This window comes from Notolabrus celidotus, chromosome 1 (genome assembly GCF_009762535.1).
Source record: "Notolabrus celidotus isolate fNotCel1 chromosome 1, fNotCel1.pri, whole genome shotgun sequence".
In the NCBI taxonomy this organism is placed as follows: domain Eukaryota; kingdom Metazoa; phylum Chordata; class Actinopteri; order Labriformes; family Labridae; genus Notolabrus; species Notolabrus celidotus.
In genome coordinates this window covers 17579785-17857570 of record NC_048272.1, presented here as the reverse complement: position 1 = coordinate 17857570, position 277786 = coordinate 17579785, and the positions used below count along the sequence as shown (strand labels likewise).

Sequence of the window (277786 nt, the reverse complement as noted above, 5' to 3'; positions counted from 1 at the left end):
CATTATGAGAGGCACAGCTGAATTGATTGACAGGTGGGAACGCTGTAGCTGTTGGCGAGGAGGCTCAAAGCCCTCCTCTTTATCTTGACAGATGTTAGGTTGAGTTCAGCATTTCCAATATGGCTTCCGCCGACGATCGGCTTCAAAACAGCGCTTCAGAAACAGATGGTTGACATCACGGAAACTATGTCCATTATTTCTACAGTCTACGGACAGAACTTTTAGCTAGCCGCAGTCACTCCTAACTATTTTTTCATGTAAGTGAGTAAATTGACAGCTCTGAACAGGCGTTATGACATATGAAGGAATAAAAATATATGCAATAGAATGAGACAAGAAGATGGAATGTACAAAAAGGAGTGGGATGAGCGAAAAAACTGCATAAGAAGAAGAAAGTAAGGGCTCTGAACTACAACATTAGAACACTGTGGAGTTTTGAGGTCCTCTCAATCACATATAAACTAGTACCAGGTAGGCTTTGAGTATTAAGGAGAAAATAAGATAAAGTTGCATATATAGCCCTGTTACACTGGGCTCACTGATTGGACTTGATATGGTCGTCAATGTCTACGCACAGCCTCAACATGCTGCATAGGCTGCGTAACGACACCTGTAACGTTAAAGCCGACCCAGAAGCGTTATCTCTGAAACAATCTCAGCACATCCTTTGTTGCCACCGTGACAACTGATCTGATAGCCCGCTATGATATTACAGAACATATTAATCTTTACAGAGGAGAATATGAAACTGTAAAAATAGAAGCATCTTTTTTTTTTGCAAGTCCAGGTGATGTAATGGGCATCGTTTTTATCATCAGCCGAAAATAGTAGGAATTTTAAGTTTCATAGGACCAAACTGTGCAGACAGGCTGGGAGATTTCCTGTGCTCGTTTGCCTTCACAGAAATAAATGAATGTATGAAACTTGAGTGTGAGCTGAGAGGTAAAAGACAGCGTGCGGCCAAAACGACGTAGATATTTGACAAATTCAAGCAAAAGCCTCGTGTCACACTTTGACTATGGAGCCACAGCTGAAGCTCTGCTGTTATTACATGCTGTAATCAGGCATTCACACCTTTTCTACCCATTCATTGATGGTGCATTTCTTCCCTGATAAAGGCGCTGTGCTGCGATGCGTTTAACATCAATCACATCCAGAGCGTGGGGCGCGTACAGTCTTCCGTCTATCAGCAGGAAAGTGCTCTCGCCTCGGGTGCGGGATATGAGCTTCTCCGCTCAGTTATCCCGTAAAAATCTGATCTTCTCCTCGCGGGAGCTGTGTAAGTGAGTGGCCCTATACTGTGGACGCGCCATTTATTTCCAATTCGCACACAGTCGAAAGTTGGGACTTGAGACTTTCAGCACCACTTTTCCGTGGACAGCGCTCGCAATGCTTTTGGATGGATCGACGCAGCTTCGAAATACGTGTGGAAATTCCTTTTGGATACTATTCAGAAAAAATGTTTAGATGTTGGGTCTGATAGAAGCCAGAATTGCTCTGGGTAAGCCTCCCTTCACGCATTGACAGACCAAACAAGATTCGGTTTTGCTTTGGATATGGGTCACTTCTTATAAAAGGATTCTTCGTGGGCTGGAGATCGGGGTAAGTGCAACCACCCAAGCTGCAGAAATTGGTCATCTAAGGCAATCAGTGTTAAAAAATCTAATCGTGACTTATATAAGTATTTAACGGAATTTCAAAAGATACTGATGATCCATGATACCAATATTTTTTTCACGCAAACACTTGTCCTGCATTTTGCTTGTTTGAAAGCTGATTACTACTTCAAGCAATTCGGGATTCATAATGTTATGACAGTTAATCAAAAGCAGATCTCAGCTTTGAGTGCAACGCCCAGGACTGAAGGTGCATTGATTGTTTTTACGCGTTAAGGCACAGCGTTTTTGTGTGGAGCTCTGTGTGCCTCGCTGCGCTGCAGAGCCCCCTGAAGTCTCACATAAAACGATAAAAGAATGACTCAACACCCAAACTGCTTGTGCTACAGGCTTTATATGTAATTAGAAGTGTAGCTGTTGAAGCACAGAGTAGACCAAACTGTGGACAAAGCCTTTCTTCAACATAAAACAATCGAGTGTGAGTCTGAATGGCAGCAGCAGCAGGGTGCAAAAAGCTCCCCCACATTTATCTCATCTCCACCTCTCTGTCGGTGTCTCCCTCTCAGCCCTGAAACAAGTTGAGTCACGTAGGGGAGCACCCTGGCTGGCTGGGTGGTGGTAGTGTTTTTTGTGAGTGTGTGTGTTTGTTGGGGTGGATGGAGGAGGGTGTGAGAGGAGGAGAGGGGGGCGAACGGTGTGTAAACCATCGATTGTCAGTCAGTGTGCTGTGCAGATGTGCAGCCTCCTGGCAGTTGCAGTGAGATGGGAGACAGTTTTTGATGTGAGCCTGCTGCTGCTGTGCGTGTTTGTGTGTGTGCGCGTGTTCCCCCAAGCAAACTTAAACAGCATGGAGGTTACTTTGAGGCTTTTATTCCGTCACTGGTGATGTATATGAAGCTGTAATTGCATGAATTTGGATGTTTGGCTCATAAAACAACACATGAGGTTGTGGTCAAGCACCATAACACAAGCCAAGATCTCCACCACACGAAGAAACCCTGGTATTAATACTGCCTCCATTTGGGGCTGCTCCCTCAGGCCTTTTTGTGGGGCCGGAGATTAGCTTTGTGCTATCTCACTCTCATAGCCTCGGTTCATGGTGGGGGGGCTGCTGTGATTGCAGCCAAATATGCCATTGTCTGCATTCCCTCTGAACTTACAGCCAAGAGGGGAAATGTTCCTCATATCAACGGGTAATTATCTAAAGAGTCTGACTCAGCAAAAAGGCCGATTTTAATTCAATCTCTTCCAGCCTCTGAGCTCCCACCAGATGGATTTTATGTCTTACGACGGGTTATTCTTGTTGGCATGTTCTTCACAACAGTGACTGATAGCCTACCTGGATCTAGCTACAAAGCATGCTTAAGAAATCTCCTCCAGAGAGAGATTGGAGGGAATACTGTGTGTGTAGATTGTAGCTGCCAGAGAGAGGTGCAGGCAGGGCTTATTCAAACAGCCATAGATTTACTTTTCCGAGCCGTGCCTGGCTTATCTTGTCCTCCCGAGTTAGTTTAGCAAGTGCAGACTCAGCGTAAGACCTCTGCCTTGCCTGCTGCTAAGTTCTCGTTAATATGTCATGGGCCAGAGTGTAAGCAGCTATGGAGAGATACTGTAGCATCGCCTCATTCTCTGCTTAATAATACACAAGGACACACTGGTAGCACACTGTAGATTAGCTTGCAGGGAGGATTCAAAGGTTTCTTTACATTTCACACAGTTGGCAAAGGGTCAAATCAAGAACACATCATTCATTTGATGGTAACCACATTGATCAAAGTGATTGAAATCATTCCAAGAGAAGGGAGGGGGAGGTTTGATCTTGTTCTCTAGTCTGCAGAGGGACTCTTCCAGTATACACATCTTTTACTGTAGCTGCTGCACCGATCCAAGAGCAAGAGAGCGATAAACAAACGTGTGCACTGTTTCCCAAAACAGACTGGTGGTTAAATTCCCCACAGACCTCCCTGTGTTCCCTCTTTTTTTTCTCCTTACAAAGGCTCGTGCTGGAGATGGGAAGTGTTTTCCGCAGCGTATAGAGCCCAGGTTCCAGCTTCCCTCTCCTCTCGGCAGACGCCATCTGCTCGCTGGGGAGGTTTTCCAAACAATCCCATAGTAAAGACAGGGGGAATGAGAAACATGGCTACACTTCAAACAGCATGTTCAGATTTTTTTTTCTTAGAAATGAAAAGCAGGCCTTTAATCTAAAAGAAAGTTGAAAATACCATAAAAAATACATGACTGAGCAAAAAAGGTGCCCTAATGATGAATTTGCACACAGACTTAGATGTGGACAGACTTAACCCACAGTTTTTCTCATATTATCTGTGTTGATATACAGTATATAGATATTTCTGAATTATTTAAGCTTTTCGGATCGTTGTTTTCCACTGGTAGGAGCTCGAAACTACTGAATCAAAGACCACTGAAACGTAGTAAGGGGGCGTCTAATTACTAGGCTGATGGATGCAAATCTAACTTGTCCTTGTGTCTGTTATAAATCGTATTATTTTAATTTGTGCATTACGGCTGTACCTTTGCGTTAAGGAACGCGTAGAAAGGACACTTTCAAATTAACATTTGAATGTCTTAAATGCATCAGATTGAACTAATTAATGCGTTGAACTCAATATCTCCCAAACATTGGCCTCCATTGACTCCCATCTTAAAATGAAAGCCCTCTACCTAAGAGAGTAAATACTGAAGTATGAATACGACTAAGTAAAAACACCTGCACTATGCCTGCATTTATTTGCATTAGCACACACACTCCCTCCTGTGGGCTTTATTTATCATTAACCTTCAGTTTGTTGTACCTTATATCATGATAGTGAATAAAAGTGTGAATATCTAAATGAAGATATTCAAGTCAGTGTGTTCATGAGTGGGAGTTTATGGACCCTTACATTAGGCATTTTAATGGTCCACTGACACATGTTTTCTGTGGCTAATGGATGCAAATGTACCTTTTGTTCTTTTAACTGGTTATCAGATATCAGTAGATGCTGTTTTATAATACAATTATATGTGGTCCGTGCAGTAGACTGTGGTTTAAAGCTCCAGTGAGAAGTTTTTAACTGGTTATGAAACAAACCGAAATTAACAGTGATGCTTCTGTATGATCTACAAAAGCAACCTAAACCATTGTTAAAGGACTAACGGTTTCTAATCAACACTGTAAATGGCCATAACCGCTACGAGGGGCTAGGTGTTCAACAAGGCAATTCACAACACGGTGGGAAGAATACTTCCTCCACGGCATTTATTCAAGATGAGTGACTGTTGAAACAGCTTAATGACAGTTTCGGTCAGAAAACATGACTTTATTATGTACAAGACCACATAAGAAGAGATATAAGAGGTATCACTTTGTCCACAGGGGGCACCAGAATCGACATAAACAGACAGTTCCTCACATGAGCTTTGAGAGTAAAGCAACAGGTAGAAAGAAAATTTCAAGTAGTATTTTAATATATGTAACAAACGTTTTCATGTAATTAGCTCCCAAACACGATCTTCCTTTCACTAGTACATGGAAACAGCATGATATTTTTTATATACAGCCCAAAATCCATGGCAGTGTCTCAGCTCAGACATAATGCTCCCAAACATTGACTTTCACATGTAACATTGAAACAGGATGCAGATGATTATTACCTTTAAAATGAATTGTCTCTGTCTAAAAGTAGAGGGAAAAAAAGAGAATACCTGAATGAATGCATGAATTAAAATATCTGCACTATTTCATGCCCTCATATTGTATTAACATCCACCTTTGTGTCCTTGAAATGGTCTGATATAGTTTATGAACAGTTTATTTTCCATTATAAAAGATCATTGACGCCCATTGAAAAGATGCTTTACTTTAAGATGGATGCATATTAAACTTTTGTCCTTGTAACGGGTAATCTCATACAAACAGACACTATTATGTCTTAAAGTTCTGCTATTTCAATCTGTGCATTAGGGAGCATTTTGAGGATAAAGCAACAGGTAGAAATTGCACCTTCAAATAGCATTTTAATGTCTGCAATACATCTTTTGAGGTAATTTGCACCTAAATATTGACTTTCATTGACTAGTATGAATTTCACACATAACATGGAGACCGCCCCTTATTATATTCCCTGACATATCATTAATTCTGAAATAGCGTGGAAAAACGATTTCAAATTATTAACAATGGACAGAAGCAACAACAGAAAGATCCAGAAGAGCGATGTTGTGCGTTTCCTGAGTCATCATACATACAGACTCTTCCTGGGGCAGCACTGTGTGAAATGGAGTGTGAAATGAGTGCACTTAACATCCCTGCAGTGGATTATACACATTATCTTACGCGAGGGTTCGAGAGCACCCAGCCTCCTGCCCCGTGAATCTGTCATCAAGTTACATTCACCTTTTCTCAAATCCAGATAATGTTCCCTGCATGCCCCAGGCCATCAATCTCTGCTGCAGTTTGAGATGCGAGTCAAATGATACCTTCGAAAGATTCTTAGAGTTTACTTGAACTTACTTTAAGCTCCACACAGGGTTAGTGTCTGATAATTGTCAATCACCAAAAACTGACTTTCACATCGTCTTCCCCCTCAAATACTAACTTTTCATCCAGAGATTGCGGCATGTCTGTCATAATGATGAAAGTGAATGTGTTTTGCTTTTCTTTTACATGAATAATGAATAAATTTTGAAGAAACTAAAAAAAATACAGCTCAAAGCACTTCCACAACAACAAAACCAGGTAATGCTAATGTACTGTGCATTTTTTAGGCTGTTTTGTCATTTTAACTGAATCTCTGATTTGAATAGCAGGCTGAATATATAAGGTATGTATTCTGTTTAGTATGAACAGTAGAAAATATAACAACCTTAAAATAAAACAAAAGACAATGAACATTTTTTAAGATACATGCTCCTTTTTCCATGTCTTTTGCCACAGCAACGTTTTAGACTTGCTTTTGACAGTTTACAAAGATAAATAAAAAAAGAAAATGAAAAAAAAGGTCATATCTCAGCTCAGCTCATCTCATTTCATGATATCTCATCTCATCCAAGGAAAATCTCATCTAAATGTGATCAAATCTCATCTCAATAAAATCTCATCTCAACTCAGAATAATCTCATCTCAATATAATCTCATCTCATCTCAATACAACCTCATCACCTCCATCTGATCTCATCTCATTAAAATTTCGTCTCATCTCAATATAATCTAATTTCAATATTAGCTCATATCATCTCAATATAATTTCATCTCAATATAATGTGATTAAATCTCTTCTCAATTTAATCTCATCTCAACTCAATATAATGTAATCTCATCTCAACATAATCTCATTTAATCTCATTATGATCTCATCTCAATATAATGTAATTTTATCTCAATAAAATGTCATCTCAGCTCAATATAATCTCATCTCATATGATCTCATTTCATCTCAGTATGTCATCTAATCTCAATATAATCTCATCTCAATATAATCTAATTTTATCTCAATATGATCTCACCTCATTAAAGCGCATCTCACTATAATCTCATCTCCATATATCATTTTATCACAATATAGTCTCATCTCAATATACTCTAATCTCATCTCTATATGATCTCATCTCATCTCAATAAAATCTCATCTCAACTCAATATAATCTAATCTCATATAGATATAACTTTCTAATCTCAGTATTATATCATCTCAGCTCAATATAATTTCATCTCATCTAAATATAATATATCCTTATTTTATTTTGATATAATCTCATTTTAATGAAATCTTATCTAATCTCAATATAATAAAATAAATGTACTGTACATACAAACTATTAAATTCCAAAAAATAAAGCTCTGAGATCTCCTTTCCATCCCTTCCCCCTCTGCCCTCAGCTGCCCTCAGCTGCCCTGGAGCTCCCTTAATGCCACATATCGGACCACCAAACCCACATCCCCTGCCTGCCTACATTCCCCCTCATACACCGGTAAAGTGCATTAGCATTTAGACATGGGCATTTCCAAGACAAAATATATTAACAGGCAGCACCTGAATTCACTTTTCCCTCAACATGAAATTATGTCTGCCTTAGAAAAGAACCGCAGACCCTTATATTCCCTTTTTTTCTCCTCAAAAGAGTGACAGTGAGAACGACATCATAGAGAAGAGAGCATCGCTGAGAATGAGAGCTCTGACAGCACGATGTTACCTGTGACAGATTCCTCTTATTTTCAAAACTATCACCTGTGATTTCTTTCCCTGTTATTCATGTGTGCTGTGCCATGTTTGCTGGTTTCGGTGTTTTTCTCGGCTGTATTTCACCTGGATTATGGAATACAAAATGATAAGGTTGTTCAGACGTACTTTATGTCTTCTTTTAACTCTAGATAGATAGATAGATAGATAGATAGATAGATAGATAGATAGATAGATAGATACTTCTCTGAGTTGTTCTTTCAGTTGAGCTCAAGCGTGGCCTGAGTAAAATTTAACAACATAGGAACACTCCTGTTTGGATATTCTCTCCACCTCTCAGTGTGGGTGTAACCGGACCGAGGCAGCAGTCCACTGTGATCACGCTGCACTGCACTCTGTACACTCTATACACCCTATATATCCCATTTGTGCTCACACTCCCTTCACACCTCTTCTCACAAGAGCATCTTTGGAGCTCTTTTAGTATGCATTCTCTCTCAGCTCTTATATTTTTGAAATATCAAGAAATAGATTTTTTTTTTCATTAAAAGTGTATTCAAAAGATGGAATCAAGGGGCTTTTTTTAAGAATGGGAAAAGCAAAATCACAAAATATACACACTCGGACAGTAGAAATGTGACCTGATGAAATTAAAGACCCCAAAGTACAAAGACTTCAAACTCAAACATTAAGGAATCAGCGCTGCAGAGATCCTAAAAAGAACAGACAGGAACAAGTGTGCAAGTTGGTAAGAGAGAGATGAGTTTTGTCACATTTCACCAAGAAGATCTTGGCTCTGCTTACAGTCAGAAGAAATCAGGAAAGAGCCAATAGCTCGCACACGTCTCATATCAGATGGTGTTATTCAAACTGATGGAGAGAGCACACATTAATAGGACAACAAAACACCAACATAGTCGTAACTGTGACATTTGGTGCTTGGCTCAGAGATGTGAAACAGCTCTGTAAGGGCTGCAGAGTCTGGTGATACCATTATTTTTGATCGACTGTTGTCATGAAAGTATCATTTTAAGAAGCTTAAAGGACAAATTAAAGACATAAAGTGATCTAATGTCTGAATCAAACTGAGAGGAGAGCATTAAGAAGCATCACAAAGGCAAAAGACCCTTATCTCTGCAGTTACTAAATACTGTACATGCACCGGGACTTACCTCAAATCCCAATACAGGGATTATAGATGGAGATAACAAATGGATTTGCAGGCAAACAAATGAAGGACCAAAAATACTGCTTTACAAGCTGAAAGCTCCTGTGAAGAACTCCCATCTCATGCTGCTGTCGTCTAACAGTCAAACACATCACTCATTGTGAAGAATTGAAAATATGAAGGAAGGCTGTTTCTGCAGTGTCACTTTGTCTGAAAGTACTCCATGGCAGCAGTCTGAGGGCATGAAATAATAAGTGTATGGAATATTGATGTGCTCGTTCATCAACCTCGCTAGTCAGCACCAGAATTTCTAGTCAGTTAAACTGATTATTGATATTTTTTTATCAGTTTAGGCAGCCACTTGCTACTGGCTGGGGCTGTTGCTCCAGTTAATAGTTTCCGCCATGCTGCTATTATGCTCTACTACCTGGATGTAAACAAGCACAGACAACAGATGGCATCTAGTAGCACAGAGCTGCTGAGTCTCACTACTACTGGACCAGAGTGATGCATAACTAGTACACACATGTGGATATTAACCTGTGAGAAGGGCCGAAGGCTGGTGGTGCTAGATGAGCTGATGTTTGCCACACTTTGCAAACCAATTTGACAGCGTTCACTTACTTTTAGACTCAACAGTTATATGGAACATAAGTTCTTGTGAAAATTAGTCACCTCAGAGTAGTGTTGTAGTCAAGACCACATTAACTGAGACCAAGACATGTCCGAGACCAGAGTGCACTTAGACCAAGACAAGACCAAGACATTTACGGATCAAGACCTAAGTCAAGACCAAGACCAAGGCAGGGCAAGACCGAGACAAGACCAAGACCATATATACTGTATATCAATGAAAAATCATTATGAGAGTTAACAAAATAAAATACTTCTGTTTATTTCATTTAAGTTTGCTTTGAATACTATTGACAGCAACAAACAATGTTGGGTTTTGTCTTTGTTGCCTTTCTTTTGACTCCTTAAGTTTCTTTTTTTCTCTTATCACAGTAATGACAGTGACACAGGGTGCATCAGTGGTGGTCTTGACCGGTTTTGATATAAAATACGGAGTCCGCCCAGTCCGAGACCGAGAAAAGACAGAGTAAAAATGCTTTCAATTCCGAGACGAGACCGAAACCTGAAATAAGCGGCATTGAGATCAAGACCGGTCTCGAGTACTACAACACTTACCACTAGTATAAGGAAACACACATATCCGCTATGCGATCATTTTCATGAATAGCTAAAAATACATCATAGAAACTAGCAGCATACTTCCAAAAGGCTTAGCACAATGGTTTGATGAATGCTGTAAAACTATAAATCATAAACTCTGGCCTTCAAAGTCTCCAGATCCAAACCCAGTTATTCACCAATGAGCATACTTATTTTCTTGACAAAAAGTATGTATAAACTGGCCTTCTAATGTTCTTTTTGGATGGTGAATTTTCAGTCTTAAAGTAGCCGAGGACTCGGAGGGTTTGTATCCTGATGGGACTGTATATGTTCACAAAATGTCCAGTGCTTATAGCTCCTCATAACTTTTTTAATAATTAACAAACACTTCAGTCTTTCTCTGGGGTGCCATGGCTCTGCAATCCTGTGGGTCACTCTACAACTTGAAAAGATGCGGTTCAATCCCAAGCTACTCCTGTCTAAATGCCAAAGTATCTCTGGGCAAGATACTGAACCCCAAATTGCTCCTGAAGGCACAGCCTGGAGTGTATGATTTTTTAATACTCCCATAGCCTTGCATGGCAATATATTAAAAATGAAAGGGTGAATTCGACATGTTTTATAAAGTGCCTTGGGTGGTCAAAGGACACAAAAGTATGATTATATAGTAGTAAATGAATACACTTTCTTTGCTTTTACCTTTCTGTGCTTTGAATGCCTAAACATAAACTCCACAACCTCCAACTGGATTTTGTTGGAAAACTAAAGTTTTTTAAAATGTTTGCTCTTCTCTCGAAACTGTTTATCCAGAGGACAATGGTGCAGGAGTAGATTTTGGAACGATACACAAGACCGCATTTTACTGCATCATCACTTGAAAAAAAAACAAAAAAAACCATGCAGAATATCTTTAGAAGGAATGTGTTTATCCCTCTAATGGAGTTTCGCAATCGAGTCAATGCCAAAGAGCATTAAAGCTTTTCTGGCTGCCTGTGATGGCCCAACACATTTTTAAAGACACTTTATGTTGTTTCTATAATTTGTAACCTACATGCACTTCAAACTGCTCCACCAGAAGAGCAGTTTGTTGGATATCCATATGGAAAATGCTCCTCTGGTACTGCCTTTACTCCAGTTAATGCAGTCATAGGCACACTGGGATCCATTCCAGCCCCCCAAAAGATTGGTGCTGAGGGGGCCGAGTGCACATGCAGATTGCAGGATGCCTTTGGTGCAATAAAATATCCTCCAAACTGTGGACCTGTATAATGAGAACAAGTCTGAATTACATATTCTTCCTTTTAAAAACTCTCCTTGAAACTATCCATTCAACACAGTTCGAGTGACACCCTTGTTGAATGGATTTCAGGTCAGGTGGTTACAGCAACTTATAATGAAACCTTTCAGACTTACTACTTTTAGCCGTCCTGCGGCTCCATGCGTCACTCCCAACAGAGACAGCATAAGAAAATCTGCACTTTTAATGACAGTAGACACAGGTTTTAGGTTGCTTTCCACAATGACTCCCTCTGTGTCAGTCGAGATTTCTATGCAGCCCTCACTTATCAACACAGGTGTTGATAATGTGGCTGCAATTATTGGCTCAGACATCAGCATTACAAATGGATGCCTGGGCCGCTACCTGCAGACAGCTCCAGCTCTCACAGTCACACTCTGCCGACTAGGAGAAAGGTGTTTGATTCAAAAAAACGGCTCAGCTCAGAAATAGATTGCCAGGCTGGCTATGATAAGATTAGTGCAGTGTGGGTTGTGGAGGATCGACGGTACATGAAGAGAGCTTTATAGCTGCTATACAGCTGATGTGCACGAGAATTAGTGTTCGCGGGCACCAAAGTGAAGTCTAAATCCTCTGATGTCCTGCGGTGATTCATTTAACTTTGCAACGGCTGATTAAACTGTCCCTGCCGTCCTTTTAAAAAAGCATGACAGGGTGACAGTCTGACAGTGAAACTTGTTTTATTTTGAATGTACGCCGCTGCGTTTAAAGCTACCAGCAGTATGAGCACATTAAGTGAAACTTGCAATCTCTGTTGCTTAATTTACATACAGGCACACAAAGGCGAACTGACGTTATTCAATTTAGGTGATAATCTACCTCAATTGCATCTCCATCGCTGCAATTTAGATTCCGAATTGTGTTTGTAATTGGATGTGTATGTGTACATAGAAGAGCTTCACCAAGACTGACTGTACGCCTGAACTGCTGGTCATATGTTGTGTTAAAGCCGCCACTAGCTGGGGCTGTAGCTCCTGTTAATGGCTCTATTACCCAGATGCAAACAAGCACAGATGACAGATGGTATCTCGAAGTAAAGAATGGTTTCGCCATTAAAAGCTGAGATAGAGTTGTTGGTAGATTTTGGAAAATAACTACTGGACTGGAGTGATGATTAACCAGCATAGACATGTGGATGTTAACCTGCAAGGAGGTCTGAAGACTGGTGGTGCTCGCTTTGCTAATGTTAGCAAACCATTTTGACATTTTTTAACTATCAACTCTGTGATCCTGTAACAAATTATGCCTAATATAGAATGCTTTCTGAATGCTGTCTTTTTTTTTGTCAGTAAGTCTGAATTTGAATTTCTGTTAAAGTGACAAAGAATTGAGTCCCCCTCAGAACATTCCTAATGTATGATATGGGTATAGTTTTACAGTTTTACAATACACTTTTTGCTTCAGCATCAGTAACTTGCTGAGTTTTGGAGCTAGAGTTCCAAAATTGTACTACAATGTACTCAAATGTGTTAACTATAAGTTGATATAATTCCAACCTCTGCAAGATTGTAATAGACCTTGTGAGTTGATGTCAGATACATGGCTTCTTTAGTAACAACCCTGGGGTGTTGGGCTCGTTTTAAGGTTAAGATTCCTACAGTGTACCAAGTCAGGTCATAATTTCAACACTCATAATGAACCCTACAGCTGTTTTAAAATTACATTTATCCATATTTTTTTAATGCATCGTCTCAGGGGTACATTTTGGTGTCCACCAATGATCAAGGCTACCTATCAGAACCATAGACTGCACGCAGTATCCGTGACGTCACCCATCTGTTTCTGAAGCGCTGTTTTGAGGCCAATTGTCGGCGGCAGCCATATTGCTGCTGTCGAGCTATTGTGACGTAAAGAGGCGGACTTTGAGCTTCCTAGCCAACAGCTACAGTGTTCCCGCCTGTCAATCAAGTCAGCTGTGCCTCTCATTGGAAGACTCGTAATCTCAATATCTTTGAAATTGCTGCATTATTGTTGTTTCTGGTACTTCCTGAGCCAGCCTCAAGCGGATCCTCGATGAACTGCAGCTTGTTGCACTTCCCCATTGGACTCATATTTTTAGACCGGAGATTGCCGCTTGATTGGAACATATATTGGGACGACACCCACAAAAAGGACAATATACATGAAAATCCCTGAAATCAATGTGATGTCACATTCTTGTTACACTGATATTTGATTCAAGGAGAGAAGGTACTGTAGAGAGAGGCAAGGAACCAGCAGAGAGGGATTTGTGCTGAATTGAGTCGTGCCAGTTACTCCTGTAGTATTTTAATATCATTGCAAATAAGAAGGTAGCGTGAGCAGACTTATCAGCTCTCCCACCTGTTAATGTGTATTCAATCTCCCTGCTACTGCGCTAATCCACTACATGTGGGTACCAATAACAGAGACCTCCTGAAATAAAATCAAACCCTGTATCTCTTCTGACCAACTGCTGTGCATGCACACATAAAAGGCACAATATGAAATCCACATCCACCTACACACTGCACCCAGAGCGTGAAAGCATACCCGGATGGTGTTGAAAGGCTCACACACACACACACACACATTGAAAATGATCCATTCTCAGACACTTATTACAGCATGCTACACATGACATATCACATCTATATCTACTAACATGCAAATCAGAAACGCACGCACAGTTAAGGGGGCGGATGCAAAGAGTCCGTGAGCAGTACGAGGGCTCTTCTGAGGTCTCTGTAGCCCACCGTGGGTGTTTTGTCTTTCCCGCGAGGGATGCTCGTTGTTTTGCAGAGGCAGGTTCAGCTCCAGGATTAATGAAAAGCTCCATCTTAGTCATGAAAAGAGCATTTTCACAATCTATTTAACATCATGCATACCAAAGGCTCACATTAGGCTCTGTTGACTTATGCTCGCCTACAGCAGTGTTTTCTGATGCATTCATTGCCACTGCTGTGATCTTCTGTGGGTAGGCTGCCCCCCTCCAGCCGTGCCCATTGAGTCTCTTGAATTTCTTATGTTCCCTGTCAGGAAACTCATTCTTCAGCGCTGAGATGAAATATGGTACGCTACTGGAAGTCTGAGGGAGTTATTGAAGAAATGAGAGTACTAAAGCTTCGGAGTCTTTGGTGTTCTTTTGGCATAATGTGTTATTTCACCCTCAGCCTTTTTCCCCTGGCAGATGATCCATATTTGTAAATTTTGTCAAACCTGTCCAGGTCAAATAAGGCTCTCTGTGAGCTCCCTGTGGTATCAGGTCATATGATTGAACGCAGGATGTTTTTGTTTTTTAATCTCAGTGGCCAGGCTGACCTGACAAAGGCCAAAGTGGTGTAATCATCTGCAGTGGAAAAGCTCACAGAAGTGCGTTTCATGAGTGCTGGATGTTTGTTCAGTGGTTGCACCTGGTGAATTATTTAGTGCAAATTCTTGTAATTACACAGTGACTACAGAGAGGGCGATTAGGGTTGTGGCGTGACTGGATCATCTCGGCGATCACAGGACAACGCTCTGAACTCCAAAAGGATTCCAGGAACTGCTCAACACTCCTGCTTACATGTTCCTCTGCTCCATCACGGCCCTCCCTTCTTTTTTAGCTCTGTCAGCAATTTCTCTGCTGTGAGTGGCTGGCGTCAGGCCGGCCCCTCTCAAAGCTTTTAAAAGGCTGTTAAAGGCCTTTGTGAAACACGGACGTTATCCCTCTGCTGCCACCCTCTCCGTCCACCCCAGCCCGCCTACAAAGCCCTTTAAGCAATCACAGCTTCTCAGGATGTCAGCTAACATTACTGTAACCCCCCTCCTCACCCTTTCACCTCTCACGCCTGTGATCAGGACTCACCCATGCAACGGGAACTGGGCCACTCGCTCACAGCAGCCGAGGGAGAGACCGATCTCTGCCGCATTGACCTTTGGGAGCCTTTCGAGGGTTGGGATGTGGCGGCGTGGGCGATGAATGATGGTGAAAGTAATGCTCTGAATCATCTGTTGGTGTAAACACAGAGTGACTAGCACAGCAAAAACAAGACAGAGCTATAAGGACTCAGATAAGACACAAATGTCATCCAATTCACTTTTTTTAAGTAGAAGACAACTGCAGGGCCCATTACGTGGTCCCTCTCTCCCGTCCTGTCCAAGAAGGTTCGTCTGTCAAGGTGAAATGGCAGGACTGCAAATTCTGCCTGACAGCCGCAGCTCCCCTCAGGGAGACTAAGTGGCGTCAACCTGTCGTAGTCACATACTGTTGCTGACAAGGTGATGATGAACACCTTTCATTAAAAGGCAGACGCTGGGCTCTTTCTGTGAGGGAGCATGCTCTGGTCTTAATGTCAAAGGGAGAGGACTGTGGAGTGGAGCGCAAAGCCCAAACTCAGTGGGATTTTATGTGCCAAGAACTCCTATATGTCACCACGATGCACACTCAGAAATTCATAGGCCCTGCAATCATTGGCACAGCGAGAGACGTGCGTCCCTGCTCCGAGTGGAGCACTCCAAGTAAAATTGTCACAAGCTATCAACATTGCAGATGCTGCAGAAAACATATAATATGTGGATTTCTATTTCTTAAAGCCACATTTGGCAGCGATGCCAGCTCCCAAATGATGGCAGAAACTAACTATGGCCACAATTTAAAGTTTTCTACCCAGCTGTGAAAGTAATCAAGCTGCACAAAGCAACCCTGGTCAGTCTGTGATTGCTTTAAATCCAAATCATCAATTGCCTCTCAAGTTTGTAATTCAGATTCTTTCGAGAATAAAAGTAAAACCTAGAATGCTAAAAGTTAGTTTGAGTCCAAGTTAAAAAAAAAACATACTTTATGTTTGTGTAAACTTTTTCTGACATTGGGTTTAAATTTGGAGTTATGCAATACATTTCATCACCCAATCATAAGAACAGTCATGCATTCACACCCACCCAGAGTTAACATTTGGGACAAGTATTGACAGCCATATTGATTATTGTGTGTCGCTTTGTTGAAGGCTGGACATGGTTGTCTATTTTGAGCTGCAGGGGTACAGTTCAGGGTGTTGACCTGTGGTGAGAGGGGAGTCATAATGTAACTTTAGAGTTCTCTGTAACACTACACAGGTATCAGGCGGCATTGCATTCATTGCTGTAAGAAGAAAGAGGCTCATCTCAGACAACTTTCTTTGGTCACATGTGCATCTGAAAAAATTTCATTATTGTAAATATGTTATTATTGTGTAATTTAATTTGAAAAAGTAAGCTTTCATATATTTTATGTTGATTTAATGTAAGGTTAAATATTTGAGCCTTTCTTGTTTTATGGTTACGACTTATAGCTCATGAGAATCAGAATTCCATTAGCTCAAATTGTTAAAATATTCCCCAATACTAATAGAAAAAAAGACGTACGTATGTATTTAAGAAGGATGTTCATCTATACACTGAATACTTGGTTTCGACTTCTTTCCATAATGGACATAGTATCCGTGACGTTGCCCATCTGTTCCTGAGCACTGTTTTGAAGCCAATCGTCGGCGGGAGCCATATTGGTTATACTGAACTCAACCAAGTTTAGTGTGAGGTAAAGGGGCGGGGTTTGAGCCTCCTAGCCAACAGCTATGTGTTCCCGTCTGTCAGTCAAGTCAGTCATGTCCTTATTCGGGCAAAACTCGTAATCCTAATATCTTCTGAACTGTTGGGTAAAAAAAAAAAATCCCCCTGTACAGTGTGTGCCGATAGAGAAATTAGCTACGTAGCCCCAAGCCGATTTTTGTACCAGGCTGTTAACATGTTTATTAATACTGCAAAGTCTTCTATGAATGGGTGTCTACATGGTTTCCTGTGTTTCTGCAGCCAGCCCCAAGCAGATTCTCGATGAATTACAGTATATAACACTTCCGCATGGGCTTCTTATTTTGAGACCGGAGGTCGCCAATTGCTTCTTGCCCACTGATTCTTGAGGGGTAGCATTAAGGAGATAAGTCTGTGGCACTACTGCAGGTGTTAGTAAAGCCCATGTTGCTTTGATAGCAGCCTTCAGCTCGTCAGAATTTTGGGTTGAACATTACTCTGATTTGTTGAGATATATCTGAATGCTCATCATTAACTCTGACATGTATAACCAGGTGTTTTTTAACTCCCTGTACACTGATGGTAAGGCTGCTCTGATTCTGATGCACCAGACTCATACATAATGTTTACAGCTGCACACTGTCACATGCACTGCTGTTTGCATTGAGCAGGCAGATGTCAATCAAAACATGCTCAGCCACTCCAACATGGTTTGATATAAAAAGGGTCAAGAGTTTTTTTTTACTAAGATTTTGTAGCAGCTTCATGAGACTCATAACTTTGTTAACATTAAAGCACATTTCAAGCCAAATTACCTCATTCTTGAAGGAACAGGAGAGGTAAGAAGTCACAGCTGGAAGGAAAAATTCCTGTGTTCTCCAATTCCATCTGATCAGAGCACTTGCTTGCTACTAATTAGGGACATCTTTGATTCAAAATTTGGTTCACCACTTATTTGAGCACCCCACACCACAATCCAATTTTTGCAAACAGGGTCAATCAGTGTAGTCTCAGTTACATGTGATGGGGTGTTGGCTTGCAGCCTGATTCAACAAATGTGTTTCAAAATGGAAATCTCTCCTGCTCCATCTTCAAAAGGTAATAAAGAGCTCCCATTAGGTTTTTTGATAAATGCTGCACGGCGGAGCTGAAATATCGACTGTTTTCTTGCCATCACATTGTCACACTGCTGAGAGTCTACCACAGATGTTCAGATTCTGTTCGCGAGTTTAGGAGTCAAACTGTTTTTCATGAAAGCAAATCCCCGCCAGAGTTTCGCACAATGGCTCATCACATGGTGTGAGAAAAAAAGACAAAACTGTTCCGCAAAAGTCCCTCATGAGTCCAAAACACACATTTATACAACTGTACTCATAATAACACCATCACAAACACAATCATGGTGTGCTGTATGACTGAGACATGTATGTTCATTGATTATTCAGCTCAATAGAAGTGGAAGACGTGTCGCTTTGGGTACTTGAGAGTCCATCAGCAGAATGTAAATTATGGCATTAGCAGAAACATAAAGGCTGAGATCTCTCAGAAAACACTAGTGTCTGAAGCGCCACAGCTGCCTGCATATGGCTTCAAATGAGACACAGCTCCCACACCTCCAATCCATCCACAAATCATTACTGCCCTAATGAGCAACTTCAAACCTTGACATTACAACCAGGATCACTGGAGAAGAGCAAGGTGTCACTGGCTCGTCCTCCTTCTGTGCATGCTGCAGGGCTTGAACCCTAAAAGTTTAATTTATCTTATTTTAGTGATCATGAAATTACATACAGGCTCCTGTGTTGTTGCTGTGCCGTCACTGGCTCATGTAAGTACAGAATGAATCTCCTGCATGTTTGCAGAGTGGTGTCCACACTCCCAGTCAGTGACCACACAGTGTTCAATTACATTGATTTTTTCCCCTCTTCCTTTGTTCTCCTGCTGGGTTTGTTCTGAGTGTGTTTGAAGCTACACAGAGTAAGAGATGGGAAAGGGAGGAAAACAGCCGGTTTAACTCAAAGCAATTTATTATCAAAAGATTGTTTACTATTTAAGAAGGGACAATGCGCCGTAGTTAACAGGAACACCTGGGTCCACGCCAAATTAAGTCAAACAAGCTAACGGCCCCCTGTAGATCGTTAAAAAGAGAAAAAACACAACAAAGAAAAATGAAAAGAATCTTAAAGGAAAGCAAAACATACTGCTGATGTTTAGTTGAAACTGTGCAATCTTAAATCTCAAAGTTTAAGACCTCTGTTGCCTTTCCCCTTGTCTGAGAGAATTTAATCCTTTCAAAATAAATCCATCAACGTCTGGTTGTCAAATGAATAATGAGACATCTCTGCTCCCTTTTTACAGCGCTCTGTTAGTGTCAGTATAACTCTCTGTGTGGCCAAAAACAGGGTTTCCTGTTAATTTGAGATTATATCATCAGTCGATGTCTCCAATTTGGGTTTGTCATGTTCATTTTTTATCTTAATGGTCACACTTTATTTCACAGTACACATAACAAGCGTTGCTTTAAATCAAGTTAGAGCACATCCAAAATTAATAGGGCTGTGCTTCTTTATTAGATAGTGAACAAATACAGAAACACAAGTTTAAAGCACCAAAGCTTCTGTCTTTTTTAAAAATTCAGGATAAGATTATTATTTGGGGCTGGAGTTGTATTTCAGAGCGAGTGCATGTGTGTGAGGGTTTTGCAAATCTAGGGCCATCATCTCGTGTCACCCCTGAGAGTTCTCTGATGCTAAGGTGAATGTAAGTGAAGATAAACTGCTGCATGGAGAAGGACAAATTAACAAGACTATAATCTGTTACAGTTTGGTCGATTAAAGATTTGAGCCTTATTTCAGATAGTTTGGATCTATTTCAACATTTTGTGCATGTCTGATTAAAGCTGATGGTTTCTTGCCCTGTGTGGATACTGCTATTATTTCTACTGAAGCTAAACTGAGAAGGTTTTCATGTGTCTTTGAGAACATTCAATATTCACTGCATGTCTTCCACTTTGCTGTTATGATGGCACAGTACTTTCATTGCCTTACATGTCTGCTGTATATCATGTTTACATGTGTATAGAAAAAGCAATTGTAATGTAATTATGATGGTAATGTGAGTGAAGCAGGATCTCTGTGCATTGTGCAGTGATTGCAGGCATGATGGTGCTCTTAGAGAGAGAGGATATTGTTGCAGTAACAAACATAGTAGGAGGAGTGTACGGTTATTACTGGCTTTCTCAGAGACCATTCGAGAAATGTTACAGGCTTGATGAGAGGATTGATCAATTAAATGTCTGTGTAGTGTTCTCCTATGACAAATGTATATGGAATCTCATCAGAGCTGCAGCATTATTACTTTCGGTAAGATTTGTTGTTATTGTTCTTAAACTAAGATTTATGGACAGTTTGGTTGTATCTTCAGGTATATTACTGAACGACTCCAGGGGTGGGAATGTTGGCTGGGCGTAGTTTGCACAGACATAATGGTCAGCGGTGGGGTTCTTGGACTTTCTAGCAGTAAATCAAGTTTTTTACAAATCAGGTGAAGTACCTCAGTGTATACTGAATGGCTTTCCCAATTTTTGCAGCCATGTAGACACAAATCTGAATGACATTTGTATTTACATCATTTAAACACCACCACAAAGTTCACACTGGTTGGTTTTGCATTGGAACATACAGTGATACATGCAGTAAAATGGGTTGTGGTGGTTGTTTTCATTGGCATCTTTTCATTGATGTCTCTGTCAGGACAAATAATACATTTGGGGCCCGATCTACTAAAGCTTTGCGTGTATAAAAACACGTGCAAACTTGATAGCGCACTTGACGTACTAACAGGGAGCACATGGGATTGCGTCTTTCAAATGAGCATAATAGCACTTGCAAAACATTTAGCGTGTTTGCCTACATGAATATGCAGAATACATGTAGATCATCAGAACGCACAAAATACTGGGAGGAGGAGATGAAAATGTAATCATTTAGCACACGCAATGTGATTTATCAAACCTGAAACTGATATTTTTGCGTCTATATTTAGCACGTTTGAAAGGCAGGTGCAGACTGGCACAGCGTTACGCAGACATGGCTGCGGTCACTGTAAAGCTCATCATAACTTTACAACATGCCCGCAACAGCGGGGCTTACAAGCATTACTACATGTTAGTCAATCAAACCAAGAGAACAAAATAATAATAATAATAATAATAATAATAATAATAATAATAATAATAATAATAATAATAATAAAACAACACAAATTCAAAGCAGTTCAGCACCACGGCTAGCGACCGCATCATTCTGACACCCACTTTAACTTTTTCATATAATGAGAGCACATATGGCCACTGTATCAACAGATATAAAGTTTAGTAAAATTGGCACAGCGGCCCACATCTTCACATACAAACAAAAAATCAATATGAACTAGGCCTACTCACCACTGTATGGACGAGCCTTAAGCTCCGCGGACTTGTCCACGATGCACTGTATGTCCATTTTCTTTGATCTGTCATTCTCAATAGATAACATGACATGTCCACTCAGCCTATTCTGTCCCATCGTGCTCATCAAGGGGTTTTTAGTTCATTTTAACTTGGGGAATGAGCGCTCACTGAGCTGCGCCAGGCAGCTCTGCGTAACTCTTTTATTAACGAATTATTATTTGCACACTCAAATTAGCGCTCGTTATTTGGGATCTTAGTAGATCAGGCCCTTGGTATCTGTATTAACATATTCTATACTCAGAATGGCAGAGTTTGTACTTGGGTGTCTGGATTTTCAGCATGGGAAGTGTTTTCTGGTTTCCATTTTTAGTCCCGGCATTTTTGACCGAGCCAATATCTGCAGGCTTTGGTGTATGCAGGAAAAACAGGCAGAACACACACTATGACATTCCAGCTCCTAATGACGGTAATCTGAAAATGATTTATTTATCTCCCTAAGCACATACATCATGCAAAACCTCAACTTATGCAAAACATTTGCTCAATGCTGTGTTTTAATGAACCTGAAAAAAAGAGTTTATTTCAGCAAACTTATGACCTGCAGATTGTACGTAGAGTAAGAGAAAGGGATTTCTTTTTTCGGACCTTACACCACAGAAGTGAAGCCCCGGTGTGACTCCAATGTCTACTGTTAAACTGGACCCACTTCAAACAGATGAATGGGTGCTACTACTGGGTGATGTAATTGACTTTGAAATGCTAGACAGCTTTCACGTTGCAGATGTAATTGCCACACGGAACGGGAAGTCTTGGCTAGAAGATTCGTGACCCCGACTTCTCTCCTCAGATGTTGTGAGCTTCACAGGTCTGTCTCAGTATGTTTTGAGGTATTGCATTTACTTGAGCAAAATTTACTTGTCAAGTATCTGAAATAAGAATAAGGCCTGAATTTGGCTTACCCATTACAACCAATTCAGGTCTTATTTTTGGCTTGTAATATCTCGAAATTAGATATTTTTCTGGAACTGTCAAGTGAATGTGGCTTATATTTATTCAGATAGGAAATGTCCTTCTTTTTATAAGACAAAAACACTCCTTTAGTATTGAGTGTATGCCCCAGTGTCCATGGTTAAAGTCCTCTTTGTTTGACCCATTCATCATCAATTCAAACCAGAACCTGACTATGACTATCTAACTCTTTGGACATCCCATGCTTTGTGATTACTGCAGCCACCAAGCTGAATGTCAATATGGATCAACCCAGCTTCAAAATAGATGATTACTGTCTCCTCAGTCAAAGGGGAAAACTGTATGTCCAACCAATCTCGTATATTTGCATCTGATGAGGACAGATAACAGCCATTTCATGGTCTGATAAAAACCCAAATAGAAAGGAATAACAAGGTCTCCTGTAAAAATATCCCTGGCTTAATGAATGAGGCCGCTTACCCAATTAAGATCGCAAAAGCTATTCTGTCATAAAAATGCCATTGCGTTCAGAAATCCATTATGACATGTGTTTATCTGTGCAGGAGGTTGTCGTAATAGAGTCCTTTGTGTTTGTGTGCATTCAAAAAATTTGCATGAATAATCTGCAACCACTCTCCCTTTGAGCTGAAAGCCCATATCAAGTTTTTACAGAGTGCATTACACCTGTTCATGAATTTATGCATGTCTCATCAGCCACACTTGGTTGCATAAGAAGCACTTTTTTATATTAACAGGCATTATTGTTTTGAATGCAGATGCAGGGCCTGAGCTGATGTGTTTGTGAAGTTTAATGCTTAAACTATCACAGCAAATTGGATGGCTGTTTGATAAGTGGCACTAACTTTTTAAAACTCAATTGATTCCCAGACACAGTCTTTCTCCTGTTAGTAATAACCTCTGATAATGACAGTATAGTGCCATCTCCCAAATGGATTCAGAATATATCTTTGCTTGAAATAATAGGCTGTGAATGGGGAGAAGAGTCATCATGAATTTGCTTTGAATGTTTTGTCAGTTAATTAGCACCTGATTAAGCAGTCGGTGGCAGTGTCCACATTGTGCTGTTAGACGGGGCACTGAGCAGCATCAAAAGAACGACCTTTTCCCAAATCTCTTCTGAGGAAATGGAGGAATTAAGTCACATTTCAGAGGAGCACTTTAAGGCTGAAGTTGGCAAACAAACCATTTAAGCAAATTAACAAAATCTTACAATAGTGAAGGGCACAAAAACAACAATGAAAGGAGCATTACTGTTAGCGTATTAGTGCTAATCTTGAACCAGGGTACCAGGAGGGTAAGATAGGATCATTTTAAGACATTTGATCCATTTTTAAACCTCTTCAAACACCTGATGTGAAATTTACAGTTTCATTTTAGCACTGGAAGAATTGAAATTGACAATGTATTGGGTTATTTTGTAGAGAAAGTCAGATAGACTAAAATTGGATCTTTGCTTTAATCAACCAGGCAAGGGTGAACTCGAGCACAAACAGGCTCCTCATCCTGGCTCTGCCTTTCCTCTCTTCTTTCTGACTTACCTACTCTCTTCCCTCAAACAGGACTCTCTCCCTGGTTCTGTCTTCCTTCTTCTCTTTGGACATCCCTTTCCCATGTTTGCCCTCCTCTATTCCCTCATGAAAATGAGGAAGAAGGGGTACGTAGAGCATGCAGCTTAACCAAGCCCACACAGGCATGTCAGCCTGGCTATGCATCCCCTGTCCTCTTTCATACATACCTTTCTATCTCTTCGCCTCCTCTCTTCCATCATAAAATGGAGGAGTAGGGGGGAAGTAGAGCGTGCAGTCTAAGGCTGCTGGATTGAATTCTAGCCCATACAGGCTTCTCACGCTTGCACTGTCTTCCCTGTTCTCTTTGGACATCCCTGTCCTTCTTTTTCCTCCTTTTTCCCTCATGAAAATGAGGAAGTAGGGGGAGGTAGAACGTGCAGCCTAACCCAGCCCACAAAGGCATGTCAGCCTGGCTATGCATTCACTATCCTTTTTCATAAGCACCTTTCTCTCTCTTCTCCTCCTCCCTTCCACCATAACTTGCGGAAGTAGAGGGAGGTAGAGCTTGCAGCCTAACCTGGCTGGATTGAACCCTAGCCCAAACCGGCCTCTTACATTTTCTAATGTCCCTGTTCTCTTTGGACATCCCTTTCTCCCTTTTCCCTCCTTTTTTCCCCACATGAAAATGAGGAAGTAGGGGGAGGTATATCGTGCAGCCTAACCCAGCCCACATAGGAGTGTCAGCCGGGCTATACATTCCCTGTCCTCTTTCAAAAGCACCTTTCTCTCTCTTTCTTCATAAAAATGGGGGAGTAGGGAGATATTGAGTATGCAGCCTGATCCAGAGTGAGTGAGCTCTTGCAAAATCAGGCTTCTCACCCTGGCTCTGTCTTCCCTGTCCTCTTTCATACATCCCTTCTCTCTCCTTTTCCTCTCTTCCCTCATGAAAAAGGGGGAACAGGAGGAGGTAGAGCATAAGGTTTAACCTGGTGGAAGCAGAGGGGGGAGCACCAGCACAAACAGGCTTCTCACCCTGGTTCTTCCTTCCCTTTCTTTTTTCTCACACCTCTTTACAGACTCCTCTCTGTTCTTCTCTTTTTCGTTCTCTTTTTTATTTCCTCTTTAGGTGTGAGTATAATGGTGATGAGAGCTTGCATGGAGTAGGAGGGATCCAACAGTTGAGCCTCCCCAAGGTGTCGTAGGCCTCACTTGATGAAACATTGGTGAAATGAGGAAACCAATTGATTATCCCAATGATGTAATCCCCATCTATCTTCACATCTGGCTAATTGCGGGGCACATCAGTGGCCATCATGAAAGGTTATGTAACTTATTTGTAAAGTATAAATATTTGGGATGAGGGTGTAATTGGTTGTGATTCTTCACTGAGCAATGATCATTTTCATTAGAGCACAAGTACCTTAAATTCATTTCAAAGTAAGCAACAAATTCAAAGACCACCATTTTAAAGTACCTGCTGCATAACTAGTAAAGTAATGAACGGAATAGCAATAGCAGTCAGTAAAACACTGTGATGCACAAGGATGTTTTATTATCATAGACTTTATAAATAATGGCCGTAGTATCTTTGACGTCACCCATCTGTTTCTGAAGTGCTGTTTTGAGGGCCAATCGTCGGCGGGAGCCATATTACTGCTGTCGAGTGATTGTGACGTAAAGAGGCAGGCTTTGAGCCTCCTAGCCAACAGCTACAGTGCTCCCGCCTGTCAATCAAGTCAGCTGTGCCTCTCATTGGAAGACTTGTATTCTCAATATCTTCGAAATTGCAGCGTAAGAAAAAGATTAACCCCCCGTACAGTGTGTGCCAATAGAGAAATGAACTATCCAGACTAGACTTGTTTTTTGTACCAGGCTGTAAACATGTTTATTTCTGCTGTGAGGAACGGCTTTTTTGAATTGGTGTGTACGTGGTTTCCGATACTTCCGGAGCCAGCCTCAAGCGGATCCTCAATGAACTGCACTTTTTAGCACTTCTGCATTGGACTCATAATTTTAGACTTGAGGTTCTGGCTTGTTTCTTTTCCTACAGTAAGTTTGCACCAGAGCAGACCAATGGTCAAGAATGCAGAGCAAATCATGAAGATGAACAGTAACAAAGCTGATGTAACATTCAAGTTGCTCGTTCTAAGTTATTACTCTTTACACAACTTAAAATGTTTTATTCACCGAAAGTTATTTATGCAATATGGTATATTTATATTTAATCTAAGAAAAGATAAAATCCAATGCTTTACAATGTTGTTATTAAAGAATAAATCTGTACTGTTTCTGCAGTTACTGTAATGTTGCATTTTAGCAGCAGTATTTGTGCATAGGAAACAAGTCATTCTCTTCACCGCTTGTAGAAAAAAACAAAAAACATCTCATTAGCAGTCAAGCTTTGCACTCTCTAAAAGTTGTCAGTGACATCCTTCTCTTCTGCCCCCGAAGACTTGTTACAGTGTTCAGGGCGACTTGTGAAGTCATGGCAGTGTAAACTGATGTTTGAACTGTGGCATGAATGCAGACGGAGAACCAGTTTTATTCTCAGGGAGCGACATCTTTCTCTACTAACAATGTCCCTTTCCTCTTTCATTCAGATAATCTCATTTGAGATTGTATTGTTGTGCTGTCATCCAAAGTGTCACATAGCAATTACACACTTGTAAAGACCTGCGATAGGCTACACAGTTCAGACAAGTGAGCATTATTCTCACTTGTAGACTCAAATGTTTGAAAATTCTTATATTTGTTTTTTCTTTGCTCCTGTCTTTCCTTCTAAATGATGCAGTGGAATTGCTTTAGTTGGCCTCCTGTTGTCGATATTTGTCAGGACAGCTGGATGGTTTCTCTCACCAGTCACAACAGTATTACTTTCTCAAAATCTTTATGCATGTTTCTATCACGGTTTCTCTCTCTCTCTTAAAGCAGGTTACACTTTAGAGTATTTTCTTACTTTATCCCCTGATGCACTGTGCAATTCTGGGCTGTTGCAGAAGAAAATTGACAGCTCTGTAGAGGAACAGGGAGAAATTTCTGGATATCAGTCTAAAACAGTGGTCTTATATCAAACTTTGAGACATGTGTTGATGGCCAATTTGGAGCTTTGGCAACTAAAGACAGACTGTTTCAAAATTCTGTCAGTGTCACAGAGTCTAGTTTGAGTGCTGCTGCAACCACTGTCTTCAAACTACCTGATCAGAATAAATCACAGACACTGCTGAGGATACGTTCATGTGGAAACCCACCTGCCTTGAATATCATCACTTTATTAAATTGCCTTCGATCAGTACGTATCACAACTATTAAAATGCACTCATCAGTAGGTCAAAATATGACGGTAGCTGAGGTTTATCTTGATCTACTCACATCTTTATTTCTTTATGGCATTGGTTTAATGTTGGCAATTTGGTATTGCAACCTGCTGATTCAGGGAATAGGGTTTTATTGTGCAGGTGAAGTCACCTGTTGGACAAACTGTTTTTTTTTTTATGATCAAACATGAAAGAAAATGTTTGCAGTGTGGAAGTTGAAGATCAGGGACACGAAGTTTGTAAGAAATGTTGAAGAGAAATTTTAAGAGGGACTTAAGAAAGAGGGACTCCTAGCAACATTTCAAAGACATCAAATCTCAAAGTTCATATGAAAAATAGACATGAAGAAATACCAAGAATTAATGCAAAAAACGTTGGTGTTGGAACTGGCCATCCTCTGATTTGTTATTTAAAACATTGGTATTGGAATCTGCTCTGATTTCTTTCAAACAATACACCTGTAAGCTTAAAATATGATGCAGAAATTGCAGATAATGCAGAAAACATTGTAAAGGCTGGCTCTTTCTGCAGCATTGATTGTTCCTGCTAAAAATTGGTAGGCCTACTAGTAACGAAAATCAGTCTCATATTCCCTAGATGTTTTAATTATATATCATTGGCCTGCAGGCAAAATTATATTGTTATCATTTAATGTTTCATGGTATACAGTATGCTGAAAATAATACATTTTAACAATTGATAATGTAGGAACCTTTGAGGAGGGTAATTGTAAATTGGTATGATCCAACAGTGTGTCCTACAGATTACTCTGTTTAGAATACTATCTGTAGCACGTAAGGACATGTGAATGTACCATAGGTGAATAGATGGAGGTGCATACTAGCATTTATTGACAACATATTAAAACTTTAAACACTGTTTGACAAAGTGAATAGCATGAAAGCATCCATTTGGATACCTATATGCATGGATTCCCTTAATGCTAGGATTTGCATTTGAGGAGCATGCTGAAAAAATCATCAAACATGCAAAACCATCAACAGTCCCATGAGACTTTGCTCTGATTTGTTTGATCAAAGTCAGGGGAATTATAAAAGGTAGATGTGAGGTCATGTTTCAAATTCCTTTTTTGAGTTTTTTTGCTTTAAGGAGTTTAGGGAAGGCTGACAAGAGACACGTTAGGCTTTATAAAGAGAGGGGGTAACATATAGAGTCTAGGTAGGAGTCATACCCAGGTCCCAACAATAAGGACAATACCTATAATCTACCATGGTGCCTCCCAACCAAAGCCATACAATATAGGATCAATTTTCTATATTTAGTCTTAGATGCAGCCTTATCCCCAGTCTCATGGGTGACCGTCTTGTGTTTGAGTGACTCGTTTATCCACTCAGAACCCTTCCAAAAGCAAACTCTCTCACCGTTAAGACTACCTCGACTGACTTCCTTTCTTGCTTTATTCCTGTCATGCTATCACAAATACATGGAAGCAATCTACACAACTTATTAGGAGGTAAAGTAGCGCTCTAATACTTTGACACCTTTGAACTTCATTTAATCAGCTAACAGCCATCTAATGTGCAGAAAACACCTCAATTGGCTGAGATACCACATTACCAGGTCTCGAAATGTTGTGAACCTGTATTCCAGCTGGGGATAATTTTCTCAGCATTCATCACTCAATTTAATTTCTCATACTAAAGAATTGATCTCAAATTGAACACAAATTTCATCCCCCGTTTTATCTGAGACCCATGTTGAGCAGTGACAAGAACATATTAGTATAGTCGTTATATTTGACAGAACAAGAGTCTTTGGCAAATATTTTTAACCCCCATTTAAGAAGCACCATTTCTTATCTCATCACCTGTCACTACAGGTACAGTAATGTCATAGACAAACACATCGACATGAAGGAACCCTTATATCTCACAACCCATCTTCTTAAAGCTTCAATCAAGTCTGGGCTTTCACTTCTCAACATGTTTATGCTCGTATCGAAACGCTCTGCCAAACTTTCCCATCACTGTTTCATTGTAACAAAGACTTCAGATCTGACTTAGAGATTGTTGCCAGATGACATTTTGCCTCATGTGTGGAGGGCCTAAGCTGGTGAACAGAAATCTTTTCCAGCCTACACACTGACCATTCATTGCATGGTGAGTGCCCGTGCCCACCTGCAGCTTTGTAAGAAGACCCACGGCTGCCAACATCTGCTGCAGGTCTCAGAGGACCTGTGGGCTGCAGACTGCTCATCTGCACTTCTGAGCATGTTTGTTTTTGTTTCTAACAAGAGTTTGAAGGATAAAATCTGGTTTGTTCCTGAAAAGCAGAAAGGAGAGGAAAATGAAACAATTTCTTCTCTATAAAAAACTATGATTTATTTTTAAACCAAAGTATAACTCTGAAGGTGTCTGTGAGGTTCAGTTATAGGTCATGGAACAGGTGTTGACGCTCATGAGCTGGCAGTATAATTTAATCAATTATGCATAAAGATTTCCCACATGCATGACAAAGTGAAGTCACTCTGCAGACCAGCACATAGATCCTGCTGCTGCAAGAAAAAGCTCCATATTATGAGCATATTTTCACACATTAGTCAATACACATAAAGATGTTACATTAGATTTGCAAAGGGATGACACACTAGTTAATGGGATGAATTCTTGCCTGAGTACTTGAAAGACGAAACTTCAACGTTGTGTTTTCTTTTCTATTGCTTTAGTATTGCGTCCCCTGTTTCTACATTGTGGTGTGTCTGAACCTCTCTGCTGGACTCACAGACCGTCATTATAGGTCGGTTCATTATCGGCTGAGAGTTTCTCCTCAGTGGCATTTCAGGATTGTCTGTTTAAGGTCTATTTCTCAGCTGAAGTCACTAGATCAAAATGTCATCATGAATGCAGGAGGCACTGAGTCTGTCTGTGTGTGTCTTAGAACAGGGCTGCTTTAGCAACTTTTTACGGTTCATTCTAGTCATGCATACCTGAATGCACAAAACATGAAAGTGCCTGTTAACAAAACACAACCAGGTCATTAAAATTGATAACAGGACTAACGATTCAAGGTTTCTCATAGTTATATTAATTAGTAGTGGTCATTATGGGACAACATTGCATTCACACTAAACAGTACAGTAAATGAGCTTGAACTCCTTAACTTTCACGGATGATTTTACATGTGTCACATATGTGATCAGGTTGTCTTTCGTCGCCTTTGCTTTTCAGAATTGTCAGGGGGTTTCGACCAAACAGCATCAGTTATTTGAGACTGAGTGATTAGGACGAATATAAATAGTAATAACAAAGTAGACTGATATCACACTAGAAGACACTTGAAAGAGGGTAAAGTTTTATTCAGCCTGCTGTGAGGTGAAATTATTTTTTACTGGAGGCTGAAAAATGTTTTTTTTATAAGGACCATACATCTGAAAAGTGTCTCAGATGATATTTTAAAGCCTCATATTTTGAGAACAAACTCAACACCCATCATTTAGTTAGTTTTCTAAAATATGAAGCTTTAAAATATCCTCTGAGACAGTATTTACATGTAAGGTCCTAAATAAACATTGTAAGTCCAGCATATTTGATCATACTGTTAGGAGTGATGGGTACTCTAAAACTCTTCTTCTTTTCCTTCCTTTTCTGTTTATCTAGACTGGTTCTCATGTGGGAAATGGGGATTGGGTTCTGTCCTGTCACTGGTTTGTCCAACACTTTAAATCCAAGCGGCAACCTCCTGTCTAAAAATATGAGTCCAATGCAGAAGTGCTAAAAACTGCAGTTCATTGAGTGTCCGCTTGAGGCTGGCTTTGGAAGTACCGGAAACCACATACAAACCAATTCAAAACAGCCGATCTTAACAGCAGAAATAAACACGTTTACAGCCTGGTACAAAAGAGGAGTGTTGTCTAGATAGCTCATTCATCGATCGGCACACACTGTACGGGGGGGTTAATCTTTTTCTTACGCGGCAATTTAGAAGATATTGAGAATACAAGTCTTCCAATGAGAGGCACAGCTGACTTGATTGACTGTCGGGAACACTGTAACTGTAGTAGCAATATGGCTCCCATCGACGATTGGCCTCAAAACAGCGCTTCAGAAACAGATGAGTGACGTCACGGATACTAGGTCTATTATGTACACAGTCTATGTTTAAATTGCACCCTTTTCCTGAGGTGCGCCCAATAAGGTGCTTGGTCAACTTTAAATGACGTCACATGATTGACGTGATCAGTTGCAGCTGGGATGTGATGAGGTAGCCGATCAGTATAACCAAGACTCAATTATGGAGAAACTTTGGAGAACCAGTAAGAAGCTTTTAAAACTTAACCCAATCAAACAAAAAAGAAACTTGACCTCACCAAAGAAGCTTGGGCTCGCTACTCACCGCCACGCCGTCCAGAGTACCAAGGCAGACCGGCATGTAGGTGAGCTGATCCACTCATTTCCATGAATGAGAACCAGTCCCTTCCTTTCCTTCTTTTATATGGTTTCACTCTTCATGTTAGGGCTGATTATTACATTCATTCATACCTCTACTCGGGGCAGTCCGTAACAATACATGAGTATATGTTGTCATCACATGTAGTCATCGTGACATGATCGTGAGTCCATGGTGAACAACAGGATCTAAAAGTGCACCCCTTATTAATTCATACTTCAACAGGAATTAGGCATTCATTCTTAAAGAAAGTGTACCATTATTGTAAAGTGTTTCAATAAAAGTGTTGAAGTGTTTAGTAGTTTCTGTGAACACACGCCGAGCCTTAGAGTCTCTTTGGTTCATGATCAAATCACCTGTTGTTACCTGTGTTATCTGTGATTGTAGGCTGAACGGATGGTTTTTTATAGAAGTAGTGGTTTGTTTCTAATAACAGTGTTTAGCTTGAGTTTACTTTAAATGGTACACTGAATATACACGTCCAACAGAGATAAATGGAATAAGTCCTGTATTACATGCACTGATACATGAGTATGTTTGAAGATGAAAGCTTGGCTTTGAGATCTTTGAAGATGTGTTTGTGACTTGTGTGTAATAATTTCACTTTTGAACCATCAGTCTTCTATAAGAAGTATTTTATATTCAAGATATCTTCAATAGGTAGATTTATGTGTATGATATGCACATTTTTATCTTTTGGTTTGAACATAAATCTAAATCTAATTTGAATATCTTCCTGCTTGGAACAGAAACTGAATGTTTAGATGTTTTGTTCTTGTGTTTCAGTGTTAAAATACATTAGTTTTGAGTCAGTTTTAAGGAGAGGGGACAGTGGGTTGGTACACTCTATTGGATTCAGTGAAGCACTGTGGGACAGGCTCAGCAGGGCTGCTTAGGTTATTAAAATGTATGGGCAGAGGTGCTAAAAGTTGGACTGGAACTGGATTTTTACATTTTGTGGTTTGGGATTTTTTGGGAAACTTCAACATTTTGTTCTCATGAACTCTGAGGAGTCGTTTACAAAAAAAGACAGCTCGTGAGGTCTGCCTTTAACATGTCTTATAGTGCTGACACTCTTAAGTTGCTGGTTCCCTTTTGTCTCCTAGAGCACTGACCCTCTTTAAACTAACCTCTAAGTTAGAAGAGAACAAAATAATTAATAGGTGTACTCTTGAGTTTTGCATTCTGTATCCACTCTCAGATATTTTGGAGCTGAGAAGTTTCTCGCTCTTGCACTTCAAGTCGTGTCCATATTCAAGAACTTATTCAAAAGTTCCTGCTAAAAGTAGACGATGCTTTGCCAGCCCCATATCACTGGCAGTGTCTTGGACACAGACACCTGCTTCCTCCAACACCCCGCTCCTCAGCAGCTGCTCCGAGATGAGCTGCTATGTTTACTCTGGTGATCCTGTCATAAAAAATGCATCCAGCATCTCTCCTTGTTGTGAATAAAACAGCAAGTGATGCTTGATATAACTAAAATATGAGCCATCCTCAAGTCTGTAGTAATTGTTAGCTTGTTAATACTTAGCACCCATCAAAGCCGGTGTCCACAAACAGATTCTTTCAGCTACAGCGATCTCAATTTTGCTTCTCACAGCACTCACTGTTGCTAGGTTACAAAAGTTGTTTCGCAGCACTTCCGCTCTCTGAAGTCTGTTTTAGACTTTCTGTTTTGCTCTTAATATTTTCTTTTATCTGAAGCAATTTTACTAAACACAGGAAGGAATCATGTCCTGGCATGAGGAGCAGCTCCAGACCTTACCTAGACCTCTAGAGGACGTGCAAAAAACATGCACAGAAAAGACCAGGAGAATATCAAAAGCTTAAAATTTGCACCTCCTCTGCCATTTTTGACAAAGTTGATATTGGAAGTCTCACCTTCTTTGGAATTTGATCTGTTGAGTGCAACAGTTTTCAAAAAGTTGAAACATTTTGAACTCAGACTCGTGAGAGCACAGCTACAAAAAAAACCTGATGTCAAGGGGGTTGTTGTGCCTAGAGCTCTGAAAACGCCGAACTGCATTAGTATGACATAGAGACTAGACGCTAACTAGAGACTCATTGGATATGCATGTTAATGTATGTGTTAGCAAGCACTGTGGGCCACTGATGGTGCTCTGATAATCCAGGAGGCATGTTGAAACCAGGTTTAAATGCCCCCTGAGAGTCTGAGATCGGGCTCTGTTGTGCTTTCATTTGGTTTTGACGACCTTTAGCTGTCTCTTTGTCTTAAGTTGACTGGGTCTTCACTCACATGCATTCATCTTACTTCTCTCTGGTTGTGCTGCGACTTAAGCTTTGTAAAAAATATACAGCCCTACTTTCTTTTCAACGTCCCTGTAACTGAAAAATAGTATGTTGCTTTGTTTCGCCACCAAATCAGCATCAGTTTGTTTGTCATGCTCACCGCTCATCTGCATCTATGTTGATCACCTTGCACTCTTGATGCTTGATAGTCATGTGACCATACAAAAATGCTGCAATGGCCCCCACACACATATACATGTATACATGCACAAACTGCCAGAGCAAACAGACTCCAACAATCAGAGGATAGGCTATAACCAAGCGGCAACCTCCGGTCTCAAACATGAAGCCCTTGCTGAAGTGTTATTAACTGCAGTTCATCAAGCGTCCACTTGAGGCTGGCTGCAGAAACACAGGAAACCAAGTACACACCAATTAAAAATATTAGATCTTTGCAGCAATAATAAACATGTTTACAGCCTGGTTCAAAAAGGCTTGGGTCTAAGTAGATAATTTCTCTATCAGCACACACTGTACGGGGGTGAATTTTTTTCTAACGTGACAGTTCAGAAGATATTAAGCTTACGAGTTTTTGCCCAAGTAAGGACATGACTGACTTGACTAACAGGCGGGAACACATAGGATGCTCAAACCCCGCTTCATTACGTCACACTCTTTCAGCATTTCCAATACTGCTCCCGCCGACGATTAACTTCAAAACAGCGCTTCAGAAACAGATGGGGGACGTCACAGATACTATGTCCATTATTTATACAGTTTATGGTTATAACGTTTGAAGACGAGCATTCATTGACATCCCAAATCACAGCCTTTTGCGCTGGGACATAACTGCACATTCTCACATCGTGATTGTTATTACAATTAGATTCATCATGCAGCACTGATTTATATGGAGAAGTTGCATTAATGCATTCAGTCCAAATCGTTTAACTTTACATATTCTGAGGGATTCATTTCTATCTATATTAATCATACAAAAAAGCTGCTGTAAGGAACTTAGTGTCGTGTATTCTGATGCAAAATCTCATCCTGCTTTTTTTACCAGTCAAATATTTCACTCGTCCTGATTTTGTTCTGTGGCAACTGACCCTGCAGCTGTAGTGTTAGGTTTTAAAAATGACGACATTAAAATGATCTACCTTGTCTGTGTTCCGGCATCAACATTATTTTTAGTGTCTTTCACAACCAGATGAAAACTCCTCAGAGGAGCTTTTCGCCCACTGACTCGAAACATGGAGCAAATATTAACACTTAAAATGAGAACCCCAGTGTTTGAACATTGAAACCCAACCCTAGAGGAGATAAAGTTCAGCTCTGCAGGGAGGCCCTGGTTCTGTATCGCTCCCTTGACTCTGATGGTTCTTTTGCATTTTGTGTGAACTGCAGGAGATAAAAAAAAGTGTGTGCAGAGTTTTGTGAAGGTGATGAGGGCTATGACTCTGATCTTTGAAGACCACTCCACTCTCCTGCCTTTTTCTCTTCCCACAAACACTTTTTGTGAGATGGTTTGATAAGAGACTTGACAGGATTTGGATTCAATAAGCAGATTAGAGCATCAACTCCTCAACTTGATGTTTGTGCTGCCGTTCATTGTGTAGTTCTCATTATCTTGAAAAATCTAACAAACACAGGCTGCACTTCCAAACAGCTCCCTCCTCCTGATGTGCCCTAGTTTTTCCATACGTTGCAGCTTGAAGTGAAGCTGTTGGAAGCAGGTCTCGGAGGGGCACAGGTTTGATAAGACAAATTCTTTAATCCTGACAGGCAGGCAGGTCGAGCTCAACAGATACAGTAAATCAATCAACGTGTCTGAGAAGAAGCAGCCCTCTGTATCGACTGTGATCCCCCCCCCCCACACACACACACCACACACACACACACACACACACACACACACACTGACACTGTCGAGGACACACTGCTCTGTGATGTCTTATAATATAAGCACTCTTTAAATTCATGGTTTGCACTTACACAATAACCATTTATAGTTTGTGTTTTAAAAAAAATACAAATCTGTATCTATTCTAGTGTTTTATAATGCATCGTTCTCCAATAAGCTGGAGTACCTATATGTATGTATGAATGTATTGGAATTGGAATTGTGTCATTATTGAAGAAAATAAAAAAAGACATGTTTTTTTTCATAGGTCTTCACTGAATAGACACTTAAAGAGTATTACCCTGGGCTTTGGTTTGGTGTAGCAGTTAAATCGAGTGGCTCCTATTCAGAGACTATAGTCCTGGAAGCAGCTGGCCCAGGTTCAATCTGTGACCCTTTGCTGCATGTCATCCCTTATTTCCTTCTCTATCCACAGTCCTATCTCACTAAATAAAGGCATGAAAAGCCCAATGATAAGCATAGAAAGAATTCACTGAAAAACCCCACAGAAGACTTCATCAGTAATTTGAACTGTCTTTGCAATTTTCCAAACACGCTTAATTTTAAGGCAGAGTGCAGAGATGTCTTTATATTTTCATTTGCAGTATGCTGACAGGTCTGATGGTGGTGTTTAGATTATTGTGATGTCATTTTTGAAAATATTTAATTATTTCTTGTCCCTAAAACCTGATCTAACTAGTGGTTGCAAAAGTTATACTCTCGCTATGGTTTCTACGTGGACCAGGTGTAACAGTAATATGCAAAAAATGTTAGGAATGCACCGACATATCAACTGAGTTTTGGTTTCAGCCAATATCAGCCATTGACAGAAATCAGCAAATAGTTGGCAAAACAATGGAAAACTCAAAGGCTCCATGTTTCAGCCTACTGTAAGGCTTTTCATGTGAAAATTAAAGAAACATTTCGTCCAAAAAAATAACAATAAAGCTGAACGGTGGACGGAGCTATATTTGTAATTATTTAAATTTATAATGTAGATTTTATTGTTACACTTCCTGCCAATTTTTGCATTTAGTTATTATTCTTATTCTCATTATATTTGCATTATTGTTGTTATTATTATTAACAGCAATGGCAAATATTATTATTATTAATGATATTGATGATGATACTAATACTACTACTACTAATAATACTAATAATAGGAATAAGAATAAGAATAAGAGTGACAATAAAAAGGTTATGAGTATGTGATCATAGGGCAGCTGAAGAGGCTTGTTGGTTTGTTTTTAAAATTATTTTTGTAATAAGTAAAAAGGTTAAATCAAATGTTGTATTGTAAATTTGTACAGATTAATCTGTTTTTACTCAAAGGAATTGTAATGAAGGGATGAATAATGTTTTTCACTAATATTTTTACAGTAAAGAACAATTTGGGTCCCTGTTCCAGATGGAAAAAATAAAAAGCAACAATAAGAAAAAATATATCAGTTTCAGGATAGACTATTGGCTAAACTGTTATTTCTGACTTCATAGTCGCTATCAGCCCTGCTTTTTCAGTTGATGCATCCCTTAACATCAGCAGCGAGTATGGTCCCTGTGACTTAAACCCAGACTTTAAAGAGCAATGAATGAAATGATGACATCCCCAGTCACACTCGATGCAAGCCTTAGCTTAATGTTGCGAAGAACAAGCTCTTCACCTGTCACACTTTCTATTGTATATTCATTTTCAAAGTGAAATCAAACCTCTGTCGATCGCCTGCAGTGTTTAAAGGGTTAAAAAAGAAACGTGTATTTGACCCTAAAGATGAAGTGTTGCGCCAGGCATCATTGCCAGCCACCGCTTAGAGTCAACAGGAGGCAGGAGATGGTTCACCTCATGCCATCTTTTTGCCGGACCATTAACCCGCTCCACCGAGTGAGCAAGCGAGCGAGTGAGCGAGGGAGAGATCAGACTTCAGCGCCCAGAGGCTTTGAGCGACCTGGACGTTTGGATATATTTTAACCTGTAGATTCCAGATTCAAGCCTGCCCCCTGAATCATTTTCAGTCCAGGCCTTAAGGCGTGCATGTGATGATAGGTAGGAATCTAAAGCTTTATGGGGAGGAAACCTGGTAGCAGTGATGAATACTAAGCAGAGCTGGGTGCCAAACAAGTGCACCGGAGCCTCAGTGAATAAAAGGATAAGAGTCTGAAAAGAAAGAAGAGTGGGAACTGTGGAATATGCGTGAATATGCGTTGGTGTGTATTTCATCATTATAGCAAGATGTTAGTCACTAGATCAGTCAGTCAGTGAACAGGAAGTCAACAGATTTTAATACGCTCTCCCGGCTCCCTGATAGTTTCCCCTCTTATAGAATCTTCATCCTTTTTAAGCAGCATGAGATTTCTGCCTCTGCACTTCCAGGGCAGGAAAATCAGGGCTTGCTCTCACATTTCAGTCCATTTATCTGCTGCTAGATGCAGCTCAGTGATCTTAGCCCTCCATTAGCCAGCATGGAAAAGCATCCAGAGCGAGTAAACAAAAAGATTTAGGGATGGCCCATTTCTTCTTCTCTATCCACCCAGTCCTCAACCTTTTCTTCAAAACAACACATTATACTCAGTGTGTTGAAAAAGCACCACTCCGGCTACGTGTTAATAAGGTTTGTTTGCATGTTCTGAAAATTTCAGTGCAGCAGGCAGAGAAATGGAGCGGCTCTCTGGTGTGGGTGTCATGTAGTTGATATTTCGAGAGATAAATTGCACCCGTTTTTCCTCAGGGTTCTCTGCGAAGAGAAATCAAACGACCACAGTCAGCTATTGCATAATATCGTGTCTTAGCAGGATTTACCACATACATCAGGCATCTAAATAAATCACAACTGTCAAATGCATTTTGTTCTTTCTGTAATTAATGTGCCCCAGAGTTAAAAATTAAAGCCTCATGATCCTATCCTTCTCTCTTTGAATACAGAAACGACAACACACATCAGATGTCAAAGGAAAGAAATTGGGTTCATTTTCAATCATTCTCGTTTCTCTGAAGATTCTTCCCCAGGAGACACCTCAGGCTCTGATGTGCAAACTATTTACATCACACAGAGCAAGATCTCATCAGTTTAAAGTAACACCATTATCAGCCTGTCTGTTTCTTTATCTTATACAAATGCATACAAAGCAGCAGTTCTTCTTGCATTGTTTACTGTTTTATTCATACTCTCAAATAATAATTAGAGTGTTTGAGGAGTCCAGCAGCAGAATATTAATTGCAGAGGTCACAATAACCAAATATTTACTAACCATGACGAAACAATCTGAAGGCTGTCTGTTGTTTTGACAGTAAAAAGAATATTGAGCTCGATCAAAACCCTACAACTTTTAATAAGAAGTACAATGTCATCGAATGATGCATAGCAAACTTTTACACAGTTGTACTGGACAGGCCAGCCAGAGATGTCATGATAGAATCATAGACAGAAAAACAAATGAAAGTAGTCTAAAGCCTTGTTTATACTTCTGCGTCGACCCTACAACAGTTGACGCGTACATGAGCATACATACTTGTGGGTCCATGTGTCCATCTCGTGCGGCAGTACCCCGCCCAGTGGCGCCGTATAGGGGGGAAAAGTTAGGATGATTCTAAGGGCCCATGACTGACAGGGGGCCCGGAAATTAGGACTTTAGGACAGCCAAAAGCTACTTTCCTCACTGAGGAGTTGGCAACACTGCACAGAGTGTGTTAAAGGAAGCTAATATGTCTGGAAAGACAAAGTCTGGGTCCCAGAAAAGGAGGAAAGGAAAGGATTGAGAGGAGAGAGAGAGAGAGAGAGAGAGAGAGAGAGAGAGAGAGAGAGAGAGAGAGAGAGAGAGAGAGAGAGAGAGAAGAAAGGGCGACAGTATGCCACCCAGTTTTTCTCCAGGAAAGGTTGGCATCAACCTGTGTGCTAGTTGATGTCCACAATGAGATGAACTACGTTTTAGCTAATTATACTAAATGGGTTTCCCCGCCCTCCCTACCAGACTCTGTCTCCCCACAACTCCCCCCAACCCAATGAACAAGAAGGTGAGCAACGTAGCATGTCAATTAGCATTATTGGGGGTCTGTGGGAATCGCTATTTTCTCTCTCTATCTGAACTATTACAAAAGCTTATAAAAACATAGCTATAGCTAAGCTACATAAGCTACAGCCTATAGCATTGAGGGATTAAGTCTGTTTTAATGTCACAGAGATTATTCAAATAATACCTTAAAATCAGATATTTTGATGCTGACTGAATTTTGGGCGGTTCCACAAGGGGCAATTTGTTTAAGTAGCTTTAACCTCTTAATAATTGTAATTGATAAACTTGATCCGACAAACTTGAACACAATAAAGTATCAAATCTAGCGTTGCTGATACAGAATAGTATTATAGATCCATTATTCTGCATGATTCAGTGCTGCTCTTTTCTTTTGTGCATTCATTTTTAAAGACTGTTGTAACTTTGATTATGATGTTATTATAAATGGTATATTACAAGACATATATGGGGCCCAATGTGATATTTTTTCATGGGGCCCAAAATCCCTGGCGGCGCCCCTGACCCTGCCGAAACGCTTGAGGGCAGTGTGGTCTCTCTGATAGCTGGTCACCCCGCTACGATCTCTGGTTACCTTTCCACAGCAGAACACAGTTTGTAAATTTACAGCTGATACATGTTGCTGTTTGTCATACAGCAATGATAACACAGACGAATAGAAAGGAGACATCTGAGGAGATGGAATTCACGGCCGATGTACAGCTACAATAGGTGCTTTTTGACCAGAAGTACCAAGAACTTCTCTTCAAGATACTTAATGGTTCCCTGTGTCTTCACTGTGGCCTGACATCCCTTTAAAGATTATGCAAATCAGGCCAGTGACATATGGACAAGCGATAAAAGTCATTGTGTTATTCACCGCCAGACCAGAAGGGGTCAGTAAGGAAAAGAAAATACAACAAATATGACACCATAGAAGGTGACAGACAGGCTCGAATGTCTGAAGAAGTTGGCATGGAGTAGGTGTTAGACAATGTGATCAACTTCATGGTGCAGAAAACTGCCTTTATTTACTTTTTCCACAGCAAAGGATGCACAGGACAAAATCAGTGAAGAGATAAGGGGTACTGCTTTGTCCACAGGGGGCGCCATAATCAACATAAACCCAATGTTCCTCACAGGAACTTTAAACTGAAGTTTTGTTATGACAGCAATCATTAGTTTCATCCTTACAGCCCTTCAAGGTGTGCAGAACGTTAAGAGATATAAGTGTAAGATGAATAAAATCATATATCAAGGACTAACAAGCCAAGTAATCATGACAGGTTGTACATTTCAATCCCGGTCAGGTCATAAGCAGTAAATTATTGCCTCTGCTCGTCATAATTAGCTCTTCTCTGTATTGATTCGCAGCACTAGGAAGATCTCTGAATCGTAATTAGCTGTCAAAAATTAAAGTCCTCTGCTGTAGAAATTTGCTATGATTGATACTGATACACTAATTATTACTGCAAGAGAAACACTGTTCCTGCTGATTTCTCTGAGGATTGGAAAGATGCTCATACTGTTTAAAAGATAGATCGGGAATTATTGTGGAAATTGATAGAGATTAGTTGTATCCTGGTTCCTCAGCACCGTTTATACCTGCCTCTGTGGTGTGCGAACGCTTAGGGTGGTGTAAAAAATAACTGAAGCAAACAGGTGTCATAATTAGAGCAAACTAGAATGCGTGGTCAGGTGATAGTCCCATTGTGTGGAAAGCTGTAGCTGTAATTTTGAACAATTTGGTTTCCTTTGCAGTGCAGTCGGCACTATAGCCAGCTCTGCTTTGAGAGGTAGTTTCCTCTCTGCAATCTGCTGCTCTGATAACTATAATCAGTTTCTTTTTGTGAAGTATGCAAAAATGGAGGGAAACACTGCTCAGCCCCGGCAAGGCTTGGCTGTGCTGCTGAAAAAAAAAAAATCTTCTGAAACATAAGAGAGGAAAAAACCCACATTCAGACTGCACACATCTGAGTGAGTGGAGGCGTCTGTCTATTGTGAGGTACAACACAAGCTGCTATCAAGATTGCTCTTTGTCTCGAATGCATACTGTGACAGCGGGCTGTAAAGACTCTGTTCATCAAGACTGTTTCTGTAGTGAGGCATGGAGGAAGGCCTGAAGATTTACCCTGACAAATGTATGCACATACTGTAGCAGCGACTGCAATGATTAAATTTTAATGCTTTTTTATAAATTCATCTCTCATAAGAAAAATATATACCTATGTAAGATGTTATTCTACATTCGCACGATCATAAAACTAACATTGTCGAGCAGGAATGGTTGACTCATAGACACGCCGATAGTTAAAAAAATCATTAACCACCGCCTGGAAACCTACATTCAGTCAGTTTAATCAAAAATGTCAATCAAGCAGTGCAAAGATTGTTCTGCTCTCCTCTGTGTTGCATCATTAATACCATAAAGAGTGACTGTCTGTCGGGTTTTTGGGCTCTACCTAACTTTAATCAGCCCTTTTCATTATTAACGACATTTTTATTATTTTTACAAGATCTTAATGGAGGAATTTCCCTGATAATTAAGCGTATCACTTCATATCTGAGTTAGGTTTATTCAGTGAAAATTGTTGCCACTTGTGTCACAGCTGCAGAATCAGCTGTTCTCCTCTCATTAAACCTGCAGACAAGAAGTCAGAAGCACAAGGTAGGACCTGGTGATTTGGTCTCATCACATAGTCACATCCAATCTTATATACACTTCTTCTAATAGACTTAACGCTTGTGCATCTTTCATTAACACACATCTTTTTCCCTTGGCTGACTGTCTCTGCGTCAGAATAAGTGAGTCAATCTGCTGCTTTCGCTTGTGACAGACTTCAGACAAAAAGCATACTGGTTTAGCCTGAGGTCCTTTGCTGGAGAGCTGATCCACTTCCAGACAACTATGGAGCCTTTTTCAGGAAGGGAACCCGTCACTCTTGATTGTGAAAGTGTCGGCATGTTGACATTTTACCTGTGTCTGAACAGAACTTTAATATTAATATGAACTACAGGAGCTCAGGGCTCAAGCAGTCGTGTATACTTACAATAATTACTAAAGCTTGAGCAAAAATAGATTTTTCATTTCCTTAGAATTTGATTATAAGTCCAGATTTCTCCATGCAGACTAATTAGATAGCCGAACTACAAACAGATGAAATTACATCCTTTTAAGAGGGCGTAATGGACCAGGACATATTTTACTGCCAATCATTGACTGATCACTATGAAAGTCCTGAGCAGACATGCATCCAAACATTTTCTTTACTCTGTTTTGAAGAGTTGATTTCAGCTGTTTCATGAGATCTTGACTTTTTAAAAGCTGTCTTTAAGTATTTTATGCCTTTATTATTTGGGACAGCTGAAGAGAAATAGAAGGATGTGTGAGAAGTAGAGACTGAGGGATGAGATGTAGCAAAGGATCGTGGCTGTGAGTTTGAGAAGCGCCTGCTGTGATGAGGACCATAGCATCTGTACATGAGGCGCACACTGTAAGGCTAAAACTAGGCCCAACTTGCACCCCTTGAGGCCTCGACTTAACATTGCATCATCATAACTAAGCACAAAAGCTAGAAAAGGCAGTTCCTCGATTCAAATCTTGATCCGAAAGACAACTGGACGTGGCGGAAAGTTCTAAAGTCCAGTTGCCTTTTGGATCGAGCTTTGAACTACCATTACCTGAGTAACTAAAAGCCTTCACAGACATGCAGTTCCTTGACTGACCACTTGAGGCTGGCTCACATTCCCTTTAGGGTAGCTTTTGAGAAACTTAAAGGCAGATAAATAGGTAACAAAATTTGAAAAAATTACATGCAGGCATAAATGATTTACACTTTTTACCCTACATGATGTCTATTGAATTTTAATTTAATTCTATATAATTATCCTGACTATGATCTTGAAAATAGTATCACTGCAAACTAATCATTGAAGGTTTTATGAGACCAGAGTCAGAATCTTGTTTGTCTGGCAAAAGAGAAGATCAGTAACAGATGGCCGTCTCCGTTCAGTGTCGCACTAATCGCATGGCTCTTCTCTGCATTCCTGCTTGAATAGTGAGGTGTTATGCCCTGACCACTTACAACAAGCAACTTTGGAAGTTTAATCTGTTCTTATTGATGCATCCTTCAATGCTCATTTCAATCTTTTTTTCTTCCATTAGAAACCTAGTAGCAGCCTCCTGTAAGTCCTCCTCTCTGTGTGTGCAGCTCAGCCCTGCTCTCTCCATTCATTTTCCTCTCAGCGCCCCCCCCCCCCCCTACCTTCCTATTGATCTGCTGTGCAGCATCAACATGCTGGAGTGTCAATTAGAGAGCCCCTCCTGCCCATCTGTGAGAGCAGAGCTACAGCACGGCTCTAAAAGTTTACCTGGCTGCCTTCGCCATCCAGCAGCTGCTTAGGTCTCAGAAGATGAAGAGGGGAATAATCTACGGAAAATAAATAGACACTTATTTCAGATGTATCCTTGTTTGTATTTATAATGTTCCCCTTTGCAATACTGATTGGACTGTAAAATGTTCAGGCTGGAGCTGGGAAATTTCTGGGGTGAATATGAGGGAGTTTAAAGGTGGAGGTGCTGGACTACAAAACATCTTCAGCTTTAAAGAAAACACATCTTAAGTGTTTTCAGCTGAAGTGCATCTGCAAGGGCAGGAGGGTGGAGGAGGTTGGGAAGAAGCATACCTCTCAGCGATAAGAGATTCTGTTTGTTGCATTCTCACTCTTTTATAAACCCCAGTACAAAGATGGTTTGCAGATCCTACTGGATCACATCTTCCCCAGTTACCTCACTATTACCTGTCCTGTTAAACCTCTCTGGAGATCCTTTGAACATCAGAACTCAAACTTCTGCTGTAAAAAAGTGAGCAGATTTCTAATTCATTCACCATACTGACTTTGTCCCTTAAAGAAACAGGATGCTCGGCTGGCTCTTGTTAATATTGATTGGCGCTTACAGGATCCAGAAGGATTGAATGTAAGAACAAACACAGAGATGGTTTCTTACCCTATAGCTGACAAAACTAGTGTGCTTGCTTTCCCCTGGGTGCAGGATGACTCATCACTTATTTTAATGATATAACTTAAATATCTTTGAGAGGCACCTGGAAAACACCTTTTTGGCATTGCTGGGCCAGATTCTGTCATATAGTGGCCATCAAAGCAAGACAAATGACTTAAAAACGTATAAGTCAGTTTTGATTTTGTGGCAATTGAAAAACTGCTTCTTGATGACAGCAACACCTGATATAAAACACCTTCATTGTGACTTCTTATGCACATTAAAATCAGAATGTGATTGTTTTTATTTCACTTCATTGCCCAACCCAACAATTTTAATGTGCATAGAGTTAAAACAGGGCATCCTTCATCTCGAACAGTCAGGTTTTGTCTTTTTACCCCTGAATGCATCTTGAGTCATGGACATCTCAGGGACTAACACAGATACATCTTTAAAGACCCTATGAGGAGTTTTAGTTCTGAAACAGACTGACATTAAATTTGATGTCTCTATATGACCTACAACAGCACACACAGCTACAGGGGACATGATTCACTGATTCTATAGTATCTTCAGATGCTTGTAACAGCTGCCAGTGGGAAGGTGTCAGACGACAAAAGAAACAGCCTTATACAATGAGATGGACTGGAAGAAATAAGGATTAGATCACCTACACATATCTTCACCTGCCATGACAACATCAACACAGAGATAAGACATACTGCTTTGTCCAGAGGGGGCGCAAAAATCAACACAAACTGAAAGTTCCTTACAGGAGCTTTAAGATGACTCTAACAACGTCAGACTTAAGGCGAAGTAATGTCACCAAGGTATACCGTATATCATTTTGTTGTGATATCATGGGAACTTTTAACATGATGTGCACACTTAAAACACAGTTCTGGATGACAGCTGTGTGACTTTATTTATTCCTCTCTGGCATAAATAAAGTATTTCTGATTCTGATCCAACAAAATACAAGACAACGCCTACACTCTGACTTCTTGTGCACTGTAAAAATCACTCTTTTATTTGTTTGTATTCCAGTCAAATCTACTCAGTCAGTTTGTCTTTCTAGCCCCTGAATGTGAGATGAGTCATTAACAACTTCAATCTGTCTTTAAAGCTAGGGTTGGTAGTCTCGGAAAACCAGCATGAATTTGAATGTAGCTTTTCCTCATGACTCCGTCTAACCCCTCCCCTCCTCCCTCGGAGCTCTTTCAAAACGACGCCCCCCCGCTCACATGCATGAGCACCGCTGATTCTCGACCATATCATCGTGACTGATTCAAAACCGGTCCTCACCAAAACATTATCATAGTGAAAGTTAAAAACACAAACAAACATGGCTGCTGTTAGTACTCACAACTATCATGCTAGCATTATCCAGTTGTACCGGTGACACGATATCAGGAGAAAAGTTATTGTTACTGTTTGTTAAACGTGTTCAGTGGAGATGTTCTTAATTCCTACAGTGTTGACAGTCAGTGAAGGCATCAGGAGAGGTGTAGAGTGTGCGAGTGGGAGAGAGGAGAGACAAGAGGAGAAGTTTTTCATTAATTCAAACATTGATTGTTGCTTTGTTGGTTGGCGTGATCACGGCCGACAGTGACCCGTTATTAAAGCTCAACGTGTTCACGAATCGGCTCGTCATCACTACAGCGTCCGGACGGACGCTACAATAAATATATATTTTCTGTAGGACTTACTGAACGTCATTAATTATTCTGCTTGTTGGTGAGAGCTTTTTAGACTCTGATCCTGACTACAGTCCTGAGCAAAGCACTTCATCAGGTCAGAGGGGACAGGCCCGAGGACGAGCGAGAGGGGCAGTAAAAAGTCAGGGGAAGTAGAGGCAGGAGACGGGGACTCGGAGGAGTGCACGCCGGGGAAATGTACGCGCAGGAGGAGGGCAGAACGGCTGGACGGGATTTGATTGGTTTAAAATTTGGGGAGCCAAAAAACGGTGATTGGTTGGTGTTTTCCCAGGTTTACTCTGGCTGTAGATAGCAGTTTTTTTTCACTCTTTTTTAGGAACACATCATGTGTTGATTGCCATCAGGACATATAGATCATTTTAACCAGTATGACAAAAAGTGTATCTAAATCTGATTACCAACAAAAGTGGAGCTAAAATATTAACATTACCTTCAGAACTCTGCTGTGTCATTGTTGTAACAGGTGCTGGAATCAAGAGCACAAGACAAAGACAATTTAAATACTTATTATTCTGTTTTTGATGTCATGGAAATGTAACATTTATTTAACACTTAAAGGAGACATGTCATGAAAAGTCAATTTTTTTTTAGTATTTTTGCAGCTATACTAGGGTTTCAGGAGTATCCACAGACCCAAAAAATGTGAAAAAAGCCAACCCAGTCCTTTGTTCTTGGTCTGTCTATGTCTGAAAAAACACGATCTGGCAATTTATTTAGTATCTGCTCTTCTTGTCATGTCACAGGGACAGTCGTTGTAAATTTACCTGCCGCATCACCTGGTATTTCCACCCTCACCTTCCGATTTCCACCTTCAGAGCTAAACCTTTGAGAAGCCTGCCAATGTTTTATTCATAGCCGCCCCACCTTGTGGAAAAGAGGGGCGTGGTGAGAAGGAGCTCATTTGCATATGAGAAAGGCTGTTTAGAGCTGAGTCCACAATATCTTCTGGTGCTTCATTTATGTTATACTTTGACTAGAGTACAGAACACATTTCATTGGGCCACCAGGGATTGTGTTAATTGGTTGAATTGCTGCCCTTTAGAGTCCTGTGAGGAGTTTTTGACTGCTCATGAAACTGACTGAAATTAGCACTGATGCCTCTTCATGACAGACACAACTAAACAAGACTGTCAACAACAAGACTGACATTTTCTACACAGTAATCCTTAATGCCTTGTACTGCTGTGAGGGGAGAGGTGTCAGTCAGATGAGATGATTTTCAGCACAGCCTTTTTTTTTACATTTTCCACAGTAAATATTCACAGTGAGTGATACAGTTCAAAAGAAGACAATATTGGAGTTTACCTAAAATACCAAAACATGTACTGGACAATCAGCAAAGATGTAAGAGATAGCATTTTGTCCACAGAGAGCACAAACAGCATGTTACTCACAGCTGTGTCAGTAAAGCAACAACCAACAAAATCAGAACCAGCTCTTATACCTTGTCTTCTTTTTCACATTAAAGAGCATACTTTTAGTAGATAACAGTGGTTTAAATCATTTAACCAGTTACATTTTTACTCTTAAAAACCAACAACTCTAATGTGCGGAAAAAGTTTCCCAAACAGGATTGTGCCTCCTACCTCTAACTGCAAAATGAGTGACAGACATTATGATAAAATTGTTGCAAAGGACAAATGCTGGAATATCATTTATGTTACCTTCGAAACAATTTTGTCCCAAGGAAACTGCTGGAATTAAGGCAAGACAGTCAGAATAAGTCACACGATTAAAAAATGTACAACACTGTTTGATGTCGTGGACACTTAAGATTATAGACGGCCAATGGCGCCATGTGGGGGAGAAAAGCTACGACAATACTTCAGGCCCATGTCTGACATTGACTCTTAAAATATACAAGAACATTTGCAGTATTGAAGTAGTGGGCTGGGCTACATGGTGGTGCAGGGGTTAGGGCTGTTGCCTCACAGTAAGAAGGTTCCTGGTTCAAGTGCCCCGTTTGGAAGGGGCCTATCTGGGTGGAGTCCACTTGCATGTGCGGGTTCTCTCAGGGTACTCTGGCTTCCTCCAACAGTCCAAGAACATACATACATATAGATGTGTCTGAATGGTTGTTTGTGTCCATTGGACAGCCCCGTGATGGCAGGAGACCTGTCCAGTGTCTTGCCCAATGACAGTCGGATTTAGATAACGAATTGAAGTGGTGGGGCTCAATTTGTTCCTTTTAATGGGGCCCAAAATAGCCGGCTGCGCCCCCGATAACAGGAGAAGCGACACCTGACATAATGTAAAATAATGCACTTTGACCTCCTTTGCACATTGAAATCATCTTGTTTTTTTTTATATTTCAGTCAGAACCACACAATCAGATAAATCATGTGAACAAATTCGCTGAATGCAACAACTTTAATGTGGAGAAAGTAAAAGAAGAGCACCCTGGATTTATATTGTTTAAAATACATAATCTCAAACCATAATTCCCTTACACAGGATGAGTCATTGACATTTGTCTTAATATTTTTAAGGGACACACTAAATTATCATTAATCTTCAAAGTGACTTTAATGACGTTTTTGGACAGATGTTGTCATAAAGTTTCAGGAAAAATGTGAAAAAACTTTCAAATCGCTTTAGTTACGTGACCCTTAACCACCTAAACAGAAATGTTCTTTACGCTTTGAAAATAAGTCTTGTAGTTTAATGTGCGGCAAAGTGAAACTCGACACACTTTAAACAACACCCACACTCGGTCTTTAAAACAGCACTTTGTTGCGTAATATTTCAGTCCTGAACACTCATTAAGCTAAACCTTTTTATTACTAATTCTCCAAAACCAACAACTTTAACGTGCAGAGAGTAAAACCAGATCTGCTTTAATGCTCTTAAATATTTCATCTTCAGCAGCCAGGTTATGTCCTCATCATGAATAAAGGTGTTTCAGTGTGTCCAGCTGCCTCTGCGGCTTGAACACTCTCTTATGTGCCTGAAGGTTATTGTGTGGCCTTTTGAAATAAATGCATATTTTGAATCACGCTTTGCACCTGAGGAAAGGTTGTTCTCTCCTGATATGAATCTCCAATAACTCCTACAGCTGTCTTTGACATTTTGTGTAGCTGGTAAGCATTTTTGTTGTTTATTCTTCGATCCTCTGTTGTACGTGTTTATTGAGTTGCACCATTATGGGCTGATTTGTATACAGACAAATATTTTGTCTTCTCGTTCAGCGCCTTGGAAACTTGTTTTCTTTTTAAACACTGTGTTCATCGCAGCGGCCCAAAAGTAAACCAAAGCTGAGATAGGTTTACAGTGGATTGAAAATTAGCATATAAAGCACAGAACTGAGTCGTTGCTTCATATACTAAACCTCATGTGTAACTGGATTTCACTGAGTATGCTAATAAAGCGCTGTCCGCTCACTACACGTCATGTTGAGTCGATCTTTGAAAGGTGGCCTGCATGCCCTCACCCCACTGCCTGATTAAAATGTGATTTCAACAGAGTGATGGTTGTTTCCGAAGTGATGAATTCAGCGGGTTTATCCAGCCCTCCCCCACAGCTCTGAGATCTCCAAGATTAAAGAATGAATTACCTACATCCTGGTCAAAGAATAATATAAGATATTCATCTGAAACGAGACCAAATAAGCTGATTGACATGATAATGCCGGTTGTAATCTTTTGTGTGCCGAAGCACCTTTTTCTCATCAGATGCACTCGAGATACTCCTTCAGATGGGCTCACTGTTTTACAGTCTGAGGGAGAGATATGAGCTGTCTCTCCACCTGCTTGCCTTTAGTACAGACATGAAGTTTGATGACATCTGTCGAAGAATCTGCACTCGAGCAGAACAGTTTCATATCTGAGCCGTGTACTTTTATTTTCTTTGCTTATCTATCTCTACCTATCGTTGTTGGCAGCTCCCTGCCTTCTCCTCAGTGCTGGTCGATGTTAGATATTCTAGTGCATGGTCTGTATTTGGTTACCAGGGGGGGCTGAGGTGAGTGGGCTGCCTCTCCAGTCTCTCCACTTGTCATGTGCTCTGCAGCAGTTAAAGTGGACCTGCAGTGAATCAACTCTGAAAAATTACTTCTCTCTCAGTAGGAGATAGTTGGGTGTATTCAAAGGACCTTGTCACTTCCAATATGCTCTCAATGAATCTCAGCCGTTGCGGATCCAAGGCTTCAACCCACTCCAGTGGAAAACCAATGTCTACAGGCCCATTCTGCCACTGTGTGCTGGGAGATTGTTCTTTCACAGCCTATTACAGCTCCAGGGTCGAAGTCAGTGTAGATATATACATACAGGGCAGCTTGTAGGGGCACATTCTGTATCTCTGTAGAATGCTAGTATTGTGTATGTGTGTGTGCGTGTGTGTGACAGAGGAAGAACAATAAACCAAAGTGTGTAGATGAGCACAAGTGAAATATAATAAACAGTATTATATTAAAACAGAGGTATTAAGATATCAAGTAGAAACAATAAGTTGATTAGTCTATTGACTAAAACATAAATGTGCACGGTTTATTGTCTTTGTCTGTTGTTATTGGTGAATGGGGATCATGCGATGTTCCAGTGTCTCCAGTATAAAGTATGGGTGCAACTAAAGATAATCTTGTTCCATGATAACCATTTGCAAGTTTAATATATTTGTTTTCATTATGGATTTCTAAAACCCAAGTGGAATTACTCAGAAGTACAGCTCAACCCTTTACTGTTTTATTTTATAGATCTTCTTTTCCTTATGTCTTGATTCCTCCCTATCTGTATTAGTCATGAGTTATCCTTCTGTCTTCCTTGTGTTGTTTCATAGCGATCCATGTCTTGTGTTGTATTCTTTGTGTATTTTTCAGTCATTTTCACTCTATTAAAATAATGGCCTAAGTCATTTTTTGGCGAAAATTTGTTTTTGGCCTAAAGCATCTCTTGATGATTCTGGCTCTGATCTCTGGTAAAATCGCCTTAATCCTTAGTTGAAAGGATTACGCTCTTTATGCCCTATAGGACAATGGTCTATGTCAAGAGGGTGACTTAGGACATTTTATTTTTGTCCTAAGTCCAAATTTTTGATTCTTTAAGATACAACCGTCGAGTGTCATCACTTCTTTGACAATTTGCCACATAGTTAGGCAAATCAAGATGACTGAGAATGAAGATTCAGGGGATAAACTGAATAGTTCTGGGATAGGTACAAAAACCCAGCAAAGAAGAGCTGGACAAGTGAGGAGGGGGGACTGCCTCCTCAGCGTTTGATTGAACTGACATTTGTTCAATTTAGGTTAGAGTTATTTACGCTTTGAGTTTGCTTTATGGAATTAAAGGACAGTTAATAGTCAGGTTTCAAAAAGTTGTCAAAGCTGGATGTTGGAAATGTGTTAAGTTCAATAAAAACCCAGCAATGAAGACCTGGAGAAGTGAGAAAAGGGACTGCATGCCTCCTGACCAATTTGGTTGACCTGACATTTGTTTAATTTAACTCAGGGTCATTTCAGTTTTGAGTTTGGACTATGAAAGGGCAGTTTAAGCCAGGTTTAAAGTTGCCTAAGTCACACTAGAATGTTTGAAAATTGGCCTAGGTCACTTTATTCTTTAATGTTACATAATTGACACACAACGTTGTATGTATGTCAACAGTCATCCACTGTCATTGCCTTTTTAATTGAAATGATGAATAAATATCATATGCTCTGCATTTGGTAAGGTTTTTTGTGTTTTCCCAAAAACTTAAAAAATGACATAGGCCAATATTGTATTAGGGTGATGTCATGTTTTCTTTAAGTCTGTCGTGTGTCCTGTTTTATTTTGTAGTTCCTGCTCCTTGTGTGTTTGGTTCAGTTTTACTTCCTGCCCTTGTGTTTTTTTCCCTCCCTTGTGATTGTGTGCTGAGTGGTTGCACCTGTGCCTCGTTCTCTCACCTGTGTCTGATTGCCCCTGTCAGTGTTTAGTCTCTGTGTTTGCTCCCTTCTGTGTCAGTTCATTGTGTCTTCTCCTGTGTGCCCTGCATTGTATGCCTCCAGTGTTCTTGTGCTCCTTGTGGATCTCTTGTTTTCTTTTGGCCCTTTTTGGATTTAGTTTTGCTTGAACATTTAAAGTAAGTTATTGATTGACTTTTGCTTTTTGCCACATGGCTGCTGAGGTGATAACTAGGGGTGTGCCAAAATATCGATACTACGATATATCACGATATTTCGTCTTGCCATGCGTTATCGAGACACTGGCACCAAATATCGATATTTAAACAGTAAACATACAGCCGTTCTAATAAGATTCTCTCACAAAAGCCTGCTACAATTTTGATTTACAGAGTCACTACTTCAAGCCTCCACATGATGGTGCTTAGCATGAATAAGAGTGGGTGCTGCGGTAGAGTACTCTTTGAAAGGAAAAAAAAGGAGGAGAAAAAGAAAATGATGCAAGGCGGAGGATTAGCAGCAGAGAAAAACACCTGAAAGATGCACCAGCGAATTTCAAATATAAAGTCTGGGCCCACTTCAGCTTTCACTATACTGACAATGGAACAACACTTGATAAAGACTTCGCAGAGCTTACCGTGGAGGAGAGGACACAGCTGGCAAAGTGCCACTTTGCGAACTGCTCCAAAAACAAAAGTGAAAGTTAAAAATTGCACTCGCAGCAGTGAACTCTAAATGACCCAGTAACATGCTGTCTGCGTATCATTGGCATGGAGACAAGTCGCGTTATACACGTGCTGACCAAGCGGCAACCTCCGGTCTAAAACTATGAGTCAATGCGGAAGTGTTAAAAGCTGCAGTTCATCGAGGATCCGCTTGAGGCTGGCTCCGGAAGTACCGGAAGTCACATACACATGAATGGGGAAAAGACGATCTTTGCGGCATTAATAAACATGTTTACAGCCTGGTACAAAAGATGAGTGTAGTCTGAATAGCTAATTTCTCGATGTCCTCTCACTGTGAGGGGGATGAATTTTTTTCTAATTCGGCAATTTCGAAGATATTGAGATTACCAGTCTTCCAATGAGAGGCACAGCTGCCTGTGGGAACACTGCAGCTGTTGGCTAGGAGGCTCAAAGCCCGCCTCTTTACGTCACACTGGCTCGACAGAAGCAATATGGCTGCCGCAGCCGATTGGTCTCAAAAAAGCTCTTCAGAAACAGATGGGTGACGTTACGGATACTACGTCCATATTTTTTACAGTCTATGGTGCTGACCCGACCAAAACATTTAGTGAAGGAATAACAGTTCGGGGGTCACAAATAGGCGGCCGGTGGGCCGGATGCGGCCCAGGGGAGCCTATTGAGGGCCTCTGATAGATACAAAGTATCTACTGCACATATGGTCTAAGACTTAGACCATATGTGCAGTAGATACTTTGTTTTACTTGGCTGCCGTTCATGTGAAATTGATTGACAATGTTTTGTAATTCCTGGGAAATGGATTCAGTGCAGTCAATAAATTCTGAATTTCTTCAGTGACACAGATATCGTGATGTACCGTGGATGATATTTCTTGCAATTTATCGATTATCGCAGAACCTCTGTATCGTGATAGTATCGTTGGCAAAATATCGTGATAATATCGTGTCGCGAGGGTCCTGGTGATACCCAGCCCTAGTGATAACATCAGATGAACAGACAAGATAAGCAGCTTAATTCACTGCAGCACAAGAAACACAGTGACATGTGCACACAGGTAGGCTAGTTTTCAGATCAACTAATTGAAGTACCTCTGGCTTCAAGTCACACACTAAAACACCTGTGCATTAAGATATCTTGTATTCTGACATAGAATAATATTATGTTTTTTTTTAGCTGTTGTGTTCTAATGATCAGTTTTGGATTTGCAAATTAGTCCTTGCGTGCCACTCTGGCAACATCATTTTGGGGGTCATGGGCTGGAAAGTTTGGAAACCCCTGTTCTAGACCAGTGGTTTCCAAAGTGGGGGGTCAGTAGACACTGAAAGGGGGGTTGCAAGATTCCTTTGGAATTAACTAAAATGGCATTTTTATCCATTGTTGTAATCATAAATAAAATAATTGTAGCTACATCAATTGTATTCTTAAATTTGTTGCCACATGACCCCTGAGGAAATTATACTGTCTGTAGCCTTTTTGAAATTACATAGATGTACTGTATGTCTGCGATATATAAATACGCAACATTTAAATGGGGTCTCCAGTCCCCGGCACTGTAAATTTGTGGGTCGGGGACTAAAATGTTTGGGAACCCCTGTTCTAGCCAACACACCTTTTATTTAAATATAAAACTATTTCACATATTGGAATTTCTCAGAGCAATATTGAGGTACTACTGCCATCCCTGAGCTGAAATAAGTTAGTACTCAAGTTGTCTGTTTATTGAAGCTCTGTTTATCTATAAAATATAATATTTATACACCTTTCACGAGAAAATTACAGGGACCAGTGATCTGGATGATATCTCCGCAGTGTTAATGGCAGCCTAGAATCTGAAGTCAGCATGTGTAATGCAGCGATTTCTTCAGGTACATATTTTCTTCTTTAGATATAGAAATGGCTGTCCGTGTGTAATAGCATAATTGCAGTATTAAAGTCACACCTGATGGTTTGTTACACTGAAAGGCAGTGATTCAGACACGCAGCAGAGACTCTGAGGGACACATGAATTCTATTATAACATACTATCAATAATTTGCCTGTAGTAAGAAAAAACACAATTTGTTTACGGCTATATCTGATGATGTGATCAACTCTGAGGAAATAATGTGGTAGAAATGGGGAGGCATTTTCTTGAGAATAATTATGTGTTACTTAAGTGCCAACACAGATAAGCAACCTGCTGCTGGGAGTGCTGGTTTAGCTCAGTGGTTATATAGCACACTCCATGTACAAAGACTGCAGACCTCAAAGCAGGCAGACGATTCACTTCCAACCTTCAGCCCTTTACTGGATGTCATTCCCCACTCTCTCCTCTCAGTTTCCTGCTTTATCCACTGTCCTATCCTCTCAATAAAGTTATACTCTTGCTCACTCTCTGCAGCTTTTGGCAGAAAATATGACTCTTGATTTCGCTTTTTCTTAAGCTTTTTGTTTCTGTGGTATTGAAACATCTCTTGAGTTTTGCTCGTATCATATCAAAGTTCACAATTCTGGTATTGTGACAACTTGAGTAAACTGTTGAACTGGAGTCTAAATGGACCCCGTTCTATAAACTGGAGATTATGCACTGGTTTTGCATGATTAAAACTATGAAGACTCCAAGAAAGCTTTTCATGTTGACATAAAGGTAGCTCCATATCTGCTCCACAATACTCACAATAATTCATGATTTCTGATAAGTTTCTGGTGAAGGAATCAAAACTAATACCCTAACTAACTCATAGCAGTCCACAGCTGAGTTATGTGTTTCTGAGCCTTCAAATGGTCGAAACATGCCAGTCCAAACAAAATCAGCAGCAACAAAAGGTAAAAAGATAATCCAAGAATGTCACATTATTTTGATAAAGGACAAGTGTGTCTGCCAACAAGGCTGATGGCTGAAAGGAAGCACAGGGATCTGACTCAGCCCTGTCAACCTTGAGAGATCATGGAAACCTTTAGAATTCAAAATGATAGACGTAGGTAGGTTGTGAAAAGAGAAGAGAGGAGTTTGGAAGCAGAAATGTCTTTTCATTCCACATAATGCTGCAGAAAAAAAAGAGGTTCAGCTAAAAAAGAGGTATTGAGAAGCTCATAGCAATACAAATGCCTTTGCCTTTTTTCTGTTTTCTCCTTTTCTCACAGCTCTTCTCTTTTTCATCTTCTAGGAATTCACTCTGAAGCCTGTGGACCTAAGCAGGCCTGAGGGCTCTGACATATACCAAATCCCTGCCCAGGGGAACAGGGGAGATTAAAAACTTCTGATTGAGGTGGAGAGGAAAGAAACACACGGAGAGATAGAGAGGGGGAAGAGAGGAAAAGCTTATCGTTCACCTTTGTTCTTCCCTAATGCCCCAAGTGAAGGATCTCTATAGGCAAGTCTGTGAGTAACAGCAGACGCAAGAACAACTGCCTACCTCTGCCGTGGTCAGATGATGGAGTGAGACAGTGAAAGAGGAGAAGAGAGCAGGATTACATCCTGTGAATGAGCCCAGCTCCTATTCTACATTAATTGAATGCCTTGGAGAGAGGAGAGACATGAGAGGAAGCCTTTTCTGTGCCAACTGCTTCAAGAGGTATTGCAATTAACCCTCTGGCCATCATAAAATAATACCTGGCTACTGTTGTTCCCTGATTGCTGGGTTTGGTTGTACCGTGTGGATGTGTTCTCAGTCTGTGGTCATGTTTCAACCCCCGGCGTATAGACCGGATCCAACCGGCTGCCAACGACACGGCGTGATTCTGCCGTTACTGCTGCTGCTTCTTTACAGCTCCCCGAAGGCCGCTCAGGCTGCCAAACCAAAAGGGCCGGGACACACGCATTTGAACTCCATCCGCATTGACGGGGATATCTCTTTAGGAGGGCTCTTCCCAGTGCACGCCAGGGGCCACGATGGCAAGCCGTGCGGGGAGCTGAAGAAGGAGAAGGGTATCCACAGACTGGAGGCCATGCTCTTTGCCCTTGACCGCATCAATAACGACAATAATCTACTGCCTAACATCACACTGGGGGCGCGCGTGCTGGACACCTGCTCCAGGGACACTCACGCTTTGGAGCAGTCGCTCACCTTCGTGCAGGCTCTCATCGAGAAGGACGGGACTGACGTCAAGTGTCTGGGCGGGGGAGCCCCGATTATCACCAAACCAGAGAGGGTGGTGGGCGTCATCGGAGCCTCCTCCAGCTCCGTCTCCATCATGGTGGCCAATATACTCCGCCTGTTTAAGGTAAGATGCCAACACAGCTTTGTTTTGTGTGTGTCCACTTCTTAGCATGTGTGAGCTCACAGAGCAGAGATGAGAAGCTGCGTCTGCTGATGAAACTGAAAACTGTGATCGCTATTGTTCTTGCTTTATTGATCCTCTTATATATTTCTTTGAATAATTAATAACTGCAGCTAAAAAAACAACCAGAGCTGCTGTACAGTGTGAGAGAGCCATATGCGTTAGATATCTGCTGCCACGCAATGGACACTTTCATAAGTTTGGAGAGGGGATCCAGGTAAATCTCATCACTTATGCCCTGCAGGAGTTGGTTGCTAAGCACTGAGAGGTATTGCCTGTCGCCACACAGAGGTGATTAATAGGATCTGCTTGATTTCATTCTTCCCCCTTGCGCCTGTCTTCCTTTCAGTTTGTTGTTCACGTCTGCTTACAATGGAAAAAATATGTTCTTTTCATGTACATTTGGACGATTGATGAATTATTGAACACACATTTTTTCCATATTTCTCATGCAGCCTTCCATGGCAGGCGTAATAGCTCTTTCTACTTTACTGAAGGTGTGATTGCTATTTACCGCTCGGCTCGCTGCAAAATGATACACCTTTCTTAGACTTTTGAAAATAATCACTTTTCATAAAGTTCTGTCTCGTGTTTGGATTTGTTTCATGGGCAATTACACATTTTAGCACACATATTACTCAAATCACTTTCCCTGGGACTCGTGGGGTATAGTGGCTTATTAGAAGTCGGTGGTAATTAAAATGAGAGATTCTCCCTCAGATAACACTCTGACTTCATAGCCAACTTCAAAATGTGTTTCACAGCCTCTGTGTTCTGCTTTCACCTTTAAAAGCTGATTAAAATCCAGACTCTGAAGTTTACTTTCACCTTGATCCTGTATAAAATTTCATGCCTAATCAAAAGAAGAATTCCCTCTCGCCTCACTTTAAGGAACTGGGAGGTCAGCTGCTGGCTCAGACACTAAAGTCTCCCTGCAGCAGTTTCAGTGTCTTTCTTCAGGACACCAAAGATAGCCATGTTTAAGTGGCCCAAATTGGGATCTAAGATCGTAGAGGATCTGCAGAGCTGTGGTTCATGTTTCAGTTGATGCAAAGCGGCGCAAGAAAACAGCTCTATCAGTCAAAAACAATCCCAGGCCCTCTCATCTTCTCGTCTTCAAAAATATATGTATTAATATGGACGGCGCACTTCCATCTACAATTGTAAGCAGTGAAGCCAAAATACAGTCATGATAGACGCTCGCATATTGTGCTGGTAAAGCTTTTGCTGAAGTTATCTGGCAGGTGGAGCTGACGTCACACCCTTAACCTGAGAGGCATGTGTCTGCAGAGCATGAGGCTGCAGTTTCAGAGATCAAATTCAGGCACTCTAAGAATCCTAGAAGAATAGAACATTATTTGGATTCTTTTATATTAGAAGTTAAAATAAAAGTGATAAATGGAGATAACCCTCCCAGATTTGGGGTGGGACCCTAACCACTCCTGCAAAAGTCTGTGTGTTGCTGCCTCTGTGCACATAGACAACTCACCAATTTATTCTCGTCCTTTTTCCTCGAGGACGGAAACACAATGCTGGTATTTCAAGACAGAGAGCTCACGCCTGAGTGATCATCATCCTTTGTGTGATTACTGCTGAAAATATTCTCATAGTAGGTGCAATCTCACCCACTGAATCTAATGATTGATCGTATGTACGTAGTTTGTGGATTAATGGATGTAAAGAAACAACTAACAAGTCTGTTTAGTTACTGCAAATAGAATTTAAGCTACAGAAACACTTTTGACACAACGCTGACTATGATTGATTGAAAATATGAAACAGTCATCCTGTCTGAACTTAAGCTGAGCTTCATTTTATTAAACTACTTGAAGTTGTCCCTATGTACATGTTTTTATGAGTTTGATTGACATGGATGTCAACTATAACTTGAGTCACTGAGGGGTGCATAACCACAAGGCAATCATTTAAATTTTTCTCGTGTGACAGATAATTCTGCATAACGAACGACGACATTCAATCAATCAGTCAGTTTTTATTTATGTAGTGCCAGATCATGACAGAGTTATCTTTAGACTCTTCAGAGTCCACCACGAGGAGGATCATGGTAACATTTAGCAACAATGGTAGGGAAAACCTCCATTTAACAGACAGAATCCTTAAAATTCAAAGATTAAACCCTGAGCTCCAAGGTCTTTAAGGGCAATGGGCCTCATTCACTAACAGTGCGTACACACAGATATGTGCTTAAACCTTGCGTACGAACGCTTGAAGCACAAATCTGGGATTAATCAATATATTCTTACTTGAATTTGTTCTTACACTGCGAACAAAAACAGAACTTCCTCAGACCATGAGTATGCACAAATGATGACAACCAACTTTCTCAGAAAATGTAAACACATACTCGTTTAACTGAATGCATGGCATATTACAACTACTTTCTGTAAAAGAAAAAAGGCAGATGACTGTCATCTGGTAAAAAGAAAGGCAGACAACTCATCACATTTTCTATTTTCAAGGTTTTATTTCAAGGTTAGCTACTATTTTTGTAGATATTTTTTATTGTAATGGGTTAAATATATTATTTTAGACAACTTAAAAAAAAAAAATTCTGGAAGACAACTCACGACCCCCCATTTGTGTCTTGCAACCCCCCAGGGGGTCTTGACTCCCACTTTGGGGACCTTTGCTCTAAGAAACAGATGGCTAGTTGGTGAGCATATTTTTTAAGTCTCTATCCTGTTTAGGCTAAAATGTTGTTGTTTATACGTGAGATTTGGCCTTAAAACCTGGCTTATGACTCCATTTGCATAAGCACTTATTTTATGCGCAGGGAAAGAAAATTTCTACGCATCTATTAGTGAATGAGGCCCAATGTCACTATTTTCTGACACTTCACTGACCAAAAAAGATAAACAGCACAAAAATAACCAATTTATCAATACTGAATATAACTGTCCCTCTGATGCTCTCATCTCTGACGCTGAATGCAACACTATGCCTGACTCAGTCCAGACTCTGGCACGGCTTCCTCTAATGCCTTCCAGTGAGATCAACACTGAGCTTTCTATGCCAAAACCATGCAGGAGAGAAGCTCTGATGAGGGACCAAATATTATTACAGATCTATTATCAGGACACAAACTCATTATGTCTCTGATGGAAATCTGGTGTTTTCACTTTGCAGATAAGATACAACCGATAGCAGAGAGTATCAGAAGTGAAACGGGAGCTCTCTCCTTCAGGCAGCTCTTATCCTGGGTCATCAAACACTAACGCTTTGTCATAGCGTCTCATTCAGAGGGAGGAAGTACAGGGAACAGTCTATTTAGTTTGGTCTAGGAAGAATCCTTACCTTGACTTTTTGTTACACTGGACTTGAACCCCAGATAAGGAAAGAACAAGAATAAAGCCTTTTAAAGTTAAAACCCCAAGTGGACTTCACCCGTCTTTCTAGTTTGTCACTTATAGAACTTGCTCTGAGTATTTTTCTACATTTATTTTTGTTTAGCTTTTTGAGCACATAGTGTGTCTTATGCAGATGATTAAGGGTACCTTGTGTGTGTGTGTGTGTGTAAGCTCCAGTGGGTGAGACATAGCGTTTATTTAATGATAAGGGAATGACAACAAGCTGTTTAAACTGATGATTCACTGTTGGTGGTAGGGATGTACATTTTAAGTATTTTCCGTGATCGATTTTTTGGAAATGTTGACGATTATTTATCGATTAATTGATAAAAAAAAAACATTATTATTCTTACGTCAAAAACAAGGCCAAATATGTTGTTTTACCCCTAAATTATATTTTCTACAGCAACAAAATGCATATAACTGACAGGATTGAATACGGGTACATGTTTGACACGCAGAATATCAACGATCAGGCTCATTAAAATATTCTCCGCGGACATAATCTTATAAAGTGAAGGCTCATAATACTAACAGAAAAGTACTTCAGACTCTCAGTGTCCAGTTTTCTGTCTACTCGTTCTTATTGAGAAAAATAAGCGTGTATTCGGTCAGGTGTCAACCGGGAGCGCAACCGGGTCATAATCAGTCCCGCTGGAGAAAAGCTCAGACGGCTCTGATGTTGCTGGTCTGTAAACGTAGCGTACCAGAATTTCCCACCTGTCTGTTGCCTTTGTATCCAAAGGTGGGAAATATCCTGTTTAAAGCTGTCAACCTTTGTGTCCGTGTTGTTGTTGGCAGCAGTTTTGTATTGATCCTCTTTTAAAAAGCCCACGTGGATACCTGACGCACAGCCGCAGCCGCCAGCTGAGCGTCTCCGCTGTGCGCAACACCTTTAACAGCTGATTCACATCGAAACATGCTTTAAACTTAAAACACCTCCCTGATAGCTGAGTGTTATATGAGACCACATGATGTTTGTTCCACGTGACGGAAAATTGATAACAAAAATGTGTGTTTCGAGTAATTTCTTAACAATCAATTAATCGATAATCGATTAATTGTGGTCATCCCTAGTTGGTGGGGAAGGGACATTAATATTAAAGCATTAGCACTGTAATTCTAAGGAAGTTGTATTTATGTCTAGCCTGGTGTAACCTTAGCGAATGGGTCTGCATGTGTTTGATTCACTTCATTTTCCCAAAGGGAAAAGAAGTGCCTCTGGAAGCAACTGGACAAACCCACAACCAGTCAGAGCAATGCAGCATGTTACGTAGTGCAGCGCAGCAGACTAGCAGAGCTAATTGGTAAATTAAACCTTTACTGAATCCTGTCGGCAGTGCAGCAAACACATCTTTTTTTTACCAACAAACACTGTAGGTGCAGTAGTTTGTTCTGTTTTGATTAAAATGAAAAAAACTGTTGTTTGAAATGCCCGCAATAGCAAGTTGCATGGATCTCCCTGTGACCGGAGCAGCCATCTTGGTAGTTGGTTGTAGAAACAGGCTGAAGCAGCTCTCCTGTGTCATCATCTTATTGAGCCTGCAGGAATATTTTTGCTGACATTTCTGGCTTATTTAGCTCTCCTTCTTCTCAGAGCTTTGCAAGTGACACACCTTTAAACATAAATGAGGAAAATGTCACAACTTTTAATACTCTTGCTGTTGTCACTGCCGCTTGGATTTGAGTAACTTTGTGGCAATCAGTAACTTAGAGATGCTCTGCACCAGCTCTGCTGCTGTTACCTGGATTGCAGGACAGGATGTTTCTCCACTTTAACCTATCAGAGATAATTGGGACCCAGTAGCTCCTCAGGGTGCTCTCACATCTGAATAACGATCTTGCTGCAATGTCTACCAGTTCAGAATGCAATAGAAGCTAATGGTTTTTGCCACAATGTCAACAGGCAGAGGTGAAATGTGCCAGATTCCTCTCCTCTCCTCTCCTCTCTGTGGATTGATTTGAAATGATATGTGTGATGAGGTTTCCCTATTTTTCCTTCTGCTAGCAGATTTAATCACTGTATTTATGGGAGTTTGACCAATCACTATGAAATATTTAACACAGCCGAGTAAAGCAGGAGGTAGGAAACACCTTGCTTTAAAAAAATCTGTCAGGTATCAGCCTTCATTAGTGAGAGGATTTGAAAGATTCCTACCCCCAGATATCAGTGAGGAGGATTTGAGACTCTTATTTAGTTTTCCTAATGCTTCTTTTGCATATTAGTTAATCTAATACTCTCCAGTAACAGCCTGAAGTATATGTATGATTAGATAAGCCCTCTGATTCCAGAGTGTTACAAACCAGACGGGATTTATTCTGCTTGTTGAGGCCGCCAGCGCTAACCAGACTGAATCCAGTGTGACAGAACGCACACACGCCAAAGTTACGTGCATCTTTAATGTTCCCTGATATCTGTGTGTTACACTGTCTACCACTCCTATGTCTCTGTGAATGGTTGTGCTTTCTATAAACCCAGTGAAAGCATAAATAACACTACATGTAATAAAGCCCTGTGCATGAGCTGGATATTTCTCTTTCTGTCTCTCACACATAAGATATGCATGTCTGCGCGCTCACACAGGTAGGAGCCAGAGTGGGCCACAGTAATGAGCCTCTCTAGAAGCATGTTCTTGATCCCGCTCTCACATGGAAGCTTCAAATCCTTCGTCATTACCACTGTGCTCATTCCCTCTTCATTAATGCAAGTAAGCGGTGTCCTTGCATATTTGATTTGGCTTTCTCTGATCTCCCTTCTTCTTATCCCTCAATATATATATTAGCCTTCCTCTTTTCTGCCATTTTACATCCAAACTGCTGCAGGTTAGGGAGCAGCTGGCATGTCGACTAGATCAACACAGAAAGATTCTGCCAGTTCATCCTCAGTAAGGACCTCTATTGAAAATCAAATACTGTCCATGGCAGTCGCCAATCAATCAACATCCCCTCTAATTGAATAACAGTCATTACAACAATCAAAAAAAGGGAAAAGGTTCCTGACGTGATGTAAAGCAGTCTGTTCAGTTGTATAGATTAAACAGTAAACCTTTAATGGAGAGTGGTGTGTGGCCATGCAGACGGGGCCTAGAGTTACAGCTTCCTGAGGGGATCTCGGGGGCGGCCGGATGTGAGCTGGTTCTCATAGATCTGCTGATGGCCCCGAAGGTAACTAACTTAACTTTACTGTTGTATCCTAACACACCATGTAAAAGCAAGAGGTAAAGTGCTGCATGACCATAGAATGTGCAAAAAAAAATAACTTCACCTCAGTGCCATCAGCTATTCTTTATTATAGAGGCACTTTCAAAAACTGCATAAAATCATGGATGGCACCACAGACTTGTGAAGTGAAGCCAGAACTTGTAGAGCTCCCCCTGGTGACTTGCAGTATAGGTTTCAGTTAGTCGAAGGGGTTTGGCATCAGTCCTGTGGTTCCACCAGCCAGATCACATTCAGGCTCCCTGGCTCCACTGACGCAACATTTATTTTCAACAAAGGAGGAGGTGGAGGTGCGCTGTGCATTTTAATATGTAGTCAATGGGCGGTGCGAAGCACAATTATGGTGATCACCGAATTGGAAATGATGACTCAACCTAACTTCAAATCATCAATAAACAGGCAAAGGGGTGGAGCTATGGAGGAGCTGAGGGCGACCTAATGACTCCTGAGTTTTGAATAAAAGTTACATATAAAGAAAGGAGCTGCTGAGTCTATTCTAGTTTTACAGTGAAAAATTTCAATAAAGGTATTAATGGGATTTCCTTGGATTTTGGAGCCAGCCTCGATTGGACACTCTGGGAACTGCAGTATTTTGCACTTCTGCACTGCCTTCATTTTTCAGCAGTGGAAGTTTCTGCTTGTGCATGACCTAGCCTGCAGAGAGAAAGGTTGGATTACGACCAGCGCTGCGCCTAGACATAAATGTTTGCTTTAAATGAAGGTAACACATGCACACGAGAACAAACTCAGCATACTGATGAGCACAGGCCGACTGTCAGACATGTAGACATGTGAATTACTGTATGCTCAAATGACCGCACACACACATAACATGCACACAAACATACCATGTGTATGAACATGTCACACACAAGCAGAAATGAAAGCAATCAAGCACATTTGCATGCGAACCACTTTGAGCATCAGCAGCAGCAGCAGCCGTCCTGGCGTAGTTAGCAGGTTTAGAGAAAAGTGTTTCCTCAGCACTCAGCTGCATACAGATGTGCTCCTGAGCAGCTTGATGAATATTTTACTCCTACCTTATGTAAGGGTAACACAGAGAAACCAGGAACTGCAGCTCGAGAACATTTCGGTGTAGTTCCCTGTTAAGTGGGAGCCGCTACGACAAGCAGTTTGGGAAAAGATAATTCATGATCACAGACAAGTCATGTCAAGTGATTACATTATTCATATGCAGAGCAGATGTGTCCAAAGAGTTTATTCATGTCAGCTAAAACACAGATTGTTCTCCGAGGCCTGTCTCTTCTTACTCGTGTTTGTCTCAGCAGGACGTTCTGACAGGGATTTCCTTTTCTACTCAAGCAAAACAAAAGTTTGACTCTCGCTCGGTGAGAAGACAAAGTGTCACTCCTAACTCCTCCATTTGTTTCCCTCAGTGGTGCACATGAGTTGCACAATAGAGAGGCACTGACCCAGGAATAAGGAGCTCAGAGTGCCCTAGTCTTTAATGCTCACTGCAAAGCATTTTGGTGGCTCCTTGTTCTGACATTACAGTTTACTGCTGGACAAAGCGTGGCACATTCGCTGGAGTGGCTCGTTTCGGCTGCGAGGGGAGTAAAAAAGAGAAGATAAACTCAGAGGAAGGAATGAAGAAGAAAATAATTTTTCATGCTAGAGCACACAGGCCTTCAGCATCCCACTCATTCTGACATTTCTCCCTCACCCTGAGTTCAAGCTCTTGTTTGTTGCAGACACATAAGCTGACCTACTGAGTTAGTGCTGATGAGACTTCACATTTTCAGACGGTCTTCAGAAAAATCTTACAATGGCAAATCACCTTACTGAGATTTATGGAGGTCTGAAAAACATGGCACCAAACATCAAAACCTACCTCATCATCTTTTTAACATCCAGACTCATGCTGTTTCTGGACGATAACTTGGTCTGAACCTCTGAGAGTTAAGTGCTCCAAACTAACGACTAAAAGTGGAGCATATAATGTTAAGCACTGGATAGACACCAAAGACTATGAATAGCTGATAAGAGGTTTCCCTGAGCTGCCTTCTGAGTCTTATTCCTTGTGAGCTCTTGTGGGATTATGGCCATGATAACATTTCTGGTAAAAGCATGTGAATAATGAACCACAGTGCTAAATAATACATAATGAAGGCAGATTCACAATTATGCATGTGGTGCCTGTTTTTTTAAGGGAACTGTAATCCCGGGAAGACACGAAGGCTTTATTTTACTTACCATTTCTAACAGACACAATTCAAGGATTTCAAGGATTCAAGGATTGTTTAGCATGTCAACACATGCTGTCACGTGACAAGAAACAGAATTTTATACTCAGGTCCTGGTTAAAGCGGAACAAGGAAAAACAAGAAGCCAATAAGAAACAAAAGCAAGACAAGCAAAAGCACTAAAGACAAGCAGGAGCTGCAGAAATAACAGCAATGATGTATTGGCATAGGATATGCAATGTATGAAATATAAATAAACGTCTGCAGAGTTCAGTTCAAAGAGCTTTATAGGCCAAGAAAGTGTTAATAGTGTTGAGAAAGCATGATCAAAAACAGATTGAAAACTTAAGATGCTATGAAACCCTAATAAAATGTCTAAAAGAAGAGGATAACATAAAAGTGTAGCACACAGTCACAGAGCAGATTACTGTCCAGAAATAGGCTGTAACTTATTCCAAATGCAATAAAGGACTGTAATGTGATGTAGAGAGAGTTTACAGGCAGGTATAGGAGGTGTTTAAAGTGGGGAGAGTTCAGGAAATTAGATGTTTTTTTATAAGGCTTCTCCTGATATAGAAGTTTGCCGATCAGTCCAATTTATCTGCATTTACAAGGATGTTTTGTTTTATTTTCATTTTAGTGATGTACTGAAATCTTATATCCTCCTGTATAAGTATTTATATGAATATATATTTACCTTTAGAGGCAGAGTTTCAGACATTTACAGTTTTCTTTTCATAGACTAACCACCAAATGAAAGAATATTAAAGCTGATTACTTTCATACTACTTTTTATTTCATTCGGAATTAACACTTATTTATTTTACAAATTTAGAAAATATTAGAAATGTGCAATGTCTTTGACGATTAGACTCCATTGTGGTGTCTTCATGTACTCAAAGGGGTAGAGCCCAAGAGCAGGATAGAATACCACTGTATGGAGTCTAGACACTGGTGGTGGTGAAGGATGCAGGAGGATCTGGAGATGGACACTGATGAGATGGATTGGAAGTGGCTGGGGATAGAGGAGGATTGAAATGTTCAAACCAAGAAGCAACCTTTGGTCTTAGAATATGGAGCCCATGCGGTAGTGCTAAAAACTGCAGTTCATTGAGCATCCACTTGAGGCTGGCTGCAGAAACACCAGAAACCACATACACACCCATACAAAAAGACAATCTTTACAGCAATAATAAACATGTTTACAGCGTGGTTCATAAAAAGGTTTAGCTCTGAATAGGTAGTTTTTCTATCGACACACCCTGTACAGGGGTGAATTTGTTTATTACTCTGTATTTTCTAAGATATTAAACTTACGAGTTTTGCCTAAATAAGGGCATGGGGACTTGATTGACAGGCGGCACCCTGTAGCTGTTAGTGAAAAGGCTAAAGACCCGCCTCTTTACCTCACACTAGCTCGGACGAAGTTAGATTGTGTTCAACATTTCTAATATGGCCCCCGCCGACGATCGGCTTCAAAACAGCTTCAGAAACAGATGGGTGACGTCATAGTTACTACGTCCATTTTTATACAGTCTATGATTTAAACTGACAGTGGAACTGTAGATAGGACAGAGAAGAACAGGTTTGAATTTTTGTCAGCACAGATGATTGGTCGATAGAGTTTAAGGCCAAATGTGGTTGGCTTGTGCTTTAAAGGGTTAACATCCATAATTATCTGATCACCAGAAGGACAGAGATAGGGAGAGGGATTGACGTGAGTGAATGATGACTTCAGTATGGATGAATGAATAACTGAATGAGTCCGAAACTAGTCAAAATATCTCATTACAGCAAGTATAAGCCATACTGACCGACAAGTCCATATATTATTAATCTTATTTCAAGATACTATGAGCCAGAAATAGGGACTTTATTTAATAAGTTTCTTAAAACAAGATAAAACATTAATTTCAAGAAACTCATCAAGAACATTTTGCTTTCTGCACTGGCAGCCATTATTGCCCATTACAACCGACCAAGTCCTCATTCAGGCGTCTAATATCTTGAATAATGATTATCTGTGGTCTTGCCAGGTCAGTGTGACTTTTATGTGCAATCAAATATTTTAACTAGAAATTAGAAAAACACACAGAGTAAGATATGAGTTTCTGCATTGCAGTCACCTGACATTTTGTGTTTTCAGATAAACATGCTGAGCTAAAGTTAGCTCGAGTTCAACGCAGAGCCACCGCAGCCCTGTGGGAGAGTGTCACAGAAACAGAGATGCTCTAACGTAAAACTCCTTTTTGAGTTTCTTTAATAGTTTTAATCACCATGTCTGCCTGTTTTTGGAGGGGAGGAGACCCCGGGTGTAATCTGGCTCTGGATAAAAACTTTCTGATGAATAAACAGAAGTTTACAGCCTGTCATCGTTTGGCTCCTGCAGTGATTCTGTAACAGTCATGTAGACAGAAGTAAAGTGCAGATACTAAAGAAAGACGTCGACTCAGGATCTTATGAACTCTGCTTACCTTTTTGCTCTGACTCGTGACTCAATGATGTTAAATTATTGAGTAACATCTTTGTTTGTGGTATCATGTCATCCCACCATTTCACATCTTGTCAAGTGAGATTTAAGAGCATTTTGCGTTGATTCCAAACTAACTATTGATTTGAAAATTTAAAATATTTGGGGTCTTTTAAATAAATAGTTAATAGATAAAGTCTTTATGTATAATTCACCTTTCAATCTAGAGTTACACGGTGCCTCACAGGCTTAGAGACTTAGAGAAGACGCCTAGCTCCTCACAAAACAATGCTGGACTTGAAACAGCATAATATGGGTGTACCAGTGTGTGTGACTTCTGATCTTTGACGCTTTATCAGTAAGTTTAATCGATTTGTTGGTTAGTGGAACGGTGTGACGGCTCCATCAGCTAAAGGTTAACTTGGCTGCACCTGCCCAGTAAGGGTCTTTTCTAAAAACAAGTATGGGGGACTCCAAGAAAGCAAACTTGGCATCCACTGGTTGAGTTCACTTATCGCAGATTGAAATCTCATATGGATACAGTAGAACTTTTAAAAATATACCTGTTAGCGTATTGTCTATACGTGGAATCATTGAATGACCTCTGACTTAGAATCACACATTGTAGGTCAAGTGGAAAAACATACTTTTGTAAATCAACATTTGTAATCTGAAGTATCAAAGGTTTTCTGACAAGTCACAGCTACTACCATCTCGACACATTTCACAGAGTGTGTGTGAGTGTGTGAAAGAGTGTGTGTGTGTGCGTCTGCTTGAGCAAAAAAAGCGTGCAGCACTTTTCTGCACTTTTTCTGAATCTATAACTAGACGACAGCTTGTTAATGTAAAGCTATCAGTGTCAATCTTATTCAAAGAATAAGCATAAAGAGGAGACATGGGCACATGGAGAACAGTAAGGATAACGTCAGATCTAATTATCAGCTGACAGTTCCTTCAATGATTGCTTCTATGTGTGAGAGATCCGTTCTGCAGCTGCTTGTGTGGTCAAAGCTCCACCACATACCTCTCTCCCAGAGGTGCGCACCATCTGCTTTGTTGCAACCTCTTTTAGTTTGCTAATGGTTATTTCCCTCCAGTTGATCGTCTGCTCCTGCAAACATTTACGTTTCAGGCCAGATTGTTAGGTGTGAGGTGAGAATGATGGGTTAATGCAGCGTGAAAACTTCTTCTCCTCTTTTTAATGGAAACAATGGGAGAACTTGCAGGTAAATTTGCAGTTTAAAAAGAAACTGAAGCTTTTTTTTAGATTTTATTTCACATTTTTATTTCTTTCACCTTTCTGTCAATCTTAATTTTTTTCAATAAAAGTTTATTTCAATGATCATATATTCATTTCTCTCCTCTTTGAGGACCTTCGCTTTCCCTTAGCCTTTCAAAACATATTATTGGAGCGACACTTTATCTTTTTGCCTGCACCATTTTGGAATGAGGCAATAACCTGAGCAAGGTTTCAATAGAAAAAGTTAATCAAATCTTTCAATGCATGCATTTTGGGACAATTTACAATTTGGACTTGGACAGAATTGGATCAGCTATAAAAAATTAAACCTTTCTGAAAAGCCAGGTGTTAATCTTGCTTCACAGTTTTATTTCGGTCCATGTTTTCCTGTGTGCATAAAAGGAAGTTTGACAGTCCTTGAAATCCAGCAAGTTATTTTATACGACGATTAATATTTTTTTTACTCTCAGTTTCATCACTTCTTGGTTGAAAATTGTTCCCCTGTTGATTGAATTTCATCATTGTGGTCGCCCACATTTTTAATGACCCTGCATCATCCTGATAAACAACACAATATGGGGATAATATACTTCCTAACATGGTAGTCAATCCTCCTATTCCTGGTACTTCTCTTTTCATTAAACCCTCTTATGGCCCTCATATGGCAAATCTTTTTAACAAGAAAAAACAGGTTTATGTCATGAAATTTCATGCTCCATCTCACCGTGTTCTGATGGTTTTTATTCCCCCATAAACCTCACAGAGACACAGCAGAATGACGGCCTCGTGTCACATTTGATTTAGCAGCTCATTTGGGGGAATGACAGCTAAATCAAGATAAACTAGTATCAGCCCATCGACGCATCTCGCCTCAACCAAGCCCATTCATTCAGTGAGCCAGTGACAATATGATAGCTAACACTGCCTGCTCCACAATGAAGCCTTTAAAGACAGTTTGCCTTCTCACTTACATAAACTTTAATTTCATCATATATTCAAACTGGAGTCAGATTTGTAAGTGAGAGTGATTTTATGCAATTTGATGCTGATAGAGATATTACAAGGTCAAAAAAAGGAGGCATATTATGAAAAAAAGGAATCATTGTTACATTTTTGCCTATTTTTCTCTATCCAGTGAGCACAAACTGTGATTTCAATGCATATATTTGGTTGAAAAGGGGGTGAAATCATATCTGAAAGTATAAGAACCTATTCAAAATCAATGTGTCAAAATTACAACTCTCTTATAATTTCATTAAATTGTTTGAATTGAGGACAGAGATGATTATTGTGATGGTATTTCTCTACAGTAATTTTCCAGCGGTAGTTTAATTGTGGTGTCTGAAAGAAGTAATTTCAACTTTTCTTATTTCAGTCAGGAGCACTCTCATCAAGATGAATTAATTATATGCCTGCAATAAGTTATATTTGGCGGTATGGTTCAGTTCTTGGAGCTCCCTGCCCTTCTTCGGCCTACGTGGAATGCTACAGGGAGAACAGCAGCAGCAGCAAAGACAGAGCAGGCATCAGTCACAATACATATGCCGTTGGTAAAATCAGACAGCATATAGGGGGTGTTTGGGTGGAGGTGGGTTGCATAGCAGTTTGCCATTTGCTATTTGCCAATTGGATGCATAGATGTAATTATCGGAGCTGCCAGGTGATAGTGGGGTGTCTGAGGGCAGCTTCATTTGATTTTTCATACAATAATTATAAATATGTTGCTTTATGAGCTGTGTGGTGTCGACAAGAAGGTTCAGAAACATCGTCAAGAGAGCAGAGCAACAAAATTTCAGTGCTTTATGTCTCAGCAGTAGAAATGCACTGATATAGAGACTACACATAGGTCAGAGGTAGGCCTAACCTGCAGTTCCTTGAGTGTACACTTGGGGCTAGCTGCAAAAGTGGATTTCTGTTTATTTCAAATTTGATTTGAAGATATCAAGTTTATGAGTTTTGCATGAGCACACTGTAGCTTATAGCAATGAGGCTAAAGGCCTACCTCAACTCAGAATCTGAAATACTGTATTTATCCCAGGGGGAAATTCAGTCATTACAGTTGCTCCTATACACAACAAGTAAGAGTATCAAATAATATCAATAGAAGAAAGTAATCAATAAGATAGAAATACAATACAATGAAAATAATGATAATAAAAGTATACACAGAAGACAAAATAAGCTATGTAGAAATTACATGGTTGAAGTCCCCAGAGATCAGGAAGAGGGCACTTTGGTGGTCTGTCTGGAGTATGGCTATTGTAGCGTTGAGAACATGGTCGGAGGCCCACAGCGCTCTCTGTGCTATACCGGTCCATCGGACAGTCTAGAAGTCGTCAATGGAGACGTTGTGGAAAATGCTTCCAATCAACCTAGCATGAGGCAGATTGGTGACTACCGGCCATAGGCTTCAAAACTCCACCTAAGAAACCAATTGGTGACGTCACTGACAGAGCGTCCATGTTTTATACAGTCTGTGGTTGGAGCATGGGTCAAACTAAAAAATTAAAATGCACATGAATTCAATTTTACTCAAACTTGCTACTTATTAAAGTTATTTCTCCTCGTGCTAATTTATATGCAGGTGTTCACTTTTTGGAGAATAACAAACAGTAACACAAGATTGCCAACCAGACTGCTCCTGTGCATGCCTTGGCTCCAAAGTATGTCACCAGTGCTCAATATGTCAGTGCCCATGGCAGCAGTATTTTGGCTTCCCTTGATGCTGGGAGGAGATTGAGGCGCGACATCCATATTAATATCAAGATAATGGTTTGGTCCTCTTCAAAAAGTGAGTGAACAAATGGATTTTGAACTTGTTTTGAATGTCTATCAGTGGTCAGTCGTTTTTTCAATGTCTATTCAACAAAATGCTCATTGGGTATAAACACACTTCCAACGAGGATATCCTGTATTATGTTCTTTATTGGACATAAGCTCCACTGTATCATTATTGCTTCAAAAGAGGAAGCTGCAGCACAGTTGGATGGATGGTATTGTGGCGTTGTAATTTTAAAATGAGAGCCATTTTGGCCAGAGTACTGTAAGTCATTGTGTGAGCTACACATAATAATCCTGCTCAGTTCAGGGAGGTGATATTTTTCCATTTTCTGTCTCTTCCTATGCCATGTATTTCTTTTTTTTTTACCTCTATCCTCTGCCCTCTCTGCCCGCCAACGGCTCCATTAACAGAATGCTGACTGTCTGATTGTGCAGCTATTAAGCCAACACTTTCTCTCTCCTATCTCTCCTGTCTATGATATTCAATGTGCAATAACAGTATTCATCTTCTTAACAGTTTTTGATTCTGATCACTCAAAAAGAACCAAACCTGCAAACCTGTTGTTCTTTGACCCATTGAGAGGCTTCAGCATCATCCAAATCATTACATTCTGCTCATGCACACCTTGCCTGCACCTACAGTGCTAACTCAACACACAAGAAGGGCATTTTGAGGAAAGTGTTTTTTTCTCCCTCTGATTTGGCCAAATCCTAAATCAAACCTCCCAAAATTTCAGCTTTTCACAGACTGGCTCAGGTTTGATGGCTATGCAGCTGAGGTTTTTCTGCAGGGTGTGTAAGCCTGTGACGGTGTGGGGCAGATCATTGAGGCCACTCACTGTTGATTCATGTCCGTGATTTTGAGCCCCAATCAGTTTCCCTTGTGATCACTTAAAAACGAACAAAGCCTTTTTTGCCTACTCTTGCAAGTTGCTGCATACGTTACCAAGTCGTGATCAACACAAAATATATTAATTTTTTCTACTTTATGATGAATTCTTAGGTGCCAGAGAAAAAGAAAGTTACTGGTTAATTCATGATAAACAAAACAAAGATTAGAGCAGAGTTTGAAAAGGATTATTACCAGGCTTTCTCACTAATAATCCTGCTGTGGTAAGTAATTGATTCTCATTAGTCAAAATCCCCACAATAAAAGTAATTAATTCTGAATAACAAGAATGATGCCAGGGACAACCTGATCACTCACACCTTCTCAAATTACATTCATAAAGTTAATGGCATCACCTCTTAATGAAAACGTGGTAAAAACCTTACATGCTGACAGCATCTGTAAATAACATGTAATCAATCAATCAATCAATCAATCAATCAATCAATCAATCAATCAATCTTTATTTGTATAGTGCCAAATCACAACAAACGTTATCTCAAGACGCTTTTACAAACATAGGAGGTCTAGACCACTCTGTCAAATTATGAACAGAGACCCAACACCAAGACAGGGTAAGACTCAGTCTTACCCGACCTTAATCCACCATGAGCATTGCACCTTGCAGTATTTAGCTAGTTACAGAGGCGAGGAAAAACTTCCTTTTAGCAGGCAGAAACCTCGAGCAGAACCAGACTCATGTTAGACAGCCATGTGCCTCAACCGGCAGATGTAAGGTACTTTTCTAATATTACTCTCAGTTTATTTGGAGAGCACAGAACTTTAGATTGGTGGTTAATGGCTGTAGAGTAAGGTAGACAAGAGGAGGAAGACAGTACAGAAACTAGCTAGAGATGTTAAAATGCACGAGGAGCTGAGGGAAAGAGACATCTACCAAATCAGAGAAAACAGACACAAGTCAGTGGAAAAAAGCTTATGTTTTTACTTTATAATGACTGAAAATGTTAAGTTTAATGTGATTTATAACATAAAGCAGAGTAGTGTTAAGATTTTAACTTTTTAAATATGTAATTTAAAAGTGTAACTTACACCTCAATATGCTGATAACAATACCATTGCCATTAAAGTGCTACCAACCGTCAAATCTGAGGGACTTTTTAAAACGAAGCTGCTTCAATTAATGATATCTAAATCAGTCAAATCATCTAAAAATCAAAATTTAGCATCAACTTGTTTATATATTTAGTTGGTTTCCAAGTAACAGGTGAGATAATGTATCGTGAGCGTGGGTGATTATGTGAAATAGAATCCTTTCATTGTGAGACGAGACCCGTCCAATGTGCTAGTATGCAGCCGTAGCAGTTGCAGTTTCTTCAGCTTTCCTGTCATGTCAGTCATTTTACAAGGTAGTAGTTCCAGATTTTGTTTCTCCTCTGAATTCTGCTGTTCAGTGTGATCAACATTCTGTCATGGGAATGGTAACTTACGGTTCTGCTTCTATGCAAAGTTTGAGGTGGGCCCTGTGTTTGGGAACATGTCATTTGGATATTGCTTTCCTTTCAGTATGGTTGTTAGTGTTGAAATCCTTTTTTTTTTTCTGGCTGTCATTCATCCAGCTGACCGTTTGTTACTAATGGTAGATGTTTTTCTTTCCTAGCTGATTTGACTCGTTTAAATGCTCCGTACCATGCTCAAACTCGGTACACTTCCTTGGCCCTGGCACAGTTGGAAGAATCAGGCTTTGGCACAATACAGTTTCTCATGCATGAACGCAAGCAAAGGTATGCAACATGGACATGACGTTTAATTCATGTATAGACTATGGTGGCAAAGGGTTCACGTTAGTGTGTTGCAGAGGTTGAGTGTTTACTTGAAATTGGGCAGATGCAAATATTCTCTGTGTTGTTGTCCATTGTGCTGACTGAGGCTGCGCTTCTTGTAACTGGGGACCTTACATGATGATGTAAAGCCATGGGTGTGTCGTATTATAACGTGATGAAAAGGTAACCATGCTCAGGCCCTGGGGCAATGTGAGTGCAAGGGGGGCAATTATTATTATCAAAGATTTGTGTCAAAACATATACACAAGCAGATAATAATATTTCACACGCGCAGATATGAACTCCTTGCGAGGAAATTCAACAACCAAGAGGTATTTAGGCTGCTGCGAGCATAGATAAAAGCACAGGGACAGAGGTGGGGAATGACACTTGCTTGTGAACAACAATTTGCGTGAGCAAAAATCAGCTCTGCGCAGAAAGTTTCTGTCAGCAAGAGCGCAACGACGCATATGCGCGCGCATACACCCACATGACCTCTGAACCTTAACTGTGATTTGCAGCGGTCACACAAGCTAGCCAGGGAGGCTGCATCTTTGCTGGGAGTACGGCCGCCGGAATTCATGTTGTGAGCACATTAGTTGGCCAAAAACTTAAAATATATTGTTTTGATCAAAATTTTGAAATAATGGTTGTTAAGGTTGAAGTGAGATATTATATTTTGTAATTAGATCAGATATTATTTAGCTCCGAGTAGTGTTATAACTCACTAACCATTTGTAAGGACCGTTGATGCTGAAAACTCAGATTAGAAAGCTAAAATAAATAAATAAATAAATAAAAAGGGGTCTGACTCATAGACTGTATAAAATAGGTCTGACTTCAAGAATAGCCTCCCTGTTTTGAGGCGATTTGGAGGAGATGGAAGAGTGCCACAGAGCTAGACAAATACAGTAAATGTTGTTTCTTAAACATCCTGTGATATACAGACATGATGGATATCACATTTTTCATATCACCATATACTATGTAAGGGATAATGTATTGTTGGCAGGTTGTTATGGAAAAAAGAATACCGAGGGTGAGACGAGGGGTCTTGTCTCACCCTGAAGGTAACTCTACTTATAAGTAAGTAGGTAAGACTACTGTGCTAACAAAATAAGTTCCGTGGGCTGTACTCCCAGCAAAGATGCAGCCTCCCTGGCTGGCTTGTGTGACAGCTGCCAATCACGGTTAGGGTTCAGAGGTCATGTGGGTGTGGTCAAGTTGAAAGCTGACCAATCATCAGAGGGTCAGTGTGTCACATGGTCTCCGCGTCCAATATGTCAAATGTAGTTTGACTCACGCAAGCAGAAGTCAGCTTCGGGAGCAGAGCAGTGTCTCGCTGCGCTCTTGTGGATTGTTGTTCACAAGCAAGTGTCACTCCCTACCTCTGTCACTGTGCTTTCATGCACGCTTGCAGCTGCCTAAATACCTCTCGGTTGTTGAATTTCCTCGCGAGGAGTTCATATCCATGCGTGTGAAATATTACTATCTGCACGTGTATATGTTTTACGAGCTTGCTCATTTTGACATAAATCTAATGCCATAGACAATCATGTTTGGGCAGAGTAGAGGCTGACTAGGCCCAGTGTGTGTGTCCCCTAAGTCATCAGCTTCTCATCACAGCAGTTTACACCACCGCAACTTTTCTCTGCAACTTTAAAAAGGCGTTGTCTGAAACAAATCTTTGGTCTGAGCCGGGCTCTTTGCTTTCTCAGAGGGTCACTTCGACATGACTTTGTGTGCAGTATGTATGTATGTGTGTGTGTGTGTGTGTGTGTGGATTCTTAGCTGAGACACACTCTCAGTCAAACACCGTCACAGAGAGAAGAGCACATAAGCTGTGTCTGTAAATTACAATATAAACAGAGCAATGTAGCTTCATGCATTAATTCAGCTATAGTCCCATGATATAACTTCATAATGTTGAGAAAATTATGCTTTACCTTTATTAGCCATGGCTTACAGTTTATTCCATTTTTATCATCAAGCTCTGTGATTCTGCTGAAATCATAGAGCATGTTCCGACATGCCTGAGCCTGTGTGCACAAAGCAAGCTCTTTAAAGACACTGTTAGAGGAGTGTGGTGTGAAGCACCTCCTCTGGCTCACACAGGGTCTTGACCTTGACCCTTTGGAGGGAACTAGAATGCCGATTTTGAGCCCGGCTTCTTGTCCAACATCAGTGCCTGACCTTGCAGATCCTCTTCTGACTCAATGGACACAAATTTGCACAAAATGTTCCAGAAAGCTTTCCCAGAGGACCTCTGGCTGTTTCATCCACTAATGTACGTTAGCAGGTCAGGTGTCTGCAGATTTCTGAAAATAAAGTGGTTAAATATATCTGTTTGAACAGAACCCTGCTGATAAATACAGCCATATTTTTTTATATCGCATGAACTTCATTTGTTAAATAATATGAATGAGGTATGTCATAAAAAGCTCTTCAGATCCGGTGTGTTTATTCAAGAAGAGGAGCATGTTTTGACGTCATGAATGAACAGCAGGAATACTATCCGTGTGCTTTCTTTGCACTCAGGAAAACAGCACACTATCTCTATTATGGCTTTATTTTCTGCCTCCTGCTGGATGACTAAGTGTTGATTCACAGTGACTCATTTGTCTAAAACAGATAAGTTCTGACACCACAGGCCACATGACTGACACTTGGTAATAACTGTAAGAATATATAATAGAAGTCTGTGAGGATGAAATATTGGAAGTGAATTGAGTTATTTTTAAATTTGGAACAATTCCTGATAACGTCTGAGTAAGCAGGCCTGATAGGTGCTTACTTTCCTCAGAGTTTTTTGTTTTAGTTGCATTAAGGAGACAAATCACCTCCTCTTCAGGATTTCTGCACGCAACATGTTGTGTTTCCCTGTGTAATTATATTTTGTCTCAGTTGCGATCTCATCTACCCAAACACAGGCCGGTTCTTCTCCCTGCGAATCAGACATAACAGCATTTTTTCTTGAAGAGTTGAATAACGTCCATCCAGAATCCAGATCCAGACCTTCAACCATCTGTCACTTTCTTCACACGCCAGACACTCTTGTGTTTGTCTGCATGTGAGTGGGTGGATGGGTTTGAACACATATGTGCATGTGTTTCTTCAAGCAGTTGGTTTACATATTTTACTGTGTATATTTGTTTAGTTGAACGGAAATTCCTTTGACTGAATCAGCACGTTATTTGTTTCAACATGAAAACAAACAGCTTAGAGACAGCCTCATCACCGCCGTCAATCATCATACTGTCAACACACTCATTTTTTAAAACAGAAAATCCTGCAATGTTGTTTTCTTGTTTTAAAATTAGAGTATTTATAGTTTGTGGTAGGAACTCACCTACGTATCAGCCAGTATTTGCCCTGTTGACAGACATTTACTCGTTGGCAAATCACTGATGACAGCAGCTGATGCTTATCCGTTGTGCCATGTCAATTTCTTCCTGACAAGCTGGCATACTTGACCGCTGATTCAGAGGCAAGGTTTTTTTTTTAAATGGGCAGAAGATTTCACCTGTGGACAAACTCAGATTTTTTTTCATGGTCAAATGTGAAAGAAACTGTCGGTAGTGTGAGAGTATTACATCGTCTCTCAGAAAGATCAGCAACATGCAGTTTCCAAGGCACAACCAGCAAGAATTTAAAAACATCAAATCTCAACTCATTTGAAAAACAGATGAAGAATTACGATGCAAAAAATATTGTTATCAGAATCAACCATCAGCTAAATTATTTTAAACATTGTCAGACTTCCTCCAGATCTGTGACCCGTCCGCCTCAGTGCTCTCTTGTCCGTCAACACCCACCGGTTGCATTTTCAGAATGTGACCGTGGCTGTCCCTCAGTAATTACTGCATTATTGAATATCTTACTCCTTATCCATGTTGTCTTTATCGTCCTCTGAAAACCTCTGACCTGTTGACTCCAGGCCTGTCCCCACTCATCATGACGGTTTGTTGTCGTAGTTAAGTGAAATGCGATCTGGTGATAACAGATCATAACATAGTGTTTTATTCTGAAAATAAACCGGATGTTTTCATTTTGTTTTGGTACCTGACTTCCTGTCCCGCTTGATCTGCTCTGTTGAGATTGATGCGTCTTGCTCCAGCATCCGCCAAGAATAGAAGTCTTGAATTTAAACCTATCAGATCCAATGCTGTGATGGATCAGAGACGGACCAGACATGGATCCGGTGGAATTTGGTCGTAAGGGTCAGGGACACAGATTTTAGGTGACAAGATAATCTTTCAAATGTGCTCAGATATCTATAAATTAAAAATAAATAAATTATAAATTGAGATTAAAAAGTGACTTCATATCTGTATTCACATGTCAGTCCATTTTTTTAAACACATATGACGGCCCTATACTGGATCAGCAAGCATCAGCTGCTGCTAGTGAAGACACTGTCACAGTTCGTAAGAGCAGTTTATTTCCACCCTTTAAGAAATGATGATCTTGTTGCTCCTCATCAGGATCCAAAGTGCCCAGAACAGATTTCATAAAGATTTCAGAGACTGAAGCAGAAGATTTTTCAAGTGTCTTATTTCTGATCAAGTTTAATAAGTTTCTCAAAAGGCTGAAAAGTCGTATCAGAAACACTTGCATCAAATGCAATCTAGTTGATCCTGCACATCAGCAGCAGGGAGCATGATTGACAACCTCAGCTACACTGCACATTTAGGAAACCTTTTCACCAACAAAATGACAGCTCATGGAGGGTTTTCTTTCTATAAATGGAGGGATGGATTTTCTGTCCTCCAGAATAATGTTTTAACAGCATGCGCAAACAAGCCAGACAACTGTGCTGATAGATACAAAAATACAGGATATCATGGATACTTAATAACACAACAGATGCATAAACACGGATTGAGGCTTTGTACACCTCAGACTAGACCTCCTGAAAGGCTGCAGGAACAAAGCTCGCTGAAATGAGTCTCTGCACATTTTTTATCTACCTCCAGAAATGAGAGGGGTGGAGTAGTGGGAGTAGCAGCAAGTGAGCGCATGGTCTTAGGTCATGACTGTGAGTGTTTTTGGACCAGAGATGAGGTGGCGCAGTGGGATAGGATGGGAATTCAGAATACCAATGAGTTTGCTGGCAAAATGTTATTCTACGTATCCAAGACTGTAACAACACCACAAACAGCTGTCACTGTTTGAAAGATGTCTTATTGAAACATGAATTGACGACTAGAAATGTAAATCTGTTAAATCTCCTTTAATGTGTGACTATCTCCTTTAATTTGTCCTCATATGTGATGCTCTGTATGTTCACCTCATGGTGGTTCAAGCTTCTTCACACTGCTCCAGTTGTCTCCCACTGTCTAAACACATGTAGGTCCGGTCAGTTTGGAGACTTTAAATTGCCTAGGTGAGTGTGTGCCTGCCTGTGCTTGTTAGAGTGTGTGAATGCCTGATGCTCACTTCTTTACTTCTGTTGGAGCTCTAATAGGAATAAGCTGATGTTGAAAACTATTAACTGATAATTAAAAGTAGATGTGAGCTGTAAATGTCAGGTTTTAATCCTTCGACACTCATCATTCTGTATTGGACGATTAAAAAAAAAAATCTATTAAAAAGATCCAAAGAAAGAAGTAGAAAGTAATTCCTGCACTGATTAGCTGTGCCACTTTAATCGACTATAAATCAATAAAACGTGGACATAGCTTTCACATTTAAAACTGTCAGTGGTTTGGGGCGCTGGTTTAGCTCCGTTGATTGAGAGGGCGCTCCATGTACGGAGGCTACAGTGCTTGTCCCACTGGTTGTAAGATTGATTTCTAGCCCTGACAGGAGTTGGTGCATGTCACCTCCCACTCTCTCCACATTTCCTGTTTCACTCTAGGTCTTTTCTACTAGTATAAATGTGCTGTTTTAAAAATAAAGAGTCCCAGAGACAAAACTGACCTTTGACATGCTTTTTCCCCCCAATCAACGACTCTTAGAATTACCATCTTAAGGATTCAGACTGCCAGGCACCAAAAATGTTGATCACAAATCGTTTCTCCCAAGCACAATTAAATGATCACATTCTTAATTCAACACAATGAACTAAGCCCTGTTAACTCCCACCCAAACAAATGTAACTGTCAAGGGTTTACGTGGTCCGCCATCTTTAGCTGAGTGATGGTTTCTGACATGATCTTTTTAAAAACTATGGGCCCGATCTACTAAAGATTTGCGTGTATAAAAACACGTGCAAACTTGATAGCGCACGCAAAGCTGACGTACTAACCGGGAGCACAGAGGATTGCGTCTTTCAAATGAGCAAAATAGCACTCGCAAAACATTTAGCATGTTTGCCTTCATGAATATGCAGAATACATGTAGATCATCAGAACGCACAAAATACTGGGAGGAGGAGATGCAAATGTAATCATTTAGTACATGCAATGTGATTTAGCAAACCTGAAGCAGATAGCGCGCGCTGTTTTTGTGTCTATATTTAGCACGTGTGAAAGGCAGGTGCAAACTGGCACAGCATTACGCACACATGGCTGCGGTCACTGTAAAGTTCATCATAACATCGCTTTACAACATGCCCGCAAAAGCTGGGCTTACAAGCATTACTACATGTTTTAGTCAATCAAACCAAGAGAACAAAATAATAATAATAAAACAACACAAATTCAAAGCAGTTCAGCACCACGGATAGCGACCGAATCATTCTGACACCCACTTTAACTTTTTCATATAATGAGAGCACATGAGGTCACTGTATCAACAGCTATAAAGTTTAGTAAAATTGGGACAGCGACCGATATGTTTTCACAGAAACAAAAAAAACAATATGAAGTACTCGGCCTACTCACCACTGTCTGGATGAGCCTTAAGCTCCGCGGACTTGTCCACGATGCGCTGTATGTCCATTTTCTTTGATCTGTCATTCTCAATAGATAACATGACATGTCCACTCAGTCTATTCTGTCCCATAGTGCTCATCAAGGGGTTTTTAGTTAGTTTTAACTTGGAGAATGAGCGTTCACTGAGCTGCGCCAGGCAGCTCTGCATAACTCCTCATCTCGTGCTTGCAGCAGTGTGTTGGGGTGAATTCCCTTAAACATGTTCACAGTTACATTTAAGCTGGTGAATCTTTGGGACAGTTGCTGGATGATGATATCAGGCATTAAAAACGTTCACCCGAAAGTTGCTCCCTGGGACAGTGAGGCGACTGTCTTCATCCAAGTAACGCATAACTTTTCTTGAGCAAGAGTGGCAGACTAAGCCTCATCAAATCGCTCTCTAAAGTCCATCAAAACACTGATTGCGTTTTGGAGTAGAGTAGATGCGTCTAATTGAAAAACCCTTGATGAGCACAATGGGACATGAGAGACTGAGTGGACATGTCATGTTATCTATTGAGAATGACAGAGCAAAGAAAATGGACATACAGTGCATCGTGGCCAAGTCCGCGGATCTTAAGGCTCGTCCAAACAGTGGTGAGTAGGCCGAGTACTTCATGTTGATTTTTTGTTTCTGTGAAAACATATGGGCCGCTGTCCCAATTTTACTAAACTTTGTAGCTATTGATACAGTGGACTACTGTGCTTTTATTAGTTGAAAAAGTTAAAGTGGGGGTCAGAATGATTCGGTCGCTATCCGTGGTGCTGAACTGCTTTAAATTTGTATTTTTTTATTACAAGAAAATTCAGTGTTGCAAGATTTACAGTCTATGGTTGCAAGGAGTTTCTCCATAGGTGATATGGCATGGCTCCTTTTTGTGACTGCCATGTGTGCGTAACGCTGCGCCAGTTTGCACTTGCTTTTTAAACGTGCTAAATATAGACGCAACAACAGCACTCGCTGTCTGCTTCAGGTTTGATAGATCACACTGCATGTGCTAAATGATTACATTTGCATCTCCTCCTCCCAGTATTTTGCTCGTTCTGATGATCTACATGTATTCTGCATATTCATGAAGGCAAACACGCTAAATGGATAGCGAGTGCTATTTTGCTCATTTAACAGACGCAATCCTCGGTGCTCCCGGTTAGTATGTCAGCTTTGCGTGCGCTATCAAGTTTGCACGTGTTTTTATACACACAAACCTTTAGTAGATTGGGCCCAATGTGTTCTTAAAAAGAGTGAAACAGCCAGAGTAAACCTGGGAAAACACCAACCAATCCCTGCCTTTGGGGGGTATGAATTCAATCAAATCCCGTCGTGCTGTTCTGCCCGCCTCCTGCGCATACATTTCAAGTTTGTTTGCGTTTTCAACTTTCACTATGATAATGTTTTGGTGTTTTCTTCAGCTGAGTGAGACATGAGTTGACAAAGTGCAAAACACAAACGATGTGCTGAGGACCGGTTTTGAATCAGTCATGGTCATATGGTCACGAATCAGCGGCGCTCGTGCATGTGAGCGGGGGCGTCGTTTTGAAGGAGCTCCAAGGGGAGGGGAGGGGATAGATGGAGTCCTGAGGAAATGCTACATTCAAATTCACGCTAGTTTTCCGAGACTACCAACCCTAGCTTTAAGAGAGACAGTTTACAGCAGGGTGAGGAACACTCTTGGTTTTTTTCATGTTTTGTTTTGCTTTTTCCAACATTTTAAACTCCAGCTTTGATTTATATTTATAATTTTGGGGCTTTTGTACCTTTAGGGAGAGGACAGGGGACAAAGCAGGAAACTGGGAGAGAAAGTGATGGAATGACATGCAGGGAAAGGGGCTGCAGGCTGGAATCGAACCCGAGCCAACCGCTACTTAGGCGCCGTAACCATTAGGCCAAATCAGCGCCCGAAACTCAGGCTTTTAAAACATACAATTTTTTTAAAAATGCTTTCCACAAGCTCGAATAGCAGACTCCAGCATTCCTTCCCACACACTTTTTTAAAGCTACAGTGAACATGACTTTATCATTCTCACTTTGTTTTCTCTTTTCCTGTGTGTTTGTTCAAAACACAGAGAAGCATCTTCTTTTATTCTCGGTGTTGTGTTAAATGAGGTGGAAGGAGAAGAAGAAGAAAAAGAAGAAGAGGCAGGCTGCGGGAAATTGGGCTGACCATACATACACATAAATTACAACACTGTCACAAAATGCCCCAAACATCATACATTATTAATATATAACAATGTGGTATTGTACAGAGGGGGAGTTTTTTATACATTTATTATTGCCGTAAGTGAATCACAATACAAAACTTTGCATTGCTGCCAACTACCTTTGGTTGTACACGATTCTGCTGAGACTGTATGAACTTTTCTTGGTACTTTCCTTTTGAAGTTTTCCGTAAACTAGCCCTTTATGATACTTTTGGGAGCTTCCGGTTAAATGATATATCAACAATTTCTCTCATACAAGCAAAAACGTCCATCATACTCTGGTTCCAGCATGATAAACATGATCATTTGAAAGTAAACTGATATTACTTTAAGAAGTTGGCTGCAGGTAAACTCTGAAAAGATGGACTTTCTCTATTTCTCTATTTTCTGACATTACATGGACTCACTGATTATTCTATTTATGCAGGAAATGATTCTCAGATGCTTTTGTGACCGCCGTAGCCCCAGAAGAATCCCTTTTCACTCAGATCTGCACTCACAGAGCTATTTTTCTAATGAAAAATGGCACCAAATTGCAAATGGCAGCATTCACAGTGTGTGGATACCTTGCCTGTAGCCATGGAGATCTTTGGCATGTGCTAATCGGGCTGTGAACAAATGCAAGTTTATTGATTTGATATTGAGCTACACAAGCTTGATTAAATATTTTCATGGGCGGGTTTACAGATCAGTGAGCTATGTGATTGCATCATAAGGCCCGTCCCAGTCCTCCTGAAAATTCAAAAACAACAACAAATGCAGCGAGATTCATCAAACCTGATCATGGTAAACACATGACTTTAATGCTTTGGATGCTGATGTACCTGAGCTGCTGATTGAAAGTGTCAATGCATCATGAACCCATCCTAATATGTCTGTTGACAGGCGAAAGGTTGATGCGGTTTATTATTGGACAAGATGATGTATTGATCTTTGATGGCCGGGGTTGGTCTTTGGTGGCTTGGCTGTGCTCTTTTCATCCTTATCATCCCCACAACAGCCATACAGGTGATTACAGCTGCTTACTGATCACTGCTGTAATAGACTGCTGTCAGGGAGGGAAAAGGCCAGGCTGTGCCACGAAACATAATCAGCTGTCGACGGGAAGTCTGAGCACTTCTTATCAAGCAGCACGGCTGAGCAGCACAGATCGATGGTCAAGATGCTGTAATGTCAGATTGACCAGGGTGAAGAGAGAAGTTAAATCCTGTTATGGCATTTCATTTTTTTTTCTCCATCCTCTGTGGCATCTGGTTCATGAAGCAGGACATATCATAACCTATCTAGACATAAAAAAGCTCCAGTGTTCCTCCAGAGGCTGCTGCTGCTGCATGGTTGAGTGAGTAATTATTTAGGCAAGTTTACTTTTGAGACACCTTGGACAACAGGCAATTTGGTTTGACCTATAGTGATTGTCAGTCTGACAGCGAAGTCGACAAATGCCAAACAGAGCACAGAGACTGCAAACAGACTGTGCTGGTGTGCTTCCCTGCCAGCAGGTGCACTAGGGTGTGTATATGTGCGATGTGCACATATTACAGATCTGGGCTTGGTGCTTGTGTTTGTGCTTAAGTGCTCCGGACCCGTGTGTGCAGTCTGGACGTCTGTTTGTGAAAAGGCCACCGGACCTGTCGGGAATTGTGGAGAAGCGTTTGTCAACCCGCCGCTATCTAATTCTCAATGTAGTTTTTGCAGACTGAAGACAGTCTGCAGTGAAGCATGAGAGAGACCATTACACACATGTCTAGCATGCTCGAGATGATGAAGAGATCTGGAAACTCATCCTCCCATGGAAACTGCCTCTGGCCCAGATGCTGCACGCAGAGAATACAGGCCACAGCCAAGGCTTGCCAGGCTCAGCTGACATATCGCACACACGCACACACACACACACACACACACACACGCACACACACACACACACACACACACACACACACACACACACACACACACACACACATGCACACACACACAGGGGAAGCTGCTCAGAGACAGCTCTATGACACACTTTGTGTTAATAATGTAATGATTTTAAAACGTTTTCAGGCTGGAGGAAGAAAATGGATATTCAAAGAGTGTCTATAAAGGTCTAGAAGTGATACTACAAAGGGTTAACACTTCTGAGAGCATATAGAGAGCAGGGAGAATTTTGAAAGTTTCTCTCTTGACTTTGTTCCAAAAATTGCAACAAATAAAAAGAAAATAAATGAAATTAATATTTGTTATTAACTTTGCAGAGACCAGTGCTCCTTCACACCCTGTGTCCACACTTCTCCTGTGATTTGAAACCCTTGAAAGGAGTATGGGAAAGCTTGCTGACCCTGTTTCACTTTGACAACTCTGCTCTTGTGTAATGCATGCATGGGCATAAATCGACACTTTCAACCTGATTGACTCAGAGAACTAAGCTTGCTTTCTGACTGAGGCTTAATGTTTGAAATTTCTGCCCCTAAAGCCTCCTTAACACAGATTTTGTAGGTTTTGCATTGCCGTTTCCCACCTCACTGTTTTTTCATAAGGTGCATGGACTCTGAATCAGAGTTGATAGTTGTTTTGCCTTGAAACCAGCTCCAGAGGTTCTATGAAAGCAGAGTTGTGTTCGTGTAATTGGCTGCACCTGAACGACAAGGGTGAGGACGTTTGAAAATGTAACACCCTGTGGGTCACCTATGGTGAGCTGAAGTAGAAGAAAGAGTGCAGCTGACCTCCTGCATGCCTACAACACCTCCCCAAGAACTGGAGATGCAACGAGGACCAGGAGCCTCTGACCCTGCAGGCAAACCATAAATGATTCTGCAGTATAACAGGGCCACTTAATGTTGTTTAGAAGCAAAGTCACTGCCCAATGCCAATTTGACATGTCACACTAGATGCCCGATCCTTTGCAGCTGCTGGCCAGCTGAAGAAAATCACACACTGGGGCAGGAAACTGCTCCACTTCCTTGGTTCATTGCTAAAAAAAATAGCCAAGTTCTCATAATGAGCATTTTTATGATGCCTTTGATGAACTTTCTCACCTTGTCATTGGTCCAAATGCTCGGATTAAAGATAACTAGGGTCTTACTTTGTGACATTGCTGTTCTCTGTTTTACTTCCCTTCTTTATATGGGCATGCACAGACTGAGTGCAGGTAATGGTTTTGTGAATGTGTTGGTAATTTCATGTATTATGTATTAATTTGCCGATTGGCCAGGTCTCCTCCACTGTTGCCACGCTTCAAATCATTGCTGAAAAGGATCCAAATTGCACTGATGCAACTTCTTATCCCTGATAAAGTAGACTTGGTTCAGTGCATTGCTTCTAGTTTAATAATATCTCTGGATTTGATACTGGACATTTTCTTACTTACTCTGTGAATACATATAGTCGGATAAGTATCCACATTCTCTGCCTTAAAATAACAGATACAGAGTGTATGTTAGTGTCTCATGTTTAAAAGAAAGTGTTGTGAAGACGCGATTTAGACCACTCTCTTGAGCTTCTCTTCTGGTGACGTTAAATGCCAGCCTCACAGTCTGTGTAACAGAACGGTATCAATGAAGCAGTTAGAGGGATTCAGACTGCTGGAGAATGTTAAGTAGTCACGTAGCTTGTCTGTCTGATCAATTCTCACCAATATCTTGTCAGCCGCCTCAGTAGAGGCAACATCTGTCCTATAAAGCTGGGAGCACAAAGGGTGGGAATCTTAAAGTTTCTCTCCATTTGATTTCAACTCAGCTTTGATGCAATCGAAAGACGATCCTGCATGGATATTGATGCAGAACGGTTTCTTTTGTTTCTTGCGCTATGATGGCAACGTGTCCAAGTATCATTACTGACAAAAATGTGACAAAAATAAAGAATCTAACCTTATAAGTATGTATTTTTTGCAATGACAAGTGAACTGATTTAGTTTCCTATGGGTTATATTCAAGGTTACAGGAGACAAAAAGTTACCTGTGCCTGATAGCTGTCACTATATCCCAAATTGGGCTGTGGTGAAATGTTCTTGACTCATCGCCATTGTTTCAATCAGAATCAAGTATTTCACACAGACCGATGATAGCTGATTTGCATGAATAAATACAAAGTGATGACTATGTTAAAACAATGACACATCACACAATCTTTCTAGGCAAGTAAATGTGATATGAGAAGTCTGTCCAAACTGTAAATTAATAACTTGTTGAATTTATTTTATCTCTAACTAAATCATTAAACAATTCCTCCACAAAAAATTGGTTCCAATTTGACTGTCACATTTTCAAGAAAGGTGTTAACTTGTATTAGCACAACAAAAGTTGCCAAATGGTATCAGCACGGGGAGGCACATTTTCACTCTGCATTCAGTGAAAGAAATGAGTCTTTTGTCGTGACAATATGTTGAACCTTGAATAAAAAAAGTCAGTGCAGCTGTCATCCTTACACAGAATCAACTTATTTCCAACAAGCTGTTTCCCAGTCATCTCTCACTGACTTTGTCGCTGTCTGAACCAAAGAGACTGTCGTGGCTCAGCTGTCACTGTGCGAGAAGTGGTGCCGTGCTACGTCATGTATATACATGTAGACGATTGGATGAGACAGAGAACAGGGACGCTGACGGTCCAGCCTGCTGTGACAGCTCGGCCTCAGTCTGATTAAACAGCTGTAGACTGTTGCTGCTCGCGCCTCATTTTTAATTAAAGACAAACTCGGCTTACCAGAGGCTGAGAAACGGGAGGAGAGTCAACTGAGAGAAACTCTGACTCCTACTCACTGTGAACCCCGGTTGGTTCATGGCTGAATCTATCATTATTTGATTTTCTGTTGTTTTATGGCTATGACAGAATTTTTGGTTTGTAGGAATAAATGTTTTATGAAAATACCTTTTTTGTGTGCTACACGTTGCTCTGCTCTGCTCTACGTGCAACATTCATGTGAACTATGTATGTAGGTTGCTAAAAGTTTCCTTTCACTCTTCTACTAAGTCCAGTCACCTTTTTGGATCAAGCTTTGATTATCATGAGCTGGATGACTGAGAATCTTCACAGACATCTTTTTTTCCTTTTTCTGCTACAGTGAAAGAACGCTTTAACCCTTCACCGTCTTATTAGAGTTAAGTCCTGCTCAGCGTTGGGAGTAATGCGCTATAAAAGTAACGCAATTACAGTAATGTATTACCTTTTGCTGTAAGGCAGTAATATAACGCATTACTAATAAAACTTCGGTAATTTTTTACCCGCAACAAATCTCAGTATTGCCTTTATTGCAGCTATCATCAGCTGCAATAAACTATATTTTAGCATTTTAGAATGCTACTCATACTTCTGCAGTTATTTTAGTGAAAGTAACTCAAAAGTAATGTAATGCATTACAATTCAGAGACAGTAATATTGTAAAGTAACTAATTACTTTCAAATGACAATAACTACTAATATATACAGTCAGGTATTACATTTTAGAGGTAACTTGCCCAAGACTGCTCCTGTTTTAATATGTTAGCTATACATTGTTAAGCTAAATGCTGTGCTGCATCAATAATTTGAGAAAACCCCACTTCTCCGTCCAGCTCTCTGCCCACTAATATGATTTGCAGTGGTCCTGTGATCAGGTTGGCTTCACAATTGTTATGTCGCAATGTTTTTTTAATGCAGAACTGAGCAATCAGAATGAAGTATTCAAAGCTTTACAATTATCTTTGAAAACAAAAATGAAGAGGTTAGATGTCAGAGCCCAAAGAACTTGAAATTTTTTTCTCTCTGTTGTCTCCACTTCAGCGTTTACTTACAAGTATTTATTTATTTTTTTTTTAAGTTATATTTTTGGAAATTTTCGCCTTTAATGGATAGGATAGCTGAAGAGAGACAGGAAATGTTGGGAGTAGAGAGTGGGGGAGGACATGCAGTAAATGGTTGAGGCTGGAATCGAACCTACGACCTCTGCGACGAGGGCTATAGCCTCTGTATATGGGGCGCTTAGACCGCTATGCCAACGGCGCCCCAGTGGGGTTTTTTTAAGTTATATTTTTGGCCTTTTTTTCCTTCATTAGATAGGACAACTAAAGAAACTGAAGGAAATGTAGGGAGAAGAGAGTGTGAGAAGACATGCAGTAAATGGTGGGGACCGGGACTCGAAATGCTGCAACAAGGACCATAGCCTCTGTATATGGGGCGTGCACTTAAACCACTAGGTCAATGGTGTAAGTTTACTCTGTTAGCACCACTTCTGATCTGCTGCTACTTTATGAACCATCTCAACCTCTGAGGTCATCAGGTACTTGTTTGCTTTCAGTCCCTAGAGTCAGAACGAAACATGGTGAAGCAGCGTTTAGTCATTATGCACCACATATCTGGAACACACTCCCTGAAAGCTGTAGGTCCACTCCAACTCTCACCTCTTTTAAATCAAAAACTAATACTTTTTTATTTGCCACTGCCTTCCTATCTTAGCTTATTTTAACTCACTTTAAATTCAAATTTAAAATTTACTTTGAATATATTTCTAATTTTCCTTTTTTTTATATGTTTCATTATATTTGTAATTTTAATTGTGCTCTTTCATGCTTGTCTGGATGTTTCCAATGCTTTTAATGTTTTAATGTAAAAGCACATTGAGTTTCCCTCTTGTATGAAATGCGCTATACAAATAAAGCTGCCTTGCCTAAAGCTAACCCCTTGGTGGATCAAGACTTTTTCAGTGTACCAGTACTTCTAAGCAGCTGCCAGTACCTTTCCCTGTCCTCTCCATGTTACAGGTTCTCTTGGAGAATCATAATAGCACTTCACCCACCCCTATAGTATTTGTAATAGTACATTACCCACAGTGCACTTCATAGTGGCCACAGAGTAACATCAAATTAATCTGAAGTCTCTACAGTGTTGGATAAACCAGGAAAATCTGAGTAAAAGAACGATTATGCTAATAATGATGGCTTGGCTGCAAAAGGGCACAAAGAGGTTTATGTTCTTGTTTAATGGAACTGCAATAAATTGAATTGAGTGCATGGAGGCTCGTGATGTAAAACACAGGCTAGCATACAGTGCATGTTCCTGAAACTGCACAGCTTTATTCAGTGCTATTAAAAACCTGACTTAGTTTTATATATTCTCAGACGCATCTTTCTTCAGCTGATGACCTGCCTGTGGAGAACTTTTCCACAGTACTTAACAGCAGATGTCAAGTGCTGACTCTGAACATAACCTGGTCCCGACCAGGTTACAAATTTACCATGGTGATTGTCGGGTTAAAAGAGAGCAAGCTTCGTGACACTGAAAACTTTGACTTTAAAATCAACAGATGCATCTCACTCTCTAATCTCACTTCACGGTATACCTGATCCTCTATCTTTGCTGCATACAGAGCAGAAGCACTACTTGACCTGAGCCAGTGGTTTCTAAAGTGATCCACAAAGAAGCATCGGCCCTGTTTGTGTCTTTTACCTCTTTTTTTAATTTTTTTATTCAACTCCCATCGCATGTGTTCAGTCATTGTGTTGTTGTTTATGTTTGGTTTCCAGCAGCCATTTAAAACAGAATTGTGAAACATGATGCAGCCAAGTGCATTCTGGATCTGTAGGGGTGAAATAAATCACAATGTTTTGCTTCAGATATATTTTCAGTATGCAGGAAAACTGAGCAGGGTATGGGTTCAAACTCTGCTGAGATTAAGTTTTTTTGTTTTCATTTTGAGTTTTTTTGGGGGGGCATTTTTGCCTGTATGAGAGGGGATAGCTGAAAACATACATGAGAGGGAGGAGGGGTGGAGGAGTGTTGGGGTTTACATCCACCAAAGAGTCGTAGCTGGGTGTTGAACCAACAACCACTGCAGCAAGGACTACAGCCTCTGTACATGGGGCGCACTTAAGCTGCTAGGCTGACCAGTGCCTCATAGATTAAAGAGGGGTTTTATACAGTAACTCTGATATATCTTTGGTAGCTTTACATGATTAACAGCTTGAAAAGCGATTCATATCAGGCTGGTGTCCGATTGACCACCTCTTGAGAAGCCTTCTCCACTGTTGCCACTCTACAAAGTCGTGTCATTGTGTTAACAGGTGGTTCTCGATTCAAAATGACAGATTATTAAACACAGCCATATATTTTGGACCCTGAGTCTGAGCTGGAAAGTTTGGAAAGGGAACAACAAAAAAGTCTCGGAACAAAGCAGGACACTTGTGTTCTGTGATTATTACCTTTATTATGCTCTTTTAAGGAGATTATCTAATCGATGACTTTACAAAGTGAGCAAATCTTGTGTCTTGTTTAATCCTTCTGTAGCCCAAAGTTTTTAAAGAATGATCTCATTATGTGCCAAAGCTTGTAGAAAGCTGCACATTTCAGCTGACATCAGATGAATTAATTCTTATTAGAATAATAAATCACCATATTGCTGAGCGTCAGCATGCAGTCTGGGATAATATGAGATGTTTTTCATCTCACTGTTGTATCAGAGGAAAGATTGGGGGAAAAGATTTCAAAGACCCCCAAAAATATGAAATATGGTGAACACTGTAACGGAAGGTGTTGGAAATATGACAGCACCAGGTCCTCAACCTTGATCAGGCTGTCCTTACAAGATGGATAAAAGTGCAGGAGGGAGGCTCATCAGGGGAGCCAGGAGGCCACTGTAACCTTAGAGGACTTAGGGCAGGACAGTGCGAAAGAGTCTGACCATTATGTGTTTAAAACCCTTTTGAGTGTCTCGTGTTGCTCAGACTGAGATGGAAAATGTAGGCTGCTCCGGCCTTAATTGCACAAGACAACATTGTCAGTCACAACAAGGGAGGGAGCATATTTTATAATCTGATGAAAGCAGGATAAAAGACTTGTGGTATTAATTACTGAAGAGCAGTTTGGCATATACCCAAGTGTGACTCTGCGGGTGGACCACAAAATAATACATCAAATCACATCGTTCAAATCCACAGAATGCAGTCTCTACTGGTGAGCAGGATGATGGGAGCACCCTGCTGTGGGTTTCTCTCAGCAGGTACAAAACTGGTCAGGGTAGTGGGAAAATGAATTGCTCCAAATATTATTAAACACAATGCTGGGGTAAAAATCTGCTGCCCTCTGCACAAAAATGAACACTGAAGAATGCTTTCATTTTTCAGTGTCTCAAACAAAAGAATGCACTATGAGACATAAACAAGATGGAATGGTTTAATACTGATGCATTTCACTGAGCTTTTACCTTTACTATCTTATATTAAACTAAAGACTAGACCATAGTGAAACATTTTAAAGTCTCAACAAGTTGTACATAAAAGACACCAGACAGGTTGACAAACAATAACAGGTATAACGGTTTTGTTCCATTAAGGTGTGGAGAGCAAGGACACACCAACACTACAATCATGACCACAACGCACCAAAACTCTGGAAATCCCACAAAATATCATCGTGTTCCAACGTGAATTAAGAGTAATCAAACATGGTGTACGATGAACGTTCATCAGAACAGATTGGTGAAAGTAAAATCCCTCTTAACACACCTCATACCCCAAAAAGATCTGGCATGATAATCCTAAGAACCATCAAAAATTCACGACTTTGATGACTTTTGCCAAAACTGGCCCGACTATCTTGTAGTGTGTACCCCAAAAAAACAAAAAGGAAAAAAGAGATTCACTTAACATAAGATTGATATTGAGTGATCTGAAGATGGTAATGACTTTACTAGTAAGCCTGTAAAATGCAAAGCTAACCGGGCTCAAGCTTGTAGTTTTTTTTTTTTTTTTTAAGTTATATATATAATTTTTTTTAAGTTATATTTTGGGGATTTTTGCCTTAATTGAAAGTACAGCCGAAGAGAGACAGGAAATGTCGAGAGTAGAGAGTGAGGGAAGAAATGCAGCAAATGGTTGCGGATGGGAGTCGAGCCGGCTACCTCTGCAATGAGGACTATAGCCTCTGTATGTGGGGCGCTTAGATCGTTAGGCCACAAAAAAGGGATCCCACTACCCCTGACCGCACTGGTGTGTTAAATGAAACCTGTGGATGCTTGTAACTTTTTAATGAAAATTTGCCATTATAAGCTTGGACTTTTGTAGGCATGGATGTTGAACAGTTTCCTCGTATGGGAAGTGAAGGATACAAGGTTGCTGAGGCAGTTTCATACTGGTGACTGAAAATCAGGATTTCATGACCTTTGCTGGTATAACTTTTGACGATCACCAATGGATTAACATACGTGTGCTCTACTCTATTTAAAGGCACAGGACCAGCACCTAGTATCAGGAGCATTCTGGTTTCAGTTAGATCAATCAAGTTGCAGTAGGTTTTGGTCTGAGGTAGGAATTATAACCTGCGTTTATCATTTTGCCAGTTATATAATTGATCTCTCTTAAATAATTGCTAAGATTTGAGAGCACATTGACCTCTCTACAACAAGTTCAGATCAGTCCAGAAACAAGTGTTTGCATTCATGGATTAGGTCTTGAAATTATCAACAGTGTGAAAATATTTTCGGAACTACTCTTAATGCATTTTTAATGAAAAACCTTTGATGTTGAAAATAAAATTCCTGACAGCAGAGAAAGAAATTTCCTGTTATCACACCAAAGAGTGTGAATATATAGAATCCGACGATAATTCTACTTGTGGTTAGCTTTTCCAAATAAGTTTGGCTGACCTTCATGTTTATCTCAAAGCTGCTTCTTATTTGCCTCACATTTTCAGCTTCCTTAAGTAAATGTCACCGCCTTCCAAAATCGAATGGATCATGGTCAAAATTTTCAAAACACATTTAGAAGTTCATAAACCATGAAATCAGAATTAACCTTTAAACTCATGAGAAATGTCTCAGGAGTCTATGATGCAGATGTGATAAAATAATTAAAAGGCTCTATCAACTTCTATTCCATAAATAAAGGTTACCTCCATCCCTCGTAATGCTTAATTGAAGGGTGTGAGTGCTCTGCGTATCAAAGGTGTTAAGTACATAAACAAGGCACAGCGGGCAGATAAGCTTCCGGCAGAGCGCTGTGGAATGACACATCAAGGTGCGCAACTGTTCACAACTCTGACAGAGAAAAGGAATTGTAAGTGAGCTAAATATATGAGCTGGTGATGTGGATGTAGACCTGAATTCACAGCGTTAGCGTTCGGCTGTGAAGCACTTGGATGATGCAACAGCAAGCGTTTAGGGAAACACGTGAGGAAGAGGAGGTTTGCATGACAGAGGCACAACAGGGAACTGTTATAATTTATCATTCATTACATTTTTTATAATGATGTCGGCTGCTTGTTAAATTTGTTCAAACAGTGTGAGAGTGTTTAATTCTAGTGGCAACACAGCAACAAAGTTTCTCTGTAACAGATGGTGTTATGATAATAAAAAAGTTTTTTTTTAACAAATAAAGTAATGCAGGGACCACTTTTTTCTTTTTTTTTTTTTTTTTTTTCTCCGTAGTCCAATTTAATTTTCAGTTTCACCTCTGTTAGAGCACCTCCAATGCAGAAATCTTAACTTCCACAACAATGCAGATCTTTGCACCAATCTGACAACATCATTTACTGACCTTGGAAAAAACTGCTTGTTTCACCAATAATCGATTACTCTTCACTTGTGTAAAACAGCAGCCCAAACAGGAAGTGACACTCTTCAAACACCAGAGAGGCGTAGCTGACACACGTTACTTGTTCAAGCCCCTTTCTCACACGCACTCCTGAAGTTTTCTTAAAATTTTCCGGCCCCAGAAATCTTTCTAAAGTTGCTTGTTCACACATCATGAGGTCTTCTCTGTCCGACGAGGAGGGGTGAGTCTTGGGAATGCAGGACGTGACATCTAAAGCATGCTCCTTCAAGCCATAGTGTAGTATCTGGAGGATGAAGTGACTGAGACCTCTGTATAGTGACTGTTTCTGCATTTTTTTCAATGCTATGTGTGAACAGAACAAACCTCTTTGTTGCTCTTGTCTTGAAATCAATTCTCCTTCTGCAGCCTTGGATGTTATTGATCATCCTGTTGTGTGTCGCTTACCAGTGTTTGCACCTGTGGCATGATACAAACATCATCACCCCTGCCTGCTGTCTCAATGGGAATTTTTTGAGTGTTTCCTGCTGCGTCCAAAAAAGCGGGTCACCCTGACTTCTTGCGGAAGTGTTTCTAAAGTCTGGGTGAAATTATCTTTAGAGTGGTGAGGAAGAATTGAGTTCAGGTAGTTTATCATGTGACCACAGCATCAAACAAGCAAGGTGCGATGCAAAAAGAAGATCAAACCTTAGTCAGAGTTACAGAGTTGTTGAACATTTTGGCATTTCTTACACTAAATTTCTTAGTAGAATGTGTGAGTAGCATTTTCGAGGCCTCAAATCAAAGTGTGTGTGTGCATTGCATCACACTAAAACCATATTGGCACCCTAACCCCTAATGATGTAGCTCTACAAAAAAAGAACTACTTCATTAGTATCATCAAACTAACTGTGGAAAAAAATGGTAGCGTTGAGATCTTCAAACTTGACAACCTCAACTACCAGAGCCTCCAAAAAGGCAAGATAATTGGTGTGTTGAGAAATAAACAGCTTAACTACATCATCAACAGCTTTATTTGCAAAGTGAGAAGAAGAAGCAAAAGTAGAAACTGGAAACAGGACAGTAATCTTACATTTTGGGCGGCTGTGGTTCAGAGGGTAGTTGGTCGTCTATCAATTGGAAGATTGGCGATTCGATCCTAGCTCCTGCAGAACCTGGGGTGTTGTTGGGCAAGACACTGAACCCCAAAGTATAGTTCAGCAGTGTGTGAATGTGTACAAATGACATTAGCTAATACTTATGATCCCTTACTATAGCTGCTTCTACCATCAGTGAGTGAATGGGTGAATGTGACAAGTAGTGTAAAAGTGCTTTGAGTTGTCCGAAAGACCAGAACCATTTAAATCCATGTCAGGTGTTTTGGGTTAAACCAATTAGCCTTTATTTTTCCTTTCAAACAAGTTGTACTTATGTGGTTTTACCTGCGTTTGTTTGTTGTATGACTGCCTGTGTTCCTTGCCAGATATACTAAACAATAATCAGAAATATTAAATCAAATCGTCCTCTAATCAGGGACATGCCGAGAAGAAATTTCAGACCATTATTAACTGTGGGATTCATTAGCAGAGAAAGTTAGAGCAATAATGATACATACGAGATACACAGGCTCTTATTTATTGTGTTTTTAATGTCAACACACTGATGTGAAAGACAACAATAGGAAATTGGGCTGGCACTCCCTGATATACAGGATCTGTTGGAGAATCTTCAGTCAAACATTTTTAATAGTAAAATCATGCTTCTTTTTACCTCCATCCTTTATGTCTGAAAATAATCTTAACCTTGACCTCTATGAGATCAGACTGCACAGGCAACACCTTGGAAGTTAACACAGGGAGTCTCTAGTAAGTCATTTTTAAGAGTTTAAGTGTGATAACACATTTCCTGCACACAACCTCAAACCCCCATACAGAGGTAGACCTGTGAAGACAGACGTTGCCCTCACCAATGCCAAATAAGTCATTCAAATAATGAACCCACTTATGAAGCAGAAAAAGTCAGAAGAGAAAGCTGCTCTAACAATCTGAGAGTGAGGCAGGACTTCAACACCAAAGAATGCTCAATCCTGAAATAGTGGAACATTCTAACTGTTAAATTTTGTCTGTAACCCAAGATTAAACCCTTATTATAAAATCGACCTGTTCACTCTTGTAATCTAAACCTGTGCTTCTAAAATGTTAACACAAAAGTTTTCCCTTTCAAAGGAAGTCATTGATATTTTTTTATTCAATGTCATTAAAAGAACAAAACCGACAATGAATTGATTCTAATAACAAATACTGCCTGTGTAGCCAATGCTGTATTATACTAATTACACTCCTTCATACTGCCCTATTCGCCAAAAACCAAAAAAAAAAAACACATTACTGAAGCAAACTGTTCACTTGATAACATAAGGCTCCATTACAAAGAACATGGGCTAAGTGGTTTATTCAGAGTCAGTTCCAAAACAATCCTTCTGCTGTACAGGTTTACGAATACCCATAATCTGGATTACTCCACCATTAAAAATAGTCATCAAAAACTGCATATTTTTCTTTTGCTTACATAGTGTAAGCTACAAACCATAGACTGTATAAAACATGGAAAACTCTCAGGGATGTCACCCATTGGTTACTGAAGATGAGTTATGAAGCCGAACAATGGTCGTTGCTTTATTTGAAATGCTGACTCAACCTAACTTTCAATCGATCAAGAAACAGGCAAAGAGGTGGAGAATGAGGCATCGTTAATTTTTTTAAAAGTGAGGTTGTATGAGCTACTTGTCAATAGCAAGTGTATTAGCCACAGGGGATGCCGGCCAGCTGGGCCACCTTTGATGAGAAACCATCCAGGGAACCTGAACGAAAGCGCCTCACATCATAGACCCGATTAGCTGATCTATGCGCTGCAGGCAGGCGTATACAAGTGTCACATCTGAGAAAACAAATAGGCTTTCTGGTGACAAATAGAGCATACACTTACACCAAGAAAAGTGCTTTGGTTGGAGTTTGTTGAAAATTAGCTAAAAAATATAGTAGATCTGGCCCTGTTTGTAAAAAATAATAACAATCCCTATAAGCCTCCTGTCAAATACAAACAATGTGCCAACAGGTCAGAGAACTTGGCTGCTACCCCAATTATGCAAATGTATGCATAACTCTTATCCCCTGATATAATAAAAAGGTATGAGCTGTAAAATGATTCACCCCTTGTACAATTTGTACGAGAAAAAGAGCTCAGGACAAAAGCTGTTTTTTAAATATTCTTTGAAACATGTTTATTCCTGCTGTCAAGATGTTCATTTTAACGTGGCAGATAATGACGTTTACTTGATTTTCGCAACAGCCTCAAGTGGACACAAATCCTCTTTTCTACCAACGCGAACCGGGTTGTATTTCTGGGCTGGTGCATGCGCTGGTTCGGAGATGGTTGAACTTGATAACCAACACGGCACCCGTTTGTTTTTCTACCCACTTGAGCCCGTGGAAGAGGCTCGTCATGACGTCTGATTTACGTGACTGCTTTTCCCAGCAGCGTTAGTGCAAACTTTCCCTCACAACAACAACGATGGCGGACAACGGAAGCTTTTCCCCTCGGCCGACCACTGCTATGCCTTGGAATCCATTAGTCTTTTTTATTTTTTCGCTGCAGGACAATCGCAGTTACACGTTTGGTTTGTGTTTTTGATCACGGCAACCCTGCCCCCCGCCCCTGACATGAGCGGTTCGCAGTTCGCAGTCCTAGACCAGCAAAGAGTTGATCTTGCAGTTGAAACACGAAAAAACGGTTCTCAATTGAGCGCTGGCTCTTAACCGGCCCTGAAACTGCCTCGGTCGAAAAGGGGTATCAATACAGGAGGTTTTAAGGCTTGCTTAGAACCTTTTAGCCAGGTATTTCTGTGGATGCTGTGCTATATTTCTTTGCTTGCAATTCTACTGCTTTATAAGTGTCCTCATGACAAAGGTTCAAATCTTAAGCAAGAATCAAAGAGCTTCAGAGTGCCGTCCACAGCCTGGGGAAAACCTGAAGTATTAAAAGATGGACAAACACGGTTGGACCTTTCGCTGTTATGAGAAACTTATGGAGTAATGCCGACCTTATCTCTTTAATTATTCCACACGACAAACGTGCAAAGTGGGGTCCAGTTTGTGCATGCGTTATACAATCCAATTAGTGGTGCAGAAATGTAGTGTTGAGATCATTTCTGCCTCTAACACAGCCTGGGCTCAGCTCCCAAAAACTGATGTGTGTGTGTATGTGTGTCTTTTTAAAGGGTTCATTCCAGAGTCTTTACATGCAGAGGGAGAGAACAAACTTTCTTCTTGGTAATGACTGTTGGACTATTTATAACTGGTTTTGCTTTATACTGACTGCTAACAGGTCAAGATTTGGCCAAATGCTTCAATTTCTTGATTGCAATTAATGGGAATAAAAATAATTGTAAAAGTTGGATAAATAAGGACTTTTGATCTCATTTACAATTAAAAGTGAGTGGCGTATTCTACTGATGGGATAAAACATTAAAATTTAATTTTCATGCAGTTAAATATTAATTATTTCTCTGAGCTTATGTGATTTTAATTGGCTGTAGTATCTCTTTATTGACAGAAGATTTATTTTAGACTTGCTATGAAATCTTTAAATGTAAATAAAGCTGCCATAGATGTGTTATCTAGGAAACTAGTAAAACAAGCATTGTCAGATTTAGTAATTTGGTGGCCCTTCACATCCATTGGTCTAATGTACTGTTGATTATCTACCTCTGGTGTCTACCTCCAGCAGCTTGTGTCGCTACAGTGACACTTGAATTTCCCTGTTGTGTGACGAGTAAAGGATTATCTTATCTTAATTATCTTTGCCATATTATATTACGTTATATTACATTATTATATTAACTACAACTCATGGTCATATTACATACCCAAATTTATTTTTATTTATTGCTTAATTTATCATTACCAACCATAATCACTCCATGTCAACCTGTCACTACTGAAACATTTTTAATACTGCCTGTAATTACTTCTATTTAATCTAAATTCCATTGTAACATTGTATATATCTAAATTGTATTCTAGCTTTATTTATCCATTTTTATTTTTCTTATTTTATTTTTATTTTATTTTATTTTACTTATTGAAACTTCTTCTTGATTGTACTTATGTCTGGGTTGCTGTAATAACTGAATTTCCCCCCAGAGGTATCAATAAAGTAATTATCTTATCTTATCTTATCTAACAGAAAGAGAATAACAATCATAATCTCTGTTGTCACACTCGCCGGTTTCAGTTTGTCGTTGATCGTCTCTGTTGTCTTTTGTTGCTGATAATTATCTCTCACCATATCCTGTAGCAGGAATCATTACGTGATGTTGTTGCAGCAGCAGCATCACAGCACAGTGCCACTGGTGCTGGTGTGAAAAACACTGTTACATTTAGCAGTTCGGAAATAACTTTTTGTTTTTCCATGCTTCAAGGTAGCTTCGCTTCATTTTGACTTGTTTCTATCATCTCTCTGTCTCTCTTGTCTCCCTCTGTCAACTTTTGTTTACCATGTAAATCATTTCTGTGAAGATGATGCTCAGTAAGACTGTGTGCATCAGAGTAATGCAGATGTGGGGGGAGCTGAGACACAAGTCATGTAAGGGATGAAGTGTAGTGAGCAGGTGGTTATGGGAGTGAGACAGGTTGTTGTTGTTGGGGTTTTGTCATCCTGTTGGGGTTCTATTTCACAAAACAACCTGCTCATTATACATGATCCTGGTTATGACCTGGCAAAAGACACAAACAAGTTGACCCAAAGTATTGATAGACATATTATTCATTGATTTAAATATGATTTATTTCCATCCATCCATCTTCTTCCGCTTATCCGGGTCGCGGGGGCAGCAGCCTCAGCAGTTAAGCCCAGACACTCCTCTCCCTGGCCACTTCCACCAGCTCTTCTGGGATGATACCGAGGCGCTCCCAGGCCAGCTGAGAGACAACGTCTCGCCAGCGTGTCCTGGGCCTTCCCCGTGGCCTCCTCCCAGTCGGACATGCCCGAAACACCTCCCCAGGGAGACGTCCGGGAGGCATCCTAACCAGATGCCCCAACCACCTCATCTGGCTCCTCTCGATCCGGAGGAGCAGCGGCTCTACTTTGAGCCTCTCCCGGATGTCTGAGCTCCTGACCCTATCTCTAAGGCTGAGCCCAGCCATGTTGTTGTGCTTGTATTCGCGATCTTGTTCTTTCGGTCACTACCCACAGCTCGTGACCATAGGTGAGGGTCGGAACGTAGATTGACCGGTAAATTGAGAGCTTTGCCTTCTGGCTCAGCTCCCTCTTCACCACGACAGACCGGTACAGCGCCTGCATCACCGCAGACGCCGCCCCGATCCGTCTGTCAATCTCCTGCTCCCTTTTCCCCTCACTCTTGAACAAGACCCTGAGATACTTAAACTCCTCCGCCTGGGGCAAAGACTCCCCTCCGACCCGGAGAGGGCAAGCCACCCTTTTCCGACTGAGCACCATGGCCTCAGACTTGGAGGTGCTGATCCCTATCCCCGCTGCTTCACATTCAGCTGCAAACTGTCCCAGTGCGAGCTGGAGGTCACCGTTCGATGAAGCCAATAGGACGACATCATCTGCGAAGAGCAGAGACGGAATCCCAAGGCCACCGAACCGGAAACCCTCCGCCACTTGGCTGTGCCTAGAAATTCTGTCCATAAAAGTTATGAACAGAACCGGTGACAAAGGGCAGCCCTGGCGGAGTCCAACCCCCACCGGGAACGAATTCGACTTACTGCCGGCAATGCGAACCAGACTCTGGCTCCGACAATACAGAGGCTGAATGGCCCGTAGCAGCAGGCCATCCACCCCATATTCCCGGAGCACCCCCCAAAGGATGCCTCAGGGGACACGGTCGTAAGCCTTCTTCAGGTCCACAAAGCACATGTGGACTGGTTGGACAAACTCCCAAGCCCCCTCCAGCACCCTCCCGAGGGTGTAGAGCTGGTCCAGTGTTCCACGGCAGGGACGAAAACCGCATTGTTACTCCTGTATCAGAGGTTCAACCAACAGCCGGACTCTCCTCTCCAGCACCCTAGAGTAGACTTTCCCAGGGAGGCTGAGGAGTGTGATCCCCCTATAGTTGGAACACACCCTGTGGTCCCCCTTCTTAAAAAGGGGGACAACCACACCCGTCTGCCACTCTAGAGGCACCGTCCCCGATGTCCATTGCAGAGGCGTGTCAACCAGGACAGCCCTACAACATCCTGCTTGACTGCCTCCGCGACCTCGGCCCCAGTGATGAACGAGCCCACCACCAAATCCCCCGGCTCCGGTTCCTCCTCAGAATGCATGTTGGTGGAATTGAGGAGATCCTCGAAGTATTCCTTCCACCGCCCGACTATACTCTCAGTCGAGGTCAGCAGCTCCCCATCCACACTGTAAACAGTGCGAAAAAAGAGCTGCTTCCCCTTCCTAAGCCGCTGGACAGTTTGCCAGAACCTCTTCGAGGCCGACTGAAAGTCTTCCTCCATGGCCTCACCAAACCTCTCCCACGCCCAAGTTTTTGCCTCGGCGACTGCCTGGGCCGCAGACCGCTTGGTTTGCCGGTACCTGTCAGCTGCCTCCGGAGTCCCACAAGCCAGCCACGACCTGTAGGACTCCTTCTTCAGCTTGATGGCACCCTTCACCTCTGGTGTCCACCAGCAGGTTCGGGGATTACCGCCACGACTGGCAACAGCAGCCTTGCGACCGCAGCTCAGGACAGCCGTCTCAGCAATGGCAACATTGAACCGGGCCCATTCCGTCATGATTTATTTATGCAGCAAAAAAAAATGTAGTCCCCTGTTTTTAGCACTCCCATAAACACGTTATCCTCACCAGCGTACTTGTGGGTCAAATTAACATGAAACTTTTTCACTTTAAAGTCTCAACACGGGCCTGCTTCACTGTTATAATTCACATTTTCACTCATGGAAAAGTAAAAACATAAACATGTTGTGTTGGCATTTTCGTCACTCAGCCTGACCTGTAACTCTGTCAAGGCCCACTGTGTTGCAGTTTGTGCTTGCTTTGTGTCTGTTTTCTTGATTAACTTCTCTTTCACTCAGATTCTTCTCTTCTCACTAGTTTCTGTGCTGTTTTCCTCCTATCTTCTTTTCTCTGCTGTTGATGGTCACCCACCAATCTACAGCTTTAGGCTAAAATTTAAAATGTCCTCCATGAAGTTCACTAAAGCGAAAACTTGTGTTTTTGCCACATAGTCAACAGGCAGATGTGAAATCATAAGCTTTATTAATATGCTGGACTCCTTTCTGAACATCGATTTGATATAATGTGTGTGATCTGGTTGTTCCTGACGTTGTTCGCACTATGCAGAATTAATAACCTTTGCTATTGGGTTTGTCCAATCAGAATCATGTATTCAAAACAGCCAGGTGAAAGCCTGGTAATAGCAATTAATTAGCATTCTTTTTCAATGCTAAATACAGGTTTGTAGAAAAATATAATTAACAGTTTGAAACAGTTCTCTTAACTGTGGTGTGTTGGGTGTTTTATGGGGCCCCAGCAGTTCAGGGGCCCCAAGGCAATTGCCTACCTTTGCCTAATGATAGAGTCTGCCAGTGACTACAACTGATATCAACTTTATACGTTTTGTAAATGTGCCTGCAGCACTTTCAGGGCAGAAATGTAATAAGAGAAGCTGAGAAACTTTTCTTTTTTGTAGAATTTCTTATTCAGCATGGATTAAACACCAAACCGGTGAGACTGGTGAGCTTCACTGAGCCCAGACTTAAAAACCGACCAAGTTTTATGTGTTGGTGAAATTCCCTTCATGAAGACAAGAAGAAGAAACCGTTCAATACCTAGAAGGGGACATTTTTATCACTTTCATGCAGATGCATGCAACAGTAAATCAAATCTTCGTGTGATGTGATGCAGAGGAAAGAGATTTTCCTTCAGTCGCTCTGAACACTGGCTACCTCTGACATTTGAAGAAAATGATCTGAGGTTGGAATGCTATCTGTCCCTCACAGCCCCTCGAAGCCTGTATTCACTGACTCAGTCCCATTCAGGGCTTTAGGTTAAAGAAAAAACTTCTTTCAATATTTCCCGCTGACGGGTATGACTCTTAAGATCCTAATTTGGCTGTTTTTTGTACACCATGTAGCGTTTAACCAATAGAGCCGTAGAAAATGTTCTGAGTGTGAAATTAAGACTTTTTATGTTTGATGATAATTGAATTGTCAGGAATAAGTGTAGCATATAATTGTATTTTTGACGTTTTGCAGGGAGAGCTTATTTTTTAAAAATTGAGCTCAGAGGTGAACAAGATGAAGTTAATTAAGCGTCTCCTCCTTACAGCATCTATCTGAACCCGTGGGAGTAAAAGGAGGAGGAATCTTACAATTTGAGACAAAAAAAATCCCACTCCTCCACTTCTGCATCATTGCCGTCATTTTTCCACCTTATTCTTGTGGCTTCAGTGTCAACCTTTGTGTTGTCTTTATCGGAAAATGTGTTTTGTCAGTTTCCCTTTCCATTTAAAAGCGACGCCTCACTGTCGCCCTCCTTCTATTTGATAGTATTTTTCATCCTGCAGTTGATGGGGCTTTTGGTGCTTGAATGACTTCACTTCTATTCTGTTATCCTCACTTTCTTCTGCTGACTACGTCCCATTCAGAGCGAGAGCCTCTGAGGGGTCCGGCGCTGAAGCGGGTGTCTGATGCAGACCTCTGTATTACAGCGATTGATAGCGTTTGTTGAACCATAGCTTCTGCTGTGAAATAATAAAAGTCTGGTTGTGTCAGCAGGGGTATTATTTGAAATACACCACTAAAAGAGGAAGGGTGATTGTGTTTAGCAGGAAGATGAACCTCCGCTGATGATTCCTCACTCTTTTCTGACAAATTGTGAGACTCTCTCATAGATATTCTAATGAATCTGCCCTACTTTGAAAGCTTCCACTCTGGTCAGGCATACTCATCTTCTGTTGCTTTTATCAAAGGGCCAATGCAATTTTCTCCCCTCCACCACATATCACAGGCACAGAAAACCAAACTCTGATGGCAACTGTAGAACGCCGTCTTTCAAAGGAACTCCAGTGGGTATTCATGAAAAATGCATAAGTGGCGACTGCACATGGATGCTCCCCTAAGCTGAGGCTCGGGGAAATATGACAGTGACAAACAATGGTCTTATATGTCAGCGTTACTACAAGGAAGAGGAGGATCTGAACCAGTGTGTGGGTGTGTTGCATACTTATATGTATATTACAGACTCAGTGGGGCTGGTCATAGTCCCTCAGGCCCACACCATTGTATGCTGAATCCTCAGAGGTATTTATCTGTGCTGCGACTACAACATCCAGTACAATAACCCCAAAAACTTACAAGAAGAGACACTCAGGCGCACTCTTGTTCTACTTACATGTTAAATCAAGGAATGCCGGGCTGCATTCTCCTCCTGTGTCTTTGAAATCAGCATCGTAAGATGAGACAAAAGACCAATAAACCCACTCACTGAGAAGATTGTTATTCTTTTCTTTGAACGTGACTACCCATGCATCCAGAGATTATCTTACAGACGCGGGAAGAGGATGGAGCAAATTATTAAATGGCAATAGTGTTTGATCAATTGTCAGCGACAGACTATGAAGATGGCTCCTGCTGTAATTCACTCAGCCCTAGCGGCACATGTTGCTTGGTATTCCCTGAGTGAAGCACAGCCGATTAAAACTATAATTGCAGCGCCTCATGAAATACGACCTTCCAGTCTTGAACCTTTGCCTCAGCTCTCCAAAACAAGAGGCCTCTAAATCATATCGAGCGACAGAAGTATGAAACAAGACGATACATTAAATTCTTGTAGTCTTCCTGTAAGGCTGCTTTCCTCCCTTTTTTTTGGTCACGGTTATCACTGGGTTGACACGGCATGGGGGGGCTGATAAGCCGCAGTCATGCTCACATGAAAGACAGGAACAGCTAACAGGCCGATGTTAAGCCCGTTTCCCCTCTAATGCTGATAGTCATGGTCTATTTTAACCAGACCGCACTGAGCTGATAACTTTGCTCTTACATGTTTGGTCTTACTATGATACACGCTGTAGCTACAGGAGGTGAGGAAAGCCGATTGGGAGGTGCAGGGGAGTTGCAGTGCCAGGCTTGATCCATGAAAGTGAAATAAATGAAACAAGTCGGATATTCTCGACTGTGTTTTAGAGGATCAAGGGGAATAATAGCAAGTTAGTGAGGTGAGAAGGGTAAAATTAACTTGGAATGATGAAAGGGGAGAGACGAGATGAGGAGTTATTATTGTTAGGGAAGTCAAATGCAACTTTACAGTTCTGGCAAATGTCAGCAAATGCATATTTTACTGAAGAGAGAAAAAAACAGCCACTGGGGATGTGTCTTTAATCAAAAGCGTTGTGGATGTATTGTTTTTCTTTCTTCACATAAGTAACTCATTTACACATCCTCCTTAATCCAAATCAACTAATTATTTGGGACTTTTTCTGGCCTGGTGTTGCCATGCGTTCACTTTTAGCTCCTGCCCAAAGCCTCCTCTGTAATGGATTTTGAGCCTCGCTTTTTGGTGACTCACTCCTGCTCCATGAAAGGAAAAAAGAAGGTCACATTAAATGGGGTTTTAAATAAGGCTATCTGCACCACTATGCTATTATAGCTGAATTCAAAAGGCAAATACAGTATTTGCTCCTGGAGGAAGATCAAATATTAATCAGAGACAAAACGATTTAGGAATCTGTGGTTCGACGCGCTGCCATCATGCCTGTTAGTGAAACTCTGTCATATGGGCACCATTTTGTAAAATAGTGGAGAGGATGATGTCATAACAATCTTCAGGGACAATTGCTCTCAAAACGTCTGCCGTAACAAATGGATGCCTTTGCTAAAAAGGCCCCAGCAAAACAAAAAGACAAATCTTTACCCCGGATATAAATCTGCCTGCAACCTGAGCCTTTTGGTTGTAGCTGTCAAAAAGTGTAAGGCATCCCATCACTCTGAGAATACCAGAAGAAATGTTTGATGTTACAGCAGAGGACACAGCAAAAGAACAAGAAAGTTCTCACTTGCCAAAATTAATGTTTACTCTACCCTGTGGAGAGTAGAGTTTGTAGCACACTTTGACACGGAGACTACAACACTGTTCAAAGATTTACATCCCAGGTGGCTCTGCTCACAATATTGGACATATTGGTAATACTGGACCGCACATAAGAGATACTGATCTACTTAGGCTGGTATTATTCCACATAGGCAGGCCATTGATAAGAGCTGTCTAATTGAAACAGCAAGTTGAGAAAAGGGATCGATGGTTACACTGGTGCAGAGAGCTCTCCCCGTGCATGTCATATTATTAGATTTCATACAATATGATAACCCTTTTGCTTTTGATTGATCTTTTCCATTTCAAACATTCAGACCTCGGATCAATGCTTCTGCCCTGCAGCTGCTGCTGTCAAAGTGGTGAAAAAAGCAGGACATGGTTGTTCTCAGAGACCCACATTCCAGTCAAATTGTGTGTTACGGCTTGTTATAACACAGAGCAGGTAACCCAGGCTTTTAACAACACAAGCAGAACACATCACCAACATTTTCCACACCAAATAAAAGCTCCTCTTGTTCACTTTTTATTTGCTTCACTGAGAAGCTTCTGTCAGAAACACTAACCCAACCGTGTTGCTTGTACAGTGACAGCCTAGTGAGTATCAAAAAGAGCTTCTCCCTCTCATGGTCTTCACGTTATGTCATCTGATCTTTCCACTGTGTGTTTTAAAAGAACTGGGATTTAATGGCAAAGGGAGGAGAGTGAGTAAGCAGAGCTAAGTGCCCCCTCTCTAATTCTCTCAGCCCAATCTCTTGAGATAGCCTGCTGGAGCTGGTGGGCGTAGCTATATGAAAGGGCTGAAAGAAGCGTAATGGGATTAGTTAGTATAGTACACAGGAACTACCATTCTATGGGCTGCTTGGCTGGCATTAAATATCTGCCTCGAGCTGGTCCTTCTCAGCTCAGTCTCAGTGTATGTAGCATGTAGAAATGTAATCCTTTAACATGAAGCAGTGCAGCATATAAACGTGTTTCTACAGGCTTTGATAAAAACAGCTCTATCTGTGTTAACGTGCAAATAAAAATGATACAGTGTGACCTGTAGTCAGAACCAAGCAGTGATGAAGGAAAGGAAATCATAAAAGAGGCATTTATTACATAAATAAATACTTACCAGTGGTGACATAAAACTGTGGGTTGGTCCAGGCTGTAAAAATGCCTGTTCACAAGAGGAATTCAACGCTTTTATGGTAGCAGAGTTTAAGGATGGGATCCAAATCTGCAAGTGCTGTCCAAACCAACAATTAAAATGATCCAGACTATTAGATTATTAAACTATACCTCCAGACAAGCTGACTGTCTGTTGAATTCCAGCTGGTGAACCTGGGGTGCAAACTTTATTCATTGCAATATGGTAGTCATCTTTGTATATACAGATATATATAGTTATTTCATTTGGATTTTTGCATTTTCACATTTTTCAACAAAACGTTAAAATACATTTATTACATGTGCCAAACTTATAAAAATCAAAAAATTAGTTATTTTGTTAAAAATAAGTTATTTGGGGGTCTTTTCTGCCTTTATTAAATAGGACAGCTGAAGAGAGACAGGAGATATGGGAGAGAGAGTGGGGGAAGACATGTAGCAAAGGGTAGTGGGCTGGGAGTCAAACCAGCAACCACTGCAACAAGAACTATAGCCTCTCTGCGTGGAGCTTCTGCTTGGACCACTAGGCCAACTGGCACCCCAGTAGCCAGACTTTTAACCAGAAAGAAATCACAGATTCCACATTATTTCAATTTGAATGTCACTACATTGGCTACCAATTAAATTTAGGATTGTTTTTAAGATTCTAATTATTACATCTAAAGCAGCATGGCTGAGTCCCTGTTTATATCCCCGCACTTTAACAACATCCATCAAGAACCCCCTGTTGACACACCCTCAGTTTATAAATGTAAAATAAACTGGTTTAGCTGTTTCAGCTCCGAAACTCTGGAGGCTGATTTATACTTCTGCGTCCAATCGATGGTGTAGCCTACGCTGGGGGTCCACGTAGCTCTCGTACCTACGCAGGGGCCTACGCACGTAGCTGACGTGCACCTCCTCCAGAATGTAACTACCTAATCGACACGGACCGCAAGCCCTGTGATTGGTCCACTGTGTCTACTGTGGACTCTTTCAGGTTCCTGGGATCCACTATCTCCCGGGACCTGAGGTGGACCTCCCACATGGACACAATCAGAAAAAAGGCCCAGCAGAGTATGTACTTCCTGCGTCAGCTCAGGAAGTTCAACCTGCCCCAGGAGCTGCTGATCATGTTCTACACCTCCATCATCCAGTCTGTTCTGTGCACCTCCATCACTGTCTGGTTTGGATCTGCAACCAAACTAGACAAACACAGACTGCAACGGACTATAAGGACTGCAGAAAAAATCATCGGTGTCGACCTGCCCCCCCCCCATCCAGGACTTGTACCGGTCCCGGGCCAGGAAACGGGCAGGTAGCATCACCGCTGACCCCTCACACCCTGGACACAAATTCTTCAAACTCCTCCCCTCCGGCAGGCGCTACAGATCACTGTGCGCCAAAACAACCCGCCATAAGAACAGTTTGGCTGTCACTCTGATGAACACTAAACCATAACAGTGTCATACCTGTTGGATCAATACTCTCTGTAAATATACATGTAAATATACAATGCAACAATTCTCCAAGCAGAATTCCATATTTCTATTTTTTGTATTATTTAACTACTATTTTTTTAATGAAAAAACTACCTCTGCTACTCACCCCTGCACTTTATCATATTATTTTAGCCTGTACATATTAGTCAAGCCTATTTGTTGTTCCCTTGTATTTATAGCTCATGTTACTGTTATTATTTTTATTTTATTTTTATTTGTATGTCTTATTCTTATGCCTTGTACAAAGAGAGCACAGTTTACGTAAGTCAAATTCCTTGTGTGTTCAAGCATACCTGGCCAATAAAGCTGATTCTGATTCTTATTCTGATTCTGATTCTGGTCAGCTCGGCGGGTTGTATTTCCCGCATTTATAGCACTTCTGGGATCCCGGACATCGGCCGCACATCGGCTGTGTATTTCATCTCCTCATCTCTATTCTTCATGTAATCATGTCTGTATGATAAACAGCAACATGTATCAGCTGTAGATTAACAGAACACGCTCTGAATCGCTGTGGAAAAGTAAACAGAGATCGTAGCGGGGCTGGAAGCAGGCGACGGGCTGTCAGAGAGACCACGCTGCCCTCAAGTGTTTCGGCAGAGAATTGCTGCGCGACACGGACACATTGACGGACAAGTATGTGGGGCTCATGTCCATGTCAGCCCCTGTAGTGTAGGGGCGACACAGAAGTACAAATCAGCCTTCACTGCCATTAAATTCACAGCTAGCCTCAAGTGGACACTCGAGGAACTGCAACTTTTAGCACTTCCACATTAGCTTTATTTTGTAAGACTGAAGGTTGCCGCTTGGACAAAATACACAGTAGCATTGTGTTAAAGGACTAGTTAGGGTTTAGTTTAATCTACCAAAGTGGAAAAGCTAATTTGACCAACACAGTGTTTTAAGTCTGACCAAGTGTCCCTTCAGCTTACTCTGCTTTATTTGGATAAATGATTCCTCTAAATGGCCAGCAGATGGGCTATGTATTTACAAATGTTTGATCTTATCACAAATTAAGATACATTTTTAACCTAAGAAAGATCATACGCAGGTCTTGAATAAGGTAAATTCAACCACTGCAGTTAAACATTTCCGAGTTTCAGGATCTCACATTCCCTCCATTTTCCTGCTGATGCCTCTTGTGTTATTGTTTGTGGTGCTGCCACTTCTGTGTTTCCACAGGCTCAGCTTTTTCAGCTTGAGATTCTTAAAAACACACTGTATGATACAGTAAGTATGACTGAAGTCCAGAGTTTTGATTCAATCATACAGACTGCAGCTAAATCATTTGTTGTGCATTTTTCTGTAATGTCATCCTGCAGCATCAGCACTTAAGTCGAACTCTGGTGACGGGATACTTTTCATTTTTCCTTTTGTCACAAAATACTCACAAAGCAATAATTGGTTGTAGCAGTTTTTTGTCAAGACTGCAACTGGACCCATGAAAATCAGTCCGAAACAGAAGATAAAAGCGCCATCTCTGTAATGTTATATGCCACAAAAACGCATACTGATAGGCAAACATGAAACAATGATTACCCAGTTCTTCAAAGCTTTATACAGACTGCTGTGTAAGCAGTCTAGCTTTTGAACTTTTATGAAATCACTACAAACGAACGCCACTAGAATTTACTTTGGAGACTTGCCCTCTCAAGGTCTCGGTCAGTCTTATAAAGAGGGTGTCGGTCCACTTCAAAGTGAGTCCTGGTGGATTATTTTTTGTGGTTTGAAAGCTAAACAGGCCTGCCACAGGATTTTTATGGTAGTTGATGTGATTTCAGTAATTATTTAAAGGCTACAAATCCCTCTGCTCATCTAAATGCATGGCACCACAGGAGAGCAGGGATTTTTTCCTGTTCATCAGAAATTTTAAAAGTTGTTAGAACAAAGGTCTGTTGTGCCTGCTGTGCTTTTGTGTTCCACATATTTTTGCTGATCCTCATTAAAAAGTGAGTGGAACAAGCATTTAGATGTATGACTCACTGTCTGTCAAAATAACTGGATTTCCTCACACAGGTCTATATCGTGCTTGATTGTCCAGTCGAGGAGTTAAGGAGTCAGTCGGCGAGGCTTCATTATTTAAAGCTTTCGGTTTTTTTCTGTAAAAGAAAGTGGAAAGCTTCAGTTTTATCCATTAGGGACATTTCATATGCACAAGTCTTATTTGCAGGAAAAACAAACATGAATGCAGCAACTTCTCAGGGTCTTAGTGCCTCATCAATCAATCCATCCATCCATCCATCCATCCATCCATCCATCCATCCATCCATCCATCCATCCATCCATCCATCCATCCATCCATCAATCCATCAATCTTCATTTATATGGCGCCAAATCACAACAAAGGTTACCTCAAGATTCTTTACGAACAGAACAGTTCTAGCCCATACTCTGTTATTTTATTAACAAAGACCCAAGGGACAGGACATCAAGACAGGATAAGATCCAGTCCCATCTTACAGACAGGACTCAGTCTGACCTCATCTTAATCCACCATGAGCAGAGCACTTTGCAGCATTTAGCAAGTTACAGCGGCAAGGACAAACTTCCTTTAACAGGCAGAAACCTCGAGCAGAACCAGACTCATGTTAGACACACATCTGCTGAGACTGTGTTTGGGTTTGGAAGAGGGATAGAGGAGATGAAGAGTGAGAGATCATAGTGGTAGTTGTAGCAGCTGGAGTCTGGCATGTACACAGCAGCAGGCCATCTACAGCAGCGACTCAGAGGAACCTGCGAGACAAGGGAGCTCAGGGACTCCAGAAAAGTCTAGGGTTAGTATCTTTAATGGGACAGAAAGAGTTAAAGTAAGAGATAGGCAGACAGAGGAGAGAGAGAGGGGAAAGACAGGATCCCACTATGTCGTTTTCTCCGACTGTCTAAGCCTATAGCAACATAACTAAGAACATATAACTAGGACAATTTGATCTGACATTTGGGTTTTATTATATAAAAAAATCTATGTAGTTCACACGCTTCATGCTGGTTCCTCAAATTCATCATCATGAAAAGTGAATGTGAATTCAAATGAAGAGAAAAGATCAACAATGAAGGGACTACAAGCAAAATGCACTCACAGTACAACTCCAGAATTAAAAGAAATGAAAATCGGAGCAAAGAATATCTGATTATTTTCACTTTAGAAAGCCAAACAAACACGGATATATCAAATCATGAACAAAATACCAAATAAATGCTCTTCATGGAAAAACCTCAATCTCGGCAACACTGTAGGCAGCAGAAACTGGCCATGAATTAATTTGGTGGTCATTAGTGACACCCTGAAGGAGGCCTACTTATCACAAATGATATTGTTTACGCGCTAATCAGGTTTAACTTCCAAGCAGACCTTTAGTGTTTCCCTGACCACCTACACTAATCATTAAGACAGCTTGACCAGGAGAAATTCTCCCATGGTCTTCTTTGTTGCTGCTGAGCCTCATTTAAACCCTTCTCCGGGTCATGTTATCTAAAAGGATGAACAAGGAAGAGAAATACCCTCGCTAGTTTTAATTTGGACTTCACAGCTTCTCGGTGCTACAATGTTCATTCTGATAATAGTTCCTCCAGTCGTGCTAAACGGAGGGAAATCAAGGGTGGGCTTAAAACATCTAAATTTTCAAACCTGGTTTAATTCTTGTGGTAAAACATGACTAAATTTGGTACATTATTAGCCTTTCAGGGCTTGAACCAGTTTGCTTAAAGCTCTTATTGATTAACATATTTTTCATAGGCTGGCTGCTCCACTTGTAGCATAATAATTGCTCACCCCGACCCCTATGATCTGTGGCGCAGTCACTAATGAGCTTATGAAAATCATAAGTTCCTGGCAGGAACATCACTTATTATTAATGAAGAAACCCCGAGCTGATTTTAGATACAAACTAAATATGAAGATGAGGATGAACTATACTGTGTCTCTAGGTTTGGATGTATTTCTCTTTGTTACAGCTGACAACCATCATGGTGCCCCCCCACCCGGCTCAATGTTAGAGAGCGGAGAGACAGTAGGAGAGATTGGGGGGCAGGGTCAGCCTGATTGGAGAGGATTTGAAAGACAGTGAAGGGAAGAGGGTCAAAGAAGGCAAGATTAGGAGGCAGACTGCATAATTAGAAAGAGCAATTAGTTTTTATTAATCAGTCACACAACATGGCCACAGAGTGTTGGGTGTAACTCCCAAATTATGTAAGGACCAATGTTACTTAACTTAATTACTGAAATGTTGCTTTTAAGTTGATTAGCCATTCAGCTGTCCCATTCAGCATTTTTCGGTTGAAAAGACATTAGCCCGGTTCATATTGCGTCTCCACAACAGTGCCGTAACACAGCTCAGCTTTCATCACGCCTTCGTACTTTCATATTGATCCTGCAATGGTGTAATATTGGTGTCTCAGTGTGTCATTTAACTTTGTACTGCTGGAGCATGAAAGGTAAAAACACAGCGGGAGCTTCACATACACAAACAGCGCTGTTCTGCCCATACTGCTCTGCAGACTCAGTGATCCAGTCTCACCTCTGTTACCTCCGTTGCTGGCACAGCACTGGGATCACTTGGTCCCACCTGCACAGCTCTGAGACATTTATACTGAAGATGAGACGTTAAAGGGGCGTAAATTGGAGGCCTTTAACTGGCAGTATGAAAAGGCCTATTGACAAAGAGACTATGGCCTTCATCATGTGATGTTTTTGTATGAAAAAAAGCCGACATGTCTCTGCATTGACAGTAATCATTTGTGTCCTGCTTTCACCACATTAAATAAACAAAAGTAAAAATTATGAGTCAAAACTTAACTTTTGACATGATGATGTTGTATCTCTATTTTAATCAGTTGAGAAATTGTCAGCATCAGGGTCTTAGATCTTTAGACCTGATGTCACCCTGATGTCAATCACATTTTAATAAAAGCTCACTGAGGAGTTCTACATTAAAGAGATAAATCAAGCAAAAATGGCTAACTAAAACGGTTTCATTTGTTTACTTTAGATTGGACAGAACAAACTTGTTTCTGGACATTTCTTAGCTATTTTGATATTTAACAGATCTTATTGTGAATTAGTCATTGGCCACTTAATGTCTAGAGTAACAAGCTCCAAACAAAACTTTAACAGTGACTTTTAAGGCTGCTTGTACTGTTTGATGGCAAATATTAGTTTTTTTTCCAATCTAGTATTTTAGAAGTCACACTTGCTTTTTGTAACTTCTTATTTCTTTTCACTTGATTAATGCGTTATGACACTGAGTCTCCTTTTAGCTCTGTTTTTGGTCTCCACAAACTCCTGAGTCAACTTTGAAGCCCTCTGTGGCATATTGTGATTTGGGATGTACAGATGTAACTTACCTGACTTTCTTGTTCCAGAGCTACTGAGTCAGATGATCAAATATGTTTTTATATTTAGCCGTAATGTGACAGTTACTTCTTCTTTCTGCTGTTTTGCATATTTATGAAATAGTCGTCTATCATAACATTGGAATGATTCAATTTACATCCCAAGCCATCATACAATAGCGACCTGTGACACTGATTTGTATAAAGTGACGGGTGCTTCATCATCTTCATCATCTTCATTTTCATTGGCAAAATGGAATAAATCCGTCTCCTGAGTGTTCAGGTCTCCATCTGATAGGTCAAATGCTTTGATACAGAGTATGAATTGAGGGTGCGGGCACATATAATAGATTTTTTTATTATAAAGTATTAGTGAGTCGTTCTGATGCGTTTACAGTGTACCTTCATATTAAAATGATAAAGAAAATATAATTAATCTTGGCCACTTATAACACAGAGATTGTAGTTTAAATAATTAAAATTAAGAAAATATTTTTTTTGTTTCACCTTACTTTGAGTCAAAATATCTTGTTTTTCCTCAATGTAAGCTGAATTCACATTACATTATTTCAAACAAAAATATAAGCCAAAAATAATACCTGAATTGCTTGTAACAAATTAAAAAAAACCATTCAATGGGGTATCAAAATGTTCTTACTTAAGGTTAAGATTCTTGAAATAAGAAGTGTTTTAATTCTGATCACCCTATTGGAAGTTTTTATTCATTACAAGCAATTCAGGTATTACCGTCAAATCTGGAACATAAATTGCACTTTAATATAAGCTGGAGTCTACTTTTTGGCGTCTCCCAAAAGTAAAAGTTTGAAGTGTCTTTCTGTGTAAGGACTTCCATTGCATTCAGCAATGTGCAGCTTCCATGCAGATGTGTAGCTCTTTCTAGCACCATCTGTTTTTGCCATCCTGCAAGCTCTGAGTTGAGCACATCCTACAGTAGTGTTGATAGTCATGAGGTACAGATGGACAAACTGCCGATGACCAATTGTCTGAGACTCTAACCATTCGCTTCCCCCAGTCACTTGTTGTCAGGTGAATGCCGAACCAGACTGGTTATCGAGTCTAACCATACACTAGAGACAGGGCCGTTTCTAGCTTCGTGGGGGCCCTAGGCAAGATGCTGTTTGGGGGCCTCTAGTTTGTCAAACTGTGATGAAGAGATTCCTAACCCTTAGATTGTCTACTAAGATGCCACAATCTATTACACTTCATGAGCAAAACAGGCTACAGGTAAAATTAGGCCACTCTGGCAAGTTAAACTGATTTAAAAAACACTATAATACAAGGAAAAGAATCCTCTATATGTCAATAAATACAACAGATTGAGTATTTATAAAATTTTTTTTTACTTTAAATAAGAAAATACAACAAACCAACAAGTGCAACAATAAAAACAAACCAACACTTAGTCTCACACACAGTAACAGTCCCAGTGTATTCTCCTCAAAATGTCTGCTTCCTGGCTTTTTTATTTGCAAAGTCAGCAATGATTTCCTCATATGACAGCTGCTTGCCCGTCTCATGGTTGATGCTGATTATGGCAAGACCAGTGAGGCGATCCTGTCCCATGGATGACCTTAGGTAGGTCTTGATGAGCTTCAGCTTTGAGAAGCTCCTCTCTGCTGAGGCCACAGTCACAGGCAGAGTGCAGGCGATTCTTAGGGCAACCCACAGATTGGGATACAGTTCCTCCAAATGTTTTTTGTGGATGAAAGTGAGGAGCTCAAGAGCAGTCATGTCATCAGAGGGCAACCTTGGCAAGTTTTTGACCTCCACAGCCAGCTCTTTTCCATCAATGTCACTTTCATCTCCACTGCTTAATGTCCCGCAGAGGTTGTCACACTGGTTGCACAATTCCTGATCATCCAGTTTTTGGAAATTGAGCAGCACTCCAAATCTGTCTCTCACTTCACCTAGTGTTTCAAACCTATCCTTTAAGGATCCAATGGCTGTGTCAACAACAACATTAAAGAATGTTGCTTCTAGCCTCTTCAAGGCATCTGCAATAGGCTCTTCTGGGGCTTCATAGGCAAAGTGCTTTTTTGTGTTTCTTAGTCTTTTCTGTTTGAGGACAGCCTCCACATTCATTTCCTCACACATGTCTTTAGCAGAGGCCTGAGCTGAAGCAAAGCCAGTTCCTCTGTAATTAGTCAGAGATGTTTTTGCCTTAGTGAGGAGGTCAACTGCCACATCAAGCTGCATTTTGGGAGACTGCAGGAGCTTGCTGACATGGTTCACATGGTGTAGAATGTCATACCATACTACTGTGCAGATAAGAAATCGGTATGACCCAACCTCTTCTGCCAAACTTTGGGCTTCAACCTTGGTCAGAGGATCTGTCACTTTTTCCCTGACCTCCAACAATGCTTCCCTTATATTAGAGGCCTGGTACCGCACAGCCTCTATGCTGTTAATACGGCTCTCCCACCTTGTGTCACTCCAAGTCTTGAGTGCAACAGTGACATGTTCCCTTAGGATTGCCCATCTTTGTGGTGCTGCTGAAAAAAGGCTGTACAGTTTCTGTACATTGCCAAAGTAGCTGATTGCATCTGTTGAAGCTTTTGCTGCATCAGCCACCACCAAGTTTAGGGAATGTGCCCCACATGGAACATAAAGTGCACGAGGATTCTTCTCAAGGAGCCTGGCTTGAACTCCTTTGTTCCTCCCTTTCATGTTGGCACCATTATCATATGATTGTCCTGTACAATCATCAAATGGAATGTTCAGCTCCATCAGTTTGTTCAAAATCAAAGATGACAAACCAAGACCTGTTGTTTCACAAGCCACAAGAAATCCCATAAAATGTTCCTTGATTTCTGGTGCTTTGTCCATCTTGACAGTCCTTATGATGACTGACATCTGCTCTTGGTGACTTACATCGGGAGTACAGTCCAAAATGATGGAATAATATTTGGACTGTTTAATCTCAGTCACCATTGTGTCCAACATTTTCCCACTGATTGAGGCAATAAGTTCATTTTGGATGATATTTCCAAGATAGCTGGAATGACTAAACTGGCCACTCTCAACACGCTCAATGTGCTGCTTCATGACAGGATCAAATTTAGCAAGCAGCTCCACCTCTTTTAAAAAATTCCCATTATTTTGCTGGTGTAATGTGTTTGATGAACCTCTCAATGCAAGATTTCTCTCAGCTAGTGATTGGATGATGGCGATTAGGCGAGTCAGGACATCTCTCCAGCGCCTCTTTTCAGCCTCCAATAGTGTCCTTTCAGCTTGGTCTATTGTCTGTCCCGTTTGCAAACGCAGCTCTAAATCTTTCCAGGTTGCCATGTGTGATGTGTGCTCTGGACTGCTTTCGTGACTTTTCAAAAGTGCACCTAAGTTTTTCCAGTCTGTCAGTCCCTCTGTCACTAATTTGTGTTCCTTTTTTGAAAATAATTTACAACAAAAGCAGTAAAGGGCATTGGTTTTTTTTGAGTAGATAAGCCAAGTCCGCTTTATCTTTTCCCCATTCACTAGAGTTCTTTGAAAATAGTGATGATGAAAGCTTCTACCATCTTCTTTTTTGGGGAAAGTAAAATCAGAACTTATCTGGAATGGCCCTCTGCCTACTGCATCAGTCCTGAATAAATCAGAGAGAACTGATGGCCAGTCAGCTGGATCTACAGGTAGCAAAACGGGCTGCTGACCATGTAAATGTGCAGATGATGCTTCCACGTCAGAAGGAGGTTCTGAGATTCGTGATGGTCCTGGAGCTTCCTGCACAGAAGGAGGTTCTGAGGTATGTGATGGAGCTTCCTGGTCAGGATGTTTGGGAGATCCCTCTGGCTCAATCTCTGGAGCTCCAAAATATTTTAGAATTGCTCCTGCAAAGACAAAGCTCATTAGATCATCAAGCAAAATAGATCATGAGTGCATATTCCTATTCTATTATTACAGTGATGTTGCAGTAATACAGGAAAATTAAAATTAATTTGTTTTTCTATTAAACATTGTGATTGCAGTGTCCCTTTAAAGATTTTACCCAATTACAAAATTGTCACTTTAAACAGTTTTTTGCATTAGTTTACACACTGTACTGGTTAAAGTAATAAAACTAAGATAAATGAACCACTGCCACAATAGTCTAAAACAGTCAACACCATGCCTAATAAAATATTTCAATAGAATATTTCTTTGAATTATAAAACAGTAGCACACTTCTAATTAGGGGCCTATAAAATACACACTAAGCTTAGTAAATTAATCCTAAGTAAGGCTAATATAACATTAAGTGTCAAATATGTGAGAGACAACTTCCACTTAACAACGACAGACCACTGAGTCAGTGCTCTGCCATTGCCACTGACTACAACAACATGCCCTCCCTCCCTCCCTCCCTCCCTCCCTGTTAGAATCTGAATAAACGGGTCTGGAGTCAATCAGTCATTCCCATGGCAGGACAGGCCAACTTGGCAGGACATGGTCAACTTTCATAAAACAAACAAAAAAGCTGAGTTCATGACGGACAAATATTAGCCATCCAGCTAACATTTATCCGACGCTAGCTAGCTGGCAAGCAGGACAAATAAACAAACTTGGGGGAAAAAAAACGGCGTTTCACCTCCACCTCTCCAGCCCACATCACCAACAAACTTACCTTTATCCTTTGCCTGTTTTTCTTCATCAGTTTTCTTTTTCTTCCGTTTTTCCGCACCGCTAGGATAATTCCTTTTCGATGCCATTATGGTGTTTGTTTTTTTCTATTGCACTGGCTAACGGGGATGAGTGGTAGCCGTCAATCATTCCCATCATACCTGTCGGCGTTGGTGACGCGGCGCTGGCCCGCTACGTCACTAACTGTGTGACAGTGCGGTCCAACGACCTATTAATTTTTTAACAGCTTATTTTTGCAGTTTATTTTATTTATAGCCAACGTTTATTTTTAAGCATATAAGGGGTGTAATGAACACATGAGATACAGATAAAAACGGACATTTTAATTCTCCTCAGAAGAGGCTAAACATGCAGTTTTGGGGCCCCCTGGTGGCTTGGGGGCCCTAGGCATTCGCCTAGTTCGCCTATAGCAAGAAACGGGCCTGACTAGAGATAAGGGAAGTATCACTTGCTTAGTTTTGAGATTTTGCAGTTAGCTAAGTGGATTTTAGGTCAAATGCAGGGTTGAATGTTGCCTCAATTTCGATTCTTAAATACACGCTTTTACGCCACATGTGGTCATGTAATCTATCATCAGTACAAACATATCAGCCATAAATCCGAGGAATTGCTTTGTTTGAACTGAAATGACCTTGTGAAGTGTTTCTATTGTCCCCTTAATTCATAGTCTGAACCATGGCTGAATCACCCAACCTCGATATTCTTCTTAAAATGATGATTTTGATCATAGATTACATTTTTACTCACTTTTTCTTGCCCGTCAACTCTAATTAGCCGTTGTGGGCTTTCTGAGTGCATTATAATTTTCCCTCTTCTTCTTCTTCTTCCTGTCAGAGAGTGACTTGCCAGCCCTCTGCGACCCCGTCTGTGTTATGAAGCTGCCCATCATGCTGTTTTAATCATTTATTCAGCCATTTCTAAAAGCAAGCTGTGAATTGCCAATCCCTCTCAGCATGTGCCAGGGTTCCCAAGCCCACTGATCAAGGAGCGCATGCCAAAAACTGAGTGTCCAGGGGCACCGTCCCAGGGCTATGCAAGGGTTTGCTGTGACACATTTTCATTCACTAAGCTGTCTGTTGTAGCCTCTAACATTACTGAGATAAGATGTTTCTCTGCATGGTGTGAGGTCTTTGACATCCACTGAAATGTAACTGTTGCTGTGTGCAGTCTTTAGCTTTTTGGTCTCACAGGTCATAATAAGAACAGAAACACGCAAACAGTGATTGCTTCTGTTTTGAATCAACACTCTCCTAGCAATCAAAGAAGACCCGACGGGATCATGATCACTCACACTGCCACGTTGGTGGAGTCTGACAAGTTTCTGCAGGCTGACGAGAGGCGACTGCACGTCATGCATGATGTGTTAATTACTTCTGAAGTCTGACTTGAAGCGTGATAGAGGGATCTCATTAGAAATATGCCACACCTTTCTAAAGAGGAGAAGCAGGATTTCATGGGAGAAGCTCACAGCTCCAAGACTTCCATTTTCAATGACTTGCTGTGACCAATAGCATTTTCTCCAGCTGTTGCAATTCTCCAGCTTATTCTTAGGGCTGGGGAGACTATCTTACTGACTTGCCAATAAAAATGTCTTTTGCCACTGGGAAGGAGCAGGAGCCGTCAATTGGTTTCACCTTATCTACCTTAAACACGCCTCTGCTGACTTTATGCTTCTTCCCATTCATTTTTGTTGCAGTTTTTCATTGTTTTCTTTCACTCCATCTTCCTGCTGTATTTGCAAATTATGAACTTCACAAAAATCCTCTGTTTGATTTATTTCCACGAACGGACCGAGACATAAGGCAGTTAAGGATTCAAGAAGCAAAACACCTTTTTATTGCTGCCTTTCCTGAAAATCAAAGAACACAGAGCTAGTTTTCTGATGATTCATTTCAACATCAATACACAATTCAAGAACTTTTGATCTGATTTTGTCTCCTTATGACAAAGGTCTTTGTAAAATATCAACCCTTATAGATAACTGAGTGTGCGTGCCGCATTTGACAGAGACCAGATATCTCTTCATCTGTGGACTGGAGACAAGAGACGAGGTCAGAGGAGGTAAAAGCGATCAGTCCCTGAGTGCTCCTCAAAATCAGGACTCCAAACAATCGTCGAAATATAGATGACAAAGCCCAGCCAGGGAATTGCTCTCCAAAGAGTCTGATTGAAAGCTCATGTCCGGGGGGCTGAGGCAATCAAAGGACTTGTGTATTTCAAGTCGAAAAGGGTCATGTTGAGAGCAGGATAAATCTAACATCCTGATCCAGCATTCAAAGGCAGCTGTTTGCTATTGTTTGTGCTTCTGGCTGGTGTTCTTCACTCTCTGAAATATCCTCTCTGCATCCAGTTTGATGTGCAACAGTTCCATTATGGCGTCAGAAGGCAATCAGAGCAGAGACCATGCATTGTTGCTTCAGTGACATCTAATTTCATTACATGTCAGCTGCACTTTAAGCCTGTTTCACTGTAGTGACAGGACTGCAGGATTATGAAGTAGGACTGAATATTTTGTGACAAATGTTTCTAGGTTAAGGCAAATTGAATACACAGAGGAGCAGCACTGGCAGGTTTGTTAGGGAAACTACCTGTTACTTGAAAAGATGCCTGCTGGCTCTAAATGTTGCTAAATACCAATTAGCAAAGGCACATAAAACCTGGCTGTCCACGGAAAAAAGTAACTCTTAATGAAAATTCTGGGATATCACTAGCTCACATTGAGTGTGGTTATTGTGATATTGTGATACATGGCATACAAAGCACAACCTGCCCTGCATAACTACATAAAATACATGAAATGTGTCTGCTGTAGCAGACTTTTATAATGCTAAAGCCCCTATTATCAATCTTTTTATGGATCAGATGACTCTTTATGGTGGGAAAGAAGCAGCCTTTCAGTTACAATCCAAAAAAGATGATTTATGCAAACATAATCATATTCAAAGTTTTTCAGTATGACAGGATTTGGAAAATGTATAAGAAGCCATCACCAGCTATCTCGACATACGGCCCTAACGTCACAAGGCATATTCCAAATGTTATTGCATCAACAAAAAACAATTTATCCTGTGTTTGACATATATTATTATGTTAAATATATATATTTGCTTATGCACTTACCAAATTGAGTCATTTCTGTCTCACAGATTGTGCACAATTACGGTATTGAACAGAATATAAGGCCCTTTTATTTTTCTCATTATACATCTGAACAAAGCTGGATTACCTTATATTTCAATAAACCAACCAATCATCGATCTTTATTTATAAAGCGTCAAATCACATGACGCTTTACAAACAGAGCAGGTCTAGACTGTGCTCTATGTTATTTTATTAACAAAGACCCAACATCAAGACAGGATAAAATCCAGTCCCATCTTACAGACAGAACTCAGTCTGATCTCATCTTAATCCACCATGAGCAGAGCACTTTGCAGCATTTAGCAAGTTACAGGGGCAAGGACAAACATCCTTTAACAGGCAGAAACCTCAAGCATAACCAGACTCATGTTAGACAGACATCTACTTTGACCATGTTGGGGTTGGAGAGAGGGAGATGGAGAGAGAGAGATGATAGTGGTGGGACAGATAGTGGTAGTTGTAGCAGCTGGAGTCTGGCACGTCCACAGCAGCAGAGGTATAGGAACTAAATGCCAATATTCCTTACAACCGTAGACAGCGTCACTTGTCTGTGCAACAAGTTCTTCAAAAGCAGGATAAGTTAACTGACAACTGAGGCAGAGTTATGCTTCCTTTTTAAGAAAAAACCCTTCTAGCAAAGAAACCTGGTGTCCCAGAGTGTAATGTCCAAAGATGGTGAGCCTAGAAAGGTTGCCTTAAAATGTGTGTGTGAGTATGTAAATGATGGACCGATTGAAAGTATGCTCATTTCTTTACCTGTCATTCATCCAACAGACTGCAGGTGATTCTAATTATCATGGTATGAGAGTATTAAAACCATAAGTGCTTCAGTTACACACATGATCACCCATATTCCATTACAATGTGACAATTTCATTTAAAAAGACATTCAATGTTTTTGTTTCATTGTTATTGCCAAATTAAATGTTTTTCTTTAATGGCTCATAACTTTATGAAGTCTTTTTCTAAAACTGAGTCTTGAAAAGAAGGGTCGTCTTATAATTGGGGTCGTTCTATGTTCAGGCCATGAAGGTCATAACTGAGCAGATGCTGGTAAACCTAAGAAGATCCCACTTCAGTGGAGTTTGTTTGATTTGTAAATGTGTGTTTTTGGCACAAAAAGTAGAAAAACAGAGCTCTCTCGGCTTCTTACTGTTGCATTCAGAAGCACCTGTTTGATCCAGAGTGATAGCTTTTGGTGGGATTTGGTTTGAGCAGTCTGCTAGTTGGCTCAGTATTACAGCAGTGTGATTATTTGTAACATTCACACTGACAGATAAAAATTTGATAAACCCAAAGTACACTTCGACACAAGTTATCGACCAGTTAGTGAACATAGTGAAGCATTCAAAGAGTCTCATGCTTCCCTCGGAGTTAGTAAAAGAGGAGAGAGAGGGTGAAGCTGGACAGAAACATGACTCCAAATAAAGGTTTGTGTTGTTCTTTGTCTGCTGCTGTTGTATGATCATGAAGGCACTGTTATGAGTTTTTCACTGTTTTTGAAAGTCTCACTCTTAAAATTAAACCTCTTCATTACCTGCAGAGTAAAATGAGATCATCAGCAACAGGATTGGTCATTTTTTTTACCCTGAACTTGAGCGCCTGTGTTTGGGTTGAGTTTCTTTAAAAGAAAGCCTGAGTCGATATTCGGCACTCACCCTGAAGTGTCTATGTTTAGAACTCTTCTGGTAAATCAGGAGGAGTTTTTCTTTTGACATGTTTTGTCCTCATGGCTGATGCTGCAGCCGGATTGGCAAAATACGTACGCTTTCTGTTGAAGTATTATTTTAGACGGGATACTCTACAAACCAGCCTTTGCTAGCTAAAAGAGCAAACTGACTATGAATAGGATCTAATGTTTATGACAGAGTGAGGATGCTTCACTGTTCTTTGAGGACTAAGGAGTGGAATTGTGTGCACATTCACAGTGTTCAGACGTGTATTGGGACACTGGAGAACACATCATGTCACCAGGGCTGTGACAGGTTACGTTAAACCAGTACACCTGTAAGTTAAAGATGCTGTTGGTAGGAATGGTGTAAAAAAAGTAGCTTTTTTCTGCTGGGTTTGGAGAAAAGGTCATAATGCCCATCGGTACCCATCAGTAAGTGGAGTAATTTGAGACTATTGCGAAATCTCTGCGTTTTCCGATGCCTTTGTGTCAAGCAATGTTATTATTCCCCTTGTTCCGGTTATGACGGACCAATCAGAGCTAATCTCCAATCCTCTGTCCTGGTTGGTTAAGGAGCGCCCCCCACTACGTTCTGCGATTGGTTATGAGTCCGGCACTGTCATGACTGCACATGCTGATCTGTGTTGGGGGGCTAAGAGGAAACCTGGTTGGGAGGATAGTGTTGACACTCGAAGTCCCTCTCTCTGAACAGATGTTTACTCTGTGACTACCATCAGCAGGTTTAACAAACTGTAATAAATCCAAGTATACAAAAATATAGTCGTTATCACGTTAAAGTTCATATTTTGACGTAGCTACAGATCACTACATAACCTCGTCACTCTGCATCCTGTGAAAAGTTGTCTTGAACAAAGAAAAGCAGTGTTAACAAGATATCTGCTTTCCATGTATTTGCTTCCACAACAAATGCACGCTTTGGCAAGAGCCACATGTTTACGACAGGGGGTGATGGTGCTCATGGGAAATGTTGTCCTCATCCTGGCAAAACACTATTGATTTTGTCCTAAGGGGTAACCAGAGTCCACACAACATGAGAGTCCCTCACCTTTAATCCTGTGTTTAATGCTTATTCCAGTTTGAACCAAAAAGCCTTGATATGAATGATTATTCTTTTTCTTACCATCACTATTCTGTCCGTATTCAAATTTTGGACAAAACTCCATCTCCACGTTGTTACTTTGCTTTCAGTTTTCCACCTCGTGACACCATGAACCGGATAATTAGACACCCAACACTGATCATCACAATTAAGCAGGACATGTTTTTTCCCCAAAGCAGCTCCATCACCTGCATTAACCCCAGTGCTGCTTTCAAGTACAGGCCCATTTCAATAATTAAGCAACTTTGAGTTAATCAATAATGGAGTCGTTTATTCATTAAACAACAAAAGGAGAGCACCATGGGCCGTGTCAGGGAAGAGGACTGTGCACAGTTTGTCCTGAGCTGACAGGGGAGCCTGGTCTTTAGGCTGGAGATTGGACTAAACAGGTTTATGGATTACAGCGTGGGAGTTATATCTCCTGCGGTCTGCAGACAGGTCTGCAGTGGGATGACAGATATGTGGTATGGATAATTGGGCTGGCGATAACTGTCATCTGGGCAGCTAATGAAGATAATCAGCTTTTACTCTGACAGCTCTGTTAGGGTTATCCAGTTTTCTATTCCTTCTACATGCATCCAAAATTTAATCTGATCTTTCTGTCAATTATAGCGTGAAATATAGAAGGTTTAATATCACAGGCTCTTTCTACTCTTCACCAGGTAGTTGACACTTTCTAGATTCAAGGCTTTCTTTAAAGGGTTTACTTTGTTTGGTGGGAATTATGAACAGAAACTAATAGTGCACATTTAAAAACAACAGCTGACGAGAGTGTTGTCAGAAATAATCAAGTGACATAAAATAAGTGAAACACAAAAACAAATACAAATGGGCTGAAGATAACAGTCCAGAGGTGCCAGTATCAAGACGAACAGGACATACTGTCTCAAAGAGCTCAGAAGTGAAAAAGTAAATGAATCGGAGGCTGTTGTTTTGATGTCTTAAGATTTGCCTCATGGCTTACTGTCGCAATCTTGATTTATTTGGGTCAGAGCGGACTATTTAAGAATGAGAGGGTGAAGCTGTAGTGTAAGACGGTTAGCAACTGAAAGGTTATCAAACGTCTGTGCCAAAGGCTCATTCGTGAGCTGGCTAATTAGCCGACAAAATTGCAATCAACCCAACAGCAAGCAAACCTTTTTGTCTGATGTTTGCTTGAAAGTTCTCCAAAAGCCCCCCACAACCCAAATAATGACCATGGTGTCAAGTTTCTGGCTAATGTGGCTGTTAGCTAAGGTGACAGCATGGCAGACAGCTAGCAGCAACTAGCTTTGAAAGTCATCAAGTCGCTAATTATGCTTTACTTTGAGTCTCATGCTGAGGTCCCAATACACGTTATAAGCATGATTAGCTCCATCTGACAGACAGGCGCAGATTCTACGTCTGGAGCACTGGATGGCCTGGGGGTCTATTTTGCCTGCCGTGAGCAGTCAGTGTGAACAGCGGGAAAGAAGTGAATAGACCTCTCTGAATGCACACATCAGCATATGGGTGTGCAACTCTCATGGTTGGTTTATTAAGCTGAGCCAGTTGTCACAGTGTCCCGGCCTCTGTCTGCAACAACGACGCCATAGCATTCTTCCCAACGCACATAGCAACTGTCTACTTACTAACTGACATGAGACAGCATTACCACCAGGTGAAAATGGAAGGGAAGGAAAGGAAAGGTGGAGCAGAGAGGGAAAGAATTAGAAAGAGGAAGTTCCTTTAAACAGAAGCAGCTTAATGCAACAAAATACGTGACGTGTTCACCAGTAAGGGAGCAGATTAGTCTACACATACCAAGACTAGCTAAGTAGTCATGTGACAAAACAGTCCGTAGGCTACACGGTGAGCACGTCTCCCGGTGGAGGAATGATATCATAGCAATAATGAGTGCAACTGAGCGATCATATAATGAAGACAACATAAAAAAGTAACAAAAGCCAATACTGTAGAACCAGGGACATAGCTATGTCACTATCATTGTTCTCTCTCTCTCTCTTATTCTCCTCTATCCTTCTTTCCAACTCGGTCTTGGCATATAGCTGTCTAACATGGGTCTGGTTCTGCTCAAGGTTTTTGCCTGTTAAAAAGATGTTTTTCCTCTCCGCTGTAACTAGCTAAATACTGCGAGGTGCAATGCTCATGGTGGATTAAGATGAGATAAGACTGAGTCTTATCCTGTCTTGGTGTTGGGTCTCTGTTAATAATCTAACATAGCGGATGGTCTAGACCTGCTATGTTTGTAAAAGCGTCTTGAGATAATGTTTGTGGTGATTTGGCGCTATACAAATAAAGATTGATTGATTAATAGATTTGTAGCTTACACCATAAGTGGTTCATGTGGACATGGTGGCTTGATCAGGTACCTCTGTATAGTCTGTTTGTACAGTCATGGAGCCCCCTCTACCCTCCCGCGCCAAATAGAGGAGGGCAGCATAAGCAATGGAAAGAAAAAAAATATTTCAATCATACAGTAAATTGGTTTATTTTTGCATTAAAAATTGAGATTATAACACGGTAGTCCGAGGCAGTGACTCATTGTTGGGACTAGCCCCAAGTGGTGAGTACATGAACTGCAGTTTTTGGCACTTTCATGTTGGCTTCATTGTCCCAGATGTTGGTAACTGGACTGGATACAGGATTTTAAAAAACAGGTGATGTGGGACCAATGCAAGTCTTTTAGAGTGAACTAATAAGTTATCCAGTGAAAGGTCAGACAGGAGAGTTGGAGCCAACCATTTTTATGATGTATGGGAAAACATCAAAGTTTTGTGAAAAGACGGGAGCTGCTGTTCTCTAACCTCCTCCACTTCTTCATGGTCACAGTCAGAACAAAAGCAGGTCATGTGCTTGATTTTACAGCTGAACTATAAAAGACAGATGACAAAAGCCTGTGAGTATCCCTCCATTGGTTTGAGTTTTCAAGTCTTTTTATTGCATTTTTTCCTGGCTGTGTTGCTATTGTTAACAAATGCAGAGCTGCTGCCATCAGCACCTTGCATACTAATGAAAATCATGAGAAGAATTTTTATTATTTCACTCCCAATTTATTCACTATTAACAGCTAGCAGCTACCCATCCCATGAAAAGAGTAAGATAATGAAACAAGACGAAGGAAAGAAGCAGCTCTTTCTACTCCAGGCTTTTTCAGCACCTACCTGCACAAAGTGATACTTAGATTTGAGTATAATACTGGGCAATGTTGTTTTTCTGTATTAATTAGTGATGCATTTAGGGATGAATTTGTGATGGGCAGCTCATTCAAAGAGCCTACTAAGAAGTGGAGGTGGAGGTGTAGAAGAGGCAGCAATCTGCCCTCTTCAGGTTTTGTGATTGAATACAAAACAGAAAACACTTAAGCTGTTCTCTCTGCTCTGAAATGAGAAATGTTCAGCTCCATAGCCTGATGAAAAACAAATGTTTCCATACGGTTATTGTCTGCAGTATGAGCTATATTTGTTACAGGCCGCAACTTCTAACGAGGCCACCGAAAGTGTGATTTATCTCTGCGACTCAAAAGAAAAAAAAGAATAATTTTCCTGAGTATAGCGATACATGATTTCAGTCACACACCCCAAACCATGACAAACAGACTCGGTGACTGAGTCATTTCAGGCTATTTGTTTTCATTATCTGTGTGAGGAGCACTTCTGTAAGAGTAAAGCAGAGTGTGAGTTTGTTCAGGTCTTTTATTGATGTAAACTCTTTTTCTACTTCTTTCTCTTACATCACTGCGAGTAATGGTGATTATTATAAAGATGAATACACAGATGAATTTTTTTTTCAAGGAATTGCTCACTAATTAGGTTAAAAAAAAAACTGTTATTATTTCCAGAAGTCTAAGATTGTGTCCTTAAATTTCCTGTTTTGTCTGAACACCAGATATTTGCAAAGTTATTACATTTTTTAAATTATGGTAAAATCCCTCTGAACTATCTAAGGTGCAGTCTGTTTCTTGAGGTCTCTCAGAGGGTGAAAAGGTCTAAACTTCCCTCAAGTGTGAGGATTTCCAGTGAGTTCAATGAACATGTAGTTTTTGTGCAGCTATCTAGCACTTTATATAACAATCAGTTGTCACCATTAGGAGTTTGAAATCCTGCTAGCCCTGACACATACCAATGATGAAGCTTCAGCTGGTACTGCGCCATCTTCTTGGTAACAGCAACATGCCACTCTCTGCTTTTTATACTGATCTCACATACTGAAATTTACAGCCGATAAAACAAAAAAAGCAGCAAATTCTGAAGAAATCAAACAGAAAAGATTGAAAGTACTTATCAGTCAATCAATTTGTATTCATGTAGCATGAATTATTGCAAACAAAGAAAAGTAGTGTTAAAGAAGATCTGTATTCCATTAATTTGCTTCCAAAACAATGTGCCATAATGCAAGCTTTGGTAAGAAACACGTCTTTACAACAGTTGGTGATGGTGCTCATGGGAAATGCAGTCTTCATCCTGGGAAAACACAACTTATTTGACCCTAGAATCAACACAACATGAAAACTCCTCACGGTGCCTTTACCAAACTTCTTCATGCATCATGTCACACTGTTTAAATTTGATCCTGCCTTGCTAATAAATGACACCTGACAGCTGTTCCCCAGTAAACTCGGAATAAAGACACAGTTTGAAAACTTCCCAAAGTCACACCGAACAGGCCGCTGCAGTAATGACTGATGAGCGATCGTGCATATCCAGTCGTCTCAGGGAGAGCAGCGTAATGGGTTATTGACCAACAGTGGAGTGAGACTGATGTTGCTATGAAAGAATTATAATCTTCATCTTTCATATCCACTTTACCTCCACCAGGTGGATATTTTTTATTCCTTAAAATGAGTGTGAAAAGATCAGATCAGATGGGGGTGCATACTGTGCTGTGAATAAATATGCCAGCTCATGTACTTCAATTTAAAATGCAGCAGAGCCAATCTGAAAACAATGTTTTGACTCTTTACCCTTTTTTCAGTTTGAAGTAAAAAAGACGACTGTGACATTTCATGTTTGTTCGGGAACAAGTCGGATAAACATAAAAAGCAGAGAAAAATCACACAGAATTTTAAATGAAGCCTCAAATGTAGCAGCACCAATTTATCCCCATCTGTTGGATGGATAGCTGAAATGAACACTGGAGATGTGTCAGATACGAGCCCACACAAAGGCAAACACAACCTCAGAAAATAACCTGCTGGTACTGATAAGGCTCAAGATTCACTCAAGATTGTGTGGTTAAAGTCTGGAGGATTAAAGGATGACATACAAGTAACAGCACCTCTTTAAGGGGTCGCTGAATGTCTCACAGTTCTGTTTGTGGTCCGCCCAGTTTGAAAAAACATCTTGCCTCTTCTTGTTACTTGAAACCCTGCAGTGCAATAACTTTGATGGCTCTGTATTGATGATATCTCAGCGTCTTCATGAAGACATTTTGCACCTGTGTTATTAAGTGCAATTTTATTGGTTTATGGGGTTTATCTTGGGGTTGTTTAAAGCACACTGCAGAGAAAGGGACCTGGCAGAGGGAGACTTTCCTCTTTCTTTAATTTTATAACCGTGGCTAATAATGTCTGCCAATTTGTCATGATGTATCAGTCACTTTTTGGAGTGTCATCACACCACATGATTTAATATTTTCTTGGAAGCAAGCGGGTATTTACAAGCCAGAAAGGAGTGGATAAAATTCTGTCTTGAGGTTTAAGCTTCAAAGTCCCACTCTCTGTTCAACTTTAACTTTAATCCGGCCAAAACCGTCCCTAAAACTTCCTCATTAGCTACCTGGTGGACGTGTTGGCAGGGGATGTATGTGTGCTTTCTGCCACCATATGCTTTCAAACGCTGGGTTGTCATGTTCTGCTGGCTTTTCTCTGCAGACTTGTAATCCCTTTGCTTGCTACTATATTGGGCGTGGTGTTATATTTTTGTGCTTGTGGCTATTTTTCGTCATGTTGATGTCTTACTGGTTGCATCAGTGTTTGACAGATGATGGGCCATGAACAGCAGAGAGATCCTCTACATGCTGTATGTTGTGCATCACGACACAGGGACATGTTTGGTGTGAAGTTGAACCCTGACTGATGGATCTGTTTTGATTTGAATCAGTACTGGAAGCATTTCAAGCTTGTGGAGATGCTGTGTCTGTTTTTGTTTTGTTTTTTTCTTTGGTGAATAAAATCAAGCGACAGTGGGAGTCAACTTGTGTGACCAGTTTAGTTGGCAAGTCTTACGATGATAACATCACCCTTTAATCGTAGCTTATTTATCTCACTTAAAAATCTGTCTGTTTCTGGCCTTAATGGGCCCCCTTGCACAGCAGTGGTTTTGACTCCTCATGCAGGAAAGGCAGCAGTGTATTAATAACATCAAAGCTGGTTGCATCTCATTTAGTTTGGTTAATCTCAGAACCCTGGTTCAAAAGCAGGGTCTAAGTCACTCGGATGGCTTCCTCAGTCACTTAAATGGACCAAAGCATCGTTAATGTTATTAGTTCCACCTGTCCTTTTATGTTCAGACAGGTCGATGGCTGTGTCTGAAATAACTCAATACGCACTATAGTTCACTATAGACTGTGTTCACCATTCTGTAGAGCTGTCTGAATGAGTAGTGGGGAAAACTATACCCTATATAATTGACTTAAAGTATCATGAAATAGGCTGTAAATCTAATGTGCAATGTATGATGGGCACTAACCGAGCACCATACACCATCATGCATCAGAAGAAATACAGAAATAATGCTCCCACCCTGTAACAGAATATTCCTTCATAGAGATTACATGATTAAGGTGGTGTGTCCACTGCCGCCGTTTTTTGCACTGGTAGCGCGCATAACCTCAGTTTCACAGCGCTTATCACCAGCGGTTACTGTTACTAGGTAACGAAAGTCGAAAAAAAAGTCACTTCCACATCCCGTTAGTTCTGTTTTAAAATGCTCTGAATGCTTCATACATGCTTTCATTCAATGGAATTTCAACATGAAACTTTAAAAAATATTGATAGAAATCGTATAAGAGCATCAGCAGCAGCTCTAAACCAGGAAATCATATCTTGACAAAACGAGTGTGATGACTTTTCTCCTCTGCCATTGTGTTGACAAAGATGATTGCAGAAGTCCCGCCCCTTCTTGATTTTGATTGGTCGGTGATCAAGAAGTGACATTGATGAGCGTGGCAGTGTTCAAAAAGTAGAAATATTTTCAACTCAGAGCGCTCAGAGCGCTCAGAGCGCTGCGACAAAAATCCGCTGATGCTGAGAGCGTTTTTGTGCTGAGGGCGCTGAGTGCTGAAAATGCTGAATCACATTGAGTTTGAATAGAAAACCGGTGATGCCAGCGCCAAAAACGCCGGCAGTGGACACGCCCCCTTACTTTTTGTTTAAGTTTAAAGGCACAGTGTGTAATTTTTTTCAGAAAAGACTTGGTAGAAATGGAATGTAATAATTTGAATTAGTGTAGAGTTACCTTTTACAAATATTGTTTTGTTTTTATGAACTTAGAATGAGCCTGCTATATCTACATGTGAGGGGGTCCCCTTACATGGAAGCAGCCATCTTGCACTGCCATGTTTCTACAGTAGCTCAGAACAGACAAGTTAAATACACGTTTATTTCTTTAGTGAGTTGCTGTCCAAAATGCACTGTTGGAAGATGAAGAAGAAGAGAGTGGTTGTTGTGCGCAAAAGAAATAGTATTGATAGATGTTTTTGAAGTTAAAAACCTGACAAATGGAGGATCATACTTATTGTGCATCACTGCAGCTTCTTGTCCTCAAAGGTCACCGTTGCTTCATTGACAGGAGAGGAGAGCAAGAGAGCATTTCTATCTAGAATCACACCGCTAAATATTCCAATTTCTACACACTACCTTTAAACTGCTTTAGAGAGTTTGATATAACATGAATTAAGAGGTCATTTTGGAGGATTTAGTGTTTGGCACTACTCTTGTGATGTGAAGAAAATCTGTGCTATTGAAAACCTTACTGTAACATTGCTTTCTGAAGGTATCTTTAAAAACACTTAGATAAAGTCATTCCAGGAACATGTTTGGTATTGAATATCCCTGACATTAAAATAAATGTCCACTTTGTTTATCTCCACATCATTTTCGTGAGGTAGCGGCTCATTAGCCTGACATGTTGCCCTATCAAATGATGCAATGTAAAGCAAATTGAAAGCCCCTGTGAGCAGACAGCTGCTTCCTTCCAGGCTAATTCATGGTCTGGTTTTCTGAGTATGAAACGCTGAAAATCATTTTGACTCCTCTCTAAATACACTCTGAACCACAGCTCGAAGCTAAAAGGTAAACATTTCAAGCTTGGTAATCTTTGCACGTGGAATGTGACAAAGTGTGTGCACAAGTGAGGTGGCGGTGGCAGGTGGTTTAAACCAACCAACCTGGTCAAACAGGTGTCTGTCCCAGTTGGCAGGGTCAGTGTAAATCTCTCTGCTGTTTCCCTCCCCTGTTATTGTCCAGGACTGTGTGTTTGTGTGTGATGCAGTGCAGGCAGGACTCGATAACCTCCTCAGAGGTTTGAATGACATGCTTTCCCTCAGAGCGGCGGGAGACAGAAACATATCAGACTGTGATTGATGGTGTGAGGATGCTTTCAGTGATGGATGTGTAGGACTGGACCAGGACTGGCTGTGACACACTGAGCGGGCAGAAATAATGCTGCAGTGGCATCCTCTATGGTTGGATAGGAAATTTCTCACCCTTTTGTCTCAAGGAAAGTGAATTCTCATCTGTGCTCCATCACAGATTACAGGTAGAGATGCAGCTGTGGGTTCCTGGAGAAATTGGGCCCTGTCTTTAGAGCTCTTTTTGGCTCACTAAAGCAGCAGTAAACCCTCTTATGTGCCATCGATAGACTCGGTTATGCCTTCTACAAACTTCAGTAGCGGGAGTAAAAGGTCAGTAGAGGTGCTGTCTTTGGTGCACACACAGAGGAGAGCAGAGAGATAGAGACCCAGATAGCAGCGAGTCGATTCCTCACATGCTGTATCATAAGGTCTTTAGCAGATGGGGGTGCTAAGTTTAGCACAGACGAGAAGGGCTTCAAAGAACCTTGGAGCATCTTAGACATCCAAAGGGCCCCCAGAGAGCCCATGTGATGAGGTTTGGACTTTCAGCATGTACCCTCTCACTTTGCATTGTGAGCCTAAATTGATTTTGGGAAGTAGTAAGGTCAATGTGAAGGGTGTTTTAACACCGAATATCTACTGATGAAAGAGAAAGTTAACTTTTCAATGAAAGAGAACCGGTGTGTCGTTCTCAAGTGGAAGGTCGGTGACTTTACGTAGTTTTTGGACAAACCAGTCCTCTGAAAATCAATATGTATTTTTTGGTCTGAGAGGCACAGTGGTTAGCGGTGTCGCCTGGAGGGAAAGAGGTGTTTGAACCTTTCTATTTTGACTCTCTATGTTCTCTCTGTTCCTGTAGGGGGTTAATTGGGGACTCCATTTGCCTTGAGGGGTGAATGTGTATGTAAATGTGTTTGTCTATGTGTCAGTCAAGTGACTGTCTGTCTGTCTGGTGTCCTGTGCAGGGTGTAACCACCTTTCGGGCTCAATTTAACTTGGTATTGGCTTCTAGCCCCCCATAACCTGTCATTGGATAAGCTGTGAAGCTAACGGATTGATAGTCCTGCCACGTAACATATTTGTCCAGTTTTTACATCTTATATAACAAAAAATACCATCCATCTCTTACAATGATTTTAGGAATTTTAGAATTGTAGGTTTCCCTAAAACCCTTCCAGGTAGTTATTAAGACTATTCTGACATCTACCAACAATTTTTAATCTGGGATTTGTTCTTATTTAAGAACAAACACTGAGAACATTTATCAGCACTCTCACATTGATGGGATACAGGGCCCAGTGTTTTAATATGTTTAGACTGAAGCACCTCTTTGTACGACTTCAAATTGAATATGGAGCTCAATCCCAGATCAAAAGTATGTTGAAGGCATCTGAATAAGCTGTTTGAAATGTTGTTTCTTATTAGTGTATCTTTGTTTCTGGTCCTCTGTGTTGTAAATGGATCTGATGTGATGCAAGTCAAATTTCAGACTATGAAAATATAGACAGATCAATCCATCCATCCATCCATCCATCCATCCATCCATCCATCCATCCATCCATTCACCCATCAGTCCATCCATCAATCCATTTTTCAGTCCATCCAGCCATCAATCCATCCACCCATCCCTCTATCCACCCACTCATCCATCCATCCATCCATCCATCCATCCATCCATCCATCCATCCATCCATCCATCCATCCATCCATCCATCCATCCATCCATCCATTAGTCCATCCATCCATCAATCCACCCATCAGTCCATCAATCAATCCATCCATCAGTCCATCCGGCCGTCAATCCATCCACCCATCCCTCTATCCACCCACTCATCGGTCCCTCCATCCATCCATCCATCCATCCATCCATCCATCCATCCATCCATCCATCCATCCATCCATCCATCCATCCATCCATCCATCCATCCACCCATTCATCCATCCATCCATCCATCCATCCATCCATCCATCCACTCATCAGTCATTCCATCCATCCATCCATCCATCCATCCATCAATCCATCCATCCATCCATCCATCCATCCATCCATCCATCCATCCATCCATCCATCCATCCATCCATCCATCCATCCATCCATTCACCCATCAGTCCATCCATCAATCCATTTTTCAGTCCATCCAGCCATCAATCCATCCACCCATCCCTCTATCCACCCACTCATCCATCCATCCATCCATCCATCCATCCATCCATCCATCCATCCATCCATCCATCCATCCATCCATCCATCCATCCATCCAACCATCCAACCATCCATCCATTAGTCCATCCATCCATCAATCCACCCATCAGTCCATCAATCAATCCATCCATCAGTCCATCCGGCCATCAATCCATCCACCCATCCCTCTATCCACCCACTCATCGGTCCCTCCATCCATCCATCCATCCATCCATCCATCCATCCATCCATCCATCCATCCATCCATCCATCCATCCATCCATCCATCCACCCATTCATCCATTCATCCATCCATCCATCCACTCATCAGTCATTCCATCCATCCATCCATCCATCCATCCATCCATCCATCCATCCATCCATCCATCCATCCATCCATCCAAGCATTCATCCGCACATAACTGGTTTATAAAATGGGCACCTCCCTCCACCAGTTGAGTTAAGCCCACAATACCTCAGTGAGGCTCAGTTAGCTCCAGAATCTCCCTCATGCTAGCTTTCACTAAAAAACAGAAACGTTTTAAGATAAATGTTTATGGTAGAACTCACCCCTGCCAGGTTACCCTTTCCTCCCCCCACTGCTCCATTTGCATGAGGGACGAGAGAGGAGGGAAGGGTCTGTAGGGAGATACTGGAAAGAGGACCGGGAAGGCAGAGCCAAGGCGAGAAGCCTGTTAGGACTAGTCGCACGTGCCAGGTCAGGCTGCACACTCTACCTCCCCCTACTTCCCCATTTGCATGTGTACTATACTACACTATAATAAATCAGCTCATTCATGTTTCACCCCCAGCAGCTCTTCCTTTGTTTCAGTATTTTTTTTCACTTGGAGTCCAGTGTGCGACTGGTTGAGATTCTAATTTGTGCATTCTTGATGACTCTCTGCTTCTCTGCCCTAACCTGAGTGATATATGTGTGTGCACAATGCACTGCAGTCTCCTGCCCTTATGGGGGCATTTGAAGGGCGTTTTTCTTTGCTAATTAGGAGGGACTGTCATGAGGTTCAAACTTACGAGTACATGTCATTCATCGGTGCAAGAACACAAGTGGGAACAGTGCTGTTTAAGAACATATCATGTATGAGGCTCAGACTTTTAAAGAACCAGTTTGAAAACCATCTTAGGGAGGTATGGTGAATGAGAACATTGTTTTGTTTTGTTTTCAAATTTGCACCTTATATAATATCCTTACATCAAACCTTTTAAATGGCAATTAAATATGTCATATATTTGGTAAGGATAGTAAGTACTTTGTCTACTTTTTTAATGCAAACTGCTTTAAAAATGGTGAAATAAAACACTCTCTCACATCCAGACAGGACACATAAAATCATATCCACATATAAACACAGCAAGAGCACCAGGTACATGATGCTGAGGTGTGAGTGAGGAATAAACAAAATGATAAATCATGCTGCATACTAAAGCAAACCTTCAGTGGATAGCTGGACATTTTATTGCACCTGGGAGAATTACTTTCTGTAGATGTTTTTCTTTGCAGAGGGGACCCTGCTCTCTGTGCCCTGGGGACAGGAGATGAGGGAAGGGAAGAAGGGGACGGCTGCATTTGTCTGAGACTTAGCCACTCAAGCTTTGGACTGCTTTGGCACTGTGACAGGACAGTCGGGTGTACTTGCAGCCTGTTATTATACTGCCCAGTTTAACAACTTAGCCAGCTTAATCACTTGGAAAACAAGCACAGATTGCAGCTACATTTAATTTTTAAATGAAATCCAAGTCTCTCTAAGTTCAGCTTTTCTTGCGGCACAAGGCAGATATTCCTTTTGCAAACTTTTTGAAGACATTTCTGGATCTTCTCCAGAACATTTTTCAAATACAGAAACAATGTGGATAACTAAGAAAGATCATCGACCTGCTAGAGTTGTTTGGTTGCAGGATCATATGGCAACATTTTTGCTGTGTTTAGTATTTTATGAACAATCTCAGGTCACACTGAGCTCTGCTCCTTAAGGTCATTTGTCTCATCAATTCCAGACAAAATCAAAGAGTTTTCAGCGTGTAGAGCGGATCTGAGCATGCAAAGCAGAGGTGTGACACACAGATCAATATTTAGACAGTCTTTCAGCAGAACACAGACATGCATATACAAACATGCACAAGGGAAAACACCCACACAGCTTCAGTATGCAAATTAGCTTCTTAGTGTAGCTATCAGGGCAGCTTATGCTTGACTAATACAGTTATCACCCTCTACATCCGTTCTTCTGTTATAAGAAGGGTCACTTGGAGACAATCTTATTGAGGGTTTTTTTCTGAGTTTAAACATCTGTGTTTTTACCCCAGCTGTACGTTTTTGCTGGAAGTTTTTCCAAAGATGCCCTCAGCACGTTTCTTCTGACATCATTGAGTTCGATGGCTTTTTCCATGTTTGAGGACAAACATCTCGGGGCAAGTGCCCCATCTTTAACGGTCACGTCACCAGCAAGTTCAGCTCAGTTCACAAATCCTGTTTGAACTAAAGAGTTACCCTCACTCCAGTAGAGCTGAATTCTGCAGCTGAGGAGACTTTGGTTCCCTGAAGTGATCTGCATGAATGAAGCAGGACGATGTCAGTCTCTGTGGAAGACAAAGCAGGAAGAGCTCAGCGTTATTGGCTTTGGCTTCCTCTCTCAATTCAATCGAATGTCAAAATATTAAAGGTCAAATTTGAGAGATGGAAATATTCTGAAAAGGTCTTGAGATTTTATCCCCTGCCTCTGAGGGCTGTACATCTGACTGCGGACAGTATGGCCCGGACACACAGCTGAATCTGACAGCACTGAAACCAGGCAGTGTTACACAGGCTTACAGTTTACCATTTAAACTCAATTAACTGCTGACCTAAACCCATCACAACAATGCAATCCCTCAAAATAAACTCAGACAGAGGGGACAGAAGAAATCAGGCGCTGCCTTTGTGAAAGTCCCTCAAAAAAATAAATGAGATAATGAATTAATTTCCTGTCACTTTTCATAATAATGAATTAGTCTGAATCCCTGCCAAATGTCCCCATTGTTTTCACTGCTAGCTTGTTTATTCCCAGAGCTGTGAGATGTTGTTTTGTTATATCATTATGGAGGAATTGGTTTTCTATTCAGAAGGCTCAGCTATTTGCTGCTCTACTTACCCTGACAGTAACAAAGTGAAACTTTAATCTCCCCTCAGTGTCAACAGCAGCTGATAGCAATTAAGGAGGAATCGTGAATACTGGAGTGGTGCGTTTGACTCAAAGAGTTCACCCCGTCTTTCTCTGCAGAAATTTAAACAACTCCTCTCTATGGTTGCAGAGCCACATTTCTTTTCAAGCCCTAAATTAAATTATGAAGCTGTTTGGATAAAAATATTATGAATGTTTGTCTGAGTAGATGTTCAGAATGCATAAAAACAAAATATTATATTTACCGTTGTTTTTATTGCAGATACCAAGTGGCCATTATGCAGTTCAACTACATAAATACGATGATGTGATTTCAGTGTATTTAATCTGCATGCAGCTAAAGCAGCAATCTGCAGGCATTATCTCTCCCTGAATGTAGTGCATGCACGCTGCTGTTTTGCCCACTGACACTTAGGTATAATGCAGTCTTTTCTGTACTGCAGCCAACACACAAAGCTCCCGCTGTGTGAGAGCGAGGAGATTTTTACACACCGAGCTCTGCTGTTCTGTGACTCCCCGGCACACAGCTAAACAATGCCAAACCTCTCTGTTCGTGGAGTGTAAAAGCAAACCTGTAACTGTTTGTACTTGGAACCTGCCAGATGTTTTAGTGTGTGATTATCACGCCTGTTTGTTGCTACATTTACACTTGTCTAAAGACAGCAGGCAGGGCAGCACGATGCCGATGATGAAGGGAAATATAGCCTTTGGGCATTACGCTTTGGGTTAACTATGGAAGCCCATTTCAGGGCAGAAAATAAAACTAATCATCATTAGATATACAAATAAATCCCCAATGATAAGCCAGAGCAATAAGAGAAGGAGAAACAGCCAAACCCATGCCATGGGACGTAATAATTTACATTTAAAATCTGTATTAAAGCCACATCAGCAAACTTCAGATCTTTTCGACATAAGTAGATCCAACTTTCCTCCAAAAAGTGTTATTGAAACAGTATTTTCAGTCTTGATTATTGAGATATTATCTACAGACATGCTGCCACTTCCACCCTCAAACTTGGACCCTATTTTACTGGCTTTACTATCTAAGGCCATATCTCCCACGGGTTTACTCTGGATAATTTGCCTTTAATTTTGGTACTTTCAACATGTGGAACTATAAAGATTAACCCTCACATCTCTTCTGAACAATTCAAATTGATTGTCTCAATCCACCTTGCCTCAGTGTTCCTTGACTAACATCCTTTAAGTTAGTTTTTTTTTGTTTAATCATATCTCAACATCACTGTAAATGAGGAGATCCTCAACGATTTTTGAGGCTTAAAGCTGCTGTGAGGAACTCATAGTTGTTTCCTCAGTGTGTTGTTTCGGGCATTAAGAATTACATCATAGAAAATGTCAGTCTTGTTGCTGACGGTCTGGTTTGCTTGCGTATGTCATAAAGAGACATCAGTATCAATTTCAGTCTGTTTAAAAAACTGTAAAAAACTCACAGCGGCTTTAAATAAAGGTTGATTATGATAGTTGTGCAATTAAAACACAAAACTTTTGCTGAAAGGTCAGAAGTTTGAGCTTAATGCTGTTGAAGTTAAAATGATAAGCTAAGAAAGTTAACAAAAAGTGGAAAAAATCAACATAATGTTTGAGATAATTTTCTTTGTGGAATGCAATTTCATGATATGCAACATCACTATATTTTTTTGTCATTTATAATTACGAGTGCACTTACTGATGTGTGTCAATATCCACTTTAGTAGAGCTGCACAATAAATGAACCAAATTAGCAGTATGGACATTAGCAGAGTCAAAAAGCCAGAATCATACTTTAGAGATATCTTGTGGAAAAACAGCATTAATATAAAGTACTGCTTGGTATTTGGTGCTGCCATGGACTGTAAATCCTTTTAAAAGAAAAACAACTTTTTTTGTCTGTTTGTTTGTTTGTTTGGCACACTGACCCAAATATATCCAACTTCAAAGCTTCACTAGTTTCTTTCTTTTGAGTCAGAAAATGTTTTGCAAAAACGTTCTTTCCCATTTATTGGGAAACATGTTGCAATCACAGTATCTGTAAAGTTCTCATGACATATAGAAATGTCTTCTGACACATTGGTGACATAGTGATTCAGTTATTGTTTCTTGAGTTCAGTAAATACCTGTAATCACATGTCTCAGTAATGTAAAGCACAGCTGGGGTTAGCTCATGTACCTTGAAGCAGTTTCCTGCGTTGAAATGGGATTTCCAGGTAGTAAAGATAACCTCTGTTTGCTCAATCTGTGTTTCCCATATCCAACTTATTGAAACAGATGCTCTGCGTTTGGACCGCACTGCAGGTTTCAAGGATCTGTCAGGTGTCTGGAAATTAAAAATGCAAATATAGTCAGCTCTTTTGCATGCCAGTTTAGTTTACACAGAAGAAAAAAAACACTGCACCAAAACCTCGAGTCCCAACATTATCATCATGAAGTCGCTCATCGCCTCAACAGGAACAACATTTGGTATAAACGTGACTCCAGACAGTCACTTAAAGGTTTTAAATGCTGCTGTAAAACATAAAGAGATGCAGTATTATAACGATCAGAGAGGTTTTAGGACCTCAGGTGATCTCAGGACATTTGGAAATGTTACTATAAATGTCTTAATGTCAGCGGGGCAACTTTTGAATGAGATACAGGATTTAAAGAGTGAGATGTCCAACAACGGAGAGAGTCGAGATGACTTCTAATAATTTTGGTATCTAAATATATTCATGTATCTCCACATAGACTCAGGAAATAGTTTTTTTTTTTATTACTATGATTTGAGTTATTCATATTGAAGGGAATTCAAGCGGGGTCCTGAGACTGAAATGTAATTTTGAAGGGCAAATGAATAAGAAGCAGAGGCCAGCGCTGAGGAAAAACACTTTTTTGTTTCAGTGAAAATGACATTATATCACTCAGTCGTGATCCTCACTGAAAGACATACATTTTAAGTTAGAACTATGCTTCCAAAAGTACTGTTCTTTGTTTTTTTCACTGCGTTCACAAACTCTGGTTTGTTAAACAAGGTGAAATTGTAATGTGACTTTTAAAAATTATTCTGGTAAAAACTGCAAATGTTCTCATCTGCTTTTAGCAATTAGCGAGTTGTCACTTTCAGAGAAACTCACACAGTGTTAAAGAAATCTGCCTTTTTATTCTTGAAACTGCACCTGTTAACAGTATCTTTCTAAAAGTATCTTTTCACTCTGCAGGGTCCTCAGCAGAACACTTGTGAGGTGTCACAGCTGAGAAAGTCACATGCAAGCTCTTTTTAAATTTTCCCATGGTTTATTTTCTGCTTAAAGGCACAGTGATGGGTTTTAACTGATTCTGAAAGTCTTGCACTGATGACACTTCATGACCTATATAGCAAAATGAGATTATCAGCTGCAAGTTCTTTATTCTGAATTTGAGTGCCTATGTTAATCAGAATTTCTACTTAGAAGTCAATATTCAGCTCTTACCCAAAACTATTGAAACTTCACTGTCAAAGTTGGGCAATATGAATAAAGTTAGTAAGCAGGAGGAGTTTTTCTGTCTTTTGGATAATTTTCTTTTGTTTCTTAAATAATGTTTTGTCCTCTTGGTTGATACAGGAGCAGGATTAGCTAAAAAGATGTACATTTTCTGTTAAAGTATTGTGTTACAACCAGGGCTTTGCTAGCTAAAAGAGCTAACTGGCTATGAATAGGATTTTATGTTTATGTTGGAGCGTGAATGCTTCTCTGCTCTTTGGGGACTTAAGAGTTAAAATGTGTCTAATATACATTTATCAGACATTTATTGGGACACCAGGGTGAACATCATGACACCGGGGCTGTTTCGGGTAATGTTAAACCGATACATTATCTCACCTTTTGTAAGCTAATGGTAGTAGATCAGAGTTTACAAAGTTAAGCTGTGGTTACATTACAGTTAATCATTTATATGTAGCTACAAAAAAGAAGATCTTTATTTACTTTTTTATTTACTTCCATGACAATTGCACGCTGTGGGAAGGGCCATGCCTGCACCACAGTGGGTGACGGTGCTCATGGGAAATGCAGTCTTTACCCTGGAAAAACACTACAGATTTTGTCTAGAGATGTCACCTGAATCAACACTCCTCACAGTGCCTTTAGAGATCAACTTGAAAATGATGCATTTTATTTATTTTATGTGGTAAATAGAGAGAAACTTTAAATGTTAATTTAAGCATCACATTGTGCTTATTTAATAGATATCCTACATTCAGCAAGCCTTCCTGCCGGGTTTCTCCCAAAATAATTTGTAGAAACCATTTGCTGCACTGCAGGTCCATGTGGCTATTCTTTTAATACTGTTTTTCCATCCTACTTTAAATTAGACTATCTCTGTGTGGTTACTGATACTTAAGTGAACAACTGAATGAAAAGCAAAACACTGAAACAAGAAAACACTCCTTAATTAGTAGAACCTTTTTAATTAATAAGAGAAAGGAAGCAACTCCTTCAATTACAGGTACACAGAACATTAAACAAAGCCTCTTTCAGTACCGAGTGTTTTCACAGGGACGCCACCAGCACAGTTTAGAAAATACTGAACTTTTCTCAAGATTACTTTCAGTTTCATTTAATATTTCCCCCTAAATAAGCGGCGTCCAAAGAATATTAAACATCATCAGGTGAGCATTTAACAATCTAGTTCATCAATCTACTCACTTTCATTTCTGTGTTCTCTAAATCATTACCTAAAGCTTTGCCCAGGCTGAAGCTCGCTCAGGGACTCATCCAAAGATCTTGGTACTGAAGTGAAACACCTCAGTGACTCGAGCCTTGTCTTGTCTTTATGAATACACTTCAAACCAGGCGAGGGTAGCTTGGACAAGCACAGATAAGGCTGTGGTGGAAGAGATGAAAATACCAGAAAAATAAACCCCATGCACCAAACAAAGAGGGAAGAAGTATCTTTTTTCCTTTATGTAACGGAGCTAAGAAGTCACCTCACCTCAACCCAGATTTCACTTTAAATTAGGTTGAAATATATGTTATATTATGCAAATACCTTTGCGTTTTGTTTTGGTTCTGTTTCATCACGAAATGATCTGAGTTCAAACTACTCACCAAAAACAAAAACAGGAGGGGCGGGCTGAGCACAGTAAAACTCTGACTGCTGCGTCCATGCTGTTTTTCCGAACTATGTCAAAGTTCTTGCATGCTGATTCAATTTTAGAAGTTTCGGTATAACTCATTATAAAAATTGCACAATTTCATCTCTCCTCTTGCAATTTCATGGAATACATTGTTTCAAAAATGCTAATAAGCTCTTATTATCTCACATCATGTGGTAACTGCTGGTAAATATTGAAAAGATATGGAAAGATGGTGGGGGGCATGTGTTTTCATTTTGCATGAATTTCAACAGTGCCTATCACACCTTGCTCGTGTGTGTCCTTGTAAAAAATAGAGGTATTTCTAAGGTTTATTATTGTGGGGTGTTTTTTTGTAATTCTCTTTCATGTAGCACCGTTAACAGCCAAGGCATGCAACCTATTTTCTGGTGCACTAAAATGCTCCTAATGACCAGTCGCTTTAAATAACTACCCACTAATTATTAAGCAAGAGTATGTTCAAAATTAATCACATCTATACAAACACATTAGTTAAGCTCAATGTTGACCTCACTGGCAAACATTTTATAGGCTGAGATTTGGCTCTTATAGATAATGTAAATAATAATGCTGGCCTAGTTTGGCATTTCTATACAGATGTGATTACAGTGGTAGAATTGTTTGTCTCCCCTTGACTTAGACTTAAACTACTCACAGGTCAACAAGGTCTGGTCTCCACTGAAGACAGAGCAACCTCTGTTCCCAGATAATGTTGATTTAAAACAGACTACCTTTGGGTTGTATAGCTTTACATTTAAAGCTTGTGTCCCTCCTTCCTTCTGGGAAGTACAGAGAGGAGAGAGCTTATAGACACAAGTTTAGAATATTAGGTTCAAAGGGATAGCTGAGTGGATACAGTTATATCTAAGGAGGAGTCTGGTCAGAACTGGCTTGACATTGCACCACATGTTTACCATTGCTGTCAAAATGTAGGTCGGACCTCCCAGAGAGCCAAAAATGGTCACTAAGGGTCCTTTATATTTTTCAGTTTACTTTTTGCACTTATTTTATGATTTTGAATATCAGGATGCGTAATTCTTTTTGCACTGAACCATTTTTTGTTTTTCTGTTCCGGAAAAAAACTATATGAATGATTCGCACAACAATATCTGGTAAGAACAGTATTTTCAGCCACTTGAGCACATCTCCTCTCCAGTTTAAGCATTTTTCGTTTTCATGAGAGATCCTTAACCAGAAGTAAAGCCTCCCTCGCTCTTTACACCAAGCCTACCTGTCACAACCATAGAATGTATAAAATATGGGCAGAGTATCCGTGACGTCAGCCATCTGTGTCTAAAGCGTCGTTTTGAGGCCAATCATCGGCGGGAGCCATATTACTGCTGTCGAGCGGTTGTGACGTAAAGAGGCAGGCTTTGAGCCTCCTAGCCAACAGCTATAGTGTTCCCACCTGTCAATCAAGTCAGCTGTGCCTCTCATTGGAAAACTCGTAATCCAAATGTATCTGAAATTGCCGTGTTAGAAAAAAAATCACGCCCCGAACAGTGTGTGCTGATCGAGAAAGTATCTATCCAGACTCGTCTTTTGTATCAGGCTGTAAACATGTTTATTTCTGCTGTAAAGATTGTTCTTTTTTAATCGGTGTGTACGTGGCTTTCCGGTACTTTCGGAGCCAGCCTCAAGCGGATCTTCGATGAACTGCAGTTTTTAGCACTCCCGCATTGGACTCATATTTTTAGACCGGAGATTGCCGCTTGGCCACAACAAGGTCTTTATACATGCTGATAAAAGAAAGGGACATACAGACAGAGACAACGATGGTATGTCCCTCTTAGGAATGTATTGATTGAGATGTGATGTGTCAAGTTTGAAAAAAAAATGTTGAAGGAAAGAAAGATGAGATTTTATTATCAGAAAATACTTTCTTGACATGTACACAGCAAAATCAGCAATAGGATGATGTACCGTTTTGTCCACAGGGGGTTCCAAAACCAACACATACCCAAAGTTACTCACCAGAGCTTTAAACAAAAGATAAAGACTAATCCTTCAAGTGGTTACATCAAATACAACCTTCTTAAGAAACGTAGATGTAGTCTCAAGTTTGAGGTTTTCACCCAAACAACCGAGTTAGGCCACAGAGGTTTTCATCTTGTTGGGGCAGAGAGCCTTGGAGTTAGGTTAGGTTATAATATCAAGGTCCATCTGTGTGTGTGGTTGTGTGGGTAGTGTGCATGCCAATCGACAGGTCTGTCCTCTATGATAATGAAATGCTGAGGCAAAAAGGTGTTCATGAGAAAACAGGGCTTTTTTCCATTAGGATCATGTTTCACTGAGTGCTCCTTCTCATCATTTTGTTTAGAGACGTAGAGAAAAAAAACAGGAGAGCAGATCCTCATCAAAAAGGCACACTGTGTATCATTACCAGGAAACACCTCTGCCTTCTGTTTGGTGAATCATTGTGTACCAGAGGATGAAAAATTCCATTTACACGAACACAGTTTACCTATCACAAAAACTGACATGGTGTGATCCCTGAAAACAGTCTCCTGCATTGTGAAGCACAACTACCGTCAGAAATCTAAAACTATGGTCACTCAAGAAAAGCTTTGTGCTCAGCTGACCCATTTATTTTTCTATTTAAGTTTCTTATGTAATGTTTTCTTTCTGCAGCACACACATCAGTAAAATCTTTGGAGCAGTGGGAACAGCAGACGCCTGCCATGATGCAAGTTATTGCATTTATAAAGCTTTACTGTAATAAAAGCTTCCACTGTGTTCCCTGTTTCAGCACAGAGTTTAGGAGACAACAAAATAAACACAAGGTTTATTTTTTACTATAATGTTTGTCAACGATCGGCTGCAGCTAAGCCAGCAGAATCTATATACTGTGAAGTATGCTAGGATGTTAAAAGACATATTGATATGAAGCTAGTGACCCATGCTCATGAGTCTGACACACATCATCATCTGAGGCCAGTCTGAGTGCTGAGCCTGAGGGGGGGTGGGGGGGGACAGTCGCTCTGTTTTGAGACTAAAAAGCAAGGCAGCTTATAAGATGGCACCAGACCCCCAACTGAAAAATGTATTCATGTCCCTCGTAATAGAGAGATTATTTATTTTGGACCCAGGAGTAAAAGGTTTGGAAGTTAGCACCGAAGACAACGTTAGAGACAAATGTGTTTCTTTCTGTTGTCTTCTTCTAGATCTGACTTTAACACCTGTAACCTTGGTGGGTTTTGCCCTGAATGTCAATAGACTGAGTCTGGGATGTTGCTCTGAAAAACAGACCTCTCTGGGTAGACAACATGCAGAGTTAATGTGTTGAGGCAGTAAACTTGTTTCTGATCCCTTTTTTAAGCTCTTCATATATTTATTGATATTATAAGATATATGTGCTGGAGCCCACCTTGGCTAGAGGCAATAGTTCCCCAGTTGTCCCTCCAGTCCATCCAACCATCCGTCTATCCATTAAACGTTCAGGTGAGAAGCTTGAGAAACCTTCTTCTCTACATTGTAAAGGTTAACTAAGATAGGCTGACATTGTTATCCAAATGGTATTTTACTAGATAAGACATTTATAGAGACAAGTGGGGAAAGAGTCTTCATTCAATCTCAAACCAGGAGGCATGGTCCACTGAGCCATGTGTCTCAATCATAAGGCCAAGTGATAAAATGAAGCTCTGCGTTACTTCATGCAAGACTCGAAAGTCAGACGACCGAGCTGTAATAATCTGTCAGGCTGCTGATTGAACCATTGGTTCCAGTGTTTGATTTGTAAAAAACGGAGGTTGTATGTTTCCAAGACAATTTTATGAATTCTGGGAGGCTTGAGAAGAATACTGCAACACAGTAATGCTGTGCCAATATGTCCAATAGCCTATTTAGTTAATTTATTCATTTACATTTTAATTGCAACTGACATTTCCCAAGTTTACTGACTTTGTTATTTAACCCTTCAGTGGTTTTGGCCATCATCCCGTTAATGAACCCATCTTTGTAAACGGCAAGCCATTCACATTCCTCTCTCCATGTATCAAAGTGGACAGGCTAGACACAACCTCCAACCAAGCTGGTATGGGAGGGTGAAGAGGGTGATGGCTGAGGTGGATGTAAAGCAGCACCTTCCACCTGTGTGAGCCCCAGTGATCCTGGCTGCTGGTTGTCTTTATCCCCACTATCTGTTCTTGACTTTCTTGCTGTATTTTTTGCTGCAAAAAGAACAAAAGAAAAGCTTTGTTGCATTATTAGAGAGAGAGTTATTATTGTGACGGAAAATTTAAAACAAAAATGCGTGTTTTGAGTAATTTCTTAACAATCAAGATTAGTTGTGTACAACCCTACTCACAACCAATCACAGCCTATTGTTACATCAAGGCATTCCATTTAAACACGTCTTCCCTCTCTCTGATCCCAGCTACACATACAGTACACTGCCCACACTCTGCTGCTGTAGGTGAAGCTCTGCCTCCTCCTCTTTCGTCTAAATGTCTTGTTTTTCCTCTTGTGGCAGGTTTTGTAATGCACTCTCCAGAAAGAGAGCATGCTGCTTAGCTAACCTGGGGCGCACTTTAAAAAGCAGAGCCTATAGCACCCAGCATAACTGTATTTCTATTTGGAAATGAATGGTTCAAGTCTATGACGAGTATGTTCCTGGCTGTAGGTAGACCAATGCCACTCTAACTAGTTGCTAATTGTCACTTCTCTAATTTGATCCATGGACATGTGTTGTTCTAATAGAAAGTTTTACAAATATTATTAGACCTTTTAAAGTAGCTACAAGAAGAAACTGAAGGAAATAGTTCAGCCTTGGAACTATTCAAGTTTTATGTTTGTATTTTGGTCTTCTTTTGCGTGTATCTTTAATAAACCAAATCCAAAAGCTCACTGCTGGTTTCGATATTTCAAACAGAACCATCCGCTTTTAAGCTTAAACTAAGTTTGACCGTTCTCTCAGGAGCTTAATCCAGAGCTGTCTTTTAGCATGTTTTCTCTTCCTAAATATTCGCCTAAATAAATGTTCTCTCCTCTTTAACATAACCCTGTTTTCCTGCACTCATCAAAGCATAGACATTTATCTTTGCACCTGTTTGCTTTGACTTACAGTATGTATGACTTATGCCAGGAGTTGTTTCTGCTGTAATACTGCAAACTTCAGAGGCCTCTTTAGAGTTGATCTACAAGCTGCGACTGATCCAGATTCTGCTGTGGAGACCTCATTAAAGCCGACTTTGAAATAGGTCAAATAGTCTACAAAGAACTGAATGTTTGAGTAACTAAATACATCTCTGAAGTGCTGCTTCATTATGAACCATCCAGACCTCTCAGATGATCTGGGACAAGCCTGCTTCTGTTCCCAGTAGTCAGACCTTCACATGGAGAAACATCATTCAGTTTTTACACAATGCATCTGGAACAAACTCCCAGAAAAACAGAGACACTGAAACTCTGTTTTTGTAAACCAAGGCTTGCCTGTTTGCCCCTGCTTTTTATCAAAAAGTATTAAGATTAAGACTATTGATTAATATTTTCCACTGAATTGAAGCATGATGTTATTTCATATTAGCCTTTTTTTCTGTGGGTGTTTCTTTTTATATCTTTTCTAACCATCTTTTATGCCTCATGTAAAGCTTTTTGAAATATTTGGTTCTGCACAAATAAACGTGCCGTGCCTCTTTCCTTTTCTTCACCCTTTTCCCATAACTGTCTCCACTTGAAGCCACTTCCACTTTCAAATATTAACCAATATTCTTTCCTGTGCAGATTCCCCAGGTAAGCTACGCCTCCACAGCCCCAGAGCTCAGTGACAACACGCGCTACGACTTCTTCTCCCGCGTGGTGCCCCCAGACACCTACCAGGCCCAGGCCATGGTGGACATTGTCAAATCCATGCGCTGGAACTACGTGTCCACGGTGGCCTCAGAGGGGAACTACGGAGAAAGTGGAGTCGATGCATTCATTCAGAAGTCTCGGGAGTACGGTGAGTACCCTCAGCCTCATACATCATCACTGCCTGTCGAGCTCTGGGCGTGGGAAGATATTATCCCTGAACACTTTCTGTACTGTGGAAAATCACTGAACTTCGGACATGCAAACAAAAATCTATTAGTGAGGTCAAAGGCTAGATTTGATCCTGCGGCATGTAAACAGCCAGAAGTCGATTAGAGACTTTAATTCCTACATTCAGACCACAAAGAGCCCAGCACAGGTTGTCTATTTGTTTTAACCATCGACCCAAAGATCCAGAGCAGCTCTGCACAACTTTCAGTCACCATCCTCTGGCTGAGCAGCAAGAGCTGCACATCAGCAGCAGTATCCTTCCCCTGTCAGTGTCCACACTGTACATATGCTGCCATATACTGCTATACTGTACACTGCAGTGAGACCAACTTTTTAAAAATTAAAACCACCAACAAAGCCTCTTGTAAATAAAAAATTCATTTTCAAGAGTTTCCCAGCAGGAGAGGCTGCAACAACAACAACGAGCTGCAGACAAGTTCAGAGAAATAACCCAAGAATATGTAACATAGAACAATTGAGCAGAAAACACTTAAAATAATTATTACCAGGCTATATTACTTATCTCCCAGCTGTGTTAAGTACTTGATTCTGATTGGTCAAAACCCCCTGACAACAGTAATCCTGAACAACAAGAGGCAACGCCAGGAACAAACAGATCATACATGTCATATCAAATCAATCCACAGTCTGGCAAAGTTTATGACATCACCTCTTCCTGTTGACAGTGTGGCCAAAACATAAGTCTCTGACACCATCGATAAACAACATGGAGGATATTTTCAATCTCGGTTTATTGGAGGGAAACCAAACTTTACATTGGTAGTTAATGGCTGTCCATCAACAGCATAGAAAAGAAACTTGCTGAAACTAGAGAGGGGTGTCAAATTACACGAGGAGCTGGGTGAACGATAGCATTGTTACGGGACTGGTGAAGTGAAAAGAAACCAAGATAAAAATGATGAGGAAGAATACCTGATACAGGGGCTGCTGTGGTTTTCTGCATCTGTCAACAATCAATGTAAGCAAGCAATGTAACAGAGCTGATGTTTAGACTTTATAGGTAATAAAATGTTGAGTGTTGATGTGATTTATTTCAGTGAAGCAGGCCAATGTTTAGACCAAAACATGAATGAAAATGTTTAGTTTAATGTGATCTATAGATCAACGATAAGTGTCAACTTGTTTGCATCTTTACTTGGTAGCCGAGTAATGAGCGGGATAAATGTATAGTGAGCAGGTGGTAATGCACAATCCCCCCCTTCCTGTCAGGGTTCTATTTTGCATATTAACCCAGTCTCTATACATTATACATTACGTAACTTTTCTATTACCCTGACACACTTCAAAGCAAAGAGCAGGGATCACTAAGAAAAGCTTGGCAGCTGTCACAGTTATTATCACTTAAATTATAAATACATCCAAAAGGATGGATTGAAAATTCCAGACTTTTGTGTCCACAGTAGCAGGATGTTTTGTTGTCTTTAAAATTTGTTGTTTTCTTTTTCTTGCCCCAAACATAGACTAAACACCTGATGTTCAGGTTCTCTCAACCCCTACCATACCAAAAGAAAATTGTGCTGGCAGCTGTTTCCAAATAAGCACAGTAGACGTAACTTACCCCCAAAGCATGCAGAAATAAATTTGACTAGTGTTTACTTTACAAAGTCGACCCTCTAGCAGACATTTTCAGAGGTGTTGGTGAAGATTGTTGCTCTGTGTCTTCTTCATGTGTAAGAAGGAAGTTGTTTACAGCAATAAACCTAAACAGTATTTATACTTGGAACTTTTTAGGATTGAATATATGTTTCTGTCATATTGACTCATGTTCAAAAATGACTTAACCCTTAGAGCTCTGTCACAGAAATGCGTCTGCCAGTGCCTACGATGATGTTTTTTTATTGAGATGTTATTTTTTAGAATATTTTCAGATGCTTCACATCCTTAAAGTCAGCACGACTTAAGCCAAAGGATATGTAAATTAAAGCAACAGTATGCAACACAAACATTCCAATTGAAAAACCTTTCACTTCTCTCCATGCCTCCTCGTCTCTCACACTGCAAAGCCCCTTCCACCAAATAATACATCAAACAACTGGGCCAACAGTTGTCACTGCAAACTGTCCGCTCTGCTCAGCTAGTTATGTTGGACTCAGAGGACAGTGACACGGACAGCAGATCAATATACATCCCACAAAAAGTTAAAAGTTGCAACTGGTGTGTGCTGCACAACTGCTATGCCCTCAGCACCACCGAAGCCAGAAGAGAGAGAGTGAGAGAAAGGGACGCCAACACAAATCACTAATGGCTGGATGATGCTTGTTCGTTTGGACATGCTGTGATTGGAAAATTTCCGTATTGGTCCCAATATGAGAAAACACTGTACATAAGATGAGCCCCATCTTGGAAAATATATTTTTAATATCAAACCTTTTTTTATAAAGGAAATAAAGGGATATTTCTTGGCTGCTTAACATTTAATGTCTCTGCTGCACAGATAACCGTTGTCTTAAAATCACCATCATAACCCAGCCTCAGTTGATGAATAACTTTGCCTACTTTTGAGTCCCTTTGTTTTAGACATTCACCATGTCTCTCCATCTTTCATCCCCTTGGTGCTGTGGTTGTGAGTGATAACAGGCCTTGGTCATGAAGGGTACACTTGCTTCACAGATAAGGGGTGCTTAATGTTACGAACAAATGTTTGCATTCAAAGGCCTGGACCCTTTATATAAGCTGGTCCCAATTTTTCAGAAGCACTTTATTTGTGTCGATACACTTTGTGAAAGCTAGTCCTGATTGGTCGTCTGATTCGGACCAGATATTTTTTTGTAAACTACTTGCGGATGGGTGGACAGTAGCCCACATGCAAAGATCAGACACAAATTTATTTAAAGCTACTGTGAGGGGTTTTTAGCTGGTGATGAAACACACTGGAACACTTATTGATGCCTCCTGATGACCTACTAAAGCAAAGGAGGCCATTGGCATATGCTTGATTATTTCCAGAAAGTTATATTTAAGGCCTGAAACTGCTGCCAATAGGAAGATGTCAGACAAAGCTATTGACAGTATGCTGAAGATACTGACCTTTTTTTTTACATCTTCCAATGATTCTCCCAAGTCTCGCGTGCAAAGGACAAAATCAGTAAACAGCTAAGAGATCCTGTTTTGTCCACAGGGGGCGCCAAAATCAACACAAACCAAAAGTTCCTCACAGGATCCATTTCATTGTCTTTGTGACTTGAATCGGACAAAGACGGTTATTTTAGCCAAATTCCTAATTAAATATTGTTGGCTGCTATAGCATAAAAAAACAAAAGAAACGTTTAGTGTTGAAACTGTCATAATTATAAAGAATGCAATTTTTTCACCAAGTGTTGCTCAACAAACACATTTTCATCCAAAGCAATAATGGACTGATAATATGAACAAATCTTTGTTAACACTTCAGAAGTGCAATGACTCGTGTCATTAGCAAAGGGGTTCAGTGGACAGTCAGCGAGAGGCACAGATTGAAGTGCAGATTGTTTGGTGTGCAGTCAGATGTAGTGCTTATATTGGTGTTTTGCTTGCTTTGATCACAGTGTACCTTCAAATGTTGTGTTTCACTTTTAATACCCGATAACTTGATGCTACTAACCTTGGAGTTGACCCCTTGATCTGATGGGACTGTCTGATTTTGAACTTTACTTGATGTTAAATAAAGCATTTTGAGGATCAGAGAAGATGGTGACTGAAATCGAAAAAACACAATTTTCTCTCATTGATGTTTTATGCAACAAGATTTTTCATTCGGCCTGCTGAGCGAGTGTTTGCATCCTCTTCTCCCTGTGCTCAGTCCTTTCCAAAAAGATTACTCTGCTGAAGGAGGTTGAGTGTTTGGGTTGGCTGAGTGCAGTGTAATTAAAAGGATGAGACTTTAAGGTGCTCCAGTCATGTCTCCTGCCTGCACTGTGCCTGGACAGAATGAGACCAGCTTGGCTGTGGTTGCTCATCAATTATGTCTGTCAGTCTCTGAACAGTTAATCGGCTGGGCACAAGTCGGCCACAGCAGAGGGATGGAAAATAAGTGATGCTGGCTGAACATGTTGGGTATTTTATCTAGTTTGACAAATCAGGAAATGCAGTCCTCTTCAAATTGTCTCCAGGGTTGAGGAGTCAGGATAAAGTGATCCAGTCTTATTATTACCTGAACTACGATGTCAAATGTGGGCCATGTTAAACTGCACTATTGTTGAATTTGATTTAAGCACTTCAGTAATGTCACAAACTCCACCTCCACACGATTGGTCATCTTTTGTAAGGCCTTAACCTCCACATGTTAAGAGTTAAGAGTAAGTGCAAAGTGAATCTGAGTCATTTATAACCCTTAAAAGTATAGTTCACTGTTTTTGTAAATACACTGCGAATATACACCAATCAGCCACAAACATCAGTGTTGTACCACCTGCCTAACACTGTCTTGAGCCAAAACAGCCCTGACCTGAAGAGACATGGACTCCACCAGACCTCTGAAGGTGTGCTGTGGTATCTGGTGCCAAGACGCAGAAGATCACTCAAGTCCTGTCAGCAAAGTGGGGTCTTTAAGGATCAGACTCAGTTGTCCCATCCCACAGATGCTCATTTGGATTGAGATCTGGGGGGTTTTCTTTCATTGCTCTGTGGTCCAGCTCTAGTGTGTAATTTAGCCCCTTTTGGCAGTGCACAGGGTCAACATGGGTGCCCTAACCAGTCTGCCCCTACACGACAAAACACGATGCACCCACATCGTTTGTTAGAACCACCTTTTTTCGATAGTAAGAGGTCCAGTAGCTCTTCTATTGGATCTGTCCACACAGGCCACCCAGTGAGCCTTGGCTACCCATCACTCGCTGGTTCACCAGTTTCCCTTCCTTGGACCAATTTTGTTAGGTACTTACCCATGCAGACTGGTAACATCCACAAGAGCTACAGTTTTGGAGATGCTCTGATCTAGTCGTCTAACCATCATAGTCTGGCCCTTGTCAAAATCGCTAACGTCCGTACACTCGCCCATTGTTCCTGCTTCCAACACATCGACCTCAAGGACAAAATATTCTCTTGCTGCCTAATATATCCCACCCACCCACTGACAGGTGCCATTTAGATTACATAATTAATGGTGTTCACTTCACCTGTCAGTGGTTGATTGGTGTAGGTTTAGAATTGGAGCACATATATATATTAAGCCCTGTACAATCTGTAATTACGTTCATACTTACACTTAATGTTATATGAAGTCATAGTGTTGTCTACAACTTCTACAATACTTTGTGCATAAGTTATGGGTCTTTTTATTTGGCTAGTCCCAAATTTACAATTATCAATTTGATCATCTGAAGCAGAAAAGATACATTAGTAAATTATAGCGGTAAAAAAATATCCAGAAAGTTTGAACAGTTTGTCAGTAATTAAGAGCCTTACTAAGAGAGAATTGTTTAAAATCCCTTAGTTCCGACTTTAAAGGAATAGTTTGTCTTTTTTTAAATGTGGTTTTGTGAGGTACTTGTCAATAGAAGAGTGGGTCATCTCTCTATAGAAAGGTTGGCAGTTCGATCCCAGCTCAGAATCTCTGACCCAAACATTAAAGTAGGTGTGGGTGTACGTTCCATTTAGGAAGTCTTAAGGGCTTTACTTGGAAAGCCAGAGATCCTGTTTGTTTCTCTTTACATCCCCTGTCTAATGTTACAATGTCATTAAGCAGACGCTTTTATCCAAAGTGACATGCGAGAACAAGAACAACACAAGCAAAGATCTAGACTAGAGAAAACAAGATCAGTAAGAGTAACAAAGTGCTTCAAGTCAATTTGGATGCAGGTGCCAAGCAGTGTAAAGGCAATGCACAAAAGTAAATATGATTTATTTTTTTATTTTAATTTTTTAAATAAGGAACATCTACAATGAAGCAACCAAACAATTTAAGACCTTCCATTATCATCATCAACAATTAACTTGTAATCACCACAAAAATTACCAAGTACCAAGTGCTGGGTCACTCCAGAGCTGAACACAGATTCCCAGAGTAGAGCTAATACATTTTCTATTGACAAGTTAGTTATTCAAATTTGCTGCTCTTCTAGTCGAGTGAGAATATATTCAGTAAAAAAAGTAATTTGAGGGCTAAACCTTCAACACCTGTAGTCACTATTTTGAGTTTTATTTTAATTGATTTATAGAGAAAAAATAAAATATTTGATGAATTGAATCATAAGCTGCAGTTCTAATCTGAAATGTCTTGTTAACATATTTAGTCTGTGTTGCTTAGAGTGTCTGTCTTCATGTAGAATATTTTGAAATACTCATACAGTATTTTTTTTCCTCCTCCAGGATCATTGCACATACTTTTTTTCTCCCAATTAAATTATGCAAGTGTAACTATTTTTATGAGCATGAAAAATGAATCTTGTTTGCTCCAGCTCTGATTGGATAACATCTTTCCAATCAACATAAATCAAATTAAATTAAGGTAACTGGCTCTGGAAAATCAACTGATATCTCTTATTAGATGCTTGCGTGCCAAGCGATTAGCATCTAGTTTGATCTCTTAATTGAAATGCTCTCCAAAATGTTCTCTTGTGGTATTAAACCAGCAATCTCTTGACACTGGAAAGATTTTATGCTGATGTATTATATTGCAAATAAAATGTTAATTCAGTCTTGCCCCTGCCCAGTTACTGTGCCAGATAGCATTGTTTTGAGCTTAATTTGCTGAAAATAAAGACCTGAAAAAGCAAATAATCTGAGTCAGTTCCCACAGCAACAACCTGGCAGAACAGCAGAAAACCTGCTTGGAGTTTCACCAGCACAGCTTCCTCTCTCTCTCCCTTAAGAGAGTGAGCAAATATAACCGAGAACAATGTGGGTAAAAAGCAGATGATGAAAGGTAAATATGAATTCCAGGTGGGTTTTTTGATCGTCTGTTTTTGTATCTCTCCTCCCTGGCACGGTGTCCTCGATCAGGGATTCTGGGGGCCCCTTCTCTGTTTGTGTGCAGCCTCTCATCTCCCACGCAGAGACCCAGGATGTGACCCCTCCTAAAGGGAGAGATATAAGAGCAGATGTAGGATACACAGAAACGGAGGGAGATATCACTTTGCTTTGTAGAAACAACTTCATGAACAACAGACAAGTGTATGTTTTGAGTTATCTCAAAAAGAAAAGTCAGAGCCTTTCCCATTGTTGATCTGAGATACTTCAGATTCAGTTGGTGTCAGGTTGTTGTTTTTATATTAGACTCTCGACTTTTCTTAAAATCGTCTTTAGCAGCAGGACTATAAGGAGGTTTATCAGCTTAGCACAGCACTTAAGGTTTTGTTTATTCTGATTAACTGCATCAACATTTCCTAATAAGCACCAACTGGGAATTAAACGTTTGTTAAAAAAAGTGATGACATTTAATCTGAACATCCAAAACCCCTTTTAACCTTTTTAAAAATGCAGTTAGACCTTCAGTGTGTCACTTAACAAATTGTTGCTGTTGAAGTTTGATAATTTGACCATCTTAGTGTTGATAGGATGATGACAATGATTATAGTGCTATATCTCAAACCATGTTGCAGGAGTTTAAGGGAAATCTGGTTTACAGAAAGACAGTGTGACAAGATGGTTCACAGAATTTGCAAGTAGATGTTCCCACAAACAAAGACAAGAAGAGCAGGGGCGTGTCAAGCAGATGTTGTTGATTGAGGGTGGCCCAACTGGGGCTCTGAGTTAAACAGAGGTAGCATGAAGTATTTGTGTACAAACTGAGTGAAGATCATTTATTTACCCTTTCTGTCTCCACTTGTCACATCTACATTATTTTAAAACACAAACATCAAAGTATCAGACTGATGTTATATTCTGTAAAAACTTTTGAACTTTGAAAAGAAACAACTCAGTGGCAACATCTTTAATGCTTCATTCTTTGGGGAAGAATTAATGAGTTGTGTGTCCAAAATCCCAATTTAAAGTCCTTAAAAATTAACAAAGAAACTCCTTCACACTGTCAGAAAAAAATAAACTATTGCAACATTTAGTACCCAAAAACTGCTGATAAATGTGCTTCAGTTTGTATGTGACAGTTAGACAGTGTGCAAGGGTTTTCAAAGAATTCCATTCTTCTCTTACGCACATGTCATATGAACGTTTCTTTAATTTGCAAAGAAAACCAAACTGCAGATTTTAAAGGGGCTCATACCACCCTTGGCCAACCCTCTGGACATGCCCCTGCCTGAAACAAAGGCTGAAGGACTCCTGCTCAGGTATCTGGTTGATATCTACACAGCATTAGGTCTGAAGAGACTTTGGTGGCTGACTGTGAGGGTTTGATGGACTAGAATGCGGCTCTCGTGAGATTGAAATCAAACTCTATTTTCATAAGTTAAGTTAAAGCTTCTGAGATGGAACTTGAAAATCATTGTCATTATCTATGTGAATCTGATTAACCTCATGACAGAAGCATATTTCCCTGAAAATATAAACATTCAATCAATTTCTTCAAATAGTTGTTGAAACAATGTTCACTTTTGAGCAAGTTTTAAACGCCCTTTTTTTAGTGGCCATTTTTCATGGTTTTTTTTCAAAAATCTGCACTAAGATGAGTCAGCTTACAATCAGGATGAAGAGGACACCTCCTGACTCAAACCCAATGTGAATCTGAAGCTGCTGGTCAGACTGTTAACAATGATGAGTGTGCAGAAAAAGGAGTCTCAGCCTGGAAATACAGAATCACTCACATGAATAACAAGAAGCCCCAGAAATGTACCGTCACTTCCAGAGGCTGTATCCCGCTCCTGTGATAGCTGATGGGTTCTGAGATTGATCCCTCCATAATATTGAAACGTAAAGAAACCGACTGAACATTAGCATGATGGGGGTGATGAGTTTCGGTTAGAAGACACACTTACTGTACATATCCAAATAATTTAGTAGGACCTTCCCAAGTAATATATTCCTGGATGATATGGACAGAGGATGCTTTATTTCTTTAATTTCAAAGCGCTTATCATCCGGACACACACAGTGTCTGAAATGGAAACTTCATTATGACCATCTGGGGTCTACTTCATGTCCTTACTGCTCAGTACTCTGGTATTTATGAATATAAGATTATTTTTGAGTGCAGCCTTTAGGAAACAAACAGGGCACAGAGTGGACCAATCAATGTAAGGAGAAGAAGCCCAGAGAGTCCCATCCTTAGCTGCAGACAGCCCCTCTCTCTGCAGAGATGTTGATTACTGTGGAGCAGGCCCCAATAGATGTCATTAATCAAGTTAATGAAACACAATGTCAATAAGGACCTAACAAGATTCCCTCGCAAACCAGATGGCCTGCCTGACATCAACATGAGAAACCCTGCTAATGGAGTATCCGCTGTCCCTGTTTGACCAGCAGGATTACAAGCATTAGCTGCAGAGTGTAGATGAAGAAAAGCATGTGGGAAACGTAAAATTGAGAAAGTGGAACAAACTCTGCATCGCTCCTGGGTGATTTATTTGTAGTTACAGCGAACCCAATATTAGACCGGGTTGAGACTTTTCCTTGTGAAAAGTAGAGAATGACTGTGACAAAAGAAGGCTGATACTAATTAAAAAATTTTTTAATCAGGGTTCATCAGAAGTATTTTCTTTGAATAATTTATTAAAAGAATGAGGCTGGCGGTTTACAAGCGGCTTTGTTTTATTTCATCAAATCCTGTGAAAAGACCAAAAACCAGCAATGCAAGTCCATCTGTTGCTCTCACCTCCAAGCACATTGGTTCTAGCTGTAGACATAAATCTTCAAGACTGCTCACAAAAGTAAACTGTGATTTTCAAAAAGCCTTTCTAATCTCCTTAAAAATGGCATCTGTAGTATTAAGCAAGCAGGAATAGTTCTGGTTTTGGTTTGGGGGCCGTTTTCAGCTGTGGATTAATCCATATCAGGAGCTCTGTTGATGCGGTGTGTGTACTCAACCTGAAATACACTATAGTTTCCATTTTCATCATCATTAAGAACATCCTTCGGAAAGAAGATATACAGTCACAGTCAGCAGAAAACTCCAGTGTGGAAAATTAAAAGCCAATGCAGAAGAGTAACAAACTGCAGTTCATTGGTTGACCTCTTGAGGCTGGCTCAAAAAAGCGAGGAGGCCCCATCAGCACCCATTTACACAGCACCAGTAACGTTAACAGCCTGGTTCTGAGAAATAGGACACTGTGTGATTTATATTTAGAATTTAAACAGGAGATCAAACTGCAAAAGTATATTTTATATAAAAAAACAAAAGTATAGACAGGCCATCTGTAATTTCAGAGTAATAACACCAGAATCCCTAAAGCTATTGGGAAGTATAAAGGCCTGGACAGAAACCAGAGTATGTGTAACCTCTGTAATGATAGTTATCTCAGTTATGAGTATCATAATTTGTTTGATGAGAAAGTGTGAGCATTCTGAGTTATAGAGAAAAGTAACTACCCAAGTACTATTTAAACTATTGGTCTAAGTGAAAACTAATTTTGTTATTGCAGTCAGATAAGCCAAGTCATTAGTGAATTAGGCGCCGTTTTAAAGAATGTCCTCCTATTTTTATAGTAACATTTCTTTACTTCAGCTATGCCATGTGCCATAATTCTGTTACCTGTATTGTATATTCTGTTTGTGCTCTATACTCTATACTAGGGGTTCCCAAAGGGTGGGTCGGGACCCTCTGGGGGGGTCGCGAGACATAAATGGTGGGGGTCGTGAGATGTCTTCCAGAATGTTTTTGTTTCAAGTTATCTAAAAACAGTACATTTTATCCATCATAGTAAAGAATATTGACAAAAATGGTAGCTAAACTTGAAATAAAACCTTGAAAAAAGAAAATGTAATGAGTTTTCTGTCTTTATTTTTGTCAAATGACCCCTTAGTTTAAGGTCAGTGAACAGTTGATTTTCAAAAGCATCAGTAGCAGTAGGTTAATTCATAACGGCACAGGAAAAACAGCCACATGCTCATATAGGTAGGCTTTTTTTCTGCAAACCAGCTAAATGAAGTCACATTAAATCACTTTGAGGGACAGTGGGGTGAGTCTTTGGCACCTATATTTAGGTGTCGCAGGCTGAGAAGTTTGGGAACCCCTGCTCTATACCATGTGATCATGGTCTGAGTCACGTAAATAACTAAAATTAGATTGAGAATAAAAGATGTTTTTTGCCTGGATGGCTCATTTGTTTGTCTGTACGTAGTGTATGCTGGGTGTATTTTTTAGAACTTGTCCGTTTTTAAGTTAAAAACTAAGAATTAAGCGCATATTTGCATAATTGAGGACGTCTGATTTGACTGACAGGGGGGCGTGTTGTATTTGTTAGCCAGGAGGTTAAAACCCCGCCTCAGCTACACCTCCTTTGTCCTGTTGCTAGTGTTGACCAATGTATTTGGTTGACTACAGCATTTTGAGTGCAGTGCCTCTTCAGAATCCAGTGAGTGACGTCAATGAGTCCACGTCCTTGTTTATACAGTCTATGGTCGCAGAATGTCAGTCTTCACATTAGTCGTGTAGTCTTCCTTTTTCAGTAAATTCTTTATCAAATATTAAAGGGAACGAGATAACAACCAATGTGATGGGCAACAGATACTTCATTTAAATGCAAATGACAAAAATAAAGAATTTTAAATTTCACATTGTAAAGATATGGTTCAGTGATATTGTTTAATCATTATGGACAACAAAGGAGCTTTGTAGTAAAGGAAAAGTGGACTACGTCCATCCTTGGCTATGCTTGAAAGTCACATTAATTCATTGTTCCGTTTTGATCTTGATGGTTAGACACACAAAGAACACCACTAGACATCACTTTCTAAGAATAGCCACATGACTGGTAAGGTTAATTCATGCAGGATGTGGTGATTTCATTAAGGAGAGTCATGTGTCCCACCCAGAGCTGCAGGGGACACATTTGAACATCTGTATGCTAAATGACCACAAATCACCCGGGGAGGAGATCACAGCACACTCAGTGATGTCCCTGCTTCTTTCCATATGGCCTTTTAATCTCCAGCTCACACCCGTGTGAGGCGTGTCAGGCAGTTAAGTCTTTATTTATTATTTGACATCGCGCAAATGACCCCTGAGTGCCTCAGATACGTCCTGTTGCAGTTGTTAAACAATTACTTGTCAATCGCTTAATTGGGCAAGGCGAATGGCTGAATAATCATCACTCATCTTCTCTTACATTTCTCCCTCTCTCTTGTTCACTCAGCTGCTTCCTGTCAGAGACATAAGGGTTGACGTGTCTTTCTTAATGCAGATATATCGTCATAGCCAATTTTCTTAAGCAAAGTACTGCAGCCTGAACTCTGGTCAGGTGAGTCAGACCCACCTGTATTTGTTCAACAAATCACAATTTGCCTTTACATTTCAAGCTGAATATTAATATGCTCTATCTGACAATTAAAGAGGACCCTGCATTGAAAAAACCTTTACAGTACATATTATTAACTTATTATGATGGGAAACTGACCAACTAAGAGCGATTGGCTCCTCTTTAATGCCCACTCCATACCCTGGCTGCATGTTCTCTGCCTGTGTAACTTGGGTTAAATTGGTACTACATCCTTGTAAAGTGTGCAACGCTTTAAAGCCCTGATTTCCCGCAGAAAGCCCCTGCTTGAACACACATTGTAAGTCTTGGCTCAGTATTCTCAAGTGCATCCAAGTGTATTCATGAGTATTTGTCATAAAAACACAAAAAAAATCACCAAATGGGAAAATTCAAAAATTTGGAACAACAACTCAGAAAGTTTGAGAATATTTTTTGTGCCCCATTCGACAAGTTGATGGACTTGCAGCCATAATTTGCTGAAACATGGCAGATGAAAGTAAATGTTTTATTTATTTTAAGAAAAGTCATGTGATCCTTACTGTCAGCTACTTTCCATGTAGAGCAATCTTTGGCTGATGATAATATAGTCTCTGGGAGCAACGGTCAACTTTCAAGGCTTTTGGTGTCAGCAGTAATAAATCCAAAAAGTGATAGGCAGTGATAAAGGATTATCAGCCACTTGCTTTCTCATTTTGATGCAATTTTGAACAACCCACCAGCACAATCTCACGAAGCCAGAGCAGAGGGTATACGCTGATGTCACGCATTCCCACTGGGACACTTCAAACAAACATCTGCTTAAATCAAGGGCTGTTTGTTTCGACAGAGATCCCCACAGTTTACCAAAGACACAGTGATCTATGGACATCGACATGTGGACAGAAATCAGGTTTCCTGACATTTATGGACCTGATTTACAAGTTGGGAGTTCCACAAAGCAAAGCCTGCAGGAGATTATTGTGTTAAATAATTAATTCATCGATTTTACCCTCTAGTAAAGTTTTGCCTCCCCTCATTTCTAATTTGACAACAACACACGGTATAACTCTTATCTTTAACAATGACACGTGATTTCAGCAGTAGAGACAGGGACCGCCATTAAATCTGATGCTTTTACTTCAGAAAATACAAAAACAGCTCTGTAACATTCATCATATAGAAGTCATGTTAAGTTATTTATTTGATTTAATCTGTTATAAATATGTATAGACTATAACTTTTTACGTTTAACGGAAAAAACTAATATTGAACAGACTTTGCAGGATATTATTACTTTGTGTAGAAACACAATAGATGCAGTGATTGTTCTTTTGCTGGACGGATGAGTATCTGAATTCAAAGTGTTAAATAAAACTGAAGCAAACAGGTAAATATAAGAAGAGGGAGACTGGAGGAGGGTCAGGTTATATTAAATGTAGAGGCTCTGTGGTGTGATGTATGTGCTACTGTAACTGCATGGCTTCATTCTTTTTATTTTTTAACATGACAATACAGTCTCATACATTTCTCTATACATATTATTTGAACTGAGAATCTGAACAGTCCACAGATAATATCTTCATGTTATCGTAACTTAAAGGACAGCACTTTTCAGCCTATTTAAAGCCAAAACTCTGAACATGACCTGGTCCAGAGCAGGTTAGCTTTGCCAAGAGAGTTAGCATAGAATAGAATAGAATAGAATAGAATAGAATAGAATAGAATAGAATGTGCTTTATTAGTCCATGAAGGGGGAAATTGAGGTGTCTGGCAGATAAAATTATAAAAATCACATAAAACAAGTAATTCAGGTGTCTGTCAGCTCATCTCCCATTGGCTAGAGAGTTATGAAGCCTAATGGCTGCAGGGATGAATGATCTCTCAGTCCTGCAGCGCAGAGAGATGAACCGTCCCCTGCCACCGTTTCTCTGGTCCAGGAAGAAGTTGTGAAGTGGATGATCTATGTAATTTAGGATGGCCTCTAGCTTATTCTGTGTGCATCTCTCCACCACAGCCCCCAGTGAGTCCAACCTGGTTCCAATCACACTGCTAGCTCTTTTCACTAGTTTGTCCAGTCGCCTCGCATCCTCGTGTTTTAAACTGCTTCCCCAGCAGACTGCAGCATAGAATAACACACTTGCCACCACAGACTGATAAAACATCTGCAGCATCTTTCTGCAGATGTCTAAGGATCTGATCCTCCTTAAGAAAAAGAGGCGGCTCTGCCCCTTCCTGTAGAGTGCATCTGTGTTAAGGGACCAGTCCAACTTGTTGTCCAGGTGTACACCTAGATATTTGTAGGTCGGCACCACCTCGATGTCCACCCCTCGAATGTCAACTAGCTGATGGCAGAGCCTGGATCTTCGGAAATCTACTATAATTTCCTTTGCATGGTGAACTAGCCATGTTAAAAGAGAGCTCGCTTCATGACACTGAAAACTCTTTAGAATCAACACACCTGCTATTTACCTTTAATCTTGGCTCATATTAAACCCCTTAGGTTTCTATTCTGAGTTTTTTTTTTATGTTTTCAGGTGCATTAAGGTGAATGCTTTCAGTGCTACGTGCAGCATTACTTAGCCACTCAGTGGATGGGACAGCAGTGACTCCACCTACCATGACGTCACATGCATACCCTCTGTAGTGCTTCAGTTGACCAAAGAGATAGCAGAAGAGCAGATAGTTAGCTACACTAACATGAAGATTTCTGTTAATAGAGATTAATTGAAGCTAAATCATCTTGAGATGACTGCTGAATGTGGCAGAGCATTTCATTACAGACGATGAGCTGCCTCTTCAGAGTGACTGTTTTCCTGCTCTCAGCCAAAGCTGGCTGAAATGCTAAAACAAAATGCTTCCAGCACCAGATATAGTGCCTCTGCCTACAGATTCTGTATTTAAATGCTGAATGTGTTAATAGAGATTACATGCATAGTGACCTAAAATAGCTGAGCAAAATTACATGATATTTTCTTCTTCTTGCGTCCTTTTTGTTCCCACATGACAATTTATAGCTCATGAAAAAAAAATAAAAATTACAAAAAATTGCAACCTCAAGGAAATGAGAACATCCAAGAAGCACCTGATGTTTTATATAAAGCTTAAAGAGACTGCAAGGAAGTTAGACATTAAGACAAAGACAAACTGGCACAGAGATAGAGGAGACAGAGACTACATTCTACAGCGTAGGTGAAGAAGGACAGGTTAAACTAATAAGGGGCAAAGCAGACCGTCACAGACAGTCAAGCTGGAAGCTGTTAAAATAGAAGGTACAGTACACACTCAGTATCTTAGTAACATATTGCTGTTCTTCAAATTTAAGGTAAACCCACCTCAACATATTGTCCATATGGGGGCATATACTTTGTGATTTAAATGTACAGAGTAAATATGCAAAATAGGAAGATGATTGCAACTCTATGTGTTGCAGATCCAATCAAGAGAACAGGAAGCCAAAGCAATGGATTAGGGCATGGGGGAGGTTATGGGAGATGATTCAGTTTATCCTTAAGTGCTCAGTGAAAGCTGCACAAATCGTCCAAAAAAAATAATTTGAATTGGTACAGATAAGGTTAGTGGCTGCAAACCTAATACAGTTCATGAATAATTACATGGAAAATTAGAGTAGAGGAAAAAAAGAGGATAATAGAGATCAATACCACATTTACTTCCAGTTGAGAAGCTGCTGAGTCATTACATGCTTTTAAATGAAGCTAAATGACATTCACTGGTTGTCTTATTGAGCCTAAAAAAAGGAGATGATCAATTTATAGGACAAGAATGATAAAAGCAACAAATTAGACATGCTTGAGAAAAAGTACTGATGTGATACAATAATTTAAGACGAATAATGGATCCATGCTTTGGAAATATTTAGAACAACAATATTTTGAAAGTATTAACTAGGTGTGAGGATAAGGTATTGGATTTTGTAAGATCCTTTAATCTGCCTAAGTCCTCTCAGCAGTTGAGGAGTAAAGGATTTCAATTAGACAACAAAAGATAATGGCGTAAATTGAACTGCTCATGCAACTAATCTGGATTACAATTCTGTCACTAATCCATACAGCTCCTCTTCATTAGGACGTATCAATATCATTTTTGTCAGAGGGATAAGATTTTCCTAACTTTTACTAAGTGCTTTCCAAACAGCTTTGTATGAACATCATTAGCCAAGACTTACATATTGTAATACTTTTTATTTCAAGATTAAAGTTTATGACCTTGATGTCTTTCCCGATGATACAATAATGGGATTATTAAAATAATTATAAATATGTCTTATGAAGTCACATAGATTTATGAAAACTCATTGGTCAAAGAATAACTGTGTCATAACAAATGTAACTTTAAGGAAAATATTAAACAAACTATTGGAATGTTTGGCACTTCTTAGAACTGTCTGTAGCATATTGACCCAAATATAAGACAGGGTTTTAATACACCTTATAAAGTGGTATTGTCTTTTATTCAGGTCAATATTATGGTGTCCTAAAAGGACAGATGATCTGAAACAACCAGAACAATCTTCATGGAGGAGAAATAAGCTGCAGATGCTGACACGATGCATCTTTGAAAACACATTTAAAAGTCTATAGCAAACGCAACATCGGAAACACAATTGGAAACACACAACAAAACATGTTGCAAAAAGACAAAACAACTGCAATGACACCAAACGCCCTCCAAATACACAAATGATCATAAAACATCTACAAAAGAGAATAGCGCTTTTAAATGGAAGCGCCCCAGGCCTATTGGGGTGCTGGGTGACATAGACGACATTTGAAAATTTTATTTTATTTAAAAGGTGTATAAAACAAAATTCTATAATTTTTCCAATACATCGTTTTGAAAAACAAGTCTCCAAAAAACTATTTTCCCACAACTGATCTTGAAAAGTAAAGATTGTCTCATAACCTTGTCTCAGGTCGTCGTATATTCTGACCAATACAACAGTTTATTAAGTCATTTCAAATACAGTATGTTGTGGTATAAAGATGATTAACACATCCAAGCTACAATAAAATTATGTAACTTGTGCACCTTGTACAAAACTAAATGGTTCCAAACTAACATTAAACCAGTGTTATTCAAAAAACTATTGAATACCAACTTTACTTCCTCTGTTCCCTCTGGCATCACTGAAACTAGTTCAAACAGGACCTGAGTGGCAACCTCGGATCCTGAAAAATGAAGCCCATGCAAAAGAACTTGCAGTTCATCAAGTGTCCACTTGAGGCTGGCCCATTCACACCCATGTTAAAATGTTAATTTTTACAGTAGAATTAAACATGTTAACAGCTGGGTACAAAAAAGTGGGTTGCTAGTTTTTTTTTGTAAACACTGTGAAAAGGGTGAATTTCTTGAAGACTCATTTTGAAGATACCATAGTTTACATGTTTTTCATATTAAGGGCTTGTTTGGCTCATCTGACAGAAGGAAGCATTGTAGCTGCTAGCCAAGAAGCTCAAGGCCCGTTTTAACTCTTGCCTCTTTGCCTCTTGGTAAGTCAAACAAAGCTAGTTTGAGTCAGTATTTTCTATATGGCGACTGTAGGGCTTCAAAACTCTGATCTAAAAACTAGTGAGTGACATCACTGAAACCATGTCCAATCTATAAACAGGACCCACATTCCTTATAGCAGCAGAGCTGCCATGCATGGAAACCCGTACAGTATAATGTATGCAGTCTAATAAAACAGACATGCAACATTTTCCCAATTTTTGAAGAATGTGTTTTTAATTTTTCTTCACCCTGTTAGTAATGCCTTTTTTTTTTTTTTAACTACAACTGTATGTTTTAATTGTTGAGGTTGTGTTTCTGTTGTTGCTGAACTGGACTGCATTACATTGAAATGGGTTTAATAGTCTTTCTCCTCCCTATTAGCAAATTGGCTCGACAAACACATTTACAAACGCCATTTAATGCAATCCAGTTAAACACAACTGAAGACAACAAGTGCAAGAATAACTAAACACTATCTTCTTTTTAAAGGTAGAATTTATGCTGGAGCTGATTTTGTTGGATTGTAATTTATTTTATGAGATGAATAATATTTGCAAGTGTATGCTGAATGAGACAATAAATCCCTTATATTAATACCTTATGTTGTTAAAGCTAAACCTCTGGTTGTCTTATTCTTTGTGCTTTTAAAAGTGAAGAAAAACAGCTAAGTAACATGTCATTTGTGAATTTGTGCCCAGGCCAGTCATTTATTTTAGGACTCTGATTTCCCAAAGGAAGGGCAGCTTCATTTCATTGCTCAGTACAAACTGGCTCCCACTCTACTTGGGTTTATGTGTAAGGGCTGTGTAGGCTGGTAAAATCTCCAATGAGCACATCTCCAGAACATGGCTAACCCCTATAGAGTTGCTCCACTGAATTGCATAAGCCTAATGCAGTAACCTCTGACCAAATTCACATAACACCATTAAACTCTACGTGTCCAGCCGGAGAATGTGCAATAGTAGGAAAATGTATCAAGTAGATTTTAGAAGGGGAAACATTTGTGGCTCAATTTTCTGACCCACGTGGCTGTCGTGAGCAGACAGATTCGCCAAAGCACAGGTTTTTTTTCTCTGGGTGTAGTAATACATCATATTATTGCCCATTTACAAGTGCAGGTTTGCTTTGAGTAAGAAACCACATTAATACATATATTTTTAATGTATTCTTTATTGTGTAAGATGGACAATAACCCTGAGGTCATAACACACATGAAAAAAATCCGTATTCGGCTTACTGCTACTGCTCAGGCTTGGATACTAAATTGTTAAAGCTCCTATGTAATGGTATTTTTAGCTGTTTAAAAAGGTTATATTTTAAGCAAGGTTTTGAGCTTAATTGCAAAAAACATCCCAAATTTAGCCTCTGTGGAGGATCTGCAGACTTTCTTCTTCAGTTCCTAACCTTATTACGCATGCAGCGATCTGAGTGGGCAGGAATGCTCAGATATTGGGACGCTGTGCTGATTGGCTTCCTGATGTTGTGTGAGGGAGGAGGGAGCAGACTGGTGCAGATGGCTGCAGAGGCAGACAAACACCAAAACAAATATGGCGAGCATTCCAGAGGAATCTAGGCAATCACACTAGATATGTGATCCAGAATCTGACCTGGAAAGGAGAACGCTCGACTGAAGTGTTGCAAGCCGTGGTCAACTGGAGTCAGCATGTTGTAAAAAAAAAAAAAAAAGCCAGCTTTTTGATTGATCTTCAGTTGCTAGGACAGAATGAAGACATGTTGTGTGTATGTGGCTTACCTTGATTCTGTGACGCTGAAACAGAAATAGAACGGCGTAGGAGGAAGCAGAATCACTTGAAGAGTCGAAGTGGGTGTGGTTTGCATGATTTTCCTATGTATATCACTCCTGTCCTTAGTCACCACAGGGGTATATTTGAATATCCTTGTAGAAACTATTTGTTCAGTAGATAGGCTACCAAACTCTCTACATTTTCAGGGTTGCTTTGCTGGAGGATGACTCAAGTACAGACTTATAGATGTATAGATGTATAGGGAAGGGACATTTGTTTTTCATGATATTGGGCCTTTAGATTCATAGATTAATGAACACAAATTAATGTTAGCGCATTTGAAATAATCTTGTAACCACTGGAAATAAAACATATTGAACGTTTCATAAATATAGTGTTCACTTGTTGATTCCTCCAGAGCTTGGCTGCAAGGTCTAGATAATGTTAATTTTTGGATCAGGATAGTTTAAAATGATTATATTGTATATATTAACTCAGCTGGAATTACTTTGTTTGTTTTATTTATTCGGGAGTCTTTTCCAAAGTGAAACTTTACCACATGGCCTTCAGCAGAGTAGAGTAGCACTAGTCTTTCGTTAAGTGATTGTGTTACAGATATTGATCCTGTAGAAGAAAATGAGTCATTTAAACAGCCTGTGCAGGGACAAGAAGAGTACGATCATGCTTATCTGGTTCACTAAAAAAAAAGAAGCTGAGCCCAGTTTTATAGACAGGAAATATGCAAAGAAGCTAAACCTAGTGGGAAATGGTGTTCTCTTTCTGTCAGTCAAATCTCTATTGGTACTGTCAATTTGAAATCACTCACATTGTCAAACAAAGAAGGCTTAAAAAGTATCTAATGTCCTTGAAATAGGCTAAATCATATTCTTTGTAGAGCAAGGAGTTTTCTGTCATGCACAAGAACTACTTTATTTCACGGACACCAGTATCCACTGTGTGGCGTGTACAGCAATGCACAGAATGCTATTGTATGACAAATCCAAAGGATCCCAAATACATCTGTCAGTGCACTCTCCCTCAGAACTATGCTTCTTTCAAGCTGGTTCCCACTAATGAGCAGGCGGGAAAGACAAGACTGCGAAACCAAAATGCTCCCACCAAAACCCATAATGTGAGCTTTTTCACCCAAAATACCTTAAACATTTGTGTGCACATGTAGGGCCTTTAAACATGTGAGAAGCTGTAAGATTTAGTTCTATATTTTGATTCTGAATCCAAGGATTACTGAGGTCAAGACAGCAGTTGTTTACAAGGGATTTCCTTTAACTGCTGTATTTCCTTTAAAAGATAAGAAAAGCAAACAAAGGCAGCCATTGGTTAGGACATACTCAGCTTCATGTCCCCAAGGTGTCCCAAAGTACAGCTCATATCCTCCAAACTGTAGTTGGTACACCACTTGTTTTTTAGGGTTGATTCAGTTGGCTTAAGTCTTTCTTTTAGCTGCTAAGTAGTGAACAAATTTAGTTTGAATGAAGGTTTGTCCATGTGCTAAGAAAAAACATTTTTACAACTAGTATACCTGAATCTGCAAGAGCTTATCTGTATCTCCGTGTTTCTAGCTTATAAATTCTCCATATTGTCTGTAAGGAATTCAATTTTGATTTAATGTGCCCACATCTGTGAGAAATCTTTTAGCGTATTCATATTTTTAGTTGAAAGGCAAGCAGGTTATTCACACATCTGTTGCGAGACCCTAAAGTGAGTCCTTGGTCTCCTGTAACAATGAAAGCAAAGCTTTTGTCGTGTTTCCATAATAACTTTATTACTCGTGTGTGTTCCTGCTGTCACAAAGTCACAACAATTTCTTAAAACCTCATGCTTCCTCTAATGGGGGATAAATGCAATTTCATTCCTGCTAAAGGACCTTGAAGGGTCAATTTGGAAGCGATGGGAAAGGCACTGTTGTTAGCAAGGCAGGGTGATCTTTGTCATGAGGGGGGATGAAGAGGGGCTTTAGAGGACCTTATGTGAGGGGGAAACATGCCATGAACCAACCACTGCCTATCGAGGACAAGCAATGTCCCTACGCAGTATGCTGAAATAACCTTGATGGTGGAAACAGAATTTGATTTGGCTAGAAAAATATACAGTGATGCTGTATTTTCAACAAAATTTCCATATGGTAATAGGCTGCACAGTGAGACACAAATAGGATTCCAATTGTCCCATTAGTCCTGATGAAATCAGGAAAATGTCTAGGCTAGGCTTAACACCAGTATTGATTAGAGCGGATGTGTGAGGAGTTATAGTTATTCCTGTCCATAAGCATTAGCTTTTCTAACGACAGCTGCGGAAAGGAAATGTTCTGCTTTGCATTAATGTATTGTGGGAAAGGATTTTCCTCAAAGCATTTGGTTCTTTGAGGATAAGCACACACCACTGGGATTTAGGCTCCATAATATGCTGATTAATGTGTTTTTTAAAAACCAAGTCTGTGTGGTTTTGCATTTTGACCAACCAGGCCCTCAGACACATTTAATAGTTTCCCTCCGGCTCTCCTTATTTTATTTCTCATTCACTCGTAAGACCTAAAGTAACCTAGATTAAGAAGACATTTCACAGTTTCATAAAATGTGACACTGCCCATCCATCTCAAAGACAAACAGCAGGAGGCTGAGGCAGTGTCATGAAACTCTTCTTTGTTCCAGTATAAGAGAAGGCAGTCTTTTCACTGGAGAGGAGACAAACAAACAGCCTTTCATTTGTTTTGCAGCCTTTTAAAAGTTGAACGTAATCCCTCCCATTTTCTCTGGTAGATTTCAAACTCACAAAGAGGTATGAAAGTTTGAAGCCGTCTCAGCATAAACGTGAGTGAAAGACATGGCTGGCACTTAGGATTCCTAGTGTTATGCAGACATTACACTGGAGTCTTTTTGAGGTACGGGGGCTCTGAGAGAGTGTTTCTAATTTGATTCTGAATGAGGAATCGAGCAAAAATGATACAGCCTTACAGAAATCACAGGATGAAATTTTGACATAAAGTCAGTTTGACTTAGGGCGTGTCATTTCCATTACAAATGACAAGGCGCTTAAAAGTCAGTCTGAACTGAGAGAGAGAGAGAGGGATGGAGAGGCTTGTGGGTGAAACAAAGCAGGATCCGATTTGAAGGCTGGAAAAAAGGAAATGTTTGCAGAATGCAGAGAAACAGTTGTTGATCAGCCAGAAGTGAGCGAGCTGCTAGAACTCTGAAAATTCATTACTCATTTGTTCTTTTGTCAGAGTGATGAAGAAGTGATCACAATGAAGCTGTTCGTTCTTTACTGTTTATGTAAGAAGACAACCGTGCACTCCACTGTGATCACGAAGCAGAGCGCTCCATTTCCCTGCAGGGTTTTGTTTGAAATGTGACATACTGTTTCTGGTTTCTTGCTGTATTCAGTCAGACAAAGGCTTATGTTTAAACATACTTAAAATCCTGCACAATGAATTTTGTATTCCCAACTCATAATGGTAATTTTAAACTGTACATTTACACTGGTAGTAATTCTGTTTATGTTACCTGTAAAGGGACCACAGATGTCAACTAACTGCATGTTTATATTCTGGGGTGAACCATAAAGGATGTATTGCTGATAAGAGAACATAGAATTGCGCATCATTTGCCCCCTCTATCCACTCCAGCTCAGTGTTCAATTCACAAAGCATATTGCAGTTAGATTTTTAAGGCCGAAAATGCCCATAAAATTTTGCATCTTTGTGCAGTTTGCTCTTGTTTTGCATCTTATAGTGGCGATAAGCATCTCTCTCTACTGTATGGAGCTCCACTGTGGAGCTGTAAATAATGGACGTAGTATCCGTGACGTCACCCATCTGTTGCTGAGCACTGTTTTGAAGCCGATCTGCGGCGGCAGCCATATTGGAAATGCGGAACTCAACCAGGCATAGTGTGAAGTAAAGGGGTGGAGTTTGAGCCTCCTAGCCAACAGCTATGTGTCCCGACCAGGAGTCAAGTCAGTCATGTTCTTATTTGGGCAAAAACTCGTAATCTTAATCTCTTGCGTTACAAAAAAAATTCAGTACAGTGTGTGCTGCTAGAGAAATTAGCTAAGTAGACCCAAGCTGTTTTTTGAACCAGGCTGTAGACATGTTTATTAATGCTGCAAAGATCGTCTTTTTTGAATTGGTTTCTATGTGGTTTCCGGTGTTTCTGCAGCCAGCCTCAACAGATTCTCGATGAACTGCAGTTTATAACACTTCTGTATGGGCTTCATAGTTTGAGACCGGGGGTTGCCGCCTTGATTTTAAAGCTATTATCTAACTTACTTCCTGTAGCAAGCTAGCAAAGAGCAGCTTTTACTAAAATAAGACATAACCCTCCGTAGTGGGTAACTGCACAGTCTGTTGAGCAAAGGTTAAGCTACAGACGGATGTAACCCTTGAATATCATCATCATAACTAGGGGTACATTCCATCAAAAACCTCAAACCTTCTTGTTTCTTTGTTATTTTGCTATCATCCATCAAACACTGAACCCTGTGCCTCCATCTTCTTCCACTCACACTTATTGCAGGCAGGGGTGGGGTTAACACTGATAGATAGGCATCTTTCTCATGCTCATATGGATTTAAAGTGAGGGGAGTGCTTCAGGAACAAGAAAAGCTAGTCCCAACCTGTTAGATGTAAACCTTGATGATACATTTTCCATCGATCTGCAGGTCACATGCTGTCCAAACAGTGGGGAGAGATCTGAATGGATCACGGTCTAACAGTTATCCGTTTTCACCACCTGTCAAAGTTATATGAACAGATTAAATGTAAAGGTAATTTTCTTTTAAGTCATGTAGAGGTGGTGCAGTTATCATGATCACTGGAGAGTTGGAGCATGACAGTACTTGTAGACAAAGTTCAGCTGACTCTCAGCAGACGGGTAGGATTTCACTTAACCTGTACCATGCTGTTAGTGCCAATGTGTGAGAGTATTTATTGTGTAGATAGGGGTTTATTTGACCTCAAATGAAGGCTTAACGGCTAATGTAGATGAATGCAAACAATATCGTGCACAGTGATGCTATTGCACCAGTTTGTGATGCATTTCACCCTTTGTCCGTGATTTGTGAATGTTTAGTGAGAGCAAAAGCAGGGCAACCCTTTGTGGGTCTGACCCTTTTTTATATTTGTTAACATGATCTGTCCCTATCATTCCATCAAATCATTCAGAAAAAAAAAAAAAAATGAACTAGTTGGAAAAGAGCAGGGTGGGACTTTGTCACATTTTTCAGGAATCAATCTATAATTTTAATCTCATACTTCCATTTTTTTTCTTTAGTATCGATCCATCTTGTACCATCAGTGAGCTCTGTGAATGGATTAAGCCACCACGCCAACAAAGGGAATGTGTTGTCCAAACATGAAGGGTGTGATCAATGACAGAGACAGCCTGGGTCAACAGTTTCGATGCCTGTGTTTACTGAGGCAAAGTGTTGGAGTGAGAGGGACCGGTGGAATAAAGGGTGCAGACTGGAATCAATACAACAGCTATCATCATTTGCTGGGTTTATTAATGGCTTTGCCTCCAGCCGGCAATGAGAGTAACACTTACTTGCATTTAGAGAACCAACGCTCCAGCGTTTTATGCAGCTCGCTTCCTATCAATCATCTCAGCGTAAGTTGCTCTCAGCAATGGTTCGGCTAGTTCCACTCACCTCACAAAACACCCAACTCAATCATGTAATGAATGGTATCAATTATGTGGTCCATGCTGCCAGCATATACAAATGATTCTGCACAGGTCAAAGTCTAAAGGCTAGCAGAAGTGACCGTGCCAGGCTCAGTTTAATTCACTTCTTTCATTCTGTTCCTGGCTGCAGCGTTTTCATGAAATTTAAAAGGTATAACCACCTGTTCTCGTCTGACAGCAGCATCAGTCACACAGGATACAGCCATGAGGCAACAAACGTTTCAACAGCAGGTGCAGCCTTTTTCTTGTGGAAAATTTCTGGTTTGTAAAACACTTAAAAGAATACTCAACATGCCATCCACCACAACAGACAGTGGAAGAAAGAGAAACAGTGTTTTTATGAGGGTTGAATTGCTTTCTACACTATGTAGCAGCTATTCTGTGAAGGATAGGGGGTTCTGTTCAGTCAAATACTGTAGCAGCACAAAGCAAATGAACAAATCCATTTTTCCTGCTTGTCGAATAAAACTGTTCAACACCGGGTGATAAATGGAGGAAAAAAGACATAAAGGTATCCTTTTTCAGAGCTCGGAAATACTACAAAGATTTATGATTAATATAACAGGCAAGATATGATTAAAAAAATTCTGACTGAGTGAATATCGATCCATGAGCTATCAAACAAAAGCTATGGCAAAAACCTTAATCGAACATTGAAGGAATTTCCAAAGTGATTGGAGTGATTTATCACATCTCATGAGATGTGAAATGATGAATTCCTCTGACTCTGCAAAGCTCATCCTGGTTCTTCTTCTTCTTCTTCATGGTCCTCTGCTCCTCAGTCTCTCCACAGATAAGACGGCGGCCCTGGCCACAAGCTACGCACATTGTCACGGGATTAGCCCACTTTTAACAGTGCTCCCAGTGAGCTGACCCACAGACTTGAAATTGTAGTCCTGCTTGACAAAGTCTGCTCCCCAGGCCTGGGTTACCACATTCAGGATTACCATATTAAAAGCCAGAGTTCTGACATGAATGTCCCTGCAAAGATCAGGGGTGTGATCCTCCTGTCTCCTTACTCACTATCTTTTTTTATGCTGCAGCACGAGGGCTGAAGTAAATTTGCATCATCTTGTCTAAGACTGAGTAAATATGCAGTACCTGCAGCAGTGGAGTGATGTAGGACTCTGTTAAGATATTTGAAATATTTGAAGGTTTATTCCTACTTTTAATGCTGTGTGGAGAAAGATATAGTGAAACTGTCAACACACTCATTTGACAGCTCCAAAGAGACGCTAATTGAAGCAATAGATGACACGATGTGTCATGTGTTGCTCACAGCATGAGAAGCTCCCCTCTTTAAAGTAATTTGCCATAGGACAAAAATGCCATGGAGTCATCTGTTATGCATTTTGTGTTTGGCATGTATTCCTCACTCAAGTGTTCTTTTATTGTCGAGCTGGGAAATGAACAATGTGTGCACTCGGCTGTGAATCCTCCACAGAATTCTTGACAAGGCTGGAAAGATAAGCAGGCATCGAATAGTCAGATCTGTATGTGTATGATTGTGAAAGTAGAATATCTGTCGGTGCATGCAAATGAGGACGCCTTTCCCCCTCCCCCATGTGTTTGTCTCTATTTTTAAGTTGAAGTTCTGTCCATGAATCCACACCTACAGGACTCAGACTAACACATTTGGAACTCAATGGCAAGTAGGGGATTTGTTGAGTGCATCTACAGAGTCTGACTGCTTTTTTAGAAGTCTAGTTTATTGCAATTACATGTCCAGACAGTAATGCTGGCTTCAAATGGATGATAGAAAGATTTGGAAATATTTAAGTTGACACTGCACACATTTAAATCTCCATTTTAAACAAAGCTGCTCCCAATCTATTTTGCACATTAAGTAATCCAAGTTATCTTTACCCACAATGCTCTTCCACAGTTTGCTTTCAGTCATAATATTGGGATATTTAAGACAATTATGCATGCTAAACACAAATTAGTTCAGAAAATAAACTGGTCTGGGTGAGTGGTTGATATGCCATGTCTTTAGGAGAACATGAGAATCTTCTAGCAGCAAGCCCTGAGGCCACAAGCAAATTAAAGTCTCATCATTATCTGACTTTACTCATATTGTTTATAACAGTCGAAATGAGTGGATTCGTGTCTGTAAGGAACGGGTGAGACGTTTCTAGCTGAGGGCAAGTCGTTAATGTGCCAGCGTACTTCAGCAAATAAATAAATAAATTAAACTGGGGTACAGCGGGTAAGCCTGGGAGGATAAAGATTCCAGCTTTGTAAACATAAAGTTTGCCAGTTTTAAGACTCACTTGAGCTGGAAGAGGCTGGCTGCAGGGGTAGCTGCATTGACTTTGTACTGCTGTCAGCATGCGGGCTGAGCAAGGCACTGAAGCCAGATTCTTCAGCCCTGCAGGCTGGCCAAGTGACACTATAACGGAGGAAATATATGCATGTATAAAATGTATGCTCTTGCAGCACTGTAAGCTATTTCAGTGCTTCTGAGGTTGACCAGCCGGAGATGTTCTGTAGCAGTGTTGGAAAGCTGCCATGTTCAAATGTGTGAATGGTTTTACACCTGGCTCTGACCCTGCATTTTTTACCAGCAGCCATTTTCTGTTGATAGCTGTGTATTCATGGTTCGAATTGGGTGAACAGAATATGAATCTATTTTTCATAACAAAACACCAGAGAACTTGCAGATCAGAATTTAAACTAGAATTTACCGAAGTGTAATATCCACAAGGGACAGGAAGAACATGTCCCCTCACATTTGAAAACTGTGTTTGAAAACCCTAATTTCTACACTCTCAGTTTGGATGTACTCTCTAAAAACTCTTCAAAACGGTGTGCTCTTACTGTCCAGCCGCCCGCAAGTCCACATAAGAGGGGCTCTAATAGGATCAAAAAAATTTTCATACACTATGATTTAGTTTGAATAGTTCACGTTTGCTCACAGCAGTGAACTTTTGTCCTCCTTGGCAGATACTATTCTCTTTAAAAAGCTTCCATAAAATCAAAGCTGAGGCAGAGAGGAAAGTGATGCAATAAAACATTAATTAACAGGAAAATGTTCAAATTTGGAGTCAGTGCATCAATACTGTGGTCAAGTTATGCTACCTAAGGGCGCAATAATTACTGCCACTAATAGCTACCATGCAAATGTTTTCAGTTGCTGAGACTGAAACCATGGTTTGCCGTTTTTACTCAGCTTATATTTCAAGTATTTAAACAGTGTATAATACAAGTAAAGGTATTCTTATTTCAAAAAAATGGCTAAAGAAAACATTCCTTCTGGAAATTTGATAAGTTCAGTCCGTGATTCTGCCCAACAGATCACAACAAGAACACGAAAAATGTGTTTTTAGTTCTTTCACTTTTATTTATTTTTAGCTCAGTTTGGATGAAAAGAAAGTAAACTGCTCACATATAGGATTAGAGTCCATCTAGTACAGTCCATGTTTTTCTCTCATCTGGTCTCAGTTTCAGAAGCTCCTGTCCTTTTACGATCCCCAGGAAACTCAACAGGCTTTCAATTAGAGAGGATTCAAAGACATTGAAGAATTGGCAACAATACTGACTGACACTTGGCAGTGGAATGTTTTTTAATTTTTGTGTAGGAGTTTAGACTGAACAGCTAAAGAGAAGTATTCCAAGGGCCTGTTGGACAATCCCAATGAAATACCTGGCAACACATCAGCAGACATTACCTGAATGTATCACCTGGCCTTCTTAATAATCATCCAGCTGTGTGACATACTTGATCCTGATTGGTCAAAAACCCCTTGACAACATTATTCATTTTGATTGGTTAAGGCAACACTAGGGACAACTCAATCATATCAATCCACGTAAAGGTGTTCCGGCACATCTACTGACGGTTTATGATTTCACCTCTTCCTGTGGGCAGTGTGACAGAAAGGATATTTTCCGATAGCATTGTTAGACAACAAGGCAATTTTTTTGGGATAGCACAAACTTAAGATTGGTGGTTTAAAGCTGATCAGTCAACAGTAGAGGATAGAAGTCAAGAGACAATGGGAAACAGAGAAGGATGTTTAACATAAAAGAAGCCGAGCAAAAGAGACATCTATAGAATTGATTGAAAACAGACACAAAGCAACCACAAACCACAACACAGTATGGGCTTTGGAAGTGTTACAGGATGGTTTAGTGTGAAGAAATGTCTACAGAGAAGTTATAGGGAAGAGGACCAGGTGCAGATATTGTTTTCTTCACATGCTAAAAATGACAACGGAACTAGCTAATGTTTGGACTTTACCATGAGTGAAATGATCACTTAAATTATTTATGACAGTGAAGAAGGACACCATTTTTTGTTAGCTGTATAAGTAAATATTTCTCAGTCAATAAATTATCTTTAGTTAATACTTATATCAGCTTGTTTGTACCTTAAGTTGGTAGCCAGGTAATAAGCGGGATAACGTATAGTTAGCAATGGTTATGTGAAATAGAATCACGACAGGGTGAGACAACACCTCTTTTTTGTGTCCAGGTCTTGTCTAAGCGGCAACCTCCGGTCTAAAAAAAAAGTCTAATGCCGAAGTGCTAAATACAGCAGTCATCAAGGATCCGCTTGAGGCTGGCTCCAGAAGTACCGGCAACCACATACCACCAATTAAAAAAGACGATCTTTACAGCAGAATAAACATGTTCACAGCCTTGTACAAAAAACGAGTGTTGTCTGGATAGCTCATTTCTCAATCTGCTCACACTGTAGGGGGGGGGAATTTTTTTCTAACGTGGCAATTCGAAGATATTGAGATTACGAGTCTTCCAATGAGATAGCTCATTTCTCGATCAGCACACACTGTACGAGGGATGAATATTTTGAAACACTGTAATTTCAAAGATATTTAGATTATGAGTCTTCCAATGAGAGGCACAGCTGACTTGATTGACAGGCGGAAAAACTGTAGCTGGTGGCTAGGAGGCTCAAAGCCCGCCATGTCACAAACGCTCGACAGCAGCAATATGGCTCCCGCCGACGATTGGCCTCAAAACAGCGCTTCAGAAACATATGGGTGACGTCACGGATACTACGTCCATATTTTATACAGTCTATGGTCTTGTCTCATCCTGTTGAGATTCTATTTGGCATAACCACTGGCTAACTGTACATTATCACACCCATATATATAAAAAAACACTATGTAGATTTCAAGCCAATTTAATAATATTATAAACATTCAGTTATTACTGCTCTTACAGAGAATCTACCCCTAAGTATGGAAATTTCAATCAGGAAATTTTCAATTAAAAAATGGAAAATGTTCAGAAACACTGTCGACTAATAGCTTCAAGATCACTTACTTTCAAACACCTGTTTGTGCCTCTCATAAATCTATTTTTCTTACACAAGGCAGCAAACGGGAGGAAACTGATGGACGCACTTTCAAACCAGCTTTCATCATGGGTATCTTCATCTTTACTCCAAAAAATATCTTCAGATTAAAAGCCTTGAGTGGAGACACAAACAAAGCAGTACTTAGGCCATCTGTTCAGTGTTGTTTAACATTGAGAGGTCATGACTGCAGCTCAACATGTTGCTTTCTAAAGAAGATCTTTCTAAAGCGCACAAACTGTAACAGAAAATATTCCGAAAAAGTCTGGCAGGTATTAAAGGAATATAATCCTTCCTCAGCATGTGACTTGTACTAACACATTAGGATGTTATTGTATAATTTATGAAGCAAAGGTCAGGCTGAAAGTAATGAAGAGTACAGTTGATTCAAGCTGCTTATTTATGTATTCCACTGATGTACTTATTGATACTTTATGGGCAGAGTCACATGTTTGCAGATGCCGCATTCTTCCTTTGCCAGAATTCAGAGAAAATGTTGCTGCATGAGATTCAGGGAAAATGATATCACTGTCGCTTTGAATTCTTTCATCTCGCTTCTTTGATGCAAAATTGGTTTGTTGCAGCCGTGCACTTAACAACATCAGGGTGTGAAATATTTTCCTTTCAGCACGCAGCCTTATTTGGAGGATTGTTTTCGAGAGCAAAATAAAAAAAACACTCCTTTGTTTAATGTATCTCCTAAGTGCTACATTAATATCGGTACATGCTTGCTTTTTTTGCAAAGATTATTTTACAAGAAAATGATTTTTCATTAGAGAGTTTTCTTAGACCACCCGCGACTAGGAAATCTTGTTAAAAAGAAACATGATTGTTTATCTGAGAGCAAACTGAAATTTTGGAGAATACATCTGGGGAATTCAAACTAGTCAGCTTGATTGTTATTATCAGTGAATGTCAAAAATGTGTATAATGAATCACACACTCATGCAGACAGGTACCCAAAATTCATGATAACAGAATCACTTTAAGAGGACTTCAAAAATATTCCGACCATGTAGACATTTTTTAAAGTAGGCACATCAGGAGGTTTGTCTCAGAGAGTTAAAAGAAACAGTTGAGGAAATCTGATCTCACAGATTATTCAGATATTATGGTGTGGCCACTCTTAAAAACCTAGACACCACAGGAGATCAGTGAACATTTCTTGTCTAGTCAATGTAGTCTACCAACTCCACTGTTATGGCGGATGGGATCTTTTCCCTTCATTTATGTTCAGCTCATCCTCCTTCTAATCAGAATACCAGTTGTTTCTGTGATTCCCCACCAGCCACAGTATCTTTATGAAGCAGTTGAGTAATTTTTTTTTGCACAAACTGAAATATTTCTGTCTCCCGCAAGATAGGCCTTTGTGTATCTAGTTTTCAGTTGATTGCTTCAGGTTATGTTTGAACCCCCCAGTCCTGGTTCATGCACACACAGCTTACCGCCCACACAATATGATAATCTCTATTTACAAGCCTGAATTTTGAAACGTGAAGCGTTCTGGTTTCCGTTTGTGGTAAGTACATTTGTGGTCTCAAACCACAAACGATCAACCCAACATCCATCCAACAAATGAGCATTTTAAAATGTGTTTTCTTCTTTTTCTTGAGGACAGATCTGATGAATCTTAGTTTTATAACTTCAACAATCTGTACTTAGTATGTTGTATGTTATCTGTTTGTATGTTGTTATATTGGATTATTCAGACCACTGAAGTGCAAGATATATTAAAGAAAACCATGTTTTTTGGGGGGTCATAACCCTGAAGTAAGCCAAAGTAAGCCTCTGTCCAAGTACTTACAGTGAAACTCAGACTCACATGACACATATGAACGGTAACAGAACTACAGGGATTAAATGAACCAAGAAATGATTTTGCAGGCATATCTTGGTTTATCTGCTTCACTTTAATCCAAACACATAATTGCTCCTCAAGTTGCTTTTTGGACTGTAAACATAGAAACATAGCAGAGGAAGTCTTAGCTTTTTTAATTCTAAACACTGGATACACCTGGAAATGTAAAGAACTTGGCCACGACTTCTAAAAATACATCCTGATCAGTTGATAGCTGATGGATTTTGGTTTCTGAAATGTGTTATCAGTTTTAATGAATGGGAATTTTTTTCAAATTTAACAGTTTTGGCAGGATGTTGAAAGGATTTGTGTTCAGGAGTAAAATGAAAAAACGAAAAATCAGAGGACAAAAAAGATAAGATCACTTAACACTTTATTGATACGAAGTGGAAAATAGTTAAGATTTCTTTAAAAAACTGCACTCTTAACTAAACTCTCGGAACATTCATCCATTAGTTGTCATTGCACTTTACTCAGGACCACACATGTAAACATCATACTGGTGCAAGAGTAACAGCTGGATAAACAAGTACAGGATTCATCTTATGGCAATAATTAATATTTTTACCAAAGTGTGAGCCAAACCATGAAATAATAGGAATGCCATCAAGAAGAAATGTTTCAAACAGGAAACTTTTCTAAGACAACACAGGTGTTACCAATTGGAACTGACATTTTCCAGGATGCAGATCATGCTCATTATCTGTAGAGTGTATTTTTCTTTCACATTAATTCAGGCAGACTGTGGCTGAAAAATCTGATATTTATAAGTGTTTGAGAGCAGGGCGGCAAAGTGAGATGAGGCTGGCAAAGATAAGAATAGAAAGCATCCTTGTCCAAGTTAAATCATTCAAACTTTTTTTTGTCTTCCGTTAAGAAATGTACAAACTGGTGCTAAGTGTAAGTCCCCTCACGCAGCAAGATATCACAGGAAATCTAGACAAGAAGATACTTTTGCATTCTTACTATTCATGCATGGAATATTTTGTTTTTCCTACCCAGTCCTAAAAGATCTCATCCACTAACTTTTTATTATTTACCTGAAACCACGTGAAAGCAGCTTTAGTTTTAGTGTTTAACATTGGATTATTCCCCATAGTCTTTTCTGTAAAGTGCCCTTAAATGGCTTACCTTCCTTACTCATGTTACTTGACTGGTCCATTTGCTGTGACTGTGCTGCTGTACAGAGACGATACCTTTAGTTTATGATTCTAGCATCCTCGATTGGATGAGTGTTAAAAATGTGTCATAAAAAAGAAGAATGAAGGTTGGGCCATTTTGCAAGTAATGTAATGAGTAATTGTGTGACAGTACAATGTATTCTTTTGTGATCAAATTTTTTTTAATTGTTTTTAAAGATATGCAACACAATGAAATATCAACTGTATAGGATAAGTCGAGGCATATCATGAAGTAAAACAAAGAAAAAAATAAAATAAAATCAAAGAAGGTATGGCGACACCCACCCCAACCCACCCCACCTCAGAATAGATCTCCGTATGATAACAACAGGGAATTCATAGTGATAAAGGAAGTGAATAGTGAATAGTGACAATGACATCATTTATAACATTAATGTAAATAAAAATAAAGACAACAACAAAAGGAAATGATCAAGTAATACCGTAATAATTCTCATTTAAATCATAAAGTTAGACATATTCTTTGATCTTAGTTATGGATTTTAACCAGGATGAGATAGTGGTTCCAGTGGCTCCGTGCATCTTGGCCACTGAGAGCTCCATAACAGCTATATCAAGATACGTATTAAGCCACTAAGATCTTGACAAAGAATGTGGTGATTTCCACCGTAGTGCCAGCATTCTTTTTGCTGCCGTTAGGCCAGCGAGTAATGTACATTTTTGAGGTCTAGAAATTTTAAGCACAGAAAAATCATTTAAAAGCAGAACGGTGGGGGTGCAGGGCACTTCACAGTCCAAGATTTCTGTCCAAAAGCAGGATACATCTTTACAAGTCCGAAACATGTGCATAAAAGATCCGACAAGAGTCCATCCGTACAGAGTGTACAAGTTGGTGATGGGATGAGTTTCATCAAAAAACGTTTCCTGGGGGTGAGATAGGTTCTATGTAAGAAGTTGAGATGAATTTGTCTGTGGTTGGGATTCTTGGAGGATTCGGTTATACGTTTCCAGATATTGTCCCAGTCCAGTGGTTGGAGTACTGTGAGATGTTCAAGATCTTTGGTCCACACATGTTCAACAGTCAAAAGTTTGTATGAAGAAACAGATAACAATGTATATAATTTAGATACTAACCCCTTAGTTTGACCCTGTATACTCAGAACAGAGTGCAGGTGATGTGTTTTTAGTGGTTCATTCCATGGAACACCATACGCTTTAAGTGATGATCTTAACTGAAGATAAAGAAAAAATGCTGACCCAGGTAAGTCATAATACATACGGATATCATTAAATAATCTCAGTCCTTTCTGATTAAATATATCTGCCAGTTTGTGTACACCTTTAGAAGATCATGATTGTGATGAGAAAGGAGTCCTCCCAGTGAGTAAGGAGTAGTTATTAAAAATTGGGCTGTTAAGATGCCATTAAGGATAGTTTTGGACCCTTTTTCTACATTCCGCCAAGTCGTCAATAAAAAAGATATAATCGGGCCAAGGTGTAGTTTAGATTGTCTAAGAGGAACGTTCGGGTACACTAGATCCTCTAATCTATGTGGGGAAGCAAGGTTTACCTCAATAGGCTTACAAGATACCACTGCCTCGGAATTGAACGAGGTAGAGAGAGGTCTCAAAACAAAGGACCAAAAGTAAAACTTAAAATTCGGAACTGAGAAACCACCTTTAGATTTGTCCCTTTGCATTGTGGACATCTTGACCCGAGGACGTTTACCGGCCCATATGAATTTGAAATTAATGAATTAATTTTATTCCAGTAATTTGTTGGGGGAGGAAGAGGTAGCATAGATGAGAAGAAGTTAATTCGAGGGAGGATATCCATTTTTACAACTGATACCCGGGCCTGTAAAGATTTAGGAAGGTGAGTCCACCTGCCAAGGTCAGATTCAACATTTTTATATATACCCAAAAAGTTTTTGGAGATAATTGTATTTAGTGTGGGATATATTTCAACTCCAAGGTATTTGAATTGTTTAACAATAGGGATATATGATGGTAATGAACTCAGTGATGTACATTGGTTGAGTGGTAAGAGAGCTGATTTTGTCCAGTTTATTTAATAACCTGACAAGGAGTTAAATTTTTCAAAGGTGCTTAAAATGTGAGGAATTGACATGGAAGCTTTTTCAAAGTACAACAAGATGTCGTCAGCAATATAGCGAAATTGAGTGTTAGTATTATTGAAGATAATCGGGGTAATAGATGGATGTTCTCTGATAGATTGTGCCAGTGGCTCGAGTGACAGAGCAAATAGAGAGGGACTTAAGGGACAGCCTTGGCGGCAAGAGCGTGATATTTGAAATTGGGAGGAGGTAATACCATTTGTTATTATCATAGCAGTGGGGTTTTTGTAAAGTAATTGTGCCATTTTAATAAAATTAGAACCTATTCCAAATCGTTTCAGTACTTCCCACAGGTAGTCCCACTCTGGCCTGTCAAATGCTTTTTCAGCATCTAGGCTAAAGATAGCGCTTGGAGATGTAATATCTTTTGCAGCATGGACAATGTGCAGAAGTCTGCGCATATTGTCTGAAGCTAATCGTGATTTAATAAAGCCTGTTTGGTCACAGTGAACCAGCTTGGTCAAGTATGGTTCAAGACGGGAAGCTAAAACACAAGCAAATACTTTTATGTCAGTGGTAAGGATGGAGAGGGGTCTATAGTTGCTGCATTTAGTTGAGTCCTTGCCTGGTTTAGGAAGTACAGATATTATAGCCAAATTGATGTCTTTTAAAAAACAAGCCTTTCCGATAGAATAATGAATCATATCCAAGAGGAAGTGACCTAGCAGATCCCAAAATGTTGAATAAAATTCTGGGGGGACGTGTTATTCTCTAAAACATCAATTTGACCCAGTCTAATTTTATTAAGATTTGAGGAATATGAAATTGTTGTGTTCCTTATACAACCTTTAATGGCACCCCGAAGAATCCGAGGGTCATCAGTAGACCCTGCATTATCAGAAATGAAATTTGTAAAAGCTTCTCTAAAGTAATTACAGAAGTCTTTGTTTTTTAACAGAGTTATATTGAAGCGCCATCTAGTGGCTCTTTGGGTGCCTGCGCAAGTGATAACTTACTTGTAACTATTCTATGATCAGACAACGGGCTAGAGAGGATATTAACATAATGAATGTGGGAAAAAGTATTCGGGCTGACCAGCAGGTAGTCTATTCTAGAATAACACTTGTGTCTATTGGAGTAAGAACTGTATTGTTTGAAAGTAGGGTTTGCAGCTCTGTATAAATCTATGAGGCTAAAGTCTGATATAAAGCCATAAAAGGCAGACATAGCGCGGTTCTGAGAGTAAGGTGAATGACCAGAACGATCGAGTGCCAGGTCTAAAATGGCATTCATATCGGCTATTGGGTCCTTCGGCCTGACTGCTCTCGCGGCCCGATAGCTGGGCTGAACCACTCGGCTGATCTGACCCAAATGGGATCATATGCACCAGTGGTGGTTTTGTTACACAAATAGAACACAGCACGGCGGCAACCCTCTGTGACCCAAGCTTCAGTAATGATTGTGGACACTAAGGGTTGCTTAATCATTAGTATCACCGCACAGTGTTTTTTGGCATCATGGTGAGATGGTCCCTCTCCATCTAAGTGTCTTAGGTCTCTCTCTCCTTCTCTTTCCCTGTCCTTTTGTATATCTTTGTGTATGTTCATGCCCTCTTTTACAGAACATGATATTAGCTATCAATAAAAGATAGGCCAGAGTTCTAAGAGGGATGGTGATGGTCGCATGCACACAGTCACAAGCACAGAAGAAAAATGTTTTCTTTCTCTTCATTGCTGCAAGAATAAATTGCATTAATATTTGACAGTTTGTGACAAACATGACACAAACCAGAAATATATATGCATACAAGAGAAGAAAAAAGAGAGGAAAAAAAAAAAGAAAAAAAGAAAAAAAAAAAGAAGTACTGGCAACCACATACACACCAATTAAAAAAAGACGATCTTTACAGCAGAAATAAACATATTTACAGGTGGGTACAAAAGACGAGTGTTGTCTGGATAGCTCATTTCTCGATCAGCACACACTGTACGAGGGATGAATATTTTGAAACACTGTAATTTCAAAGATATTTAGATTATGAGTCTTCCAATGAGAGGCACAGCTGATTTGATTGACAGGTGGGAACACAGTAGCTGTTGGCTTGGAGTATCAAAGCCCACCTCTTTACGTCACAATCGCTCGACAGCAGCAATATGGCTCCTGTCGACGATTGGCCTCAAAACAGCCCTTCAGAAACATATGGGTGACGTCACGGATACTATGTCCATATTTTATACAATCTATGGTTTTACCTGAAAAGTTTGGTAGTCCATTAGTTGTTGTTGCTTAAGTATGGTTGTCAGTTAGCCAGGTTAGCTAAACTTGGCAGAGATTAAATAACATTTTGTGTCGATATTGGTGTAAATGTGGAGGGTAAAACACAAGCAGCGCCGACAGCGGGAAGCTGATGGCGGCGCTGCTTGTGTTACAAGATGTTGAGAGAAATCCCCGTTCAAGAGAAAACTTTGACCTGCTGGTGGCCCGAGAAGATAACTTTGGGGATTTCTAAAGTTATTCCGAATAATCTTGCCAAATGTCATAGCAATCCACTCACAACATGTGGACATATCTCACTCTTGACCAAAGTGATTGACCAGAACTGACATTGCCATCCTTGGAGCCGTTCAGCTTGCATGAAATCATCCTGAATGTGTCCCACAGAGCTGGTCAACAGCCAAAAAATTAAAATAAAGCCTGACTACTGTATGCTGAACTAGCTTTATGTGCAGTCCCCAGTCTGTTGATGGCATTATGACTGTAAAGCTCTGTTGATGCTGCAGGGAGCGAGCTGCCAAAATGCTTTGTGGGTTTTCTGTATGAAAATTGGCGGCTACTGTCTGTCCTGCTGGTTTTCCTGCTGGCACGTTTAACAGCTTCTCCCAGTAAGCTTGTATTGTCACTGTTCAAATCCAAACAGACTGCGCATACAAGGTGAAAGGTGGATCAAGTTTTCACAGCAAGTCCTAAAAAGCTGCTGGTTAGGAGATAATTAGAGTGAGCCTTCCAAAGTTATTTTAGACTATGGACTGATTCTGTGTTGTGCAAAAAGGGCAAATACTATTTGGAGGATCAGAACTATTGCCAAATAAATAAAAAATTAACCAGTTTTTCAAAAATTATGAGTTAACTCAGGGTATGTCACAGCCCCCTTTCCCTCCTTTCAGTAAACAAATGCCATGCACTTTGCATTGTTGGAAGCTGGCTCGTAGATGACAACAAGGGTGAGCCAGTTAACCTGCCCACAAAATGAGATGTGGGTTGAGTTACAGCACAGAGGAGGAGGTCAAATGCCTCCTCAACATTTGGGGAGAGGAGCATATTTGTCAAATGTTGGACACCAATCAAAAAATGCTGAGGTTTACAAACTTGATAGTCAGCGCATGTATGAGAGGGCCTCTTAACGATCTGCTGCGAAGGCCAAAAAAACTCAGTCAGCAGTATGTAAAAGTACGAGACCAGCTTGGCAAAAGTGGAGGTTCAAGCCCCCTCAGTCTTTTTGAAGTAACCACCAAGCTGTTTTGCAAGCTGAAAAAGTTCACCTTTTTCGTAAGGTTTAGGTTTTAAGGTTTTGTTAATCTCTGTAGGTTTGTTTACCAGTAAAGTAGGGGAACAGCATGAGGATTTAGTATTTGTTTGTACCTCCTACTACAGAGCCTGAACCACACTTTCAAAAAATACATCTATTTCTTTATCTTTCTATCTATTTTCTATGCTCTGTAATCAGTGTTGGTTGATAGATGGGAACACTGTAATTTCCATGATTTTATGCATGAATAAATTCAACCCTGAATCTTTAAATAACAGTGTTTGAGAGACATTAGTTTAAAGAGGGAACAAATTTAGAGATGTATGATGTCATTTCCCCAAAAGTTGGGATGCTGTGTAAAATGTTGATTAAAACAGATTTTGATGGTGTACAAATAATTGAATCCCTATATTAAATTGAAAATTCTGCTCTGACACAGTGTTGGGTTACGTTCTCAATAAAGACTACAGTTGAGCTTTGTATACAGTCCGTTTACTTTAGTATACTTTGGGAACATACATCAGCATACCATAACTTATGCTTGAGGTTAACACACACTTTACTCCTGGCTCAGTGTAACCGGAGCTACTTTCTATCTGCCATGCGCTGTGATATACATTGGGTAGGATAAAACATATAACACCACAATCAAATGTTAAAACTTTGAAATGGTGTTGTTTTATAACAGATGTATACCCTTTTTAAAGTTGATGGCAAAAACACATTTAAAAAAAAAAAACAATCAAAAAGTTGTGTAATGGTAAAAAAAAACAACACCTCCCAACTAATTTGTTTAATTTGCAACAGGTTAGTAACATGATTGGTCAATGAAAGGCATTCCAGAGAGGCCGAGTCCGTCTCAAGTTAACATTCACCTCTGTGTGAGACTGCGTGAGCAAGTAGTTCAACTACTTAAGAACGGTTTTCTTCTGCATAAAATCCCAATGAATTCTGGGATTTCATCATCTAATGTACATAATATCATTAAAGGATTCAGAGAACCTGGACACATGTCTGTACAGAAAGGGACATGGCCAAAATCCAGTACTCAATGGTCATAACCTTCAGTCCATCAGGCGGCACTGCATTGAAAATTGACATGGCTCTGTGGTGGAAATGACTGCACGGGTTAAAAAATCACTTCCAAAAACCATAACAGCTGCATCCAAAATGCAGGTTAAAACTTTACCATGCTAAGTGGAAACCAAACATAAACTTCTACATTCTCAAAATTAGTTCAGTTTTTACAGTCCCAGAAAACTATCTCTATCAGAACCTAATCCACAGAAAAATGCTGTTGACAGAGTTTGAATTATTTCCATTTCCCTTGGATGGGACATAAAGCTGTTCCAAGCCTCATATAATGTAAACTTATGTCAAAACTGAGGAGAGGAGAGTCTTTCTCCAAGAATGATAAACAGCTTTCTAATAAAATATAGCCTTAAAATGTATTCGTTGAACACCAATCATCCTGTAGGGTGGTATGAATTCATCCCAGATGAAAAGAAAACACATAACAAGAGGTAAACATCCTCGGGGCTGGACAAATCACTCAATACATAAAGCTAGACAACATATTAAAAATCTCTCTCACTGCCTCGTCAGTCTTTTGTAGTGCTCCAATTTTGATATTTATGAACATATTGAAAATGTGCTCAGTTTAGCATTTTTCTGTCCATATTTTGGTCTATTCTATGGGGACTGTACTGTGGGAACAAATTAGCAAAACAAAACACTTGACTTTTCTTCCCTCCATGTTTTCTCAGCAGAGGGTTTTCGTACCATATGAATCCACAAATGGTGTTTATATCACCTTCTCACATCAGTGCGCCTGCCAAAGCAGCATTCTATAAATCAAACCAAACACTGTCGGTTGGCATCATAAAAACATCTTATGGGGTGATAGGAAAACAGGCAAATCAATCAGTCAATTAGAAGATGAAAGCAGCTGCTTCCTCTGCCTGAGTTTTGTCTGTGTTTAATTGGTGAGGAGGTGATGATGACGAATGTATATGGGTCGTTTATCTCCTGCAGCTGAGGTTTTTTTCCTCAGGGTGGGTACATCACAAGGTTTATCTCATGAGCAGGAAGGTTAAGAGATTGAGGAGATATTAAAGCAAAGGGACAGTTTTCTGACATTTTACTCCACACATCAGTCCTCAGGGTGTACTTTTTGACAATGCTTTGCAGAGACTTTATGAAAATGTTTCTTCATGTCTCCAACAGAATGCCTTATATAAATTCTACAACCTAGCATAATGAACGGGCAAAATGGGCTTGTTTGTTGCCCACACATTTCCCCCATATCTCTGCAGCTCTGTTATCTCTCAGGCCTGGCAGCTTAAGGGCTTGGATTTTCCTCCTTGGAAGCTCCTGTGCTCCCCGGCAACAGGTCCCTCTAATGATGGGAAATTATGCCTGTGGCACGTCAATTACGGTGCAAAAATACTCAAGAGCAGCTGTGTATTATTTCTCAAGGCCTAGCATTTCTCTCATAAGTTGTTTTCTGAGCTATTGCAGGTTTCTTTACTCCCACTCTGAGCTTCCTTCACAATATTAACAATAAAAATATTAAGCAAAGAATATAGGTCTTCACCCATAGTAATTTATTTCTGTATTTTCACAAAAAACTACTTCTCAATAAAACACAACACAAATTTGAGTTCATATATTGACAAAAAGGCAAACTACTGTAGCCATATCCCTGGGTGAGCCATGTGTGATCCAACAGTGCAGATTTTTCAAGCACTGGTGATCTGTGAAGGCCTGTTACCTAATCAGTGTCAGCCTGTAACTCCAGACGACCTCATCTCCACAGAAACACAGAGATGAGCAGCAAAGTGAAATTCCAAAACAGCAGGAGTCTGCTGGTAGGTACTGTCCTCCATATGGTGCATGTTTTTTTTTCCTCTTTTTAATTAACAGCTTTGAACGTAAGCTGCAGTCTCTTTCAACATAGAACAGGTCAGAGGTGTGAAACACACACGCTGAAAAGGCCCAGCTTGTCCAGACTGAATCAAAAGGAATATACCGGTCGTCTGAAGATCATCATGCTCAGTTTGAGGGAAAAATAATAATTGCTCACTTACACATAATTAGAGCTAATAAACATGGACAACTGTAACATGAGCATATTTTTAAGAATATAAATTATAGTCAGTTTAGGCCCCATCACCTTGAGTTTCATTTTTGGCTATTATAGCACCACAATAGACCCAACATGCAACATTTGATTTACTTTACTTAAGTCTTATGAAGCTGATCTAGAAAACTTCTTAGCTTTAACTTCCAGAAACATAGTAGGCTCCACAATGAGGTAAAAGCTAGCAAGTTAGCTGACTTGCTAGCTTCTTCTTCGGCAGCTGCAGCTTCTTCATTATGTTCTCTCCATTTTATGGCAAATGACTTTCAACATAAAGAACCAATACCGCCCCCTACTGTTAACCAATTGGTTACACATTATTACTGTCTGCTTATTTTTTTACCCATTATTAAAGGGATGTTTCAGTTTTTTTTGAAGTGGGGTCGTATGAGTTACATTACACTAGTAATCCTGCTAGCCACAATGAGTGCCGGTGAGCTCTTCCCCTTTAATGAGAAAATTCCCAGATGACCGGCAGGCAAGCTAGGCTACAATTCTCTGCGGACGGGGACACCTCATTCGCGTAATTTAGCCAAAGTTAAGAAAATATGGTCCAGGCACTCATCACGGTGCAATTGCATGCTCTACTAGAAAAAAATGCAGTTCTTGACTTGGCAAGAAACCCCCTTTTCTTTTGGCACTATTTTCGGACGCACCTCGCAGACCAGTGTTCTTCCACAGCATGAGCACGGATACACGCTGATCAGCTGTTTGGATCTGCCTGCACTTTTAGGATCAAAAACTACAAACATGAGTGATTCTGACAGTGATGATGACATGCTGTTAATTGTGGATACCTCTGTGAACCAGAGTTTACAGAGGAAGAATTCCAGATGCAGACCCAACGTACCAGCCCTACTTCAAAAAAACTGAAATATCCCTTTAATATTTCCTTTGTTTTTAAAGACAGGGAACATCAATATGGATATATTGCAATATATAAGTGCTCCCTAAGTGCTTTGTAGACCTTTAGGAAAGCTCTGAAAATACTCTGTGGTTTGTTTTTACAAAGACCCTTTCAGATATGTCAATATATGCATTGATTAGGAAAGTTCTGACACAACAAATTACCATGCTGTTTAAACAGAAACTTAGATTCCGACAAACCGGCTAGCCTAAAGGTAAGAAAACACCCAGAGAGCAGCGAGATAGAGCACAATTTATGTAACATGGCTAAACACGGGATCGCAGAGTTTGTGTAAATTGGTTTGTGGGGCTAACATTAGCAGAGCTAGCACCACCAGCCTTCAGTCCTTCCTGCAGGATAATGTCCACGTGGCTATGCTGGTTACACATTGCTCAACCTGCCTACAACTTTATCTTATTTCCTAGATCAAAATACTGACAAACTATAACATGCAACAATATGCAATCTGTCATCTGTGCTCATTTACATCCGAGTAGTAGAGCATTAAAGCATTACAGCAGTAGGCATTAACCCGACTGGTGGTGGGTGGCTGCACTACAGCTTAGACACATCATATACTGACAAAAAGTATAAATAATTAGTTTAACAGACTAGTAATTCAGAAGCCAACTAGCACCATAAACATGCGTAAACCTTAAGCAGACAAAGTGTGCACATTCCTACTACTGATCATGTAAAAAATATTGTTGAGTACAGCTCTAATATTATAGTGTAATGGTGGTGGCTTGGAGTAGTTCATTTTAACTGCAGAGGATTATGTTGAGGGCTACTTTTGCATTTCCTTTTTTTCTTTGTATTAATCTTAATACATTTGGAGTGGCCCTGTGAGGCCTTTTTTTTTGTCATTTTCTGAGGTATCAGTGTTGCTAAAGCCTGCTTGAAAATTCAGTCAATTTGGTGGCACTGAACTATGACACTATTACAGAGTCAATTAGGTAGGCTACAGTCTAAAGCCCTCCTGTTCTTAGGGTTTAGTGTGTGGAGTCAGCTTTGCCTAAGGCTCTCTAGACTGTAGTCGCAGGAAAGAGGTCAGGCAGAAGTCAATTGGTTTGATTGAAACTGCTGCCCTTGCTTTAGAGGAGAGGTGAAAAATAAAATGGAACATTATGCAGCCATGCCCCCGCTGTTTTTTTTAGTCTTGTACTTTGAAGAGCGATAACTTTGAACGGCTTGTGTCGATCCATCTGTTAATGGGATATCTTTTGAGATATCTCATGAGAGTAGACTGATGGTTGTAAGGAGGGGCTCAGTCATTAAACTCCCTGTTTCGTTTGCCTAAAAGTGACATGGTAGACACACCCTTCATTCAACATTGATCTAACTTTGAGAGATTATTCATTAAGGCACTGTGTGCTTGTGTTTTAAACATTATGGTGATGGCTCGATGGAGGAGGTGAAAAATGAAGGTCATATTTTAAATGTTGACAGTTTTGACTCCTCCACCGTGGCCCCTATCCAAAGAATGAAATAAATTTAGGTCATTTTTGTGCACAAAAATGCAAAGGAGACATTTCTGTGATGGCCTATTTTCTCTGATGATTCAGCTGACAGCACAATAGAAATGTTTTTTTAAGTGTTGTTGTTTGAAAGGCAGAGATGACAGAAGGAAGTTTTAATCAAAAACGGCTGTAACCGGCCATTGTTGTCAAAATGTCTTTTTCATCCAAATACCATCATTGGAGGCAGTGCTCTATTTTATTGTCCGCCAAAATACTATTGAACTAAAAGAGAGGGAGGAAAGATGAGGTCTAACCTTTTCTTCTATCATTTTCATATGGACTGCAAACTTTGAGAAAACACTCAGTCTTCAACATGAATGCAAAATACAAATTTAAACTTTCATAAACCAATAGTTGTATAGTTATGAATAAGTTAGTCCAACTTTTCTGTATTGTAACAATGTTTTCATGCAAAAGTGACAGAAAATTCCAGTGTATTTTATATTAAAATACACGTTCATCAAACCCATGTTCTCTTCTTGTTTCCTGTTGTAACCTAATCTCTGTTTGTCAGAGGTTTTTCTTAGCATGCAGAACAAACTCCAAATTCCAACTGATTCGTGTTCGGTCTGTCGCCGCTCTGTCACGGCACCAGACCTAATAGGTTTCAATTCTACTCATTATGTTTACTTCCACTAGCTCTGTTCCGCTGTGTTCCTGCTCTGTTTCAGGTCCAGCAATCCAGAGCCTGGGTTAGTTCAGAGAATTAGTCTAGCTCATCAAGCCCATTGTAACCGTTTTTGCCAAGCTGGTCTTGTACCTTTACATCACGTTGACGGAGAGTGGTGAAAGCTCCACTTGTTCATGCACTGACATCTCAAGTTTGTAAATTCATTTATTTTTGAGTGCTGTCAAAAATATGACAAATATTCTTCTCTACTCAATGTTGATGAAGCATTTGACCTCCCTGCTTTTCCAAGTACACTCGAGACTCATTTCGTTGGTAGGTTAACTGGCTAATGTCTGTTGGCACCTTTTAGCTGGCTTCCCGCAATGCAGAGTGCGACCAGTGTGCATGATTAGTTTACCTGCATGGTGAAAAAGGAGATAGTGGTGTAATGAGTGCGAACAGCCCTGTGATGGTGTGTACTTTAGCCTGCTTTACAAAAAGACCCGAAGGAAAATGTAACAATGAATAATTTCACAATCTGAATCAGAACAAAGCAAACAGGTGTATCCAACAACTGCTCCTTGGTGTGACATTGTTGTGTTCCTGGAAGAACTACAGACGTTTTCAGCTGACAAATCTCTTTACTACCATTGGTTCAACAAAACAACATCCAAAAACATGAGGGCAGAGGAACATGTGGAACATAACTAAGACTGTTGCTGCTGCCACAGTGCATTGTGCTACTTGTTGGCAGGGTTGGGACTGGTCTGCAAGCCAGAACTCCAGCTCAATATCGTACATGCTGAAGAATTAAAGTTTTACCATTGTAACTGACTGGAAATCCACACAGAACATGGAAAATACTTATAAAATACAAACTTTTGAGTTGTGAGTGAATGTCTTAGTTTAGTGTATGAAGAAATACATCAAACAAAATAATAAGTGTGAATGATAATTTGATTTCTAAAAACATCTAAAATGTTACAACACTGTACACATTAAGAAAAATAAACATTAACATTCGCCTAAACCTTGTTCTTGCACATGTGGATGTAATTTTATAGGGTTTCTCCACAAAGCAATTTTTTACCTGTGATCCATTGTTATATGACTTTTTATCATATTTATTTTATTTGCACTCATCTGTGAATTCATTTCAGAAACCACGTGAATGCTGGCATGCAACAAAGATTTTGTGTTTATTTTCTAAAAGCAGAGTTGCAGGAAACCTTTCAATGGAGGACAAAAGACAGAACTGAAAAGACTTGGCTATGCTGTCAGCCTTCAACAATTTTCACACTGACATGTCAAAAGGCTTACAGACAATTTTCATCCCTACTTTGTTCTTTTGAAATAAACCATACCAGGACATTTTTTATTTTGAAGTTTCATTCAAATGCAATTTTCAACAAATGAAGAATTATGACATTGAAGACAAAGAAAAGAAAACAACAGAGGTAGCTTCATACTTATGTTATGTGTTCTATCCTTCTGTCCACACAAGTTGGGAGTCTAATTTATTATTGAAGCTTTTTGAAAAAAAAAGTTTCTCAATAGAGAGAATGAAAATTAGTTACAACATTAATATAATAGACAACACATTGTGTCAGTTAAAACAAAAAAGAGCAGTGAGTTTTTTATTCCATGGTGTTTGCAAAGTTCAACACAAATACACACAGAAATGTAGAAACACAAGCTGTGTGTGAGGAAAAGAAGTGAGAGGAACTGCACAGATTAAGCTCCACTGTTAAACTCAAGATTTGCATCCGTTTGTTTAGGTGACATAGATGAGGCTGATCTTGTCTTGTACATGGGTAAATAGTGTTTTTTGATAGAAAATCTCATCCTGCTTTCTTTTAATGGTAAATACTCAGAGTGAATACTAAATATTGAAGGAAAGTCCAATATTCCAACGTTCTGTAGGTCTCACCACCACCTCAGGGATGGAGGTTAAAAACATTAAATATAACTCGACAGAAATGATCAACCTTCTCCCTGATGGTCTTATTTTCTCTTGTAGGTCATAACAAGGTAAAAACTCCTTACTTGAGCTTTAAGCACTAATCCTTTTCGGGTTCATCACTGTATCAGCCCCAAGTACAGGACGGCCCTGACTCTGAGACAACACTTTTCAAGACTAACTCTTTGAAAAGACGTTTTAAAGTTTATTAACTGGTGATGATTATAAACAAACATACAAAAAAGATATGAGTAAGAATAATAATAATCAACATAGTCATATTTTCTAAATTATTATAATATTATCATATTATTATTATTATTATTATTATTATTATTATTATTATTATATTATTATTATTATTATTATTATTATTATTATCATCATTAAAGCACTCTTCAAAACAGGGTTACATACTGTTGCACAAATAAGAAAAAGACTCTAATAATAAAAGAGAAATGTGATGAAGACAAATAAAAGGAAATAAAACAATGTTGGAAGAATAAAACAAAAAAAGATACAAGGTTAAAACTATCAGAAATCATTAATATAAAAAAATAAAATATTGAAATACAAATAAAGTGATAAAAACCTGCCAGCTCCGTACCAGTGATACTGCCTGAAAAAGGATACAACATCTTGATTAAAACATGTCTTTTGAAATTAAATTTCAACATTTAAATGGAATAAAATGAGATCACAGGTAAATTAAGCACTTATGGTATCAATATTTTAATTCCATAGAAATGAAATAACCTGCAGTCTATCGGATGGATGACAGTCTGTTTTAAGTAGATCTCGTCAGGCTTGCTCTCTTCTTACATTAGACTCATGACACCACATTTCTTACTGTTTAACAGTATTGTAATTTATCTGCTGCATTGATAACACTATTCTTTAAGAAAACATCATATCTCCGTCTTAGTTGTTGGTTAAATTCTCCTTCTTTTGAGCAACTATGTTTAAAGTGTCACTTCATCTTTTATTCCCCTGGCTTCAGTTATGAGTGGTACAATCGTTTTACAGATAAGTGACGCTGTCTGTTGCAATAAACACTAACACTTGATTAAAAAACCCTGAACATAAGACCATCCCACTTAAATATATATAAAGAGAGAGATAGATAGAGAGAGGGGGATGTAACAGTGATGCAGTTTTGAAAAATTGTGCATAAAAGTAGTGTTTTTTAATGAAAGGAAGACCGTCTTTTAATGTTAAATTGTCAGCTTGGTAAATTGTCAGTTCCCTGCCTGGATCCTGTTGTGCACCAAAAGCTAATCACTTTGTTCTCTTGCCCTCGGCTGAACTCCCCACCAAGTTTTATTTCAATCTGTGAATAAGTTTTGAATACTTCCTGCCAACAAAAAAACGGGGCAGAAAAGAACAACCTTCCAGTCAAATGATATTGTAAAGTAGCTGTTGCACTCTGAAAGAGAGATGTCATGCAAACTGCAAACATGTCTGTTAAAGTCTTAAATGTAACAAACAATTTGAAAAGCAATGTTGCAAATGTAATAAATCAAGCAACATTTTTAATAGTACGTCATTATAAAATGTATGGTTTGTTCTTTTCTTGAAAATGTCATCTCTGCTGGATTCTGTCCCATCTTTCACATCCTGAAGAGCACTCACACATCATTAACTAAATGAAAGTAAAAAATTAAAATTAATTCAGTTTGTGCCTGACTTGTATGAGACTGGTCTATGCAAACACACTCGATTTAACACAATATTTCAAGCTTGATGTCTAAGATCAACCGGCTTTGCACGCTCTGAAAGTGCAAAGAGAAAACGAAACATCCCTCAAAGTCAGAGACATCTGAAGCTAATAAAAAGAAATGACAAGAGGAAGTCAAGATGATGCGCTCCATGTTAATTATTTACTTGAGTGGCTCTACAGACTAAATACACATAAAGACATGTGTGGAGAAGAAATAACAAGGAAGATATGTACAATTAGGAAAGTCAGTGGAGCAAGGGAACTGCAAATTGTGTTTTCAGACCTAATAGTATTGTATTTCTTTGCTTTAATTGAACATGAACTGAGCATGGACACAGCAGAACAGATTAAAGTATACAACAGGCCAGGCTGATAGAGCTTGCAATGCAAATCATGACTCTGAAATCGGTTCTGAAAAACAAATAGTATGGGTGGATGCTATTTTTTCTTCTGGTGCATCAGAATCACATAGGCGGGGAAAGAAAACACAGTATGCACTTGGCAAAGACGAGAATCATTTGCAAGAAGAGATTATTTCAAATCTCCTCACATATCCACAAAAACAACTTCCTGACGCAAAGCATGCCAACAGCAAACCTAGAAGATTCCTCTTTGTATTGTAAATGCAGCAGGAAGGTAAACCATCACAGACAAAGTTAAACTTTTCAGCATCAAACAGTGTTTCTCAGGATCCCCGTTCCCTCTTTGAGCTTTGAGTACCTTGTCAGTTCAGGACTTAAACTCTTCCATGAACTTAGGTGACTTTTCTACTCCTGGAAACTTTTTTTTCTTTTGGCATTTCATTATTGGATGGATTGAAGGTGAAGAGGCAGACAGGTAACGCAGGATAGAGAGCGAGGGGTATGACATACAGCAAAGGTTGCCAACTGGAATCAAACCAGAGAGGTTTCTGTTAAGTGGCATGCACTGTAACCATTCTGCTGCAAAGATGCTCCCAGCAATTCACATGCAGTTTTCTAAAACTCAGTGCAGCTGTAGATAAAATTATATCGGTGAATAGTTCAAGTATGTCATTTTACATTACAGCTGTTCACATAAGATCTAAATATGATCCCACTCATGACCTCTGTCAAACTTATGCCCTCATTATTCCAGCTGTAACTGGCCATTGAGGTGATTTAGTGTGATTAGCATTCAGCACCATTTACATCTGTGTCTTCTTTTTTTTTTTCACATACTAATTAAGAGGTCCTAACATAATTTATTTAAATCAGAGCACAGAGCAGGAACTCTGTAGTTTCAGTGCATGAAAAGAGCTGTCATTTCTTACAGGAGTGCTGCAGGTAAGCAGCCCTTTAACTAACCAAGAGCCCCCTGCTGTTTTTACAAGTCCAGGAAACTACAGTATGCTTTACCTTGAATTGTTACATGACAGCCATGGAATATAAACAGGCCTTTTATGATGGCAAATGCAGGCAGAGACAGGCTTCATTCAATCAGCTATGTTTCAGTGGCCTTTTTTAAACCAGGTATAAACAGTCTATAAGTAATCGTGCCAAGTTTTCGCACAATTCCTCACTTTCAAAACAAAAGTCAGCTAAGTCCTGATTTAAAAAAAAAAATTCAAAAGGATATTTTTTGGCATTTTTGCCTTTTAATTGGATAGGAAAGCTGGAGATAGACAGGAAATGAGTGGAGCAGAGAGTGGGGGAAGACATGCAGCAAATGGTGACTGGGTGTTGAACCTGCAACTGTTGATGAGGACTATAGACTCTGTATATGGTGCGCTTGCTTAGACCGGTAGTCCAATGGCGCCCCAGTCCTGATTTTTAGTTTCAAAGATTATCCTTCACTATTTTTCCTCAATGTTAAAAGCTACGTTATGAAATTTTACTAACCCTGATCTGGATTCTCACGTGAAACGAAACTGTAGCCAATCAGGAAGCAAGTTGACTGGGGAAGGAGGCACAGCAAACATAGCCACAGCGGCATTAGTATATTTAAAGCAGGGAGTTAGATTCTCATCTGAAATGACATAAGCAACAACATAAGTGTTGCTACAACATCTCCTGTTAAACTTATCACAATCAAACTGACAAGGCTGACAGTTGGACAGAAATCCCTAAAGCAGTGGATGCACCAGGAGGCTAACCAGCAAGCAACGTTTAGCTTGAGAACCATCCAGTCGTCCACCATGTTTATTTGCTTTAACGTCATGTTTGACTGTAAGAGATTTTTCTTTTTCGTGAGTATGGACTCTGGTTGAATTGAATCTGTTGGTGTGTGGTGTACTGTGTTGATTATATCGTTGCTGAGAATGTTATTGATCCCAGAATGGCGATTTTGTTTGCAACCTACCAGGTAGTCAAACAAATAACAATAACACTAACAAACGAACAAACGCTAACAGTCACAACCCTCAACATGTCAGTGACAACAGATATGCAAGAAGGAGCTTGTCATAAAAGAGTAACAGTATTTAAAAAAAAACACAATACAAGCACAATTGCAAAGACTGAGGAACACCTTATAAATACACAACTTTACAGGGACAATCTATTTAGAACTGCTTTCAGCATTTAGCTGAGCTTTATTTTGATAGCAGAAAGGATGAAATAATCTGCATATCTGTTCGTTCTTGGAGGGGCAATCTATATGGTATACTCTACATTAGATTTCATTTCAACGTTGCTCATGAAAACAGACACAAGTTGTATGTGTACAGGTGTTCATAAATTCATGCATTCATAAATGTGGGTTTAATGAGCTGCAAAGGTTGCAATCAATCACATTGTTACCTGGGCCCAGTCTAAGCAACTGAAATTGTTTATTTTTGTGTTGAAATGCTTGAAAACTAAATAACCTTACAAACCTACAGAGAGTACTTGTACAAACAAAGCCTCCTAAACACGGTTTAAAATGGGAGCTTTATCCAATAGTGCAGAGTGAGAATCTCACATTAAAAAGAGAGAGAAACTGCCTGATTGACTGACTGACCTAAATTTGCCTTCTGATATAACATTAAAGACAAAAATCTGCTCACATTGTGACATTTTTCCTTCTTTCATGTATAAACAGATTTTTTTTCCCTCCGAAAGTCTCAATCTAATTATTGCTTTACTCAGTTCATGTGCTGAAAATAAAAGTGCTCTTTATGTTCTTTGTGCAGCATTGACTTAATCTGATTTTGTGGTGGTGGAATCTCATGTTCACATAATTCAGATCTGAAAAAAATGCAGCCAGTATTGATGTCTTGACTTGAAAATCACCCAGTGTGATATGGTGTCAGTGTTTAAATCTGGAAGGCATCTAAATATGAATACAAGCTGAAAAACAAAGCTGCTCAGCCACTGTGGCAAAGACGGATTATATGTCTGTGACTGTTCTGACACTGGATTAGCGACATGCCACTATTAGTTTCCATTAGATAAAGAGAAAACATGGTTTGGATACCACCAGAATAGTCCTCTACTGTGGCATGTGAGAAACAGCAGAGTAATGGCATGCCTCTCACTTATCTTAGCCATAAATCTAAGGAAGCAAATGACCAATAATAGAGCCTGTTTGAGTCAGCCGGACAACTGGGTCATCACACACAAATGGCTGAAGTGATGAAACGCCCGCACGACTGCAGTCAAGATGCACACTCCCTGCAGCACTCTACCATAAACTAAAAGATGATTTGAGGCATCCTGACAGTTTAAGTGTGATTTTCAGGGATACCACACACCACTACTGGGATCAAACACACAAACTGCACTTCCTGCTCAAAAAGCTGTGATAAATGTCCAAAAGGCTCAGGAAAGTTAAAAAACAGCATGAAATGTTTGTTCCTGTCAGCCTGGTAAAAACACGAGACCAGGTAGTGGTTTACGGAAACCACTGATCCATGACCAAGTCTTTGATGTTTACTTCCAAAAACTCTACAACTCCTCTTACCTGCTTTCAGCTCTGTACCAAAATCGAATATTGTGTTTCCTGGGGGTGTAAACATGACTGTAGTCTCAGCGCCATCATTCTGTGGGGGTGTTTTGAAGCCTTTTGACGGCGTCACCATAATGGAGATGCTGACTCCAAGTATATTCCAGCTAATCTAGAAAATGTTTAAAAAGTGGAGCTGAGGTCACGACCGAGTCACCTGGCAAACAGCCACAATGCACCAAAGCTGTCAGTCAAATCAGCCATGCCTCAGGTCATATACCTGATCTCTATTTACAGATTCAACATAAAAACACAGTATCTGCACGCAGGGGTCTTGATTTTCAGCTTGGAAAGTGCTCTGCGTGGTGTTCTGGTTTCAGTTTACGTTTGTGTTCGGAGTACTATTGACCAATCACGTATCTGCAGGCTTTGAACTCTTTTTCGATTATGAAGGACAGTTCCGACTGTTTTTTAGCATTACAATCCTCTGAAAGCACACTACATGATGCCTTAGGACCTTAAGACTGCTCGACCACACACTTAATGTTTGTGGAATGATTTCAAAGTAGTGATTCAACAGACACATGATCTCACAGAAACTTGTATGATCAAAAGTGATTTCACAGACTGCATAATAAATTGACTTAGTATTCGTGACGTCACTCATCTGTTTCTAAAGCGCTGTTTTGAAGCCTACTGTATTGGAATTGCTGGACTCAACCTAACTTCTGTCGAGATATTGTGAGGTAAAGAGGCGGGCTTTCAGCCTCCTCACTAACAGCTACAGTGTCTGTGAAGGTTCTCAGTCATCCAGGTCATGGTAATCCAAAGCTTGATCCGTAAGGCAACTGGACTGGTGGAAATTCTTGAAAAGCAAGAATTCAAGAATTTCTACCAGTCAAGTTGCCTTACGTATCAAGCTTTGGATTAGCAGCTACAGTGTTCCCGCCTGTCAGACAAGTCAGCTGTGCCTCTCATAATGGAAAACTTGTAATCTTATATCTTTGAAACTGACACACTATGAAAAAAAATCACCCCCACACAATGTGTGCCAAAAGAGAAATTAGCTATTCAAACTAAAGTCATATTTTGAACCAGGCTGTAAACATGTTTATTTTGGCTGTAAAGATTGTCTTTTTTGAATGGGTGTGTATGTGGTTTCCGGTACTTCCGGAGACAGCCTCAAGAGGACATTCAATGAACTGCAGTTTTTAACGCGTCCACATTGGCTTCAATTCTCACGGCTGGAAGTTGCCTCTGGATACGCCAAATCCTGAATCAGGTCATGATCAAAATGGATAAATTAAAACAATTCCCTCCCCCCTCCACATACTTTGAGTAACTTTGACTTTGAATAACAACTGATCAATCAGAGCTCCCAGGCAGAGCTGAGGAGGAATTGCTGTTTGCTGACATGTATAGCATCCACATAATTTACAAACTAACTAAAAAGAAAGGTGAGAAAAGTGTGACTGAAAACCACAAAGCTGTAAAGATTGTTATAAGTCAATTCAGAGGAATAACAAAACTCTGAATTTGCTATTTCATATTTGCCACACTGACTAATGTGCATCAACATTCTCTCCTCCTGCTTACCTTTCGACTGGAAGTTACATCTGCAGAATATTAATGTTGCTCTCAGCTACTTAGTAAGACAAACAAAGAAAAACACCCCCTCCAAAAACGGAAACCAGATAGAGTGAACAAGTCAGAGTATATTAATGAAGTAAAACAAAGTGGCACTTCAGTCTGATAAACAGTCATTCATTTTTAAAATGTAGGTTTGGGGCTCTTGCTCTGCTGAGGTTATTATGCATACACTGGTGATCACCCATGCTTGAACTGTATCAGCTCAGAACTGCAAACTAAGTGCATGGTCCCTCTGCAGTAAAGTATATAAAGTAAAAGTATTGTACTATGAGGGTCAAAGAGCAGCAAAGCAGTGTGGTCCACCTGTATCAGAGGTGTTGTGTTATCACGTCTACATATAGTGTTCAGTTTGTTGGGATGTGGGATGGAAACAGTACCTGTATTGAAATAGTGGGACTCCTTAAGGATGGAAAATAATCAATACAACTTTTAAAAACAGGGTAGAGGAAGGGGTTTGGGAATGTTTCTTGCTTGGATTGAATTGTAGGTTAGGGAACTTGACATCCTGCTGCCCTGCCTCAGTTTACAAAAACTGTCACAGGTCCATTTATTTATGATGAAAAAAGCCAGAAAATCTCTGCAGGGCAATAAAATGAATGTACAAAAAATAATTTGGCTCAAGCAGCATACATTGATTTCTTTTACCATAAACTATTGGTGGCTTTGCACTCCCATAAGATGACTAAACACAGCTCTTAATACAGGCCAAAATTGCCAACACATTTTTAAATCTCAGCATGTCTGAGGACGAAGGTCGAAAAATCTGTCTGACCTTCTCAAACTTAACTAGGTTCGGTGACAGCTGTTGAGACAGCTTCATCCAATTCTGTCTCTGTCTCAGACCTCAAAACTTTTTCACAGACAGCTTAATCGAGATGTAGATACCTCCTCTCTGAGAGTGGAAGAGCACAGAGTGACAGCAGTCTCGACCACCACAGTTATGACACATCGACAGGACAATAATTTACGAGTCCCAAAATAACTCTCCGTAGCAGCCTTTTTTTCCCCCTGTTGTGTTAGTTATCAGTCTGGGTCTTACACAGGTTGTAGTGTGTGTAGGTGGTGGATAATTACATGACTCAACTTCAATTAATTTGGGGTACATTTTTAATAACTCACAGTCGCCTCCCTCCTGCTTGTTGTTTCCTGTGATTGCTTTTTGGAGAACAACTTGTCATGCTCTACTGTTCACCTTGCTTGTGACACTGTAAATAAACACAGGCTCACTTTTGCAAAGAGTTATTCCCAAAGTTAATCTGCCCTGACGATAAGCTGGCCTCCATCTACAACAATGATAGGCTGACTTTACACATATATAAGAGTTGCAGAGTACAAAGTGTAAAATAAATTTCCGCTGTCCTCACTGTCCTGAGGGCGACGGGATGCTGAAAAATAATCATCTGGACCAACATGCCATGCTGAGACACTCTAATTCCAACCAAGAAATCCTGTTGGAGAAGCAGAAACAGTGCTCAGACTGCAAAAAATACATCACAAACCCTTTGTTTGTTGTTTCAGTCCCTCGGACTGTTGGTCATTTTGTTTGTGTTTAGTGGATCGAAGCCGGGATTCTATCCTGCAGCTCAGGAGGACGCTTATTTGGGGGGTGTAATTTGATGTACAAGTGACCAAAAAGGGTGTTTGTATGAGAGGCCAGCAGCAAAATTTGAGCCAGGTTCAGTTACTTTTGAAGGACATATCATGCTGGTACCTCACTTAATGCTTTACACTTGTTAATGCTCAGTCAAATTCAAGTGATTTGATAGACTTACTTAAGGCCTGACAGTCTGACTTATTGATTGCTGTCAGGATGTGAAGAATTTAAACTAAAATGGCAAAATTCTTCTACAAAACTATCCCATCTCAACTTGACATCACATGTCAAGCAAGAATATAAAAAGTAGAGAGACAGAAGAAACTTTTTATCCTCTGAAGCCAGAAAAACTTTATCATGCACATTTTATTTTACAAAATCTGCAAGAAATATGAATATTAATAATATATAACGTGGCTGTCAATCTCACATTGTGTAGTTTACTCCTTGGTGGCGGTGCATGCCTACTAAGTGATATTTTGTATTGCTTTAATTGGCTTGTAATGAATGTGGTGGACAGATGGTTTGTCCAATCACCATCCTAGTTCTTTTTTCTAAGGTTTTACCCCTCCCAAGCACCGTCTCAGGGTGATGCCTCGATTAATGGGAAATATATCCCACGCCATGGATATGTGAAACAGTCCATCTGAGGTTTCAAGTTAGGGTAACCCGCATACTGTTGAAGAAGAACAGGCCTTACCTTATATGAGTCTATGGAATAAAAAATCAAGACTAATTGACTTCTTATTCACTTTAAAGGAAAACCCACATGTCACTGCCTTAATGTCAATTTTGCAAGCTTTCCCCGGTGAACTAATGAAGTAGAAATGACCTCAATCATGATTGTTTGCTTGTGCTTAATTATATTTAACCTCAGTTTAAACAATGGTTACATCAGCTTCATTTTGATGCTTTTAAGTGACTGCAAGTTCTTTAGTGCCTTCAATTTCTTACATTAACGTCTATAAACTTTGTGTGTTCAGGGGGCGTCTGCATCTCCCAGTCTGTCAAGATTCCCAGGGAGCCCAAGCCAGAATTGTTTGATAAAGTCATCCAGCGCCTCCGAGAAAACCCCAACGCAAGGGTCGTCATACTTTTTGCCAACGAAGACGACATCAGGTAAGACCAGGTGGTGGTTTACATAACACTCCTTTAAAGATTGAAAAATGGAACTGCAGTAACCAGGACATAAACATGTGGTAACAGTCATCTCAGTCCTGCTCTGCCTGACCACACTGTAATAAATAATAAAAAAAAAAAAAACATAATCAAAGAGGTGCTGATAGGGATGCTGACCTTATCCGTGGCAACATCTGTTTCCTCACCTTTGCAGGCGGCTGCTGCATGCAGCTAAAAAGGCCAACCAGACAGGTCATTTCATCTGGGTGGGCTCGGACAGCTGGGGCTCAAAGATCTCTCCAGTTGTGCACCAGGAGGAGATGGCAGAGGGAGCAGTTACCATCCTTCCCAAGCGACAGTCCATCAAAGGTACAGAAAAGAGCCTTGCATACATTGTATCTGCCTCTTTTATAAAATGTGCATATTTAAGGAAAAATAAATCATCTGCATAAAGCAAGGCTGGATCTAGTAGCTTTTTAATTCAGAATCATTAATCATTTAATCTCCAAAAGTGTGAAAACTACAATGTCAATAAAGCTAATTGAGCATAAACCATATTTAATTAATCATACTGTAGAAGACATAGCCCCCCAAAGGGATCCAGCAGTGTTGTTTACACAGAATCTGACTGTGTCAATGACAGCAAACTCATTGATCTGTCCAGGGTTTGATCGCTACTTCATCAGCCGAACTCTGGAGAACAACAGAAGGAATATCTGGTTTGCTGAATTCTGGGAGAACAACTTCAGCTGCAAGCTCAGCCGTCATGCCTTGAAGAAAGGGTCCGGACTTAAAAAGTGCACAAGTAAGTGAATCTCCTGTTAGGGTAAAAAAAGAAAAACCTCATGTATTGTTCTTTTTGTTCAAACTTGAAATGAACCTGAAAAAGTTCCTCTGATGGTGACACATTTGGCTCAATGTAAAAGTGTTTTTTGACAGCATTGCCCACCTATAAAAAGTGGAACACCTTCTACATTCAGAACTCAAACTCAAAGTTTATCCCGTTTTAGTGCTGCACTATATTTCTGCTGAGTCGTGTGTGTTTACTCACATGGCAATAGCAAGTGAAAGGCTTAGAAGGGCTGCATGCTTAAAGCTTCAGGCTCAGTGCCATTCGCTAACAGCTGTGGAGAGCAAAAGCTGTCTTGAGGCGGTAACACATTGCTCATTTTATTAAGATTTACACACCAATTAAGAGGAACATCATGTATTTTACAAATTAGGGTTATCTGAGGGCTTTTTTTCTTATCTTAGGATATTTTCTATTGAGATACTTAACAAGTCTTCAGCAATCAGTTACTGTCTGCAGCACTCCATATAAAGGATGCTTCATCCTACAAACTGTGAAATTGAGCAACATAGAAATGAGGTTGAGGATGACTATAATTTAAGTGTCATGATGTGAGACACATGCTTATTATACGAGTGGCATAATTATATACATGGTGTATAGTTATACACAGGTTACAGATGGGGTCATTCAAGATCAGCCTGACAGAGTTAGGTGCCAGCAATCATTTTTTTCCATGTGTCCTACCAGTACCTGGCAACATATATATAATTACAATCACAGCAGGTTAAAACAACTTGTTGATCACGCCAATCAAAAACTACAAATTTGTTTCCCTTAGATAAAAAAAAAACAACAGGGTCGGAATAAAAATCGGGTTTCAACATGCGAGAAACTGGCACTGGGATTTTGATGCAGGGCAATAAACACAATCTAAAAGGAAGGAATGAAAGCAAGCTCTGCAGCTTATAAATATCAAAGAGAACATAGACAAAAAATAATGATGCTACGATAATGAGGTGCTCCACTGATTGGTTGCCGAATGGTTACTGAGGGGGGTAGGTGCAGAACCAAATGCAGAGGCGGAAAAACACCAAAACAAACATGACGAGCACTCAAGATTTAGCTTTGCCAGATACGTATGATCTAGAATCTGACTGCTGTGTGTTGCAGCCTCAGTTACAGCAGCATCTCTTGGAGGAGTATATTTAAATCCAAGCCCTATTCCTCCTTTCTTGCCTTTCGTGTTTTTGTTGAAGCAGTCTGAGGTAAAGTGGTTGGTTAAAACAAAAAAATTGGCACCAATTGTTAGAAATTAAAAGCAACCACTGTTATCTATGGTTCCCCAGTGCTGGAACAGAATTTATACATTTATTTTTGAGTTTGGTACCAACAAGAGAGCTGTTCATGTGTCTGGCTCTGACCTTTGACATCTTGACTCTACAACACTGAAGCAAAACCAGGAGGAAAAGGAACCCCTGTAGGGGTGGGAAGGATTTAGCATTATGCCTAAGCAAATCTCTGTTGTCAATACGGTACCACTGAAGCTGATTCGAATCGCCTCGCAGAAGCTAGGTTTTCCCAGTAGATGAAAGCAGAAAGAATGCAGAGGCTTTTTTGCCTCCACAATCTCATGGTTGTTCAGATGGAAGATTGGTAAAAAACATACTTGTAAAATATACTTTTCATTAATAGAACCTTTAAAAGAAAAAGAGAAAGAATTTTGAACAGCAGAACATCTTATGTGTTCAAATGGAAGAGCTGAAATGTGCAGAAATGTGTAAAAAGACAGAAAAGGCAATTTGAAAGTTTATATTTTTAATTATGAATCTGAATTAATATTGAACATGCCATTATGGGTTAAAGATGTGACTAATAATTCAACATGTTGAACTTTGTACAGACTTCAGCTTAATTAAGAGTGCAGCTGGGTAAGGAGGATTGTCTGTGTCAGTGTCAGTGTCAGTGTCAGTGTGGGCCCTGGCCTTGGTCGTATTGCTGAAAGCACCTGCAGACAGGAAGGAACTATTATATTGTGTGGGTTTTAGTCCTCATGCACGACAGCCTCCTGCAGGAGGAGAGTGTCTGAATATTTGCGTGTGGGATGGTAGAGGTCAGCCCAATCTATCTGCATGTTTAAGGGTGCTGCGGGAGTTCACGTCCTGCAGGGATTGCGTATTGCAGCCAATTAAAAACATGATCAAATTGAAGCTAGCAGGGCAGCATATTTTGACAGCTCATCTTGTGATCAGTTTCTTTTAGCAGTCACCGTCTTGTTAGCACATACGCTGCACAGACTGAAACTACATGAGAGTGCAGTTTGTACTTTGAACTGTTTTCTTTCCAAAATGACATATTCATTTGATGTCATTCATAAATCAGCAAGCCAGCTGAATATTACCCGACATCAGATACACTGAAAACAATGAGCTCACTGAACAATCTGCAAAACACTTGACGTATTCAGGACATTACACTGTGTCAAACTGTACCTATAGTTCCCTGGCTATTTACTTTTTAGGCCCCCACATTTGAACAAACAAGGAGGATTCTGTTATGGAACTACAGTGATACAGAGATTACAAAGACACTTGTTTGGGTATTAACTATTTCTCAAAGAAGCACAAGACAAAGGTAAGATCACATAATTTACCAAATGTGACTCCACACAAAATAAACACAAACAGTCTCAATAAACACTTCTTTCATACAGGTATATTTGTTTGTCAGTAATCTGTATGATGTCTCAGCCTTAGATAATTTCCAACATGTTACCAGGGAGGTCCATATAAACCTTTTATATTCTATCGAGCTTGTTTGGAAGGATTTATTCAGCATCCTGGTGCTCTTTTTTCTCTGTGTTTTGCCAATGCACCTGATTTATTGTAAGGGTGTGCATGTAAACGCCTTAAGACTTGAAAACAAAAAATCCATTTCATTCCAACAAATCCATTTTGATGGGTTAGGAATAAGTTTCTAGTACAACCCTCGGCCCTCACTAAACAGTATTTAAAATAAATGCATAATAGCTAACACCTCGACTGACTTGAGCCAACAGAACAGATCTGTGGATTTACTTCTGACAACAAACTGAATAGGCTATTAGTCTGCAGAAGTCTCTCTGATAATAGACCCATACAACAAACAGGACTTCAACTAGAAGCACAAATCAGTTTCATCAAGTGTTGTTTATATGGAGTCCCAAACCTTTTAACTTCACCCAGCCACAGATGGCTAGGACAACAGAATTCTCAGCTCGGTACCTGGACTAATTCATCAGTGTCTGCTAGAATCATGGACCCCTGTCTTGTACCTCTGGCCTACTTTAAGGAGCCAGACTTTCATCTGCTGTTGCTTATGTTCACTCTCTGAAAATGATAAGTTCAGCTGAGGACTCAGTTCTTACTACAAGCCTTGTCTAGTTTCATGTATTCTGATCCAAAAATTGATATTGTCAAGTTGGAATTCACATTTAAAAACAAGAACTCAATTTCAGATTCTATTTGTTTTTCAAATATGCCAGGATCCAGCCTTGGGGTACATTGCAAATTAGAAGACAAAGAGGCCAACATTATGCACAAACAAATATGAAGTGAAAGCAGTCTTTGGAATTTAAAGATCATTTACTTTACAAGCAGTGAACAAAGTAATGTGAAACAGATAAAGATAATGAAAAACAGTATTTCACTATGTTTGTAGATCGGCACATTGTAACCTGACACTAAGTCATTCTTAAAATTCATACTAAAGGGCAACTCACATCTCTAGCCTGTCTGAAAAATGTCGCTATGAGCAGAAACTACACACAATCAAAGTGAAATCCTTCTTGCATTGCAGGGACAGAGGGAACCGCAGAGCCCTGGAGCCAGCTGTGTACATTTACTTTCTCTGTTCACTACTTTACATGCAGAGACCCAGAAACTGGATTTTATAAACAAGAACATGCTGTGACAGTTGTTCCAAAAATATTTTTCAAACATGCAGTGAACAGTTTTTTCTAGACATTAACCAGCATTCTGGCTAATGAGACTGGTCTAAAGGTGAGGAAAACCCACAAAACAGTCAAATTATGGCAACATTTATTGAACATGGCTAAACACAGGAAGATAGAGTTTGCAATGTCAAATTAGTTTACCAAATGTGGCATTAGCAGAGCTAGCACCACCATCCTGTGGTCGTCATTGTAGGCTAACGTCCACATGCCTGTGCTGGTTACACATTGCTCCAGCTGAGTATTTTCATGGCCCTTTAACCTGAAAGAGTCTATTTATCTCCAAATTTTAGATCAAATTACTGCCTAGTTGTGCCGCACTACGAAATACCATCAATCATCTGTGCTTGTTTACATTGGGGGTAGCAGCAATACAACTTAGACCCAACATATGCCCGGAATTTCAGGCCTACAATTTTAGAATATATTTTTTTTTTAACCGACTGTTTTTTTTGCTGTGCACACACCTTGTAGATATAATCACCTTTGTCTTGGCTTAACTGTCAAGGAACAAAGAGTTCATTACAGTCCTCAAGCTTTGTTGTCTAATAAGTAATTTTGGTAAGGTACCACCACAAAGAGAATGTCATTCTGTGGGAAAACATTGTATTTAACAAGCTTATCAGGTGATCATTAGGATTACTCTTACTTTTGTCCCACTTTCACTGCCACCCTCCTCAAATTATGGTCACCCATTGCACCGAAAAGCAAACAGTAACAAACTTGTGGCTTTGAAATTGCAGTCCGCAAATCAATGAGTAAAGTCACCATGGCTGCTTCACATTTTTTGACAGTCTATGATATACCCATAATACATTAAAGCTGTGATATCCACCCTATTGTGCAACACAGGCCTAATACTGCTTCTTCATCATCATTAGTGCCACAGTGGTATTGCTGTGTCTGGCTGTGATTGGGTATAATGACGACTGTTTGTATTTAATGCTGACGTCGATATGTCTGCAGTGACGTCCAACGATAAGAGTGTAGGGACTTCAAACTCAGGAGAATCAGGTGCTTATTTATTAATAGAATTAGGATTTAAAGTTTAGTCTTGGCAGAACAAAAAACATCTTACATGGCGCGGCTGAATCGATACAGACTCACTAAATGCTCTTGAGAGAAACTGCTACTTTTACTCAAGAGGTGGGCTGTAAAACCAACAGCTGGCATCGACTTCACAGGCAGTAAGTCCCAACACTTCAGCACAGGAGAGAGCACAGAGGGTTATGTGTAGTGTAACACTCGGGTGGATAAAGAAGGATACCAAAAGATGAGTTAGTGTGAGCATTGGTAGGAATGACCCCTGGTGACCTGCCAGCATGAAAACTGTTGAGCTCCTTGGGGAGCTGCAGGGAAGGTTCAAGAGTTTGCTGTCTGATCAGCACCCTGGATAACATGTTTACCATTTCAAAATAACTGAGGTGTAAAATTTGGAACAGTGTGAATGAAGGGGGTTTAAATCTGGCACCAAGTATGTGTGTATGTATTTGTGCTTCTGCACACACAAGCTTTTGGTCTTTAATTCTTAAGATAGTTTTATGCTTCTGTCCCTGGAGTCATCATACTGAAGGTTACTGGAAACTCACGTTTTATCTACGTTCATAAGATAAAAGTGAAGTAAAAAAAAAACAACTAAAGTTAAAGTTAATAAACAAAAACATTGAAAATACATTTGAAGGTTACAGAAATACATGCAGGTGTATTATCAAGAATTCAGAGTATTTTAAGATTCACCCTGCTCAAGATAAGTCTTACTTTGGAATTTGCGAATGGACGACATACCAACATTACTTTTAACGGATAAGGCTGAAGAGGTTATACATTTTTCTTATTGTTAACCATTCTCAGGTTCAGCAGAGATCCTGATCTGACTCACTCTTTCTTCATAAGAGCAACTTGAAAGACTCGAGATCCATTAGTGTCTCTTTCATAATTTGTAGGACAAATTCAAGCTCCTACCTTCTAGTTGGAGATTCAGAATAGCAATAATATTGAAGACAATAATAATAATTTTAATAATCTTTCAATATGAGGCTTTGGCTACATGAACATCATCTACCTGTGGAATCATTCATTGCATTTTAGTTCTTTAAAAGGGATTCAAAAAACAAAAACAAAAGTCTATACTGTACTTGTTGAATATTGGACACATCTTATTATGAGAGGACCCACCCTTTTCCAAACCAACCTGCAGTCTGTATTATTTGACGATCTTCTCTGGCATGCCAGAGTTTCTTCAGAAACTACACTCTCGGACATTATCATGTCTCTTGGCTGTATGACATTTTTTAATGTTTCTCATTGGTAACCATTTTCTAATAGAAAAAGCATCATAACCATGCCTCAGTAGTTGGTTTTAAAATTGTTCTACATTTGAGCAACTTTGTTCACCGTGACACTCTATCTTTCATCCCTCTAGTATCGTAGTGGTGAGTGACAGCTGGCCTCAGTCATATATTTGGGTCAATACAGTATCACCAGAATTATACCCTTTAAATCAAAGACGGGCTGGGTAGCTTAAATGTAAGGCTGTTCCATATACTGTAAAACTTGGTATAACACTTAGTTCTAATACCAATATATCTGTATAAAATGCACAGAGAGGTATTCTGTTGAGTTACAGTATTTAAGCAGAAAATGGCGCTGAAAGAAGCAAGCAACCACTTCGATGTGCAAGACATGTTGGAAAAATAGCAAGGTAGCCCAGTCTAGCAGTGCCAATTGTGATTGCTTCTTCCCCCATTAGGCTATAAGCATGCATTTGAAGAAGACACCAGGATACCATTAAGCAAATAAATATTGTGGAGTGCTGGTTTCACTGAAAAGACTATTCAATTTAAGACAACCAGTGACCAGTGGATGGGGTGGCGCAAGTTTCTGCAAATTGGTTGTGAGCAGTGGATTCGTTTGTGCCTGACAACTATCAATGCTTTTGTACTATGTGCTCAACCACTGCATGGGTAGTTGGCAGGGGGCAATAACAGATGGAACTAAAAGAGCTCCACCTTTTCCCCCTGAGGAGCCTCTCAAAAACAGTCTGTCTTGTTCACCAGCGCGACTTATGTTCTGGATTTCATGGTATAGCTCCTAAAAAATAATGGGCTGCCAAGCATATAATTGACTGAAGTGACAACTGAACTGCAAGATACTCAGTGTAAGTTAATATAAAAGTAAATGAAATCATGTACTTAATAAATTGTAGTCTTTTACAACCCCTTGATGCAGAACAACTCTATATCACATGGTAAAGACTCTCACTACGATGTTTTTAGGTTCCTGTATTCTTCTGCCAGTAGCTTCCTCTTGGTATTAGAAGCATTTAGAGTTGAACTTCACTATCAGCTTGGCTTCACGGGGGGGGAGTCTTGCAGTGTCTGTTTGAGGTTAAAATGTGGCACTCGTGGTGCCTCTCCTCTGGTGGAGAGCTGCTGTGTCGCTGAGCAGCTGTGTGAGCGCCTCGCGGGGCATTCTGCAGAATTATCAGTGTCCTGAGAGGGAGAGACTCCTCAGCGTGATCAAAGGATAAGAAGGCAGTGAGTGACTGGGAGAAAAGAGCGGGACTTGTCTTTTATCTGTGAATGAAGGAGATATAAAACTGATATTGATTAATGTGGAACGTAGATGCCAACTGGAGCAGGGACTCTTCCGATTGGCTCCTCGGTTCTCCTGCGTATTAATGATGTGTGGGAGCAGCAGGAAACACAGCAATGCAGATAAAGCAGGCATGTGCTTTTCTTTTTCATCCAAGCATCAATTTTTTAAACTGCTTATCCTGTTCAGGGTAGTGGGGGGCTAGAGCATTTACCAGCGTGCATTTGGTTTGAGGTTCGGTGCCAGTTTGTAACAGGGAGACTTTCCATTTGAATGATGAAATAAAAACGGCATAGAATAGGGCTGAGTGTGGAAAATACTGAAAAATACCCAGTTATTTTTCTGACCACGGTGAGTCCTAATTGAAATGCGATTTTGTTTGTGAATGAAAAGTCAAACCTGTTCTTTGTTGTTCTTCTAATCAAGACACATTTCTACCAAGTATGAATAGGCATGAAAATTATAAGAGAAAAACAAAAATCGAGATAAAATATGACTTATTTATGATAATGCTGCAACATAGATTGTATATTGAAATGGATGCAACAAGGGTTCACAGATTGTGGAGCCTTAATTTTTAGAGCCCAACCCCCCCCCCCAATATAATTGTGTTTGGTGCCCCAAACCTCATCACCCCTTTTAGATGAATTGTAAATGCATAAATTGAGGACTGGTGGAGTAATATATTAAACTCCCTATTATTTGAGCGCAGCACTAGTGCAGGGCAGTGGTGGCACTCGCAAAGCAGAAACAGAGAGCGGAAATCTTGCAGCTTTAATAGACCGTCAAATTGAGAGGATGCCTTCGTCAGCTGATTGAGAGAATGAAACGAGTGTGAAATCGTTGCAGCTCGTGTAGTCTCTTGAACTCGCACTGAGTTGCTCCGTTTAGTTCATACATGCTGATTTATGTTGGTGTTCATTTTTCTGAAGTTTAGTTTTAATTAGTTATTTGATGCTAAAAAGACGATTGACTGACAGCTTTTGTTGACCAATGTGAGCTCCTGCTGCGTTCTGCACCAGATTATCGGAGTAGAAGAGGAACGGTGACAGAATGTAACGAACACTGACATAAGACTGATTGCACTTTCTATAGTCATACATGTCTGCATCAAATTAACACAAGACCCTGTTTTGTTGTGGACCGTACCCACCTGAGGGATCTATGTATTTCATCAGTACGTTATATGCATGTTTTAGTTGGAAGAAGGGATGTGATGTCGGTCCCATCGCTCCACCAGTCAGATCACTTCTGCACTTGTATTAGCTCTGAGGCGGCACTCTGGCTTCACATCTCACAATTTGAGAATTATTGAGGCGTGTTGTCCATTTAATGTCCAGTCAATGAGCTGCACAACCAACCAGTGTAAAGTGGATAACTTTATGTTTCCAGATATTCTATTGTTTTAAGTTGAAGAGCAATTGATGTGTCGTAGGACTCAAATGTGCAGGGAACACTCAAATTGGCTGCAGATAACCAATGAAAATAAAGCAAAGTGCTTGAAATATCAGCTGAAAATATGAAACTAAAGGCTACATAGAGGTGATAATCAGAATGACTGTGTAAGTAATCATTATTAGTAGAATAAATTGAGAAAAATCGACCCCATTGTTTCTCTATGTTGTACAATGAGAGTAAAAGTAACATTGTAACATTGTAAAAGAATGTAAAAGAAGTAATTTTCAAGTATTTCAATCAAAATGCAAAACCATGCTAGTACCGAAAGGAAAAAAAAGATCTAACTCCAAACTGCTCCAACATACTGTTCTAATATCACTGAGCAGCAGGAATGGCATAGCAAGACCACAGAGTACTGCGTCTACTATCAGACTGGGTCATGGATAAATGGTGAGCCCAGAAGCCCCCAAGTGGTCTCTGAGGTATTCGTCGATGAATGGGCTGCATTTCTGCGTGTATTGCAAGTGTTGAGGGCAACGAGGAGGTACCCAAAGGTAGGAAAAAGCAAAATTACAAACATATTTCTAGACATCGTCTCCAGGAATTTAGGTTGTTTTTCCCCAATGTATTGGAATAATTTGAAGTATATCAAAACATTGGGGGGTTAACTTGAAACATATCTCAGGGAAAGCTCAATAATGTAAAGATATGTTGTTTCTAGCCCTAAAAAACATAAATGGAGGCTTCAGCTGTAAATGCAGATATTTGAAGATTTAAATGTCAAATTTTAAGATGACCTAAATCATGCAGTAGAAGAGTGGCACATATAGCGCCTGTGTCAGATTAATTTAGGAGGCAGCAGAACTGCCTTGGCAAGAAAAGACTGAATGGCCTGTGGCCAGTCACAAGCTGAAAAAATGGTCAAAGGTCTGAGCCCACACACACTGTCACAAAATGTCTTGTGTGACGCCTCAGAGTGGAAGACACCCACACTTTGCTTCTGCTTTGTTTAATCTGAATGGATTTCTCTGAAAGCAAAACGCCAGCCTGGAAATGTGTGTGAGAGCGCCAAAATGCCAATGAGGAGGCAGCAGAGAGAGAAACTGGGGGGAGGGAGGGAAATGGTCTTACAGAGAAGAGACAATACAAAGTTAGTGTGGGTGGTCTGCCAAGCCTGAAACAGAAATATCAGCCTCACACCCATTCTGGCTCTCAGGATTCCCTCTAGCATACGCATGTCGTCCAAACTGTGACAATCTCTGTCCAATCAAGGCCCTGTGGCCCTTAATTACTGAGCCATAACCTCCAACAATAATTAATGCGTTTCAAAAGCTCATGAGATAATCGGGGACATTAAAACGCCCGTGGTCTGCAGCAAGGAGCTGGAGATGTAGAAAATGAAAGATGGCTAACAGAGGGAGACCTTTGCTGATTCGAGGCTAGCTCTCTTTAAGATTGAAGTGGCTGTCGAAAATTGCTTGAACCTGAAGAGGACAGATGTTGCATGATAAATGTCTGCTCTGTCACAGAGTGTTTGATTATGTATCATCAGTATCCACATGTCCAATACATTAATAGAGCCGATAAGAAGCTGCAAAGATGGGCACAGATGGGACTAATAAATACTTTGGGGAGGATCAAAAGTTTAACATTGATTAATTCCTGTGTAATGTAGTGCACAGTCTTTCAACATTTGTGCACACATTTTGTCCTCTAGTGCCAGGAATAGTGAGGGATTACAATGATGAGTCACTGCTGGCTGCATCACTGACAGGAAACAGAAAACATCATCCTATACAATAGATCCATATAATTATATATACAGTGGATCTATCTATATACATATATACACACACATACTGTAAACAATACTGTATACTGTAAATATACATAATTACGCACACATATATGCGAAAACAATTACTTTCCCAAGTTTCAAGCCAGCAAATGTTAATTTTAAAACAAAAATAATCTGTACTGTACTATGATGATGGATGAAATCACTACATCACACTCAAGAATGGCTACAGCAGCTATTTTGATCATCGACCGGTAATCAATTGAAACTATTTATCTACTAATCAAGTAATGAATTGAACAATAACTTGATGGCTCTTATCTAGCTTTTAATTTCAACATTTCTGTTTTAAACTCTAAACATGGCATTAAAAGTCTGAATCTGAGCTATATTTTGTCTTAGCTTTAAACATAACTAGTGTTAATGTTAGACATATTATTTAGTTTTAATATGTAGTGTGGTTACTATTTATACATGGTAAGGTTGTTTGTGTTAAGAGAGTGTTATAGAGGATGGATTTTAAGGTGAGGGAATGAAAATGTAAAACTCATGGCTGGCTCTAACTTTGGAATGTTACTTTGAATGACACAGCAGATGTTTAAAAGAGACACATCCAGCGTGCCTTCTCCTCTTTCAGTTCAGACACTCACACATCACTGACGTGCTCCTACAATAAGCAAAGTCCGATTTACAAATCTTACAGGCAGCTGTCTTTCCTTGCAGCATTGAGGATGAAATGTTCCCGGACTGTGTTTATCTTTCACTTCCTGAACAATGGCCATCTCAGCCACACTTAGCTGAGATGGTAAGTACATGAGATGTCTCACTCCTCTGTAAATTTTTCCGATATGTTTTATTTACCTGTTTCTTGGCAGTTGCTGTTTCACATGCGCCACTCATAGTCATGATGATGAGGCGATGATTCACTCCTCAGCAATTCAGTTTTCTAGCATAAGAACACCCAGGATGACACATTGGACTTATTATCCACTATAACATTTGTTTACAACTAATTTTAGATTTATTTTTGTCAGCGTCCACTAATTGTTGCACCACTAAACAACAGGTGCGTGTCGAATAAGACAATAAGTTTACCATCAGCTGAACATGTGATAGAGTTTCTGGTGTCTAAAATTAGTTAACACCATATAGTTTCACAAAGCAAAGGTGTTACCCTTTCCATCTGTTAGGGAATTGAGAATTCAAGCCAGGCTTATGAAATAAAAACAGAAAAAAGGAAAGCTTGTATTCCAAGAAAAAAATCCAAATGTGGAGGAGAAAAGCCAAACTTTCAGTCAAAGTGCCAAAACATAAGGAGGAAATGTTCCTTTACAAAACAACTTCATTCTCAAAATGCATAGACACAAATCTTCCTCCTGTTTTCTCTCTCCTATTCCTCGTTCTGGGTTGTATTAGTATTCTGCTGCCTGTCTGTGATAAAGTATTTTTTAAAAACTGTGTGCTTTAAGTGTTGTCAAAACCGCAGCAGGCAGATAAAATATGAATGAAGCATGTCTAGATATTGCTGTGTGTGATATAAAGATTGTCCCAGCATCAAAGAGAAACGGGTGATTGTGTTTGTTTGGGCTTTTATTATTCTAATTCTTCAACTGAAAGTGCTTATGTGTCCTACGCTCTGACTCCTTTCATGTCAGCAGTGATGAATTAGCTTTGAAGAAGAAAATTCTACAACAGGCACATTTGATTTAAAATGTTAAACCTTTTTGAAAGTCTTCATCAGTAGGCTAACCGTTATTTCTCCCATCAGGTCGGTGTTTCCTGATAAAGAACACATCATTTATTCTGCTTTAAAAAACAATGTACCAAAATGACTTTTTCATCAGTCATTGATTTTTTTAACCAGTTCAGGTTAATAAAGCACATTCGTCTCGTGTATATTAGGGCCAAACAAGTGTGCCTACTATCTGTACAATAAATAATCCAAAGAAATAAAAGACTGACCACAGTTGGTGCTATTACACATATAATTGCTGAATGTGCAGGTAACTTAAATATCTGCAACGCTGCAGTTAGCAGTTAGTTCTTATTTCAGAAATGTCAGCAGGAGATCCCCTATTATGTGTTAATAACTAGCAAAGCTAACTGAATCGTACTTGTCAGAAATTTAAATATATGACGCCCTATAATTAGCTTATTCCTGGTAATTAGCACATTGTCAATCTAAATTAAACACACCTTCTTTTTATAATCTCTTCTCCACATACAGCCAGAGAAAAGAGAAGTGAGGATTGGCATGTTGTATCTCAGTAGCAGACTCCACCTCCTCATTGCAATTAACAAGCACAAAAAGCTGGGGAACAACCTGGGCCAGGATTAATAAACTCCTATCACAAGTTATTACAATGAGCCTATGAGCGGATTATCCCGGTCCTGAGAATGGATGGCTCCATTTCCTGCTTCTCTGGTTTCCTACTCTATTGGATTCTTAATACATCCAGGCAGTAAAGACTTGATTCACAGCTGGACACTCCATCAAGTAGGTCAGAAATCCCGGATTCAACCACACTGGAAGCCTATCCATTTTTTTTAAAGTTACAAATGGAAAATGGCAATAGGCATGCAGGTAATAGTGACTGGCATGGACATGAGGGACTAGGAGCTAATGTGTACACAATCTCTTCCTGTTAGAGATACGAGAAAGAGGTTTTGTTTTAAACTGATGAGAGTTCCCGGAGGAGAAAACCTTCCACTCCAGATATTGGAATTGATTTGCTCCTCTGCAGCGATCCAGATATTTACCTTCCAGCTAATTGTAAGAGGCAAGCTCCATTCAGTGAGGAGAATAAGACTCACTGAGGAGTAGTACATTTTCTTTCCATGCCTCTTGGACTCACGCCACTCCCTCCATTTGAAAAGGTTCAACTCATACCGAGTGGTTTGCACAAAATCGTCCCGTACAACCTGAACTGCTCTCCAGAGATGGAAGACTCAAGAGTTGAAGTGCTGAAAAGATGAGTTCTAGTGGCTGCTGGCAAACACAATTCCTGTCTTCAAGTTATTCTATAATTGAGTTTCAAGATGGATCTTTTTCAGATATTTTTCTTGGTACTATTATGCATATTAGTTTTCTGGAACAAGCACCAAATGTGCTGCTTTCTCATCAGCATACTTCAAACAAGGGTTAGGGGCACTTGCACAAACAGATTTGTAGAAACCACTTGAGTTGTAAGTGAATAATTTTGTCTTGATTACATGATGTGGCTGATAGAATTACAGATATCCTTCCAAATTGAGTATTTGAAATACAGTTGTGAAATCCTGACCATATTTTCTCACTCATACACATCTGACTCAAGCTCCTACTTGACACATTGAACAGTGGGTAAAAGAGTTGACCACAGAGAATGCATTTCACATGACTTCAATGCACAGAATCACTCACAATAAAACACACCAACAGGTTGAAGCTGTGCATGTTTTGTGTCTAATTTACATGTTTCTGTGTCTTACAGATCAGGAGCGGATAGGAAAGGACTCGAACTACGAGCAGGAAGGAAAGGTGCAGTTTGTTATTGATGCAGTCTATGCAATGGCTCATGCCCTGCACAATATGCACCAGGAGCTCTGCCCGGGGAAGGTGGGCCTCTGCTCCAAAATGGATCCCATCAATGGCACTCATCTGTTGAAACACATCAGGCGTCTAAACTTCAAGGGTCAGTGGCTTTTTTACAGGATTTTGTTTTGTCTCAAACTCAAGAGGGACTGCAGTGTGACCTTTTTAAAACACAATATCCAATTGTCAAACAAAAACCCATTTTTCGATTTAACAGGAGCGATATTTGTTCCAAAGTCCAGAGAAGAAATAATTGTACTAAGACACCAGGATCATTGTTTTCCAGGCTACACTTTATTGCAATAAAGGGCTCTGAAATGCAAGGATTTCACAGAAATAAAAAAAGATATGAGGGATGTGTTAAAAGGATCTGTAAAATCAAATGTCCTATGGTGCAGACTGATAAAAATGAAGCCAATTAGTTTGTATTTGAAGCAAAGCAGGGATAAGGAGAAAAAATAGTGTTGTCAGAAGGTTCATTTCTCAAAGTTTGACTCTGGCGGCTGACATTAATGTTAACATGTTGACTTGTAATGACAGGGTGGCTGAGAACAAGGTAAGCAAAGCTGACATGACCCCTACTGTCACTTCAAAGTCCACTGGAGCCGACACACACAGGGTATAAATATGTATGTGATAATTTTTTGTCCCTTTTTCTTTCAACATGTTGAACATGAAAGGACTATCAATACAGATCTCTGAGGACACCAGGGGTAAAGTACAGTCAGGAAAGACCACCATAGAAGACTTACTCTTTAGCCCAGATTGTGTGTGCCAATTTATTAAAGTAAGATCCATGGCGAACATGAAGGCATTAGATAGTTGTATTTATTAAGACTGCATGAGTGGAACGGCTTGCTTCAAACTGAGATATGTTAGTTATTGTTAAAAGCAGTATATAAAACAAAAACAGAAAGATATTTTAGTCATTCGGAACAAAATTCTTGACAATGATGTGAAATATTTTTAATGAGAGAATCTGAGAGTTTTTGTTCAGCTCCTAAAAACATGAAATCCTAACGGCACTGAACTGAGTGACTTGATGCGTACATGACACGGTAATTGTACAAGTGAAATAAGTCTGGCTTATGAACAGCTCCTTTCATTTCACTATTCTGGGAAAATAAGATTTAGAGTCTGCTGCTGCACTAACTGTCCACTGATGCTGCAGCAGTGCTTCCAGCTATGATAAATTATTAGCTTGGCATGGAAACATGCTGATGTTATTCTGGTTTGAAGTAAACATGATTTGTCAGTTTAAAACACAAGCTTTAGGACTTTTTCTGACCCAGGGCCACTGGAACTAAGACGACTTTACGGACTAGTACACATTGGCTGCTGTTGCTCCAGACGATATGATGTTCTGTTGACTAAGGATGCTGCTAAATCATCCATCTTTACAGCACTTTATTTGATTCAATCATGAGTGTTATAGTTTTTGTGAGTTACATAACACTAGCTTATTGGCAGAAAACCATAAGTACAGATAAGACCGATGTGTAATTTTATTAGGTATGCAAGTATTTTGTCATAAATGTAGTTGTTTATTAGCATGGTGACTCACTTCCTTGTTGTTTAAACAAAAAATGTCAAATCTGACTATCCTACATGTCTGAAGGTTAAAAAAACAGGAACCTTCACAGACATAAAAAAAACAGTCAGAATTGAGGCCTATTTATGTAACACAGCTAAACATGAGATGGTAGAGTCTGCATGTAAACTATCTCAAATTGGTTTGCAGAGTATGGCCCCACCCAGCCTCCAGTCCTCCTTGCAGGTTAATGTCCACATGCCTGTGCTGGTTATGCATTGCTCCGGTCGAGTGTATATAAGTCAGTTGAACCAGACACAACCTACATACGACTTTATCTCCTTAACCAAATTATGCAGCTATGCCAGGTGTCGTCTGTCATCTGTGTTTCTTTTTTATCTGGTTTGTAGAGCACTATAGCATATGGCTTAAGCCCTTAACCCTCCTTTCATGTTGCCGGTCAAATTGACCCATTTTAAAGCTCCAAAATCTGAAAAAAAATGTTAAGTGTTTTTTCGCTATGAAACTTATTCTGCCTGGCTTCATTAGCGTAAATAACATATAAAATGAAAATTCCTTGCCCAAGGACACTTTACCATTTGACAGCAGGAGCTGGGATCGAAGAGAGAAGCTGGCAGCCCTTAGAACAGTGGGGGACAACCAGGTAGAGCAATTTCCACTGCTCTATAACCCAGGCCCTAATGTCACAGTGGATGAAAGGCTAGTGGCATTCAGAGGTTCCTTCCATTTTAGGAAATATATGCATTCCAAGCCAGCTAAATACAGCATAAAAATCTGGGCAGCATGTGACAGAAGAGGTGTCTCCTTTTAATTTATCAACATCACTTCATACATTTTTTTCAAAATGTAAAATACAATAAAAAAAATCTATGTCATGTAAAACTATTATTTTTATATTTAGGTCTTTCCAATGTACATGGAAAAAAGTTGAATTGTGAATTTTCATGAAAAACGAGTGAGTTATCCTCATTGAACCATGATCTGTGAGAAAGAACACCATTGCACTAAATATTGATTTAAATTGTTATAAATGGAGTTAATAATGAGATTTTAAAAGAAGTTTATTGTGTTTTTTTTGGGTTCTGACACTTTTGGATCATTAAATATGCCCTGGGTCAAGTTGACCCAGGAACATTATTGCTGTCCCTAAGAAACAAACATAACAGAGGATAAACTGAAGCTACGGTCTTAGCTAGTGGCAGATGGCTGCACTACAGCTCAGACACGACTCTTACCGGCATTTCGGGCCTACTAAGATGAAAATATGAATAATTTGTTCAACTGAGTGGTGCAAGCCTGTGATGGTGACTTAACGCACACATTCCTTGTAGCCATGAAATATTTGAATTAAAGTGGATCATCAAAGTGATCAGGATTCATCTCATGGTCAAAATAAATAATCCACATTTCATGGTATTTGAAAGTTCCAGTTCTTCACAAAAGGCTCAGAGCTGCAACACTGTGGTCACTCTACAATAAAGTCAGAGAATCGTTTTTCCCTTATGGTGAATGTTTTATTATATTCCATCACTGCAATCCATCAAACAGTTAGTTTATAACAGCTATGCCTCAAATACAGTAATTATGGTACAGCTGGCTGGGCTTGAAGGCTACAAATGAGGTTATCCATATGTGTGAATTGCATTACCTTTGGGGCATCAGAAAGCCTTCCAGACACTAACAGTTCATTATTTTCCTACCATGTAAATGTAATTAACACCTCATGGGTCACAACCAACTTTGTAGTTATTTTCCTCTGTTGTATGACCTATTTAACATTTCCTCCAAGTAGCCTTACATCCGCTATCAGTCAAGTTCACATTCATGACTGGCATATTAATGAGACAGTGCTTTCACACAAGGAGCAGTGATCCAGAGTTTCATTATATAGACAAAGCCTTTTTGAAGCAGAGCAATTTAAGACAATTAAACTTCTTTCTCAGAGTCTTGAGTGTGCAGTGTTTGTAGAGATAAATTATTCATTTGAACTCCTGCTCTTCAAGCTAATTTGTCATTCTAATATCTACTTGTTGCATTGGTGGAATTTCAATTCAATGTTTAATTCAACCCAGAGAAGTAAAGGAAAATATTTCCCTTCAATAAATTAAATGGCTGATTTTGCCGACTTTAACGTCACAAAAGACCAGACATTTCATTAGGATGGAAACGATGCCTCTCTCAATCAATTGTTTCTCTTCGCTGAACGTGAAAACTTTTGCTTTTTTTTTAAAAGAAAATAACTTGTAATGTTTTCTATAAGTTACGTTGACTATTAGACATGTGAGCCGAACATCTCACTTGCATGGTTTGGTTTTGGCAAACCAACATGTACTTAAATGTATGGAAAATTTGTGCAAGCTCATATCTCCATTCTGTTCGGCGATTTAAATGTTTGTAGTTCTGGCTTGCCTTTTGGATCAGTTGCAACATCAAGGATCTGTAGATGTTTGGGTTGTGCACAGTTCAGGCTAAGATTAGCTACAAGACAAAACTTTTTTAGAGTGCAGCATGGAAAAGATGCAGCTGTATGAACTATTTAGTTGGAGCTTGACTCATGCTGGCTGATGGGGTTGCCTAAGGCCCAGCCTGTCAAGTCTTCAGTGCCTGGTTTTAAAACGTAAGGCTTGTCTCCAGTTTCAACAGCCAGTCAGTTTTTAACTAAGTCAGCAGGGAGAGCCAGATACAAACCCCCAGGAAGTCAACATGGCAGAGGACAAAAAGAGGATCACACATGGCTTTACCTCAAACAATTTTCAAAGATTTAATAAAGTGTGATTCGTAGGGTTTTTTCGTTGCTGTTCAATAGCGGACAATTCTTAGTTGGCCCCTTCTCCCTGGCTCAACCAGCAGGCTGAGGGCAGCTATCGTCAAGCAAGCTAAGCGCCAAATTAAGACAGCAGTGAATCAGACAAAACATGTTATTTTCTGAATTCAACAAGAGCGCACACTTCATACTGCCTTTCTGGCCTCTCTGCTCTACTTTGTGTGTGTTGCTCATCCTTGCCCTCGGTCAAACTGACACTAAGACCTGCGGCTCTGTGCTCATGGCCAAATCCAAACACAGACAGAAAGAATTTGAGACACTGTCTCATCTAGTTTCATCGGTGTGAACTGGATGGTTTCAAACTGTTTGTGGAGTAGAGCATTGCAGGAAATTGCAGGTTTCACAACCTCTTTGTGCCAATATATTAATCTTTTGGTCTGTCGTTTCCAGACAGCACTTTTTGTCCAAGTGCAAGTTCTCCCACTTAGAAAGATGAGAGAGGTCTGTAATTTTCATCAGAGGTACACTTCAACTATGAGACACAAAATGAGAAAAAAAAATCCAGGAAATCACATTGTAGGACTTTTAAAGAATTTATTTGTAAATTATGGTGGAAAATAAGTATTTGGTCAATAACAAAAGTTCAGCTCAATACTTTGTAACATAACCTTTGTTGGCAATGACAGAGGTCAAATGTTTCCTGTAAGTCTTCACCAGGTTTGCACACACTGTAGCTGGTATTTTGGCCCATTCCTCCATGCAGATCTCCTCTAGAACAGTGATGTTTGGGGCTGTAGCTGGGCAACACAGACTTTCAACTCCCTCCACAAATGTTCTATGGGGTTGAGATCTGCAGACTGGCTAGGCCACTCCAGGACCTTGAAATGCTTTTTACGGAGCCACTCCTTCATTGCCCGAGCGGTGTGTTTGGGATCATTGTCGTGCTGGAAGACCCAGCCACGTTCCATCTTCAATGCTCTCACTGATGGAAGAAGGTTTTGGCTTAAAATCTCACGATACATGGCCCCGTTCATTCTTCCCTTAACACGGATCAGTCGTCCTGTCCCCTTTGTAGAAAAACAGCCTCAAAGCATGAGGTTTCCACCCCCATGCTTCACAGTAGGTATGGTGTTCTTGGGATGCAACTCAGCATTCTTCTTCCTCCAAACACGACGAGTTGAGTTTTTACCAAAAAGTTCTATTTTGGTTTCATCTGACCACATGATATTCTCCCAATCCTCTTCTGGATCATCCATGAGCTCTCTGGCAAACTTCAGACGGGCCTGGACATGTACTGGCTTAAGCAGGGGGACACGCCTGGCGCTGCAGGATTTGAGTCCCTCTCGGCGTAGTGTGTTACTGATGGTAGCCTTTGTTACTTTGGGCCCAGCTCTCTGCAAGTCATTCATCAGCTCCCTCCGTGTAGTTCTGGGATTTTTGCTCACCGTTCTCATGATCATTTTGACCCCGCGGGATGAGATCTTGCATGGGGCCCCAGGTCGAGGGAGATTATCAATGGTCTTGTATGTCTTCCATTTTCTTAAAATTGCTCCTACAGTTGATTTATTCACACCAACCTGCTTGCCTATTATAGATTCACTCTTCCCAGCCTGGTGCAGGTCCACAATTTTCTTCCTGGTGTCCTTCGATAGCTCTTTGGTCTTGGCCATGGTTGAGTTTGGAGTCTGACTGTTTGAGGCTGTGGACAGGTGTCTTTTATACAGATAACGAGTTCAAACAGGTACCATTAATACAGGTAACGAGTGGAGGACAGAAGAGCTTCTTAAAGAAGAAGTTACAGGTCTGTGAGAGCCAGAAATCTTGCTTGTTTGTGGGTGACCAAATACTTATTTTCCACCATAATTTACAAATAAATTCTTTAAAAATCCTGCAATGTGATTTCCTGGATTTTTTTTCTCATTTTGTCTCTCATAGTTGAAGTGTACCTCTGATGAAAATTACAGACCTCTCAAATCTTTCTAAGTGGGAGAACTTGCAAAATCAGTGGCTGACTAAATACTTTTTCCCCCACTGTATATATTATATATACAAACCTGAGTTTATCAACAGTAAGGCATCTTGATAGAGCTCATGTGAATTAAACGGAAAATCCGGTGGAAAAGTAAACAGTCTCCTTTTATAAAAAAACATTAAGATGTCCTTAAACCCAAAACCAAACCATGTTGAGCTCCTCATAACCCAACAGCATGTGGCAGAAAAACAGTGTTACTTTCAGCCTTTTAAAATCACTGTCAGGGATCTCATTTTCTTCCCTGATAAATGTCTTAATCTAATCATGTGCTGTTGCATGAAGTGATCATGTAAAATTGGGTTTATATGATCGTCTACAAAGAAATAAGCTATTTCTTAAAAGGCAATCAAGTGTTTCCCACAGAGTGACACTGCCTGTGGTGGAGGGATTGGGGATGGAGGTGTTATTGAAAATATTGAATTACATTACCCTCATCATATTATATCATGTCACATATCTATTTGTTCTATTTTAATTGTGCTTTGTTCTCCAACTTACTTTAATGTGTTGAAAGACCACTTATATTTGTTCACCTTACTTTCGTTCACTTCTGTTATCCCCCACCCACCATCCCGTCACCTGACAGACACCACACCCCCAAATTGTGCAGTGTGTCCCTCCCCGCCTCCTACTGTTTCTCTATTCTCTTTGCGTCTTATCTTTGATAGTATTCATCAGCAGTGTGTTTTATGAAGACACAAAAAACACTCACATTTTGAAACGTTTTGTTTGGTATCACAACAGGTGATCCACATGTGGATGAGGCTTGTTATTGTTGTAGTGTTTGAAACTACGAGAGTGGATAATGACATCTGCAGCAACCAGCTGCACATAATGAGAAGGTATCATATTTTACACGAGATGTCACACTTAAGTCAATATGTTAACAGTGGAAGCTTTCTCTCTGCAATCACCTGCAGTGTGTATAAGGCATTGCAGGTGATCAGATGGGAAGAGAAAAGAGTGATGAGATTGTCAGTTCATTGATTGCAGTGATCTTATACTAAAAAAAAAGAAAACATGTAAGGCCTTGTTTACAGAAACTTTTTCAATAGTAAACTATTCTTGTGTTTTGGCTGATCATAGATGGAAACAGTGTTGTAGGCGACTGAAAACATATGTAGATGAGCTACACCCCATTTGCAAATGCATAACGTTCCCAGTCAAATAACCATAGGAGATTAGGAGGATAGTAAAACAATGGCAGACTACTGAGCTGTGTTTGTGCTGATGACTCCACTGATTTTATTGACACTCCCCTTGACAAAGTAAGCGGTTTTTGAGCGTGCTTTCACCGTAGTCTTCTTGTTGGTTTTACTCACTGCTCTGTTAAAGAATGGCTTTAATTGCAGGTGTGTGGTGTTCATCAGTGGTGTTTTATTACAACGTTATACCGCCAGCTACTGGTCTATTATGTATACTCCAGCATTTTCAGTCATTTTTGCATTGTCATATGAACACAGATGTTTTTAAATATGCAAAGGTAAGACATTTTCCATTTTTAATGGGGCATTTCTCGTGTAAACAATGTGGTCAGGATTATACTTGGATGACAGTAAATATACTTGGACGGCCCTCCCAGGGAACACTGGAATCTTTATCCAATATGTATTCTTTGTTTATTAGAGACACTACTGGGCCTTGAATCAAGAATCTGCATTCAACTATCTTGGGAAACTTTCTAGCTTTCATAAGCACTGACATTAAATGTGTCTCTCCAAAGACAAACATAATTTACTAATTTAAAAAAGTGTCATACAGTGAAGGTAAATAGATTGAAAGTTTAGTTAGTTTTGTTAAAAAAACACATAGAGAGAGCACTGAGGGAAACAGGTCATTTAAATATTGCGTGCGAGGACTTGAAAAAGCTGAGTGTGAACATTTTTAAAATGTGATTGTTTGCTCAATATGGACTGAGTGGTGCTTTATACGAAGTGGCTTCAACATGGTTTTTAGTCTGTGAGCAGAGACATGAGGCTGTAGTGCATTAGGTCCTTTGGAGCTGAATTTTGTTCTAAAAGGCAAACCATATAAATGTTACAACACTGTCTGACCAGAGGGCTTGCCTTGGGGTTACACTACACTCCATCTAATTGCATCAGCCCACAGCAGTATATTGAACCAGTCCGGATACATAAAACAACCACATGGCTTAGACTGGACTGTGTATTATGTTTTCAAAGATAATATTTATCTCTGTGTGGTGATATTAGTATGTTATGCACCAGAAAGCACACAGCAGTCATCCTTTTTTTTCTTTCAAGCAAACAGCAATCGCCAGAAATGTATGTCAAAGTAGGTCATTTTTTTTGTTGTTGTGGTGAATCATTCTTGAGGCTGAGCCAGCAAGAATCTATTGTTATACATTGCTGTTTATTGTCAGCAGTTTTAGCAGCCATCTTCTAAAAATAATTCACATTTCTTCCCATTTGCAGAGCTGCACAGTTCTCAGGGGTCCAGTAAGAACATATCCATAGCAAATCTATTAACGTCTTTGGTCTTCTTTGTAATAAAAGGCGGCTGATAAAGGTCAAATGTCAAAATAGCTTCTTAAAAACCAGAGATGCTCACAGTTCCCATACTCCTAGCACGCACACCTAACCATTTATCTATGAGATCTCAGTGGGCTGTCAGGGTTTAACCAGGGGACACACTGAGGTAGATGATGACAGATAACCTTTAAGAAAAGATCAAAAAAAGTATTTGCTTGCCCGGGATATTTTTACTAGTCTGGGGGTATTTCTCCAGAGCCTTTACGTTCTCTCTTTGTTCATATTTTCCGCACTGATGAATCTGAAGTTGCAGCTGTTTCTTAACTTCTAAAGCCCTAGCTGTGGCCGACAAAGAGGAGAGAATCAAACACCTCCGGTCCATCTCTAACACTATTTGACACTCTTTAGAGCCTCCCCTCTCTGAGTTCTCACCTCTGCATTTGATGCATCTAAGAGTTGGTGAGACTTCAATCGGCTAGAATTGAATGAAGCTTCCCAGTAGTGTTTCATGTCTCTTGCTATCAAATCAGGGAAAAGTGTTTTTGCTCTGCAGCAGACTGAAAAAGCAGTGGCCTTTACGTCGTCATTCTCACCAGGGACAGCATTCATGAGTGTGGAATGAAGGCGAGCTCTGAGGGCTTTCCATCCCTACACACCTTTATCTGCTCAAGGATGTGTGCAGATTTGTGCTATTCAGACTAGATGTTTCAAGTTTGTGCTTGTGGATAAATTCAGTTTTTCTCTCATTGGTATGACAACCAGCCCTGTTGCTTACAAGGTTCTGGGACCCCCTCTAAAACATGTCTCAAATAGTGGCTGATGCATGCAGAGACTTGGACTCTGTTGCTCTCAAATCTCACACTTACATTGATACTGGACTTGGACTCTGCCTCAAAACTCGGACTCAAGATTTGTGACTTTTGCACAATCTCTTCATTAAGATTATGAGTTGAATGCATATACTGTATAAATAATGGACCTAGTATCCGTAGCATCACCCATCTGTTTCTGAAGCGCTGTTGAGGCCAATCGTCGGCGGGAGCCATAGTGCTGCTGTCGAGCGATTGTGATGAAAAGAGGCAGGCTTTGAGCCTCCTAGCCAACAGCTACAGTGTTCCCGCCTGTCAATCAAGTCATCAGTGCCACTCATTGGAAGACTCGTAATCTCAATATCTTTGAAATTACCGTGTTATGAAAAAATTCATCCTCTGTACAGTGTGTGCTGATTGAAAATGAGCTATCCAGACTACACTCGCTTTTTGAACCAGGCTGTAAACATGTTTATTTCTGCTGTAAAGATTGGCTTTTTTTGAATTGGTGTGTATTTAGTTTTTTTGGTACTTCCGGAGCCAGCCTCAAGCCGCCATCGATGAACTGCAGTTTTTAGCACTTCCGCATTGGACTCATTTTTTTAGACCGGAGGTTGCCGCTTGGTTGAATGCCGTTCCCTCCCATCATGTGGCCACATATGACACCATGGTGAGCACATCACCTGCAACTGCCACAGTACAGTTTCCCACACATAGATCAAGCAATCAATATTTATTGATATAGCGCCAAATCACAACAAATGTCATTTCAAGATGCTTCACTAACAGCAGGTCTGGACCGTACTCTATGTTCTATGACTAACAAAGACCCAACATCAAGAGAGGATAAGATCCAGTCCCCTCTTACAGACAGGACTCAGTCTGATCTCGTCTTAATCCACCATGAGCAGAGCACTTTGCAGCATTTAGCAAGTTACAGCAGCATGGACAAACTTTCTTTAACAAGCAGAAACCTAGAGCAGAACCAGACTCATGTTAGACAGCCATCTGCTGAGACTGATTATACCTGGACAGCCCCGGTACATTCACCGACCATTTTCATTTATATTTTTATCCTTGTAAGATTGCTATCAACGATCAAGAAGTGAAGAATCTCCCATCGCTCCTTGAATGTCCAATACATGCTCTGCGGGTGATCCGAGAGAGAGAGTGTCCTTCAGTACATCCCTCCTGTTAATGCAGTGATCGAGGTCATCATCTCATTACATATAAACCGTCTCATACTGCCGTTTTAACAGTTTTGTGTCGCTGGATCGTCATAAGGAGCCTTGACCTAACTCAGATCACCTGTTGTGACACAGAGTGACACATTTCATAATGACGGTGTTAATTGAGCATTTAGCACACAGATAATAAGTACTGTCAAAAGATTGAAGGCATAAAAATGCTGCTGTGTGAAGTAAAAGAGGGAAGGTGCAGGTTCAACTTAATATATTCATATATATGAATATATGCACCCTTACATAGCTCAACATGACCTCAGTTTAACCTGCTCTGGTGTGGCCATTGCCTTTTGGGGCTTATGTAAGCCGACTGTTCTAAAATTGACATTACTCAGTGACTCAGCTGTTTTTATAACGCTTAATACTGCTACACTGCTTTAACATGTCACTGTGTTTGATTGTTTTATGGAAAAACTCCAGTAACCTACAAATTAATCTTAAAAATGAAAAGAGAACTCTTTCTGAGTGTTTTTATGACAGATCGGAGGGATGAACATTCTCACACCACTAATCACCATCATGGTCTATGTCTAAGTTTGTCTTCTACTTTTGGGGTGCCGTTGGACTAGTGGTCTAAGCACGCCCCATATGCAGAGGCTTTAGTCCTCGTTGCAGGGGTCACTGGTTCCACTCCCTACCATGACCATTTGCTGTGTGTCTTCCCCCTCTCTCTACTCCCCACATTTCCAGTCTCTCTCTGTCCTATCAAGAAATGGTGAAAAATGCTCCAAAAATATAGCATAAAAATAAGAAAAAGAAATACTACTTTTACCTACTTCTTTTCAGTCCATTCATTTCTGTTCTGCTGTCTTCCACCATTGAAATAACAGTAAAAAAAAAAAACACACCAACTTCAGACTACTGTTAAAAATTAAATTATTTATTGCACCAAAATGGCATTATTCAACCTGCTCCTGGAAAGAACATCAGTGACTACATTGAAGTTGTACTGGCGGTAATTTAATCATGCTTACAAAATCAGTACACAGTTGGGCTTGTTTCATGAATGAAAACAGTACCTCTGTGAAAAAATAAAGAGAGAGAAAGTAAGAGCATTCAATTGTTGAATTTGCCATGATTCTTTTGTTGTACTGATGGAATTAAAGCTGTGAAAATTATGCAGAATGGACCATGGTAGCTATTAGGGAACAGCTCATTCCATCCCACCTCCATGTTGTTACGGCACTTTATGTGCTCATGCTGAATATCAGGCAGATACTTTGAATACAGCTGGTTATGTGAGTCTTTGTGATATTCATATTCTGTTCTTTGTACACCCAAAAACACTTCTTTTATTTAAATGAACATTTTGACAGATGTATACAAAGCACGCTATTGAATGCGTATAACACTTAAACCCCAGTTAGGAAGCACTTGTGGATAGCAGGAGTTTATGTGCAATGATTGAGCAATCATGCAAATGCCTGGACAACGACAGAGGGGGCAGGACAGACACACACACTTGAAGAGAGGAGTGGATCGGTGGTAAATTCTGCATGACTTCCCTACTTACAGGTCATTAAGAGTTAATGACTGGTGCAAAGGGCAGCAAGCTGTGCTGCCATTCACCAAGGTGTCCTGGTTGTGCATCCATGCAGAACAAGCACATGTTGGATTAATGATCATACTCCAGTAATTGTTAAGGTGTGTACGTGAGGGAGAGGGGTGTACAATACCACATTCATTAAATATTACATATAATTACAAGCACTCCATTAACCCCAACATTTCTTTGAGAGCGCACAAGGCCGTGAGCAAACAAGTACCCTGTGGTACACACGTGTGACCTGAGGCTATGCTGTCACATTAGTGCACAGTGCAGTGCAGCAGTGGCAGAGGCAAGGCATCTATGGAACTCATTACGCCTCTGCATAAGTGAGAGCACTGTTTAGACAAGCAGTTTGTGCCACATGACAGGCTTAATCCCTCATCTGCAACTCAAACATTGATCATACTGCCCCAATGTGCCACAGTCCCATCATTCATGAGGAATAGGAAACATTACAGCTTTTAAATAAATGACAGACCTCACACATTATCTTGTCATTTCATTACCATACACCATAAAGCCATATTTTACTTTTACATTAGTTTGACCATGATGTATACTACAGGAGAGGTGAGATGTTTTGTGCCAGAACACCAAACAATCTGGTGACTTCTCATGTGCCTCATTAATAGAACCAAAAAACCTGTCAGTTCATTCTAAATCGACCAAGAAAGCTGAGGTTTGTGCTGACAGAGCCATACAGGGCATTCCTGAATGTCCCATGATGCAATGCTTGAGTAGCTGCAGCCTTGGTCTTGTGCTGCAAAACAAGTTCTGCTCCCTTGCGTAAGAGAATTGATCCGTATGCTTTAAACAGTGTAATCGTCAAAGCTCTCATACTTCCAACATTTGGTTGGAGAATTCTCTCTTTTCAAAGTTTTGTGTTTAATAAAGTCCATGGTATGAACTGTAGGCTTGACTTCCCAACTTTGCCCCCACGATTTTCAGTGGTACTGCAACTTTTGGTTCACATCTGCAAGCTTGCAGAAAAGCATGTAGAAATACAGCCAAATTCTCAATGCCTTAATGGGTGGCTGTGGCTCAGTGGTAGAGTCAGTCATGTCTCAATCAGATGGTTGGGGGTTTGAACCTAGCTTCCACAGCCACATGCTGAAGTGTGCCTGGGCAAGATGCTGAACCCCAAATTGGCGTGAATGTGTATGAATGGGATTTCAATCAGAAGAGACAAGGTTTGAAGAATGAAATGTTAGTTATTACAACTTAATGAATGATGAAACTTGATAGAGGATCTTTGGCACAAGGACTCTATGGGGATATTTTGTGAGCGTAGGATGACTGAATTTGGCAGTAGAAGAAATCCCCCATGGAGTCCGGACACTGGTGGTGGTGGTGGCTGATGATTTCTAGGAAGTTGAGGACATTGCAGAGACCAGATGGAGATGAGGAGGTGGAGGGCTGCGCATCATCAACAGTGAGAAATAACTAGCTGGAGAGACGGAGTCATATTGATCCCCCATCGACGCACTCATTCTCCTCCTTCCAGCTCCCCACTCTCTCTGAAATCACAGAACTCGTCCAGAAATCCAAGCCATGCACCTGTCAACTGGACCCCCTCCCCACACAACTTGTTAAAGCCTCCCTCCCCTCCCTGGTCCCCCTCATCTCTGCCATCATCCACTCCTCTCACACCACTGGAACTGTCCCTACATCCTTCAAAACTGCTGCCATTACCCCAATCCTGAAAAAAACTGGCACCGACCCCTCCAACTTCAACAACTTCCGCCCTATCTCCAATCTACCCTTCATCTCCAAAATCCTGGAAAAAACAGTTGCCTCCCAACTCCACTCTCACCTAACCCACAATAACCTGCATGAACAGTTCCAGTCCGGTTTCCGCCCACTCCATAGCACTGAAACAGCACTCCTTAAAATCACCAACGACCTCCTTGTGGCAGCTGATTCTGGACTCCTCACCATCCTCATCCTCCTTGACCTAAGTGCAGCCTTCGATACCATCTGTCACACCACCCTCCTCACTCGGCTATCCTCCATTGGTATCACCCACACTCCGTTAGACTGGTTCACATCTTACCTCTCTGGCCGCACACAGTTCACTCAACTCAAGTCCTTTAAATCCACTCCTTCCTCCGTCACTACAGGGGTGCCCCAGGGCTCTGTCCTGGGGCCCCTCCTCTTCATCATCTACCTCCTTCCCCTCGGTAATATCTTCCGCAAATTCAACATTCACTTCCACTGTTATGCAGCTGACACCCAGCTCTACCTCACCACTAACCCCTCGTCTAGACTATGCCACCGCTGATTGACCAATGACAGGAGGGGTGAGCTACTGAGCGGGGAGTGGAGAGTTAAAGGACTGCTGTGATTGCAGGTGTAGTCTTCCTGTCTCATCTTTCGCTAGAGATACATTTGTTAATACTGATGGTTCCCTAAGCATCCTCTGCCATCAGTGTATGGATATTGTGTGAATGGGTGAAAGACTAGAAAGTCCATTTATCAGTCCTATCATTCATAAAGCCATCATCTTTGTACAGTGTGTACTTTTATATATATATATATAAAAAAAATAGGCTGCAGTTCTCGTGGCCACCAACTGCTTGAAATGACAGAACTGGCTTACAAAATACAACACCTGTTCTGCTGCCCTGAACCCTGTAAGCACAAAGTGTAATTTAAAATGTACTTTAAAGGAAAGTGCAAGACCACACTCAGGGTTCGACCAACTTTGATTACAAAGACATAACACATAAGGATTGGTTTGAAACGTAACACGTACACATGTGAATCAAAATTATAGCAGCTAGAAACCATAGTAAGAGACTCTAAAAAAAAAAAAAATGATGAAAGCATGACCAAAAGTCACATATACTTGTAGTGTAGCTGCATTATTTTCTCAAAACCAGTAGTCTGCCATTCAGGGTCCATTTTCCTCTTTCAGTGGTGTCCATGTGAGCACTTACAGGCTACATCACATAACCTCAGCTGTGACAGAGGAAGCTAGATGGCTTCAAAGCACACTTATTAAAGGTAGTGAATTTGTAGAAAAAGCAAGAAAAACCTTGAAAAGATCACATTTACTATTAAAAAACATCACAGTTTACCCATGGTGTTGATGTGCTTAATATGTTTCTATAAACATAATACCTCCATGCTTCATAAAGTCACTATAATCCTCCCATGATCACTAACTGCTTTGTTATGTGGGCGGCATTGTCACAGAGGCACGGCTGAGTAAAACAGTAATGCCATAATCCAGCAGGGCTGACTCATCGCGATGTGGATTAGGGCGCTGCATCCTCCGGCACCAAAACAAAGAGCAGGAACAAAAAAATACTCATCAGCAGAAATCCATCAGCAGCAATTGGCCACGTACACTTTTTTTGTTCCTAACAAGGATGCTCATTGTGATTTGGGGAGACTTAATAAGTCAGAAAAGCACAGGGGCTTACAGCTTCCCTCAGTGTTTGAAGGTATAGACGCTTGTATAGACGGTGATGTGAAAAGCAATTAGACATGAAGTTTCCTAGCTCTGCCTCTGAGGAGAACCTCTCCACGTGCTTCCATGATTAAACAGATTGCTGAGCTGAAAGTGCCGCTCATCGAGTTTCCAGTGGGGAGATACAGAGAAATCTTTGGTGTGTTTTATTTTTGACACATCATTACGGCTTGTCTAAAAACACCACAAAGGAATACATTGTCTTTATCATTGTTATCCAATTATCACATTGTTATCTCAATGACAAGCAGGTAACACCTCGTGTAGACAAAGTGAGGTGAGCTGTTGAAAGGTGTGTGTGAGGTCAGGAGGGGGTCTCTTATGATCTTTTTTTTTTTAAACACAAGTTTTCAAAGTAATAGGGGTGGCTGTGGCTGAGTGGGTAGAGTCGGTCGTCTACCAAGGAAGGTTGGTGGTTTGATCCCAGCTCCGGCAGTCACATGCCGAAGTGTCCTTGAGCAAGACACTGAACCCCGAATTGCTCCCTCTGTTGTTTAGAGGTGTGTGAATGTGAACGAATGAGATTAGCTAACACTGATGGTCCCTTACTGTAGCAGCCTCTACCATCAGTGAGTGAATGAGTATGAATGGGTGAATGTGATGAGTAGTGTAAAAGCGCTTTCAGTGGTCAGAAAGACTAGAGAAGCGCTATATAAGTACAAGTCCATTTACTATTTTACCATAAAATGTTCTAGTCCAAAGACCTTTTCTGGATGAGCTGAATAATGAGTGCTGCTCTATGGCCAGCTACACAAAGCTGGTTCCAAAAGGCAGCTTGGCCTCCATATGTGCACTGTGTGTGCACACAACTCAACCGCCAGAGAAAATGTTGATATTGGACAAATCTATAAAACCGGATTATCATGCCGTTGACTTCCAACTTGAAATATTTCTCCATACTTTTTCTACATTATCTGCATTTCATCACAAAAATAATTTGGTTTGAAAAGTACAAAACTTGATCAAAATTGAGGATAAGCAACCCTTTTTATTATTCTGTATCAAATAATTCATTCAGAGAAGATTATCTGCCAGTGATGATGATATTTCTTTGTCTTTTATTCAATTTATGCACAGTATAATCCCTGCTCTGGTCAAAGATTCATTAATAGCTTGCGGCCATTTTTCTGTCACTGTTTTGCCATAGATGCAGAAAAAGAGAAGATAAAGTCCACACAAGAAGCTGCTCCAATCCGAATTTAATGAAGATTTTTCATTAAACTCACATTGGAACAGCTTCTGGTGTGTGAACTTTTTCTTCCATTTTCACATCAGTTTTCTCTGTACAGCACCAGTACTTTGGATTTGTGTGCCACTTCAATTTTGCTTATATTTCCATAGATGGGGTTCTCCTACCACTATATGGAAACAGAGCATTAGCTCACTGTGCTTAAACCTGACTACAAAGCTCTTCCTAATTTGTGGCCTTACAGGGTTACAAGAGTTTGGTAAAAGCAAGCAACAACCGCCAGTCTGAAAATACGAAGCCCCTGCAAAAGTGCTAAAAACTACAGCTTATGGAGCGTCTGCTTGAGACTGGCTGCAGAAACACTGGAAACCACATACACACCCATCCAAAAAAGACGATCTTCACAGCAATTACAAACATGTTTACAGCCTGGCTCAAAAAACTGTTTATGTCTCAATAGCTAATTTCTCTCTCTGCGCACAGTGTACGGGGGTGAACTTTTTTAATAACTTGTTATTTCTGAAGATATTAAACTTAAGAGTTTTTCCTAAATAAGGACATGCCTGACTGGATTGACAGGCAGGCACCCTGTAGCTGTTAGCGAAAAGGCTAAAGGCCCGTCTCTTTACCTCCCCCCCAACTCTGATGAAGTTAGTATGAGTTCAGCATTTCAATATGGCACCCGCTGACGAATGGCTTCAAAACAGTGTCATGGGTGACGTCACGAATACTATGTCAATTAATTACACAGTCTATGGGTAAAAGTTTAAAAGTAATGTCAATTGTTTGTATGTGAAATATATTCACTTTTTCATTTCCATTCTGAGCAACTTCTACATTATACTTGCCTTTAGCTCACAAGTAGAAAATGGGGAACATTTTCCTGTTAAGGCTTAAAAATGGGCGCTAATCAGGAATCAAATGGGATAAATGGTCATTATGTAAGTAGCTCCCAGAATACAACTAGTTGTCCTTTTTTTTCAAAGGAAATGACCCCTTCAGAGCTCCTAAAGTCCCAAAAAACAAAGCGTTTTTATTGTGTTCACAAGTTATATTGTGCGTTAGCTTGTAAGTGATGATTTTTCTATCTTTCAGGCATTGCTGGAAACCCAGTGCTCTTCAACGAAGATGGAGATGCTCCAGGACGCTATGAGATCTACCAGTACCAGATCAGAAACCGAACTGGGGAATACAAAATAATTGGCCACTGGACGGATCAACTCCATCTCAACGTGAGCTTCGCGCCTCTTCTGTTTCATGTCCAAACATGCCCCCACTAAAGACTGATGGAATTAAGCCCACAAGTGTTATGTTTGAGTCAGTGTTTGCAGTGAAAAACCTTTCTCTAAAAAGTTGGGTTTTTTTCAGCTGTGCAGTCTTGTGTTTGTTCACACACTCCTTGCAAACCATTGGATAGCGCTTAGTGCCATCTTCAAAGGTGTAAATATCCAGAGGGTGCTTTCAATGATTAACAGGGCAGACAGTGATGAAAAGAAAGCCATGAGAGCTTAAGGACAGACATATTTAATATCATTTCTTCAGACAGCATCACTGACTTCCAAAAAACAATACTGTGGGCAGGAAGCTGTGTGATGAAGTAACGCTATTATAACAGTAAATTACATAAAGGGAAGCAAACAAATTATGTTTTGACAAAATGAAGAGGAAGCCCAGGGCACGCAAAGGAGTCTAAAATTGAACACATGAAGCAGCTTGAGAGGAGCTTTTCCGTCTTTACTTCTTTCAGACACATGTGCTGTGAAAGAAAAAAGAGGGAAAGAGGTTTATGGTGGGCACCTAGTGTGAAACGTGCTAGTTCTAATTCTAAAGCCGGCTATTTAATTAGTGTTCTTTGAGTTCTTAATTAAATGCACATTTAGAGAGAAATTCACCAGCTTTGAATGAAGCAGAAACAATTGAATAAAATTGATAACATGACATTAAAGGGAGACCGGTTTGAAATGACAGATTTAATTTATCTTTACAAGTGTGCTCGTGAGAGGGGGAAAATCCACAAAGGAGTGCAGTAGCCTGAAACAGAAATTATCTTTCCTCGGTCTGATCACAGACAGCTGAGTATTGATTCTTTAACACAAACAACTATTTACCCATGCGAAAAAAAAAGGGAAAAAATGCGTCAGTTCCCTATAGAGCTAACAATGTGTTCCCTCTTTTCTTTCATGTCTCGCCCTTCAGATAACTCGACCTCCCACTGGAAAAAAAAATGCTGAATCTCTGAGGAATGATTCATTTGACCCCAAGTTTGCCCTTTCCCACCCCCTACCCAAATAAATAAATAAAACCAGGAGCATTCAGAGTTGTACTCAAGGCCAGGCTCAAGCATCCAGACATCGAATAACCACAGTCTAGATTGTCCTTGACCTCCTGGGGTATTTTATGGATCAATAAACCAACACCACCTCTACATGCTTTACTTTACAGGATACAGACAGCTCAGTTCTCTACAAATCGCTTTTCCTCTGTCTTTGTCTCTATGTCTGACTATGCCCGTCTGCCTCCCTCACAGGTCCGCTCAATGCAGTGGCCCGGTGGTGTTCGTCAGATCCCGTCCTCAATCTGCAGTCAGCCCTGTCAGGCTGGCGAGCGCAAGAAGATTGTGAAGGGCATCCCCTGCTGTTGGCACTGTGAGCGCTGCGATGGCTATCAGTACCAGGCAGACACCTACACGTGCAAGATGTGTCGCTTTGATTCACGGCCCAATGAGAATCACACGGGCTGCGTTCCAATACCCATTGTTAAACTGGAGTGGAGCTCTCCATGGGCAGTCTTCCCTGTGCTCATAGCAGTTGTTGGCATCATGGCCACCGTGTTTGTGGTGGTCACATTTGTGCGCTACAATGACACTCCAATTGTGAAAGCATCGGGTCGAGAGCTGAGCTACGTGCTTCTAACTGGTATCTTCCTCTGTTATGCCACAACGTTCCTGATGATTTCCACCCCTGATGTAGGGATTTGTTCTCTCCGTAGGATCTTTCTAGGTCTGGGAATGAGCATCAGTTATGCCGCCTTGCTCACCAAAACTAATCGTATATACCGCATCTTTGAGCAGGGCTCCATGTCTGTTAGTGCACCAAGGTTCATTTCTCCGGCTTCACAGCTCGCCATCACGTTCACCCTGGCCTCAGTGCAGCTGCTTGGGGTGTGCATCTGGTTCGTTGCAGATCCCTCCAAGGCCATTATTGACTATGAGGACCAGAGGACATCTAACCCGGTGATGGCTCGTGGGGTGCTCAAGTGTGACATCTCTGACCTGTCTCTGATCTGCCTGCTGGGATACAGCATGCTGCTCATGGTCACCTGTACAGTCTACGCCATTAAAACCAGAGGAGTGCCAGAGACATTCAACGAGGCCAAACCCATCGGGTTCACCATGTACACCACCTGCATCATTTGGCTAGCGTTCATTCCAATCTTTTTTGGCACTTCACAGTCCACAGAAAAGGTAAGCCTATTCCCCTTTATTTCCTTTTTCTTCTTATGTTAGCCAGCCTTTCTGTCTCACAGCACAACCTCAAGGGTTCAAAATATATTATCACCTGAGAATTTAGCAGTTAAAGAGAAAAATACACATTGGCAGTAGTGGAGAGTATTTGAGTTGAAATTTGAGGTACTTGTACTTTGTAATGTGTTACAATTATTGTTTGTCGTTCACTAGTCTTATGTGATCTTATTCAGATTATGCAGTTTTTTTAAGTCTCCTGCTTCTTTGCACAGAGGCTTCCCAAACGAAACACAATAGGGTGACATGTGCGTTGTTACAGAATACGAACATCCCCTATCATCTCTATGGCTTGTGACCTCTCTAAACAAAGAGATCTCTTCTTGTCACTGCCTTGATGCTTTGTCACAGGTTGCCCGTCAACAAACAAGGAATAGCTGTGAGTCACACTTGTCGTGTGACCCTTTCTGGGGAACATGACTAATAGGTACATAGACACAGCTGGATTTCACAATATAAGATGACCCTGATTATAAGATATCTACTCTTTGGAGAAAGACTCTTTGAACCATATATCTTGTTCTTCAGAAGAAAAAATTTAATTGAGGATAATGATAAAACAAACCCATTGAATAAAATGAGGCAGGTTGTTTTTAACACCTTTTAAATAATACAATGTTTTCAATATATTTTAATGGACGGTCTATCAGATGGATGACAGCTCTGATAATGGACATACATTTGTTCTATTTTTCAGTCACATATTCATGCACATTTAAGGTGATCGTCCTGTGCTCACTACCTTCAGACATCAGGCGCTGTGGCACTATATTTCCATATTTTTGGCAGCTGTTTAACGTCTCTGCTGCATTCATAATCATTCCCTTAAAAAAGGCATCATAACTTTGTCTCAGCTGTCGGGTAACTTGTGGTACTTTTGTGCTACTTCGCTCCGGTCACCATGTCTCTTCATCTTTCATCCCCCTGGCGAGGTAATGGTGAGTCATACGGCTGGCTTCAGCCATGAGGGGGCACTCGCTTTAAAGATAAACTCAGCGGTCTAATGATGCAATGATTACTGGCATTTAATTGCCAAACCCTGTATATAAGACGATACCACTTTTCCAGATGTTTTTAATGACAAGTAAACTTCTCTTCAGGTGAATGGTAAATGGACTTGCGCTTTTCTAGTTTTTCTGAAAGCGCTTTTACACTACTTGTCACATTCACCCATTCACACCATATTCACACACAGATGTTAGAAGCTGCTATATAGTAAGGGACCATCAGTATTAGCTAATCCCATTGGTACAAATTCACACACAGCTGAACAACAGTGGGAGCAATTTGGGGTTCAGTGTCTTGCTCAAAACACTCTGGCATGTGACTACAGGAGCTGGGATCGAACCTTCATCCTTCCGATAAATAGACGACCGACTCTACCCACAGCCGCCCCAGGTCAATACGGTAATAGAGTTATACCACATAGCTTGTATATACACTGCCCACAAAAAATAAAGAGAACACTTAAAAATTACAATGTAACTCCAAATCAATCACACTTCTGTAGTATCAACCTGTCCAGTTAGGAAGCAACACTTATTGTGAATCAATTTCACCTGCTGTTGTGCAAATGGGACAGGCAACAGGTGGAAATTAGAGGCAATTAGAAAGACAACATCTATAATGGAATGGTTCTGCAGGTGGAGGCCACAGAACATTTCCCTATCCTCGTCCTTTCTGCCTGATTTGTGGTCACTTTTGCATTTCACCAGTGTCCTCACCACTAGAGGTACCATGCGGCGGTGTCTGCAACCCACAGAAGTTGCTCAGGTAGTGCAGCTCATCCAGGGGGGCACATCAATGCACGCTGTGGCAAAAAGGTTTGCTGTGTCTCCCAGCACAGTGCCAAGAGCATGGAGGAGATACCAGGAGACAGGCCAGTACACCAGGAGACATGGAGGGGGCTGTAGGAGGACAACAACTCACCAGCAAGACCGCCATCTGCCCGTTTGTGCAAGGAGGAACAGGAGGAGCACTGCCAGAGCCCTACAAAATGACCTCCAGCAGGCCACTAATGTGCATGTTTCTGCTCAAACTGTGAGAAACAGACTCCATGAGGGTGGTATGAGGGCCAGACGTCCACAAGTGGGGCCTGTACTCGCAGCCCAACACCGTGCATGCCGATTGGCATTTGCCAAAGAACACCAGGATTGGCAGTTTCGCCATTGGCACCCTGTACTCTTGACGGATGAGAGCAGGTTCACACTGAGCACATGTGACAGATGTGACAGAGTCTGGAGACGCCATGGAGAATGTTCTACTGCCTGCAACATCCTCCAGCATGACCGGTTTGGCGGTGGGTCAGTGATGGTTTGGGGAGGCATATCCTTGGATGGCCGCACAGACCTCCATGTGCTAGCCAGAGGTACCCTGACTGCCATTAAGTTCCCATTGTAAGACCATATCCTGGTGCAGTGGGTCCTGGGTTCCTTCTGATGCATGACAATTCCCAACCTCATGTGGCTGGAGTGTGTCAGCAGTTCCTCCATGATGACGGCATTGATGTTATGGACTGGCCTTCCCATTCCCAAGACCTGAATCCAATAGAGCATCTCTGGGGGATCATGTCTCGTTCCATCCACCAACGCCACGTCACGCCACGTCGCACCACAGACTGTTTAGGAGTTGGTTGATGCCCTGATCCAGGTCTGGGAGGAGATCCCTCAGGAGAACTTACATCGTCTCATCAGGAGCATGCCCAGACGTTGTAGGGAGTGCAGGCACGTGGAGGCCACACACAGTACTGAACCTCATTTTGAATTGTCTTGAGGAATTTCCACAGAAGTTGGATCAGCCTGTGATCTGATTTTCCACTTTGATTTTGAGTATGATTTTGAATCCAGACCTCCATGGGTTAATGATTTTGATTTTCACTGACCATTTTTATGTTATTTGGTTCTCAACACATTACACTTTGTAATGAATAAAGATTTTCAATTGGAATATTTCATTAATCATGATCTAGGATGGGTTGTTTAAGTGTTCCCTTAATTTTTTTGAGCAGTGTATATGATACAATATGTTGTTGGTTCTTCTGACAGAATATATATCCATGGAAAAACTCAGCCTCTCCAGTTATAGGTCTGGCATTGCGAGATGCTGGGTTGCTTACTGATAGGTCTCCTAGTAAAGGGGGGTAATGGAGTGGTGCACTCCAAGAGGTTATACGCTATGTGATGAATCACTCCCAGAAGCTATGAACAGGCAGGCAAAGCCACAAGGTATTGTGGTAATTATTTGTCATTTTGTACATTGTATGTTGGGTGAGATGAGGGGCTTCATGGATAATACTTGTAAGTCAGTTTTGTTTGACACTGTGAAATTGTTGTGACAGATTTTTGCCCAGTAGCTAGAGCTGGAACTGATTATTCTTTTATATTTGAATGGGAATTTCCCTCTGGTCAGAATGTGATCACCAGACTTTTACCTGAAATGGAGTACTTCTGATTCTCCTTCTTCTAAAGCTGTAGATACTTCCTGCATGGCTCAATGCTCTTATTTGAAAACTGCAGTTCAGCAGTCTGAATTTGTTCCCCAGTCCCACGCGGCACTCTATTGTTCATTTCCTTATTAAAATATTCCACTCTGCCTGTATTTCATGACAAGAGCAATTTTTAAAATGAAGTGAATAGAAGTCAGCAACAAAAACAACAACTAAAAATTGGATGTCATGCAGAAGCCTCATATTTTTAAATGTAGTCACAATGTATGAAGTGTGGACACAGTTTTATGAGGGCATTCTCTAATAACTCTGCAGGCAGCACGCAAGCTCATGACTCACATATATGTGACGGCTGTATGCCACAGTGCATTAGAGACCCATGAGCTGTTTACACCAACAGAAGCTCACACTCGTGCTCCCGTGTCAAATCAATGTGCCCGACCTTGTGAACCATGGACCTGGATCACATCCAGTGAGAGTACTGGGAGGCCACAGGTCAAGAGGTATCCAAGAGGGTCGCGGATATGGAGGCAAGGCTTGGACCTCACATTCAGCAGAGGCACTGTGGGTACAAAGCCAAAAGGGTACAACAATAGCACAGTAGAAATGTGTAGATCTGGTTGAAAGAGGTCTTTGGCAGTGTAACAAAGGAGCCTCAGTGGCTACAAGATAAAACAGTGGTGAGAGAAAAAAGCTCCTATTGGCATGGACACTATCAGCGGTGCCAACATGGGTCTGACAGATGCAACAAATTAATCCGTACCTCCCTCCCGTTGGGATTAAACAAAACAATGCATCAAAATGCCGGCTTGGAAAAACTGGCTGTGATGGTTACCTTTATAGAAAAACGTTCATTAGAGACCCTGTGTGTACATTGTGTCAAGCTCAGCACCAAAAAATTTTTTCTGTAGTGTACAGCACTGCAGAAAATATGCATATGACTGCAGCCAATTGAACTTCATTAAAAATGCAGTATGTGACCCGCAGTACAATGATTTTTTTTATATGCTGCATATTGTGTTAACACTGCAGGGTCTAAACTACTATTGCTCTGCATGTTGGCCCCCTCTTACCCCATAAATCAACCAGGGTTAACACTTTAACTGAGCAACAGCATCTACATGTTGAAAAAAATAAGAGACGTGCTGAGCTCGATAGCTTTTTGATAAATTTACGGAGATATATTCAGGGGGAGAAAAATACTGAAATGTCAACCGTCATCACTGTGCATTCTTGATCATCACCCACATAGCACACTCAGTAAAGAAAAAGAAGTCCCAAGTGCAGTCCACATTATTTTTTAATGTGAGTGTTTCACATCTTAAGTCGCATGTCAACAGCAGCCATGAATATCAGCCAGTTCTTTGTTTAATCATTCCATCTCCTCTCTCTGAAGATGAAAGAGAATAATACAATCACACAGAGATTGAACAGCTTTTTCGGAGGATGAGGTAATCCATTAGCTAGCATGGCTTTGAATAGTAAAATGGAAGTGGGAAAAATCTTTGAAGGGTAAGTAAAGTTCTGCCTTCTTCCACTTCTTCTACTCTTAAGATGAAGTTAATTCACAAACCCTGAAAAATTACCCCCACCCAAGCTTAATATGAGACACTCCAAATTATATTAGTGACTCATAAATTATTATTTCCTGTAGAAGGCTGTACACAAAATGGCTAGGAGATAGTTCCACTTTTATCATTTGGAAAACTTCTGCCGTCGCTCTGAGCATTGTTAAGGTAAGACGTGAAATGGAACACAAAATGGAAATTTTGCTTAAGGCGAATGTCCTACATTTTTTCTTTCCTTGTTTGAGAGAGAATAATCATATTTAATATATTACCAAAAAGCCTTTGAGTGTTATGTCGGAAAAAAACGTCCCCATGCAGCACTAAGTTAATTTGTCATTGTAGGCTTCCTTTTAAGAGCTGATATCCAAAAAAAAGAGGAGACATTCAAAGAAGTCTCCCAATACATCATACCTGGAAGAGGTCCCATACTTGTTTGCTGGCAACTTTGGTGTCACACTGAAAAAAATTGAGGCTTTGTTTCTCCTTTCAGAAATCTAATTTGTGTTCACAGCAATCATTTCCTCACCTGCAGTTATTGATCTTTTCTTTCTTTTTTTGACCACTTGAGTTTCGAGACCGATAAATCTAACTTTGACTTTTTCTAGTGCAACAATAACTGCTTGTTAAAGGAAGCCACTTGTTTCTGTTTTGAGAATGTCCAGTCAACACTCCAAATAATGATTTATCTGCTCAGGCTTCCATCAGTGGGCAGTAAGCTCAATCACCATCCTGTTAACCTTCTCCAAAACTGTACCGACACTATTGACACTTACTGAAACCAACTGGGAGGAGTTTTCAACAGGTTCTAAAAGAGACTGAAATAATGCAGTTGCCTTTATATGACCTACAGAAGCAAACAGTGACATCAGCGACAGGACTGATCATTTCTACAATGTGCTTCTTAACGCTTCTAACTGCTTCCAGTGGATCAGTGTCAGACGAGGCGATTCACAGCGTGCTGCCAAAACAGCCTTTGTTCCCATCTTTCACAGCAAGGATTCCCAATGAGTGATACATATGACTGTTGAAAGAAAGCAGGATGATATTTTTTTTGTCAGAAAACACCACTTATGCAGTAACGGAACAGGATCAGCAGAGAGATCAGACGCTGTGTCTACAGGGGCTGCCAAAGCTAAGACACACTGAAAGTTCCTCACAGCAGCTTAAACTGCAATCTTTAATAAAATATGTCTAACCAAAGAACTATCAGATCATATCTCTGACTTATTCCTCAAGAGAAGTTTGCATTGCTTTTGGAAAGCATATACAAAAGGACATTAGGGTGTCAGGTCTGAAATGCTGCTATATATGGTTATGTGGGGCTTTTACTGCTGTGCTATTCTTTATGTAAAAAACAATGCCTGTGACAGATTATCTGAGCTGTTACATAAACAATGTTCTTATTTAAGGAATTAACATGTCAAAGCAAACACACCTCATAATCATCATACTGTATATGACAGGCTGCACAAAGCCTTGCAGCCAACATTGACATGTCTCTTCAGAGCAATTAAATGCTCCACTTCCTCCGGGTCTTGATTTACCTTATCTTGCTGCCTATGCGCTCATCACCAGTTCACAGCGGGGCCTCTGCCTCAGCAATACAAGCACACACTCATTTATTTGTCATCTGGTGCCAGGATAAATGTAACGAATGCCATGGGAGGCTTCCTCCATCATTCAAACGGGGACATCTGTTCCATCTATGCAGCGTGATCATCAAGCTTTATGCTAGCTTCGGGAACAGAAGTGACACCTGCTTACCTGGAGGAACGGTCTAAATCAGCGGCTGTCTCAAAGACAGAGGTGGGAGGAGAGACGTTGGACAATAGTATGCAAGGGAATGAGGCTTCAGCACAATAGGCTCAGTTCAAATTCAATCTGCCCACACAAAGAGGGTCCTGCCATTACGGTGCATGAATGGGCTGATGAATTGAGTGCTGTTGTTTATTTCTCTATGAAGTCTCCATCACACTATTGGCACTGTCAACTCCACAGCAAAAAACTGCTGTTAGTGCACTAGTCAGACAAAGAGTGGGAGTTGCAGTGGGTTCAACGAGAGCAGATGTCAGACAGGAGTGCGCTCATGACTGTGCCGGCTCAGTGTTTTTTCAGCTACCTGTTAACACCCCCCGGTCCTTCCTATTACTCTCTTTGTCTCTTCTCATTGCAAAGATAAACAGAATAATTCACAGTTGTATCCCGGAGGCCCGATAATACATAATGAAGATGGATGCTGCGGAGCAGAGGGAGCTGAGCAACATCTTGGACTTCAGATGTTGCACTCATTAAGCCTACAGCACCAGCATCATCTGGGCCTACGCTGCTGACCTCTGGGTGCTCCAATAATGGTTGAACAGGCCATGCAACTAATCAAGGCCATAGGATTGTGATCTTTATAAATGACATCATCCCATGTAGCTATATTATTGTGTCCCCCAAGGCTTCTATTTGTTTATTAGCTTAATTAGAGTGCAATTATAGGGAATTTTCTTGCAGCAAGCTCCTCTGTTGAATGTTTTCATAGCATGCAGAGATATAACGCAGCAGCTTAATGCAGAGAGGGAATTATACAGTTTAAATGAATTTGATTGTTTGCATCCTGAAGCAGAAGCTCTCAAGAGTCCCTGTTTGAGAATAGAATCTGTTTACATTCATCAACCCTCAAATTAATCTAATGTTATCACAGTTGTTCTCGCTCTGCTCTCTGCAGGCAGTGATGCGAGTTATTTTTTAACTCCTCATCATATAGGTACTGATGGATTGTTTTCCCAGTGACTTGTTTGGTCATTAATGCTGGCATACAAACTTGTCCTCCACGTTACGTTTTGCCTCAGGCAGGATGTGCTAATGGCAATGTGTAGACATGTGTGTGAGTTAAACAGCAACTCGCTTTTATGAGCTGCGGGGCTGTGCATGCTCAGGTGCACTGCAATCAGGAGGAAACAAATTAATGGATTGAAAACTGGAGTGGCTCTGACACTGAAAACAGGACTCCATTTGTAAGCAACAGCACTGTGGCTCCATCAACAGAACTGTTTTGAATTCCACTCGTTATAAGGGCTGTGCAGACTATATTTTTACTGTTACAGACTGTGTCAGGTACATAAGCCCTACATTATAAATCCTGTAGACACCTCTAGGGAGCTCATGTTTCTATAGAGGTCAGAGATGCTGTTATTTTTTTACTTAAAATATATATTTTGTTGCATCAGGATAGAACTTCTCAACTTATTTCTTTGGTGTATGGATGAGTATTGCAGGTTAACCCAAACCAAAGAGGGCATGTGCTGAGTCAAGTGAAAGCGTCACTGAAAACACAGGAGAAAGTCTTGCACACTGCAGGGCTTTGATATTCAAGATTACATAAGTCACCAGGGGGGTGACGTTTAGAGAAGAACTTCATCAAACTAAAACAACTTTTTACAGCGCCATCTTAAGGGTTACCATAATTTACTGTGGTTCTTTTGACTGAGATGGAAAACAGCTATTTCTTACTCGTAAGGAAGCCGCTAATTAATTGGTGTTTGGCAAGCTAACAAATCAATGTTTTTTGGCTCATGCATGATAAGATTTTGGTGCCTTATTTTTAACATATTACTTTTTTGTTCAGCAGTTGAGATTGGTGAATAGTAAGGGTGACCCCAAATAGTCTAATATTCGACGATTCAGTCTGGAGAGCCTTAGTTGACTGCCAAACTCGTAGTTGAACATCTGCATATGAAACGAGGATCATTCCATTCAAACTATGGGGGCGCTTAATGTCTAATTTTATATAATTTCCTGTTTTCAGTATAAACCATGTCTCATATATCCTATTTTGATATAAATATAAACTTATAAATATTTAATGTATTTCTGGAAATAGCTTTAGAAGTGTTAAATCTCCTTAAGGTGGTAATTAAATCTCCCCTGGTAATTAAAGGTGGACTCTCCCATTTAGCGGGACCTGTGGAGCAGCGATATCTCAGCTGGTCTTTAAATCTTGTTAGGTTCATAGCAGCTTCAAAATGTCAGACAAAATAAACTTCAGATGATCCTGAAAAAAGTGTACTGTACTGGGCCGTTGAAACGGTGCCAAAAGAACGAGGATGGATAACTATCTACTCTAGTGTCTCTTTCACTTTAAGCTATGATCCTCTTAATTGTAAATGGTTATGTGTATTATAGTCATACGGTCAATATAATGCAGACTTTGGGTCAGTGAAGAAAAAAAAACAAACATTCGATGATTCGTCGACTATGGCAAGAACTGACGAATCAGATTCGAAGAAGCAAATCCTCAGTCGGGGTCGCCCCTAGTGATTACGAACTTTCTTAAAGAGATGAAGATGACATTCAGAGCTGAGATATTCCTGAACATGTATTGTGTTCAGTCTAGAAACTCAAGGGCTAATTTACTGTAAGGATGGATAGCCGCCCCTGTTAGCACAGATAACTCTGCACTATGTATCCATGCTATCCGTCCGTCCTGAATTCTCAAAGCGCACAAACCTAATGATATTCAAGCGGAAAAAACCCAACAAAGTTTTGCAGCCCTGTGCATTTCGCTCAATTTTTTTACATCTGATATGTAAAAATTACAAAAATGAGTAACGTTATTTAATATTAAGTATCTAAATGTAAAGGTATATTATTTTCAAGTCATTGAGAGGTGGAATTGTTTACATAGTCACAGAAAAGTCTGAGCGTTATAATGCTTATAAATAATGTGGCGCAGTTATCACTCAGCAGCGCCAAAAGTTTCACTCTAACCGTGCAGAGCTGTTGGTGCCATTTTTGTGAATAAGGTACTTATAGGTACTCGTTTGCACAGATAGGGGCCTATTTTGCACCAAATGAATGCATAATGGCTCATTGAAATGTATGCAAACTACACCATTGCGCAATGATGCTATTTGCAGTGCATTTGTATTGCCCTTTGTTTTGGGAAAGGACAGCTCGAGAGTGCCAGAAAACGAGGTGAAAGAGACCAGTGCAATACGGACTACAGTCTCTGTACATGGGGCGCCTGTATGCAACCCTTTGTTCATGCTTTGCGAATGAGAGGGTTTCTGTTTTAGTGTTTGTGAATTACGCATCTTTGGATTTTAAAAAAATGGGTGACATCGCCCTGATTTCGGGACCAACGTGTCACCCTCTACAATTAACTGATAACGTAATCTGCAGATTGTTGAATGAATTGTCTAGATATATAGTTTGTGACGACCTGTATTATTTTGTAGTAGGCTGGTCAGTAAACTTGAACTAATTTTGCACCATTTGGTCATATCACCGTGTGTATATTGAAGTACTTTTAAAACTTTTAAGCTAATTTCAGCTGTATCCCCGGGCACTATTTCAAATTATGGTTAATTAACTCCAGTACTTTTCTTCATTTCTCTCTCACTATCTCGCATTATATACTTAGTGACCTCAAGGGTTGCTTTGAAGAGAGCTATTCTTGTTTAAAAGGCTGCAGAGCATTTATTTTTTGTCTCTGTTCATGTGAGTAACAGCTTGGGTTCAGCGGTCTGTCCCCGAGGCGGCAGTGAACCAAGCCCAGAGCAGTTCACTGGTTAACACTCCCTACAGCTGCAGGAGACCACTGCAGCTGTCCCTCTCTCATACAGCCTCCATTCTTTCATTGTTCTCTCCGGCCAGCGGTCCCACATGGTCCCCGTTCTGACTGACAGAGATGAGATGCATCCAGTCTGGAAGGGGAAAGCACCACGGAGAGTCACAAATAATAAAAACAAACACAATATTCAGGCAGAGGTCACATCTGGGGGAGCTAAATGTTACTCTGCTTTGATGAAAAACCAGCAGGGACTTACTGGGGGTCACCTAGGTGCTGATGAAAGCTCACCCAGTCAATAGGAAGAAATACTACTCTAAAGGTAGAATCCATCAAATATTTATAGTTTAAGCTGCAGAGCCTGTGAACGTGTGCCTGTTTCAGTTGATTCTAGTATCATAGCTCCAGTCTGATGCGTTTGATCCTGATCTGTTTGTGCTTGTTTGGAGCATATATTGAAATACTTCAGTCTGCAGAGGTTTAATTACAGTTGTAAATCCATTCTCATGGCAGTCTTAAAACAGAACTACACTTTATTAAATCCCACACCTGCTTACATTCACATCACTCTAGCCCATAGCAGTTTTTTTATATTAAAAATCTCCCTTAACCATCCATTAGAGAAACAATAAAACACATGTAACCTTATGACTGTGATTCTTAAACTGCCTTTAAAAGACAGGAACTGAAAGAGCATTATTAAATGCTTTCATCACTCAAAAACAAACACCAAGAGCTTCTGCTTGAGGCAGTGTGAGAGCTTAATGTAGAAGAAAATGTGCTAATAGTTTAGGTTGTTTCTCAGCAGACCAGATCATGAAACATCAGGCTTCAGAGCTGGTTTGAATTTGTTCCTCACTGATCAAATTTTAAAATGGGGTGGAAACTTGGTTAAATATATTTGACATATGAAGGAGTCAGCAAGCAGGAGAGACAACCTACACTGTTTCTAAATTTCCATACTTGGATAATTATTGTGCTGCCAGGTAATAACAGCCTTTCATGTTTTCATATGAGATTTTCTCTCACTAAGAGGATGATGATGATGCTGCCTGCCAGCTCTTGCTCACGTCAGTAAATATCGTATCCACACCTTGGAAACTGCACTGTTGCCCCCTCAAAACCTTCTGTAAAGAATGGAGTCTTTACAGAGCACAACAAAGGAATTGTACGCATCTGCCTTAAACAATGTTGTCATCTGCATACTAGTCATTGGTACCAAGGTACATTAGGTGTAGCGATAAGTTGAGTTACTTTAAATTACAATCTTTAGCGTTAAGATACAATACAATGGGAAATGATATAATACGCAACACTTGGCACACGATAACGATGATATTACAATACAGCAATAATCAGTACATTGCAAAACAATCATGTAACAATATCTGATTATAATAACATCTCATGGAAATCTTTCACTTGATATTCCATTAACACAGCAGGTGATCCGCGTCTAGAAGAGCCTTGTTAATGATAGAGTTTTCATAGCAATCCAATACTAAGAAAGTTCAGAATGACAAATGTCGATAATTTTATATTAGCTATATGAGAGGGTCCCTATTTAACATGAGATGTAGCAACTTAATCAATGCATTAAAAGAACGGACACACTGAATGACACTTTTCTTTGACCACCTGCAGGGCATGTGTTAAGCACTGCAAGTTATCAGACACAAGGGGAAGAGAGCGACGTGAGAGCTTTTAGTTAATTGAATGCGGATGGCAATGGATGAAAACAGGAAAATGGTTGGTGGATATACTTTGACAGGCAGAAATACATTAAATTGGTTGGTCGTGTTATTGTCCATGTGTGGGAAACACTGTACTAGCTTAACGTGGTCCTTATACAGGGTTTAAATTCTACTGTTTTCTTTTCATCCTTCATCATGTAAATATTCATTACAACCAGGCTGTTAATACCCAGTTGTCAGTCCAAGGCTTGCTCCAAACTATCTGTTATAGCACTCCTACTTTAACATCCAGTTATCTAACCCTATAAAACAGGATATGGCTTTCTTATTTTAAATGAAGTAAGTTATAAGTATCCTATCATTTGTCAACCTTGTAAAACCCATGATTTCATGTGTTGTATCATTAACAATTCTTCCCTTTGATTGCAAGTCCAGGAAACCTCCCTATTCCAGTCACAATACCTTACATTTCACTGCATTATGCTGTTTTATTTGTAGCATTTAATTTACAAGCGTAAAGTCAAGCAAAGTCACTTATATAAGTAGGAAGGTTTGTTGCAGTTTATTCATTTGTAACCGCCTCTGCAGTTCTACTTGTCGGGTTTACGCAGTCAGAAATTCTTATCTTCAGCCCTGAACTACAGGTTGGGGAATACCATGTTTTTAGCTTCCCTCTTTCTGATTCGAAACAGGTTATCACTCTGAACAGTGTTAGCTGATTATGTCATAATACTCTTCCAAAGTAGAAAACAGTATAAAGCAAGAAAACCAAGTCGAACTGAAACTGAGTAATCTAATGTGTGTTTTTGATATCCATACGTTCATGGGTTTTCCTTCTGATCTCCTCACCTCATTAGTCACTCTACAAAAGGTACAAAGGGACCTCCTGCTATTGGAAATGCTGTAATACTTTGCTTTGATTTGATGCATTAAAGTCAGCAGTATCATTAAATTGTAACGTCTGCAACACAACTTACAACTTAATTCCTCTCACATGGCCAGTCAAGCAGTCATGACACAGGACAATGTACAGAAATTACACAAGCTTCCCTTCTCCTTTAATGCTTCCCTCAAGACAGCTCATTAATTCACTGCAGCTTTGGAAACAATTAAAATGGAATGAGTGAGAATGATACTCAGAGTGTTCCTCCCCCATGATTCAGAGGATTTGACCATGTGTAACATTTTCACAAGCTTGTTTCTTTTTTATAGGCGTGGTTGTTATGAGTCAGAAAAGCGTTCAATCGTCTGGTGTTATCAATTATCTGTTCGGGTTGACGTGACGGCCATATTAAAATTAGTATGGCAGAAAATTAAACAAACAAGGTGGCCTTGGCTGGTTTGGCACACACTCTGTATAAGCAGATGAGACGCTGAATTAAAACAAGTTTTACAACATCACTTGCATTAAACAGTTATGGAGCCAGCGTTAGATGCAGCAGAAAAGGTTTTCACAACAGCTTGGCCAACAAACGGGTCATTGGATGCTCTAATCAGAAAGATACACAGCAGATGTCACTTGTGCTACGCAGGCCACTACCATTATAGAACTACACAATGCAATGCCAAGAAACAGGTGATAACGCTTGTTTTTTTCTTTTGGTCCATTTTTATCTTCCAGATGTACATTCAAACAACTACACTCACCATCTCTGTGAGTTTGAGCGCCTCAGTGTCCCTCGGGTTGCTCTACATGCCGAAGGTCTACGTGGTTCTCTTCCATCCTGAGCAGAATGTGCCCAAGCGTACACGCAGCCTGAAGGCCGTGGTTACTGCAGCCACAATGTCCAACAAGTTCAACCCCAAGGCCGGACTCAGACCCAACGGAGAAGCCAAGACTGAGCTGTGCGAAAGCCTCGAAACACAAAGTAAGCACACACATGCAAATGAGAAAACTATTGACTATTCTATTTTTCAATTCTTAGGCACGTTTTGACCTCCAGGGTGTAAATAAAACAAATTAATGAAGAGATAGGAAGCAGAGTTAAGAACAGTAACTCAACAGATGTGTAGCATGTTATTTAACACTTCATTGGATACAGTGAATGTGCCGTTGTTTATTTAGATAATGTTTGCCAGTCAGGAGGAACCAGTGCAGGAGGCCTAATTGTGTTACCGGAGTGAAGTCTTGGAGGAATGGATCCCAGTTGTCAACATAGAATGTAGACTTATGTGTTCAACAACGCAATTTCACTTCTACCTCAATAAACACAGGCAATGTTGATTTAAAAAGAAATCAACATTTCCCGTCTTTACTGAAGTAGAAGTGTTTAGCACTGTCACTTCTTCTGATGTTCAAAAGAACTGTATGCTAGGACGACAATTTCCCCCTCTTGCAGTTCATTTTTTATTTCAGGATCATATACGTACATCAGGAAAAGGAACCCTCACTATCAAATAACTTAAACTAATGAATTAATAGAGTTTAATCTGTGCAGTTGATGAGACCTTTCTTTATGAGGATTGAGCATTGGCAAAAGGAGTTCAGTTTGTTCCCATGTAGCACAAACCATACCATGCCATTATTTATTCCGCATTTGTAGCTTTGAGAACAAATAGAACGATGTCAGCTTAGAGGGGGAGCAAGAGAAAGGGAAGCATTTTGGAACTCAGCATTCAGTTATCAATTTAAATGAATACATCAGGGGTCACAGATTTTACTTTCTCCTCTGTTCATCAGACAACTCACTCTGTTCAGTGCTGCACTACGTTTATAATGCATGTGTCATCATAGCCTGACAGCAGGGCATATCCAGATTTTTGACCAGACACACATTCAAATAGATACTATTCATCTACCACTTCTGTCTTCACTTGTTATATCTACTATAACTACTTATTAAGACTTTCACGATATGAGATTTTTCATTCACAATTATCTTAGCCAAAATTATTCACATTAAGAATATTATTATGGAAAGCTTACATTACGTCATAAACATTGCGAATAACCTACATGTCATCATCCATATTTAATTATGTTCAAAGTAACGTGTTATTCCCAGCCTTGAGACAGAGGGATCGAATAAAATTAAAACTCTTTGTCTTCTTCTGTGTGTGATTTTGCTTTCCACATTGTCCACAAGAACTCTCAGTCTTTTGTATGCAATCCAAAAGAACTCACAAACTGTCCAAACATTGTGGTAAATGTGTTGTTATTGAACTACATTACCCAGAAGGTTTAGCGCTAGAGAGGGTGAGTATAGGAAAAGCCTGAGGCTCCGTGGTACAGTTTATGTTATGAATGAAGAGCACATGAGTTGTCATGGAGTCGAGATACTCATAATTTTTTTTTCTTTAGCAGTCAAATTTTTAGCACATTGTAAATAATCAAGAGGCACCTGACTCTCTTTTTTGAAGCTGCTGAATCTCTGTAGGATTGCCTCTTCTTATAAAAATGCTTGACTCTATTCTATCAGCGCCTCTCTTTGGATTTATACAAGCGAGGTAAATAATGACTTCAGCAATTGAGTCAGCAGAAATTACTCATGTGACGCCCAAAACGATCCTCCTCAGCTCGCCTCGGGCAGAGAAAGGTTTTAATCGGTCACGTCTGTCAGCAGAGATACACCCCCTCTGTCTGGCCTGCACTAACAAGAAATTGAGCCTATTGTGACACATTTTAAAGCTGTGTTTACCCCTTACCTCTCATACCTCCGCTGGTGAGGAATGTTTCCCTCCATAAAAGAATAACAGAGCTGACATTGTATAACTGTTAACACAAAAAGTTGAAATCAATATAGACTGTGTGACAATGCCCTGCAAGAACAATAGCAAATAAGTAAAGCTACATGTAAGCACAGGGCAACATTTATTCCAGTCTTGCTTTAAGTTTCCGTGGAAGGTTTATAGAGCTTTTTGTTACAATAAGTGGCGAGGAATTGATGGCCAGCAGCAATTTATCCTGATGGGGGTTACCGTTTACAGGGGCTGTACAGCGTGTGGTTATTTGAATAAGCACCATTCGTCATTGTCATTGCCCATGTCGATGTGTGGCTTGATGAAATTGAAAAATTCTTGTCTGGGTTAGCTCCCCCAACTGCGGAGATCTGGTGGTGATATGTCAGGATTTATCTGCTCCACCTCAGCGAATCAGCTAACACGGTCTAGAGAGACAACTGGAACGTTGAGGTCTGATAGCTGAAGAAAAGAGAGGTGGTGATGAGGGAGGGGGTTGGGCGGCAGGCTTTGCTGAAACCTCTGTCTGATGGAGGTAATACATGTGTTCAGGGTAATGCAAGGATTGAGGGCAAGAATATATATTGTAACACTAAAGTTGAGGGATTATTGGCAGAACTTACTTATATTTGACATTTTTCAGTGTCAAACACCAGAATACTTCTTTGACCTTGTTTTTCTCAACTCAGGCTACAATTTTTCACCCATTTTTCATTCCGTTTGACCTTTTGTCTCCCCTCTCATTCTTCTCTTTCAGCTTTCCCTACAAAGCAAACCTACATCAGCTACAGCAACCATGCAATCTAAGGGACAAAGGGTCTTATCATAATACAGGATTTTCAGCCTCACTGAAAAAAACATGCAGTGGAAGATCACATGGGCTGCATTGTTGAAAAAAATAAAATAAATGGATGTGTCCTTGTAGGCGAGGAGATCTCAGAAGCATTGCCCAAAGACGTGACATGTAAGGAGACCACAGGAAAGGACCAAACAGGGAACCAGAACAGATAAAAGTACAATTGTAACACTCCATCTTCTGTCTGCCTCACAAGAAAACACAAACAAACAAAAAAGAAAAATGAAAAATACTTGCATGGCAGAGGCACGGAGATTGAAGGATGGAGCTTTCCTTTTGAGTGTCTACATTTCAGCAATGCCCTCTTTCAAAAACTCTTCTGTCATCCTGAGCAGTTTTGACTCAAACTGAACTCTAACACAGGATGTGTTCAGGTGTTCTCAGTGTTGTCTGCCAGTTCTGCAAACTATAATTAATCTCAAAACCCCTCAAGGCATCACAAGGGATTAATCAACACCAAAAAGGCATGAAAACATGGTCCATGGATTTCTGAGAGGGGGTTGTGTTTGTTTTCGTTTCTAAATGTGCTCCGCTTTCATGAGTCATATGACTGAAAATGATGATCATCTCCAGAGTAAAACAGATCTGTACCAGATTCCATGTATTTTTTTCCCTATTTCAGGTTTCAGCTGAGTCAACAAGAGTGACTTCAAGATGGTCTCTGCCGATTTTGAGCATGCCAGTTTCAACATCCTGTGTTGTGTTGTAAAAAAATACTAAGAAAAAGAAAAAACAATATCTTTGGAATGCGTTTAAACTCTGTTGCAGCGTTGTTACCAATTGTTTGGGCCTGAGCCTGTTGTGCGTTAAAAACTGTTCTCCAATGGTGAAGGTCTAGTGAGTGATTATTTATCTGTGCTTAAGTGAGGCCATGATTTGTATTACCAGCTAGCCTAAGGCTGCCACTGCCCTCTGCATACCTGTATGTGCTTTGAAACGGTGGCTCCCGGTTAAAACAAACAGTATTTTAGCCAGGAGATCTCTCTGTAAGCTGTCATCCAGGATGACCCTCCCGTCACTGCCACCAGCTATTCTCTCGGTCACACAGAGTGCGAGGGTAAAAGCTTAGCTGTACAGATCCATTAGGAGGGGAATTAAGATGAAGTATGCCCTTGAGGGGATTTTGCAATATGCCCTTAAGGTGATATCCATAATGGACCAGCTAGTGAGAAAATTCATTACTACACATGTCCTCCTCGGGCACTCCAGTGATCAGGAGGAGGTGTCAGGGAATTGTAAGGCTTTTCAACAAATGAAAATCTAATTGCAAAAGTATACAATATCTCTATCAATCACCCTAAGCTGGCTGAACGGATTTATAGTTGGCGTTGCGTGGTATAAAAGCCTTCTAATGTCTTGGGGAAAACATTGTGGGTCATTTGTGTTGTGAATTCAATGCTGCTTTTCATGCCTCCCTCTGTATTTTTTTCAACACCATTTGTGTTGCAGAATAAAATGTGAGTGCTGACCAAATTAAATGGCAAGTTAATGTATGTTATTAAATAGATTGATGATGTCTGCTTTATGTCCTGACATATCCTAAAATTGGGGAAAATGTACAAAAAGATACAGTGCCTGGCTATCTGACTATGTATTTGTAAAACCTCATGAAAACTAATGAAGTGTGTGAAGCATGTTTAGTTTTTTTTATACAAATTTTTATTTCTATTAAAAATGTTTTAAACTTCAACATTCATATTCAGGTTTGTTTGATTCAGGAAGTCCATCGGCTCCTACTATGAGTTTGTTTGTTCATTAATGTCATATTTAGACAAAAAGGAGGAATGCTATCTTGAAAGGTACAGTGAGTAGTAAGTTGCTGCATTTAGCGACTTGGTAGAAATTGAATATGTTATAAATATGAATCAGTGTATAATCACCTGAATATAATAATTGTTTTGGATATGTTCACTTAGAATGAGCTTTTTAGTGTATCTCTAAAATCTGACTTCCACCAGGTCCGTGTCTGATCCATCTTCAATTCACTGCGGTCCAGCTCAGAGCAGGACCTTCCAGACAGCTGGAGTGTGACCAAGATTTTCCAGCGATTGTGACGTAAAGAGGCGGGCTTTGAGCCTCCTAGCCAACAGCTACAGTGTTCCCGTCTGTCAATCAAGTCAGCTGTGCCTCTCATTGGAAGACTCGTAATCTAAATATCTTTGAAATTGCAGCGTTAGAAAATAACCCCCCCCCCCCCGCACAGTGTGTGCCAATCGAGAAAGTAGCTATTCAGACTACACTGTTTTTTTGTACCAGGCTGTAAGTTTATTTCTGCTGTAAAGATCATCTTTTTGGAATTGGTGTGGTTTCCGGTACTTCCGGAGCCAGCCTCAAGCGTATCCTAGAAGTACTGCAGTTTTTAGCACTTCCGCATTGGACTCATATTTTTTGACCGGAGGTTGCTGCTTGATAGAAACCTATCAACTCCGATGCCATGACGGATCAAAGAGGGACTGGACGCGGATCTGGAGGAATTTGGTGGTAAGGAGCGGGTTACTTGCCAACTTGCACTGCCATGTTTCTACAGTAGCACTGCACGGACAAACAAGCAAGCAGCATTCACATTTTTAAATTTAGTGAGTGGCCACCGGAAACACATAGGTTGGAAGACAGGGAAGAAGAGCCAGATAGAAGTTTTTGATCACAAACACTTGACAAATTGAGGAGAACTTCATCAATAGGAGGGGTGAGCAAGGGAGTGTTTTAGTCTGGAATTTGTTCATTAGGTATCACCCATTTCTACACACTTTACCTTTAACCATCAGTACATGCAACACATGAGTAAGAAACCAAACAGTACATTAAAAGACTGATAAAGTCCCCAGATGATTGATTGGCATCACTTCTATGTGAGTGTGTTTTATTCCTGCTGTAAACTAATAATGCAGATTAAAAACAAGTTTTTCAGCCCTGAAGAAGAGAGACAAAGGCTGCCATCCTCTGAATAACATGTTGCCATAATTGCTCTGATAATAGCACTGCGAGAACAGAGAAATGGTGGAGGGAAACCTGAAATTATTTACAATGAATGGTTAGCTGCTTCTTGAATTCAAGGCCTCTGCTACAGAGAGTTCTCAGGATCCATTATCTTCTCCACGCCTCCGTTGCACTGCAAACCCACAACACAAAAGACGAGCAAACACAAGTTGTTGCATAGCAAGTGTGTTAAATGCATGCCCACGACTAGGTAAATGCAATATGCAGAGCAACGTGTACATCATCCTCACACAGAAGGGAAAGAAAGAGGTCTGCAGTGTTCTGTTATAAGAGATTTCAGGGTTTTTATATGACTTTCTCTTCATGTTTTTGCATTCTTTCCTCATAGAAATTAAGACACATATGATGCTCCAGAGGATTCACATTCTTTTGCTTTATTTGACAAAAAACATCTTATTAGAGCCACATCCAGCCAAAAAAAGTATAGTCTCAGTGTTGTATTTCCAACTCATACTGCAACAGTATTGAGTATTCAGCTTGAAGTCGAAAGCTCACATGAATGTAACATTCTGGCAGATTTCTCACTTCATCTACACTTCCAACTGCATTACCATGCTGACTTCTGACATGAATTATTCAAATAATTAATCCCAAAATAGAAATAAGAGAACACTTTTTGGCTGGCTGCCGAACTAATCTATATGTGGGAGACACCACAGGATGCAGATGGGGCATACTAACTAAATAAATCAATACATTATTAATAAATAACTCTTTGCCAAGGCCAGCACAAGTTTCATATAACTTATCTGTTGTTCCTTGAGAAGTACAAGCTGGAGTAATTAGTCCCACAAAGTCCCCACCCAGGGATTTCATGTGTTTGTGATTAAGGAACCAGAAAATCAATGAATTTGTGAGCGCTTCTCCAGAAGAGACGTTCTGTAGAACTCAAAATCTTTGACACCTCCTGAAGTAGCACTGCATCAAGGTCATAATGCGTGTGATGATAATTTACATACATTTATACAGTTTGTAATTTACTCACTAGAATTGCTTTTATGGTACCAATAAGCAACACAGGTGGAAAAACGAACATAATGATGATTTTCTTACAGAATAGGCAACTTTCAAGAAAGTAGAAAACATTGTGATCTACCACACCTCCATCATGGACAACTACTCTGCAGTTCTTTTGATGTTACGGTCATTTGTTGATGCACACTGTCATGCATAAAATGTTAATCTCATTAGACTTAACATTGAGCAGCAGAATACAACATACTGTATATAAAAGCATACTGATGGGCACTCATAGTATACATTACTACAGTCTAGCTGACAGTACATTTCACAGTTTTAGACAATCCAGGCCTTTTTAAGGGTTTTTGGAAAAATCTGCAATTTACAAATGTCATATGAGGAAGGAAAACTTTGCAAAATATAATTTGAACTTAACGTTACACTTGGGTAGATAAATGAATCGATCAACTTACTTAAAAGATAAATTATTACCCAGCTGAGTTCAATACTTGACTCTGATTGGGCAAACTCAATGACAGTTGTAATCAATTCTTAACAGCAAAAGCGACTCGAGGGACAAAGTGATCCCATCTATGTCATCAAATCAATGTTAAAGGAGTCTGGAACATTTCATGTCTGCGTGTTGACACTGTGACAAAAAAGTTAATTTCCTTCTAAAGGCTGATTTATACTTCTGCTTCAAATCGATGGCGTAGCCTACGCCGGAGGTCTGCGTAGCTCCTGTACCTACGCAGAGGCCTATGCACATAGCACCTCTTCCAAAATGTAACCACCCGTAGAATCAACGCAGACTGCAAGCCCTGGGATTGGTCCGCTCGGCTGCATTGTATTTCCCACATTTACAGCACTTCCGGGATCCCCGCTCATCGGCTGCACATCGGCCGTGTATTTCACCTCCTGCTCTCTATTCTTCCCTGTAATCATGTCTGTATGATAAACAGCAACATGTATCAGCTGTATATTAACATAACACACTCTGAATCACTGTGGAAAAGTAAACAGAGATCATAGCGCGGCCGGAAGCAGGCGATCGGCTATCAAAGAGACTACACTGCCATCAAGCATTTCGGCTGAGAATAGCTGCACAACACGGACACATCGATGCACAAGTATATGGTGTTCATGTCCGCATCAAACCCTGCTACGTATGGGCAACGCAGAAGTATAAATCAGCCTTAAGAGAGTCGGTAAATAATGACAGTTACCGAGTACAGATGTGACAGCAGTCTGAGGAGCTACTGGACCCTAATCATCTCTGATAGGGAGGAATGAGAGCATCTTTTAAGTTGTCAGTTGCTACAAAGTAAATTAAACCACATGCAGCAGTGATAATGACAACTGTGAAAGTTTGGACTTTTCTTTTTCATGTTTAAAAATGGCGAATGCAAAGTTCAGAGCTAAATGAGGACAGAGATGTCAACATAATAATCCCTGCAGAAGGCCTTTTCACCTTAAATAACACTATTTTCAATTGATATGTTCAGTCTGATGTTTATTCATTCTGCAAGGAGGCTGATGAAAATGTTGCCATGGGAGCCTTACCAGTCGTTGAATCAGAAGTAATATTTTTTCGCTTTATTAATAAATCATTTTAAAATTCTTAACATAATCTGAAAATTCATATTTTGCATCAGCTGGTGTGCAGGATAATGGAGAGTGAGTGGTTGTGCAAGTTAGAACCCTGACAGGGTGAGCAGGACCCTGACCAGAAGCGGAGGTGTCTTAACCACCCATTCATTAATCATTAATCTTTACTTACTAGCCTACGAACTACTTCATCGGATCTCCGAGAGCACAGAACTCCACCAAGGCCAATGGCGTAGTCTTCCGTCAAAAGCTGTTTTGAACCATAGACTGTATAAATAATGTACATAATATCCATGACGTCTCCCATCTGTTCCTGAGCGGTGTTTTAAAGCCAATCATCAGTGGGAGCCATATTGGAAATGTCTTTCAAAGCTAGATCCGTAGGGCAACTGGACTGGTAGAAAATCTTGAAAATTCTCTAGATTCTCTCTTCAAGATTTTCCACCAGTCCAGTTGCCCTACAGATTTAGCTTCTAATTACCATGACCTGGATGACTGAGAACCTTCACAGACATATTGGAAATGCTGAATTTAACCAAAAAAGTGTAACGTAAGGAGGCGGGGATTTGACCGAAGCTACTGAGACCAGAAACAGTTGTTTCAAGAAACTGCTCAGAATGAAGACTCTTCTTTTTGGTGAGTATTATACACCACTCCTGATTCTTCTAGAGTCAGATTTGATACACGATTTTTGTCAGGCTAGTACTCTTCTGTTACGTTGCAGACATATAGACAAACAAACGGCTCACAGAATATAACTTCCTCCATGGAGGTGAAAACACCTTTTGCTGAAGTGGCTTTTTGAAAATAGGCAGCACCAGGATTCTCACAGTACACTTCAGCTCCAGTCAGCAGAGGCTCCAGTTTTTTATAACTCAGGACTACATTTCTTAAATGTGGAGAAGACAGGACAGTGTGTATTTCTCCTCCAACAGCTGGCCTGTTCTCGCTTCGATGCGTCTGAGTCTGAAAACCAGCAATTTTCAATAAACTTGGAGAATATTAAGGAGGACTTGAGATGTTGTCGGGTGGTGTAATGACAGAATTCATTCAGAAACAAATTTATGTGGGCCGTCGTAATGACACGACTATTGAAAGGTTCAATGCAGTCTACTCAACTGTGTAATTGCAGATATAAAGATGCAAATTATGTGGGAGAGGTTGAGAGGTTTATCCAGACAAGCTAAGCACCTACACTGTGGACATTATGATGTTACACTCGTTTGTTGACACTGTGGTCCTTAAATGTGAGAGTAAACAACAAAATCTAGCTCCCTTCTGTGCATAGCCCAACCATTCACTGCTGCATGACAATACAGTAACAATGACAGCTCATTCAGATTAGTTGAGCAAATTAATTCTAATACAGCTCGTACGGCAGAGGGATATATTAACATGAGCAAAACCCATCGTACGAGGACTGGATTACAGTGCAATTATTAATCCTTTCATATGTTCCTGAAATGGTCTTGGCACAATTCACGAATACAATTGGATCATGTCAGAGTCCGTAAAAAGAGCAAACTCCTTTTGCTCTCAAAAAGTTTTTAATTTGGTTTCACTCATCTTATAATTTAATTTCATTTAGGATTTAAACTTCAACTTGTTATAGCTGCTGAGTCAAAGCTATCATGAGCCGCAAAAGCACAAATGTTGGGACAAGCCACATGGATATATAAAAAGCTGAACAGATAAAATATGTATCTACCGGCTTTGGTCCTTTCCTGTGTGCAAGTGAAGATAATACAGCTGCCCACAGGTGACAGAATGAGCACAGGAGCACATTTGTCTAGAATTGAGCACCAATATACAGCCGGATGGAGAGAAGCAATGCAGTGATGTTACTCTCAAGGGTCCTCTGACTGAGCGCTCTCAGTTGGGCAGCACTGCTATTGTATACCATCATAAACAAACTCAGCACTGCCTACTCTGCTGTAAAAAGTCTGATGTAGAGGGGTGATTTTCCAACAGAAGAGACAGTCACAGTTGCAAAGGCTCTGCAATTCACTGTGGACGGCGATTGAAGAGTGAGATTAAGGGAAAGAGGGGACTGCACTGTGTGGATGAAGCATAATAAGAAGGAAAAGTGTTTGTGGAGAGAGGGAGAGACAGAAAACAGTGCAGAGTCTCATGACAACATGTTTGTGCTAAAATAATCATAGCCCGACATTTCCTCAATTATTCCACTAACATTTTATTCACCTTTTGGTCTCTGATGGTGATGAGTGATCAGAGATGCAGTGCTTATACACAGTGCATACACTATGTTGCTAGGAAACAGAACCTTGTGAATACCCTGCAGTTATTGCACAATCAAAGGACTAATGTTCTGATACTTCAGTGACTGTGTTGAAGTAAAAATGTTAAAAGGAAGCTTCCCTTCCGGCAAAATAAATAAATAAATAATCTACATCAATACTTCCCTGTGATTAGACGTTAATGTGTAACACAACTGCACCTTACAGCACAGTTTTTACATTTCTGCACAATAAATATAAAGACACAGATGCATCTTCTGTACAGTCTATTACTCCATTTTAACAGAAAAGTGGTTTTACTTGTTTTTACTAACATTATGGGATGAACAAAAGTAGAATTATGCATCTCAAACACACACACGTGTGTCGTTTTAGGACCAAATGCATCACTAAATAATTTTCCCCTTTATTTTACATTAAGGATATCATAATATCCAAAAACACTTTTGCAATAACAATATTTTAAAGATGAAAATAAAGCCTCACTTTGTGGACATAACAATTCACATTTAACACTATTTTTAACAGAGTTTAAATGGATGATATCTTTTTCCTAAGGTAAGAGAAGACTAAAAGCAAAATGCACTGACCGTCTATCAATACTTTACAACTCCTCTTATGTCTATTATGTTTTTGGAACAATGTTAATTAAAGTCTTACATTCAAAGCTGGGGTTGGTAGTCTCGGAAAACCAGCATGAATTTGAATGTAGCATTTCCTCAGGACTCCGTCTAACCCCTCCCCTCCTCCCTCGGAGCTCCTCCAAAACGACGCCCCCACCGCTCACATGCACGAGCGCTGCTGACTTGCGACCATATAATCGTGACTGATTCAAAACCGGTCCTCACCAAAACATTATCATAGTGAAAGTTAAAAACACAAACAAACATGGCTGCTGTTAGTACTCACAACTGTCATACTAGCATTATCCAGTTGTACTGGTGACACGAGATCAGGAGAAAAGTCATAACACATATATAATACTGTAACAACTCTACTGTTTGTTAAACGTGTTCAGTGTAGATGCTCTTAATTCCTACAGTGTTGACAGTCAGTGAAGGCATCAGGAGAGGTGTAGAGTAGTGATGGGAATTCCGGCTCTTTTGGCTTGGCTCACTACAAAGAGTCGGCTCTTTTGGCTCCCAAGATTTTTTCTTGTTTGAATGAAGGTATTACCTAAAATAATGTTAAATTATATGTAAAATGAATAACTAATGTAAAAAACATACATTATATCAAATGTGTATCATTTAAAGGCTTTATTTATATACTCAACATGGAGCAGAGTTCCACTGAAATTAAATTATAAGGTACAGAAAACAAGACTCATCTCAATTAGACAAAAAGGTCCAATCTCTGATGTCTGTATATTATTTATAATCTTTTAAACACCTTCATTAACAGCAGTCCCTTCACTGTCTTTATTCTTCTAACTGCACTGATGGATAAACAGTTCTAATGTCCATGACCTGGATGACTGAGATCCTTCACAGACAGATCTAATGTGCCTTTGCAGGTTTTTTGTGGAGCCTGATTGATGACATATTTTAACCTTGCACAGTCAACACTCTGCCTTTAAACTGACTATGTCATTTAAATATGTCTAAAGTTTACTGTGTTTCCTGCAGTCACTAGTTTTTTCACCTTTCCAGTGCGTTCTCTGTGTCGCGCATGTTCTCCCTCTCGTCTCCCTCCTGTTGGTGTGCTCACTGTGCCGTGTGTCTGTAACCCTTCCCCTCCCCGTTCTGCTCAATGTAGACACGTGATTGGTCAAGACGCCACCATGTCTTGACCAATCACGTGAGGCTTTAATAGAAAAAGACGAGAAAAATTAAAAAAACGGCTCCCTGTCAGGAGCCGGCTCCCGTCGTTCACTTCAAAGAGCTGGCTCTTAGAGCCGGATCGTTCACGACCGACACATCACTAGTGTAGAGTGTGTGAGCTGGAGAGAGAAGAGACAAGCAGGAGAAGTTCTTCATTCATTCAAACTTTGATTGTTGTTTTGTTGGTTGGCGTGATCACGGCCGACAGTGACCAGTTATTAAAACTCAACGTGTTCACGAATCGGCTCGTCATCCCTACAGCGTCCGGACGAACGCTACAATACATCTACATTTTCTGTAGGACTTAGTAAATGTCATTCATTCTTCTGCTTGTCAGAGCCCCCGTGGTGAGAGCTTTTTAGACTCTGATCCGGACTACAGTCCTGAGCAAAGCACCTCATCGGGTCAGAGGGGACAGGCCCGAGGTGGAGCGAGAGGGGCAGTCAGTAGAGTCAGTGGAAGCAGAGGCAGGAGACGGCGACTCGGAGTACACGCCGGAGAAATGTGCGGGCAGAACGGCAGGACAGGATTTGAATGGTTTAAAATTTTGGCACCAAAAAAACAGTGATTGGTTGGTGTTTTCCCAGGTTTACTCCGGCTGTAGATAGCAGCTTTTCTTCGCTCTTTTTTAAGAACACATTATGTAATGATTGCCATCAGGACATAAAGATCATTTTAACCAGTATAACAAAAAGTGTATCTAAGTCTGATTACCAACCCCAGCTTTAAGTCATTACTTTTAAGGCTGATTTATACTTCTGCGTCGCCCCTACGCAGCACATCGCAGCACATCGATGTGTCCTAACACACAGCAATTCTCCGCTGAAACACTTGAGGGCAGTGTAGTCTCTCTGATAGCCGGTCGCCTGCTTCCGGCCCCGCTACGATCTCTGTTCACTTTTCCAAAGCGATTCAGAGTGTTTTATGTAAATTTACAGCTGTTTATCATACAGACATGATTACAGGGAAGGATAGAGAGGAGGAGATGAAATACATGGCCGATGTCCGAAGTGCTGGAAATAAGGGAAATACATAGATGCCAAGTGGACCAATCACAGGGCTTGCGTTCAGCGTCATTTCGATGTGTAGTTACATTCTGGAGGAGGTGCGCGTCAGCTACGTGCGTAGGCCTCTGCGTAGGTAGAGGAGCCACGTGGACCTCTGGTGCAGGCGACGCCATCGATTCGACACAGAAGTATAAATCAGGCTTTAGTCAAACCGATAGTGTGTTTAAATCTGAAAAGGAATACACTCTCTAAACACTTGTGTAATATCTAGATTCCTCCCCTAACTTGGATAATCTATCCAGGACTCTCCCACCAATGCAATGCTGCTGTGCTGCACCTGATCCAGTGCATTACACACAGATAAAGGTGTTAATAGAGATGAATGATCTTTACTCCTTGGTCAAGAAACAAAACACTCTTTAGCCGCAGATATGTGTTCATAAAGAAAAGAGCAGTGATGCACTTGTACAATGGTCCTTCACTGTTCCTAAGTGCTCCTCTGGTAACAGGTGCGTTGGACAGACAGTCAGTTTATTATGCTCTCAACTACATCCTCACCTTTGATGAATTACAGTTCATCAAAACAGTGAAACGTCTTACTAATATACACTGTGACATATCCCCAAACGAGGGATAGGAATAATCGAAGCTCTGACAGGGAACTGTAAAAGTTAACAGCGTCAGGAAACAACAAACGAAAACATTAAGCTGACATCACCCTGTATGCTGGCTGTGGCTCTCTTACTGTCATGCATCAGGGGAAAAAAATCAATGAGAACAATGAGAATGATGAAGGCAGTGAGGATTTGTACCTGTGGTGTTTTTATTAGCAGGCAAGTGGCAAAATTAACCCTGCGCCTCTCAACCAATTCAACCAGTTATGAAAGTGCCCTGCTTATATTTTGATGGACAGATTGGACGTACAGTGAGGGAACTATCATGGATCATTTGTCATTTTTTTATTGTCAGTTATGCATTTTTTTAGCTTACCAATGTCTCATCTTCGTCATGGTCACTGATAAGCATTAATTGTCACAGTGAATGTTTTGGAAAATTTAAAAAGAAACTGTATAAACTCACTTTAACATTTATCTAATGTGGTTTCAATGTTCTGATTTTCTAAGTCAGCTGAGGCCTGTAGCTTTCTACACATTTCAACACAAATGCTTACCTTTCGGGGTCTGGCAGGTTTTTTAATGGCAGTAGGATGGCATATGAAGGATTGGCTTAAAATAAACTATAGTATACATTTTCAGTGAAATGAAGAAACATGTCATTCAGTGCCATGGTGTGACTCATTGGTGTATTTACAATTGACTGCTATGCAGGTGACTGACATGGTGGACTTAGCTATTAGCCTCTGGAAACACAAAAATACCCCATAATATAAAGTCAGGGTTGGTTTTTGCTTGTTAACGTAATTTGTTGATGTTCAAAATATAGAATTACACCAGGATATTCTTGACTGTTCTGATGGACAGCAGAACTTTGTTCATCTTCCTGCTTGTTACTTTATTGTAGTTATTGTCTGAAATCCAATTCATTGAGGATGTGCATCCAAAGTAAGAAAAGGCTCCTCATTAATGACTGTAATTAGCATCCGAAGGTCTGCTCTTTGACTAACAGCAACAATCATTTTAGACAATTAATCATGTTCTTGTTCATTTAAATCAGTGATCTACTGTGATAATATGTGTTAATGCAAATTTGCCATTACTCTTAATCTATTATTAATGATCTGCCTAGCACTTCCATGTCTTTGGGACTAAAAATGAATACAAAATCAATTGAGTATTATTTGACTCTTTTTGAAAAGTAGACTCGATCAGCTTTAATGTGTACATACTATAATACTTTTATGCCACAGAGTCATAATAATTATCTTCTCCTGTCACTTTTTGCACAAAGATGATACAGTGTGAATTTATTTAATTAACTGTCCTTCAAAAGCGGTCGTCTGTTGTTTTTACTGTAAAGAATAATGTTACTGTGATCTCAGCAGACAAAGATGTCACGAGTCATCTAATCTTTGAGATTGTTTCTTTTAAAGATAACATACTCGTCTTTTTTGCAACAGGCAGCCAGTGATCATCTCGCCTGTAGAGTCCACTCAACAATGCTTCTAATTGAGCCCGAGGGATGGCGAGGAACCAGACGCAGAGCTGTACGTAGAGGACCCCAGGTTAGAGACACACTCGGGTGCCATGTTTCCCTGTGGGAGGAAAAAAAACACAAGTGTGAGGAGGTGGGTAAGGCTTTCACAATGAAACTAGGCCATCCTAACAAGGACTGGGAAAGACTGTGACAGTAGAATACAGAGCCTAGTATACCACAGCCTGGGTCTCTCATACTCGCTGCCAATATTGCTTTCATTTGCTATGCTCTATTTCACTCTCTCCTTTAAGCTCTGCTGACATCAAATGCATTATGATGCTGTATGGTAAATATATTTCCTTACATATTATGTCAGGGTGCTGTTAAACTTCAAATATCTAGACCTTGGTTTTATGATCAGAAAAAAAAAAGTGTACGTCAGCACAGATTTAACAATAGATTACCACATGTCAGCTTTGACATGTTGTTCTTTTGATCAATATTTGATTCATTTTCTGTTAATGTTTCATGCCTGAGCATTTCAATAATTCATCACAACTGAATTTCAATTTTGGAACTGCCTCTTCTCCTTTGGTGCACATACTCATATCTATCCTGTATTTACTCTTTTGGATCAAAGATATCGGGTACTGATAGGTTCGAGACAACAGTACGTCATATGTTTGGCTTCTTTTGTGGTTGTAAGGACGCTGTTTGTCCCCAAACTTTTCTTTCGACTGAGAAATCTCAACAGTACTTGATGAAAGATATTCTGTAAACACACTTAAGGGAACCCCTGAGATGAATCATGCTGACTTAAGACGTGCCCTGGTGCCACATTGGAGTTGACATGAGTGTTTTTGTGTAAACATTTCAGCAACTATTGGATGGGAAAAGATATTTTCTGGTGTGAAGTCAAACCACAATATTATGTTTGAAACAAAACTGAAACAAAAAATGGAAAGTCATGGTGACTGCTATTAAAAATAAATCATGTTATTTGCACTTAATAATTGCTTACATTCGAAACCGAGTATTTTACTTGAATTATTCTAAGCTGTATGATTCTTAAAAATATGCCTTGATGTTATTCACAACAACAGATCGCAACTGTTGTAGCTTAGACTATGTATGACGTCATTTTTCAAAACCAATGTGTACTGCAATATGTATTGCATCGAGGCATCATATTGTATCCTGAGGCTGTAAGAAATACCCAACCCGACCAACTACCCTCAAACCCTAACAACTCCATCAGCTCTTACTGTTCTCAATGTTTCATGTTAGTTAGCATGCTGTCACACTTGACTCAGATGGAAAACATGTACATTACACCTGTGACACATGAGCATACAAAATAATCCAGAGTTAGTTATTATATCTATGTATGCTGTTTCAGAAGTTCAATTTGCTGAAGCTCTGAGGTCACACATGTCAATCAATCAATCTTTAATTATATAGCGTCAAATCACAACAAACATTATTTCAAGACGCTTTTACAAACAGAGCAGGCCTAGATCGTACTCCATGTACTCAGTCAGATCTCATCTTAATCCACCATGAGCAGAGCACTTTGCAGCATTCAGCAAGTTACAGCGGCAAGGACAAACTTCCTTTAATAGGCAGAAACCTTGAGCAGAACCAGACTCATGTTAGACACACATCTGTTGAAATTGAGGTGATATATCATATTCCTTCCAAAAAAGTGCAATATGCTAATTCTACATCCAAATACTTCTTTTTGACGTCTTTGTTTACCAGCATAACAATAATTACAGCTGATATAGTTTTACTATGACAGCATTATGTATTTGAAACAAAGATAAAGTCTCATTTCTGGTGATTACACAACCACATATGAGCCCCAACAGAAGCATTAACAAAAATACAATAGTGCACAGTATCACCATGTGAATACTTGGCTCTAACTGTTCTACAGTTACCCGGCTGAAGAACACAGCATTTTTTTTTTTTTCTTATGATCTCATGGGACACCTCTCATTCTTCTGCCCTTCTTTGCTGAGCATGTGAAAATAGCAGAAGCTGGAAACTGGAGGGAGTTGTCTCAGAAGTACAAGCTGAAACCCAGATATCCAGGTGAAGAAAATGTGCAGGCATAGGTATCGATCAATAATCCTAACAATAAGTTTGTGCTGCCAGCAGTACACTACCTTTTTGCTATTAAAAATTATTACTGTTTTGATACATTTTTAATCTCTGAGAGAAAATTCTTGACATGCTTCTTTGAATGCCTGAGATTATCTACCAAGCTAATAAGTGGCTGAAATTATGTTACAGGTGTTTATTTTATTTAACCTTTATCAGAATCAGAATCAGAATCAGCTTTATTGGCCAGGTATGCTTGAACACACAAGGAATTTGACTTGGTAAGCTGTGCTCTCTTTGTACAATAATAAAAATAAAAATATGATAATAACAATAATAACAGCAATAATCATAACAATAATTGTTGTTATTATTATTATTATTATTATTATTATTATTATTATTATTATTATTATGTTTTTATTTAACCAGGTGAGTCATTCTTAGTGTCATAGTGCTGCACCTGCATTTCATACCTACATAAGTAATGTTAAACTGTCCATGCAAAGGCTAGTAAGAGAGCTTTCTGGTTTCTGCAGATACTAAAAGACATTTCAGAGATGGGTTCAAATAGATCGGCAAGCATGTTTTTTTTCACCATCACTTTTTATCTGGTAAAACCATAGACTGTATAAAATATGGACGTAGTATCCGTGACGTCACTCATCTGTTTCTGAAGAGCTGTTTTGAGGCCAATCGTCAGCCATATTGCTGCTGTGGAGCCAGTGTGACGTAAAGAGGCGAAGTTTGAGCCTCCTAGCCAACAGCTACGTGTTCCTGCAGTCAGTTGTGCCTCTCATTGGAAGACTTATTATATAAATATCTTTGAAATTGCCGTGTTTGAAAAAAATTCACTCCCCTCACAGTGTGAGCCGATCGAGAAATGAGCTATCCAGACTACACTCGTCTTTTGCACCAGGCTGTAAACATGTTTATTTCTGCTGTAAAGATTGTCTTTTTCCCATTCCTGTGTTTGTGACTTCCGGTACTTCCGGAGCCAGCCTCAAGCGGATTCTCGATGAACTGCAGCTTTTAGCACTTCCGCATAGGACTCCATTTCCATTTCCATTTAACATAGCATATCATCTTTTGTTTTTCCACACAAAAATAAAATGGACCAAATGACCACAAAATTGGGAATACCTCACAAAGACCTCGTAAATGCCTTCCGTATTGTGAATTTTGTGGACATTCCTTGTGTATAATGTGATTCATTATTCCAACCCGTGCCCCTGAGACAACCAGAGTCTGTCAATATGGATGCCAAAAAGAACCTAAACCTTAACATACCTTATTTTATTAAATATTGCAAATTTTAGTCAAGGAAATTATACATGCAATCAACATACATCAGCAAATACACATTTTTAAGGAATAATAGTTGGGCCAACAAGTTGTGGATTGGAGCCTTGATTGTGCAGTGTGTATAACAAATGAGATGACAAAGAAGAGGATAACAAGTATTCAGGGAACATCCACATTTGTCTTTTTCCACAAGGGACCCTCCAACAACTTAGTTGGTGTGGACTTTGTTAAGAAGTAGGTCAAGTCTAGATCGAGGTGAGCTCAATCCCTGAAGCTGTTTAAAATCATGATTTATAG

General features: G+C 40.2%; 1 protein-coding gene and 1 long non-coding RNA gene across 2 annotated transcripts in view; one reads left to right on the top strand and one right to left on the bottom strand.

Moving 5' to 3' along the window:
• Positions 1-52420: 52420 nt before the first annotated feature.
• On the top strand, positions 52421-263021 carry LOC117829330 (metabotropic glutamate receptor 4-like). The gene is made up of 11 exons (XM_034706996.1): positions 52421-52533; positions 56205-57261; positions 151197-151413; positions 208627-208762; positions 208977-209131; positions 209427-209567; positions 223807-224007; positions 242109-242245; positions 243541-244476; positions 258419-258665; positions 261233-263021. The coding sequence occupies exons 2-11, from the start codon at positions 56698-56700 to the stop codon at positions 261280-261282; spliced, it is 2784 nt and encodes a 927-aa protein (XP_034562887.1). The 5' UTR covers positions 52421-52533; positions 56205-56697; the 3' UTR covers positions 261283-263021.
• A 10991-nt stretch (positions 263022-274012) lies between these two features.
• The window catches only part of LOC117829704, a 22238-nt gene continuing 18464 nt past the window's right edge, over positions 274013-277786 (bottom strand). Inside the window, exon 2 of the long non-coding RNA XR_004634680.1 lies at positions 274013-274196. This is a non-coding gene — a long non-coding RNA (uncharacterized LOC117829704). The remainder of the gene's footprint in view (positions 274197-277786) is intronic.

Bases quoted from the DNA above. Each gene is read 5' to 3' on its own strand.
- LOC117829330 (XM_034706996.1), top strand. From the start codon at position 56,698: ATGTGTTCTCAGTCTGTGGTCATGTTTCAACCCCCGGCGTATAGACCG. The intron at 57,262-151,196 runs GTAAGATGCCAA...TTTCCTGTGCAG, and splicing joins ATATACTCCGCCTGTTTAAG to ATTCCCCAGGTAAGCTACGC. The intron at 244,477-258,418 runs GTAAGCCTATTC...TTTATCTTCCAG, and splicing joins CTTCACAGTCCACAGAAAAG to ATGTACATTCAAACAACTAC.